Here is a 232,564-nt window from a genome sequence, read left to right as displayed (position 1 = left end):
ATAAACAACAAGTTGAAGGCGCATCAGCACAGCTTGTCGGAGAGGCACAATTGGCTGAATCCACTGAACAGAGTTTGCTGTTAAAGGGTGATCCAAAAGAGCAGAGAATGACACGTGCTGCGCACAAACGGAGACAAAAGGAACAACTGAAACAGAAGATGGACTCTGGGTCTATGATACAAGGCCCTGTTACTACGAAGCCGGTGGGAGGGGCGTGACTGAAGAGACAAACTGCGGATCTCCAGGTGGCATTCCAGAGGTTCCAGGTCGCTGAGGATGGCGATAAAGCTTTTGACATGGAATGTTAATGGTTTAAATTCACCACAAAAAAGAAAGAAAGTGTTTCACTACCTGAAGCAACACAAAAATGATATTGTTTGCCTACAAGAAACTCATATTACTGCAAAAGATCAAAAGTATTTGATTAACTCCCAGTTGGGACTACATTTTATAGCATCTGCTCCAGACAAAAAGAGTGGAGTGGTTATTTATTTAAGAAGAGACTTATCTGCTACATTAATTGAATCTGATCCACAGGGAAGATATGTTATTATTGAACTATTGCTACAAGGCAAGAAAATTCTTATTATTGGATTATACGCTCCTAACCAACAGCAAAGAAAATTTTATAAGTTTTTACATGATAAACTAACTCAATTGGATTATAAATCTGTTATTTTGATGGGTGATTGGAATGGTGTTTTGGATTCAAGTAAGGACAAGAAGGGGTCTTTTAAAAATTCTCCTAACTATTCTAGATTGCCTAAAGGTTTTTTTGACTTGAAAGAGGACTTGGAATTAAGAGATATATGGCAGGAACGGAATTTGAAGGACAGAGATTTTACTTTTTTCTCGGACAGGCATCAATCGTTTTCTAGGATTGATTTTTTTTAAATTACTGGTGATCTTATTCCCAGAGTCAAGAATGTTAAGATTTTTCCTAGAACGTTGTCGGATCATAGTCCTGTATGGATGGAACTATTTAGAGAAGATGGGATAAGAAGATCTTGGAGATTGAATGAAAATTTATTTAGATATGATGTACTTTCAGAGAAATGTAAAGATTATTTGAAAGAGTTTTTTGTTTTGAATATGCATAAAGAAACATCGATTGAAATGGTTTGGGATGCCAGTAAAGCTTACATGAGGGGGATTTTGATTCATATGAACAATGGTCATAGGCGTAAGCAGATGCAAAAACGTAAAGAATTGGAAAAAGAGATTAAATTGAAGGAGAAAGCTTTTATTTTGAATCCATCAGATAAGAGATTAAGGATTGCAATAAATTTGTTGAAAGAGCAATTTAATATGTTAATGGTGGATCAGGTTGCAACTAATTTGCAATATGTGAAACATAATACTTTTTGTAACGCAAATAAGCCTGGTAGGTGGCTAGCTTATCAATTAAGGAAAAAGCAGAAGTTACGTACTATAGAGAAAATAGAATATAAGGGTAAAGAAATATATCAACAAAATTTGATTAAAAAGGGTTTTTTGGATTTTTATGAAAAGTTATATGCTAGTGAGAATATACAAACCTTAGATATAGATAAATATTTACAGGAAGCGCATATTCCTATGCTTTCATATGAACAATGGGAAGGGTTGAATTGTTTAATCACTTCTGAAGAAATTATATCAGCAATTAAACAGTTAAAAGTGGGTAAGGCTCCTGGTACAGATGGTTTAACAGCAATTTATTATAAAACTTTACTTGCAGAGATGGTAGAACCTTTAAAGGAACTATTTAATAATATCCAGGCTGGAGGGGAGGTGCCTCCATCCTGGAGAAGGGCTTTTATATCGTTGATCCCAAAGGAGGTCAAGATCTTACTCAGCCTAAGAATTATAGACCTATATTGCTCTTAAATACAGATTATAAGATTTTTGCAAAAATATTGGCAAATAGATTAATGCTAGTCTTGAAACAGACGGTTCATACCGATCAATCTGGATTCATAACTGGAAGATATATGAAATATAATGTAAGACAAATAGTTAACTTAATTGAGTATTTGGATAAGAATAACCAAGTGCCTGTGGCATTGATATTTTTGGATGCTGAAAAAGCTTTTGATCAGTTGAATTGACAATTTTTATTGAAAGTTGTGGATAAGATGAATTTTGGGGATAAATTTTTGCAATCTATTAAGGCCATATATCAACAACAATCGGCGTAAATTATAATTAATGGGGGTTTAACAGATGCATTTAAAATTGAAAAAGGTACAAGACAGGGGTGTCCCCTGTCACCATTATTGTTTGTTTTAACTTTGGAGATCTTATTGATTAAAATTCGGGAATCAACTAAAATAAAGGGAATAAAAATAAAGCAGAATGATTATAGGTTAAGAGCATTTGCGGATGACTTGGTTGTTACATTATCTCAACCGATTCAATCGGTTATAGATTTGATGGAAAGTTTCGGGTTTTAAGGTAAATAATAATAAGACTAAAATATTATCTAAAAATATGACTATGAATGAAAAGGATATGTTAGTAAAACTGACAGGTTAAGAAATTGTGAAAAAGGTTAAATATTTGGGGGTATATATTACAGCTTCTAATGTGAAATTATATAAGAACAATTATGAGATGTTATGGTTAAAAGTACAAAAGGATTTAAATAATTGGAAAAAATTACAATTGGGGACTTCCGGTGGCTCCGCGGCGACGGAGACAGCCTTCCCGGGCTGCCCGCGGCTCAGCTGTTGTTTTTTCGCCCGAAACAGCGCCGATCAGCTGTTCGGGCGAATTTGAAGCCCCCTCCTCGGGAGAAGAGGAGGGGGTGAGGCCCCAGGTAGGGGTAGAGTTCTCCGGGGCCGCCTGAGCTTGGAGCTTGGGCGGCTGAAGGATTGAACTCCCCCGAAGCCTGGGTTGCTCCCAGCTGGCTGGCGTCTCTGCTCCGGACTTCTTGGAGCAGAGCCAGGCGTGTGCGACCACCCCTGCCTGAAGAAAGGACTATGGATTAAAGGAGCAGGCAGAGCGGTACAAGAGGGAAAGGTGAAGAGGATTATTTTATTATACTCTCGAGCTTGATGGACTTTTTAAACTTTAAGTGAAAGTGCGTCACAATTGAAAAGTAAAAGATGGCGGCTAAACCTCCCCCTAAAACTCTTCGGAGTGGTGGATCTTCTCCGGTGCAACAATCATCATTACAGGCGTTGCACCCTCCTGATGTACTGACACCGAAGGACTTACGAGATGCTTTGGATAAACATGCCCAGGTACTTTTGGAGTCAATTAATCAATCAATGGCTGATAAATTTGCACAGATGGAGGAGAAATTGGAGAAACTGGAGGAGAGAATGGAAGAGAGGATGGAACAGAAGCTCAGCGTGATGAAGGTAGACATTTTGTCTTCAGTGCATAAAGTGGCGGAATGTGTGGAAGATTTAGATGAAAAACTGGATGATTTGACTCAAAAGAATGAAATATTAGAAGTTAAAGTACGGGAGAATGAAAATTTAAGAGACAAAATGGAAAGGGAGTTAAGCCTTGCCCAATATTACCAGATGCAGTTTGCTGTTAGAATCAGAGGTTTAAAAGAGAACATTAAGGAAGATTTAAAGCAGCTGGTTTCTGAGGCTTTTGAAGTGGTATTGAATCAGCCAGCATCTGAAATAAGAGCAGCTATGGATAAAGTGTTCCGTGTAAACTCATGGATTGCCAGACAGAGAAAGTTGCCTAGAGATGTGGTGGTTTACTTTACAAAAAGAGAAATTAGAGATGAAGTTATGCAAGCTGCCTATGATGCTAAAGTTGTGATTGCTGATCAAGAAGTCTTGGTTTTAAAAGAGATCCCTCCAAAGATTTTGAGGAGAAGGAAGGACTTTACATTTCTTGTGCAAGAGCTCAAGCAACGAGACATAAGGTTCAGATGGGAGATTCCAGACGGGCTGATGGTGATGTATGAAGGCAAAAGGTACCGGTTGATTACTGTGAAGCAAGCGCGTGATTTCTACAATACTGTTTTAAAAGCAATCCCATTAACACTTCTGGAAGCTGCAAAGGGATCTGGAGAAGGAGAAGGAGAACATCAAGAGGATGAAACAGAGGAAAATGGTGCTGGAGGAGATCAAGCTACAACCTCTTTGGATGATCCTAGAGAGCAAAGGGTAACGCGTGCTGCTTTAAAAAGAGCAAAGAAAATAAAAGAACAAGACCAGCAAAAGTCTTCAGAATCTTCACAACGTACTCATAGCCAAGCAGTGGGAGGAGCACGGCCTAAAGAAGATAGTCCTATCAAAGCAGTGCTTCAAGAGCTTTGGGAGGATATGCATGGCAACTAAATTTTTGACTTGGAACGTTAATGGACTAAATTCACCACAGAAGAGAAAGAAGGTTTTTCAATATTTAAAACAATTTAAGATAGATGTTATATGTTTGCAAGAAACGCATATTAGGGCTATGGACCAAAAGTTTTTATTGAACTCAAGACTGGGTACGCATTTTGTTGCCTCTGCAATGAATAAGAAAAATGGAGTGGTTGTTTATATTAAAAGTGCCATAACAGCGGATTTAATTGAAGCAGATAAGCATGGAAGATACGTACTGATAGACTTGTTGCTAGAAGGCAAAAAGACGCTTCTAGTTGGACTGTATGCCCCTAATCAACAACAACAACAGGCTGACTTTTTTAGTTTACTTTATACAAAGCTTACCCAGTTGGATTATAAATCTTTTATTTTTATGGGGGATTGGAATGGTGTTATGGATGTACAGATGGATAAGGCTGGAGCTTTTAAGCGCATTCCAAGTCATGCTAGACTGCCTAAATCTTTTTTTGAAATGAAGGATGATTTGGAATTGCGAGATATCTGGCGCGAGAGACACTTGCAGGAAAAGGATTATACTTTTTATTCTGATAGACATCAATCTTTTTCGAGGATTGATTTTATTTTGGTGACTAATGACTTTTTTTTGAGGACTAAAAAGGTGAAGATTTGTGCAAGAACTATCTCTGATCATAGTCCAGTGTGGTTAGAGATTGATAAGGAGAAAAGAGACAGGCGCTCGTGGCGCGTAAATGAGAATTTGTTTAGAAATCAGAGGAATGTGGATGAATGCAAACAGTGGATGAAGGATTTTTTTGAAACTAATAGGAACAAAGGTACTTCTATGGACATGGTGTGGGATGCTAGCAAGGCATATATGAGAGGGGTGTTGATATATATGAACAACAAACAGACGTGCTGTGGAAGCTAGGAGGAAAGAACTGGAGAATGAAATAAAGGAAAAAGAAAAGACTTTGATTTTGAACTCAGAGGATGTGAAGACTAAGGAGGCTATTAAATTGTTAAGAGGACAATTTGATAAATTAATGGCTGACCAAGTGGCAACCAATCTGCGGTTTGCCAGGCATAACACTTTTTGTAACGCTAACAAACCAGGCAGATGGTTAGCTTATAGATTGAGGAAAAAACAAAGGGCTTCTAATATAGACAAGATTGAGCATAAAGGAAGGGTTGTGTTTCAACAGGACCTTATCAAGGACGCTTTTGTGGATTTTTATTCTAAATTATATGCTAAGGAGAAAATTAATGAAAAAGACATTGATATATATTTGGAAAATGCTAGCATCCCGGTTCTTACGCAAGTACAAAAAGAAGGGATTAATCAACTGATCACAGAAGAAGAAATTTTTACAGCAATTAAGGAATTGAAGGTGGATAAAGCACCAGGTACGGATGACTTGACTGCGGCCTATTATAAAAATTTACAATTAGAAATGATAAAACCGTTAAAGGAACTGTTCCAGACAATCCAGAGGGGGGGAAAGGTGCCACCGTCTTGGAGAACAGCTTTTATCTCTTTGATTCCGAAGGAAGACCAAGATGCTACTCAAGTTAAAAATTATAGACCGATATCGCTTTTAAATACAGATTACAAGATATTTGCTAAGGTTTTGGCTAATAGACTGATGAGGGTTCTGCAACAGGTGATTCATGGGGATCAAACAGGGTTTATTAGTGGTAGGCAAATGAAAAATAATGTGAGGCATATAGTTGATGTGTTAGAGTTTTTGGAAAGGAACAACCAGATTGCTGCGGTGCTAATTTTTTTAGATGCTGAAAAAGCTTTTGATCAATTGAATTGGAAATTTTTGTTGAAAGTTTTAGATAAAATGGATTTTGGGGAAAAAATTTTACAACCGATTAGGGCATTATATCAAAAACAAACTGCCCGAATTATAGTTAATAATAGCTTGACAGAAGCATGTAATATTGAGAAGGGCACAAGGCAAGGGTGCCCGTTATCGCCCTTGTTATTTGTGTTAACATTAGAGATATTATTGGTTAAAATTCGGAATTCGGAAAAAATTAAGGGGATTCAAATTGGAAATCAGGACTATAGATTAAGAGCATTCGCAGACGATCTGGTTGTTACAGTGACCCAGCCAGAAAACTCTGTTGTGGACCTGATGGAGATAATAACACAATATGGGAAGGTTTCTGGATTTAAGGTTAATGTACAAAAAACAAAAATTTTGGCCAAAAATATGACAACACCGCAAAAGGCCCTTTTAGAAGGATTAACTGGATTTGAGATTGTTAAAAGGGTTAAATATTTGGGGGTGATTTTGTCGCCCTCTAATACAAAGCTATATAAAAATAATTATGAAAAATTATGGGGGAAAATTCAAAAAGAATTGGAGAGTTGGAAAAAATTGCAATTGTCTTTGTTGGGACGGATTGCAGCAGTAAAAATGAATGTCCTGCCTAAATTTTTATTTTTATTTCAAATGATACCGATTCTTAAGAAAGATTCTAATCTGGAGGAATGGCAGCGAGGTATCAATAAATTTGTGTGGGCAGGGAAAAAACCACAAGTTAAACTTAAGATTATGCAGGATACTCGTGAGAGAGGTGGCCTTAAATTGCCTAATTTTAAATTATATTATGAAGCTGCTGCATTAGTAGGAATAAGTGACTGGATTAATTTGACGCAAGGGAGGTTATTAAATCTTGAGGGCCACGATTTGTTGTTTGGCTGGCATGCATATTTGTTGTATGATAAGAAGGTAGACAACGTGTTTAGGGTGCATATTTTAAGACAGGCATTGCTGAGAGTTTGGAAGAAGTACAGACATAAGTTAAGTTGCAAGATACCATTGTGGGCAATTCCAAAACACGCAATAGAAAATATACATGCTGGCTTCAAACATGATTTGACTACGTACAAGGAGATTCTCAGTTTGGAAAGAAACGTTTGGTGTTTGAAATCATATAGCCTCTTGCGAGAAGAGAAAGTTGTTCAAAATTGGTTTCAATATACTCAGTTACGGGCCAGGTGGAAAGAAGACCAGAAAAATGGATTTACAATGACTGATGAAAATTTGATAAAGCAAATTAGGAATCAGGGACCAGCACATATCAAACGGATATATCTTGCATTGATAGAGATTGACTCAGAAACAGAGCTTGTTAAGGATTGTATGATAAAATGGGCCCAAAATATTCAGGAAGTCATCACAATGGACACGTGGGAAAAGATTTGGGTGAGGAACGTAAAATTTACACAAGCTCAAAATTTAAGAGAGAATTTTTACAAAATGTTTTATAGATGGCATTTAGATCCTAAAAAGCTTGCAAGTATGTATCCGAATTATCAGCCTAAATGTTGGAGGTGCGGTGATGAAGATGCAACATATTTTCACATATGGTGGACTTGTAAAAAGGTTAAGTCTTTTTGGATAAAAGTCTGGTGGAACATGCAGAAGATTTTTAAACAGAGGTTAAAGTTTTGTCCGCAATTTTTTTTGTTGGGAATAATTACAGATGCCACAGTTGTGGACACCAAGCTGATGTTGAATTTAATTACGGCGGCAAGACTTTTGATAGGCCAATATTGGAAGAAAGAGGAACTGCCGACCATAGAGGAGTGGACTTTAAAGGTTTCCGACCTGGCAGAGATGGCGAAGATTTCGGCCTATTTGAAAGATCATTCGCAAGAACGCTATATTATGGAATGGAAAAAATGGATTGATTTTATCCAGAACAAGTATAGGGTTAAGAAGTTTTATGTAGCATTTGAATAAGTCTTCTTTCGTTTTTTTTTCTTTTATTATCTTAGTTTCTTTTTATACATATTCAATATTATTATTATTTGTTTTATCTTATATAAGCTAGAGAGTGATGGATTTTAGAGTTTATAATTGTTAGTATATGATTGTTTATGATTGCTTTTTATATATATACCTTGTATTTAGCTCTGGGAAGTCGGGGGGGGAGGGGGGAGGGGGGGAGGTAGGGAGGGGGGAGGAGGGAGGGGGAAGGGGGGATTCTTAAAGGAAAAAGAAAAAATTACAATTATCTTTGTTGGGAAAAATTGCAGCTGTTAAAATGAATGTTTTACCAAACTTTCTCTTTTTGTTTCAAATGATACCTATTTTGAAAAAAGATGCTAATTTGGATGAATGGCAGAAGGGTATTAATAAATTTATTTGGGCAGGGAAAAAACCGAGAGTTAAACTTAAGATTTTACAAGACGCTCGGGAAAGAGGAGGACTTAAGGTGCCTAATTTGAAATTATATTATGATGCAGTGGTTTTAACACTGGTTAGTGATTGGCCTAATTTAACCAATAAATCTTGAGGGATGGGATTTATTATTTGGGTGGCATGCATATTTGATTTATGATAAAAAAGTTGATAAGGCTTTTAAATCTCATATTTTAAGAAGTGCTTTATTGCGTGTTTGGAGAAAGTATTATTATAAGCTGAATTATAAAATACCAATTTGGGGGATTCCTGGACACGCAATAGAGGGGGTATCTATGGGTGTGAATTTGGACATGGTTTCTTATCAGCAACTACTTAGATTGGTAGGGAACAATTGGCAACTAAGGTCAGTAGCCGAGTTAAAGCAAGAAAATATCGTACAGTCTTGGTTTCAGTATACTCAATTGCAAGCTAGGTGGAAGTTAGATCAGAAGGTTGGTTTGACACTGATGGATGAAAATTTGGTAAAACAGATTAAAGATCAAACTCGAGCGCATATAAAGAGAATTTATAATGCTTTAACAGAATTGGACTCAGAAACAGAATTGGTAAAAGATTGCATGGTAAAGTGGGCTCAAAATATTCAAGAACCGATTCCATTGGATGTGTGGGAGGTAATTTGGGTTAGAAATGTAAAATTTACTCAAGCCCAAAATTTAAGAGAAAAATTTTATAAAATGTTTTATAGATGGCATTTGGATCCTAAAAAGCTGTCTTGTATGTATTCCAATTTGCAGCCCAAATGTTGGAGATGCGGTAGTTTGGATGCTACTTATTTTCATATTTGGTGGACTTGTAGAAATATAAAAGCTTTTTGAATTAAAATTTGGTGGAACATTCAAAAGATTTTTAAGAGAAAGATAAAGTTTACTCCACAATTATTTTTATTGGGTGTTATTACAGATTGTGATACTAAAGAAATTAACTTGATGTTGAATTTGAAAACAGCTGCGAGGTTATTGGTAGGGCAATATTGGAAGAAGGACTGTCTGCCTACTATAGAGGAGTGGATGCTTAAAGTGTCAAATTTAGCAGAAATGGCTAAGATTTCTGCTTACTTGAAGGATCATTCACAAGAAAGATACATTTCGGTTTGGAGAAGATGGATAGATTATATTCAGAAAAAATATGGGACTAAAAATTTCCATTTAGCTTATGAGTAAATTTTAGATTGTTATAATTTTTTTTATAAGTTGGATATTTTAGAGTGTTTGTAATTTTGTTATAAGGGACGCGGTGGCTCAGTGGGTTAGGACGCTGAGCTTGTCGATCAGAAGGTCGGCAGTTTGGCGGGTCAAATCCCAAGTGCTGCGTAACAGAGTGAGCGCCTGTTACTCATCCCAGCTTCTGCCAACCTAGCAGTTTGAAAGCACGTAAAAAATGCAAGTAGAAAAATAGGGACCACTATGGTGGGAAGGTAACAGCGTTCTGTGCGCCTTTGGCATCTAGTCATGCCAGCCACATGACCATGGAGACGTCCTCGGACAAGCGCTGGCTCTTCAGCTTTGAAACGGAGATGAGTACCAGCCCCTAGAGTTGGAAACGACTAGCACGCATGTGCAGGGGAACCTTTACCTTTTAATTATGTTATAGGCGGGTTAAAGTGTATTATGTATTTGGTTATTTATATAGTCGATCAATGTTAGCTAGATTATATTTGTAACCCTGTAACCAGCTTTGTGAAGTGGGGGAGGGGAGGGGGGTTTAGGGGGGGTTGGAGATGGGATAACATTATAACCTTTATAAAACTTTTCAATAAAAAAAAAGAAAAGTAACCCAGACTTTCCCAAGAAAAAAAAGGCAAGCGTTGGCAATAAGAGACTCACACATGGAAAAGCCTCCCCTGGCCTCCATTCCGGGCCTTGGAGGCCTGCAAGAGGCCTCCAAGGCCTAGAACAGAGCTCCAGAAGCATGTGGAAGCATCCCCTGGCTTCCTTTCCTGGTGACAGCAGCCCAGAAAAGGCCTTCAATAACCAGATTGGGGCTCTGAAGGTTCACGGAAGTGTCTCCTGGCCTCTTTTCCAGGTGGCAGTGGCCTAGAAAAGGCCTCTGACACACGGATCAGGCCTCCAGAGGCAAACGGAATGCTCCCATGGCTTCCTTTCCAGGCGACAGCATCCCGGAAAAGGCCTCCAACAGCCAGATACGGCCTTCGGAGGTCCACAGAAGCATCCCCTGGACTTTCCTGGTGGCAGCAGCCCAGAAAAGGCCTGATGCACAGATCAGGCCTCTGGAGGCACACGGAAGCCTCCCACAGCTTCAGTTCCATTCTTTGTTGCATAGAACAGAAGCCTAAAGTACCATGAGATCACAGGAGATCAGTAGTGTGAGGTCTCGCCTCACAGATCTCACATGATCTTGCATTACTTTAGGCCTCCATTCTCTGCGAATGCATCAAAGACCTGGAGCAGTCAAGAAAGCAAAGGATCTCGATCTTTCCAAGGTGAGTATCCAAGGCCTAGTGCCTAGGGAGACCTGGGGCAGGGAGAGAGGGATTGGGTGAACGACTGCCATGGTGTGACAACATTTGTAATTTCAGGACTTTTTCATAAACACTAGAAGGCACTTAACGCATAACTTCAAACATTTGCTAAGGGAACACTTGTATCCCAGTAATTGTCATTCCTGAAACTTGGTGGGATGAAACTCATAATTGGAATATGCTGCTGGAAGAATATACATGGTGGAAGCTTTCAAGGACCTAAAAGCCAAATCCCTGAGCTGCCCAGAAAAAGAGGAAGAAATGACCGAGGAGGATGGAACTGGAGAAGGAGAGGCAGTGATAGCAGAGATGGCAGCTGGGATTGCAGGTGCGACAGAGATGGTGGCAGCTACTCCGGCAGTGTGGCAGTGAGCAAACCCCCAGAGACCTTGGACCCATGACCGCCCAGAGAGAGAACTCCCCCGGAACTGGTTCTGTTGGGAGTCAAATTTGATGGGGATCCTCAACAGTTGGCCTTCTTCCTGGCTCATGTCCTTACCTACATGCAAGTGTATGGGAGGTCTCTGCCCAATGATGCAGCCAAGATATGGGTCATCACCGTAGCCCTGGAAGGAACCACCGCCAGATGGATGGTGACCCTATATAACTGCAATGCTCCCAAGCTTTGGAACTTTAATCACTTCATGACCACACTGAGACACCATTTTGAAGACCGTCTGACAGACCTGAAAGCTAGGGATGACATAAAAACTGTAAAACGGGCTTCGTCTGGTGGCTGAATATATGGAGGAGTTTCGAGACCTGAACTGGCCCAAAGACATCCTGATAAGCTGTTTCCAGGATGGGCTAAACAACAACCTGTACAATGCCTGTTTGGCTTGGGGAGCACCCGCTCATCTCTACAAATGATGTCTTCTAGCTGAAGAGGTAGAAATTGACCAGACCCAGAACCTCTACCATCCCATGAAGTTGGGAAGATAAAGCCAGTCTGAGAGAAGGGGAGAGCCCAGCAAAACCTCCACAACACAACCATGTTCAAGTGCAGCAAGGAAGGGCATTGCAGAGTGCCGTAGCAAGACCTGTTAGGAGGGATTGCTCCTCTGGGGGGAAGCCAAGCAAATCCACCCAGCACTCAAAAGACACAGCCCTGAAGTCCACAAAGGTTGTGGAGCTCCCACAAGCCCCAAAGGTGGGGAGTAGACCTCCAACCTCACTGATGATGAGTTAGAGATGTCAGAGAGCGATTATGATGACAATCCATTGGTAAGGGGGCCGATTGACCTCATAACCATGCCCATAGAACTTACAATCCTGGGCACAGGCAGGAAAATGGCCCTAACCACTCAGGCTGCACATGGTGCCTGATAAGTCCCAACTTAGTTGGAAAACTGGGGCCTCCCCTAAGAAAACTTAAGGACCCCATCACTTTTTGCCAGCTTGATGGGTCCGTAGCAGGGGACATCCTGGCAAGCTTTGTCACCAAACCCCTGGGGCCTGAGTGGGAAGCCACTCAGAGACTTCAGCATTCATTGTGGCTCCCAGCATGGAATGGCCCCTGGTCCTTGGGTTAACTTGGTTAAAGAAATGGAACCCCCTAATTGACGAGAGAGGGGCAGCTAAGGTTCCCAAGAAAGAGAGTGCCTCCCTCACAGTTGCCTGGAAATGGAATGGAGGATCTGAAGCAGGAACTAGCCTCCATGCTGAATGAGTAAGAGCTTCAGAGCGTTCCAATAGAGTACCGAGATCTAGCAGAGGTTTTCAGTGAGAAGAGGTTGGATGAGTTTCTTCTCACTGATCTATGGACTGTGCCATTGAGATTGTCCCAGGAGTTAAGTTGCCTAAGCTGAAGCTATATTTGATATCCCCTAAAGAATTAGATGAGTTCCACAGGTTCATCGAGAAGAACTTAGCCCAGGGGTTCGTTCGGCCCGCCAGACCTTGGGTTCTATTCAGAGAGAAGAAGGATGGGTCGTTTCAGCTCTGTGTGGATTATAGGTGCTTAAATGCTGTATTCATGGAAAATGTGTACCCCCGACCTCTCACAAGTGACATGTTAGCCTACCTGGCAAAAGGAAAAAAAATTCTAAGCTAGACTTGCAAGAGGCATATTATTTTATCCCCTTTGCAGATGACACCAAGTTCACAGGAATAGCCAACACCACAAAGGATAGGCTCAATGTATAGAAGGATCTAGACAGATTTGAACACTGGGCCCAATCTAACAAAAAGAAATTCAGTGGTGAAAAAAGTAAGGTTTTACATTTATTCAAGAAAAACCAAATGTACAGATATAGAATAGATGGGACTTGATTTAACAGCAGTAACTGTGAGAGGGATCTAGGAGTCGTAATGGACAATTACTTAAATATGAGCCATCCAGTTTTGGTCATTATATTGTAAAAAAGATGTTGAGATTCTGGAAAGAGTGCAGAGAAGAGCAACAAAGATTATTAGGGGACTGGAAATAATAATACTAATACTAATACTAATAATAATAATAATAATAATTAATAATAATAATAATAATAATAATAATAATAATAATAATAATAATAATAATAATAATAATAATAATAATACCCCAGTGAGGCACTACCTTGACGTGGTTGTGGGGCTTGTGTACTGTGAGGAAGATGAGACCTATGCCAGAGGTTCAACGATACTGGACAGGTGTCATCAGAGGAGTCAGACAAAGAATGTCTCTCCCATAAAAAATATGGTGAGATGTAAATTTCAGAATGCCATACCGGTTTGGATGTCGCCCAGGTTAACAAGGTCCACACTAGATGTTGGAGTTCCTGGATACCTGGTGAAAAATGGGTTACAGGACTCAGGACTGTTGGCTGAGCAACCAGGACCAGCAGTTGCAGAACTACTGGAAGAAAAGGTGTTTACCTGTTTCAAATACACAGTGATTGAAAACAAAAAATAATGATCTGTTATTACAGTTCAAGTCCAACAAGAAGAGGATATCTAAAATGAATGCACCAGTTCTGGAAAGAACAACATCCAGAATCAGAAATAACAGAACAGAGATGAGCAGATCAATGCTGATTTATAATACAAAATAAAGTATTCACAGAAACAGAATAGGATGAACTGCAAGGTTTACCCAGGGCAAAGAAATCAAAGCCTTGCCAGAAGTAATTCAGAATGTAGAGGCAAGCCGGGGGGAGTTGGCAGTGAAGGAATCCAGCAGAGATATACAACTGTTTGCATTTGGAAACCAGGCACCTCTTCCCCAGGAAGAACAAAGCCCTCTAACTAAAGAAATAAAAGAATTGAAACAAAGAATAACTGAGCATCTAGAACAGCACAAAAACAGCAGAATAAGGCTGCCTGCATTGAAGCTTGTTCCAAAGAAACAGCTAGCACAAGCATTAAAAGATGCAAATACTGCAATATCAAGTATAAGCACCAATTCACTGCAAGAAACAAACCAACTAATGTACAGCACAGCTGCAGTTATAACTGAATACCTGGGATGCAAAATCAACAAAGAAGAAAAACAAACAAACAGTGCACCACAAAAATGGAAGGTTAGACTAGAAAATAAGATCAGAAAGTTAAGATCACATGCAAGCAAGCTAGAACAGATGAAAACAGAAGAAGCTGAAGAACAAGAAGACCAAAGAATACCTAATCAAGAAATACCACTTAGAAACAAGGAAGATCAAGGAAGCACTGGAAATAATAAAGCAGCACAGAACAGCTATAGCCAGGAAAATCAGTAGATATGAAGCTTGAATTGCAAATTATATGCAGAACCTCCAATTTCAATCCAATCAGAAACGTTTCTACCAATCCATAAATGGAGAAACTGCAATGAATCAGTCAGTACCTGACAAGGAAGAAACAGTGCAGTTCTGGAAGCAGATATCGGATAACCCAAAGAAACACAACAAGGATGCCGCTTGGTTAAAAGAGGTGGATGCAAATAAAACAGAGGTTGAAATGAAAGAACTAGTAATAACAACAAAAATGGTAGAAAAAAGAGCAAGGAAGATCAAAAATTGGTCAGCACCAGGTGAAGATGAACTGCATGGGTTTTGGTTGAAACATCTAACCAGTGCTTTTTTTCTTTAAAAAAAGGTGCCAAAACTCCCATCTTGATAGGCGCAGGAGGCGGGGGGGCAGTAGGGGGTGCTGCTGTGGTCACGGGTGCAAGGGGTGTTGGTGGTGGGCTGCCCCCCAGGGCCGGAGCCGGCACAGCTGGTGCTGTGGGAGCAGTGGGGCCCACTCTATACAGCGGGGCTGCGTGGGGTGGGCGGTGGAGGTGGTGCGGGCCAGGCAATGCAGGGCGGCCACTTAGGCATGCAGGGCTAGGCGACGGTGGTGCAGGTCCAGCACCGGGTAGGCCACCAGCCTGGCTGACATGGGTGAGCACAAGGAAGGAATGCACATGGACTCCACAGAACCCACCTCCCACTCTTTGTCCTCTCTTATTTACCTAGTTGAGATGGTGTAGTTGGGAAGCAGGGAGGTATGCAAAGTTGCTGCCAACTCGCCTTTGCTGCAGACAACTTGCCGGTGCAACGTTTGCCAGCCAGGTCTTTTGGCACACTCAGCAGCAATTCCTATTGGTTTTCAAAAGCCAATAGACTTTTAAAAGCCAATAGAGGGAGTAGCATAGCTTGTGCAAAAGCTTTTTTTGTGTGTGCAAAGAATATATGCTGGAACGCCATTCTAAGCGTTCTATGAGAAAAAAAGCCCTGCATCTAACTGTTATATAACCACTCATTGCCAGGCAGTTCAATAATATACTACAAGGAGGAGAAATTGAAAAGTGGCTAACAACTGGGAAAACATACCTGATAATGAAAGAACCAGCAAAAGGGGCAACACCAGGCAACAACAGGCCAATTGCCTGCTTACCAACAACTTTCAAATTGCTAACTGGTGTGGTAGCTGATGCAGTACAACAGCATCTAGTTGAAAACAATCTCTTTCCACCCAAGCAGAAAGGAAACCGCCCCAATAGCAGAGGAACAAAAGATCAACTCCTAATAGACAAAATGATCTTGGAAAACTGCAAGAAAAGGAAGACCAACCTGAATGTGGCATGGATTGACTACAAAAAGGCATTTGACTCTGCCACATGACTGGATAATCAAGTGCCTAGAAATAACAGGAGTCAGTAGAAATATCAGAAAATTTGTGCATAGATCGATGACACAGTGGAAGACACAGTTGTAGGTCAATGGTGAAAGACTGGGAGAGGTTAATATCAAGAGAAAACTATTTCAAGGAGATTCATTATCACCACTACTATTTGTTATTGCACTATTTCCTCTATCAACAATACTGAATAACTCAGGACATGGCTATCAAACATCAAAAACATCTGCCAGACTATCCCACCTCCTTTACATGGATGATCTGAAGCTGTATAGAAAAATATCATCTGAAATAGAATCTCTGCTGAACACTGTCCGTATATATAGCCAAGATATTGCAATGGAATTTGGCTTGGACAAATGTGCCACACTTACTCTCAAACAAGGAAAAATAGTGAAAACTGAAGGAATCAAGATGCCCCACGAAAATAACATTAAAAGTCTGGATAAGGAAGATTACTACAAATACTGGGTATCCTTCAAGCTGACAACATCAAGCACACTGAAGTCAAAAAAAAGATTAGAGGTGAATATTTATTTATTTATTTATTTTATTTTATTGCATTTATATACCGCCCTTTCCCTGAGGACTCAGGGCGGTTAACAGGGAGTTAAAAATCAAACATACAAAAGTTAAAAACCAAGTTAAAAATATTAAATCAACCCTGTACTATTAAAAACCCCAATTAAAATAATTTTCTCCTCAGCCTGGGCCCGAGAGCTCAAAGAGCCAGGTCTTCAGGCCCCGGCGGAATGATCGGAGGTCGGGGGCAGTCCTCAGCTCCACCGGCAGCTGGTTCCAGAGGGCAGGCGCTCCCACTGAGAAGGCCCTATCCCTGGGTGTCACCCGCCGGCAATCTCTTACCGGCGGAACCCTGAGCAGACCCTCCCTGTGGGAGCGCACTGGGCGAAGGGCGTTTGATGCCGGCAGCAGGTGTTCCCTCAAATACCCCGGACCCAGGCCATGTAGGGCTTTATAGGTAATAACCAGCACCTTGAATTTCACCCGGAGGGCAACCGGAAGCCAATGCAGCTCGCGGAGTAGAGGTGTTACATGGGAGTATTGGGAAACCCCCATCACAACTCGTGCAGCCGCATTCTGCACCAGTTGAATCCTCCGAGTGGTCTTCAAGGGCAGCCCCATGTAGAGAGCGTTACAGTAGTCCAAACGGGAGGTCACAAGCGCATGAGTAACTGTGCGTAGGGCGTCTCGGTCCAGATAGGGACGCAACTGGCGCACCAGGCGAACCTGTGCAAAAGCCCCCCTGGTCATGGCTCCTATGTGATCTTCAAAATTGAGCCGTGAATCCAGGAGGACGCCCAAGTTGCGAGCCCTATCAACGGGGGGTAACACCTCACCCCCCATCGTTAGAGGTGGAATAACTTGGTTAACCCGAGATGCCGATATGCACAGCCACTCAGTCTTGTTGGGATTGAGACGAAGCCTGTTTCTCCCCATCCAGACCTGAACCGCCTCCAGGCACCGGGACATCACGGAGAGGGCATCACTGGGTTGGTTCGGTGTGGAAAGAAAAAGTTGGGTATCATCAGCGTACTGGTGATACCCCACCCCGAAACCACGAATGATCTCGCCCAGCGGCTTCATATAGATGTTGAACAGGAGAGGCGAGAGAACCGATCCCTGAGGAACTCCACAAATGAGAGGCCTCAGGGCGGATCTCTGCCCTCCTGTCAACACCGACTGCGAGCGGCCCTGGAGGTAGGAGGAGAACCACCGTAGAACGGTGCCTCCCACTCCCAACCCCCTGAGACGCTGCAGCAGGATACCATGGTCGATGGTATCGAAAGCCGCTGAGAGATCTAATAGGACCAGGACAGAGGAGCAACCCCTGTCCCTTGCCCTCCAGAGATCATTCACCAGCGCGACCAATGCCGTCTCCGTGCTGTGCCTGGGCCTGAAGCCCGATTGGTACGGGTCCAGATAATCAGTTTCCTCCAGGAGCAGAGGGAGCTGATGCGCCACCACACTCTCAACAACCTTCGCCAGAAAGCGAAGGTTGGAGACTGGACGATAGTTGTTTAAAGCAGCCGGGTCCAAAGCAGGCTTCTTGAGAAGGGGTCTCACCACCGCCTCCTTCAAGGCGGCAGGGAAGACACCCTCCTTCAAAGAAGCAGTTATTACTGCATGGAACCAGCCTCGTGTTCCCTCCCGAGCCGCATAAGCTAGCCAGGAGGGGCACGGATCCAACAAACAGGTGGTGGTGCTCAGTCTCCCCATGATCCTGTCCACATCATCAGGGGAAACAGGGTCGAACTCAGTCCAGATAACGTGCTCAAGACCGCCTGATTCCTCCACATCAGACTCTGCCCAGTCAGAGTCCAGGCCGGTCCGGATCCGAGGGATTTTGTCCGCCAGATGATGACTAAACTCCTCAGCTCGTCCCTGCAAGGGATCCTCTCTCACCTCCTGGTTAAGGAGGGAGCGAGTCACCCTAAACAGGGCGGCCGGGCGATTATGTGCGGACGCGATAAGGGCGGCAAAGTAGTTAGACTTCGCCGTCCTTATCGCCGCAAGATAAGACCTTATAAAGGTTCTTAACTGCAATCGGTCGGATTCGGATCGGCTGGACCTCCAACCGCTCTCTAGACCTCGTCTCCGACGCTTCATCTCCCGGAGCTCCACGGAGAACCATGGGGCCCAACGGGATCTGCGCCGGGTCAGAGGTCGCATGGGTACAACTCAGTCAAGTGCCCTGGTGGCAGCCGTTTCCCAGGCCTCCACCAGAGCATCGACTGGGCTGTGGGTAAGGGTGATAGGTATAGGCCCAAGCGCCCTCTGGAACCGATCCGGGTCCATTAGGCGCCTGGGGCGGAACCACCTGGTCGGTTCCGCCACCCAGCGGCGGGGGGTGGCATGACGGAAAACCAGCCTCAGGAGGTGGTGATCTGACCATGACAGAGGGGTGATGGACGGGGAACCCCCTCCCAGATCATCCAGCCACTGTCCAGACAGGAACACCAGGTCAAGAGTATGATCCCCCTCATGAGTTGGGCCCTCAATAACCTGGGTCAGGCCCATGGCTGTCATGGAAGCCATGAACTCCCGAGCTAACTCCGACGACCCTCCCAGTGACGGCAGGTTGAAGTCACCCAGGACTATAAGCCTGGGAAACTCCACCGCCAACCCTGAGAGGGTGTTGAGCAGCTCAGGCAGGGCTGTTGCCACACAGCTGGGTGCCAGGTATGTAAGCAACAAGCCCAACTGAACCCGAGGACCACATCTCAAGAGGAGGGATTCACTCCCGGCCATCTGGACAATGGTGGCCTCCCGGGGACACAAAGTCTCCCTAATAACCACTGCCACCCCCACCCCTGCCCTGAGCCTGTGGCTGGTGCAGCACCCGGAAACCTGGCGGGCATAACTCGGTGAGAGGCACCCCTCCCTCCGAACCCAACCAAGTTTCCGTGATGCACGCTAGATCCGCACATTCCTCCTCGATCAGATCATGGATGAGGGGAGCTTTGTTAACTACGGATCTAGCGTTAAAATAGACCAACCTGAGCTCAGGGACCTGATCACCCTCATCCCCGGGTAAGAGGGTGCTAACCGGAGGGTCGGAGCGCGCCACCGCTCGGAGATAGCGGGGGCGCGATCCCAGGTGTTGATATGGCCCTCCGCGCAAACACCTGCTGCCATTCCCTATCGCCGTGAGGATTTGAAGCCCCACCCCCATATTCCCAGAACCAGCAGCCACCTCCCCCGACCCTGTCCCGTCAGGACCTCTAACAGGTCCAGACTGAGTGCCGGTTAAAGATTCCCTCCCTACCCCCCCTCCCTCCCCCTCCCTAACCTTTTAAAATAACCGGCTAAAAATTTTATCAGGGGCCTCTTAGCACGTCTCAACTCGAGGCCCCTAGTTAAGCCCAGCCACCTCTCGGAGCCCCAGCAATTGGGTCCGTCATCAAGGGGAATGTTAGAAAAGAAGGCTGGTCGTATCCAGGAGGGAGAAACCCCTCTGAGGGCGCACAAGTTCGATCCAGAGTATTGTACTCGAGCCATGAGATGGAACTGTCCATATGAGCCATTGTTCACAAATGGGGTCAGAAGTTATTAAGATGATAAGATGTTAGTTCAGATGTAAAAAACATTAAGTCCGGAACGTGTCTTCATCTAGCAGTCTGCCAGTCCGGCTCTGCTCTCACCTGAGCCGGTCCAGACAAGAGCCCATGACTGTCCTCTCACCTAGCCATGAAATCCAGCCTGGGATGGATAAGGGCAGCGTTGCTGGGGAAGCAAAAGTCCCCCTTGCTAGTCTCTCACACCAGCAGGGGATTGATAGCCAGTCCAGAGCCGCCCTCTCACCACGGCCTGTCCTAGACTCCTTCCGGAACATCATAGGGAGGTCACGGGAACAGGAGAAAAAAATGTCCCAAATCCTGTTCCAGCCTCCAGTCCATCTTAGAAAGTAGCAAGCAGAGACCATCCAGCACACTAAATCCATTTCTAGGGCTGCAGGGAGCTCAGTTATAAATGTCAAATGCTCAGATTCAAGCAGCCAAATCTCCATCGTCCTCTGAGAAAAAGGAGACAGAAAAGTCTCCCCCATAGCCTCCACGCCGAGACGGGAATCCGCAGCCATTTTATAAGCGGAAAGGCCAGGAGCAACAGACAGGAACAGAGAGATCCACACGGCTGCAGATGGCGCCCTCCGACTGAGTTCAGGCGCCTGATGATCCATCCAGGGGTCCGCAGCAGGATCCTAGGCTGCCGAAGTCATCTCAGTCTGAGAAAGCTTCCCCAACGCCCGAGGAAGGGAGAGCGAGCAATCAGTTCTAGCCAGCACAGCGCCCGACAGCTGATCCAGAGCACCAGCTGATCGGCGGCAGACTACAGGCCGCCCGGCCGCTGCCGCTGCCGCTTCTACTTCTCTGGGGGGGGAAAGGCTCCACACCGCGAAACGGTGCTAGCCTGTTGTTCCTACACCCCCCCTCCGAATATGCCCTTCGGCTGGGCTTTCGTGAGCCTCCCAGTCCCCCATTGTGTAGGCTCACCGCAGAGCTCAACGAACGCCGCCCGTGGTCGCCGCCATCTTGGGCAAAAAAAAAATACATCAAGAGAGTGAAGAAGATCTTAAAGTCCAAACTCAATGGAGGAAATACCATGAAGGCAATCAACACCTGGGCACAAACAGTCATTAGATACACAGCTGGAATAGTGGACTGGATTCAAGCAGAACTAAAAGCAATGGATAGGAAGACCAGAAAATAATGACATGAATCATGCCCTTCATCCACGCAGTGACATTGACAGACTCTATCTACCAAGGCAAATAGGTGGACGTGGAATGCTGCAAGTACATCAGATGGTTGAAGAAGAAAAAATGGCTTTGGAAGAATATCTGAAGGGACTTCCGGATGGCAAGGCGTTGCCGGAGGCAGCCATTCTTAGGCTGTCAGCCCCGCGGCTCCGTAGAACCGCCGAAAACAGCGCCGATCAGCTGTTTCGGTGGCTCAGAAGCCCCCTCCTTGGGAGAAGAGGAGGGGGTGAGCGCCCAGGTAGGGGTAGAGCTCTCCAGGGCCGCCAGAACTTAAAGTTTTGGCGGCTGAAGGATCGAGCCCCCCCAAAGCCTGGGCTTGCTCCGGACTGCGAGGCGCTTCTGCTCCGGGGTTTTTGGAGCAGAACAGGGCGTCTGCAACCATCCCTGCTAGCAAGAGAGAACTTTGGAGAACCTGAACGCAGGCAGAGCGATGCAGGAGATTCAGGTGAAAGTGGATTTTTGATCTTTAACTCAATGGACTTTGCGGAGTTTGAAAGTGAAAGTGTGTAGCAGGCAATAGTGGGTGAAAATGGCAGCTAAATCTTCTAAAGTTCTTAGAAGCATGGGGGCTTCTCCGGTGCAGCAGTCTTCATTGCAAGCTTTATTGGCCCCTGCACCTGCACCAGCCTTTACAGTTAAAGATTTGCAGAATGTGATGCAAGAGGCTTTGGAAAAGCAATTGCAACAATTAGCTGAGATTATGGATGAAAAGCTGGATGAGAAGTTAACAGAAAAACTAGCTGAGGTTATGGATGAAAAGCTGGATGAGAAGTTAACAGAAATAAGGGCAGACATCTTACTTGCATTTCAAGGCATGGCTATATGTATTGAGCGTTTGGATGAAAGAGTGGAAGATCTCAGCCAAAATAACATCAGATTAGAAGCAAAAATGTCAGAGACTGAGAATGTGATGGAGAAAATTGATAGTGATTTGATCCTGGTACAGTATCACGAGATGGAGTTTGCTGTCAGAATCAGAGGCTTAAAAGAGGATCCTAAAGAAAATTTGAAGGAAATAGTTTCTGAGGCTCTGGAAGGGGTGCTGGGGCGACCAGCAGATGTAATTATGGAAGATATAGATAAAATTTTCCGTGTTAATTCATGGATTGCAAGACAAAGGAAATAATCCAGAGATGTGGTGGTTTATTTTACAAAGAGAGCAATTAGAAATGAGGTCATTCAAGCCTCTTACAATACTAAATTTGTAATTGCTGAGCAAGAAGTCTTGGTTTTAAAAGAGATCCCTCCAAGAATCTTAAGGAGAAGGAAGGAGTTTGCTTTCTTAGCACAAGAATTAAGGCGATGTGATATTAAGTTGAGATGGGAGATACCAGCGGGTATGGTGGTGATGCATGAAGGTACGAGATACCATCTTACTACAGTGATGCAGGCACGTGATTTTTACAGTAATGTTTTAAAAGCAACCCCCATACCACTTTTGGAATCTACAAAGAAGAATGGCGAGGGAGAGCCTCAATTACGTAGTGAGAATTTACGAGGTGCTGAAGGAACAACGCAGATAGAGGAGAAAGCTACAGGAGTGGATCAAATTTCAGTATCATCGGAAGAGGCTAGAGACCAGAGGATGACGCGTGCTGCTTCAAGACGAATGAGACGAGAGCAAGAACAAGACCAGCAGAAAGTCATGGGACCTCCAAAATGTACCTATAGCGAAGCTGTGGGAAGGGCGCGACCTAAGAATGCAAAGGGGATCTTGGAAGAAGCGCTCCAAAAGCTTTGGGTTGCGAAGGATGGCAACAAAGTTTCTAACTTGGAATGTTAATGGTCTAAATTCACCGTAGAAGAGAAAGAAAGTTTTTCAATATTTAAAACAATTTAAGAATGATGTTATTTGTTTACAAGAAACACATATTAGAGTCATGGACCAAAAGTACTTATTAAATTCAAGACTGGGTGCAAAATTTATTGCCTCTGCAACAGACAAGAAAAATGGAGTGGTTGTTTATGTTAAGAATACCTTGATAGCGGAGTTAATTGAAGCAGATAAATAAGGAAGATATGTTATAATAGAATTGTTAATAGAAGGCAAAAAATAATACTTTTGGTTGGATTATATGCTCCTAATCAACAACAAGCAGACTTTTATAGTTTACTACACAGCAAGATTACTCAGTTGGATTATAAATCTTTTATTTTTATGGGAGATTGGAATGGTGTTTTGGACATACAAATGGATAGGAGTGGTTCTTTTGAAAGTATTCCAAGTCATGCTAAACTGCTTAAATTCTTTTTTGAGATGAAGGATGACCTGGAATTGCAAGATATTTGGAAAGAAAGAAATTTGCAAGAAAAGGACTATACCTTTTTTCCCCGATAGATATTAATCTTCTTCTAGGATTGATTTTATATTAATTACCAATGATTTCTTTTCCAGGACTAAGAAGATTAAGATTTGTCCAAGAACCATGTTTGATCATAGCCCAGTCTGGCTAGAGATAGATAAGGATAATAGAGATAGGCGCTCCTGGCGTCTAAATGGGATTTTGTTTAGAAATCAGGAAAATGTGGATGAATGTAAAAAACAGATGAAGGATTTTTTTGAAATTAGTATGTATAAGGGTACTTCTATTGAAATGGTCTGGGATGCTAGTAAAGCTTATATGAGAGGTGTGTTAATATATTTGAATAATAAACATAGACGTAGTTTGGAATTTAGTTCTTACACAAGAACAAAAGGAAGAGATGAATTAATTGATAACTGAGGAAGAATTTTTTCAGCAATTAAACAATTGAAAGTGGGACGGATGGGTTGACTGCTAGGTATTATAAAAATTTACAGTTAGAGATGGTAAAGCCATTAAGGGAATTGTTTCAGACAATTCAAATGGGAGGAGGGGTGCCTCCGTCTTGGAAAACTGCTTTTATTTCCTTGATACTGAAGGAAGGTCAGGATGTCACTCAAGCAAACAATTATAGACCAATATCACTTTTGAACACGTTTTAGTTAACAGATTAATATGGGACTAAAAAGTTTCATTTAGCATTTGAATAAGTACTGATGTGATATTTATATTCCTTGTAGTCATTTTATAAGAGTTAAAGTGCGATAGATTTAATAGTTTATTGTTGTTTGCATATGGTAGATTATGATTGTTTCTACTTTTATACCTTGTATTTAGCTCTGGGAAGTCGGGGAGGGGGGAGGGGGAGGGAGGGAGGTGTTGGGGAGGGTTGGGAAGAGGGGAGGGGGTTGGGAGGGGTTTTGTTTTGTTTTCTTATAAATAAAATGTACTGTAAAACTTTTCAATAAAAAAAAGAATATCTGAAGGACAATGATGAAGATGCACTGAAATTAGTATATCAGGAAGGCTTACTGACTACTGGAGAGACCAAACTGGCCTACAAGAAAGACCAAATGAAGAACAGAATAGAGGCATGGGAAGACAAAGCACTACATGGCCAGTACATTTAAAAAATAGCTGGGAAAGCAGATAATAACAAGACCTGGCAATGGCTAAGAGCAGGAAAGTTGAAGAAAGAGACCGAGGGACTAATCCTGGCTGCACAAGACCAAGCCTTAAGGACAAATGCATATAAACTCAAAATTGAGAAGACAGCAACAGACAGTAAGTGCCACCTATGCAAAGAAACTGAACAAACAGTGGACCACCTTGTAAGCTGCTGCAAGATCGCACAGACTGACTACAAGCAGTGGCATGACAAAATAACAACAATGGTGCATTGGAAGATCTGCAAGAAATATCATTTGCCTGTAAGCAAGAACTGGTGGGATCATAAAATAGAGAAAGTCATAGAAAATGATAAAAGTTAAACTGCTCTGGGACTTCAGAATTCAAACAGACAAGCACCTGCAGCATAACACCCCGGACTTACAGTGGGGCAAAAAAGTATTTAGTCAGCCACCAATTGTGCAAGTTCTCCCACTTAAAAAGATGAGAGAGGCCTGTAATTTTCATCATAGGTATACCTCAACTATGAGAGACAAAATGGGGGGAAAGAATCCAGGAAATCACATTGTAGGATTTCTAATGAATTAATTCGTACATTCCTCAGTAAAATAAGTATTTGGTCACCTACAAACAAGCAAGATTTCTGACTCTCACAGATCTGTAACTTCTTCGTTAAGAGGCTCCTCTGTCCTCCACTCATTACCTGTATGAATGGCACCTGGTTGAACTTGTTATCAGTATAAAAGACACCAGTACACAACCTCAAACAGTCACACTCCAAACTCCACTATGGCCAAGATCAAAGAGCTGTCGAGGGACACCAGAAACAAAATTGTAGACCTGCACCATGCTGGGAAGACTGAATTTGTAATAGGCAAGCAGCTTGGTGTGAAGTAAACAACTGTGGGAGGAATTATTAGAAAATGGAAGACATACAAGACCACTGATAATCTCCCTCGTTCTGGGGCTCCACGCAAGATCTCACCCCGTGGGGTCAAAATGATCACAAGAACGGTGAGCAAAAATCCCAGAACCACATGGGGGGACCTAGTGAATGACCTGCAGAGAGCTGGGACCAAAGTAACAAAGGCTACCATCAGTAACACACTACGCCGCCAGGGACTCAAATCCTGCAGTGCCAGACGTGTCCCCCTGCTTAAGCCAGTACATGTCCGGGCCCATCTAAAGTTTGCTAGAGAGCATTTGGATGATCCAGAACAGGATTGGGAGAATGTCATATGGTCAGATGAAACCAAAGTAGAACTTTTTGGTAAAAACTCAACTCGTCGTGTTTGGAGGAGAAAGAATGCTGAGTTGCATCCAAAGAACACCATACCTACTGTGAAGCATAGGGGTGGAAACATCATGCTTTGGGGCTGTTTTTCTGCAAAGGGACCAGGACGACTGATCCGTGTAAAGGAAAGAATGAATGGGGCCATGTATTGTGAGATTTTGAGTGAAAACCTCCTTCCATCAGCAAGGGCATTGAAGATGAAACGTGGCTGGGTCTTTCAGCATGACAATGATCCCAAACACACCACATGGGCAATGAAGGAGTGGCTTCGTAAGAAGCATTTCAAGGTCCTGGAGTGGCCTAGTCAGTCTCCAGATCTCAACCCCATAGAAAACCTTTGGAGGGAGTTGAAAGTCCGTGTTGCCCAGCGACAGCCCCAAAACATCACTGCTCTAGAGGAGATCTGCATGGAGGAATGGGCCAAAATACCAGCAACAGTGTGTGCAAACCTTGTGAAGACTTACAGAAAACGTTTGACCTCTGTCATTGCCAACAAAGGGTATATAACAAAGTATTGAGATGAACTTTTGTTATTGACCAAATATTTATTTTCCACCATATTTTGCAAATAAATTCGTTAGAAATCCTACAATGTGATTTCCTGGATTCTTTCTCCCCATTTTGTCTCTCATAGTTGAGGTATACCTATGATGAAAATTACAGGCCTCTCTCATCTTTTCAAGTGGGAGAACTTGCACAATTGGTGGCTGACTAAATACTTTTTTGCCCCACTGTAACAACTGTCAATAAGAAAGACAAAAAAGCCTGGATAATGGATGTGGCAGTGCCCGGAGACAGCAGAATAGACGAGAAAGAACTGGAGAAGATAACAAAATACAAAGACCTACAAATAGAAATAGAAAGACTGTGGCAAAGGCAAGCAAGGGTAGTAGCAATAGTAATAGGCGCCTTGGGTGCAATCCCGAAACAACTGGAGCACTACTTGAACACCATTGGCATTGACAAATTTGCCATTAGTCAATCTGTAATACCATCACACATCCACATCTGCCTATCCCAGGTCCTTGGTAAGGACTCAATAGGTAGACAAAAATGCCAAATCCAGTCTGAACATCTAGCTGACTGTGCGATGATCAATAATAATAATAATAATAATAATAATAATAATAATAATAATAATAATAATAATAATAATAATAATAATAATAATAATAGATGTGGAAGGGACCTTGGAGATGTCATGGTTCCAACTAATAAAACACTTCAAAGAACTTTCAGGCATTGTTTATCCTAAAAAGTATTTAATCCTGAAAAACAAACCGTCAGGACAGCATGGTGGAATGTCAAGATCTGAATTCCCCTCCCTTCAGCAGCTAATATCTGGCACAATTCCCTCCTCCAATTAGCAGTCATAAATCACGTTCTCCAATCAGTTTGAAGGGCAAAGTTTCCCTTCCATTCTGTAACGCACCATTTCTTATCTTATTAAAAACAACCGGGGGAAACATTCTCCCTCCTCTGCCCAGCATCATCTAATTCTAAGAGCAAAATAATTTAATTTTAATTTAATTTAATTTAATAACATTTATATACCGCCCTTCTCCCTGAGGACTCAGGGCGGTTCACAGGGCAGAATAAAATACCAAATACAAACATTAAAAAGAGATTAAACAGTAGCCCTAGTTAAAACAATAGGAGTACAATTCTAAAAACCCCTAGATAAAAATAAGAGACTAAAAATAAAACAACCCCACCGATCCCCATCAGGCTAGGCCAGCTTGTACAAACAAAAACGTCTTGAGATCGCGACGAAAGGAGCGAAGATCGGGCGCCATCCGGAGCTCTACCGGTAGCTGATTCCACAGCTCCGGAGCGCCCACAGAGAAGGATCTCCCCCTGGGGGCCACCAATCGACATTCTCTGACCGGTGGCACCCTGAGGAGACCCTCTCTGTGGGAACGCACAGGGCGCAGGGAGCTTGATGCCGGCAGCAGATGTTCCCTAAGGTACTCCGGCCCCATGCCATGGAGGGCTTTAAACACCGTTACCAGTACCTTGAATCTCACCCGGAAGACAACTGGCAACCAATGCAGCTCACGGAGCAGAGGTGTAACGTGGGAGTATCGGGAGACTCCCAACACAACTCTCGCGGCTGCATTCTGTACCAGTTGGAGCTTCCGGGTGGTCCTCAAGGGCAGCCCCATGTAGAGAGCGTTGCAGTAGTCCAGACGAGAGGACACGAGCGCATGAGTGACCGTGCACAAATCATCCCGGCTAAGATAGGGCCGCAACTGGCGCACCAGGCAAACCTGGGCGAAGGCCCCCCTAGTCACAGCTCCTATATGGTCTTCCAAGGTGAGCCGTGAATCTAGGAGGACTCCCAAGTTGCGAGCCCTATCTACGGGGGGTAATAGTTCACCCCCCATAGCCAGAGGTGGAATGTCCGAATAGACCCGGGATGAAGGTATGCAAAGCCACTCAGTCTTGTCGGGGTTGAGTTGAAGTCTGTTCCTCCCCATCCAGACCCGAACCGCCTCCAGGCAACGGGACATCACGTTGAGGGCATCACTGGGGTGGTTTGGGGTCGAAAAGAAAAGTTGGGTATCATCAGCGTACTGATGATACCCAACTCCAAAGCCACGAATGATCTCACCCAGCGGTTTCATGTAGATGTTGAACAGGAGAGGCGAGAGGACCGACCCCTGAGGAACTCCACAAATGAGAGACCTCGCGGTCGACCTCTGCCCCCCTGCCAACACCGACTGCGAACGTCCCTGGAGATAGGAGGAGAACCACTGTAAAACTGTGCCTCCCACTCCCAGTCCCCTGAGACGCCGCAGCAAGATACCATGGTCGATGGTATCGAAAGCCGCCGAGAGGTCTAATAGGACTAGAACAGAGGAATGCCCCCTGTCCCGAGCCCTCCAGAGATCATTCACCAGCGCGACCAATGCCGTCTCCGTGCTGTGCCCGGGCCTGAAACCCGATTGGTACGGGTCTAGATAATCCGCTTCATCCAGGACCAGAGGGAGCTGATGCGCCACCACACTCTCAACAACCTTCGCAAGAAAGCGAAGGTTGGAGACAGGACGAAAGTTGTTCAATACAGCTGGGTCCAAGGCAGGCTTCTTGAGGAGGGGCCTCACCACCGCCTCCTTCAAGACGGCGGGGAAGATACCCTCACTCAGAGAAGCCGATATAACTGCCTGGAACCAGCTGCGTGTCCTCTCCCGGGCTGCATAGACCAGCCAGGAAGGGCACGGGTCCAATAAACATGTGGTGGTGCTCAGCCTCCCCATGATCCTGTCCACTTCCTCCGGAGTCACAGAATCAAACTCCTCCCAGGTGATATCGACAAGACCGCCCGTGTCCTGATCGTCAGACTCTGCCCAGTCAGAGTCCAGACCGGTCCGAATCCGAGCGATTTTGTCCGACAGATGTTGGTTAAACTCCTCGGCACGACCCTGCAAGGGATCCTCCCTCACCTCCTGATTTAGGAGGGAGCGAGTCACCCTAAACAGGGCGGCCGGGCGATTATCTGCGGACGCGATAAGGGTGGCGAAGTGGTTAGACCTCGCCTCCCTTATCGCAGCGACATAAGACCTAATGTAGGCTCTTAGTCGCAATCGGTCGGATTCGGATCGGCTGGACCTCCAACCGCTCTCTAGGCCCTGTCTCCGACGCTTCATCTCCCGGAGCTCCGCAGAGAACCATGGAGCTCGACGGGATCTGCACCGGGTCAGGGGCCGCAGGGGTACAACTCGGTCAAGAGCCTCAGTGGCCGTCCTTTCCCAGGCTTCCACTAAGGCATCTGCCGAGCTGTGAGCAAGGGAGGCAGGTGGGGACCCCAGCGCCGCCTGGAACCTCTGGGGATCCATTAAGCGTCTGGGGCGGTACCATTTAATTGGTTCCAAACACCCACGGCGGGGGGTGGCAAAACGGAAGACCAGCCGCAGGAGATGATGATCGGTCCATGACAGGGGCATAATAATTGGAGAACCCCCACCAAGATCATCTAACCACCGTCCAGACAAGAAAACTAGGTCAAGGGTGTGGCCTCCTTCATGAGTCGGTCCCAAAATTACTTGCGTCAGGTCCATGGCCGTCATGGAAGCCATGAACTCCCGAGCCAACTCAGATGATCCTCCCAGCGATGGTAGGTTGAAGTCCCCCAAAACTATAAGTTTCGGGAACTCAACCACCAGCCCAGAGAGGACATCGAGCAGCTCAGGCAGGGCTGCTGCTGCGTGACTAGGCGAAAGGTACACCAGCAGCAAGCCCAACTGCGCACCAGGGCCGCATCTCAAAAAGAGAGACTCACACCCGACTATCTGGGGAACGGTGGCCTCCCGTGGACACAAGGTCTCCCTCATAACAACAGCCACTCCCCCACCCCTACCCTGAGCCCGAGGCCGGTGCAGCACCCGGAAACCTGGTGGGCAAAGATCAACCAGAGGAATGCCGCCCTCTGGGCCCAACCAAGTTTCCGTGATGCAAGCCAGGTCCGCCTGCTCACCCTCGACCAAGTCACGGACGAGAGGAGCCTTGTTAGCGACCGACGTGGCATTCAAGTACACCAGCCGGAGCTCAGGAGGCTGCACGTCCTCACTCCCGGGACCTCGGGGCGGAACCAGAGGGTCGGAGTGCCTCACCGCTTGTAAGCAGTGGAGAGGCCTTCCCTGAGACCGATACGGCCCTCTGTTCCTACACCTGCTGCCATTCCCTATCGTCGTGGGGATGGATAGTCCCACGACTGGCCCTGGAGCCCCAGAAGCAGCCGACCCCCGCTCCTCCCCCCCGCGATCCGCCTCAGCACTAGCCTGAACAGAGGTAGTTGGACTGCCCCCCTCGTCCAAACAACCAAGAAAAGAACCCTCCCTCCTCCCTAACCCCCCGAAAAATTTTGACAAAAAGCAAACCAAGGACCTCTTATTAGGTTTACGTCGGAGGCCCATAACCGTGCCCAGCCATCTCTCAGGATCCCAATAAATGGGCCCTTCCTCGAGATTGTACTCGGCTGGAAAGGCGGGCCGCCTCCAGGAAGGGGGAGCACCCCTGAGGGCGAGCAAGTCCGTAGAGGAGTACCTAAGACAAGGCATAAGAGCAGTCCAGATATAGGCAATCCATGGTCAATTAATTTAAGGAGGGACCAAACAGAGAGCAAATAGGTGTCCCGAGCTTCCACCCAGCCACTGCCACTCAGCTGGGTGCCACCCCAGGACAGGCCAACCACCGTCCTCTCACGACAGTTGGAGAGCCTATTCCTGGGGGAATGGTCCGAAACATCCATCCTGGGTACAGCATGTCCCCTAGAGCTCTCACCTCTAGGGGCAGCAGATGTAAGTTCAAGCCACCCTCTCACTGTGGCTAGTACCCAGGGAACTCTGAAACCTTTGGGGACGATATGTGAATGGCAATAAACAACAGTCCGAAGGCAGGGATGAGATAGTATATTACACCATCAAAGTCTGCACTACTAAATGGCCAAATCCTCCGCTGCTCTGCTCTTCGAGAAGATTGATCATGGCCAGTTCTGCAGTCATTGGGGTCTTCCAAATTATCCAATTCTTTTAGGTCCAAAAATCCAATGGCACCAAACAAAGTCACAACTGGTGCCACGGAAAGCATAGGTCTTTCAAGGGACCACTGGGCTCCACTGGGATCCACCGGAATCAACCGGCTAGCCCAGGAACCTTCGAGGCCACCAACAGCAGTGAAAGTACCAGGCCATCTAGAAAGAGTAAAGCAAGCAGAGGAAGAGACAAGTTGAGTGCAGCGTCGCCGCTGAGCCGCCAGGGCCGCTGCCACCACCGGAGCGCTGCTGCAGACGCCGCCGCCATTGCTGCCGCCAGGGCGCTGATGGAACCGAGAATAATCCAGCCCTTCCCGCCGCCGATGGAAAACGGGCCAAAAAGGCTCAGGCGGGAATGGGCAAACGGTCAGGCAGACAACCCAGCAAACAGTCGATGAAAAGGAAGGCCTAGAGCGGCCCTGGAGCAACGCCGCCGCCGCCGCCGTCACCGTCGCCATCAGAACGAGCCAAGAACGCCGCCGCCGCCACAGCCGAAGGAGACCAAGCCGACCACAGAAGCGGCCCGAAATGGCCCGAAACACCTCCGCCGAGACTGCTAGCAGCCAGGGACCATCCAAGGACGCCGGCTCCGCCACCGCCGAGGACGCCGCTGCCGAAACCGCCGGCTGCCGAAACTGCCAGGTACCGCGAAAACGGCCCGGAAAACGCCCAAGGCAGCGGGAAGGCGCCGCAAACATCCAGCCCGAGAAAGCAGAATTTAAAGGAAAAGGCTGCCTCTTATATTGTCAAAGCAAAAACATCCACCAGATGATTGTGTATTTTTATTTGAGGTATAGAATCTGGAGATATATACAATTATAGATTTCTAATATTTGGTAATTAAAGGTTACTTAGCCTGGGATGCACGAGAAAAAGAAATTAGGGGTAGTATTACACTCCCCGGTCCTGTTTAATGTTGTTGTTTTTGTTTTTTTGGTGTCTAGGATGTCTTGGTGTTTTTCTATTTGATGCACTTTTCAGTACTTTGTAATAATGTTCTTGGTTTTTTTATTTAAAATTTGTTTAATAAAAATTTATATAAAAAAACAGACTCATTTTATTGCCTGCAAAGGACTCTCAGCAGCCCAACACCTGACTAAATTGTTCCTAAAAGATATCTACCAGCTACATGGTGCCCCTAAGTGAATAATTTCAGACAGAGGGGTGCAGTTCTCAGCAAAATTTTAAAGGATTATCTCTCAGTTTGTTGGGGATTTCATGAAAATTTTTGATGAGTCAGTCAGTCTTCATATTGCTAGATTTCACCCAAGTAGTTTCAGACAGTGAGTACTCCTTCCATTGTAGTAGGTAGTGCAATTTCCCTTTAAAAATTCTAGAGTCAAAAATACATTTCACTGCATAGTGTGTCTGACCCGCTACTACGAGGCGCCCAGATGCCTTCTTAGGGGGAGGTCTTAAGGTGGAGTCCCGAAAAGGTTTCAGCAGTCTGCAATGGAAGACAGGGTGAACTCTCCCTAAAAGTCTGGGGAGTTTCAATTCTACTGTGACCGGGTTGATGATCCTCACAATAGGGAAAGGCCCCAAGAATTTTGGTCCTAATTTCTTGTTGGGTAGTTTAAGGCGTAAGTATTTGGTCGACAAATAAACCTTTTCCCCAACTTGGAATGTCCAATGGGGAGCTGTCTTTTTATCAGCCTGCTTTTTGTAGTCTTAAAAGTCTTTTTAAGGCCATGTTTGTGTTTTTCCAAACTTCTTCCCACCCCCTCACCCATTGATCAAGTGTCTGGAAAGCAGAGGGCAACTGAGGGTATTCAGGTATGGGGTTGAATTCTTTCCCTGTGGCTACCCGAAAAGGAGTGTAGCCGGTGCTGCTGTGTAAGCCACCTCTGTGAAAGAGAGGAGGTTGGTCCAGTTTGTTTGCTAGTAGGAAACGTAGCATCTGAGATAGTTCCACCATTTTGTTAGCGGATTCTGCGGCTGGGTGAAAAACAGTTGATAGGCCTTGAGATGCCATCCCTGTGTTAAGTTATATCCTTCAATAGTTAACACCCTCCTTCTAGATAACACAACCCAGTCCCTAATCCAAGCCAAGGCAGAGGCATGGTAATACAGCTCCCAATGTGGGAGCCCCAGTCCTCCCCTTGTTTTGTGCTCCTGCAGCGTTCTTCTTTTAATATGCGGCTTTTGATTATTCCATATGAATCTACCAACTATCTGTTCTAGTTTTTTAAAAAAATTCTTATCTAGTTTTGCAGGAGCAGTTTGGAATAGGTATAACCACTTTGGCAAAATATGAGTCTTAATCACTGCGATTCGTCCTAGGATTGAGAGTTGAATGTTTTTCCAGCTGTCTAATTTCTTCTCCATCTCAGTCATCAATTTTTGATAATTTAATTCCTTTATAGATGGACACCTTGAAGATAGCCAAATACCTAAATATTTAACTTTTTTAACTATTTGGATCCCCATCACCTCTTGTAATTGTACCTTGGATTCAGTTCCAATATTCTTTACCAAAAATTTAGTTTTATCTCGATTAATCTTTAAACCTGCTACTTCTCCAAAGGCACTAATTTCCTCCAATAATTTAGGGCCTGATTCCAATGGGTCTTCCAAAATAAAAACTAAGTCATCAGCAAAAGCTTGAAGCTTATATTGCTGATCATTTATTTTTAATCCTTTAATATTATTATTTTGCCTAATTATGATCAATAGTGGTTCTAAAGTCAAAATAAACAGTAGAGGTGAAAGGGGGCATCCCTGTCTCGTACCTTTTTGTATATCAATTTTCCCAGTCATTTCACCATTGAATAATACTCAGGCAGATTGCGTAGTGTAAATTGTTTGTATAGCTCTTACAAAATTTGGTCCAAATCCCATTTTAATCATCTGACATATTAAAAATTCCCAACTAACCATGTCAAATGCTTTCTGAGCGTCAAGAAACATCATTGCCAACTGTTTGCTAGGGTGCATCTCATAATATTCCAATGTATTCATTACTATTCTCAAATTATCTCTTATTTGCCGATTTGGAAGAAAACCATTCTGATCTGGATGTATAAATTCTCTTAAGAAAACTTTAAGCCTGCCCGCCAGAATTGAGGAAAAAAATTTATAATCTGCATTCAATAACGAAATGGGTCTATAATTTTTAACCAAGGTACGATCTGAATCTTCCTTTGGGATCAAAGATATATAAGCCTCTGTCCATGATGGTATTTTCCCTTCACTCAAAACCTCATTAAATAAATCTTTTAAATGGCCACTAAACATTTCCAACATCTCTTTATATAATTCCGCCGGGAGTCCATCCGTTCCCGGGGTTTTCCCATTCGACTGTTTCCTAATTGCCTCCTTTATTTCCCCTTCTGAGATCTCTGAATTCAAAATTTGTTTTACATTTTCAGGAACCTCCTGTAAATCCACCCTTTCTAAGTAACTTCCAATCCTTTCTTCTAAAATTGGGTCTTTCTTATACGATGCAGTAAAAAATTCCTGAATCACCTTTTTCTTTTGATCATTTGATCCCACCATATTTCCCATCCCATCCTGTAACCATTCTATTTTTCTCGCGATTGCTCGCTTCCTAAACCTATAGGACAACCATTTTCCAGCCTTGTTGGCATGTTCAAAAAAAATTGTTTATTCCTTTGAATTTTCTCTGCTAATTCATGTTGATCCAGGAGGGAAATCTCATGTCGCGTAATATCTTTTCTCTCCCTCGCTATTACTGAGGATGGGTCTTTCTGAAGAGCCTCCTCGGCCTCTGTCAACATTCCCATCAACTTCAATCTCTTAACCCTCTCTTTCTTTCACTTATATGCCGAATACTTAATTGCTATCCCTCGAATCACTGCTTTCGCAGTGTCCCATATAATTTGAATTGGTGTATCTTCCCTTCTGTTCTCCTCAAAAAAGTATCCCATTTCCTGGTTCAACAAGTTTTTGAATTGTTCTTCTTTTAAAAGAGCTGCTCTCATTGTCCATCTATACCTCTTCTTTTCTCCTTTCCAAACCAAAACTAACGGGCTGTGATCTGCCCAGTCATTAGTCATAATCTCTATTTCCCTAACCATCTCTTTCAATTCATGGGATGCCCATATCATATCAATTCGGGTCCATGTATGATGCCTGGGAGAGAAATAAGTATATTGCCTCTCTTCCCTGTGAAAATCTCGCCATATAACACATATACCTAATTCCTCCCTCACTTGATCCCACACCTTAGGCAATGTTCTTTTTACCCCTTTAAGTAAACGTTGCCCCAGGGTATAGTCTTTATCAACGTCTACTATTGCATTGAAGTCTCCTACGATGCATATATGCTCGTATTCTAACCCTGCTATTACTTTATATAAACCTTGAAAAAAGGCACACTGATTACAGTTTGGTGCATACACATTTACCAATAAGATCTTCTTCTGAGCCAATCGAAGTTCTACCATCACTACTCTACCTTCTGTATCTGAATACACCCAGTGGGCCTCAATATTTCACCGGACGTAAATCACTACTCCCCTTTTCTTTTGTTCTGCCAGGGACACAAAAACTTCCCCCAATTTTGGACACGCTAGTACATTCTGTTGACTTTTAGTGATATGGACTTCCTGGATACAAATTATATCATATTTTAATTTACAAAGTTTGGACCAAGTTTTTTCCCTCTTAGTAGGAGCATTAAGACCATTAATATTGACAGAAAAAAGGCGAACCTCTTCCTGAATGTCACTGCTTCGCTGTATTCTTTATTTTTTTTGCTAACCGTGTCTCCATTTGAGGGCCCGAGCCTCCCAATTCCCCAGCATCTTCCTTATCTATACTCTTCTTTTCTTTTAATCCTCCACTTCTCCCCTTGGAATCTAATTGAACTTCTTTCTGGCTTTTGCCTTCTAACTCCTCCTCACTCTCCTGATTGAACTGAGATTCAAAAAATACATGGGCATCCTGTAAGTTATCAATACGATATCTCTTGTCCTGCCACATAAAAGCCAATCCTTCTGGAATCAGCCATTGGTAGCGAATGTCAAATTTCCTAAACTGACTTGTTAGGAAATCATATTTTTTCCTCTGATCTCTCACTCTTCTTGGTAGCTGCTTAAGAATAATTACTGATCTTCCTTTAAAGGATATAGTCTTCTCTCTTGCTTTCCTTAGGACCTGCTCCCGCACTGATGTTTTATTCAGTCGGACATGTAACTCTCTCGGGAGTTTGTTTCGACGTGCATAACTAGTGTAAACCCGAAATACGTCATCTATATCCCTCAACATCTCTTGTGGGTTCACCTCAAGCACTCCAGCCAAAATCTCTGTCACAATAGTTTCCAACTGCTCCTCTCGGTCCTCTTCAATGTTTTGTAAACGTAGGAAGAAGGCAGATTTATCTAATTCAAGGGCAATTATTTCATCCTCCAGGCGTTTATTAGCTATCACCAGCCGGTGTTCCATACTTTCCACTTTTACATCTGTCTTATCCATTCTCGTTTCTACCACCTGGATCCGTTCCTCTTGACTCACTACCATTGTCTGCATTTCCTGGAGCTTCGTATGTATACTCCTTATTTCTCCCTTTAAACCTTCCATCTGGTTACCCATCTCAGCCTTCATTTCCCTCTTTAACTCCTCAAATCCTATAGCTGTAGTCTCCTGATTTTTCAACATTAATTCTTGAAGTGACTTAAACATATCCTGAACTCCCTGTATAGATAAAGCGTCTTTATTCCCTGTCACTGTCTCATCCGGAAATTTGCGAGCTGTCAGGGGTGTAGTTGACGGGGATTGTGTGGGCACAGGCACTATGGTCTTCTTCTTGGCAAAAGTTGTTATGGTCGCCATTTGTATTATTCTTTGGTGCTCTTCCAAAATAGCGTACACTTACTCAATCTCCAAGACTCCTCCCCAAGCACCTCGTACTCTCAATATTATCCTAATCACCCAATTTCTTCTCTAAGTTTATTAAAGTAGGGGTTAAATATGTTGTTATTATATAAGGCATAAAAAGAAAAATATAGAGAGAATATAGTAAATAGGCCCTATCAATGGCAAAAAAGAAAGGAAATAAGTAATAATATGAATAAGCCAATATTAAAAAAAGGGGGATGTAACCCAGTTCAGTATATTTAAATTCCTTATTCTTCAAGGGAATGTGGCAGTCCAATTCAGTTCAGTTCAGTTCCTCTTCTCTTCTCTGCTGACAAATGTTACGATGTTAAACCTCCAAGAAAGAAGCAGAAAGAAAAAAACCCCGATGCCAGATCAAATAGAAAAGGGGGTCTCCAGGCTGTTATGCACTAACAAATTAACAAGTCACCATCCAGATCCCAGATATTTCAAAAGGAGAAAAAAAAACACTTATCAAAATTTAAAGAAAGAGTCTGTCCATCGAAGAAGAACACCAAAGAAGTAACTGGAATCCTCAAATCAGCCTGTGAGTCTCTCTAAGGCGGCTATTGTTAAAAGCCTGTATTGTTGTCTGCCGCTTTAATCAATTAAGGCTGGATAATACTTCACGCTGCTCACCTCTCAAATGATCAACAAACGAAGGGGGGGATTCTCATTCTCTTTTGATATTCACTCTTAACTCTGCCTGGAACGTCAGTAGCTTCCTTCTAAATTGCTGAGTCACAGCTCCAGGGCAGCCATTCTTCAGTGCCTTCTCTCAATACCGGCACCACGGGAGGATTTCTCACTGCTAAGCAGGGATTTTGCAAGTTCCCTGCAATTGCCGAGCGTCCTCTCTTCTTCGCCTGCTGATCCCCAGCTGGCGATGGCTATGTAGAGCCACACAGTATCGGGAAAACAAGCTGCAATCCGAAGAGATATTCCAGGACCCGCTTGTCTGCTGTGACCTCAGCCCCGGAAGTCCAAAGCTGGAGTCTGTTTTGAAAACACAGTCCAGATGACAGTATTTCTTCTACTGTCAGGTAGGTCTACTATAAAGTCCATAGCTATTTCTTCCCATGGTTGAGAAGGTCTGCCACCGTCTGCAGTAACCCAGGGGTTTTCCCTGGGATTCTTTTCATGGTGGCACATACAATACAACTCCTGACATAGTTTTCCACGCTTGTTTTAGTCCCAGTCACCAAAATTGCTGGTGGATGAGATGTAGAGTGTTTAGATATCCGAAGTGTCCTGCCTGTTTGACATCATGGCTGTGTTTGAGAGCGTTAACATTGAGGGCTTCAGGCAAGTACAATTTCCCCGCCCTTGTAAGCCAGACCATCCCTGCATGTTAGAGATGTCTGATTGTCTTTGAACCATTGATCGGTGAGGAGTTCTTGTTGTATTTTCTTCACTCCCGGGTCATCAGGATTAGGGGTCCTGCGAGGCATGAGTTGGGCAGCAATTTGTGGACTGGAGATAATTGCCTTGTTAACTTCTTCGCATTCACTTTTGTACTGGGGCAATCTCGAGAGTGCATCAGCTAGGAAGATTTTTCCTCCTGGTGTCGCACTTGCTTTGGGGACAATTTGCGGGGAGTTTTTAGTGCCTCTAAATTTTTGTGATCTGTCCATACTTCAAAAGTCACCTTGCTCCCTTCTAGATATTGTCGCCAGTTTAATAGCCCTCACCTAATTGCAAAGGCCTCCTTCTCCCAGACTGCCCACCTTCTCTCACTTTCAGTGAACCTCTTAGAGGTGTAGGCACAAGGTTGCAGGACTCCACTTTTATTCTTTTGCAGTAATACAGCTCTGACTGCCACATTACTGGCGTCAGCTTGAATTACGAAGGGCTCCCCTGGGCAGGGATGGTTTAGAACTGGCTCAGCAGCAAATAGTCTTTTTAAATTCTCAAAAGCTGTTTTGACAACTCATAGTCCATGCTAGTGGTTGGCCAGGTCATGGTTTCCCCCCCCCTTACCCATTTTGAGTAGTTCTGTAAGGGGTAGAGCAATCTCGGTAAAAGAGGGAATAAATTGATGGTAGAAGTTGGCAAACCTTAGGAAGCTCTGGAGCTGTTTGCGAGTCTTTGGGGGTTGCCATTCAATTATAGCTTTCACTTTGGCTGGGTCCATTTCAATGCCCTCATTGGAAATTCTATAGCCAAGATAATCTAATCGGGTTTGGTGAAATTCACATTTTGACAATTTGACATAAAGTTTGGTATTCAATAGTTTCTTAACACTTCTCTGACCAGTCTTATGTGATCAGTCATATTTGTACTGTATATCAGAATGTCATCAAGATACACCAGAACCCCTTTGTATAAATGTTCATGTAGGACCTCATTAATCAACTGCATAACTATGGCTGGGGCCCCCTGCCCTCTACATGGCATGACTTTGAACTGGTACCTTCCCAAGGGGCAATTGAAGGCAGTTTTCCATTCATCCTTTATTCTCACCCAGTAATATGCTTCTCTCAGGTCTAATTTAGTGAAGACACTCCCCTTCGCCAGGTGGGTTAATAAGTCCTTCAGGAGGGGGAGGGGGTATTTATTTTCCTCACTGCATTCAGACCTTTATAGTCCACACAGAGACAAAGAGACCCATCTTTTTTTTTCTTTGAACAGCACAGGGGCTCCCACAGTAGACTTGGCCTGTTCAATGAATCCCCTTGCTAGATTTGTATCCACATATCACTGCATCTCCTCCATTTCAAGGGTGGACATAACGTTCAATCTTAGTCATGGAAGTTTGGCCCCCAGCAACAGTTCAATGGAACAATCATTGGGCTGGTGAGGAGGCAAGGTATTGCATTCTTTCTCACTAAATGCCTCTGCTAGGTCCCGGTACTCACTGAGGATGAGTGGCTCCCCTGGTGGTCGTGAGGCAGCCATGTGCACTCACTCATTGGGTGGGCTAAAATCCTCTGTAACATCTGTTGAATCAATGGGGGGATCAGGCCCTATAGGTAGTTTCACAGTTCTCATTCCTTTCTCCCACTAGATAAATGGCTTCCATTTTTCTAACTAGGCTAGCCCTAGGATCACAGCCTCAGTCATTTTTGGAGTCACTAGGAAGTGAATAAACTCCCAGTGCTCGCCTATTTCTAGGCGTAAGGGCTCCGTTAATTGCATGACTAAAGTCCATCCCATTAGGGAGCCATTGGCTTACTCAAACCTCACAGGTTTGGAGAGTGGTTTAGCTTGTATGCCCAGTCTCAGAGCAAATGACAGGCTAATGATGCATATGGAGCAGCCAGAATCAACTAGTACTTTCAAGTCTACTTGTTCCCCTGATTTAGGGATTATGAGTTAACAGGCAATGAAAAAGGTGGGACGTATCAACTCACCATTGGGTCGTTCTCCCCTTATTGTCACTGTCAAAGCCAGGTAGAGTGGGGGCAGGTCCAGTTGGTGGGCCAGCGTTCTCCTGGGTGGGGGATTTAACCTGGGCAATGGGCTCCTGGGTAGCCCAGTTGGACTTTTCTCTTGGTGACTGCTGTTGAGGTCTCCTCCTCATTGCTGGTTCCGGTCTACTCTGCTGTTGCGGGTAGGGGACTGGACAGTTCGCTGCTCAATGTCCCTGCTGTCCACATTGAAAGCACTTGATTGACGGGCCTATAGGTGGCCTGGGTCTTTCAGCAGTAGCAGTAGTTGGAGGTTTCTGGGGGGTTTGCTGTTTGGGTTCTGGCTTTGGTGCAGCTTCAGGTGGGAGAGGCTTCTTATAGCGAGCAAGCTGGACATCTAATTTTACCACTGCCTGGTACCATTCTTGCAGCTGGTCAGGTACAGCTCGGTAGATGCAGGCCTGAGAAAGATGGTCATCCAACCCTTCCCTGAAATGATGAATTATGGATTGCTCAGGCCAACTCTCTATCCGACCGGCAATCTTGTGAAACTCCCACACGTACTCCAGGGCAGGATGGCCAGCTTGTTTTATCTTGTGGATTTGTTATTCTGCTTTGAGGGCAATGGATGGGTCCTCAAATCTTTTTCTCAGCCCTAGGAGGAAAAGGTGGGGGTCCTCCAATTCAGGGGCTTGCTCATTATATAAATTGTTTAACCATTTGGATGCTTCTCCCTCTAGGCTGGACGCAATCACATCAACCATAGCACCTGGGTCTGGGTAGAGATAGGCCCAGAGATTCAAATGAAAGTATACTTGGTTGAGGAAAAAAATCAGTTTCTCTGGGTCCCCATCGAAGGTTGCTCTGAAGGGTGGGGCCATTATTGGTTGCTGGGCCCCCCACTGCTTCCTTTTCCCACACTGCCCATCTTTGTTCAGTCTCTGTGAGTTTTTTCGAGATGTAGGTGCAAGGATGTAAATGGCCCTCCTGATTTTCCTGGAGTAACACCGCACCCACTGCTACATCACTGGCATCAGCCTGAATAACAAATGGTTTCTCCAGATATGGGTGCTTAAGTACTGGTTTGGCAGAAAAAAGTCTTTTTAACTTTTCAAAAGCCACCTGACATTTCATAGTCCATTTCAAAGGCTGGCTGGGCTGGCTGGGCTGGCTGGGCTTTAGCTTGTCCACTTCCTTTGTTTTTAGCAAATTGGTAATGGGGCATGCTTTTGCGTGAACAAAGGGATGAACTGCTGGTAGAAGTTAGCAGAACCCAGGAAAGTCTGCAACTGCCACCTGGTTCAGGGAATTCCCCATTCCAATACAGCTCATACTTTCTCCAGATCCATCTCCACCCCCTCAGGGAAAATGTGATAATCCAGGTAATCAATCTTTTCCTTATAGAATTCGCATTTTGAAAGTTTGGCATGGAGTCGGGCTGCTCTGAGATGATTTAATACTGCTCTGACTAATTTGACATGCTCCTCTTTCATTTCAGTATAGATTAGGATCTCATCCAGGTACACCAAAACCCTCTTATACAGGTGTTCCTGGAAGACATCATTTATCAGTTGCATGAAAACAGTGGGTGCCCCTTGTAGCCCAAAGGGGAGCACTTTAAACTGGAAACACCCTAAGGGGCAATTAAATGCCATTTTCCACTCATTCCCCTCCTTTATTCTGACCTGGTAGTATGCCTCTCACAAGTCCAGTTTACAGAAAATCTTCCCCTTTTTGAGAGGTGTCTTTCATGAATAGTAAAGGGTAGATATCTGCAGGACAAAATTGCTCAGATCCAGACTGGCTTGCACTCCGACTGGGTGGAATCCAGTGGAGTGGAGAGGGCAGGTCTTGATCATATCATTTGGGGTGAGTTTGACCCTGTGACTCTGGATGATGTGGACAGGATTATGCGTAAACTGAGCACTACAACCTGTTTACTGGACCCATGTCCCTCCTGGCTGATTTCAGGAGGTGATGGGGCTGGCTCCAGGCAGTTGTCAATGCTTCATTGATAGAGGGTGTCTTCCCTTCCACCTTAAAAGAGGCGGTGGTGAGGCCCCTCCTCAAGAATTCTGCCCTGGACCCAGCCTCGTTGAATAACTATTGTCCTGTTTCCAACCTCCGCTTTGTAGAAAAGGTTGTTGAGAGTGTTGTGGCGCATCAGTTCCCACAATTCCTGGATGAAGCGGACTATCTGGACCCATACCAGTCCGGTTTCAGGCCCAGCTACAGCACGGAAATGGCATTGGTCGCACTGGTTGATGATCTCTGGAGTGCCCGGGACAGGGGCTGCTCCTCTGTCCTGGTCCTACTTGACCTCTCAGCGGCTTTCGATACCATCGACCATGGTATCTTGCTGCAACGGCTCGAGGGGTTGGGAGTGGGAGGCACTGTTTTATGGTGGTTCTCCTCCTACCTCTCGGGCCGCTCACAGTTTGTATCGGCAGGGGGACAGAGATCTACCCTGAGGCCCCTCTCTTGTGGGGTGCCTCAGGGGTCGGTTCTCTCCCCCCTCCTGTTTAACATCTATATGAAGCCGCTGGGTGAGATCATCCGTGGCTTTGGGGTGAGGTATCACCAATATGCGGATGATACCCAGTTGTTCATCTCCACCCCTAGCCAACCCAGTGATGCCCTTGACATGATGTCCCGGTGCCTGGAGGCGGTGCAGGTCTGGATGGGAAGGAACAGGCTCAGGATTAACCCCTCCAAGACCGAGTGGCTGTGGATACCAACATCTTGTATGGTTCAACAAGTTCCATCTCTTTTGATGGGGGGAAGCACTGCCCCCCTCAGAAAGGGCCCGCAACTTGGGTGTCCTGGATTCACGGCTTAATTTGGAAGATCATTCTAACAGCAGTGACCAGGGGGGCCTTTGCACAGGTTTGCCTAGTGCGCCAGTTGCGCCCCTTTTTGGACCGAGATGCACTATGCACGCTTACCCATGCCCTCGTCACTTCTTGCCTGGATTACTGCAATGCTCTTTACATGGGGCTGCCCTTGAAGTGCACCCGGAGGCTTCAACTGGTGTAAAATGCAGCCGCGCGGGTGCTTATGGGAGTATCTCGATACTCCCATGTTACACCAGTCCTTTGTGAGCTGCATTGGCTTCCGGTTACCCTCCGGGTGCGATTCAAGGTGCTTGTAATAACCTTTAAATCCCTACATGGCTTAGGCCCGGGGTACTTGCGAGACCACCTGCTGCCATTATCAACCTCCCATCGCCCGGTTCGCTCCCACAGAGTCGGCCTCCTCAGGATGCTGTCGGCCAGGCAATGCCGTCTGGTGACCCCCAGGGGGAGAGCCTTCTCGGTGGGTGCGCCGACCCTCTGGAATGAACTGCCTCCGGAGCTGTGGATGGCCCCTGACCTTCGGTCCTTCTGCTGTGACCTGAAGACTTGGTTATTCCAACAAGCAGGTCTGGACTCACTATGTTTTTTAAATTTGGCTTTTACTGAGTTAAATTGTCATGTATCTATTACATTTACTGTTTAATTCTTTTTTAAATTTTGTATTTCATGTTTCTTAAATTTTTTGCTGTGAGCCACCCTGAGTCCTTAGGGAGAAGGGCGGCATATAAATTCAATAAATCTAATCTCCCTTTTGGGAAACTCAGTTCTCCTGTCCTCCAATTCACCCGTGGTTTCCATTTCTTTAGCCACGCCATTCCTAAAATCAGAGGCCACTCCATGCCAGGGGCCACTATAAAAATCAAAGTCTCAGTGTGGTCCCCCATGGCAACTTCTACGGGCCTCATGGCAAGGGTTGCCAGGACCCTCCCTACAATGGACCCATTTTTCTGGCCAAATAAAATAGGTTTCTTTAATCTCCTCATGGGAATACCCAAGTTCCCCACCAGGGTTGGGCTTATTAAGGTACAGCCCAATAAAGTCTTCAGGGCCACCTTCTCCTCCATCCCTGGGATTAACAGTTCTATGGGCCTGGTGAGGGGTGCTATGGGTCCACTTACCAGGGGTTCATTGTCAGAGTTGCTCTCAGATGTCTCTGCTTGCTTCTCTGGTGGGGTTGGAGCTCCTCCCCCTGATTTCTCAGAGGCTTGGAACTCGATGCCCTGGGTGCTTTTCATTGCCATTTCTTTTGGCCATTGAGGGGTTTTCTCAGGTTTTCCCCCTCCCAGACATTTGGGTCTTTTGACTGGGGTCTTTGAGCGGCATTATGCTGCGTGATAGCCTTCTTTGCTGCATTTAAAACAGGCAGTTGAGTGTGGCGGTGTCGTGGGGGGTTTCACTGCCTCTCTTTTCCTCTTGGGTGGGGATCGTCTCCACGATTGACCAAAGTGATGGTGGTTTCCAGCTTGATCAATCTCTGCCTCCTCAGCCAGGATGCATCAGACAATGACTTTTCCATTTCCAGTGTTATCACTTCATCTTCTAATTTTTCATTTGTCTGTATCTGACTGTTAAGTCCTTCCTTAGGTTCTCCATCTTTGGATCTGTTTCTTCTAATTTTTCCTTCTGTTTTCTGGTTTAGTTGTTCCTTCTTTGCAATCATTGTCTGAATTTGTAAGTTTAGGTTAAAAAATTGTTCTTTTATCTCATTTGTGCTATTTTTAGTCTCCTCCTGAAATAAAACAATTGTATCTTGGATTGATTTCAACATGGAAAGAATTTCTTTCTAAGATTCATTAACATTTTCTTGTTGATATATCAAGCTGAGAGCTTTGGAGACAGATTTTGAAGATGATTTTTTATCATTTAAGGCTGAATATGGAACACTCATTTTGTTTTTTTGTATGTAGTCTTTATAATCCAATAGGGTCCCCAAGCCAGGTAAGCAGCCCAAGAGTTTTTGTTTTTCCCTTTTCCCAGCTGCAGTCTGCAAAAGTGAAAGTGTTCAGGATCAACAAAGAGTGTTATCTCTGGGCTTCAAGCCAAGTTTCCCTTAAGTATAATAAATTGTAGTACCATAATTCTCCATTAGATGTCATTGACCTCGTCTTCCAGCTTTCTAAACCCAAGCTTATTTTGCAAACTTTCAAATATTTTTCTAAAAAAAGTCTCAAAGGTACTTTTAGTCCCCAAATTTCAAAGCTATAGATCTATAGTTCCAGATTGATATTGTAGTTTCCTCTGTTTTCCCCCAAAGCAATTAATTCACCACTTTTCTTTTCCTGAGGGAGCAGAGCAATAACTTCCCTTCCCTCTCTCATCATGGAGAATTCTTTGCTTTGGGCATTCTTTTTTCCAGGAAAGTAGTGTTAGGGCCATAAAAAGAGGATAAAATCTCATCTGGTTCCATTTACATTGCTCAGAAATTGTCTTCTGTTGTCAGCAGCTTCTGACTGGCCACACAACTGTATCCAGTCTTTCCCCCATTGGTTTGGAGGGTTTCCTCAGATTCAGCAGAAGGGCTGCTGCCCCTCCGTGATCAACAAGGCTCCCCTCCTTCTTTGTCACCTCTTTGGGGCAACTTTCAACCCTTTTTATGATCCCCAGCAGGGCAAAATTGAACGTGGAAGACAGAGCCCCATCTTCCTGTGCCTGTTACACCACAACATCAAACCATAAGTCAAGTTTATCGCTTGTTTGAGGAAACAGTAGGACCAGGTTGGCCTCTTGTCTTCTTCCTCACTGAGGTTGAGTGACCATTCCATCTCCTGCTTCCACCCCGGCTGGTGGCTACCACGGTAGAGGATTACTTTATTGGACCTTCCTTTCCAGTCCTCCTTCATCCCCATGCCAATCAACCACCTTGGCTTGGTGAGGGTTTCTCCCGTCTCCACTTCATCACCAGAGCTGGATGAGTCCAAGCTGCTGTCACTTGTGCAAGCTTTTAAGGGGGGAGGACTTCCCCCCAGTGCCCTCCTTCTCCTTTATCTTCTCTGTGATTTGGCATAATTTGCATGGTCTCTGTGGAAGGGGTTTCTTCCTTCTGGGTTGATCACTTTGCAGATCCTGCCTAATGTAAGGACCTGCCTCATCTAAACCCCCCAAGAAAGCAGAAATGTGCATCATTTCAATAAGAAATGTGCATCATGAAATGTGCATCATTTCAATAAGAACTTTTATTGGGGTGCTGACTACAGGGAAGTAAGGAAGGATCTAAGGGTCTCCCGCATGAAGCATTCAAAATAGGAAGCCAAAACCCCACCCCAACTGTCCATCCAGTTGGTTCAAATAGAGCCAATCCAAAGGTGTCAAATTGTGGGAACAAACCACTAAGGCAGCGCTCTTAAGGTTGTCAGGTCTCTTCACGCCATCTTCCCTCTGCCCAGAGATAAGGCAGATGGCTGGAGGCACATTCCTTTCTTACCCCAAGAAAGGGATGGGATATTTCAAAGAGAAAGAACAAAGGAAAGGAAATACACTGCAAAAATCCCCCATGCCCCCTCACCCCAATAGAATTGCAGAACTAAAAAAAGGAAGAGAGGAATAAGGGAAATAGGGTTCTGACAGGTACAATGGTTCTGAGATAACATCTGCCAGCTCCTTCAGAACTCTGGGATGTAATCCATCATGGGCCAGTGATTTATATTCATCAAGATCAGACAGATGTTCTCTTACCATTTTCTTGCTTATTTTAATTTTTATTTCTAGTCTGTTTTTGGTAGGATGGGCTATAGTTTGTTTTTGCATGAAAACTGATCAAAAGAATGAGTTAGACAGCTCTGTTTTCTCACTACTGCCTGTTACTTCCTTGCCTTCTTCTCTCTTTAGTGGATCAACTGTTTCCTTGAGTTTTTTCTTGTTATTAATATGTTGAAAGAAACTTTTTTTATTATCTTTGACTTTTGGTTGCAAGTTCCCTTGCCATCGCTGGAGGATGGGGTGAATTCTATGACCTCCACTCCTTTTTTCCCTCCTTCCTTCAGTTCAGGGGGTCCTTTCTCTTTTTTCTTGACATTTTACATAGTGATAGCGGTTGATTATGGAGCTAGACATTCAGCTGCTCTGTGGCTCTCTTTGCCACAAAGGTAGCATTCTGTGGAGCATTGTTGGTGGCTGGGGCACCATCAAGAGCTTGGTTCTCCTTTTTCCACCTTTGGGGTTTCTCTTTTCTCTGGGGTGTAAGGGTTCCACGTCTCGCATCCAGTATGTTCATGGAACGTGGTGAGATCAATCTCAACCTTGCTGGCCAGGACGTACCAACCCTGAAGGTCTCTGGGAGCCCCCTGGGACAGGCAGGTTTGGTACAGCTCTTGGCTTAGCCTTTCTTGGAAGTAGTCCATTAAAAGCTGTTGGGGCCAGTCTCCCAGCTGGCTGACCAACCTCTGGAATTCTTGGATGTACTCTGCCACTGGCTGCTTCCCCTGTTTGATAGCTCAGATGCGGGTTTGCCAATGGATCCTCGAACCATCTTTGTAGGGCCCACATGAAGTGGTTGAATTGGTGTAATTCATTGTCATCATGCAGGGCCACCAGCCAGTCCATTGTGTCCCAGTGCAGTGCCAGGACCACACAGTCTACTCTGACTGTGTTATCTGGGTAGACTACTCCATACCAGCTGCCTGGTTTTGCGAGTGGCTGGTTTGATTGAGTGGCTGAAGCCAATGCAGCTGTGATGGTTACTGCTGCTGCAAACGTCCCCAGCACAGGAGCTGGCTCCCCCTTGGTGGGCCAGTCACACACTCCAAACTCCTAGAATCTATATTATTGCTTTAAATATATGGTATTTGTAGTGTTTCTTTTAAATAGCCAGTGTTTGCTACACCATATGTGGCAGCTGGTCCAGCATTTTATTTTGCTTCTTTTTCTTTCTGGGCCACCCTCTTATAAAGATTCTGCTCAAGTGGCAGTAGCAGGTCATAAAGAAACCAGAGTTAAGGAGACTTTGAATAGTATATATATATAGAAAAGTAGAATAAGAAAAAAGAAAAATAGTATATATATATAGAAAAGTTTTACAGTACATTTTAAGTATACTCCATCCCTCCCCCTCCCCCCCACATCCCCACCCTCCACCCTCCCCCGCGACTTCCCAGAGCTGAAAGCAGGGTATTGCCTCTAACAAGCTTAAACTAAAATATGCTAACCAACTATGAATACACTTTAAATCCTATCGCACTTTAACTCCCCTTATACATAGATAATAGTACATCTTATAATTCTAATATTCATTCATATGCTAGGTGAAATTTTTTAGTCCCATATTTATTCTGAATATATTCAATCCATCTTCTCCATTCCGAAATATATCTCTGTTGCAATTGTTCTTTCAGGTATGCTGAAATTTTTGCCATTTCTGCCAGGTTTGAAACTTTTAAAGTCCACTCTTCTATAGTAGCCAGTTCCTCCTTCTTCCAATATTGTGAAACCAAAAGTCTTGCTGCCATTATTAAATTCAACATCAATTTAGTTTCTATAACCATACAATCAGTAATAATACCCAATAAAAATAACTGTGGGGTAAACCTCATCTTTTTCTTAAATATCTTCTGCATATTCCACCAAATTTTAATCCAAAAAACTTTAACTTTTTTACAAGTCCACCACATATAGTAATAGGTTGCATCCTCACAACCACACCTCCAGCATTTAGGCTGATAATTTGGATACTTACATGCTAATGTTTTAGGATCTAAGTGCCACCTATAAAACATTTTATAAAAATTCTCTCTTAAATTTTGAGCCTGAGTAAATTTTACATTTCTGACCCAAATTTTTTCCCAAACATCCATCGTTATTGGCTCTTGAATATTCTGGGCCCATTTTATCATACAATCTTTGACAAGTTCCGTTTCTGAATCTATTTCTATCAATGCATTATATATCCTTCTTATATGCGCTTGACTTTGATCTCTAATTTGTTTTACCAAATTTTCATCTGTTGTTGTAATACCATTTTTCTGATCTTCTTTCCATTTAGCTTGTATCTGACCATACTGAAACCAAGTTTGTATTATTTTCCCTTCTTTTAAGATATTAAATGGCTTTAATTGCCATACATTCCTCTCCAGTCTAAGAATATCTTTATATGTAGTCACATCATATTTAAATCCCACACTTATATTTTCTAATGCATGCTTAGGTATTGCCCAAATTGGTATTTTATAATTTAACTTATATCAATATTTTTTCCAAACTCGCAACAGGGCATACCTTAATATATGTGTCTTAAAGATATTATCCACCTTTTAATCATACAATAAATATGCATGTCAACCATATAATAAATCATGTTCCTCAATATTCAATAATCTTCCTTCTGTTAAATTAAACCAATTACTAATTGATGATAAAACCGCAGCATCATGATATAATAATAATAATAATAATAATAATAATAATAATAATAATAATAATAATAATAATAATAATAAGAATAAGAATAAGAATAAGAATAAGAATAACAAGAAGAAGAAGAAGAAGAAGAAGAAGAAGAAGAAGAAGAAGAAGAAGAAGAAGAAGAAGAAGAAGAAGAAGAAGAAGAAGAAGAAGAAGAAGAAGAAGAAGAAGAAGAAGATGGAAGGAACCTTGGAGGTCATCTAGTCCAATCCCCTGCTCAGGCAGGAAACCTTATACCATTTCAGGCAAATGGCTGTCCAGTCTCTTCTTAAAAACCTCCAGTGTTGGAGCATTCACCACCTATGGAGGCAGGTTGTTCCACTGGTTAATTGTTCTAACTGTCAGGAAGTTTCTCCTTAGTTCTAGGTTGCTTCTCTCCTTGACTAGTTTCCATCTGTTGCTTCTTGTCCTGCTTTCAGGTGCTTTGGAGAATAGCTTGACTCCCTCTTCTTTGTGGCAGCCCCTGAGATATTGGAACACTGCTATCATGTCACCCCTCACTCTTCTCTTCGTTAAACTACACATACCCAATTCAAGCAACCGTTCCCTATATGTTTTAGCCTCCAGCCCCCTAATCATCTTTGTTGCTCTTCTCTGTACCCTTTCTAGAGTCTCGACATCTTTTTTACATCGTGGTGACCAAAACTGGATGCAGTATTCCAGGTGTGGCCTTACCAAAGCACGTGATCTTGATTCTATCCCTCTGTTAATGCAGCCTAGCACTGTGTTGGCTTTTTTGGCAGCTGCAGCACACTGCTGGCTCATATTGAAGTGATTGTCTACTAGGACTCCGAGATCCCTCTCACAGTTACTACTATTGAGCAAGGTACCACCTATACTATACCTGTGCATTTGATTTTTCCTGCCTAAATGTAGAACCTTACTTTTTTCACAATTGAATTTCATTTTGTTAGATAGTGCCCAGTGTTCGAGTCTGTCCAGATCCTCCTGTATCTTAAGCCTATCTTCTGGAGTATTGGCTATTCCTGCCAGCTTGGTGTCGTCTGCAAATTTGATGAGTTCCCCATCTATCCCCTCATCCAAATCGTTAATGAAGATATTGAAGAGCACTGGGCCCAGAACAGAGCCCTGGGGCACCCCACTACACATTTCCTTCAATGTAGATGCAGTTCCATTGAGGACCACACGCTGAGTACGGCCTGTCAGCCAGCTATGAATCCATCTGGTGGTGATGCTATCTAACCCACAATTTTCTATCTTATCAAGTAGTAGGTTGTGATCTACTTTATCAAATGCCTTACTGAAGTCCAAGTAAATTATATCTACAGCATTCCTCTGGTCCACTAATTTTGTCACTTGGTCAAAGAATGTAATAAGATTTGTCTGGCATGATCTGTTTTTGACAAACCCATGTTGACTTTTAGTGATGACTTTGTTTGCATCAAGATGTTCGCTGATTTGTTGTTTGATTATCTTTTCCAGAATCTTCCCAGGTATTGAGGTCAGGCTGATAGGTCTGTAGTTTCCTGGATCTATTTTTTCCCTTTTTTGAAGATGGGAACTACATCAGCTCTCTTCCAGTCCTCTGGTAGTTCCCCAGTGCTCCAGGATCTTTGAAAAATATAGTTCAGTGGTTCTGAGATCACATCTGCCAGTTCCTTGAGAACTTTGGGGTGTAATCCATCTGGTCCTGGTGATTTGAACTCGTCTAGGCTGGACAGGTGTTCACTTACCATTTTTTTGCCTATCTTAACTTGCGTTTCTATTCTGTTTTTTATAGCACTGGTTTTGGTAGGTTGGACTGTTTTTTCCCTTTGTGTAAAGACAGATGCAAAAAACGAGTTAAATAGTTCTGCTTTCTCCCTATTGCTTGTCACCTTCTTGCCACTTTCCCCCACTAATGGACCAATCATTTCCTTAACTTTTTTCTTGTTTTTTATATGGATTAAAATCTGGTGGAATATGCAGAAGATATTTAAGCAAAGGATAAAGGTTTGTCCGCAATTGTTCTTATTGGGTATAATTACAGATACTACTGTTGTGGACACCAAGTTGATGCTGAACTTAATTACGGCAGCAAGACTTTTAATAGGTCAATATTGGAAGAAGGAGGAACTGCCGACTATAGAAGAATGGACTCTAAAAGTTTCTGACCTGGCGGAAATGGCAAAGATTTCGGCTTATTTGAACGACCATTCGCAACAACATTATATTATAGAGTGGAAAAAGTGGATTGATTATATCCAGAACAAATATGGGACCAAAAAGTTTCATTTAGCATTTGTATAAGTTTCTTTTATGTGATATTAGTATTGCTTGTAGTCATTTCATATGAGCTAGAGTGCGATAGACTTAATAGTTTATTGTTGTTAACATATGGTTGTTTATGATTGTTTTTACTTTTATACCTTGTATTTAGCTCTGGGAAGTCGGGGAGGGGGGAGGGGGGAAAGGGGGAGGGTTAGGAAGGGTTGGGTGGAGGGAGGGGGGAGGGATTGTTAAAGATAAAATGTATTGTAAAACTTTTCAATAAAAAAAGTTTTCTTTATGGAATTCGCATTTTGAAAGTTTGGCATAGAATCAGGTTGCGTGGAGCTTATTCAGAACTCCTCTGACTAATCTGATATGCTCCTCTTTCATTTTGGTATAGATTAGGATGTCATTCAAATATACCAAAACCCCCATATATAAGTGCTCATTAATCAGCTGCAAAGTGGGCACCCCTTGAAGTCCAAAGGGGAAGACTTTGAACTGGAAGCATCCTAGGGGACAGTTAAATGTTGTTTTGATTCTAACCCAATCGTATGCCTCTTGCAAGTCCAGTTTAGAGAAAATATTTCCCTTTGAGAGGTGGGCTACCATGTCCTTCATAAGTGGCAAGGGGTAGATGTTGTTCATGCACACTGCACTCAGAGATCTATAATCCACACAGAGGCAAAGAGATCCAACTTTCTTTTCATGGAACAGCAGTGGGGTAGCCACCTTTGGTCTCACTGGCTAAATGAAACCTTATGCCAAATTTTTCTTTATGAACTTTTTCAATTCCTTGGGGGTCATTGAGTAGTTTGGGCTTGGGCAGCTTAGCCCCCAGGATGATCTCAATGGCACAGTCTGTGGGATGGTGAGGGGGCAACTCATCGGACCATTCTTTGCTGAATACTTCAGCTAGGTCCTGATATTCTTCGGGCACACCTTCCAATCCCTGATCGTTGACAGCCACAACTACTTTGTATTTTCTTTTCCCTCTGGCACTGCGATGCCCACCTTGCAAATGGGGACCTTTTGAGAAGCTCAGTTCTCTTGTCCTCCAATTCACCCACGGTTCCACTTTTTTAACCATGCCATTTCTAAGATCAGAGGCCACTCCATGCTGGGGGCCACTATAAAAGAAAGTCTCAGTGTGGTCCCCATAGTAAGCTCTACTGGCCACATGGTAACTAGACGTCCTCTGCAATGGACCCATCTAGCTGGCCAAACGAAATAAGCTTCTTCAGTCTCCTTACAGGTATTCCCAAATTCCTCACTAGGGTTGGACTTATCAAACATCTGGTGCAACCCAAGTCCAATAAACCCTTCAGGGCCGCCTTCTCCTCCATCCCTGGGCTTAGCAGTTCTATGGGCCTGGTGAGGGGTGCTATGGGTCCACTTACTAGGGGCTCATCATCAGAGTCTCTTTTGGACTTCTCTGCCAGGGTTGGAGTTCCCCCTCCTGATTTTTCAGAGGATTGGAACTTAATGACCTTGGTGCTTTTCATCACAGTTTCTCTGGGGCACTGAGGGGTTTTCCAGGTTTCACACCCACCCAGGCCAGTCTGTCTTCCTGACCGGAATCTTTGAAAAGCATTCCACAGCTTGATGGCCTTCTTTGCCACACTTAAAGCAGGCATTTGAGCGTGGTGCTGCCACTGGGGTTTTTGTCACCTCTCTTTTCCTGTCCAGCAGGGAGTGTCTCCATGACCAACCAAAACTATGCTGATTTCAGGCTTGGTCGATCTCTGACTCCTCAGCCAGAATGCACCAATCATGGAGGTGGGCAGGGGCTCCTCAGTAGAGATTATCATTTAGCCCATCTTTGAAATAGCTCACCAAGTTTTCCTCTGGCCAGTTGAGATGGCAAGCCAAGTTTTGGAATTCCTCAGTGTACTCAACCACCGGGTGTCAGCCTTGCCTACTGTTTTAATCTGGTCCCTAGCCTTCCAGTTGGCTAAGGAGTCCTCAAACCTCTGTCTCAGGGCAGCCATAAAGTGGTTAAAGTTCCGAAGCTCGTGGGCATCAGCATTGTGTAGGATCACCATCTGGTGGGCTGTTGCGCCTCCCAGGGCCATGATCACAATTCTGACCTGTCCACTTTCACTGGGGATCTCCCAACCATACTCGTGCATGTAGTTCAAGACTTGAGCCAGAAAGAATCCTAGCTGCTTGGGGTCTTTATCATACTTCACTTTTCTGGTCGGGTTGATGGGTTGCCCTCCTTCTAGACCTGTGCCCATCACCCCTAGCTGGCGTGGCTCAGGCTGGGGTTGCTGCAGTGGTCATGGTCCCTGTGGCCTCCGTGGCACTGGTGGAAGGGCCAGGGTTGGCAGGTTCACTCTCCCCACTTTCCTCTTCTTCCTCCATCCTTCTCTCAAGCAAGCCCTGGCAGGGATTTGCTTCTTTGTCCTTGAGGGTTTTTTAATTATTAATTTTCTATTATTACATTTGATTAGTGCTTAATAAACATAATGTTGTCTGGGTTAATTTGTTTGCTTAATAATACAAGTTACGTTCTTAGTCTCTACCCCTTTTTTCCAACCATTGCTAAAATAAATTCCATGTTTGAAAATATTCTCTATCTTCTTTCTCTTTGACCCTCAATGTAAGTCTGTCCATTTCAGTCCAGTCCAATATCTTCTTATCTCTTCATCTAGTGATGTTTCTTCATTCTTCCAGTGCTAAGCAAATACAATCCTCGCTGCTGTTAGTACATGCAATGTTAAATATGCATTTTGCTTATCAGATTTTTTTCGTATTATACCTAGTAAAAAAAGTTCAGGTTTAAAATCTACATGTTTTCCTACCATCTTTGTTAACCAAATGTGTATTTTTGTCCAAAATTTCTTTGCTTTAACACAGAAATGATAATGTGTGCCAGATTTTTGGTTACATTTCCAACATTTATTAGACATATTTTTAAACATTTTTCCTAATCTAGTAAGTGCCATCGAATAAAACATCTTATATAAGTTTTCTTTATAAGAAGTTGCCATTGTCAATTTATAATTTCTTTCCCAAAGATTTTGCCATTTCTCTAATTCTATATTATATCCAAAGTTTTTTGCCCATTGTATCATTGTATCTTTCCCTTGTTCATCCTCCATTTTCAAATTTAATAGAAAGTTACAGGAGGAGATATATAGTATACTGCAATTAATTCAAATAACACTGAGTTCAAATCACAAAGAAATCCAAAATAACTTTGAAAATACAAGTCAATCTATTTCTAAGTTAACTTTACAACAAAAAACTTCCAGGAAACAACAACAGAGAAGGAGCAGACAAAACAAATAAGTGGACATAAAACTGAAAATAGAGACTCAAAGACGGAACTTAACAAAGCAAGAAAACATGATTTAATCCTAGTGGGGAAAAATTTACAAGAAGTGGAAAAAACAACTCATCCCTTAAGACTACAAAATAAATCTGAGAACATAAAAACAGATTGGATAAAATGTAGAGATGTTCAAAACCTCAGAGAGAAAGGAAGTGATAAGAGAAGCAAAGAAAGAGAAAGAGAAAAACATTTTCAAGAAACATGGAAAGGCAAAAGCCTCACATAAAGACACTTTATTCTATTTACTTCTTATACCTACCGCAACAGTCATGAATATATGGAAAAACTTTTGGATTCAACAAAACACATTGATCAAGAAAGATACTGGCCAAAGGAAAAAGATCTAAGTGAAAATTAAGAAGATAGATGATGGGATCTACCAGAGAGAATATTTTTAACAGAAACATTTGTTTGAATATGGTTAAAGAAATAGAAAAGATTCTGAATACATATGTTATTCTAAGAGAGCTGAATTCCTTAAATAATACTGTATGCTTTCCCCCCCTTTTAATTTTATTTCTTGATATAAGTAATATAATACTGCTGAAATGGCCTAGATGAAGGAAATGTTTTAGATAATTAAATGTGTCTGAATTTAGGGAAATTATAATGTATAAAGAAGAAAAAAATGTTTTGAATAAGAGTTAATATTGTGGATTGGTATGCTGGTCTGACAGCCGCGGATAGGAAAGTATTACAGAGGGTAGTGAGCACAGCACAAGACATTGTGGGCTGTTCCCTGACACCACTGGATGATATCGCCAGGGCTTGTTGCCTTGGAAGAGTGAGGAAGATTCTCAGGGATGACTCACACCTGGACGGTATCTCTTTACTCTCCTACCATCTGGTAGGAGATATAGGAATATAGCCAGCCGTACCAACAGGCTGAAAAATAGCTTTTATCCGTGGGCTGTTAGGCTTTTAAATGGGACATAATCTTATGCAGAATTGACTTGGGAGGCCGGTGTGTGGTGTAGTTGGTTCACATAGTGTGGTGGGATGGAGGGTTTGTTGTCACTGTGTGTTGGGGGGAGAGAGCACGGGGGGAGGCTCAGCTAATCTCAATGTACACATGTTGTACTTTGACAATAAAGGTTTATTTAAAGGATTAGATGACTAGGCACATTAAATGGAATATTTAAAGATTAAATATATTTTTAATCATGGTTAAAAAGAATAAGAAATTTTGGGAATGAATATATATTAGCTTAGGAGGAATATATATGTTAAGTAGCATTTTACTTTTTATGTTTCTTTATTCTTGCTCTCTTTTCCTTTTCTTTACTGTTTTTACTTATTCTTTAAGAAATGTAAAAGTGTTGAGTTGGTTTATATGGGAAAAATGGATTTAAATCTTTAAATGGAATTAACTGTTGAGAAAATCTTAACCAGCAAGAATACTTTGAACTTTATGGGAGAAACAAATCTAAATAAGGACTGTAATAGGATATAAGATGAGGCAAGAAGAATGATTAGATAGAAAAGAAATATTATATTGATGTGATTATTATTTCTAGGAATATTGGGGGGAAAATCATATATGTAACTGTTATTTATCAAAATAATAAGAATTGTATTATTTCAAGGTTTGCAAAGAAGACATTTTAGGGAAAAGGGGAAATCAACTAAATATACTATGTGGATTATGGATTATAGAAACCAATTGTTAATGATTTTTCTTTACAAATGTAAACCCAGCAAACACACTGTTTACCAACTATTAAGTGATTTGTGTTTTTTTAAAAAAATCAATAAAATATATGGGGGGAAAAAACCTCTGAAAGTGAAGAGAGGGGACTACACCCCCACTCCCTCATAGATGGAAGTGGCAAATTAACTTTTAAGGGGGAAGGAAACATATTGAAATCAAATTTAAAATAATACAGTCTGGATAAATCTAGAAACTAAAAAAATTGCTAAGATTATACTCTAAAGGGTTTCGATGAAATTATACAAAAAAACCCCCAATAAGAATAATTTCTTGCCTGAAAAAACTGGAAAACAAGCAACTACTGACACCTAGTGGAGAATTAGAACATATCACATTAACAACACCCAGAAACAAAGAAAAATCTGTTCCCTTGAACTCCAATAACCTTTAAGAAGACAGCTGCTGGGAACAAAGAAAAGAATACATATTTGGCCAGCTATAAGATTAGAAAGTGTCTGAAGGAAAAGAAATACTTTGATTGTTGTCTAAACTCAAGAATTGTTTACAGAAAAAGAAAAACTTTGATTTTTGACTAATCTTATAGGGGGGAATTTACAGGAAGGATTCAAGTCGGCTAAATATATTGAACTGCAATTTTGACTGGTTGACAACTGACCCTGAATGAAAGAATTATTACAAAACATTGATTTTACTGAAGCCTTAACAACTGGAAATACAGTGGATTATAAAAACTATATATAAAGATAAGAACTATACAAAACTGGACTGTTTGGATTTTGAGTTTTGGCTTGTTTGACAAGGCTAATTACAGAGACTATGGCATTGATGATGGATTATTTGAAAGGGGGAGATAACATGGATTTTTGTTGTTGTCAGTTACAAAGTCATGTCTGACCCATTGCAACCCCATGGACAACGTTCCTCCAGGCCTTCCTGTCCTCTACCATCTTCTGGAGTCCATTTAAGTTCACGCCTACTGCTTCAGTAACTCCATCCAGCCACCTCATTCTCTGTCGTCCCCTTCTTCTATTGCCCTCAATCTTTCCCAGCATTAGGCTCTTCTCCAGTGAGTCCTTCCTTCTCATTAGGTGGCCAAAGTATTTGAGTTTTAGCTTGCAGAAAATAGGCTGCTTGCTAAGTGAGCTGGGCAGGAGGCCGGGATCAGCATTTCTGAGCGTGACTTCTGAGCATGACTCAGCTGATCTTGGGCTCCTGCCCAGCTCACTTAGCAAGCAGCCTCTTTTCTGCAAGCAAGTAAGCTGGGCAGGAGCCCGGGATCAGCTGAGCTGTGCTCAGAAACGCTGATAATGTAAAATGGTCATTTTTATATCAACAACTTAATTTTATGGCTATGGGTGAAAAATTTATAAACATAATTAGGGCAATCTATACCAACCAGGAAGCAAAAGTAATTATTAATGGGGAAACCTCTAGGAAATTTCAAATACAAAAGGGAACACGGCAAGGTTGCCCCTTATCTCCACTGCTGTTCATATTGACACTAGAGGTCCTAACGAGAATAATTAGAAATGAACAACAGATAAAAGAATTAGATATTAAAAAGGAAACTTTCAAACTTCAAGCATTTGCGGATGATCTGGTCTTTATCATGGAGGACCCATATCACACGGGACCAAAATTACTGGAAGAATTAATTAAATATGGTGAAGTTGCTGGATTGAGAATAAATAGACATAAGAATAAGATGATTGTTAAAAATATGACTAACAAACAAAAAGAAAAATTGGCTGGAATTATGGACATAGAAATAGTCAAAAAAATAAAATACTTAGGAATCAATATTACGGCTAGATGCACTTCACTTAAAGAAGATAACTATGATAAAACAGTGAAACAAATAAAAGGAGATTTGGAAAGATGGGGAAACTTGAACCTTTCATTATGGGGGAGAATTGCAGTTATCAAGATGAATGTCCTGCCCAAAATCTTGTTCTTGTTCCAAAATATCCCAATACAACTTGACTCAAAATTTTTACGAAATCTGAAAAAACTGTCATTAAATTTTATTTGGCAAGGGAAAAAACCAAGAATTAAAATGAAATACTTGCAGGATACAAAGGAAAACGGGGGATTTGGACTCCCAGTCTGGGAGTTATATTACCATGCCGCGGCGTTAAATTGGATTAGAGAATGGATAATTCTGAAAAATATAAAATTACTGACTTTAGAAGGTCATGATTTACAATTTGGTTGGCACGCCTTTTTATGGACTGAGAAACAAGGACTATTTTCACATTTTCAAAAACATCGGATTAGGCAAGCATTATTTAACATTTGGAACAAAATTAGAAATCAAAACTATACTAAAGTACCAGTCTGTCTATCCACCCTCGAAGCGATTGTCTATCCAAATCTATTCAACTTGGGCAACATAATTTCATATAAGGACATCATGAATGATGAGGGGAATTGAAGTCTAGAAATGAATTAGATTTACAAGGAATAAAACTAGATTGGTGGGCCTATTTACAGATTCAATCAAGATTCGGGAAAGATAAACACCCAGGAAACGGCCTTGGATAAAATATTATTGGGCCCAGATAATAAACAGATAAAGAAATTATATAATTTGTTCCTGGGATATAAGCTGTTCGAGGAACAAGTGAAGGACCCTATGTTGACTTGGGCTAAAAATTTGGGTCATGGCATTGATCTTGATACATGGCAAACGCTCTGGGACAGAAATAAAAGAATAACACTGGCTTCATCTTACAAAGAAAACCTATTCAAAATGTTCTACCGATGGCATCTTCCCCCAGCACGTCTAGCCAAAATGTATAAGACAGTATCTCCCAAATGTTGGAAATGCTCCGAAGAATTAGGTACATATTTTCATACGTGGTGGTCCTGTAGCAAGACACAAAGATTTTGGCAAATGATTTGGACCTGGCTAAAAGAAATACTAAGACAAGAAGTTGAGTTTAGTCCAGAATTTTTTCTATTGGGCATAACAAAAGAGAAATACCCCAAAGAAGAGTTGTATCTGATGATTCATATTATTACAGCAGCAAGAATGTCATTTGCCCAGAATTGGAAAAGGAGTGAAATTCCAGTAGAAAACGAGGTAATAAGGAAAATTTGGGAATGCGCAGAAATGGATAAATTAACTTTGGAAATTAAAAATAAAGATCAATCAGGTTACTACAAAATTTGGAATAAGTTTTATTTTTGGCGGGAACAAAAGGAAGGTCTCTATTAGAATTTATAGATTGGTTGATTGCTTTAAGTATAGTATTATTATATATAATTGATATGTATCTTAAGTGTATTTTATGTGTATATATACATATATGAATATTGTAGACAAGAAGGTATGTCAGTCCGTTTGTACTGTGTCCAATGTTTTAAATAATAAATTTAATAAATAAATAAATAAAAAAAGAAACGCTGATCCAGCCTGGCTCATTTGCTTGCAGGAAATAGGTTGCTTGCTAAGTGAAGCCCCAGGATCAGCGGGCTACCTGGTGCTGATGCTCTCTTCCTTTGTGTTGTGATTCAGGGTCAGCCTGTGGGTCCGGCAGCCGGGTCGGATGACTCGGATGACTCAGACGAGGGGGAGGAGGAGGGTGTTGAAGACGAACTTGCTGATGATGGCTTGGAGGCTTCGCAGAGCCCCCAGCCAGGGCCCTCTTACTTGGTGGAGACTCAGCTGCGCGAGCCCGACAGTGCGGATGATGATGACCCACAGCTGGCCCTGTTCAAGGACGCCCGACGCAGGAGGCAGTCAAGCAGGAGCAAGCAGAGAAAGGCTGTGGGACTTCTCGGAAGGAGGCACAGGGAGGCCACGCCCTGAACTCTAATAAAGGGAGTGTTTGGGGAAGGGCTGGTTGCTGAAAGCAACCGCTCCGTTTGAGGATCAAAGTTCCGGTATCTTGTTTCATGTTCTGTTGTTTGTTTGTGAATTAAACTTGGCAGACGTTTTCCAGCCTCAGACGTTTTCCAGCCTCTGCCGTTTGTACAGGGGTTGCCTTTCTGCAAGGCCGGTAGCAGGCTGGTACAGAACACTTTGGGTGCGTGCAAATGTAACAACAACGGTAGCAATGCAGCCAGAAATGGGTATCTCTTGACAGCGCTGGGGAGAACTATGGGAAGAACAATGTATGCGGAGAGGATTGGGGAACCTGGCTCAAATGCTGGGCTCCAGTAGGGGAAAAATCACTGGGAGAAGTAGTCAGTTCGTAATGTATGTGCCTGAAAACAGGAGGTGAACCGGCGACATCCCCACCCTGCCTGTGTGCACGTGCAGAGGCTGAGGCGCATGTGTTCTCCTCTGCCTCTGTGCGTGCACAGGCAGGGCTGTGATGTTGGTGGTTTTATTTTGCCCAGCCATTCCCTGTGGATGAGAATGCGCTGCTACCTGCCAAAAACAGGCTGGGATCTGGGCAGCGTAGCACAGGACAATAGGGAGAGAGGGAGGGAGGGAAGGAAGGAAGGGAGAAAGAGGGAAAGAAGGAAAGGAAAGAAAGAAGAAAGGAAGGGACAATGGGAGAGAGGGAAGGCACCCAACCCAGTCCCACTCCCCTCCACCAGAAACCCACGGATTCCCCCCCAGGCACCTCACAACCTGAGTGATGACCTGGCCATTGATCACATGATTCTGGGACACTGAAGGTTATAAGTGAATCAGTTGCCAAGCATCCGAATGTAAATCACATGACCCTGGGGATGCTGCAACAGTCATAAGTGTGAAAAATGGTCATAATTCATTTTTCAGTGCCATTGTAACTTCGAACAGTCACTAAGCGAATTGTTGTAAGTCAAGGACTACTTGTATTTTATCATTTTTTTCCTATATTTGGTCAAGTTTTTCACACCTTGCTGGGTGACTGGTGGTACTCAGATATTGCCTTATCCTAAAAGTGGTACAATGGGTGAAAAGGTTGAAAAGTCCTGATATAGTACTTTTGATAATATATAAAATATAAAAATATTGGGATGATATATGTGAATGAAAAGTTTGAATTTCAAAGATAAATTAAGTTTGAAGAGAATTAGGATTAAGGAATGATTGAAATATTGAGGCAAAATTAAGCTCAAATAAGAACTTTGAAAAAAAGGATATATAGTGATTTAACAAATTAGCTTTTACAAATATAAGTGGAATATAAACTGACCAGAAAAAATGTTATAGGTAGATATCATTAGATAGATAAGCAGTATAGTATTTTATAACATATGAAATATGAAAACCACTTGTCCTTCTCCAGTGCTCTTTTGAATTCCATTACCGCTGTGTTGTCCAATGGCAGGGTGCTTTTGTCTGTGTCCTGGAAGTGATCAGGGCCACTAATTGTTGCGGGGAAAACAAAGGCTTAACCACCCTGACTTTACATTGTTATATTGCAGCATTCACAAGGCATCTGCCAGGAAATTTTTTCCCCTGGGCAAATAGTGGAGAGAGGTTAAACCAGTGGAAATGCTGGGCCCATCACACTTGTTTCGGGGACAGCTTTCTGGTTTTTTTTTTAATGCCTCCAGATTCTTATAGTCAGTCCAAACCTGAAAGGGAATTTTACTCCCTTGTAAAAAGTTTCTCCAAGTAAGGAGGGCCCATCATACTGCATAAACTTCCTTTTCCCAAGTAGCCCATCACTGTTCGGTTTCAGTCAGTTTCTTGGATGTGTAAGAACAGAGTTGCAACTGACCCTCTTGATTCTTTTCAAGCTCTACTGTACCTACTGCTACATCATTGGCATCAGTCTGAATTACGAAGGGTTTTTCTGGGTCTGGATGCTTCAGCACCGGTTCTGCAAAAAAAGTCTCTTGTTTTTCAAACGTGGCGTGGCATTCCACAGTCCATTTTAATGGCTGCCTAGGTTTTGGCTTATTTTTTCTCTTTGTTTTCAACAGATTTTTAATGGGGAGTGTAATTTGTGCAAAAGAGGGGATAAACTGCCTATAGAAATTGGCAAACCCCAGAAAGCTTTGTAGCTGCTTTCTGGTGCAGGGAGGGCCCACTCCAGGACAGCTCGCATCTTTTCTGGATCCATCTCCACCCCCTCATGTGAAATGTAGTAAGCTTCTTTAGAACTGCCCTAACCAGGTTCACATGCTCTGCTATAGTGTCGGTGTAGATCAGGATATCGTCCAAATACACCAAAACGCCTTTATATAGGTGCTCATAGAGGACTTTTTTGATCTGCTGCATTAACACCACTGGGCCTCCCTGTAATCTGAAGGGGAGCACCCTGAATTGGAAACACCCTAGGGCAGGGGTGTCAAACTCAATTTCATTGAGGGCCGCATCAGCATTGCGGTTGCCCTCAGGGGGCCGGGTGGGTATGGCCAGGGTGGGCGTGGCCTACTGGGTGGGTGTGGCTAGAGTGCGTATGGCCTACTGGGTGGGCATGGCCAACTCTACATCGTTCGCATCAAGGGTGCCTATGAGGGCCTGGGCAGGAGTGGGACAGATCTGAGGGTCTCTGGCAGAAGGAGGGTCTCTGGGCCAGGGCCAAGGCAGTGGGGGCTGTTCCCTCACTGTTTCCAGGATGGCTTCGTGGGCCACATGAAACCACTTCGCGGGCCGCATCTGGCCCCTGGGCCTTGTGTTTGACATGTCTGCCCTAGGGGGCAGTTGAAACCCATTTTCCATTTGTCTCCTTCCTTGATCCTGATATAATAGTAAGCCTCCCGCAGGTTTAGCTTCAAAAATTTTTTCCCCTTTGACAAATGAGCTAGCATGTCACTCATGAGGGGCATGAAAAATTACATCATAATGTCCAGGCAGAACTCCTCCCTCCAGTATCCAACTGTCCAGTTGAAACCCAGCCAATCCATAGTTGCTATCTTGTTTTGAGAACCTGGTGATTTAGCGCCCATCTCAAAGTCTCTCTCAGTTTCATTTCCCAATGGTCCGAGGCTTCATTGTCTGACGATAAGGCAGATGTCTTCAGGCCATTCCTTTCTCATGGAGGGAGACATTTTCACAGAGGACAGAGAAGAACAAGGCAGAACAAGAGAAATACATTCCCCAGCCCCCTCCTGTTGTGATTCAGGGTCAGCCTGTGGGTTCAGCAGTTGGGTCGGATGACTCAGAGGAGGAGGGGGGTGTTGAAGAGCTTGCTGAGGGGGTTGGAGAGCCACCTGGTCACGACGGAGACCCAGCTGTGTGAGCCTGACAGTGGATGAAGATGACCCACAGCTGGCCCTGTTCAAGGACGCCCGATGCAGGAGGCAGTCAATCAAGAATAAACAGAGGAAGGCAATGGGGCACCTTGGAAGGAGGCAGAGAGAAGCCACGCCCTGAACTGTATAAAAGGGGAATGCGTGGGAGGGCTGGTTTGCTGAAGGCAACCGCTTGAATAGTTCCTGTTTCATAGCTCCTGTTTCATGGTTCGTGTCTTGTTTTGCTCTGTTTTATGTTAATAAATTTGGCAGGCTTAATTCCAGCCTCTTGCCGTTTGTAAAGGGGTTGTCCCTGCCTTTTCTGCAGGGCCGGTAGCAGGCTGGTATAGAATACCTCCCACCAGAATGGCAGACCCCGAAAAAGAGTACATGGAAAAGAGCACATAATAATAAAAGGCATGCAAGCAAATTAGAGGGGTCTGACAATAGTGCTCAACCCAGGTTGCAGAGATGGTGTCACTGCAAACTGACCAGACCCTTCAGGTTGGTTCTCTTCCTCACACATCCAAGCCACTGAATATCTCCCTCAGCTGCTTGACCCTAATTGACTGCTGCATGTTGTCAGGCATCTTCGGTCTGCTGGTCCTTCCCATTCTGATGCCCTCATCTCTCTCCATCCCTAGGTTTGGGTAAACTCGGGTCCCAAATACTGTAGGTCAATGAGAACTCGGCTTCAGCTGCCTTCAATGTGCCTTATTGCCACCTTTCCACTACTGGCAGGCAGATGACTCCCGTTGACCCAGTCCGCTCCATCTTCGGGCAAGTTGCTGCCAGTTGGGCAGTGGAGTCACCTTGGGTTCCGACTGGAGCTCCATTCGTCACCTCCTTGGCTTTAAGTGGTTGCTCTCTCTTCTGCTCCATTTCAGGCATCTCCCCCTGGGTCTTTACAACCCCCCCAAGAGTCAGCCAGGTGGGGTGCAGGAGCTCAGGACTCCTCAATTGATTTTAGTTTTAAATGAGAGCTGGTTTAGTGTCAAGTTCCAACTGATGATCCCAACAAAGTAAGCACAGCTGAGACATTCCAATCTCTAATGCAAAACTTTATTGAGATCACCATATTGGCACAGATGAATAGAAAACCAGTTCTGGCTAAATTGGCACCAAATCAGTATAGAAACTCCCTTCCTGCCGACAGTGCAGGTCACATTACCCAATTAACCTTCTGACAATTATTATGAGAAAAAGTCTTCAGTTCTCATAAGCAATATCTTGCATGACCTTGATTCCCAGACATCACAGTTCACACCTGCAAATGCACATTCCATTCATTCCCCCTCCCCCTGGGTCTGTAGGCAAGCCAAGAAACAGAAATGGCTGAAGCATCATGAAGTTTCTTTGAAACTTAAAATTAAAATAAGCAAGAAAATGGTAAGAGTACACCAGGACCTGACAGATTCATCTCAGAGTTCTGAAGGAGCTGGCAGATATTATCTCACAACCATTGAACCATATCTTTCAAAATCCTGGAGCAACGGGGAACTACCTAAGGACTGGAAAAGAGCTGATGTTGTTCCCATCTTTAAAAAACCTCCCTCCCCAAAAAGACTCTGGAAACTACAGACCAGACACCCTTACATTAATACTTGGAAAGATACTAGAAAAGATAATCAAAAATAGATCTGCAAACATGTAAAAACAAATAGTTATTGTCAGGTCCACCATTGTACTTTGGTGTCCTGTGATCGTGCTGAGGCAGAAGGGGAGATGGCATGCATGGAATTTTTCTGCTTCTGCTGTGGCAAGGGAATTAGGGAGGGGTATTGTCTTTGGAGATGGGATGTACTCCTTCCCAGCCAGTTTTCCCCAGGTTCCAAGGCTGTCATGCTCTGAGAGTGAACTGTTATCTGCCTAGCACCTCAGCATTCTCAAAACATCTTCTTGGCATCACATTGGCGGCCGATGGGCTGGTCAAGGGGGTTGGGATTGGGAAACCAAAAGAATTGCTTTATGCTTTGTATGGGCTCTTCAGATTCCACCTGACTTTACTGCATCCAGTTTCTCTCAGTAAACATTCTTTTGATTCAGCTCAATGGATTCAGGAGTCTTACTTTCTTGAGGGGTCTGACATGAGGAGGAATCTGCAGTACTGGTCAGCTTGGAGAGATCTACGGCTCTACCATTGGGACCATCCACTCAAGGCAGCAATCAGGAGGATGCTGAATGCTGGGGGCAAACCTCATCCAGAGCTCCCCCCAGGCTGCACCTCTTCAAATGGACAGAGGAGGACTGGGGTCTTGGTGACTCATCGAGACCCAGATAATCCATAGGCATTGGGAAGGATGATTGGGAAGGTTGGGCCATGGTAGCCGCAGAGCTTGGTGATGGGAATGGCAACCAGAGCTGGAAGAGCTCAAGGACAATGAGAAGGCAGGCAGAGAAAACAACCATGCCAACTTGATAATGAAGCAAGCCATGAAGTTCATGATGAATGCCTTCCAAACCCTCAAGGTGTGCAAGTCCCTTGCCAAAGCCGCTGCCAACAAGGCTTGGTAAACCCAAGTGGAGGATGATGATGGGAGATCATCACTGATGGCCACCATGCTGGATGCCTCGGTAAGCCCAGCTGTAGGAGCAGCATTGAGGAGGACCACCAGAGCTGCCACCCCAACCAGGCTGCCCTGGCCAAGGGAAAAAGTTCGAAGATCCCACTCCTCAGAAGTTCAAGGGGGACCCCCAACAACTGGGGTTTTCCCTGACCCACGTCCTGACCTATATGCAGGAGTATGGTCCCAAAATACCTATTGAGGAGCATCACCCTAGTGCTGGAACTAAAACCATGCCAAAGAAAAAGAAATGTAAGAAAGCAAAATGGCTGTCTGAGGAAGCTTTGCAAACAGCTGGGGAAAGAAGGGAAGTGAAAGACAAGGGAGAAAGAGAAAGATACACCCAATTGAATGCAGAATTCCAGAGAATAGCTAGAAGAGATAAGAATGCCTTCTTAAATGAACAGTGCAAAGAAATAGAAGAAAACAATAGAATAGGGAGGAGCAGAGATCTCTTCAAGAAAATTGGAGATATGAAGGGAATGTTTCATGCAAAGATGGGCATGATAAAGGACCAAAATGGCAGGGACCTAACAGAGGCAGAAGAGATTAAGAAGAGGTGGCAAAACTACACAGAAGAACTATACAAAAACGAGCTTAACATCCCAGATAACCACGATTGGGTGGTCACTGACCCCGAGCCAGACATCCTAGAATGTGAAGTGAAATGGGCCTTTGGAAATCTGAGCAACAACAAGGCTAGTGGAGATGACAGTATTCCAGCTGAGCTATTCAAAATCTTGAAAGATGATGCAGTAAAAGTGCTACGCTCAGTTTGCCAGCAAATTTGGAAAACTTGTGGCCACAGAATTGGAAAAGGTCAGTTACATTCCAATTCCAAAGAAAGGCAATGCCAAAGAATGTTCAAACTATCACACTATTGCACTTATTTCACATGCTACTAAAGTTATGCTTAAAATCCTACAAGCTAGACTCCAGCAGTATGTGTAACTATCAGAAGTACAGGCAGGATTTCGAAGAGGCAGAGAGTGTCTGAAAGGAAAATCTTGGACTGTTGCTTAAATTTAAGAACTGTTTACAGGAAAAGAAAAACTTTGGCTTTTGGCTAATCTTTTAGAGGAGAATTTACAGGAAGGACTTAAAGTGGCTTAACATACTGAATTGTAATTTTGATTGACTGATAATTGACCCTTGAATTAAAACATTGATGAAAGATTGTTTGAAGGTGGGGAGACAACATGGATATTGTATAAGTATCAAAAAATGACAAGATGGCACACTCAATATTTTTTCCTGAAGGATTTAGCCTGGAATATCAAAGACTTCCAGAAGTAATACTTCAAGGCAAGACAAACACTTTCCAAGAGAAAATGTACGGAATGTTACGACAGTTACAAATGAAAATAGATTCAAAGGACAAGGAAATCTGAAACAACTCTGAGGATTTAAATAAGCACATCTCTAATTTAAATTTTGTAATTTTGTAATTTTGTATTTTACTCTTGCCCTGTGAACCGCCCTGAGTCCTCAGGGAGAAGGGCGGTATAGAAATATTATTAAATTAAATTAAATTAAATTAAAATTAAATCTGCAACTAAAAAACACTCAGGAAATAGCAGCAAATGAACCAACAAATCAGATAACAGAGCACAAATTAGAAGAACATGATCAAATTGATGAAGCAACAAATGAAAAGAATTACAATTTAATACAAACAGGAAAAAATCTACAAGATTTTAATGCAATAAAAATGGAATGGACTATAGAATTTCTAGGAGAATCAGAGTTTGGGAGACAGAAAGCAGATATTCTACTTATATCATCTTTTGTATTCCCAACAATACTTGCAAAAACACAGGGACTGCCGGATAAGTGGATTATATCAACCTGGAAAGCTATTCGGCAAAAGAAGAAAACTAGAGAAAGATTCAAGAGTTTTGACTCACCCTATCAGATGGATTATTACATGAACAAACACTTGCTTGAATATGGTTAAAAGAATAGAGAACTTTGAACATAAAGGGGGCCTATAACAAGCGGGATAAGAGATTTAAGTAATATAATATGTTTTATAATACATAAGATGTAAAAATAGTGGGTTGATGTAACTTTTATTAATATAAGTGAAATATAAGCTGACTAAAAAGGATGTTACACCTTGATGTTATAAGATAGATAAGAAGTACAGTATTTTTATAATGTATGAAATATAAAAACATTGGGATGGTGTACCTAAAGGGGAAAATTTGGATATTTAGATGACCTAGATGTTATAAGATAGATAAGAAGTACAGTCTTTTTATATTGTATGAAATATGAAAACATTGGGATGGTGTACCTAAATGGAAAAATTTGGATATTTAGATGACTAATATTTGAAGAAATCATGACTGATAAGAAATGGATTGAATATAAAAGGGAAATTAAGATTAAATAAAAACTTCAAAAATAGGATGCATGAATTAATGTGATGATGGTTATATGAATAATATAAGCTGAAAAAATGTTGTACATAGAGATTATTTGTCCAAATATAAAAAATGTCTATATTTAATCATCCATATACTGAAAATATTAAGAATTACATTTCATTTAAGATTGATGAAGGAAAATATAAATGGGAGAAGGGAAGATAAAAGAAACATATTATTAATTATTATATTAATTATGGGATTATCAAATTTAATCATTACTGATGTTAATTGATTATCATTTTTTTCTTTTTAAAATGTAAACCAAGACAACACACTGTACACCAGGCACTGGAGATTGTCATTATTAAAAACCAATAAAATATATATACAAGAAACTGAAACTGCTAAGCTATATGCCAAGCTCTTCAAGTGCGAGTTCCACCAGAGTAAAATAGACTATTAAAGGCTACCACATCGCGCACAGAGTCCAGATGGACCCCAATAGGTCCAGGTGGTACTGGACTGGGCTCCACCCCACACCAGAAAGCAATTACAAAGCCTCTCTGTCTCTTTGTTCAACTTTCCTGCTCACAGCCATTCCAGGCCTTGTTATTATCTATTTTCCCTGCTTTTTTAATGCAGGGCTTTTCAACCTTTTCACCCATTGTACCACTTTTAGGATATGGCAACATCAGAGTACCACCAGTCACCTAGCAAGGTGTCAAAAACATGATGTCCCCCCCAAAAGAAAAAAAGTAATTATTAATTATTATTATTAATTTTATTTGTATACCGCCCTTCTCCCGAAGGACTCAGGGCGGTGAACAGGGCAATACATGTTAAAAAGACAGAATACAAAAATTAAAAAAGATTAAACAAGTGCCCAGAACTCTTAAATAGGTTAAAACACATTTAAAAGTAATAAAAACCCAACCCCATCCCATCAGGCCAGGCCAGCTTGTTCAAAGAGATACGTCTTTAGATCGCGCCGGAAGGAGTGAAGGTCGGGCGCCATCCGGAGCTCAACCGGAAGACGGTTCCATAAATCCGGCGCGCCCACAGAGAACGCCCTCCCCCTGGGGGCCACCAGTCGGCATTCTTTGACCGGTGGCACCCTGAGGAGACCCTCTCTGTGGGAGCGTATTGGGCGGAGGGAAGTTGATGCCGGCCGCAGGTGCTCCCCAAGGTATTCCGGACCCATGCCATGTAGGGCTTTGTAGGTCAATACCAGCACCTTGAACCTCACCCGGAAGACAACTGGGAGCCAATGCAGCTCACGGAGCGGAGGTGTAACATGGGAGTATCGGGAGACTCCCAACACAACTCTCACGGCTGCATTTTGTACCAGTTGGAGCCTCCGAGTGGTCTTCAAGGGCAGCCCCATGTAGAGAGCGTTGCAGTAGTCTAAACGAGAGGTCACGAGCGCATGAGTGACCGTACGCAGGGCATCCCAGTCCAGATAGGGCCGCAACTGGTGCACCAGGCGAACCTGGGCGAAGGCCCCCCTAATCACAGCCACTATGTGATCTTCCAAAGTAAGCCGTGAATCTAGGAGGACTCCCAAGTTGCGAGCCCTATCTACGGGGGGTAATAGCTCACCCCCCATAGAAAGAGATGGGATATTCTGAATATCCCGGTATGCTGGTATGCACAGCCACTCAGTCTTGTCGGGGTTGAGTTGAAGTCTGTTCCTCCCCATCCAGACCCGAACTGCTTCCAGGCAACGGGACATCACGTCGAGGGCATCACTGGGGTGGTTTGGGGTCGAAATAAAAAGCGTACTGATGATACCCAACTCCAAAACCACGAATGATCTCACCCAGCGGTTTCATGTAGATGTTGAACAGGAGAGGCGAGAGGACTGACCCCTGAGGAACTCCACAAGCGAGAGGCCCTCGAGGTCGACCTCTGCCCCCCTGCCAACACCGACTGCGAACGTCCCAGGAGATAGGAGGCGAACCACTGAAAGACTGTGCCTCCCACTCCCAATCCCCTGAGACGCCGCAGCAGGATACCATGGTCGATGGTATCGAATGCCACTGAGAGGTCTAATAGGACTAGGACAGAGGAATGTCCCCTATCCCGGGCCCTCCAGAGATCATTCACCAGAGTGACCAATGCCGTCTCCGTGCTGTGCCCGGGCCTGAAACCCGATTGGTACGGGTCTAGATAATCCGCTTCATCTAAGACCAGAGGGAGCTGATGCGCCACCACACTCTCAACAACCTTCGCAAGAAAGCGAAGGTTAGAGACCGTACGAAAGTTATTTAACACAGCTGGGTCCAAGGCAGGCTTCTTGAGGAGAGGTCTCACCACCACCTCCTTCAAGACGGCGAGGAAACTGCCCTCACTCAAAGAGGCAGATATAACCGCCTGGAACCAGCCTCGTGTCCCCTCCCGAGCCGCATAAACCAGCCAGGAAGGGCACGGGTCCAATAAACATGTGGTGGAGCTCAACCTCCCCATAATCCTGTCCACTTCCTCTGTGTTCTGAACCAGCCCTCTTCTCGCACCCCTAATCAAAAGAAGAGTCTGGAAAGCGTCCAAGGCTAAAAGGCTTCTGCCAAGATTTAATTACACAGTTAACAAAAACACAAGAGCTAATCTTCTCAAGCGGAAAAGTTGCTTTCAGCAACCAGCCCCTCCCCAAACACTTCTTTTATAGAGAGCTCAGGGCGTGGTCTCCCTGTGCCTCCTCCCGAGGAGTCCCATAGTCTTTCTTTGTTTGTCCCTGCTTGTCTGCCTCCTGCGTCGGGCGTCCTTGAACAGGGCCAGCTGTGGGTCATCATCCTCCACACTCTCGGGCTCACACAGCTGAGAAGAGGTCCCCGGCTGAGGACTCTGCAAAGCCTCCAAATCATCATCATCAGCCGGTTCGTTTCCCTCCTCCCCCACATCTGAGTCCTCCGATACATCGGAGCCGGCTGTCGGACCCACAGGCTGGCCCTGAGTCACAACACTCTGGAGTCACAGAATCAAACTCCTCCCACATAATATCGACAAGACCGCCCGTGTCCTGATCGTCAGACTCTGCCCAGCCAGAGTCCAGACCGGTCCAAATCCGAGCGATTTTGTCCGACAGATGTTGACTAAACTCCTCGGCACGACCCTGCAAGGGTTCCTCCCTCACCTCCTGATTAAGGAGGGAGCGGGTCACCCTAAACAGGGCGGCCGGGCGGTTATCTGCGGACGCGATAAGGGTAGCGAAGTGGTTAGACCTCGCTGCCCTTATCGCTGTGAGATAAGACCTCATATAGGTTCTTAGTCGCAATCGGTCGGATTCGGATCGGCTGGACCTCCAACAGCTCTCTAGGCCCCGTCTCCGACACTTCATCTCCTGAAGCTCCACGGAGAACCATGAAGCTCGCTGGGATCTGCGCCGAGTCAGGGGCCGCAAGGGTACAACTCGGTCAAGTGCCTCCGTGGCTGCCCTTTCCCAGGCTTCCACTAAGGCATTCACCGAGTTGTGAGCAACGGAGGCAGGTGGGGACCCCAGAGCTGCCTGGAACCTATCAGGGTCCATTAAGTGCCTGGGGCGCTACCATCTAATTGGCTCCACACACCCACGGCGGGGAGTGGCAAAACGGAAGACCAGCCGCAGGTGATGATGATCGGTCCATGACAGGGGCATAACAATTGGGGAGCCCCCACCAAGATCATCTAACCACCATCCAGATAAGAAAACCAAGTCAAGGGTGTGGCCTCCCTCATGAGTCGGTCCATGAATTACTTGCGTCAGGTCCATGGCCGTCATGGAAGTCATGAACTCCCGAGCTAACTCAGATTATCCTCCCAGGGATGGTAGATTGAAGTCACCCAAAACTATAAGTTTGGGGAACTCAGTCACCAACCCTGAGAGGATGTCGAGAAGCTCAGGCAGGACTGCTGCTGCGTGACTAGGCGAAAAGTACACCAGCAGCAAGCCCAACTGTGCCCCAGGACCACATCTCAGAAAGAGAGACTCACACCCGACTATCTGGGGAACGGTGGCCTCCCGCGGACACAAGGTCTCCCTCATAACTACCGCCACTCCCCCGCCCCTACCCTGAGCCCGAGGCCGGTGTAGCACCCGGAAACCTGGTGGGCAAAGATCAACCAGAGGAATACCACGCTCTGGGCCCAGCCAAGTCTCCGTGATGCAAGCCAGGTCCGCATGCTCACCCTCAACCAGTTCCCGGACAAGGGGAGCCTTATTAACAATGGACCTGGCATTCAAGTACACCAGCCGGAGCTCAGGTGGCTGCACATCCTCGCTCCCGGGACCTCGGGGCGAAAACAGAGGGTCGGAGCGCCTCACCGCTTGTAAATAGCGGGGATGACCTCCCGGATATCGACACGGCCCTCTGTTCATACACCTGCTGCCATTCCCCAACGTCGTGGGAATAGGTAGTCCCACGACCCGCTCCAGAGCTCCGGAGGCAACCGACCCCCGCTCCCCCCTACACGATCAATCCTGGACCTGGCCCTCCCCCTTAACCCCTTAAAATTTTTTGCTAAAAAACAGATCAGGGGTCTCTTCCTAACAATAAACTGGAGACCCCAATCCATACCTGACCATCTCTCAGGGTCCCAACAATTGGGCCCGTCATCAAGAGGAAAGGTAACAAAGAAGGCGGGACGCACCCAGGAGGGGGGAGTACCCCTGAGGGCGTATAAGTCCGTGTCAGAATAACGTAAGCGTGCCATGACTGGCCATGTGAGTTCGGGAAGTGGCAGTCAGATGTTGAAAGATGATGTCATATCAGGAGGAGTATATGAGTCCAAAACCGCCAGTCCAGCACAACTCTCACTTGTGCTGGGTACCCCAGAAACAGACAGCAGTCGATCTCTCACCCCGACCTCGAGGCTGATCTGGGAGGTAGATGGAGACCCCATCCAGGGAGAAAGAACATACCCTCACGGATCTCTCACATCCGGAGGGTTGTAGATGAAAAGAAACTGAGCCGCCCTCTCACAGCGACTCTTCACCCCGGGTCCTCCTGAGTCTATGGGGGACAGGAGAGACAGCGTACAAGAGTCCAACTCCATATGGGTGATAGGCAAGCCCAGCCCAACTTGGAAGCCGTAACTCCAGGCCATGATTGAAAGCTGCCTCAGATCTCTTAAGGCAGTAGCTCTTAAACCAGCGGGGGGTAGATAACAGCAGGTAGCAGATTGGAGCAAGCGAGGAGTCAATAAAATATCCCAGCTCCTCCAGCAGCATTCACCTATGCCAAAGTTTCTCCGGTTAATCCAGCCATTCGGAGCCTTGTCTCTATCTGCCCCAAAACTGGTCTCTGTCGCCTGGTAGTCCGCAGCAAGAACCGTTGTGGAAGGGCCGCCATGCAGGATTCTGCGCTGGGCAACCCGCAGCATTACTCATGCCGCAACCCGCAGCATTACCCACGTAATTACCTTCGCCCGTGCCGCAGTTCCAGTTGTTCCGGCCATTCGGGGCCATGGCTCTATCCGCCCCAAAAACCAGCTGACTTGGGCGTTTTCAAGTCACGGCTCCTCTGGCAGCATTCGCTCTTGCCGCAGTTCCTCCAGCTTCTCCTCCAGCTTCTCCAGCCAATTCCAAGCGTTCCAGGCTGGAGCATTCACTCCCGTCGCAGTTCCTACAGCCATTTCAAGCCGTTTCTGATTGATTCAAGCCGTGGCTCTATCCGCCCCAAAAAACAGCTGATCGGGCGTTTCAAGCCGCGGCGTTTCAAACGGAGCCAGAGCCAGAGCCATGATCTCCAAGCAGGACATCCAGTCACCTTGCACCGATATGGAGGGCACCGACGCCCCAAACAGCAGGGATGGCAAAGCAGTATGTTCACCCAGCCCTAACATGGAGGCATTATGCACTCCCAAGGGCGCCCCCCAAGACCACCAATCCACACCAAACTCACGAAGCTCACGGAGCTCAGCTCGACACGTCCGCCATCTTAGAAAGTCTCTGTATAATGAAGTACAGGTAGTCCTCCACTTACAACAGTTCACTTAGTGACTGTTCAAAGTTACAATGGCACTGAAAAAGGTGCCCCCCAAGCCACAGCCGAGGAAGACACCTGCCTACCTGCCTGGCAGCGCTCTTCCTCCTGTATGAGGTTTTCATTGTTGTGAGCATTTCTGTTGAGGATTGGGAGTGGGGGTGGGGTGGTTTTTATTCCCCCCCTGTCTGCTGGGTGATTGCAGCAGGTTTTGGTCACTTCACATGACCCTGGGACACTGTGACCGTCATAAATATGAATCAGTTGCCAAGCATCTGAATGTAAATCACAAGACCCTGGGGATGCTGCAACATTCCAGCTAATCGGCACTTCTTCTGGGCTCAGAAGCGCCAGGATCAGTGCCGAGCTCCAGCTGGAGCCTGGCGCTGATCCTGGTTCTTCCGCTGAGCCCTGACAGCCCTGCAGCTCCAGCCATCTCTCGCTCAGGCTTGTGCGGTGCTGCCACTGGTTTAGCTCATTCCCCTCCCCCGCTACCACTTTTCTAGGATGGTTGTGTACCACCTGCCAGGTGCCAATGTACCACAGGGGGTACCCATACCACTGGTTGAAAAGCCCTGTTTTAATGTACTGGCCATATAATGCTTTGTGTTGCTGTGTCCTTTCTGTTCTTCATTTGGTCTTTCTTGTAGATTAGCATGGTCTTTCCAATCCTCAGTTAGCCTTCCTGATATACTAGCTTCAGTGTATCTTCTTTTTTTTATTGAAAAGTTTTACAATACATTTTTTTTAAAAGGACAAAACCCCTCCCAACCCCCTCCCCTCTCCCCAAACCTTCCCAACTCCTCCCTCCCCTCCCCCTCCCCCCTCCCTGACTTCCCAGAGCTCAATACAGGGTATAAAAATACAAACAATCATAGTCTACCTTATGCAAACAACAATAAAATATTAAATCTATCGCACTTTAACTCTTGTAAAATAACTACAAGCAATTTAAATATCACATCAATACTTATTCAAATGCTAGATGAAACTTTTTAGTCCCATATTTATTCTGGATATAATCAATCCATCTTCTCCACTCCACAATATATCTCTGTTGCAACTGATCTTTCAAGTACGCTGAGATCTTTGCCATTTCCGCCAGATTGGAGACTTTCAAAGTCCATTCTTCTATAGTCGGCAGTTCTTCCTTCTTCCAATATTGCGCTACTAAAAGTCTCGCTGCCATAATTAAATTCAACATCAGCTTAGTGTCCACGACAGTAGTCTCAGTAATAATGCCCAGTAAAAACAGTTGCAGACAAAACTTTATCCTTTTCTTAAATATCTTTTGCATGTTCCACCAAATTTTGATCCAAAAAGCTTTAACCTTTTTACAGGTCCACCATATATGAAAATACGTTGCATCTTCACCACCACACCTCCAACATTTGGGCTGGCAATTCGGATACATACTTGCTAACTTTTTAGGATCTAAGTGCCACCTATAAAACATTTTATAAAAGTTCTCTCTTAAGTTTTGGGCCTGTGTAAATTTTACATTTCTCACCCAAATCTTTCCCCAAATATCCATTGTAATGACTTTTTGAAAATTCTGACCCCACTTTATCATACAATCTTTAACAAGTTCTGTCTCTGAATCAATTTCTATCAATGCAAGATATATCCTTTTAATATGTGCTTGACCTTGATCTCTAATTTGCTTTACCAAATTTTCATCAGTCATTGAAAAACCAATGGTCTTCCTTCCACCTGGCCTGTAATTGCCCATACTGAAACCAAGTTTGTACAATCTTTTCTTCTCTTAAAATATTATATGGCTTTAATTGCCATACATTCCTTTCCAAACTTAAAATTTCCTTATATGTAGTCTCATCATGTTTAAACCCAACATTTATATTTTCTATTGCGTGTTTCGGTATTGCCCATATAGGTATCTTATAATTTAACTTGTGTCTATACTTTTTCCAAACTCGCAACAGAGCATACCTTAAAATATGTACCTTAAACACATTATCCACCTTCTTATCATACAATAAGTATGCATGCATGCCATCCAAATAACAAATCATGGCCTTCAAGATTTAGTAATCTCGCTTGTGTTAAATTAAACCAATCACTTATCGCTGACAAAGCAGCAGCTTCATAATATAATTTAAAATTAGGCATTTTAAGACCACCTCTCTCACGCATATCCTGCATAATCTTAAATTTAACTCGTGGCCTTTTCCCTGCCCAAACAAATTTATTACCGTAATACCTTTTTGCCATTCCTCCAAGTTTGAATCCTTTTTAAGTATAGCTTCAGTGTATCTTCTTCATTATCCTTCAGGTATTTTTCCAATGCCCTTTTTTCTTCTTCAACTGTCTGATGTGCTTGCAACATTCCATTCTATTTTCCTTGGTAAGTAGAGTCTGTCTACATTGCTGCAAGGATGAAGAGCATGACTTTATATCATTATTTTTCTGTTCTTCCTAGCCAGGGCCTTTTTTTCTGCCTAAGTCCAGTCTATTATTCTAACTGTGTATCTAATGAGTGGAATTGTCCAGGTGTTGATTACCTTGACAGTATTTCTTCCACTGGACTTAAGATCTTCTTCACTTTCTTGATGTATTCATTTTTAACCTTTTTCTTGACTTTGTTGTGCTTGATGTTGTCAGCTTTAAGGATGCCCAGGTATTTGTAGTGATTATCTTCATCCAGACTCTTGACAATATTTCCATAGGGCATCTTGATTCCTTCAGTATACCCTGTTTGATGGTGAGCATAGCACATCTGTCCAGTCCAAATTCCATTGCAATATCTTGGATGTATATATGGACAGTATATATTGAGCGGTGATTCTATTTTGATGGTGTTTTTCCATACAACTTCAAATCATCTATATAAAGGAGATAAAATAGTGTGGCAGATATTTTTGATGTTTAATAGCAATGACCTAACTTACTAAATATAGTTGACAGAGAAATCAATGCAATGATAAACAGTAGTGGTGGCAGTGAATCTCCTTGGAAGCTTCCTCTAACGATGTTCATCTCTCCCCGTTCTATCACACTTGACCAGCAACTGTGTCTTCCATTGTGCCATCAATGGACAAAGCTTCTGATGTTTCTGCTGATTCCTGTTATTTCTAGACACTTGATTATCCCATCATGTGGCAGGGAGTTGAATGCCTTCCTGTAATCAATCCATGCTACATTCAAGTTAGTCTTCCTTCTCTTGCAGTTTTCCAGAATCATCTTGCCAGTTAGAAACTGGTCTTTTGTTCCTTTGCTATTTGGGCAGTTTCCTTTCTGCTCAGGTGGAAAGAACTTATTTTCAACTAGTTGTTGTTGGACTGCATCAGCTATCACACCGATTAGTAATTTGAAAGTTGTTGGTAAGCAGGTAATTGGCCTGTAGTTACCTGTTGCTATCCCTTTTGCCGGATCTTTCACTATCAGGTAGGTTTTGCCAGTTATTAGCCATTCTTCAATTTCATCTCCTAGTAGTATGTTGTTAAACTTCTTGGCAAGGAGTGGGTGAAGACCAATCAGATGTTTCAACCAAAAACCATGCAGTTCATGGTGCTCACCAATGCTTGATACTCTTTGCCCTTTTCTCTACCATTTCTGCTATTATAAAGCTTTTTCATTGTCTTTTTTGTTCTTATCCACTTTGTTTAACCAAGCTGTGTTCTTGTTATATTTCTTTGGATTATCCCATATCTTTGCCAAAACTGAATTATTTCTTCCTTGTCAGGTGCTGAAAAGGGACGTAGTGGTTCAGTGGGTTAGGACACTGAGCTTGTCGATCAGAAGGTTGGCAGTTTGGCGGGTCAAATCCTGAGTGCCGCGTAACAGAGTGAGCGCCTGTTACTTGTCCCAGCTTCTGCCAACCTAGCAGTTCAAAAAGCATGTAAAAATGCAAGTAGAAAAATAGGGACCACTACGGTGGGAAGGTAACAGCATTCTGTGTGCCTTTGGCGTCTAGTCATGCCGGCCACATGACCACGGAGACGTCCTCGGACAAGTGCTGGCTCTTCGGCTTTGAAACGGAGATGAGCACCGGCCCCTAGAGTTGGAAACAACTAGCACGCATGAGCAGGGGAACCTTTACCTTTTTTCCAGGTGCTGACTGATTCACTGCATTCTCTCTATTGATAGATCGATGGAAATGTGTTTAATTGAAATTGAAGATTTCAATTAAGAAAACAAGAAAAATGGAGTGGTTGTTTATGTTAAGAATACCTTGACAGCGGAGTTAATTGAAGCAGATAAACAAGGAAGATATGTTATAATAGAACTGTTAATAGAAGGGAAAAAAACACTTTTGGTTGGATTATATGCTCCTAATCAACAACAAGCAGACTTTTATAGTTTACTACACAGCAAGATTACTCAGTTGGATTATAAATCTTTTATTTTTATGGGAGACTGGAATGGTGTTTTGGACGTACAAATGGATAAGAGCGGTTCTTTTAAAAGTATTCCAAGTCATGCTAAACTGCCTAAATCCTTTTTTGAGATGAAGGATGATTTGGAACTGCGAGATATTTGGAGAGAAAGAAATCTGCAAGAAAAGGACTATACTTTTTTTTCCGATAGACATCAATCTTTTTCTAGGATTGACTTTATACTAATTACCAATGATTTCTTTTCCAGGACTAAGAAGATTAAGATTTGTCCAAGAACCATGTCTGATCATAGCCCAGTCTGGCTAGATAATAGACAAAGATAATAGAGATAGGCGTTCCTGGCGTCTAAATGAGAATTTGTTTAGAAATCAGGAAAATGTGGATGAATGTAAAAAACAGATGAAGGATTTTTTTGAAATTAATATGCATAAGGGTACTTCTATTGAAATGGTCTGGGATGCTAGTAAAGCTTATATGAGAGGTGTGTTAATATATTTGAATAATAAATATAGACGTAGTTTGGAATTTAGGAGGAAGGAATTAGAGAATGAAATTAGGGAAAAAGAAAAGGCTTTAATTTTGAATCCATTGGATGTGAAGATTAAAGAGGCAATTAATTTATTAAGGGGACAGTTTGACAAGTTCATGGCTGATCAAGTGGCAACTAATCTACGGTATGTTAGACATAATACTTTTTGCAATGCCAATAAACCAGGTAGATGGTTAGCTTATTTGTTAAGGAAGAAGCAAAGGGCTTCTAATATAGATAGAATAGAACATAAGGTTAAGGTAGTGTATCAGCAGAGTCTTATTAAGAAAACTTTTGTTGATTTCTACTCTAAGTTATATGCTAGGGACAAGATTAGTGAGGTAGATATTGATGTATATTTGATGAATGCTAATATTCCTGTTCTTACAAAAGAACAAAAGGAAGAGATGAATCAATTGATAACTGAGGAAGAAATTTTTTCAGCAATTAAACAATTGAAAGTGGGCAAGGCGCCAGGGATGGATGGGTTGACTGCTGTGTATTATAAAAATTTACAGTTAGAGATGGTAAAGCCATTAAGGGAATTGTTTCAGACAATCCAAATGGGAGGAGGGGTGCCTCCATCTTGGAAAACTGCTTTTATCTCTTTGATACCGAAGGAAGATCAGGATGTCACTCAAGCAAAAAATTATAGACCAATATCACTTTTGAACACGACTGCAAGATATTTGCTAAGGTTTTAGCTAACAGATTAATGAGGGTACTGCAACAAGTAATTCATGGTGATCAAACTGGGTTTATAAGTGGTAGACAGATGAAGAACAACGTGAGGCATATAGTTGATTTGTTGGAATTTCTGGAAAGAAACAACCAGATCGCTGCAGCATTGATCTTTTTGGATGCTGAAAAAGCTTTTGATCAATTGGATTGGCAATTTTTGCTGAAAGTATTAGATAAAATGAATTTTGGGGATAAATTTTTACAACCAATTAGGACACTATATCAAAAGCAAACAGCCCGTATAATAGTAAATAATAGTCTGACCGAAGTATGTAACATTGAAAAGGGCACAAGGCAGGGGTGCCTGTTGTCACCTTTGCTATTTGTTTTAACATTGGAGATATTACTGATTAAAATACGGGATTTGGAAAAAATTAAGGGAATTCAAATAAGAGATCAGGATTATAGACTGAGGGCGTTTGCAGATGATCTGGTTGTTACGGTGACCCAGCCAGAAAATTCTGTTGTAGAATTGATGGAGATAATAATGCAATATGGGAAAGTTTCTGGATTTAAGGTTAACATACAAAAAACTAAAATGTTGTCTAAGAATATGACAGTATCACAAAAGGCTGCTTTGGAAGGATTAACGGGATTTGAAATTGTCAAAAGGGTTAAATATTTGGGGGTATATTTGTCACCCTCAAATGCAAAGCTATATAAAAATAATTATGAAAAGCTATGGGGAAAAGTTCAAAAAGAATTGGATAGTTGGAAAAAACTACAATTATCTTTATTGGGAAGAATTGCAGCAGTGAAAATGAATGTTTTGCCGAAATTTCTATTTTTATTTCAAATGATACCTATTCTTAAAAAGGATTCAAACTTGGAGGCATGGCAAAGGGGTATTAATAAATTTGTTTGGGCAGGGAAAAGGCCACGAGTTAAATTTAAGATTATGCAGGATACGTGTGAGAGAGGTGGTCTTAAAATGCCTAATTTTAAACTATACTATGAAGCTGCTGCTTTGTCAGCGATAAGTGATTGGATTAATCTAACACAAGTGAGATTATTAAATCTTGAAGGTCATGATTTGCTATTCGGTTGGCATGCATACTTATTGTATGATAAGAAGGTGGATAATGTGTTTAAGGTACATATTTTAAGACATGCCCTGTTGCGAGTTTGGAAAAAGTATAGACATAAGCTAAATTATAAGATACCTTTATGGGCAATACCAAAACACGCAGTAGAAAATATAAGTGTTGGGTTTAAACATGATGTGACTACATATAAGGAAATTTTAAGTTTGGAAAGGAATGTATGGCATTTGAAGCCGTATAATATCTTAAGAGAAGAAAAGATTGTTCAAACTTGGTTTCAGTATGGGCAATTACAGGCCAGGTGGAAAGAAGATCAGAAAATTGGTTTTTCAATGACTGATGAAAATTTGGTAAAGCAAATTAGAAATCAAGGTCAAGCACATATCAAACGGATATATCTTGCACTGATAGAAATTGATTCAGAGACAGAACTTGTTAAAGATTGTATGATAAAGTGGGCTCAGAATTTTCAAGAAGCTATTACAATGGATACTTGGGAAAAGATTTGGGTGAGAAATGTAAAATTTACGCAAGCTCAAAATTTAAGAGAGAACTTTTATAAAATGTTTTATAGGTGGCATTTAGATCCTAAAAAAACTAGCAAGTATGTATCCGAACTGCCAGCCTAAATGTTGGAGGTGTGGTGGTGAAGATGCAACGTATTTTCATATATGGTGGACCTGTAAAAAGGTTAAAGCATTTTGGATTAAAATTTGGTGGAATATGCAGAAGATATTTAAGAAAAGGATAAAGTTTTGTCCGCAATTGTTTTTACTGGGCATTACTACTGACACTACTGTTGTGGACACTAAGTTGATGTTGAATTTAATTACGGCAGCAAGACTTTTAGTAGGGCAATATTGGAAGAAGGAAGAACTGCCGACTATAGAAGAATGGACTTTAAGAGTTTCCAACCTGGCGGAAATGGCAAAGATCTCAGCGTATCTGAAAGACCATTCACAACAGAGATATATTGTGGAGTGGAAAAAATGGATTGATTACATCCAGAATAAATAAGTTTCATTTAGCATTTGAATAAGTATTTTATAAGAGTTAAAGTGCGATAGATTTAATAGTTTATTGTTGTTTGCATATGGTAGATTATGATTGTTTCTACTTTTATACCTTGTATTTAGCTCTGGGAAGTCGGGGAGGGGGGAGGGGGAGGGAGGGAGGTGTTGGGGAGGGTTGGGAAGAGGGGAGGGGGTTGGGAGGGGTTTTGTTTTGTTTTTTTATAAATAAAATGTACTCTAAAACTTTTCAATAAAAAAAAGATTTTGCCTATAATTTGTATTTTGAGCTACGTATCTGATAATCTTCACAATAGCTGTTATTTAACAGAATAACAGAGTTGGAAGGGACCTTGGAGGTCTTCTATTTAGTCCAACTCACTGCTCAAGCAGGAGACCCTATACTATTTCAGACAAATGGCTGTCCAATCTCTTCTTAAAAGCCTCCAATGATGGAGCACCCACAACTTCTGAAGGCAAGCAATTCTACTGGTTAATTGTTCTCACTGTCAGGAAACTTCTCCTTAGTTCTAGGTTGGTTCTCTCCTTTATTAGTTTCCATTCATTGCTTCTTGTCTTACCTTCTGGTGCTTTGGAAAATAGATTGTCTCCCTCTTCTTTGTAGCAGCCCCTCAAATAAATTAAAGCAAATGTTGTTTTGCTACTTTATTACTTCCAGTGCTTCTGTGATCTTCCTTGTTTCTAAGTGGCATTTCTCAATTAGGTATTCTTTGATCTTTTTGTTCTTCAGCTTTTGTTCTTTCATTTCTTCTAACTTACTTGCATCTGATCTCAGCTTGCTGAACTTTTTTTCCAGCCTGATTTTCCATTTTGGTGGTGCACTGTTTGGCTTTTTTTTCCTTCTTGGTTGATTTTGCATCCCAGGTATTCAGTTATAACTGCATTAGTTGGTTTGTGTCTTGCAGGGAGCTGGTACTTATATTTAATATTGAAATTTTGGCATCCTTTGGCATCCTTTAATGCTTGTGCCAGCTGTTTCTTTAAAACAAGCTTCAATCCTGGCAACCTTATCCTGATGTTTTTGTGCTGTTCTAGATACTCAGTTATTCTTTGTTTCATTTTTTTCTATTTCTTTAGTTAGACGGCTTTGTTCTTTCTGAGGCAAAGGAGAGGGTGCCTGGTTTCCAAATGAAAACAATTCTATATCTCTGCTGCATTTCTCTACTGCGAACTCCCTCATTTGCCTCTACAGTCTGAGTTACTTCTGGCAAGGCTTTGATTTCTTTGCTCTAGGTAGACCTTTGCAAATCTTCTAATTCTGCTTCTGTGAATACTTTATTCTTATTATAAATCAATGTTGATTTGCCAGCCTCTATTCTATTATTTCTGATTCTGAATGTTGTTCTTTCCAGAACTGGTGCATTTGTTTCAAATATCCTCTTCTTATTGGACTTCATCTGTAATAAAAGATCATTATTTCTTTGTTTTTAATTACTGTATATTTGCACTGGGTAAAGACCTTTCCTTCCAATTCTGCAGCTGCTGGCTGTGGTTGCTCAGCCAAGAGTCCTGAGTCCTGTAGCCCAATTTTTAATAGATGTCCAAGAACTCCCAACACCTAGTGCAATGCTTGTTGACCTGGGCAATGACGGAGGAACTCATCAAATTTGCAGATGACACCAAACTGGCAGGAGTAGCCAACACCCCAGAAGACAAACTCAGGATCCAAAAAGATCTTGACAAACTTGAACAATGGGCCCTATCCAATAAAATGAGTTTCAGTGTGGAGAAAAGCAAAGATTTACACTTAGGAAGGAAAAATCAAAGGTACAGTTACAGACCTGGTGAGACAAAAACAGTAACTGTGAGAGGAACCTTGGAATCCTAGTGGATGATCACTTGACCATGAGCCAGCAGTGTGCAGCAGTAACCAAAAAAGCTAATACAATCCTGGGTTGTATAAACAGGCATAGAATCAACATCATGCAAAGTATTAGTACCACTCTATAAAACCCTAGTAAGACCACATCTGGAATACTGCAGCCAATTTTGGTCACCATATCACAAAAAGGATGTTGAGAGTTTAGAAAAAATTCAGAGAAGAGCAACTAAGATGATCAAAGGCCTGGAAACTAAAACATACAAAGAACGGCTGCAGGACTTAGATCTGGCTAGTCTAAAGAAAACAAGAAATAGGGGAGACATCATAGCAGTATTCCAGTACTTGAGGGGCTGCCACAAAGAAGTCACGCTATTCACCAAAGTATCAGAGGGCAGGACAAGAAACAATTAGAAACTGATCAAAAAGAGAAGCTACCTGGAATTAAGGAGAAACTTCCTGACAGTGAGGACAATCAACCAGTGGAACAGCTTACCTCTAGAAATTGTGGTCATTCCTGTGAGATGGCCTCACGAGACCGATGGTTCGTTAAGGTGCTTCCAAGTAAAAAGGCAGCACGCAGGGATGCAATCAGATAAAGCTTTATTTAACGATAGAGTAAAGAGAAAGAGTTCCCTGGCACGGAGGCATCCGTGCCTGGATTGAGCTCATGGATCATTCCCACAAGAGAGCAAGCAAGCAGACAACAAGAGAGAGCAGCCCCTGAGCAGAGGTTGTTATGGGGGTCCTCAGCCCCTCCCTTACCAATTAACTCTCTCCAATGGGGCTGCAGGGGCTGGGGACCCCTGACCCACCAGTGGGAGCAAAGATGCCTCTTTTCTCCCATCTGATGACCTTTTGGGGGAACTGCCATGGCTGGCACAAAAAACATCTAACAATTCCCCTTCTTGCCAGCCAATGACAGAGACCAGTGAATGTATGTGAGGGGGCGAGCAGGTGTCATAGACATGCATATACACGTTCAGAAGACCAAACACAAACCCTTACACAGAAGGTTGTGCCGGTCAATGGGAACAGGTTTGGTGAACAGGTCAGCTATCTGGTCAGTTGTATTACAATGCTCAACATGTATAAACCCCATTTTGGCAAGCTGCCTGACATTTTTACAGCGTATGTCTATGTGGCGGGACCTAGAGCCCACTGCATATGCCCCCAAGATTGCAATTGCAGCCGTATTATCCTCTTGAATTTGGATGGGCAGAGGAGGTGCCCAGATGCTCGTTATCAGAGCATCGAACCAAATCAAATCATTGGCCGTGTCCGACAGGCTGGCATATTCCGCCTCGGCCGTGGAGCAAGAAACAAATTTTTGCTGCCTAACATGCCAATGGATAGGACAGCCATTTAGCAATATGAGGAAACCAGAGGTGCTCCGTCTACTCTTGGTGTCACCAGCCCAGTCTGCATCCGAGTAAGCGGAGAGCTGGGCCGTCTTCCCCTTCTCTGGCTCCAGCACAAGGAGAGCATCGGTCGTGCCCCTGAGGTACCTAAGTACCCTCTTAACAGCAGTCCAGTGGAATTCCTTTGGGTGTTCCACATGCCTGGACAGTAGATTCACAGCTAAAGCTATGTCAGCTCTGCTCCAATTGCTGATATATAGCAAGGAGCCAATCACAGATCTGTAAAGCTTATTATCTGTGAACTCAGGACCGTCCTTGTGAGTGTGATTGTAAAAGTCACTTTGTATCAGGCTACGTGTTGGGTTAGATTCTGCCATTTTGCATTTGGCCAATAATTCCTCAATCTTTTCTTTCTGAGATAGGGCGAACCCCTCCTTAGTGGCCAAGATGTGCACACCCATCAACCCGCCCCAAATACTTCAGGGTAAACTTTTCCCCCAGGGCCTTGGCAAATTTATCACACCCTTCCTTGTCAGGCCCTACATATAGGAGGTCGTCCCCATAAACTAACACCCGTTCTGTGGTACCCTTGGAGTTGCGTGTGAAAACACATTCATCTGCATGGGATGCACTGAAACCAACTTGTTCTAAACTTTTTCTAAGGCAGTCGTACCATATTTTCCCTGACTGCTTGAAGCCATATAACCCTTTTCGGAGCAGCCATGTGTTTCCCCCTTCCTGCTGGTAGCCAGGAGGGGCCCTCACGTAGATCTGCCGGTCCAAGTTGGCGTGGAGGTAAGCCGTCTGGATGTTGAATTGGAAGACTTCCTCCCCCAGAGCAGCTGCAGTTACGAGGGCGGCCTTGACGCTCTCTGCCCAGACGGTTGGAGAGTAGGTCTCTACGTAGTCCTCCATGTAGCGCTGGGCGAACCCCTGAGCTACCAAACGGGCCTTATACAGGTAGAGGCCATTGGCAAGTGGTTTGGCCTTGAAAACCCACCTTGTGCCAATGACTTTCCTCTCCTTTGGTAGTTGCTGGGGGGTGAAGACCTTGAGCTTTTTCAGGCTCGCCATCTCCTGCTCCATCGCGAGCTGCCATTTCTCCTGTTCTTCGATGGGCAGCTCCTGGATGTCAGAAAAGGATTTTGGGGTGACCACAACACTGTTGATGGACGCGATGTGCCCAATGTCGATTCTCTTTGGCGGGATCCCTTTGTTGGACCGCTTTGATCTCCTGACCTTCTGCCACTCACCGCCCTTTTCTTCTGCGGGTTCCACATCTGCTGGCATTTCATAATTAGGACGTGTGGACCCTCGGTCCCAGGTGCTGGGTATCGCGGGTCTCTGAGGCATCGCTGGGGGTGAAGACGGCGTGTCTTCCCCCTTGGGACTGGACGGCTCATCCTCCCCATCTGAACCAGGTAGGATGACATCTTCGTCTTGTTCCTCACTTTCGTTGGTGGCAGGGTATGTGGTCATCTCAGGTGATGTCGTGGTCGGTGTGTCCTTGCTGGGTCGGTTGACCTTTGGGCTCAGATCATTGGAGTGAATCTGGGTCCAATTGGAGTCCTCTTCGAAGGAGGCAGATTGGGAAGTCACAGTCCTGCCCCCTTCTCCCAGGAAATGGTAGGCCTTGGAGCCAGGAGCATAGCCCAAGAACCTTAGTCTCTGGGAGACAGATCTCCCCTTCTTCCGCAGCTGCTTGGGTATGTGCACCCAAGCGTAGGAGCCAAACACACGCAAGTGTCCCAGACTTGGTTTCCTACCGTGGACCAGGAAATATGGGGTCTGGTCCACAACACTGCTCCAGGTGCGGTTTAAGGTGTAATTGGCGTAGTGCACTGCCTCTGCCCAGTATGATTCTGCGACCCCAGCGTCCGCAATCAGACTACGCATCATAGTTTGCAGGATTCCATTTCTTTTCTCTGCCATGCCATTCTGAGCAGGAGTGAAGGGCGCTGTAAGAAAATGTCGGATGCCCTTACGCCTTACCCAGTCCTGGAATTTTCGGGACATGAACTCAGCCCCGTGGTCGCTCTGCAGTTGTGCGATCTTGGTCTTATACTGGGTCTCTACAAAGTTGTACAGTGATTTTATGGCGTCAAAGGCTTCGGATTTTTTGTGAGGGTATACACGTGGCCGTACCGTGAAAAATCGTCAACGGCAGTGAGAAAATACTGTCTTTTCCCTAGGGATGGTGTGAATGGCCCAACCAAATCAACATGTACTAGTTGGTATGGGTATTGGGTCTTACGCAGTGACACCTTAGGGATGGGGGCAGCCTTCCTCTTTGTCGTCTTACAGATGGTACAGTCCAGGAACACCTCACAATCCTTGAGCTGGACTCCCTCAGCAAACTCTCCCATCTTTTTAACCACAGGGAAGCTCGCATGACCTAATCTTCAGTGTAAGAGATGGGCACACTTATCGTGGAGCGGCTTCCCCACTGACACCCTCTTGGCTCTGGTTGCCTTGAGCGGTGCTTTAGGTGCCTGCTGAGATTCGGGTTTCTTGTCCACACTGCCCTTGGAAAGCCGTGGGGGTGGCTGAGGTGGCTTGGGTGCAACTGCTTCGGCCTTGCGCTCCTTAGACAGCCTTGGGGCTGGCTGTTTTCTCTCTTTCCGTGTGCAGGCCCCTTCTGAGGTGGCACCCGGTGGACTGTCCTCTGTGGCTGGGTTCTCAGGGGAGAAGTATGGCAAACCATTTATGATGGCAATACTTCCAATGACCCTCTGGTTCCGGGTGATATGACCTCCCCCTTTGCGAAATAAAACTTCCACCCTGTCATCGTCACATAATTTGATGATGCTTAACATCATGGCAATGGAGGGAGCATGTAATACCCCTTCAACATTTCCTAGTCCGGCTACAGAGACAGTGCCCTCCCCAACAACCAAAGCCTTATCACCATTGGCCACCTTGATGGATGAGTTAATTTTCTTTAAACTTTTAAACCGTTGTTTCATATTGGTAATGTGAGATGAAGCTCCAGAGTCCAGTAACCATAAGTCAGTGGGGCTATCAGCCTTTGTGGTGGTGGTGAGAGCACAAGTATGCACAAAATTGCCCTTGGCACTACCTTTGCCCCCGCCACGCCCACTTCCTTGCCCCTTGCCCCTTCCTTGATTGGGACCGCGCTTGGGGCCTTGTTGGTGATGGGGGCAGTCCTTCTTCAGATGTCTCTCAGAGCCACAGATGAAACACTTAAGTAGAGTATTAACCTGCTCTCAGTTGTGGTGCCTCCTGCTGGCTCGCTGGGTGGTGGCTCTGGCATATTCTCCTGCATCTCTGCGCCTCCTGTCCTCCTCAATGAGCCTCCCTGTGAGGTAGGATAGAGTCATGGCTTCTTTCCTGGTCCCCTCCAGTGAAACAATGAAACTGCTCCAATTTTTGTCCAGGGAAGCCAGAATGACAGCGACCATGTTCGCCTCAGGTACAAGGTAGTCTCTGGACATCAGTTCTGCCCTGAGCGCCTTCAATTTTCCATGTTAGCCCCAAACCTCAGTCTGGTGGTGTAAAATTCAGTTGTGAGTCTGGTGATCGAACCGATGCTGTTGCTGTTGAATAAATTGTATAATAACCCCCAAACTTCGCCAGCTGTGAGCCCATCTGGAATGCTGGGGTACAAGTTACCATCCACTGAGCTCAGTAGAGTGGTATATGCTTGTCTATGATACCACTCTTCTTGGGGTCCCCAGGGAAGAGGTGGAGGATCCAGAACCATCTCTAGAGTCCCTTCCTTTAATAGACATACCTGCACATCTTTACTCCAACTGCTGTAATTCTCCCCCCCAAGTTGCAGTTTTTCAAAATTATTTGGGAGGGCAGAAGCAGATGAAAGGGAATTTTCCTTAGCCTTTTGTCCATTTCTATACATCTTTTGTCCATTTCTATACAGCTGAGCAACAACAAAGCTAGTGGAGGTGACAGTATTCCAGCTGAGCTATTCAAAATCTTAAAAGACGATGCAGTAAAAGTGTTACACTCAATTTGCCAGCAAATTTGGAAAACTCAACAGTGGCCACAGGATTGGAAAAGATCAGTTTACATTCCAATTCCAAAGAAAGGCAGTGCCAAAGAATGTTCAAACTATCGCACCATTGCACTCATTTCTCATGCTAGTAAAGTTATGCTTAAAATCCTACAAGCTAGACTCTAGCAGTATGTGGATCGAGAACTACCAGAAGTACAGGCAGGATTTCGAAGAGGCAGAGGAACTAGAGATCAAATTGCCAACATACGCTGGATCATGGAGAAAGCTAGAGAGTTCCAGAAAAACATCTACTTCTGCTTCATTGACTATGCTAAAGCCTTTGATTGTGTGGATCATAACAAACTGTGGCAAGTTCTTAAAGAGATGGGAGTACCAGAACATCTTATTTGTCTCTTGAGAAACCTATATGTGGGCCAAGAAGCAACAGTGAGAACTGGACACGGGACCACTGATTGGTTCAAAATTGCAGCTCGCGGAGTAGAGGTGTTACATGTGAGTATCGGGAAACCCCCATCACAACTCGTGCGGCCGCATTCTGCACCAGCTGAAGCCTCCGAGTGGTTCTCAAGGGCAGCCCCATGTAGAGAGCGTTGCAGTAGTCTAAACGGGAGGTCACGAGCGCATGAGTGACTGTGCGTAGGGCATCTCGGTCCAGATAGGGTCGCAACTGGCGCACCAGGCGAACCTGGGCAAAAGCCCCCCTGGTCACGGCTCCTATATGGTCTTCAAAATTGAGTCATGAATCCAGGAGGACGCCCAAGTTGCGAGCCCTATCAACGGGGGGTAACACCTCACCCCCCATCGTTAGAGGTGGAATAGTCTGGTTAGCCCGAGATGCCGATATGCACAGCCACTCAGTCTTGGCAGGATTGAGACGAAGCCTGTTTCTCCCCATCCAGACCTGGACCACCTCCAGGCAACGGGACATCGCGGCGAGGGCATCGCTGGGTTGGTTCGGGGTGGAAAGAAAAAGTTGGGTATCATCAGCGTACTGATGATACCCCACCCCAAAACCACAAATGATCTCACCCAGCGGTTTCATATAGATGTTGAACAGGAGGGGTGAGATGGCCTCACGAGACCGATGGTTCGTTAAGGTGCTTCCAAGTAAAAAGGCAGCACGCAATCAGATAAAGCTTTATTTAACAATAGAGTAAAGAGAAAGAGTTCCCTGGCATGGAGGCATCCATGCCTGGATTGAGCTCATGGATCATTCCTACAAGAGAGCAAGCAAGCAGACAACAAGAGAGAGCAGCCCCTGAGCAGAGGTTTTTATGGGGGTCCTCAGCCCCTCCCTTACCAATTAACTCTCTCCAATGGGGCTGCAGGGGCCGGGGACCCCTGACCCACCAGTGGGAGCAAAGATGCCTCTTTGCTCCCATCTGATGACCTTTTTGGGGAACTGCCATGGCTGGCACAAAAAACATCTAACAATTCCATCACTGGAGATATTTAAGAAGAGGCTAGACTGAGATGGTATAGGTTCTCCTGCTTCAGCGGAGGGGGGGAGGTGGATTAGAAGACCGCCAAGGTCCCTTCCAGCTCTATTCTATTCTATTTCTGTAATTTATTACTTACCATATTTTTTATGGGAAAGACACTCTTTCACTGATTCCTCTGATGAGACCTGCTCTAGTATTGTTAAACCTCTGGCATAGTTCCCATCTTCCTCAGAGCAGATAAGCCCCACATTCATATCAAGGTAGTATCTCACTGGGGGATTATTATTATAATAGGTAAGGTAAAGTTTCCCCCGCACATGCGTGCTAGTCGTTTCCGACTCTAGGGGCTGGTGCTCATCTCCGTTTCAAAGCCGAAGAGCCAGCGCTTGTCCGAGGACATCTCCGTGGTCATGTGGCCGGCATATCACAGCTTCTACTTCTTTAGGTGTTGGCCTTCTTATGCATAAAATTCTTCCCAAGAATCTAGGAGGTCGTGATGTATCAGTATAGTAGATGTGCAAATCCATATATGACACATGAAATTTTGTCAATACACAGATATTCTAACTGCTGTCCAAGAATTTTTTGTTATTTATTTATTTATTTATTTATTTTATTTGTTTTATATACGGCCGTTCTCCCGAAGGACTCGGGGCGGTGTACAGAGCAAGGTAAGTATACAGTAAAGCAATAGTAAAACAAGTGAAACCCCAAAATCTATCAGGCCAGGTCGGCTTGCTGGAATAGGTAGGTTTTTAAGTCCCGCCGGAAGGTGCGAAGGTCGGGGGCCATCCGGAGTTCGGCTGGCAAGCAGTTCCAAAGGGTTGGCACACCCACCGAGAATGCTCTCCCCCTGGGGGCCACCAGCCGGCATTCTCTGACCGGTGGCACCCTGAGGAGGCCCTCTCTGTGGGAGCGCACAGGACGGAGGGGTGTTGACGCTGGCAGTAGGTGCTCCCGTAGGTAATCCGGACCCAAGCCATGTAGGGCTTCGTATGTCATCACTAGCACCTTGAATTTCACTCGGAAGGCAACTGGAAGCCAGTGCAGCTCACGGAGGAGAGGTGTAATATGGGAGTGTCGGGAAGCCCCCAAAAGTGTTCATGCAGCTGCACTCTGTACCAGCTGAAACTTCCGAGTGATTCTCAAGGGCAGCCCCATGTAAAGAGCGTTGCAGTAGTCAAGACGAGAGGTCACAAGTGCATGGGTGACTGTACGCAAGTCATCCAGGTCCAGATAGGGTCGTAGCTGGCGCACCAGGCGAACCCAAGTGAAAGCCCCTCTGGTCACAGCTCCTATGTGATCTTCTAAGGACAGCTGTGAATCTAGGAGGACACCCAGGTTGTGGGCCCTATCAACAGGGGGCAATAACTCACCCCCAATATTAAGGGATGGAATACTCTGAGTATCCTGGCATGCCGGTATGTACAGCCATTCAGTCTTGTCCGGGTTGAGTTGAAGCCTGTTCCTCCCTATCCATTCCCGGACCGCTTCCAGGCAATGGGACATCACGTCAAGGGCATCACTGATGTGATTTGGAGTCGAGATGAAAAGCTGGGTGTCATCAGCATACTGATGGTAACCTACTCCAAAACCACGAATGATCTCACCCAGCGGTTTCATGTAGATGTTGAACAGGAGAGGCGAGAGGACCGACCCCTGAGGAACTCCACAAACGAGAGACCTTGGGGTCGACTTTTGTCCCCCTGCCAACACCGACTGCGAGCGTCCCAGGAGAAAGGAGGAGAACCACCGAAGAACTGTGCCTCCCACTCCCAGTCCCCTGAGGCGCCGCAGCAGGATACCATGGTCGATGGTATCGAAAGCCGCCGAGAGGTCTAATAAGACCAGGACAGAGGAGTATCCCTTGTCCCGGGCCCTCCAAAGATCATTCATCAGAGCAACCAATGCCGTCTCCGTGCTGTAGCTGGGCCTGAAACCCGATTGGCATGGGTCTAGATAATCCGCTTCATCCAGGACCTGAGGAAGGTGATGAGCCACCACACTCTCAACAACCTTTGCAAGAAAGCTGGGTCCAAGGTGGGCTTCTTGAGGAGAGGTCTCACCACCGCCTCCTTCAAGGAGGCAGGGAAGTGACCCTCACTCAAAGAAGCAGATATGACCGCTTGGAACCAGCCTCGTGTCCCCTCTCGGGCTGCATAAACCAGCCAGGAAAGGCACAGGTCCAATAAGCATGTGGAGGAGCTCAACCTCCTCATAATCCTGTCCACTTCCTTTGGAGTCACAGGATCAAACTCCTCCCAGATGACGTCAACAAGACTGCCCGTGTCCTGTTCGTCAGACTCTGCCTAGTTGGAGTCCAGGCCGGTTCGAATCCGAGCAATTTTATCCAACAGATATTGACCAAATTCCTCAGCTCGACCCTGCAAGGGCTCCTCCCTCACCTCCTGATTGAGAAGGGAGCGGGTCACTCTAAACAGGGCGGCCGGGCGATTATCTGCGGACGCGATGAGGGCGGAGAAGTAATTTGCTCTCGTCGCCCTTATCGCTGCGAGATAAGACTATGTGCCAATAACCACTGAAACCACACCTGGTTTATGCCATCATCTTTCAAATTCAATTTTTATGTCTTGTATCTTGTGACCTTTTCAAATTCTGTCTTCTTCTATCTCCTTGTATTGCCTCATCAGCTATCCATACTATTATTCTTTTAAAGCAAACTTAAAATCTGATGTGTTAAGAGCAGATTTGGATAATCTTTCAATTAGAGTCATAGTTAAAGATTGGTGAAAAATTAATAATTCAAATCCTAACCAAGGACCAAAGAATTATTATCAGAATAATCATCTGTTCATCTCACAGTCAGCCAAGGGTGTATTTATTTATTTATTTATCAAATTTATTTGCCGTCCATCTCACAGCTCAGACAACACTGGATTTTTGTATTTTTATCCACTTAACGAGTAATTTCCAAAGACCTGGGATAGGCAGACATGGTTGTTTGATGCTGTTAAAGATATCGTAGCAGGATGTAAATTGTTCCATGAAAAGCTGCCTTTTTACAATTTATTAATATTATGAAGCAGAGCTAAAAAGGCCTTGAAAAAGCATATTCTTCCCGCCAAACGAAAAAAAATGCGGTTGTAAATATCTAGGAGACGAGGGTAGCCGAAAACACACCCGCGATTCGCTCCTCAAGCAATGCTTCTATTTCTTTTTATTCCTTGGCCAAAGTATTTCCGGCCGTTGTCTAAGGGCAAGGAAGCACTTCCGCCGATCTTGTTCCGGGGATCTAAGATGACGGAACCGGAGGCGTTGTTGCGGTACGGTAAGAAAGTGCGAAGTTGGATGCTCGTGGCGGATTGAATAGCGGCCAGCGGAACGTCCCAAAGAGGGCCCGTAGTCTCCTATCCTATGCCTCGGCCGTTTGGGTAAGTTGGATAAGACGGGACCTTTTTAGGCTGGCCTTACTGCGTTTGTTAGAGAAGGCTTTGGGACAGGTCTTCGCTTTGGTTGCGAGGGGCATGGTTCGGCGCGTGGGGGGGGACGAGCTGTAGATTAGACCAAATGGGGCTGGTGTAGACAGGGAAGAGGCAGCCAGCCTCTCCACTGGCCAAGATCGGGAGTCGGTAACCTGTGTGCCCTCCTCCCACCCCCCCACCCCCACATTCACCATAGGCTGGGTAAACCTGGTACTGTAGTTCTTCAGAGCGGGTTGTGGGACTCACCACCGAAACGGAAATTGTCCCTATTAAGCTTTCCCGGTTTCTTCTAACTATTCTGTTTGACTTTTCCTGATGCTTTAATGATTACGACACCAAAACAGATAGTTCTTCCCTTTCCTTATAAGGCAACAAAAGCAATTTTGCTTTCTGCATATAATTTAGGGACGGTAAACCCGAAACTAAGATGGTAATCAATAGAATACAAGTTTGACAATACTGATTTGAAATATGTTGGCTTTTTTCTTTTCTTGGCCTTTCTAAATTAGCTTTTATTAGTGTTGAACAGATGAGTTACTTCCCAATGCTCAACTGAAGAGGTGAACATAAAATGTATTCCTGAACTACACATTCTCTATTTTTTAAAGTTTTGGTATAAACGTCTTAAGCATTGCTGGAGGAACCATGGACTTTTCTCTGGTTCTTTTCTCTCCCATATTGTAGATTTTTTAAATATCTGAACTTGTCTTGTGCAAAGATTTGCACATACATGGTCTTTTAACTGCTATTAACAGGAAATGAAAATTAATTGCTTAAAGAAGTGGAGTTCATTATAATATTTGCCTCATTGATTGGCCTTTATAGGTGACCTGACATTCCTTAAAACCTCCTTCCTCCCTCCCCAGCCCAATTGAGTTGGATACAGAGCAGTAAACATCTGTGCAGGATTTGAGATTTGCTATAGTTAGGAAGATGATTTGAATATAAGACATATTTGCAGATGTTTATATTTAATAATTATATATTGAGCTGTTATATCTCTACAGCAGCTTCCTTAGTGATTTTGCCTTTGATTTTGTAGTTCTACTTCCCCAGCAATGCACATGAAGCTTTCATCAACCTGTCAAAGAGGACATAGTCTCCATTAGTCTCAGTCGTTAAATGAATTCCGTGTCACCCACCTCAGTGCAGTACTTAAGCCAGGAAGAGTTGCACCATTCAGATGGAAGGCAGTTTTTTAATTCCCGAGCCAGCAGCCAGGGAGGGAGCTATCCAGGGTTTTTCTCCAGAAGTGCCACCTGCAGCCAGTATAGTGAACCTGATGAAGTGGACAAGATCAAGAGCAAGCTCCTCTCTACCTGGAACAATATGAAATATGGTAAGTTCAGATTATAGAAACTGCATGGGAATGGGAAGATCTTATCACTGTTCAGTAGTCCCCAAGGTAAACTTTGAATATAGATTTTAAAAAAATCTTAACAGCTGTAAGTACTTCATCAGTTGGGCATCCTACATATTTCTCCTTTTCTCTTTTATGCCCTTGGAATTTTCAGTAAAATTCTCAATATATTTTGTGACTTTAAAATCAGGAGACCTGTGTTTTCTTAAGTTTCACACATAAAATTAATTCATTTGTCTTTCAAGATATATTTAAGTTCCTATTTCCTTTAGAGGCCTAATTGTTAGCCTTTAAAATGTAGGTTTACAATCTACAAAGATTTGTCTAAAGATTTGTAAAAAAAATAAACCTATTGTAGCCATTGTATTCTGTAATCTCTCTGAAACTATTCAAAATTAGATAGATTTTTCAGAGTTTGAATTTTTAAAAGAAAAAAATATATATTTAAGCCTGTCATTCTACTCTACTACTTTGATATCCATGAAACCTGGTCTGAAAATTTCAGTCTACCATTTCTCTGACACTGCCTCACATGAATATTGTAGTACCCCCAATTAAGCAAAAAAAAATCAAAGTTGCCAACTATAAATTATTGATGTTCACAACAACACTAAGCAATAAACCATGATTTCTAAGCCACATGACTGGGCCCTCACCATGTCCTGACACAAAATCAAAACACTTTAGCTTAGTGGGAAGTGTAATTGCAGATTACAAGAATAATTTGTCTTTGTATTTTTACAACTAGTTTTGTGAATAAATCTGAATGGGTTGGAGAAAATTATCTGTTTAGGAGAATAAATTCTGTTCCTATTTTTCAGTTCCTATTTTTCCACTGTTTTACAGCTATGGTAGTGAAGCTTACTTTTTTGTAACCTATAGCTAATAGGACATACTGCACACTGTTATTTTCTTGAAGATAATTTTTGATGAAGAATTTGTGGTCCGAGTTAGTGAAATGAAATAAATTCATTGATATGTGTATAGATGTGTATGTATTTCATTTGGCCTTCCATATACTACTGAATGACAGATGAGGGAATAGAAGGGAAACTGATCAAATTTGCAGATGACACCAAACTGGCAGGAGTAGCCAATACCCCAGAAGACAAGCTCAGGATCCAAAAAGATCTTGACAAATTTGAACAGTGGGCCCTATCCAACAAAATTAATTTTAATGTGAAAAAAACAAGGTTTTACATTTAGGCAGGGAAAATCAAATGTATAAGTACAGATTAGGTGAGACTTGGTTCAAAAACAGTAATTGTGAGAGGGATCTTGGAGTCCTAGCGGACAAGCACTTGACTATGAGCCAGAAGTGTGCAGCAGTAACCAAAAAAACTAATACAATCCTGGGTTGTATAAACAGAGGCATAGAATCAAGATCGTGCGAAGTATTAGTACTGCTTTATAAAATCCTAAGACCACACCTGGAATACTGCAACCAATTTTTGTCACCATACTACACAAGAGATGTTGTGACTGGAAAAAGTTCAGAGAAGAGCAACTAAAATGATCAAAGGCCTGGAGACTAAAGCATATGAATAATGGCTGAGGACTTGGGTTTGGCTAGTCTAAAGAAAAGAAGAAATAGGAGTGACATTATAGAGTATTCCAGTATTTGAGGGACTGCCACAAAGAAGGGCATCAAACTATTCTCCAAAGCACCAGAGGGCAGGATAAGAAACAATGGTTGGAAACTGACCAAAGAGAGAAGCAACCTGGAATTAAGGAGAAACTTCCTAACAGTGAGGACAATTAATCAGTGGAACAGCTTGCCTTCAGAAATCGTGGGCGCTCCATCATCACTGGAGGCTTTTAAGAAGAGACTAGAAAGACACATGTCTGGAATGGTATCGGTTCTCATGCTTGAGCAGGGGAGTTGACTAGAAGACCTCCAAGGTCCCTTCCAGCTTTATTCTATTGTATTCTATTTATCTGAGAGAGATGGATGGATGGATCTTTGCCTTTAAAAATCTGAGATTGCCAACATTCCCTACGTTGCACATTTTGTGTATTCTATGATAATGTACTGCTTTTAAAGAAATGGTTACTTCTTAATCTGCCATTCTTGTACCTGCTGATGATATTGTGATTTAGATCCTCACTGGCTCAAGGTTGACTCAGCCTTTCATCCTTCTAAGGTCCATAAAATGTTGTTGTTGTTAGTTGCGAAGTCGTGTCCGACCCATCGCGACCCTATGGACAATGTTCCTCCAGGCCTTCCTGTCCTCTACCATCTTCTGGAGTCCATTTAAGCTCACACCTACTGCTTCAGTGACTCCATCCAGCCACCTCATTCTCTGTCGTCCCTTTCTTCTATTGCCCTCAATCTTTCCCAGCATTAAGCTCTTCTCCAGTGAGTCCTTCCTTCTCATTAGGTGGCCAAAGTATTTGAGTTTTAGCTTCAGGATCTGGCCTTCTAAAGAGCAGTCAGGGTTGATCTCCTCTAGGACTGACCGGTTTGATCGCCTTGCAGTCCAAGCAACTCGCAGGAGTCTTCTCCAGCACCATAGTTCAAAGGCTTCAATTCTTTGGCGCTCAGCCTTTCTTATGGTCCAGCTTTCACTGCCATACATTGCAACTGGGAAGACCATAGCCTTGACTATACGCACTTTTGTTGACAGGGTGATGTCTCTGCTTTTTAGTGTGCTGTCTAGATTTGCCATGGCTTTCCTCCCGAGGAGCAAGCGTCTTTTAATTTCTTGGCTACAGTCCCCATCTGCAGTGATCTTGGAGCCCAGGAAAATAAAATCTGTCACTACCTCCATTTCCTCCCCATCTATTTGCCAGGAATTGAGAGGGCCGGATGCCATGATCTTGGTTTTCTTAATGTTTAGTTTCAACCCAAGTTTTGCACTCTCCTTCTTCACTCGCAAGAAGAGGCTCTTTAGTTCCTCTTCAGTTTCTGCCATAAAATAATGACCCAAATTGTTGGGGGCAGTATGCTGACATAAACCACTCGGAGGGTGTGGTAAAGCACTAGGGAGCAGTATATAAGTTTAAGGGCTATATTGCTATTGCATTTGGTCTTTCCTCATGGTGACATATATATCATTTTTTCCTCCCATTTTCCCTCAGTTAAAATCCTGTGAAATAGATTGGACTACTCCAATATAATCCAGGCACTTCGCCATTCTATGGCTGAGGATGGACTTCAATTTGGCCTTTGTAGAGGACATAAAAATGGCCCTAAAGGACAGGAGAAGAGTCACTAGTAAGGCAATGCTGAGATAAGCAGGGCTTGAGCCCAGGCCAAGAAACTAACTTGAAAAAAGTCTCAGAAAAGAACCTCCCAAATTCACATGAAAATAAAGGGAGGGAGAAGAAAGCACATTCAGAGTTTCAAGATTCTGTTAGTACAACTTTACAATACTGTCCTAGCTTATAAGGCATTGGTTTCATACTTTGATCCACCTTATAGGGTTGACTGTTTCCCTGCTCAGGTGCAGAACTTTCATCCTTCTATTAGTAATGTTTCCATCCCTATGTGTTTTTAAAGCTGTGGGAGAATTCTTAACAGAATAGCAGAATAACAAGAGTTGGAAGGGACCTTGGAGATCTTCTAGTCCAACCCCTGCTCAAGGAGAGCCTATATCATTTCAGATAAGTTGCTGTTCAGACTCTTCTTAAAAGCCTCCAGTGATGGCGCACCCAAAATTTCTGAAGGCAAGCCGTTCCACTGGTTTATTGCTCTCATGGTAAGGAAATTGTTGTCAGGAAATTTCTTAGTTCTAGATTGTTTCTTTCCACCCGTTGTTTCTTGTCTTGCCTTCTGGTGCTCTGGAAAATAGGTTGAACCCCCCTTCTTCTTTGTGACAGCCCCTCAAATATTGGAACATCACTATCATGTTGCTGCAAGTGCTTCTTTTTACTAGGCTAGAAATACTCAATTCCTGCAACCATTCTTCATATGTTTTAGCCTCCATCCCCATCTCAACATCTTTTTTATATTGTAGTGTCCAAAACTGGATGCAGTATTCAAAATGTGGACTTATAAAGGCCTTATAAAGTGGCACTAACATTTAAGTGATTTTGATTCTTGTCACTGCACGTTTTATTTTAGTTCGTCCAAAGAGCTCAATTCTAATTGTACATTTCCTTCTGTTCTGCACCTGTGTTGATAACCTATCTGGTAACCATAGTGAATGTCATGTGGTCTAGCTATGTTATGACTTAGTTTTGCTGTGTGCGCAAGCGTAAAAAGTTTTCTAGTTTTTGTCTTTACATTTTTCTTTTTACTGTCTGATGAGAGAGGATGTAGTTGGTTAGCTTTCTTTGTTTATATATATTTTTCTTTTGTGATTAAAGGTTTTTAATAGAATGTGCGTCGGGTTTTATTTTCCTTCTCCCACACACATTATGCATCATCTGAAGCACGGTCCATCCCCCTCTGATAGGAAGAATTAATCCTTGACATTGGTAGGAGAGAATGGTTTGATTTATGTTTTAGACCGATGCATGTTTTTGAGACTGTTATCAGTTAGTTGGTTCTGGCGACTGAGGAAGCTGTGATTAATTGCTGAAACATGTCGGGAAGGAAGGCACGGATAAAAAGGGAGGCTCGGAGCCTGTCTCTGGGGCATCTTTCTTTAAGTTTACAGACTCCGCTCGCTTCAGCCACACGCCTTGGAGAAGACGCACCTGCTCCTGTCACCGAAGCAAGGTCAGTCACTCTTTTTTCTGCTTTTCCAAGCTCCCTGGCAGCTACCCTTGAAAATGTTCATACTCCAGGGGCTCATGATGAATTCCAAAGGCTTGGAGCGAAACCTAAAGTCAGGCTGGAGAACATTCCTCATGCTCCTTCAAGTCCTGAGCCAACTATGCGAGAGAGGGCTGTCCAAGGCTACTGTGAACAAATTGGTGTTTTTGAAAAGCAATTGCAGCAGCATGAGGGGGGCTCTGCTGTGATTCAAAGGCCAGTGTCGGCCATGTTGCCTTCACCTCCTCCTCCTTCTCCAAAGCCAAAGTCACACCCACCATTGAGTGTCATGTCAGACGAATGGGAACTGGAAGCTCCTATATTACAGTCACATGACTATGGGCAGTCTTGAATGTCTACACACAGAGTCACAATGATGCCTGAATCTAAAATTAGAGCACCATCTGCTGGTGAAGCTGCATTAAGACATGAATTGCAAAGCCTGCAGCTCTCACTCTCACAAATGTCCATGCAGGAATCATTGCTCAGAGACGCAAAGTTTCTACAGTTACCTGAGGCTCCAGCCCCTGATGGTGCTAGTATTCCTGTTAATATTGCTTCTATGCAAGTCCCTCTACCTGGCAGAGCACATCCATATTTAACCACACGCAATTGCCACTGGGTTCTCAATTGCAAAGGCCAGTGCCTTCTACAGGTCATGCTAATGCACCAGCAGCAGCGCCTCCTGCTGGCCAGGGTGGACTGGCGGCTCAAATACAGTCACAGCCAGCACCTGTACCACCAGCAGCTCCAATGCAACTGCTGCATGTCCGGGCACAGGCACAGACGCCACTGATGCCCCCTGCAGGTTATGGTCGGATTGCACAACCTGCACTGCATGTTCCTCAACATACACCCTCTATTGTACCACTGGCTGGTGACCTAAAATTAAAGCGGTCAGGACAGAATTACAGGGCATGGGTCAGTGAGGTTGGCCTATTGCTACGCAGAGAAGGTACTCACATGATGGTATTTAATTCTCCTGTTCAGCCATGGACTCCTGACATATGGGACTTGGATAATAAAGCATGACATTATTGATGTCAATGGACACTGAGCTGCAGCTCACATTTTCACAAGATGCAACTGCCCAACAAATTTGGACTCAATTAGAGACATGTTATAGGCTAGGTCAATTGAGTCAACATGTTTACTTTTGTCTGAGTTCCATGGTTTCCGATTAAAACCTGGTGAATGTATAGGAGAACATTTGACTAAAATGAAAGGAATTAGAAAAGAGCTGGGTGAAAAAGGTTATCCTATTGATGATTTTCAAATGATCAGCATTATCATCAATTCATTGAATTACGAGTGGAAAGATGCTATTACTAAGATTAATCAAGTGCCTATTGCTCAATGCACAGTGGATCATGTATGCAGGATTTTAACTGAAGAAGAGGCACTTATGCAAGCCGCGCCACATTTAAGGGAACCACCTGCATCAAAAGCTTCAGCGAGGCGTCCCTTCCGTGGAAGGGCCTACGTTCCAAGGATGCCAAGATGCTACATCTGCAATCGTGTGGGACATGCCACCCGGGATTGTCCCCAATGATTTCCAGTGCCCGTCACGTACCAGCCCAGAGGAACAGATTCCAGAGGAGGCAGAGGTAGAGGCGGACGACAAGGTAGTGGTCGTGGTCCCAGGCGTGATCCGCAAGCTCCACTTGCCACATTGGTTGTAAGCAACGATCCACAGCCTCAACCAGAGTATGACAGGTGACTTCTTTGGACTTTGGACAGTGGAGCAGCATTACATGTTATCTACAGAAAAGAGCTGTACACAGAGATGCATGAGCCTGAACCTGAATTTCGTGAACTTTACTCTTTTTCAAATCATCCTGTTCAGGTCATGGGAAAAGGAACTGTTTATATTGAAGAGCTCGGTGCACCCATTCCCGACGTTTACTACGTTCCGTCTGCCAATAGTAATTTGCTTAGTGAGAGTTACTTGTCTAGGGTGTCAAAATTCCAGGTCCATCATCTCGAAAAAGCAAGTTATGTAGTTAAAGATGGAGATATTGTTGCTGAAACCATGTTGATTGGTGGTGTTTATTATATAAAGCCAAAGTCTTAAGCCGCAAGAGCAGGCAAGTATACAAGCTCCAAAAAGGGAGAGCACAGGCCCAGTGAGAGATGTCCCAGAGAGAGATCCTGTTACTACTCCAAAGGCTCCTAAAGCTAACAGGAGAACAAATAAGACACAGGTTGCTCATGGCAAGCCTGGGGTTCCTAATAAACATGCTAATGTTGAGAATTCACTAACAGGTAAACCTTTGCATTCCAGGGGTATCCATAAGTGGCATAGAAGATTGGGTCATGCCAGTTTCTGTGTTCTGAAGAAGATGCCAGAGTTCGCAAGAGGTTTGGATCTAAAGGGGTGTAAGGTGTTCTTGGACTGTGCTGTCTGCAAGAAAGTCAAATCCAAAGTAGCAGCCATTCCAAAATGCGCTACACGCCTATCAACACGCATTTTTGATTTGGTACACACTGACATAGTAGGTCCTTTTACACCAACAATTGGTGGTAAAAGATATTTCTTGACAATTGTTGATAATTACTCTAGATATGGATATGTATTTCCTATGAGAGAAAAATCTGAGACCTTTCAGATCTTTAAAGTCTTTGCCAATCTTGTCTACACCCAATTCAAAGTCAACATCACCAGATGTGGTGCTGAATTCATGTTTCAGCGTTTCCAGGACTGGATGCGTAAGAATGGGATAGTACATCAAACCTCAGCTCCTTACACTCCGGCGGAAAATGGAGTGGCAGAACGCAGAAATGGGGTTCTGCAAACCATGATGCGTTGCCTACTTGAAAATGCTAACCTCAGTCTCTCATACTGGGGTGAAGCTATTAAATACGCTAATCATATCATCAACCGTACTTGGAGTAGTGTAATAAATCAGACCCCTTATTTCATGTTATATGGACACAAGCCTGACCTCTCACATCTCCATATTTTTGGTTCATATGCTATGGTGAATATTCCCTTGGCCCAAAGAAAGAAAGGGTCCTGCAGCAAAAAGAATGAGATTTATGGGTATTGATGATAATTCAAAATGGAGCAAATATATTACTTCTTATCATGTAATAGTGATTTCACAATCTGCTACTTTTGAGGAAGATGCTGACTGGTCCAGGATTCATTCTAACGATCCTGGAGTTTATTTTCCTAGAGATGCTGCTGCCGATGTCTCGTAGCCTGATGATCAAGATCCACAGGAGGATGTTTCTTGCACGAGTTCTTCTCAACCGACTGTTCCGTCTTCGCAAGCTGCCGATGCTGCTGCTGGTGACGATGACGAAGACAAGGACGACACGGAAGAAGAATGGACGGTTGTTCCGAGATGTTCCAAGAGGGCCACAAAGGGGATTCCTCCAAAACGATATTCGCGGCAAATAACAAAAGCACCTTTACCATTGATTTGTAATGTTACACTTCCGCCTGAGAAGTTCACACAAATCAAACATCTTCCTGAAGCAGAGCAAGATAAATGGTATGAGGCAATGCAGGCTGAAATGGACAGTCTAAAGAAACTTCAAGTGTTTACACCTGCAAGTCGTCCAGCAAACAAGAAAGTTATTGGCACTCGATGGATTTACAGGATTAAAAAGAAGCCAAATGGTGAGTCGTTGTACAAGGCCAGACTTGTAGCCCAGGGTTTCGCACAACGTTATCCTGAGGACTATACAAATACATACTCACCCACAGTGCGGACTGAGAGTGTGAAAATTGCCTTAGCCACTGCAACTATCCTTGGTTTGAAGGTTTTCCAGTTCGACGTTGAGACGGCTTATCTACATGCTGACCTAGATGAAGTCATCTATGTGAAAGGTCCTCCAGGTTTTCGACAGCAAGAAGGGGATACCTGGTTTCTACACAAAAGTCTTTATGGTCTGAAACAGTCTGGTTTAATGTGGTACTTATGTCTTTTTGACAAACTAAATTCAATGGGCTTTATTAAGTCTGCAACAGATGAATGCATGTTCACGAAAAGATCTGATAATAGGTATGAGATAATTCTTGTTTATGTTGATGATATTGTTTATATTGGGCTAAATAAGCAGATGAGTGAGATTTTTTGCTAATGCTTTACAGCAGTTTTTCACATTGAAGTCTTTAGGACACATTAACACTTATTTGGGTGTTCAAGTTGTCAAAACCCAGAAGGGGTTTAGCCTCACACAAGAAGATAAGGTTGAACAACTATTGCATCACTGCAACATGGAGGATGCTAAACCAGTGAGTATACCCATGCAAACCGATTTTCACAACTTGACACATGAACCGAGTCCTGAGTTCGAAGACCAAACACTTTATCGCTCAGTCATTGGGTCGCTGCTGTATATCAGTAGTTGGACTAGACCCGACATTGCACTTAGTGTTAATCTATCACGACACGTAGGCAAAGCAAAACAGTTTCATTGGACATGTGTTAAGAAATTATTGAGATACCTAAAACACACCAAAGACATGAAGTTATTGTTAGAACCTACACATACTGGCTATGCAGAGTTATGTTGTTATGCAGATTCAGATTGGGCAAGTGATAAGAAATTATGGAAAAGCACTTCAGGTTATATGATGTTTCTAAAGGGATGTCCTGTTTACTGGCATGTGCGTAAACAGAATTTTGTTTCTTGTTCCTCTACAGAAGCTGAGTATGCTTGTGTTTCTGATGCATGCAATTCCTTAACCTGGTTTGATGCTTTAGTCACAGATATCTGGACACCTCCAATTCGAACGATCACTGTGATGGAAGACAACGAATCTGTGGTTTACATATCCAAGAATCGATTTACACGTTCCAGGTCCAGACACATTGACATCCGTTATCAAAACATAAGACAAGTACTTAAACAAGGTTTTGTGAAACTGCAGTATGTGCCTTGTTGTTGTTAGTTGTGAAGTCGTGTCCGACCCATCGCAACCCTATGGACAACGTTCCTCCAGGCCTTCCTGTCCTCTACCATCTTCTGGAGTCCATTTAAGCTCACGCCTACTGCTTCAGTGACTCCATCCAGCCACCTCATTCTCTGTCGTCCCCTTCTATTGCCCTCAATCTTTCCCAGCATTAGACTCTTCTCCAGTGAGTCCTTCCTTCTCATTAGGTGGCCAAAGTATTTGAGTTTTAGCTTCAGGATCTGGCCTTCTAAAGAGCGGTCAGGGTTGATCTCCTCTAGGACTGACTGGTTTGATCGCCTTGCAGTCCAAGGGACTCGCAGGAGTCTTCTCCAGCACCATAGTTCAAAGGACACAATTCTTTGGCGCTCAGCCTTTTTTATGGTCCAACTTTCACTGCCATACATTGCAACTGGGAAGACCATAGCCTTGACTATACGCACTTTTGTTGACAAGGTGATGTGTCTCTGCTTTTTAGTGTGCTGTCTAGATTTGCCATGGCTTTCCTCCCAAGTAGCAAGCGTCTTTTAATTTCTTGGCTACAGTCCCCATCTGCAGTGATCTTGGAGCCCAGGAAAATAAAATCTGTCACTACCTCCATTTCTTCCCCATCTATTTGCCAGGAATTGAGAGGGCCAGATGCCATGATCCTGGTTTTCTTAATGTTTAGTTTCAACCCAAGTTTTGCACTCTCCTTCACTCACAACAAGAGGCTCTTTAGTTCCTCTTCAATTTCTGCTATTAGAGTGGTATCATCTGCATATCTTAGGTTGTTGATGTTCCTTCCGGCAATCTTAATTCCAACTTTTGATTCATCTAGCCCTGCCTTTCTCATGATGTGCTCTGCATATATGTTAAATAGGTAAGGCGACAGTATACAGCCTTGCCGGACTCCTTTCCCAAATTTGAACCAATCAGTGGTTCCGTGTCCAGTTCTCACTTTTGCTTCTTGGCCCGCATATAGGTTTCTCAGGAGACAAATAAGATGGTCTGGTACGCCCATCTCTTTACGGACTTGCCACAGTTTGTTATGATCCACACAATCAAAGGCTTTAGCATAGTCCAGGGGTCGGCAACCTGAAAAAGGAAAAGAGCCACTGGGATCCGGTTCCATCACACATAAAAAAAAGTGAGAGCCGCGTGCGTGCGTCCATGCACGCGCATGCGCAAAACGGGTTTTTCTTGCACAGGCGCGGACGCGCGCGGTTGCCATTTTTTTATGTGTGATGGAACCGGTTCCCGGTTGTGCGACGGCGACGGCCCGTTTGCAGAGCTGCCCGTTTGGGGAGGTGCGTGCGCACCTCCGCTCATTCGGAGAGGTGCGCGTGCACCTCTCAGAATGGGCAGCGGTGCTGCTTGTTGGGAAAGCTGCCGCGGCCCATTTGCAGAGCTGCCGCTTTCGGCAACCTGCAAATGTGCCACGGCAGCTTTCCCAAAGAGCGCCGCCGCTGCCCGTTCACGCGGAGGTGACCGCGCACCTCTCCAAAGGTTTGGGGAGGTGCGCGCGCACCTCCACTCGTTCGGAGAGGTGCACATGCACCTCTCGGAATGGGCAGCGGCGCCGCTTGTTGGGAAAGCTGCCGCGGCCCGTTTGCAGAGCTGCCGCTTTCGGCAGCCTGCAAACGTGCCGTGGCAGCTTTCCCAAAGAGCGCCGCCGCTTTCCGTTCGCGCGGAGGTGCTCGCGCACCTCCGCCCATTCGGAGAGGTGCGCGTGCACCTCTCCAAACGGGTGGTGCCACTCTCCATTTGGTGAGGTGCACGCGCACCACTGCCCGTTCGAAGAGGTGCGCGCGCACCGGGCGGCTGGGAGCATGCGGCTCCGGAGCCGCGGGTTGCCGACCCGTGGCATAGTCAATGAAGCATGAAGCATCTTTCTTTTTCTCCCTTGCCTTTCGCTTCCCTCCTTTCCTCAGCTATTTGCAAAGCTTCCTCAGACAGCCATTTTGCTTTCTTGCATTTCTTTTTCTTTGGGATGGTTTTGGTTGCTACCTCTTGTACAATGTTGCGAACCTCTGTCCATAGTTCTTCAGGCACTCTGTCTATCAGATCTAATTCCTTAAATCTATTTGTCACCTCTACTGTATATTCAACAGGGATATGATTTAATTCATACCTGACTGGCCTAGCACTTTTCCCTACTTTCTTTAATTTAAGCCTAAACTTTGCAACAAGAAGCTCATGGTCTGAGCCACAGTCAGCTCCTGGTCTTGTTTTTACTGACTGTATAGAGCTTCTCCATCTTTGGCTGTTGCAAACCTCTGTCTATACTTCTTCAGGCATTCTGTCTATCAGATCTAATTCCTTAAATCTATTTGTCACCTCTACTGTATATTCAATTTAATTCATACCTGAGTGGCCTAGTGCTTTTCCCTACTTTCTTCAGTTTAAGCCTAAACTTTGCAATGAGAAGCTCATGGTCTGAGCCACAGTCAGCTCCTGGTCTTGTTTTTACTGACTGTATAGAGCTTCTCCATCTTTGGCTGCAGAGCATATAGTCAATCTGATTTCTGTGTTGACCGTCTGGTGATGTCCATGTGTAAAGCCGTCTCTTGGGTTGTTTGGAAAAGAGTGTTTGCTATGACCATCGTATTCTCTTGACAAAATTCTATCAGCCTGTGCCCTGCTTCATTTTGTACTCCAAGGCCAAACTTGCCTGTTATTCCAGTTATCTTTTGGCTTCCTACTTTAGCATTCCAATTCCCCATGATGATGACATCATTTTTGGGTGTTAGTTCTATAAGGTGCTGTAGGGCTTCATAGAACCGGTTAATTTCATCCTCTTCAGCACTGGTGGTTGGGGCATAGACTTGGACTACTGTGATATTGAATGGTTTGCCTTGGATTCGAACTGAGATCATTCTGTCATTTTGAGGATTGTATCCCAGTATTGCTTTTCCTACTCTTTTATTGACTATGAAGGCTACTCCATTTCTTCTGAGGGATTCTTGCCCGCAGTAGTATACCTGATGGTCATCTGAATTAAATTCACCCATTCCTGTCCATTTTAGTTCGCTGATACCTAAGATGTTGATGTTCAGTCTTGTCATCTCTTGTTTGACCACGTCCAGCTTTCCTTGATTCATGGATCTTACATTCCAGGTTCCTATGGAGAAAAAATCTTTACAGCATCGGACTTTCCTTTCACCACCAGACACATCCACAGCTGAGCGTCCTTTCAGCTTTGGCCCAGTCGCTTCATTCTTTCTGGCGCTACTAGTACTAGCCCTCTGCTCTTCCCCAGTAGCATATTGGACGCCTTCCGACCTGAGGGGCTCATCTTCCAGCATCATATCCTTTTGCCTTTTGGTACTGTCCATAGGGTTTTCAGGGCAAAGATACTGGAGTGGGTTGCCATTTCTTTCTCCAGTGGATCATGTTTTGTCAGAACTCTCTGCTATGACCTTTCCATCTTGGGTGGCCCTGCACGGCATAGCTCATAGCTTCATTGAATTATGCAAGCCCCTTCGCCACGACAAGGCAGTAATCCATGAAGGGGAGTATGTGCCTACACGTGATCAAATTGCTGATATGTTGAACAAACCACTACCTGCAGCCCAACACGAGTGTCTGCGTGAGAAGATGTGCCTTACCTGAATCTTTGCTTTGCTGACGAAAGAAGGGGATGTCACGTTTTTTTTTAGTTCGTCCGAAGAGCTCAATTCTAATTGTACATTTTATTCTGTTCTGCACCTGTATTGATAACCTATCTGGTAACCATAGTGAATGTTGTGTGGTCTAACTATGTTATGAGTTAGTTTTGCTGTGTGCGCAAGCGTAAAAAGTTTTTTAGTTTTTGTCTTTACATTTTTCTTTTTACTGTCTGATGAGAGAGGATGTAGTTGGTTAGCTTTGTTTATATATATTTTTCTTTTGTGATTAAAGGTTTTTAATAGAATATGCGTCGGGTTTTATTTTCCTTCACCCACACACATTATGCATCATCTGAAGTACGGTCCATCGCCCTCTGATAGGAAGAATTATTCCTTGACAATTCTATCCCTCTAATAATGCAGCCTAGGGTTGCATTGTCCTTTTTGGCAAGTGCAGCACACCGTTGGCTCATATTTAAGTGATTGTCCACGAGGATTCCAAGATCCCTCTCAATGGTACTACTATTGAGTGAAGCTTCACCTAATCTGTACTATAGATCTGGTTTTTCTTGCATAAGTGTAAAACCTTACTTTTCTCACCATTGAATTTTATTTTGTTGGATAGGGCACAGTGTTCAAGTCTGTTGAGATCCATCTGGATCATAAGCCTATTTTCTGGGATGTTGGCTATTCCTGCCAGCTTAGTGTTGACAGCAAATTTGATGAGTTCCCCTTCTATTCCCTTACCTAAATCATTTATGAAGATATTGAAGAGTATTGGGCCTGAAACAGAACTTTGGGATACCCCACTGCTTACTTCTTCCATGTACATGTAGTACCATTAAGGACTACACGTTGAGTGCAGTTTGTCAGCCAATTATGAATTCATCTGATGATATTGTCTATTCCACATTGTTCTACCTTACCAAGAAGTAGTCTGTGGCCTCTTTTGTCAAATGCCTTATTGAAATCCAATTATATTATGTCCACAGCATTTTGCTCATTCAGTAATTTAGTCACGTAGCCAAAGAATGAAATAAGATTTGTTGACATAATCTCTTTTTGGCAAACCCATGTTGGCTTCTGTTATAATTTTGCTTGTTTCTAGGTGTTCACAGATCTGTTGCTTGTTTATTTTTTCCAGGATCTTCCCAGGTATTGAGGTCAGGCTGATTGGTTTCTTAGATCTGTTTTTTCCCCCTTTTCTGAAGATGGGAGCCACATCAGTTCTTTTCTAGTCCTCTAGTAGCTCTCTGGTGCTCCAGGATCTTTGAAAGATATGGTTCAAAGGCTCTGAGGTCACATCTGCCAGTTCATTCAAAACTCTGGGATGTAATCTGTTCAGGACCTGGAGATTTGAATTCATCTAGAGCTGAGAGATGTTCTCTTAACTTGTTTTTGTTTATTTTAATTTGCATTTCTAGGCTGTCTTTTACGGTTCTGTTTTTGGTAAGTGAGGTTGTATTATGCAAAGAATGAGTTAAGCAGTTCTGCTTTTTTCTACTGGTCATTACTTTCTTGCCATCCTCTCCATTAGTGGACCAATTGTTATCTTTGATTTTTTTTTCTTATTTTTCATATGTTGAAAGAAGTTGTTTTTTTTTTAAAAAATGACATTTGTTGCAAGTTTTAGTTTGTTCTGAGCCTTAGCTTTCCTAATTTCACCTTTGCAGGTTCAGGCTATTTGTTGGTATTCTGCCTTAATTATGTGTCCTTCTTTCAGTTGTTGTACTTATGCCTTTTTCTTTCAGTTTGTCAGAGTTCTTTGTGCAACCATATTTTTTTCTTGATTTTCTTTTTCAATGGTATTAAGCTGCACTGGGCTTTTATAATCATATTTTTCAGAGTTTCCCAAGCTTTTTGAATTGACTTCTCCTTTAAGATTTTCATCATGAGATCCTTCCTAATCACTTTCTAAATTTGTTGGAATCAGCTGTTTTAAAGTCTAAGACTGGTTTGGTTATGTTCTATTATTGCAAGGGTCCCCAACCCCCGGTCCGTGGACCAGTACCAGCATGCCAGCAATCGGTCTGCACAAACAAGCAAAGCCTCATCCACGAGATGCAGGCAGTACACAAAACCACGTCCCCTCCGGTCTGCGGAAAAACCTCTCTCCACAGGACCGGACCCTGATGCCCCAAAGATTGGGGACCTCTGTTCTATTGCTTGTACCTACATTATATTGAATTCCAATATGATGTCACTCTCGCCCAAAGTTCCGGCAGCTTCAACCCCCTCTATCCCTACTTCTCTGTTAGTAAGAATGAGGTCCAGTATACTGTCCCTCTAGTTCCCCCCTCTACCTTTTGGGTGACAAAGTTGTTTGCTAGGTTGGTCAGTAAGCTGTTTGACCTCTCACTTATTGCAGAGTTGGTCCCTCAGTTGATGTTGGTATAGTTAAAATCCCCCATTACTGTTGTGGTGTGTTTTCTACATACATTTGTTAACTGATTAGCAAACAGTTCATCTATTTCTTCTGCTTGGTTTGGTGGCCGGTAGTATACACTTATGGCAATGTCATTCTTTTTTTTATGTTGACCAATATGCTTGCTAGCAGGCTTTTGTCCTTGGTTTTATGCATTTCTGTAGAGGTGTAGTGATTTTTTTTAACATGTAATGCAGCTCCCACTCCTCTTTTATTAGATCAGTTTCTTTTGAACAGTTTATATCCTTTCAGCAGTACTTTCTAATTGTGAGTTTTATCCAATCAAGTTTTAGTAATGGCAACTATCACACCTACCCTCGTGTACTAGTACTTTGAGTTCATCCTTTTTGTTGCCTAAAATTTGAGCATTAGTGTATAGGCATTTAATTTCTTTCCTTGCTGACCCTGGGCATGCTTCCTATATCTCCTAATTTGCATTTGAGGTTTTCTTCCTTCCCATCATTCGCTACCTCCTTGTTGATTGGTTGTCCACTGGCTTTTGCTTGTAATTAGGTTCTAAAGATGCTAAAGATTTATGATGCACTTGATTGGAAAGGGACCGACCTGTGAGCTAGGCAGTCCTCAAGCCTCCATCTCAAGGCTGTTATGAAACGGTTAAAGTTTTGGAGTTTTGGTGAGCCAGGAACAAACCCAGTTACTGGGGGTCCCCGTCGATTTTCATCTCGAGAAGAACCAGCTTCAGTTCTTCTGGTGGAGCTCTCTCTCTGGGGGTTGGTAGAGTGCTCCCCACTCCGGGAACTTCTGGCTGCTGTGTTGCCGGGGCAGTTGCTGCAGTTTCCGTGGAGCCGGCTGCCCCTTCCGTGTCTTTGGATGTCCCCTATTCACTCCCACCACCCTTGGTTTCTTCCAGTTGCTCCCTCTTTTTACTCTCGCATCATCTGGACTTTGTCTTCAGGTTCTGAAAGGCTTCCACCATGTATTGCACAGCTTGCTTCAGGATCTCGTTGGTCAACTCCTGCTCTCCTTTGGACTTGTCCTCCTCGTCAGAGAGCAGTTCCATCTCCCACTTCCGGCTCTTTCTCCGGTTGCCTCGGGTGAACGTTACTTGTTGGGCTTTTCCTTCCCACTCTTCTCTCTTTCCTACTCCGACCGACCACCTTGGCTTCACGGAGCTTTCTTCCATACATCTGGAGGAGCTTTCTTCTTTTGCAACGGACTCTCCCCAGCATTCAGTCTCATCTTGTTCGCTCCATGGAGGGACATGGTGTGCACGGTCCCCATGGTAGGGCAGTCGCCTCTCTGGGTTGACCTTTTTGCAGATCTTGCTTAATGTAAGATCTTGCCTCAGTTAGTCTTCCCAAGAAAGCAGAACTTTTGAGACAGGCATTATCTCAAAAGGAACTTTTATTGAGAGACAGTGACAGCAAGAAAGCAAAGCAAGATCTAGTATTTTCCCATGCGAAATGTTATATTAAAGCATCTCTTATAGACTCCATCCCAACAGCCAAAACTCTGGTTTGATTTCATCCAATCCTCAGGTGCGAAATTGTTATGGGAACCAAATTGATAAGCGCAATTCCCAGGCAACATTCTCAGGGTTTCTGTTTCCTCTCAGCTTCTTGATCTCCTTCCCTCAGCCTGGAGATAAGACAGATGGCCCTGTACCAGCCTCCCCCCTCCCAGCAGAAGGGCAGACTCGAACATAGAAAGTCATATAATAAATGAAGGTCTGACATGCATCTTCCTCCCCACTCCCAACAGAATGGCAGACCTGAATATAGAAAGAAAAGCCATATAATAAATGAGAATGTGAGAATTCCTCATCTTTGCCAGCAATGTTTGAAGGGCCACAGTTCCTTCAAGGTGCTTTGTGTTTACTGCTTCTGTGCTGAAATTACAAGACCACAGATACTTTCAATATCTCCTCATACGAATATCATACTAGGGGAACAAGTTTTCTCTTGTTCCTCTGGCGTTTTCTTCATACTAGTCAAGATGAACTGGGGGATGCTTGATAAGTTTACTTATAACTCATCAGAATATAGAGATTAATACAACTACTCTTAAAACATTGAATCTGGACTTTAAATTTAGACTGACTGGTAAAAATATTTTAGCTTGGTGTACAGTTGTAAACACAACCATTTTATTGTTGAAAGTTATCGGTTTTTTAAAGATACAAACTCTATCACTAGCAATATAAATTCCTTAGTTTATATTATCTCTACTTTTTCTCTCCTCTAAAATAATGCCTAATAATTCCTATAGTAATGTCTAATAATTCATTCCATTTCTAATCCTGGATTTCTGTAATCTTTTGATGAGGCAAAACAATAGGTCATTATTTGAACTCACTTCCTCCTTGATAAGAATAGTAGAGGGGTTTACACTGTTCATTACCTTTACTTTTCTTAGCATCTGTATATAATCAATCACTGCATAGGTGTAAATGGTTGTGCATAGAGTTAGTCCTTGGCTTACAACAGTTAATTTAGCGATCATTCAAAGTTACAGCAGTATTGAAAAAAGTTACTTATGACTGTTTTCACATGACCGTTGCAACATCCCCATGCTCACGTGATCAAAATTCAGACCGACTTATATTTATGAGGGTTGCAGTGCTGGGGTCATGTGATTATCTTTTGACAATAGGGAAGCCAGATTGACTTAACAACTGTTACTAACTTAACAACTGCAGTGATGTACTTCAGTTGTGGCAAGAAAGGTCATAAAATGGGTTAAAATTCATTTAATAAATTCACTTAGCAACAGAAATATTGGGCTCAATTGTGGTCCTAAGTCAAGGACTACCTGTATTCTAAGGATAAAGTTGAGCCAGCTGGTTTTATACATGTATGTGCATTTGATGAATTTGGTGTGTGTTTTGGTTAGACCTCCACCCCATCCCCATTGCCAATAATTGGGAAATATTTGGAGGATTCCTGTCCTGACACTTCTTTTGTTTCTTATTCCTTGATTGCCTCAATGACAAAAGAGATTAACAGGGAAAAGGCTATGTTCAGAGGATTGCTTCTCTGCTGCTGTCATGCATTTGTGCAAGTGAAGATTATTTATGTACTGTTGGAAAATTGGAAGTTAGGTAACACATTACCTCAGTAACTTCTATAAGAAAAAAGGGATTGCTCAATTGCTTTAAACTTGACATATCACATCATCTGAGATTGAGTTTCCTGTTCCTTTTTCTTCTCAGGTTGGACTCTCAGAATCAAAACCAATTTCAGCAAGCTTTCCCCAATCCATCTGTTTGGACGTGTTTATCACTTTGGAGAACAGGGTAAGTTTGATGCAATAGGGCAGGGTCTTCTCATAAGTTAGCTGAGTTCTATTTGGCTGCCCCTGCTTTTCTCTCAGAAACCTCAAAATCTCAGCAACCTTGTGTAAAGTACATCCATCCATATTAAAGACTGTTGCTATGTTTTAGAAGATTGTCAGGACCAAAATAAAAAGTACCTACATTCATCAAGGCCTGGGGAAAAAAATTATGCTATCTCTTTATAATCTTTCCCTGTCTTGCCTTATTGTGCAAAATTATACGCTAAGATTTCCTGCAGCTTTAGTTTTTGTGAAAGTGTCTTTGGGCTTCTTTGAGGCCTGATAAAAAATAGTGCCTCTACCACAAGAGGACCTCTACCTGACAGAATTTTGTTTTTCCTTGAAGAGGACGTGGAGCGCTTCCAGAAGGACTTTGCCTCTCGTATCTGGCTGACTTACCGTCGAGATTTTCAGCAGCTCGAAGGCACTGCATGGACCACTGACTGTGGCTGGGGCTGTATGTTGCGCAGTGGGCAGATGCTGCTTGCTCAAGGTCTCCTTGTCCATCTTCTTAGCAAAGGTGAGCGGCAAGGCTATATGTGAGTGGAACTTTATTGCTCATGCCTTTGTACTAAGACATACAGGCTAAGTATCTGGAATATATAATGTTTACATCTTGTTCCGTGGAGGAGTTATCTAATTCAGTAGCTTCTTTTGATTTGTCATCTTCCAAAGATCAACAGAGGGCATCTGCATAATAATAGAAAATGTGAGCAGCTCATAATTTGTGGTACCAGTTTCCTCCACCAACCAAAATGAGGCTCATAATTTAGCAAAGTTCAGCAGGTATAGTATCCACATATACAGTCTGTTACAGTTTGTTTGCTATTGAGTGAATAAATGATATCTAAATTGAGTGAATAAATGATATCTAAATTACTTTCTATGGGCTTTGGGGAATTTGCTATCCTTTGTTTTTCTTGGTTTTGTGTTTCACTTTTCAGACTGGATCTGGTCAGATGTCCTTATCACTACCAATTTGACAGATATGCAGCCCGTGAAAGCTGCCTCTCTGCCCTGTCCCAGTGTCTCCCATCTGCACCAAGCTTCATCCATCCCCACTAATAGGACCATAGGCCCCTGGGAGTTGTGGGCCCATCGGCATACCTGCAGATCTGATGAACTGGAGAAGGAGTGTTATCACCGTAAGATTATTTCATGGTTTGCAGATCAGCCACAAGCACCCTTTGGGATTCATAAACTAGTTGATCTTGGGCATAATTCAGGGAAAAAAGCTGGAGATTGGTATGGCCCATCTGTTACTGCCCACATCCTCAGGTGAGTGGTAAGATGTTATCTGAAGGAATTTATATTAGAGAGATGAGGAACAGCAGGTTTGGGGATCATTAACACTTTCTCAGCAGGAGTCTATGGGTGGATATTCTGGTCTGTTGGTAGTTAAGTTGGGAGATCTATTGTGTACTTTGAATTTGACTATTTTGAAATGAAAATACCCAACCCAGAGTTCAGAATAATTATTTCTAATTTGAAATAGCTGTTCTGCATCTGAAATAGGCTGTTTCAGTTACTTTGGTAGTGTTTTGAGTATTCTCAGAGTGACTTCAATAATTTGTTTCAAATTTAAAAAGTATTTCAAATGGTTAACATTGAAACATTTTGCTAGTGTTCCTTATTATCTCAGTATTCTGTTGTGTGCTCAGCTAGCTGTGTGTGACTCAGGTTCTCTGCCCAGAATACTCCATGTTCTTATTTTGGGAAATTTTTGATAACCAGGGATAACCAAACTCTGTTATCACAAGGTTTCAGAATGGTTGACTAAAGCACTAAATGGACCTGCTGGATTGTTGCCATTTAAAATGCCTGCTTAGAATGCAGGAGACTTGTCCAAGTTTTGCTGAAAAGAGTAACAATTGCTGGTTTCCTTGTCCTTGATGAATTGCATCGTTAATTATGAAAAAGGTGAGAAAGGCAACATGGCAAACCTCACATATCTTCTTTAGCATCTGAATCTTTAAGGAGCTGTCACCTTGCAAGCCAAATATATTCTTATTAGGAATGGGGAACCTGGCGTGCTATACCATTACCCATGTTGGTTCAGTTTTCTGTGAGTTGTGGGTCAGCAACTTCAAGAGGATAAAAGCTACTACAATTTTATGTATTGGAGCAACATCTTGGAAGCTTTTCTGACTCCTACATCTTTATGCTATCATAAACTGAGCCCAATTTCCTTTTTTTCAGCAAGGGTATTTTCCCATTAATAAGTTTACTGTTTGTCTACTCTCCATCCTCCTTCCCATGACAACCATCTGAACTGTGAAAAATTGGCAGGATACTGTTCCACTGAAGTGTGTATTTTGTTCCTGTAGGAAAGCAGTGGATTGCTCTATAGAAGCAGGCAATCTGGTAATATATGTATCTCAGGATTGCACAGGTAAGGTTTCGAGAAGGGAGTATTGGGCAGATTTGTCCTGGGCTCAAGCCTCAGGACAGTCAAAGGAACTTAGCTAGTTTTCTGTCCATATAGTTTATGACTGAATTTCCTTCTCTCGTGTCCCCATAGTATACAAAGGAGATGTGGCACACCTAGCCAAGAAGACTAACAGCAGGACTCCATGGGATCCTGAGGCAGAATGGAAAGCAGTCATTATCCTAGTGCCCATGCGATTGGGTGGAGAGACTTTTAATCCTGCCTATGTGGAGTGCATCAAGGTGACTTGAGAACAGGTGCAAATAGTGGGATACCGGGGTTCACATGCAATCCATGTTAATGTCTCATACTTTTCGAACTAATTGCATGAAAAGGACATATTGATTGTGATGACCTATAAAGCCCTAAATGGCTTGGGTCCGGGATATCTGAGGGAACACCTGCTGCCGGCATCAAGTTCCCTTCGTCCAGTGCGCTCCCACAGGGAGGGTCTTCTCAGGGTGCCACCGGTAAGAGATTGCCGGCGGACGACACCCAGGGATAGGGCCTTCTCAGTGGGGGCGCCTGCCCTTTGGAACCAGCTGCCAGTGGAGCTGAGGACTGCCCCCAACCTCCGTTCATTCCACCGGGACCTGAAGACCTGGCTCTTCGAGCTCTCTGGCCCAGGCTGAGGATTAATCTTAATTTTAACTGGGGTTTTATTTATGCAGGGACAAATATAATTTTTTTTAAAATTTGTTTTTAACTTTTGTATCTTGGTTTTTTAATCACCCTGTAAACCGCCCTGAGTCCTTCGGGAAAGGGCGGTATATAAATGTAATAAAAATAAAATAAATAAATAAATAAATTGTGCCTCAAAGTTGCAATATTCTGTGAGCAGAACTGTACAATGTCTGTGTAGGAGATGGTTTCTGGAATCTCCTTGTATATATTCCCAGTTATTTAACTAAGACAAGAAAATTGCTCTTAAAAAAACAGCAAATCAGGAATAGCAGTGAACTGAATTATCAGCTTTTCCAACTCTTACTGCTTGCATTATCTTTCCCTAAATTTGTCCAATGTGTTTGAAAAGTGATAGTCTCTCTCCACCAGTCATTGTAGATAAGGACTGGTGTTTGAATATCACAGTGGAAAAGGAACCAAGATTTGGTGGAATTACTGAATTCTGAAACTTATCCGGCAGGAGCTGTTGAAATTAGATTTCTGCATTGGAATTATTGGAGGGAAACCAAAACACTCACTCTACTTTGTTGGATATCAAGGTAATCAATTTCACTGTGAACCTCAGAAATCTCTAATCTATTTTTTCCTCTCAATAATAGGTTGATATAAGCCAAATCAGCTTTTCTAATTTCCACACTAAGCTATATCACCAGTAAATTTCTTACCAAAATTCTTAATGTGTGGTAAAGGTATAAACTTTACACTGTAATTACCAGTGAAACAGTAGCAAAATTTACATGTTCTTTTTTCCTATTGTATATTGTTTCAAATATCACTCTAATCCTATTGGAGTCAAATTTCAGTTTGTAATTATGACACTCTTGGTTTTATGCTTGTTTGGATTGCCAGACATATAAGTTACAGAATTATGGAGTCAAATTTTAATTGGCAATTTACCCAACACAGCTGAATTTGAAGAATCCATGTCTGACAATCCTTATTACTTTCTCAAACCAGCAAAAGGAGGTTCACCTTTTCCAATCAATCCATGTGTACAGCTCCAAGAGGGCTTGATATATCATTTTTATTTATTATATGTTAATACCCAAACCATTATTTTTATGTGGTTAAAAATGAGCAATTAAACTAATAAAAACAGTAAACTAGTAAACCAGTAAAAAAAATAAAAGCCTTCCTTGATTAGTATTAAGATATTTTAAGCCAGTGTGGTTGCAGTGAAATGCTAATAATGCATATGGTAAAGTAGCTCTTGTCTGAAGGATGGTCACTATAAAAAGAAGTAAATAAGCAGGGATTTTTTATTTTTTGGAGCTGCTTATTTTTAGAGATTAACTATATGCTCTGCAGCCAAAGATGGAGAAACTCTATACAGTCAGTAAAAACAAGACCAGGAGCTGACTGTGGCTCAGACCATGAGCTTCTCATTGCAAAGTTTAGACTTAAACTGAAGAAAGTAGGGAAAAGCAGTAGGCCACTCAGATATGAATTAAATCATATCCCTGTTGAATATACAGTAGAGGTGACAAATAGATTTCAGGAATTAGATCTGATAGACAGAGTGCCTGAAGAACTATGGACAGAGGTTCGCAACATTGTAGAACAGGTAGCAACCAAAACCATCCCAAAGAAAAAGAAATGCAAGAAAGCAAAATGGCTGTCTGAGGAAGCTTTGCAAATAGTTGAGGAAAGGAGGGAAGCGAAAGGCAAGGGAGAAAAAGAAAGATACGCCCAATTGAATGCAGAATTCCAGAGAATAGCTAGAAGAGATAAGAATGCCTTCTTAAATGAACAGTGCAAAGAAATAGAAGAAAACAATAGAATAGGGAGGACCAGAGATCTTTTCAAGAAAATTGGAGAGATGAAAGGAACGTTTCATGCAAAAATGGGCATGATAAAGGACCAAAATGGCAGGGACCTAAAAGAGGCAGAAGAGATTAAGAAGAGGTGGCAAAATTACACAGAAGAACTATACAAGAATGAGCTTAACGTCCCTGATAATCACAAAGAGGTGGTCATTGACCTCGAGCCAGACATCCTAGAATGTGAAGTGAAGTGGGCCTTAGAAAAGCTGAGCAAAAACAAAGCTAGTGGAGGTGACAGTATTCCAGCTGAGCTATTCAAAATCTTAAAAGACTATGCAGTAAAAGTGCTACACTCAATTTGCCAGCAAATGTGGAAAACTCAACAGTGGCCACAGGATTGGAAAAGATCAGTTTACATTCCAATTCCAAAGAAAGGCAGTGCCAAAGAATGTTCAAACTATCGCACCATTGCACTCATTTCTCATGCTAGTAAAGTTATGCTTAAAATCCTACAAGCTAGACTCCAGCAGTATGTGGATCGAGAACTACCAGAAGTACAGGCAGGATTTCGAAGAGGCAGAGGAACTAGAGATCAAATTGCTAACATACGCTGGATCATGGAGAAAGCTAGAGAGTTCCAGAAAAACATCTACTTCTGCTTCATTGACTATGCTAAAGCCTTTGATTGTGTGGATTATAACAAACTGTTGCAAGTTCTTAAAGAGATGGGAGTACCAGACCATCTTATTTGTCTCTTGAGAAACCTATATGTGGGCCAAGACGCAACAGTGAGAACTGGACACGGAACCACTGATTGGTTCAAAATTGGGAAAGGAGTCCGGCAAGGCTGTATACTGTCACCCTGCCTATTTAACTTATATGCAGAGCACATCATGAGAAAGGCAGGGCTTGGTGTATCAAAAGTTGGAATTAAGATTGCTGGAAGAAATATCAACAACCTAAGATATGCAGATGATACCACTCTAATGGCAGAAAGTGAAGAGGAACTAAAGAGCCTCTTGTTGTGGGTGAAGAAGGAGAGTGGAAAAGTTGGGTTGAAACTTAACATTAAGAAAACCAAGATCATGGCATCCGGCCCTCTCAATTCCTGGCAAATAGATGGGGAGGAAATGGAGGTAGTGACAGATTTTATTTTCCTGGGCTCCAAGATCACTGCAGATGGGGACTGTAGCCAAGAAATTAAAAGACGCTTGCTCCTCCGGAGGAAAGCCATGGCAAATCTAGACAGCATACTAAAAAGCAGAGACATCACCCTGTCAACAAAAGTGCGTATAGTCAAGGCTATGGTCTTCCCAGTTGCAATGTATGGCAGTGAAAGTTGGACCATAAAAAAGGCTGAGCGCCAAAGAATTGAGCCCTTTGAACTGTGGTGCTGGAGAAGACTCCTGCGAGTCCCTTGGACTGCAAGGCGATCAAACCGGTCAGTCCTAGAGGAGATCAACCCTGACTGCTCTTTAGAAGGCCAGATCCTGAAGCTAAAACTCAAATACTTTGGCCACCTAATGAGAAGGGGACTCACTGGAGAAGAGCCTAATGCTGGGAAAGATTGAGGGCAATAGAAGAAAGGGACGACAGAGAATGAGGTGGCTGGATGGAGTCACTGAAGCAGTAGGCGTGAGCTTAAATGGACTCCAGAAGATGGTAGAGGACAGGAAGGCCTGGAGGAACGTTGTCCATAGGGTCGTGATGAGTCGGACACAACCTTGCAGCTAACAACAAATTTTTAGAGAGGAAAGAACTATCTAGTTGGATCTGGATGGATCTTAGCTAAAAAGACAGTAGTTGTTCTCTATACTTGGAGAATATACCTGCATATAGGTAACTCTTGTCACTTACCTAATAAAAAGTGTAGAATTATCCTTGGTAAATGGGAAAAAAGCTAATAGCTATTTGTAAAAGCTGCTACCAGTTAAGCAGCAGACTAATTCAAAGAGGAGGTATGTGAACCAATTGGTTGAAAAAACAGCTAAGGGCATGTTGGGTGGTTCGTGTCTCTTCACAAGTGCAGTATTTTTCAAGTAGAAGATAGTCATACTAAGATGCATTGCTTATTTCTGCCTCCTACTTCCCTCGCTGCCTAGATGACTTCCTGTTATACTTGGATCCCCATTACTGCCAGCCTTTTGTGGATACTACTAAGGAGAACTTTCCTGTAGAGGTGAGCATTTATCAATATGTCTTTGAACTTCAAGAATCTAATAGTTGGAAAATCATGAAAGAAAGCAATTAGAACTCCAGAAACAATCCAATATTAGGAAGACTACTCAGACTGAAGAAAGTATTTTGTTGCTATAGCCAAATTATACACATTACTACTGGAGGTAGGACCAAGCATAAGGAGAAGAAATGCAGATTTTACTATAGCCAGAATTCCTTATAATGTGGTGCATTTGTAAGTCAGGCTTGGGGCTATCCTTGAAAATTTACTTTCTTGTATTTATATGAATGAGATTTGCTGGATTCAACCAGAAACACAAACCAAAACAAGAACATAGTAAACAATGAGTAGTTGCTGAAGCCCCCCCCCCCTTTTTTAGAAGGAGAACATGCATTGCAGTGTAAATATTAAAGCAAACCTTAAGTTTAAGATCCAGTGTTAATATAATCATAACTTTTTGTCAGACTATTCTCAGTATCAGAGAAAAACCATTGTGTGAGTCAAGATATTATTTTTGCATTAAAATGTAAAAACCACCTAAATCTTGATACTTCTATCTGAGGAAAAGTGTTATCAGCTCAGGTTATCTGGCAAGTTGTAAATCTGGGAGGGTGGGGGGAAACAACAGTATCTATCCAGAACCACCCTAAAAATGTCCAGTATCCATAATGTTATAACAAATAAGAAAGCAATAAAAAGAAAGGGATGTTCATCAATACATCAGAAAATGCAGAAGACTGTATTCAAGGTCACAAATTATGGGGAGCATGCAGAGAAAATTAGAAGACTTAGCAAAGAGGGAGTAAATATGGTTTGTTGATATTATTAACACCTGATGAGAGAGAATTTATGAATGGAATACAGTATTGAAAGGATTTAATTTATTCAAAAAGCCCCAGACCCCATAAAAGCAATGGGTAGCGTATTACACATGAATAAGCACATTTCTAGAGATTCTAGAATATCTTTTCTTTCCTTTTCCTTCTTTTTTTTCTCTTTTTTTTCCTGAACTTTGATTCTGCTGGGTGAAAGAGGAAATCGAAACCTAAGAGATGGCTGCGAGACGTGGGGGAGGGCCTCCAATTTCTAAGAATATTATCTTTTCACCTTTACCACAAGCTGTAGGGCAGACTTCGATGAAACCTACAGTACAACCACCCTCCCCCCACCTCCTGCATTTACACTGACAGACATTCAGCAAGTTGTGATGCAGTCAACACAAGTTTTGCAGCAAGAAATAAAGAAAACAAGGGAAGAATTTGTTAACCAAAACAACCAGATGAGGGAAGACATAGTGCTTGCACTTCAGGGTCTGGCTGCACATATAAATGCCTGGATGTTCGTGTGGCCTCAGTTATGGAGTATGTGGAGAATTTGGAACATAAAATTATTGATGCTGAACAGAAGATTGATAGAGCAGAGGCCAAGATTGACAGAACAGAAGACGAGGTTACTATATCAGAATATAAGAACATGGAGTTTGCTTTGCGTATCAGAGGCCTCAAAGAGAATCCTAAAGAAGATTTGGAATGGGAAATAGCACGAGCAGTGGCTCCTGTTTTGAAATGTGAACCTGAAGAACTACTTAAGGAAATGGATAAGACATTTAGGGTTAACTCCTGGATTGCTAGGCAAAAAAATTTACCTAGAGACGTAGTGATTTATTTTTCCAGGAGATTAACCAGAAATTCTATTATCCAGGCTTTTTATTGAGAGTTGTTGAGGAGATGAATTTTGGAGAAGGTTTTTTACATGCTATTAAAGTTATATATCAACAACAAACTGCACAAATTATAGTTAATGGGGGACTAACAGAGACCTTTAAAATTGAAAAAGGTACAAGACAGGGATGCCCCCTATCACCATTATTGTTTGTTTTAACATTAGAGATTTTATTAATTAAAATTCGAGAGTCCTCTATGATAAAGGGAATTAAAATAAAACAGAATGATTATAGATTGAGAGCTTTTGCTGATGACTTGGTTGTGACAGTATCCCAACCGTTACAGTCGGTTATAGATTTGATGGAAATTATAACTCAGTATGGTAAGGTTTCTGGGTTCAAGGTGAATAGTAATAAGACTAAGATATTATCTAAGAACTTATCTATGAGTGAAAGGGATATGTTATCTAAATTAACAGGTTTTGAAATAGTGAAAAATGTTAAATATTTAGGAGTATATATTGCAGCCTCAAATGTAAAATTGTATAAGAATAATTATGAAACACTATGGTTGAAGGTACAAAGGGACTTAAATAATTGGAAAAAATTACAATTATCATTACTGGGAAGAATTGCAGTTGTTAAAATGAATGTTCTGCCAAAGTTTCTCTTTTTGTTTCAAATGATACCTATATTGAAAAAGGATGCCAACCTTGATCAATGGCAGAAGGGTATTAATAAATTTATTTGGGCGGGGAAAAACCAAGAGTTAAATTTAAGATTTTACAAGATGCCAGGGAAAGAGGGGGACTCAAGGCGCCGAATTTGAAATTGTATTATGATGCGGTTGCCTTGACGTGGGTTAGTGATTGGCTTAATTTAACTAATAAGAGAATACTTCATCTTGAGGGATGGGATTTGGTATATGGATGGCATGCATATTTGCTTTACGATAAGAAGGTGGACAGGGCTTTTAAATCCCATATTCTTAGAAGTGCTTTATTGCATGTCTGGAAAAAGTATTATTACAAGTTAAATTATAAAATACCGATTTGGGGAATTCCTGGACACGCGATAGAGGGCGTATCTATGGGAGTGAGTATGGATATGGTTTCTTATAAGGAACTACTTAGATTGCAAGGGAATGATTGGCAACTTAAATCATTGGAGGAGTTAAGACAAGAAAACATAAGTTACTCTTGGTTTCAATATACCCAATTGAAAGCTAGGTGGAAGTCAGATCAAAAGGTTGGCATCACAATTACAGATCAAAATTTAGTAAAACAAATTAGAGATTTAAATTGTGCACATATAAAGAGGATATATAATGCTTTAATTGAATTGGATTTGGAAACGGAATTGGTTAAAGACTATGATAAAGTGGGCACAAAATATTCAGGAACCAATTTCGTTGGACACCTGGGAGATAATTTGGGTCAGAAATGTTAAATTTACTCAGGCTCAAAACTTAAGAGAAAATTTTTATAAAATGTTTTATAGATGGCATCTGGATCCCAAGAAGTTGTCCAACATGTATCCTAATTTACAGTCTAAATGTTGGAGATGTGGTAGTTTAGAAGCTACCTATTTTCACATGTGGTGGACTTGTAGAAATATAAAAGCTTTTTGGATCAAAATTTGGTGGAACATTCAAAAGATTTTTAAGAGAAAGATAAAGTTTTCTCCGCAATTGTTTTTATTGGGTATTGTTGTAGATTGTGATGTTAAAGAAACTAATTTGATGTTGAATATGATAACAGCAGCACGGTTACTGGTGGGACAATATTGGAAGAAGGATAGTTTGCCTACTATAGAAGAATGGGTGTTTAAAGTTTCGAATCTTGCAGAAATGTCTAAGATTTCTGCTTATTTGAAAGATCATTCACAGGAAAGATATATTTCAGTTTGGAGGAGATGGATAGATTATATTCAGAACAAATATGGGACTAAAAAGTTCCATTTAGCTTATGAGTAGATTTTAGTGGGATATTGTTATTGGTACTTTGTTTATAGTTATGTTAAAGGGGAGTTAAAGCACATTATGAATTTGGTTAATTGTATATTATGCATAATTTTTATTTAGAATATGATTATTGTAACTATAATCCTGTATTTAGCTCTGGGAAGTGGGGGGGGGAAGTGGGCGGGTTTGGGGTGGGGGGGATTTGGGGATATATTGTAAAACTTTGTTTTTGTAAAACTGTTTAATAAAAAAAAGAGATTCTAGAATATCCAGGAAGCATACCAGTATGCTAATGGGAGATTTTTCAGCTCTTCTAACATTTAGGAATCAAATGGAATATACAGTGGGAAATCCAACTTGTGCTTGATATTCCTTACAAATAATTGACCAAAAGTTGAAGAAATTAGTACATCAACTACACCAGAGGTGTCAAACTGAATTTCATTGAGGGCCGCATCAGCATTGCAGTTGCCCTCAAGGGGCCGGGTGGGTAGGGCCAAGGTGGACGTGGCCTACTGGGTGGGCGTGGTTAGAGTGTATATGGCCTACTGGGTGAGCATGGCCAGCTCTACATTGTTCACATCAAGGGTACCTATGGGGGCCTGGGCAGGAGTGGGACAGATCTGAGGGTCTCTGGGAGAAGGAGGGTCTCTGGGCCAGGGCCAAGGCAGTGGGGGCCGTTCCAGGATGGCTTCGCGGGCCACATGAAACCACTTCGCGGGCCGGATCTGGCCCCCGGGCCTTGTGTTTGACATGTCTGAACTACACTGAATTTAATAGTTAACTAACAGGGAAGAAATGATTGAGGAAGTGGAAATTATTGGAATTGTGAGAGAAAGTGACCAGATGATCCTAGAATTTGCCATTACTGTAGGAAAATATGTTTAATATTTTTGTAATATATGCATTTTTAATATATTAATAAAATAAATGACAAAATATTTTCTCTCTCAAACCAGAATTGTGAATTCCAAGACACTTATCTGACCCTATAATATTAATACTTCAAAGTATGAATATAAGAGAGGGAGGGTAGATGACCTAAAGCTGGGGTTGTTTGTAGGTAACTATTCCAACGCCTTCTCATGAACATCAAGATGTAGTGTAATTGTTTTAAGGATGCTAATGAGCTGCAGAGCTATAGAAACGTTTTTTAAATTAAAAATTTCACAGGTTATTTTAAGTTTTCCTCTTTAAAACATCACAATTATGTTGAATTCTCTTAAGATAATGTGATTGAAATGTAAGATCTACTCCATGCATTTATATATAAAAGCATATCATCTTGAAAGCAGTGTTGATATCAGTCTATTATATTGTAGTAGTTTGTATATTTGGCTTTGAAATAATCATTTTTTTCCTTACAGTTACAGAAAGGCATTGAGGCTTATGATGCCTGTTCTCAATCTTAACCAGTTCCTGTTTATGGTGGAATGATCTAAGAATTCATTTGAAGGTTGATCCTAGAGACAGGTAGTCTAAAAATTGGAGAAACTTCTTAATGTTGTTAACTCTTTTCCAGACTTTCCACTGTAATTACCCTCGAAAAACATCATTCACAAAGTTGGATCCTAGCTGTACTATTGGGTTCTATGTACGTCACAGAATGGAATTTGAACATCTCTGCTTGGACTTAACTCGGGTGAGAATTATATATTTCTGGGTTCATTTACAAGCTATGCTCTGAGTTATAGTATGTTTGCTGCTCTGGATTAAAGAGAGAACTTGACAGAAATTTGGGAAAACAAATACAAAATATTTATTTGCAGAATTTGAAACTGGAAACTTGGGATAAGAGTTTTTAAAAAGAGGCTTGTGCTTTTAAAGGAGGCTACTAGCATTTTGCCCACTATGTTTAAGATTATTTAGAACTAGAAAAATGGAAGCTTCCATCATAAATTGTGAGTTCTGAGTAATTCTTATAAGCCATTATAAAAGGACAGTTACTCCAGTCAGAAACAGAGCAAAATCCAGGCCTAGTAAAAATTAAGGTCAAGCCTGCTTGTCTGAATTTTATAGCAAATAAATGAATTGTGCCAGTTCAAAGAGCCTTGGTGGAGCTGTGGGCTAATGCCTCCTTAAGTAACACCAGCTGCCTGCAATTATTGCAGGTTCGCATCCCACCAAGCTCAAGGTTGACTCAGCCTTCCATCCTTCCGAGGTAGGTAAAATGAGGACCCAGATTGTTGGGGGCAATAAGCTGACTTTGTAATAATGCCGCTTGGGGGGGGGGAAGCCCTAATAAGCAGGCATATACATAGAATGAAGGCTATTGCTAAGCACATTTGATTTGTGCTTAGATTGTAAGCCGCCCTGAGTCTTCGGAGAAGGGCGGGATATAAATGGGATTAAAATAAAAAAAAGTTATTCTTCATTCCCACTGCAGATCCTAAACTATGCAGCTGCCAAAGAAAAATATCCCATGTTCTCGGTTGTGGAGGGCTGCGCTCAGGAATATGGTTTGGAGGAGATGTGTGCCCATTTTGCCCAGCAAACTCTGCAAGTCCAACGGCATAGTAAACGGGACAGGATAAAGAAGCCCTCAGCTGAAGAATTTGTCATCTTATGATTGCTGGCTAGCCAGACCCACCACCTCAGACTTATTTATTATTTATATAGAGAATGAAATAGACCTGCATTTATTAAGTCCAAAAAAGAAATCTGGGACAAAGCAGTTGTCTCTGCTGCTCTGACCTATAGTACCTCAGAAGTTCCTTATGGGAGACACTGTAAAAAAGTTACCTTGGGGTCCCTAAACCCATACGGGGACCTATTCTCACCTCTAGGCTGCTAACAGAAGGTCATGACACTGGAATAAACCTGCTGAATGTAAAAAAAAAGGACATTTAATACTAAAATGATAGTCTTGACCTTTTTTTGAGTACAAAGGAAACAGTCAGATGAGGATTATTAAGGAGACTGTAGCTTCAGATTTGTCTTTCCTGGTGACACTGAATACCAGCCTGAAAAACAAGAGCTTCCTTTTCATCAGTGTTAGACTTGTTTTATGGGCCTTTAAAAAGATAAAAAGAACAGAATAGTAAAGTCTGTCTTTAAGTTGCTTTTTCGTACATATGGAGGGGACCCTATGTTAATTTCAGTTTAAAGGCCAAGGATTTCTCCAGCCATTCATTGAGCAACGGAATTGGAAAACAAGCATAAAACTGAACGTCTAATAATGTCTTCTTTGGCTTGAATAAACAATATTGTCATAACATAAAGAACTGAAGGGCTTGCTGTCCCATGGAGGGGTAGAAATATTTCAAGTGGGAATCAGGTAAAATGTATTTGGTAGAATCAGCCTCTCAGAGCCTTGCACATTGGTTGGGTATTCTGTTACAAAAGGCTATTGGTCACTATTGGTTCACTTCATGCCAGATATATTTCAGTTTTCTCTACCTTGACCCAGTACTATTTTCAGAGCTCTCTCTTCCTCATGACATTTTTCCACTTGCAAATAGATTAACAATTTTGGCAGTTGGACATTTTACATGCCTTCTTAATTGGCTTTTCTTAATTTAGGTGTGGGTGCAGGAGCAGGAAGTCAGACTTGTCCTGTAACATGCTGTTGGCACTTTACAAATTTACTGCAAAGAGAGTCCTCCCTTCAAAGGCAACACTCCCTCTTTTAGTCAATAAATGTTCTCTCTGAAAATTTGCAAGTTATCTGTGTTTGTATCTGGGAACTAATGCTGTGGTCTATTCTACAATAATTGAGATAGTCATGCCATTCCTTCAAGGTATTCCATAAATACACGAGGAACCAGTTCTTTTCCTATTCCAGATCCTTCAGAAATGTACCAAAAGCATGTTCTGCACCAGACTGTTTATAGAAGAAAACAGGTTGTTAACCACCATTCTCACTACAGGATACTGTAAACAAAATTGCAGCTAGATCCAATCACTTGTAGAATGGTATTTTATTGTTGAGTTGCTAAGTCATGCCTGACCCACTGCAACTTTATGGACCACAGCTCACCATGCCCCCGTCCTCCACTGTCTCCCAGAGTCTGCCCAAACCCATGCCCACCACATCAATGACAATCTCATCCTCTGCCATCCCCATCTTTACCAACATCAGAGTCTTTTCCAATGAGTTCTCTCTTTGGTGGCCAGAGTATTTGAACTTGAGCTTTAGTGTCAGGTCCCCAAATCCTTATTGTTTTCCCTGCATATGTATTCTTGTTTGGGACCTGCCATTCTGCTGGGTGGGGGGGGGGATTTGCTTTCTACTTGCTTTTCTACTTTTCCTCTGCCGCCTCTATCCACTTGAGAAAAGAATATTACGGAGAAATGAAACTGGAGAAGACCTTGAGATGTGCACCATCTGTGCCAGTTACCCAAACATCATGCCACCCGTGGATTGGCTAGATTTCAAATGGACACTATGACTTTGGTGGGAGGAGGAAGATTGCTAGTTTAGCTATACCATTTAAGCGGGATTTTCCCCAGATCTCGCCTTGACTTCCCTGTCACTAACCCCTAATAAAAATTCCTTTTGAGACAATGCCTGCTAGTTCTGCTTTCTTGGGTGGTTAGCTGAGGTGGGTCCTTACATTTAGTATCTGTCTTTCCAAAGAAATTGATTTCCTTTAGGATTGACTGATTTGATTTCCTTGCAGTTCAGGAGACTCTCAAGCGTCTTCTCTAGCACCACAATTAAAAAGCATCAATTCTTTAGTACTTAGCCTTCCTTGTGATTCAACTCTCACACACATACTGGGAAAGGGCGGCCACAGAGGCACCCGGCACAGATCCCAGCGGGCACCATGGTTTTCCGTGGAGCTCCGGGAGATGAAGCGTCGGAGACGGAGCCTAGAGAGCTGTTGGAGGTCCAGCCGGTCTGAGTCTGATCAATTGTGGTTAAGAACCTTTACGAGGTCTTATCTCGCGGCGATGAAGGCAGCGAAGTCTAATTACATCGCTGCCCTCATCGTGTCCGCAGATAATCGCCCGGCCACCCTGTTTGGGGTGACTCGCTCCCTCCTGAATCAGGAGGTGAGGGAGGAGCCCCTGCAGGGTCATGCCGAGTTTAGTCAATATCTGGTGGATAAAATCGCTCAGATTCGGGCCAGTCTGGACTCCAACTGGGCGGAAACTGACGATGGGGAATCAAGCGGTCTTGGGAACATTACTTGGGAAGAATTTGATCCTTTGACTCCAAAAGAAGTGGACAGGATCATGGGGAGGCTGAGTTCTACCATGTGTTTATTGGACCCGTGCCCCTCCTGGCTGGTTTATGCAGCTCAGGAGGGGACATGAGGCTGGCTCCAGGCAGTAATAACTGCTTCTTTGAGAGAGGGTAGCTTCCTTGCCGCCTTGAAGGAGGCGGTGGTGAGGCCCGTCCTCAGGAAGCCTGCCCTGGACCCGGCCATTTTGAACAACTGTCGTCTGGTCTCCAACCTTCGCTTTTTAGCAAAGGTTGTTGAGAGTGTGGTGGCACATCAGCTTCCTCTGTTCCTGGAGGAAGCGGATTATCTGGACCCCTACCAATCGGGCTTTAGGCCCAGATACAGCACTGGTGAATGATCTCTGGTGGGCTCAGGACAGAGGTTGCTCCTCTGTCCTAGTCCTATTAGACCTCTCAGTGGCTTTTGATACCATCGACCATGGTATCCTACTGCGGCGCCTCAGGGGGTTGGGAGTGGGTGGCACTGTTTTACAGTGGTTCTACCTCCTGGGTCATTCGCAGTTGGTGTTGGCAGGGGGGCAGAGGTCGGCCTCGAGGCCTCTCGTTTGTGGAGTCCTTCAGGGGTCGGTCCTCTCGCCCCTTCTGTTCAACATCTATATGAAGCCGCTGGGTGAGATCATTTGTGGTTTTGGGGTGGGGTATCATCAGTACGCTGATGATACCCAGCTTTTTATTTCCACCCCAGATCAACCCGGTGATGCCCTCGCCGTGATGTCCCGTTGCCTGGAGGCGGTGAGGGTCTGGATGGGGAGGAACAGGCTTCGTCTAAATCCCGACAAGACTGAGTGGCTGTGCATACTGGCATCTCAGGTTATCCACTCTATTCCATCTTTATCTATAGGGGGTGAGGTGTTACCCCCCGTAGATAGGGCTCGCAACTTGGGTGTCCTCCTTGACTCACAGCTCAGTTTAGAAGATCATATAGGAGCTGTGACCAGGGGGGCTTTTGCCCAGGTTCGCCTGGTGCGCCAGTTGCGGCCCTATTTGGACCAAAATGCCCTACGCAGTCACTCATGGGCTTGTGACCTCTCGGATAGACTGCAATGCTCTCTACATGGGGCTGCCCTTGAATACCACTCAGAGGCTCCAGCTGGTGCAGAATGCGGCCCCGCGAGTTGTGATGGGGGACTCCCGATACTCCCATGTAACACCTCTGCATTGGCTTCCAGTTGTCTTCCGGGTGAGATTCAAGGTGCTGGTGATGACCTATAAAGCCCTAAATGGCATGGGCCCGGATTATTTACGGGAGTACCTTTTGCCGGCGTTAACTTCCCATCATCCTGTGCGCTCCCATAGAGAGGGCCTCCTCAGGGTGCTGTCGGTCAGGGAATATCGACTGGCGGCCCCCAAGGGGGAGAGCATTCTCTGTGGGCGCCCCTGCCATCTGGAACCAGTTCCTGTTGAGCTCCGGATGGCTCCCGACCTTCGCTCTTTTTGCCACGACCTGAAGACTTGGTTGTTTGAACTTGCCGGCCTGGACTGAGGGATTGGGGTTTTAGATTTTAAATTTTAGAACGTGTTTTATTGTTTAGGGCTACTTGGTTTAATTTATTTTAATTTTTGTATATTATGTGTTGTATATAGTGTTTTAATTGCCCTGTACACCGCCCCGAGTCCTTCGGGAGAGGGGCGGTATATAAATCCAAATAATAAATAAATAAATAAAACCATAACTATAACTTTGGCTATATGGACCTTTGTTGGCAAGGTGATGTCTCTCCTTTTTAGGTTTCCCATAGCTTTCTTCCTAAGGTGCATCTTTTATTTCATAGCCGCAATCACCATCTGCTGTGATCTTGACCCAGAAAAATAAAATCTGTCACTGCTTCCATTTCTTCTACTTGCAAGGAAGTGAACTTAGTTTTTAACCTCTATTTTTTCCTGCTTTTGTTAGGTCTCTACCATTTTTGCCCTTTATCATACCCATCTTTGCATGAAATGCTCCCTTGATATTTCCAATTTTCTTGAAGAGATTTCTAATCTTTTCCATTCTATTGTTTCCCTCTATTTCTCTGCACTGCTCATTTAAGAAATCTTCCTATCTCTCCTTGCTATTCTCTGGAAATCTGCATTCAGTTGAGTATGTTTCCCTTTCTCTTTTCTGCTTTCCTCAGCTATTTGTAAGGCCTCATCAGACATCCGCTATGCTTCTTTTATATTTTTCCCTCCTTGGGACAGTTTTACTTGCTGTCTCCTATATAGTATTACGAACCTCTGTCTATAGTTCTTCAGGCACACTACCAGATCTAATCTCTTAAATCTATTCCTCATGTCCACTGAATTATTTGTAAGGGATATGACAGTTGATACCTGAAAGGCCTACTGGTTTTCCAACTCTTTTATTGACTGTGAGAGCTACTCCATTTCTTCTAAGGGATTCTTGCTCACAGTAATATATATAATGGTTATCTAAATTAAATTTGCCCATTCCCTAGTTCATCAGTTCCCAAGATTTCAATGTTCAATGTTGCCATTTTATGTTTGAGCACATCCAGCTTTCCTTGATTCATAGATCTTACATTCCAGGTTCCTATGCAATATTGTTTTTTATAACATTGAACTTTACTTTCACCACCAGACACATCCACAGCTGAGCATCCTTTGGGCTTTGGCCCACCTGTTTTCACTCTGGGTGAATTGTAATTTGTAATTGTCTTCCATTCTTCCCTAGTGGCACATTGGACACCTTCAGGACTCATCTTCTGGCATATCTTTTAGCCTTTTGATACCGTCCATGGCAAGGATACTGGAGTGGGTTGCCATTTCCTTCTCCAGTGGACCATGTTTTGTCACAACTCTTCACTATAACCTGTCCGTCTTGGATGGCCCTGCATGGCTTAGCTCATAGCTACTTTGATCTACCCAAGCCCCTTTGTCAAAAGGCAGTGATCGCATCTATCCCCAATGGAATTCCATTCCACATTTTTGATACTGTTTGGAATAGCAATAGCAATAGTACTTAGGCTTACACACTGCCCATAGTGCAGGGGTGTCAAACTCAATTTCATTGAGGGCCGCATCAGCATTGCGGTTACCCTCAGGGGGCCGGGTGGGTATGGCCAGGGTGGGCGTTTGCATCAAGGGTGCCTATGGGCAGGAGTGGGACAGATCTGAAGGTCTCTGGCAGAAGGAGGGTCTCTGGGCCAGGGCCAAGGCAGTGGGGGCCGTTCCCTCCCTGTTTCCAGGATGGCTTCGCAGGCTACATGAAACCACTTCGCGGGCCAGATTTGGCCCCCGGGCCTTGTGTTTGACATGTCTGCTTTACAGCACTCTGGATTGATCTACAATGTCAGCATATTGCCCCCAACAATCTTGGTCCTCATTTTACCGACCTCAGAAGGATGGATGAATCAGCCTTGAGCCCTGTCAGGATCACACTCCAGGCTGTGGACAGAGATTGCCTGAAATAGTACATTTATCCACCAAGGTACTAGGAATCAGTTACTACTGGTGGATGAATGCAGTATTACTACTGACTAGTCCTCAAAACCATAATAGAGTCTGTCCATTATGGTCATAAAGCAAGTCACCCATGTGATTGACACAATTTTATGACTTTTTGCAGCAGTCATAAAGTGACTACTGTTGTTAAGTGAATCCATAGTTCACTATGGAATATTTTTGCTGAAAACCAGAAATAAATGCCAGTTTTTGGCAAAAACATAAATTGTGATCATGTAACTGTGATCAAATTCGCTCAAAATGTAATGTGACCACAGGGGACGGGGTGGCCATCAGAACTTTGGAACTGGCTTGTAAGTGGAGTGTGTTTCGATTGAAACTTTGAACAGTCATTAAGCAACCAATCGTAAGTCAAGGACTACTTATACTTCTGCTTCTCTCCACACTTCTCACTAACATTTTCTACTATAAGCATGAAAGCATTTCTATGGCATGTTACCATGGAATTGGCAGAAGACAGTTCTTCATAGCAGTAATTCTTCCTTTCCATTGCTTTCTGGAAGATACACTTGTTTAATTCGGTTTCTTGGGAGACCTATGCCTTTGTCCTTTCCCTGTTTCATCCATGAACTCAGCAATGTAAATCAAGAATGATTCAGGCTTAGATAGTAATTGGTCCTATTGTCTATCATAAACCAGACTATTGTGTTGTTATTCATCATATGTGCTATGTTCCTGATATAGCAGTCAAGCAGTTTTGCCAGTTCTCTCTATACTCAAAATATACTTAAAATAGTCTGCTAGAGAAGCAAAACCTCTAAGTGCTGGAACGTGTGCTGATTTGATCCTATTTGGGCTTGGGGCATCCTTGTATCACTCAAACAAGACACTTTATTTACTCTGCAGTTTGTTTTCAATAAAATTTGGAACAATGGAACCAGTTATCCAGATTCCCTTTGTATTGGATATTTTTCAAAAGAGAGCTAGACAGCTGTCTGGGATATTTCTTATGAGTTTCTGCACCAAGCAAAAGGTTGAACCTGAAACCTAAATGGTTCTTCTAACACCATGATTCAATGTAATCAAAAATATTAAAAGTACATTGTGATGATTCTGACAGCTAGCTATCAGCTTTAGTCTTTAAATATTATCTTATACAGCCCAAAGGTATTTAGGTCAATAAAAATGGAGGTCAATTTTCATTTCACAATCTCCCAGAGGTTTTTTTAATCTTAAACCATCATTATGATTAAGGTACTTTGCAAGCAATGGCCCTCTAGTATGCAAGTGGAAGTGATCAAAAGGAGTAATATAGGATTAGCTACTGCAGTGGATTCTTGAGTCAAAGTTAATCCAAAATATAAGGCAGCAAATGCATTAAAAGATAATCAATTTGATCCATATTTCCCAAAGATCAATTAAATCCCACCTAGAAGCCACTAATAACCACTGTAGACTCCACGCCAAGAAAAGGAGGCTAAACTCCAAAATCAAAGTAGATGACGTTGCTTGGTCCCTTCATGGGTCAAATCTGACTGTCCTCCCCCCCACATTGCTTCTTCCGCCTCTTCTCACGAAGCAGCTGGCGATAGCACAAGCCCTTGGGATTGAGACCATAGGCTTGGAGCCGCTGGCAACTGAACTCCGAGCCTTTCATTCGTATCTTGGTGCCTAATACCAACCCCTTTCTGCCTCTCTTATTTGATCTTTGAACTCGGGGGGGCACAGAACAAGAGCCATTTGAGGCAGAAGCATCAAATTCTTTCCTTGTAACAGAATCTGTTGAGGTCTTGCAAAACAAAAGTCCTTCCTCCTCACAACCAGCACTAACCAGCTGTGTTTCTTCTGAAGAGTGCCCAAAACACTTGGTTTCCCTGCTCTTTTTTCTCTTCTTGGGCTGAAGCTGCTTTCCATCTTTTTCCATTCTGCAAAAAAAAATCATGTGGCCAAATCAGATCCAGAGCATATAGAATAAAAAAAATCTAGTCTCAAGACAGCAGTACAAGTAAAGCATCAAAGACCCTCAGCTCAACCTCAAAGCTAAAGTTCTAAAGAAAGGAAAGTTTGTTTCTCCTCAGGGTCAAAATTTTCAGACACATTAAGTGAAAGAGATAGCAACTATACAAAGTGAGTAATGAATTAAAAGAGAAAGGCTCCCATGATAGTTGGAAAAAGGATAGAAAGCATGGTGGCTATTTCATTATGTTTAAACGTAGGAATATCCTTCCCTGGGTAAATCTAATTGCTTTCCTTTTCTTCCATATTACTTTCTTAAACCTGAACTATTTGAATTATTCTAGTTAATTATACAGGAAAAGAACTACTTTTCAGGCTGGACCAGCTACAGCCTAGGCCTCAGAGGACATACCCTGTTTGAAGGGATTTGAGAATCTGTTTCTTCTTCCAAGCATCTTGGCTTTTCTTCTCATAGACTGCCTTCTCCTGCAACTCTTCTTTTTCTGATCTGTTCAGAAAACATGCAAATCCCTTTTATTCCTGAATCATCCCAGCACCATTTAGTATCTGGTGTAGGATGGGAGAGGAAAATGGCATGAAATAAGGGGCTTTCTGAAATCTACTTTTCAAAAGGCAGAAACCCAAAGAAATGGATAACTGACCTATAATTTGCTCTTATCTTATGGAAGGAAAATACAGGAATGCATATTTTCACACTTAGATCTTATTATTACAAGATTTCATTTTTTAAAAAAACCCATAAAACATCCATGCCTTACTATATTTCATGTTATTAGATAATAAAAGGACATTATCAGGAGTTCAAGACAAGATAGAGTTCTAAAAATATTTCTTTGTCCAATTTTGGTCCTACCATGTCTTGTTCTATGACTTTACTTCTTTGCCCCACCCAATACTTGATTACTAGGCTTCTTTGCCCATTAACTACTAGCCTATGTAGTTAATTAACTACACAGACTAGTAGTTAACTAAGTAGCAATAGTTATACTATAAAATAGTAATATAATATAATATTAATATAATATAAAATGTAATATACAATATAATAGTTAAAAAATAAAAAAATAGTAAAAAAGTAATTCTAAGTAATTAACTAAGGAGAAATTTCCTAACAGTGAGAAAAAATTAAATCAGTGGAACACCTTGCCTTCAGAAGTTGTAAATACTCCATCAATGGAGGTTTTTAGGAAGAGACTAGACAGTCACTTGCCTGAGATGATATAAGGTCTCCTGCTTGAGCAGGGGGTTGGACTAGATGACCTCCAAGGTCCCTTCCAACTCTGCTATTTTGTTCTGTCCTAGTCCTTTGTGGCAGGGTGGGAGAGCCAAGAAATGTTAGAGCCCAAGCCTTGATCTCCATGTCATGTGCTGGATTCCAGCCATTTATATATAAATAGCTCCTTTCCGCTTTATGTTGCTGCCCCTCACCTGTACATGCAGGTCTTCCGTAGAGAACACCAGCGGTTCAGCTCTTTATCACTAGCAGTCAAAATCTTAAAAGAGAAAGACCATTGGTTTTTTTATGTTTCTCTTAGTGCAGAATGTACCCACTCTGATCCTTTCCTACACTATGAAGAAAGCTGTACTATTTTCTACTACCGTAGATTCCGGCGTAGAAGACTACTTTTTAACCCATGAAAATCTTCTCAAAAGTCAGGGGTTGTCTTATACGCCCAGGTGCTGAAACTTTAGGGACAGGGCTGGCTGGAAAACCTGGAGCGGATCTTCCATTTAGTCTGCGCAGGGAAAGCGGGACCAATTGGAGTAGAAGCTGCAGTCTGTGATTTTTTACAGGCTGGGGTCTGGGCTTCTTTCCTTCTAAAGTTGAAGAGCAGCTGTAGGCAGGTGGGGAATGCAAGAGCAATTTGAAAGGCAGGTGGGGAATGCATAGCCAGAGAAGCAGCTTAGCTCTAAGGATACATTTGACTCAGGAACTGGGCTGGCTGGCTGGAAAACCTGGAATGGATCTCCCATTTGGTCTTTTTTTTAAATCCCATTTATATCCCACCCTTCTCCGAAGACTCAGGGCGGCTTACAATTTAAAGCACAAATCAATGTGCTTAGCAATAGCCTTCATTCTATGTATATGCCTGCCTATTAGAGCTTTCACACCCCCCCCCCCCACAAGCAGCATTATTACAAAGTCAGCTTATTGCTCCCAACAATCTGAGTCCTCATTTTACCTACCTCGGAATAATGGAAGGCTGAGTCAACCTTGAGCCTGGTGGGATGAGAACCTGCACTAATTGCAGGCAGCTGGGGTTACTTAAGGCTCTGCGCAGGGAAAGCTTTAGAGTGAAGTAGGAAAAGTGAAAAAGTGAATTAGGAAAATAGGAAAAGGGTTGCTGGAATTGGGTATGTGTAGTTTAATGAAGAGAAGGGTGAGGGGTGACACGATAGCAGTGATCCAATATCTCAGGGGCTGCCACAAAGAAGAGGGAGCCAAGCTATTCTCCAAAGCACCTGAAAGCAGGACAAGAAGCAATGGATGGAAACTAGTCAAGGAGAGAAGCAACCTAGAACTAAGGAGAAAATTCCTGACAGTTAGAACAATTAACCAGTGGAACAACCTGCCTCCAGAAGTGGTGAATGCTCCAACACTGGAAGTTTTTAAGAAGAGACTGGACAGCCATTTGTCTGAAATGGTATAGGGTTTTCTGCCTTAGCAGGGGGTTGGACTAGATGACCTCCAAGGTCCCTTCCAACAACAACTACTTCTTCTTCTTCTTCTTCTTCTTCTTCTTCTTCTTCTTCTTCTTCTTCTTCTTCTTCTTCTTCTTCTTCTTCTTCTTCTTATTCTTATTATTATTATTATTATTATTAAAGTTTAATCCACTTGCACTGTTTTATGTTTACATGTTTGATGACAAACAGCCTTATGTTTATAAGTGACAGTTTTCCTACTAAGTACCTGCATGTCATAAGCATTTGAATTAAAATTACCATATTAAAATCAAATCTGATGTTTTTTAATTTTTATTTGGTGTGCATTGGAAGAGGGGTACCGTATTTTCCGGCGTATAAGGCGACTTTTGAACCCCTGAAAATCTTCTCAAAAGTTGGGGGGTCGTCTTATACGCCCAGTCGCCTTATACGCCGGAAAAAAAACACCTTCGGATCTTTTTTCTGCTGGGCGGCGGGATCGCTGGGTGAATGGAGGCAGGCGGTGGCGACCCGTGGTTAAGCGGCCGACGGCGAACGGGTGATGGAAGGCAAACTCGTCAGCTTCTGGGGCGGCTACTGCAGCTGCTGCCGTTGCTCGCTCAAGGACTGGCCGTGCTAGCGCCTCCAATGCTGGCTGACAGGTCCCCGACGAGAGGAGCGAGACTAGCCCGCGCCCGTCGTCTCGAGCAGCCGCTGCCCTGTTTCCCTGCTCCGCCTGCTCTGTGATTGGCCCAGCTTTGCTCCTTTCCTGCCAAAGGGGCGCCTCGCCTTATTGTCTCTGAGCTCTCTCGCCTGCTGCGCTGCTGCTCTCAGTTCCGCACTCCGAGCAAGCAATTCTTGTGGTCAGCGCGAGTCAGGCGGTGCCTCGGCGGGAGCAAAGGCTCTCCCTTCCTACGGTCGAGCGGGGCGCCTCTGGGGACCGCCTGCCCGTCCTCTCGTCGGGGACCTGACAGCCAAGCATTAGAGGCGCTAGCACGGCCAGTCCTTGAGCGAGCAACGGCAGCAGCTGCAATAGCCGCCCCAGAAGCTGACGAGTTTGCCTTCCATCACCCGTTCGCCGTCGGCCGCTTAATCACGGGTCGCCATCGCCTGCCTCCATTCAGCCCAGGGCTCCAGCCGAGCGGGAGTCGTGTTTCTGCAAAGAGGCGGCGGCCGTGGCGGCGGCAAGGGACTCGAGAAACCCAGCGACAGGAAGTTTTCTCGAGTCCCTTGCCGCCGCCACGGCCGCCGCCTCTTCGCAGAAACACGACTCCCGCTCGGCTGGAGCCCTGGGCTGAATGGAGGCAGGCGATGGCGACCCGTGATTAAGCGGCCGACGGCGAACGGGTGATGGAAGGCAAACTCGTCAGCTTCTGGGGTGGCTATTGCAGCTGCTGCCGTTGCTCGCTCAAGGACTGGCCGTGCTAGTGCCTCTAATGCTTGGCTGTCAGGTCCCCGACGAGAGGACGGGCAGGCGGTCCCCAGAGGCGCCCCGCTCGACCGTAGGAAGGGAGAGCCTTTGCTCCCGCCGAGGCACCGCCTGACTCGCGCTGACCACAAGAATTGCTTGCTCGGAGTGCGGAACTGAGAGCAGCAGCGCAGCAGGCGAGAGAGCTCAGAGACAATAAGGCGAGGCGCCCCTTTGGCAGGAAAGGAGCAAAACTGGGCCAATCACAGAGCAGGCGGAGCAGGGAAACAGGGAGGGAAACAGGGAGCAGGGAGGAAAGGGAGCTTGATTTAAAAGGCGAGGCAGGTGTGACGTGGGCATGGAGACGTTCCATTAGAAATACCATAACGGAGGAGGCTCCGGGCGCTTTCCTGGATCGGAACGTGCGAACTGAGGGTGCCACTACAGTCCTCGTGTTTCCCAGGGTTGCCCGTCATGCCAGACATTCCCTATAGCCCGATTCTTTAGCTCCCCACGTTCCTTTTTTTTTAATTGAAAATTTTTACAATACATTTTATCTTTAACAATCCCTCCCCCTCCCTCCGCCCACCCCTACCTAGCCCTCCCTATCCCTCCCCCCCTCCCCCCACTTCCCAAAGCTAAATACAAGGTATAAAAGCAAAAAACAATCATAAGCAACCATCTGCTAACAACAATAAACTATTAAATCTATCGCACTCTAGCTCATATGAAATGACTACAAGCAATACTAATATTACATAAAAAAAGAGAAAAGAGAAGAAAAAAAAAGAAAAAAAACTTATTCAAATGCTAAGTGAAACTTTTTAGTCCCATATTTGTTCTGGATATAATCAATCCACTTTTTCCAAGCTCCCCATGTTCCTTAATTCGAGCGAATTTTGTCGGTGCTCCGTGGAGAAACAATATGCAAATGCCGTTTATTTAACCGCGCAAAACTTTTTAAAGACTTTTCATTTCTGTTTTATGCATGGGCTGGGTGGGTCACGAAGTTTACCTCTTTTATTTTAGCAATATCGTGGCACTTATAAAAAAAGGGTACTAAAAGAGTTGTTAATATGCAGATTGTGTGCCAGGAAGTGAAATATTGAGTTATTTCTTTCGCTTCTGTGTACCATAAATATGCATAGAATCTGCATCTCCTCCTACTGGGGTGAATTCTCAATGAAGCACATTAGAGCTACCGGTACTTTATAAAACTGGGATTCTTTACCTTTGCTATAAGGCAGGGTTCCTCAAAGTCTTCAGCTTATTGACTCCCAAACACTCCTGTGACACATTGCATAGCTCAGATCTCTTGGAGACAGGGAGGGCTGGGCCACCCAATCCAAGCAGATTTTGTATGCAGGAAATACATTGCTTGTTGTGATTGGCTGGTTGTTTTATACTGGGAATGGTGATTCTGAGGGAAGGTAGTCTTGTCTGGTGAGCAGATACATGTGGTGGTGAATATAGTACAGCACAGCACCAGTATCTGTACTTGTTCATACAACTGGCTAACAGTCAAGGCCCCATCATGGCTCCACCAGTAAGAAGAAAGAAATATGAAGCCAGTTTCAAACTTAAAGTTGTAAAGTTTGCCACAGAACATAATAACTGTGCTGCTGCAAGACAATATGGAGTAACAGAAAAGATGGTTCGGGACTGGAAAGCAAATGAAAAAACCTTAAAGAGTATGCCAAGGGGTAAGTGTGCATTAAGAAGAGGCACTCCACATTGGCCAGAACTTGAAAAACATGTAATAGACATGGTGAATGAGCATCGCCAAAGCGGTTATATAGTGACAAGAAATAAAATATGTTTGTTTGCACTTCAGTGGGCCAAATCTAACCCAGATCACAGCAAAGGATTTAAGGCCACTGTATCCTGGTGTACTAGATTCTTGGAAAGGCATAATCTGGTACTGAGGCAAAAGACAAAATTTTCACAAAAAGTACCTGCAGATCTTGATGCCAAAGTAATTAGTTTCCATCGATACGTAATACAACAGCGCAAAAAACATGGCTATGCGTTAAGTAGTATCGGAAATATGGATGAAACCCCAATGAGTTTTGATATGGTTGGAAATAAAACTGTCCATCCAAAAGGTGAAAAAACAATTTTAATTAAAACAACAGGACATGAGAAGTCCAATTTTACAGTGGTACTAGCATGCACAGCTGATGGCGCCAGACTGAAACCAATGATTATTTTTAAAAGAAAAACAATGCCAAAACTCAAGTTCCCTGTTGGTTGTTTTGTACATGTGAATGAAAAAGGCTGGATGGATGAAGAAGGGGTAAAGCTATGGCTTGATAATGTATGGAGCAGGCGACCAGGTGGACTTATTCAAAAACGTAGTCTACTGGTGTGGGATATGTTCAGGGCTCATTTAACTCCCAGCACCAAGCAAAGGCTGGCAAGAATGAACACAGATGCGGCAGTTATTCCTGCAGGATTGACATCGTTGGTACAGCCACTGGATGTGTGCCTAAATAAGCCATTTAAAGATCGCATTCGAGAACAGTGGAATGAGTGGATGGTTAGCGGCGAAAAGTCATTCACAAAAGGAGGAAACATGCGTGCTCCACAGTTGGATGTTTTGTGCAAGTTTGTCATAAAAGCGTGGAATGATATTAATGCAGAAACAATAATCAAGTCTTTCAAGAAGTGTGGCATATCAAATTCATTAGATGGTATGGAGGACGACTGCTTGTGGCAAGATGAAGAGGAAGCCAAAGCTGAGACCACACCTTCTGATACGGAATTAGATCCATACGATGACTGCCTTACAAGTGTATCACAAGATGTCATTGATGTACTAATGAAATCAGATGATGAAGAGGAGGATTTTGAAGGCTTTTAAAGGGAAACTGTCACGCCAGCAAATCCTGTAAAAATAGCTTGGAGTTACGATGGGCGTTGCTGACTCGCCAGGGACTTGCCCGGCACTTGCTCTCTCTATATTGTTTGTTATCTTCCTCCTATCATCATCAGTTCCAGTTTGGTTGACAGCTTAGAAAACAAACAGCATGGCAGCTCCCATGGGTTTATTGTCTTTATCCTTCCTTTCAGCTTTAGAGTGAATTAGGAAAAGTTTAATCCACTTGCACTGTTTTATGTTTACATGTTTGATGACAAACAGCCTTATGTTTATAAGTGACAGTTTTCCTACTAAGCACCTGCATGTCATAAGCATTTGATAAAATTACCATATTAAAATCAAATCTGATGTTTTTTAATTTTTATTTGGTGTGCATTGGAAGAGGGGTAGTCTTATACAGTGAGTATAGCCCAAACCCTATAATTTAACAGGAAAAGTAGGGGGTCGTCTTATACGCCGGGTCGTCTTATACGCCGGAAAATACGGTAGTCTTATACAGCAAGTATAGCCCAAACCCTATAATTTAACAGGAAATGTAGGGGGGCGTCTTATACGCCCAGTCGTCTTATACACCGGAAAATACGGTATATGAAAAGTTTACCTCTTCAGTTGACAGTCCATAGTTGCAGGGAACAACTGTATGGTACTTGAAACGACAAGGAAGGTCACCTATCAAGTCCTCATATTCCAAGTGGTAGAACTCATTCAAATATTGTTCAAATGGCTTTGTTTCTGCAGAATTCAAAAGAATTAATGGAAGTCAAGATATGTTACTCTTTCAGATTCTGCCCATCCTTCTTTAGCTACATCTTCTTTGGACTATCTATAATACGTATCTCAAAACTTCCATAATTCTAATATTTGGATGCTTCTACTTCCCTCCCCACACAACTTTGTTTTTCGTATTACCTAGCTTAGTGAATATTTCTAGGGAACTGAAATACCTTTATATTTCTATGGCATCTTGCTTGGTTGTAATAAAGGCAGTATGCTCTGATAGTTATCTAGCTACCATGTTTTCACGAAAGTAAGACCTACTGCCCAAAATAAGCCCTAGCTTAATTTTTGGGGTGGGCCTAATATAAGCCCTACCCCAAAAATAAGCCCTAGTTTTGGGGCGAGGCACATGCCTAAAAATCAAGCTAGGGCCCGGGTGGGAGCTTATCATTGCAGCCAGGCCTCCAAAGGATTGACACTTGCCTTGCCGGTGCACTTCTGCAGCCAAAGGAGCAGCTTCATTTTGCAGTTGAGAATGGAGCTCCTGCCTGCATTTTACAGCCACAGGCCTTTCCGGAAGCCCTCTGACTGCAAAATGTAGGCCAGAGCTCCATTCTCAGCTGCAGAATGAAGCTGCTCCTTCAGCCTCAGAAGAAGTGGACCGGCTGGGCAGGGCTGTCAGTGCTGCCACTGCAAGATGAGTGGAAAAGACACCACCACCCCCGAAAATAAGACCTGGTGCCTCTTTTGGAGGCAAAAAAAACACATCTGGGTCTTATTTTTGGTGAAACATAGTAATAAATCCATCATTTAAAAAGTAGTATAATTTTAAATCAATCCTCACAAGCCTTGCCAATGACTCATTAAGAGAGTTTTCTCTCCAAATTCTTACCAGGATCAAATGGCTTTTTTTCCTGAGAGATGGTCTCTGCAAAAGGTGACTTGCATTTCTTCTTCCCTAGAAGAGGAATCTTCAGTTTCTTTTTCTTTTTGAAATGGGTTGGTTGCTGGGAGAAGTCATAATCTGCATCCATCTGAAGAGGTGGTGTGTAGAGGACCGCAAGGATGAGAAACACAGATCCAGTCTCAAAGCCATAAACCCAAAGTTGGAAGCAGAGCCCCCTTACCCCAGGATTCACATAAGAAAGGCAAAATACGAACTCACTTCTCAGACAAACAAACAACTGCTATCCACATTTTCTAATTCTCACCCATCTACCCATCGCCAGCATTTACCCAGATATCAAATTGAGCCCCTTGACTTTTTACCATACAGAACCTAGACTGCTATACTTTGCATTTAAGAAACAATGCTTTTTCTTTTGAATCCTGAGGTTTGCAGCCCTCACACAGGAACAAATACTGGACAAAAAGACTTCAGCAGGAAAGTCTATAGACTCAGTGAAAGACTAAGAAAAAAAATCAAGCCAAACAAACAGGTTCAATCACCCCTGATTTCTATACATCTCTGTTTTTGTTTAGTATCTTTAATCCTTTGAAGTGTACATGGATTATACTGGCTGTAGACTATGGCTCTCCTTGGGTTTAATGTTGGTCTTGCAAATCTGGGGTATTACCTGCTAGCACTAGGCAGCTCTGGCTGTAGCGCAAAAGGGCCAGAAGACAACAGTTTCCCTTTCTTGTGCAATACATAGCTAGAATCATTAAGAAATCAACATACCACAAAGTCAGGGTCCTCACAGTGTGGTTGGTGATCTTCCTCCTGCTGCTGCTGCCACATTCTACCATCCCTTCCAGTCCAGTTGTCCCAATTCCATTCACCTGAATTTGGGGTATAAGAAAGTGTTTTTAAGCAATGATTCTACAGCTCTTATTGGTTCTTCAACTTTATTTAGCCCATGAGTACACAATTGACACACTATAGAGTTCATTGGGCTTCCCTCTTCCTATATTCAGTGCACACTCACAGAATGATGTAGAATCTGGATAAAAAATACTACATTTTAAATGTCATTTAATGTAACTCCATTCTTTCATTTAAATTTTTCAATGTTCTAAATCTATTTTAGGGATGTCCTGCATAATAAATAGCAACGTGCACCAATTAGTCCTCCTAAAAAATTCATGCTCCAAATGGTTCCTATTCTTCTGTCACGGGTCGGTAACCTGCGGCTCTTTCAGCCATCTCCTGCGGCTCCCAGTCCTCTGTCATGTGCACTCCCCCCCAAAAAAGTTCAACCAATCAATTCAAACTTCTCATGAAAAAAATATCTCGCGAATTGATTGGTTGAAATTCTTTGGTTTGTGGGACTGCCCACAAACATCTTTTCTTCTTTGGACTGCACGTGGCGTCAGCAGCAGAAGAGACGGAGGATTGCTGGAAACAAGGTGTGTGGGTCGGTCAGATGGGGTGTGGGAGGGGACGTGGAGGCTGATTGAACGCGCGGGTGAGGCAGAGGTGCTACTTTGGGCCGGAGGGGAGGCTGAGCAAATTTCCCCCGCCTTGCCAGGCAAACGGAAGCTGATGGAAAGCGTGCACGAGTGAAAGGTGCTGCTCGGGGCCGGAGGGGCGGCCGAGCAACTTTCCCCCGCCTTGCCAGGCAAACGGAGGCTTGTCAAATGCTCGTGCGAGGGAAAGGTGCTGCTCGGGGCCAGAGAGGAGGCCAAGCAAATTTCCCCTGCCTTGCCAGGCAAACGGAGGCTTGCCAAACGCTCATGCGAGGAAAAGGTGCTGCTCGGGGCCGGAGAGGAGGCCTAGCAATTTTTTTTCCCCTTCCCAGGCAAACGGAGGTTTGTCAAATGCTCGCGCGAGGAAAAGGTGCTGCTTGGGGCCGGAGAGGAGGCCGAGCAAATTTCCCCAGCCTTGCCAGGCAAATGGAGCCATGGCGTTCTTCAGCAGGCATAAGCAATAAGTGATCCCACTCTCCTCCTCCTCCCCTTGGAAGAGCTGCGGGGCTCAGGAGCCTCCCCCAATGGCCCCCCCACCCATGAGGGAAGAGATGCAGCAACTGGATTGACGGCGCCGCCTCCTCTTCCTCCTCCTCGAAAGGTGCATCTCCCGGCTCCGAGAAACCTCCGCTTTGTCTGATGCTTACTTTTGCTTTCCAAAGTGGCCTTGGCCTCACCTAGCCGGCACGCTTGCTCGCAAGGTGCTCAACCTGGATCAGCTGGTGGGGAGGTCATGCGTCCTCCTGGCCTGGCTGCTCTCCTCATTCCCGCTGTTCTCCGGCATGACCCGCTACCCCAGTTGGCATGCTTGCATATTCCCCCCCTGCCCAAATAAATAAATAAATATAAAAGGCCGATTTCACAGGTTGTCCAGCTAGAAGGGAGGAAAGAAGCTGGGCTGGAGCACCCTGGAAAGGCGAGCAGGCAGCGCTTGTGCACGGGCTGGTTGGGCTTTTGGCAGGTTTTGCCTGCAGTTAAGGCAGGGCAAGTTTTTTGGCTCAGGGGAGGCTGGGGGGAGGGGGAGTTGCTTGTGGGGGCACGTGTCTGCTCACATAAGTGCGAATGTGTTTCTTTTGCATGGAATGTGCTTTACTGAAGGTTATATTTTCTTTCTTTCCTTCCTTTCCTTCCACGTTCTTCCACGCCCTCCATGTTCTTCGCCTCTCTGCTTTTTCCGCCTCTGGGGATGGAGGGAGAAAGACGCATTCTCCAACCGGCTCTTCCTTCCCCTTCTCTGGGCTGGGCTGCAATCTTACCCGCTGCTTCTCCGCCTCCTCCTTCCTCCTCCCCCCCTTGCAGAAAAAAAGGAGAAGGCAGGTGGTGGAGCAGGGGTTTCCCTTCCTTGCCCAATTCCAGTGTTTGCAAGAGAGGCAGAAGTGATCGCCCTTTTGCAAGCAGAAAATCTTGCAGGTCTCCTTGCAAGGAAGGAAACCCCAGATACGGGCAAGCCAGGAGAAATGTGTGTGTATGTGAGGGGGGGGGAAATCCCCGGCTGCAATTCCTGTGCAAAGTGGCCAAGGCCACTTTGGAAAGCAAAAGTAAGCATCGGGCAAAGCGGAGCTCGGTTTCTTGGTTTGCCTCCGTCCCTCAGAGCCGGGAGGTGCACCTTTGGAGAAGGAGGAGGAGGCAGCACTGTCAATCCAGTTGCTGCATCTTTTCCCTCACGGGTGTGGGGGGGGGCATTGGGGGAGGCTCCTAAGGCCCACAGCTCTTCCAAGGGGAGGTGGAGGAGAGTGGGATCGGGGTTGCTTGTGCCTGCTGAAGAGCGCCATGGCTCCATTTGCCTGGCTAGGCGAGGGAAATTTGCTCGGCCTCCTCTCCGGCCCCGAGCAGCACCTTTCCCTCGCACGTGCTTTCCATCAGCTTCCATTTGCCTGGCAAGGAGGGGGAAATTTGCTCGGCCTCCTCTCCAGCCCCGAGCAGCACCTTTGCCTCGTGCACGCGTTTGACAAGCCTCCGTTTGCCTGGCAAGGCGGGGGAAATTTGCTCGGCCTCCTCTCCGGCCCCGAGCAGCACCTTTTCCTCATGTGCGCGTTTGACAAGCCGGTTTGAAGAGCCGGTTGGAGAATCAGTCTTTCTCCCTCCACCCCCAGAGGAAGAAGCCCCTCTTGCCTGCCCCAAAGCTGCCAGCCACGCAACACGCCCGGCCGCAGCGTGTCAAGCAGCAACTGTTTTCTTTCTCTTTATTTTTTCCTCCCTTCCTATATTCTTCCTGCTTTCTTCCTTTCTTGTCTTCCCTCCTTTCCTCCCTCCTCCTTTCTCTCTCTCTTTCTCAATAAGCAAACAATCAGGGCTCTGACTGGCTGCTCCGCACTTCTTCCTCCTCCTCCCTTCCCCCTCAAGTAAACTGCATGCAAACATCCCACAAAACCCACCACATCCTACAGCAGGCTGAGATACGCGAGCCCAAGCAGCAGCCTCAGAAGATTTGCCGCAGCAGCTCTTTCTCCCTGTCGCCCTCCTCCTCCGCTCCCTCAGAGCAGTCTTTTCTGAGGAGAAGCCAGCATGGCGGAGCCATCCATACCAGAGCTGGAGAGGGGGGCAGGGCCGGTGTATGTCTCGCCTTAGGTAAGCTCCACTTTAATCAAACCCTGTTCTGCGCATGCATGCAGATGTGCGCATGCGCATTTTGCGGCTCCCAGTTTTTTTTTTGTGAGGGAACCAGTTCCAAGTGGCTCTTTCACCGATTCAGGTTGCCGACCCCTGTTCTATGTCCTAAGTCAGGGGTGCCAAACTGCTGGCCCAAGGGCTGGATGCGTCATGTGGAAGCCACGCACATCCCAGCTCTGGCAAGGGGAAAAAAGTCACAATACATTGCAACATGTCACATGATGAGGCGAGTTTGACACCCGTGTCCTAAGTCATTGGGTTTTTTTTACTTATGTATATGGTTAACGATATCCCCAATTCTCCAAGCAACTTTCCATCAAAGTGATCATCTTGATCAGGGGTCTTCAAACTTGGCCCTTTTATGACTTGTGGACTTCAACTCCCAGAATTCCTCAGCTTATAAATGTCTTGTGTGCCAGTGTGGTCAGATGGTCATGTGATTGGTTGGTTGTTTGGAGCTATATTTAAATTCTAAGCAGTTGATTGGTTCTCTTGTTCCCAAAATACTGTTTTTTCATATGAACAGCAACTTTCCCTCATTCCAGGATGTCCCAACATACCGTCACTTCCTTCTTCAGTTTCAAATTGTGGTTTCTCTTCCTCACCAACTCCATAGTATTCATCCCCAAAATAATTCTAGATAAGGAAAAGTAACATTCAAGATTTATTTGTCCCAGAGGAAATAAATCTTTAGCATTCTTGAAGCCACATTTTTCTTCCCCATTTGATTTTTTTAAACAAAAAAGTATTGCTGATTGAAACTGTTTTGCAATGCCTGCTCTCTGCAATGTTTATAACTCATGAATTGTGCACAAAGGCTAAGGAAAGGGTGTCAAACTGCCGGCCCACAGGCCAGATGCATCATGCTGAAACCGCAAGCACCCCATTGCTGGCAATGGAGAAAAAGTCGTGATACATTGCGACACGTCACATGACATTTCGAGTTTGACACCCCTGGCCTAAGGGCTCCTAATTGTGTTGCCTCATATGGCTAAGGCAAGAAACCCCTCCCTTGAGACAGACATGATCTGCAACTGATTGAATGCTGCAATTGCTTATCTTTGCAGCAGCTCATATGCAACCAGCTTGACAGCAATTAGAGCTTTTAATATAATTGGGGATCCACAATTTTTTATCAAAATATAAACATGCTAATATATTAAATTGGCAAAAATAAACTGCATTTATTTTCCTTTACCTTATTTATTCTATACCTTTATTCTTATTTATCTTTACCTTTTACTTATTTACTTTTATCTTTACTTATTTACCTTTACTCTTTTTACCAAGCAAAAATACTACTTACATAGTTAATACTTTTGTAACTGATGAGAGGGGCCCATCCCTACAGAAACAAATAATTGCACCTATAAATCTCACCAACTTCTACCCAAAACATAGCATGCAAATTGCAATGATGTCAATGCTGCAAAGATTGACATATTTTTGCACTGACAATATAAGAGACAGCCTGTTACTTTAATTGCTTCGCTTTGGGGGGAAACGTCAACTGGATGTTTTGAGAAAATAAAAAAAGCCCACATACAGAATGGGAAGTGAAACTTCATATGTAAAACTAATTGGATAATGTGATGGACAGTCTGGGAGAAGGAGGCCTTCACAATTAGGTGGGGGCTATTAAACTGGCGACACTATTTAGAAGGGAGCAAGGTGCCTTTTGAAGTATGGACAGATCACAAAAATTTAGAGGCACTAAAAACTCCCTGCAAATTGTCCCCAAAGCAAGTGTGATGGGCACAGTACTTTAACCGTTTTAACTTTACTTTAAAGTACATACTGGGAAGGAAAAACTTCCTAGCTGATGTGCTATCCCGATTGCCACAGTATAAAAGTGAATGCGAAGAGGTCTATGAGGCAATTATCCCCAGTTCGAAAATTGCAGTACAACTCACACCTCGCAGAACCCCTAATCCTGATGACCTGGGAGTGAAGAAGATAAAATGAGAGCTCCTTACCGATCAATGGTTCAAAGATAATCAAACCTCCCTATCATGCAGGGATGGTTTGGCATACATGGGGGAAAAACTATCTACCTAAAACACTCTGTCTCAATGCTCTCAGACACAGCCATGATGTAAAACAGGCTGGACACTTTGGATATTTAAAAAATCTACACCTCATCCGCCGGCCATTTTGGTGGCCAGGGCTAAAACAAGATGTGGAAAACTATGTGAAGAGTTGTACCGTTATGTGCCACCATGAAAAGAATTCCAGGGAAAACCCATGGGCTACTGCAGTCAGTAGCCAATCCTTCCCAACCATGGGAAGAAATAGCTATGGACTTTATTGTAGATCTACCTAACAATAGATGAAATACTGTCATCTGGAAGGTGATAGATCTGTTTTCGAAGCAGGCTTTATCACCTGTAAAGAACTCCCATCTGCACAACTGACTAAATTGTTCCTGAAACATATCTACCGACTGCATAGTGCCCCTAAGCGAATAATTTCAGATACAGGAGTGCAGTTCACAGCGAAATTTTGGAGGAATTTCCTTAAATTAATTGGATCATCCTAAGGCTTATCATCTGCTTTTCATCCAGCTACCAATGGGGCTGCACAATACGCTAACAAAATGGTGGAGCAATACCTCAGATGCTATGTGTCCTACCAACAAACAAACTGGACTGACCTCCTCCCTTTCGCCGAGGTGGCCTACAATAATTCTGTTCACAGCAGCACTGGCTACGTGCCTTTCAGAGTAGCTACAGGAAAAGAGTTCAGCCCAATGCCTGACTATCCTCAGTTGCCACCTGCTTCCCAAACACTTGATCAATGGGTGAGGGGGTGGGAAGAAGTTTGGAGAAACACAAAAATGGTGTTAAAAAAGAGTGCTGAGACTTATAAAAAACAGGCTGATAAAAAGAGGGCTCCCCAAAGAACATTCCAAGTGCACTGCATTTCTGCTCAGTAAATTATATTATTGTCTCAAATTACCCAGCAAGAAATTGGGACCAAAATTCTTGGGGCCTTTCCCCATTGTGAAAATCATCAACCCAGTCACAGTAAAATTGAAACTCCCCAGACTTTTGGGGAAAATTCACCCGGTGTTCCATTGTAGCTTACTGAAATCTTTTTGAGCCTCCACTTTAAGACCTCCCCCTAAGAAAGCACCTGGATCCCTCGTAGTAGCAGGTCACACCCATTATGAAGTGAAATGTATTCTTGACTCTAGAATCTTTGAAAATTGCAGTACCTAGTACAATGGAAGGGATACCCATTGTCTGAAGCCATTTGGGTGAAATCTAGCGATGTGAAAGCTGACAGACTTATCAAAAAGATTTATGAGAAACACCCCAACAAACCAAAAGCCAGCTCCTAACTTATGTTTGTTTACATTACAGGAGCTGTTCTTTTTGTAAGGGGGGCTGGATGTCAATGCTGCAAAGGTTGACATATTTTTGCACTGACAATATAAGAGACAGCCTGTTACTTTAATTGCTTCGCTTTGGGGGGAAACATCAACTGGATGTTTTGAGAAGATAAGAAAAGCCTGCGTACAGAATGGGAAGTGAAACTTCATATGTAAAATTAATTGGATAATGTGATTTATGACGTGTAGATAAGGGCAGGGATTGTGTGTTACAATGGGTTTCGGGGGAGGAGATTTCAGATTCTGGCATCCCTCCATGAGTGCTGATGTTTTGTTTCATTATTAAGACTTTTTAGATAAACAATGCCTGCCTTTTGTTTGAACTGTCATTTATCGGAACTACGACAAATAGCAACTATACCACTTCAGTGCTTTACAGTCCTTTACAGACCTCTCTAAGCAGTTTACAGAGTCAGCATATTGCCCCCAACAATCTGGGTCCTCATTTTACCAACCTCAGAAGGATGGAAGACTGAGTCAACCTTGAGCTGGTGAGGATCGAACTGCCAAACTGCTGGAAGTTGGCAGTCAGCAGAATTAGCCTGCAGTACTGCATTCTAACTACTGCACCACCATGGCTCTTAGCCATGCTCCTAGCTCTAAAAGAGACCATTTTCCTAAAAGTGGCTGGTTTTGTTGCCAAAGAATAACTTCACAATATCTACTCAGAGTTGCTTTGAACTATGAGATGGGTGGCAAATAAATTTGATAATAATAATGATTGATAATAATAATCGAGGCATATCCTGCCATGGCTCAATTCGCAAACCCTGCTTACAGCCAGACAAGAAGCAACAGGGAGAGGGAGTGGGTTGGAATGCCAGGGAGGGGATAATAGAATGCAAGAGCACTGACTCTGAGGTGAAACATACCAGCGTTCCAAGGTCACTGGCTGGGAAAGTTCACCAGTGTCTGTTTCCCAAATAATTTGAATATAATCGATTGGATGGAATAAAGTGACAATGTGATGGCCAGGGAAAAGGGAAACATTTAACTACGTTTGCATGTGAAAGTATTAGAATTTGCTTCACTTTCATATCCATTTCTGCTCAGTAAATTATATTATTGGAAACAAAAAATGGCTCCGGAGTCTTTATTTGCTGCATGCACTGAGTGGGATGGTTGACATTAAGACAATTCTCACAGTAATACCCTGCTTGAACACCACCAGGTTTGAGCAATGATGTCTATAGAGCAGGCATGTCAAACTCGTGATGTCACATGACGTCGCACGACGTATCAGAGCTTTTCCCCCCATTGCCAGCAATGGGGTGGGCGCGGTTTTGTCGTGACACATCTGGCCCGTGGGCCGGCAGTTTGACACCCCTGCTATAGAGAAAGAACTAGAGAAGAAGCCAGTGTTCTGAACCAGCCCTCTTCTCGCACCCCTAATCAAAAGAAGAGTCTGGAAAGCGTCCAAGGCTAAAAGGCTTCTGCCAAGATTTAATTACGCAGTTAACAAAAACACAAGAGCTTGTCTTCTCAAGCGGAAAAGGTTGCTTTCAGCAACCAGCCCCTCCCCAAACACTTCTTTTATAGAGAGCTCAGGGCGTGGTCTCCCTGTGCCTCCTCCCGAGGAGTCCCATAGTCTTTCTTTGTTTGTCCCTGCTCGTCTGCCTCCTGCGTCGGGCGTCCTTGAACAGGGCCAGCTGTGGGTCATCATCCTCCGCACTCTCAGGCTCACACAGCTGAGAAGAGGTCCCCGGCTGAGGGCTCTGCAAAGCCTCCAAATCATCATCATCAGCCGGTTCGTTTCCCTCCTCCCCCACATCTGAGTCCTCCGATACATCGGAGCCGGCTGTCGGACCCACAGGCTGGCCCTGAGTCACAACAGCCAGGAAAAAATCTGGCTCAAGAAGCACTGGCAGCATCTCAGGGTGGAGCAGGTGCCCAACCTACTAGGGCATGGCTGAAACCTGAAAAGCCAGAGCAGCAACCCACAGCACCTAAAGAATAGACAGGAGATGCCCCAGTCCCAGGGTTCTAAGACCTGGTGGTCAGCGGGGGTGGGGAACTTGACAGAAGCTGAGGAGTTCCTCCCCCGCCAGAGGTCAACGAGGTGTGATGAACTGATGGAAGGTGAGCAGCCGAATGGGACAAGTGGAAACTTCCAGTCAGCATCTCAAGCCTGACTATGGAGCAGCTAAGAGAGAAATTCAGAGGGATGGAAATTCATGCAGTGGTGAAACAGAAGGACATCATCCAAGCGTTGGGGACCACCACTACCCAGTGGTCACTCTTGCTCCTCCTCCTCCTTCTCTCCAGCCAGTGGTCCCAGCACCAGCAGCTGTCGGGTTTCTGCCCCAGGAATTTTCCTGGTCCACGAGGAGCGCCAGCCAGCCACCTTCATGGCTTGCTTCAACAGGCACCCAAACCGCCTAGCCCACTTCTTGGCTCAGGCTTGGCACATGGAGCACCACAGAGTGATGTATCCAGACGATGTGACCCAGGTCCATACAATCACTGACAACCTGGAGGAGGCCGCCTCAGAATGGCTGGTGCCAGTGCATGTCGAGGATGCTATGGAGTTGATCGACCTTGATACCTTCAGGCCGGCCTCACAAGAGCACTTCAGGGACCCTGTGGCAGCCTGTTGTGCAGAAACCCGTATCTAACCTTGAAACGGGCAACAACCAGTGACAGAGTATATCCAAGACTTCCATCAACTCGCCAGTCATCTAGGGGACAGGATTGAGCACCTACTATCACCTGCTTCAGAGAGGGACTGAATAAGGACTTATACTGCCTGTCCTGAGCAGTGCTATGAACTCTGTGGGCATGGTATCGCATGGCCAGAGAGGTGGAGATCGATGTAATGGAGTTTCATGAGCATACAGGACAGGAGAGTTGCTGCTGCCACCCAGCTGAGAGGCGAGGAGCTCAAAGGAAGAGGTAGTGTGCCCTCTGTCAAAATGGGAAAGCCACATCTGAGCCCTACCGGATGTTTCCGCTGTGACAAGAAGGGCCACTCAGCAGCTGAGTGTCTTGTGCCACGCCCAATGTTAAAGACAGGGACTCATCTAGAAACCATTCAATTTATCGTACCCCCTGCGATGACTGATGCAGGGTCTTAGGTTTAGGGTAGTGAAAAAAGTGGAACTCCTCCATTAATTGGGATGGAAATGGATGATGGATGCTGCGGAAAGACAACAGCCAATAGTGTAAGTGTTAAAGAGCTGCCATGAGCCTACAATTGAGAAAGCAAAAGTGAACAGTGCCAATAAACTTGTATGCATACAATGATCTCCACCTCTCCTGAGCCACAGGAGCAGAGTTTTTCAGTCAATGGTATCTTTTTATACTTGCCGTACAGGACAACTGATGGAAGCGTAAATGCTTTGCAGTGGTTTGCTGACTCCAACTGGCTAAGATAACTGGTGGGAGTATCAACATATCTAGTAGCGTCTGTAGCTAGAAACAGCAGAGCTATCCCTAAGTCCACTTGCCTCTCAATGTCCTCTACCCTTTGTCACAAGATTTGTTTTGCTTGGTTGTAGTCCAATTTGAGTATTGAGGCTGGGGAGAAGCCTAGTTTGGCAAGTTGGACTCGATTGCCTTGATCCATGAGGAAAATTTGTCTTGCAGGATTAATGGAGCAAGGCCTTGCAGAAAGAAATTAAGCTTTAGCCAGATATTTATCGAAGCTATACAGATTCTTCCTTCAACTTTTATCAATCCTGTCTTGAGGCACAGAAGTGTATTTGAGACACAATGTGGCATCTGGAGAATTGTTCTAATAAATTTGGATTGAACTCTTTCCAATGGTGTGAAACACAAAGCTGAGGGTCTGAGCAAGGTCCCGTAGAGAACCTGTGAAAGCAACTTGGCCAGAAAGAGCTTAATTGCAGCTGGAACATAGTGTCCTTCCTTTGTATGGATGGTGTTTGCTAATATTTGGCCAGAGGCAGCCGCATATTCTCCATGTGCTTTTCTTGAGCCAGTGGCATGAATGATCACTCCTAGGTACTTAAAGGTGGTTACATGCTCTATATTATGACCATTAAGATACCATGAGTAGAGTTTTGGCCTTTTTGCAAAAGCCATAACTTTTGTTTTCTCATAATTTATGCCGTTTATTGTAATTACAATACTGGACGAGGCTCTTTTAAGGCTACTGGTGTCCTGGAGAGGATTACAGCATCATCTGCATAGAGCAGCAGGATGATGCTTCAGTCACCTATTTGGGGGGGGGGGGGCAGACTGCGTTACTGAAATTGTGCCCAGGGCTGAACTGCCAAAGCTAAAGTTGTATTCAATGATGCCCCGGGAAATGGAGAAACTCTGAGAGTTTGTGGATAAGAACCTAGTCTGGGGCTTTATTCAACTGTTGAAGTCATGAATGGCAGCCCTAGTACTCTTCAAAGAAAAGAAAGATGGGTCTCTTAGGTTGTGGTATGAATGCATACCACCTCGATGAAGGATATGTTGGGACACTTGTGAAGGGGAGAATGTTTACAAAACTGGACTTGAGAAAGGCGTATTGCCAGGTAAGGATCAGGAAGGGTAATGAATGGAAGGGGGCATTCAACTGCCCACTGGACTGTTACCAGTTCTGAGTGATGCCATTTGAACTGCATGGGGCCCCGGCTATCTTCATGCAACTGATAAATGAGGTGCTACATGAACATCTATATAAAGGAATCCTAATATACTTAGATGACATTTTGATCTATACCAAAACAATGGAGGAGCTGTCAAAATTGAACTGCTACAATGCCTATTAACTTCATCATCTTGCCAAAGAAAAGGGGGGAGGGAATGGAATAGAATGTAATGTCAAGAAGCGATTCACAGACCGTGAGAAGCTGCATCAAGTCAAGGTCACTGTTGCAGGTTCTCAATGGAGAAGTGAACTGTTCCCATAACAAAAAGAAATATTGCTACTGGACAAGGTGAACATCTGGTTGGTGGAGAAGCGGGAATCTAATTTTTAACTAAACTTTTCACGTGGTTCCGATTATTGAGACAAATCAAAGAATATTCAGGCATTGTTTTTCTTAAAAGTCTATAATAATGAGAATGAAGCATCGGCACTCATGTATGGATGCCAGAATCTGGATTCTCTCTCTTCATTCCATCCCCTGAACACATCATATCATAAACAATTCCTTCCCTTAATTGCACATCATTAATCACATTCTTCAATTAGTTTAACATGCCAAGTTTCACTTCCTATCTGTAGCGCGCTATACCTTATCTTGTTTAAAACAACTGGGTTAGCCTTCATTTTAATCAGAGCAGTTTAAATAAAAAGGCTACCTCTTATATTGTCAGAGCAAAAACATCTAATGTTTGCAGCATTGACAGATGCTCGAGAAACTCTGAAAGGCTCAGCTTTATGCAAAACTCAGGACTACCCCTGACCTACGTTCATTCCGCCGAGACCTGAAGACTTGGCTCTTTGAGCTCTCTGGCCCAGGCTGAGAATTTAAACTGGGGTTTTATTTTCAGGGATAATTTAATCTTTTATTTGTCTTTTAACTTTGTATTTTGTATTGGTATGATTTTAAAATGCCATGTAAACCGCCCTGAGTCCTTCGGGAAAGGGCGGTATATAAATCTAATAAAATCTAAAAAAAATCTAAATCTAAATCTAAAACTGTCCAAGTATGACTTCCATAGAACCAGATTGGATTAACTGGGGTTAAGGATTTCACAGGACAATGTGAAAATGGACCTTAAGAAAGTGCAGGTAATCTAAGCCCTCACAAGACAGCAGCAAGCCTCACCAACATTAGTAGCTGAAGTTCTAGTGCAAACTCTAAAGAGGGGCTTTAGCGGAAAATGAGTGGCTCCAGCAACATAAGGACAAGCCCTCAATGAGAGATGAGTTGGCATGGATGGAGGCCAAATTGTATATTCCAGCAAGCCAGTATACCCTGGTGTTCCAGCTTAGCCATGATATGAAAGCGGCAGGGCACTTTGGGTTTGTGAAAACTCTCCACCTAGTAAAACGATTGTTTTGGTGGCCACTCATGAAGGACAGAGATCTAAGTAGCCAGCTGCCTTGTGTGTGTGCCGACAAAAAAACTACCTGGAAGATCACCAAGGCTGCTGCAGATCATGGCCAGCCCCTCAACCCCCGGAAGGAAATATCAATGGATTTCATTGTAGAGTTACCAGAGAGCGCTGGGAATACCTTGATTTGGGTTGTTAGAGATCTTTTCTCCAAATGAGCCTACTTTGTGGCCCCAAGATCCCCTCCACCTAATCACTGGCTAAGCTGTTTGTGCAATGTGTGTATCGGTTGCATGGTGCTCCCAAGCATATAATAAATGATCAGGGGGCACAATTCACTTCAAAGTTTTGGCGTGAATTCCTGAATCTGATATGGTCCTCCCAGAATCTTAACTCTGCCCATCAACTGCAAACAAATGGAGCTTGTGAATGTATGAATGCCATACTAGAGCAGTACCTCTGCTGCTATGTAAACTACCAGCAAGACAATTGGGCCAAGCTCCTGCCTTTCGCTGAAGTAGCATACAATAACTCTGTACAAAGTGGCATCGAGTTTACTCCTTTCCAAGTAGCTACTGATGCAGTTTTCATGCCCATGCCAGACCTCCCCTAGCAGACCCCTTCAGACGCATTGCTGACTGAATGGATTAATACTCTACAAGTAAATACATGGCCTGTGGTTCGTAAGGCACTAAAAGCCACAACAGAAACACAGAAGAGACAAGTTGATAGGAAGAAGATAGGAAGCCCAAAAGCACTTTAAAATAGGAGATACGTTTATCTATCTACCAAGTTCCTGCAGCTAGGGCAATTCTGCAAGAATCTAGGTCCCAAGTATATAGGACACTTCCCCATCACCCAGATCATAAATCTGGTGACTGCAGAATTGAAGCTGCCAAAGAACCTTAAGACACATCCACCCAGTGTTTCACTGAAACCCTTCTGTAGCTCTCCTCTGTGACTAGATGCTGAACCGCCCCCTTTCCTCCTATGGGTAAAAGGGGAAAAACATTTTGAAGTTAAGGAGATCCTGGACTCCTGAATCCACAAGGGGAAATTGCAATAATTAGTCCTGTGGAAGGGGTTTCCTCTTGCGGAGGCAGAATAGGTCTGTGCCCCTAAACTCGCACAGCAAGTACCCAACTAAACCTGGGTGATTCTGAGTAAAAGATACCATTAATAATATGTGTGTTTGTTCTGTTTCAGGGATAGTCTTCCTTTTGGAAGGGCAGCATATCATGGCTTGATTCACAAACCCTGCTCTCAGCCAGACAAAAAGTGTCTCGATCCATACCAATCGGGTTTCAGGCCCGGGTACAGCACGGAGACGGCACTGGTCGCACTGGTGGATGATCTGTGGCGGGCCCGAGACAGGGGTTATTCCTCTGTCCTGGTCCTTTTAGATCTCTCAGCGGCTTTTGATACCATCGACCATGGTATCTTGCTGCGACGTCTGGCGGGGTTGGGAGTGGGAGGCACCGTTTTACGGTGGTTCTCCTCCTACCTCTCGGGCCGCTCGCAGACGGTGTTGACAGGAGGGCAGAGGTCAGCCCCTAGGCCCCTTAGTTGTGGGGTGCCTCAGGGGTCGGTACTCTCGCCTCTCCTGTTCAACATCTATATGAAGCCGCTGGGTGAGATCATCCGTGGTTTCGGGGTGAGGTATCATCAATATGCCGATGATACCCAGCTCTTTATCTCCACCCCGAACCAAGCTAGTGATGCCCTCGATGTGATGTCCCGTTGCCTGGAAGCGGTACGGATTTGGATGGGGAAGAACAGGCTCCAGCTCAACCCAGCCAAGACTGAGTGGCTTTACGTACCGGCATCTCGTCTTGTCCAAGAGGTTCCATCTTTGGTTATGGGGGGTGAGGTGTTGCCTCCCGTTGATAGGGCACGCAATTTAGGCGTCCTCCTGGATTCACGACTCAGTTTTGAAGATCATATTGGAGTCGTGGCCAGGAGGGCATTCGCCCAGGTTCGCCTGGTGCGCCAGTTGCGCCCCTATCTGGACCGAGATGCCCTACGTACGGTCACTCATGCACTCGTTACCTCTCGGATAGATTACTGCAATGCTCTCTACATGGGGCTGCCCTTGAAGACCACCCAGAGGCTCCAGCTGGTGCAGAATGCGGCCACGCGGGTAGTGATGGGAGCATCCCAATACTCCCATATTACACCCCTCCTGCGTGAGCTGCATTGGCTACCGGTTGCCCTCCGGGCGAGATTTAAGGATTTAAGATTTAAGATATCCCGGGCCTAAGCCATGTAGGGCTTTAAGGTACTTACCTTTAAAGCCCTACATGGCTTAGGCCCGGGATATCTGCAGGACCGTCTGCTGCCGGGGACAACTTCCCATCGCCCAGTGCGCTCACACAGAGAGGGCCTCCTCAGGGTGCCGTCGGCCAGACAATGTCGGCTGGCGACCCCCAGGGGGAGGGCCTTCTCTGTGGGAGCGCCAGCCCTTTGGAATCAACTCCCCTTTGAGCTTCGGATGGCCCCGGACCTCCGGTCCTTTCGCCGCAACCTCAAGACGTTCTTTTTCCATCAGGCTGACCTGGATTGATGATGGGTTTTTAAAAGTTTTAATTTTAACTGTGTAATTAATATTTGGGGCTGTTTTTTAATTTTTTCTTAGCTTTTGTACTGTTGGTTTTTATTGTTGTTAGCCGCCCTGAGTCCTCTGGGAGATAGGGCGGCATATAAGTCCCATAATAAATAAATAAAATAAATAACGGGGGGGGGGAGGGAGTGGGCTGGAATGCAAGGGAGGGGGTAATGGAATGCAAGAGCACCAACTCCAAAGAGAGTCATACCAGTGTTCCAAGGTCACCGGTTGGGAAAGTCCACTAGAGTCTGTTCCCCAAATAAACTGAACATAATTGATTGGATGGAATAAAGTGACAATGGGAGGGACAAGGAAAGGGGAATGAATGTTTAACTATGCTGTTTGTGTGCGAAAGCGTTAGAATTGGCTTCACTACTTTCGTATCCATATCTGCTCAGTAAATTATATTCTGGGAAAGAAAAAATGGCCCAGTAGTCTTTATTTGCTGCATGCACTAAGTGGGATGGTTGACACATCCTATCAAACCAACAAGTCTCCTCCAAGTCGAGTCCCAGTGATTTTATGGACATGTACACATAATTTTTTTGATGGTAAAATGGAATAGGTCTGTATCCTTCCAGGATGTTTTTACAGCTTCCCAGCCTAGTCTACATTTCTGGTATTTCTTCCATCATTTCCCATCCACAAATTAACCAGATGTAAACCTACTCAATTTTTTTTAAATCAATTAGGCTTGGCTAGGGACTATCTGGGCAGTTATTTGAAGACAGGTATTTTAAAAATGCAAATGGGGAATGAGAGTAACAAGGACAATGGTAGGTGAGCATCCATCCAGCAACCCAGCCCTTGCAAATTTACTGGGATATTCATGGATATTAAATAGTATGTCATTCTGAATTATAAACAGCAATGTTTTACTCTAATCAGTGTAGTAAGAAAACTGTCTTTGCTTTCTAGTGAAGATGCTGAAACATTTTTTGAGTTACTTCCTCTTAGTTTCAGCAGCCTTTAACAGTTAAATATTTTGCTGGGTTCTTGGGAAGGTTACTTTTGTCAGGCATTTCTACTTCATACAATTAGTTGCTATATTCTCCAAAAATGATCAATCAGCCAGCTGTACACAAAGCCAAATTCAGATTTATAGTAACTAAGTACTTAGGCAGGCAAGGATTTATCATGTCATGCAAAGAACAAAGAAAAAAACCTGAATTTTGAGCAGTTCTGTCATTAAATTTCACTATTACCACGAACTCTCTAGATGACTTTAAGCTAAATACTATTCTACCACAGCCCTAGTTCCACACAATCAAGACTCTTAAACTTGGAAAGTCAGAATAAGATTTACATTAGAGCAGTCTCTTACTCTTTCTAGGCCATGGGTCGGCAGAGGTTTGGGGAGGTTTGGGGAGCTGCGCGCGCAGCTCTCCAAACCTACACTGCCCCGTTTTCAGAGATGCTGCCTTCGTCCATGTTTGACGAAGGCAGCAGCTCTCCAAACAGTTTGCAGAACTGCTGCCTGCGGTGGAGGTTTGGAGAGGTGCACGCGCACTCTCCAAACCGCCGCCGCCCCGTTCGTACAGCTGCCGCGTTCGTTCATGTTTGACGAGCGCGGCAGGTCTCCAAATGGGCGGCGGCGGTTTGGAGAGGTGCGCGCGCACTCTCCAAACCGCCGCTGTCCCATTTGCACATCTGCCGCGTTCATCCATGTTTGACGAGCGCGGCAGGTCTCCAAACGGGCAGTGGCGGTTTGGAGAGTGCGCGCACACCTCTCCAAACTGCCGTCGTCCCGTTTGCAGAGCTTCCGCCTCCTTCAAACATGAACGAAGGGGGAAGCTCTGCAAACGGGACGGCGGCGGTTTGGAAAGCTGCGCGTTTGCAGAGCTTCCACCTTCATCAAACATGATCTCCAAACTGGCAGCGGCGGTTTGGAGGCCCTGGGGGGAGGGGCAGGGCGCTCGGGTGGCTCCGGTGGCGCCCAGGCTGAAGACGGCGCCGCGACCCAGCACCCGTCGTCAGGGAGACCCACCGCCGCTGCTGCGCAGGTGCCTCCCAAGGCTGCAAGCTTTGCGCAGGAAGCCCGGCGTCCGGGGAAGTGGCAGTGAAAGGGCCACCTCCCTTTCCCCCCACCCGGCTTCAGTTGAGAGTTTTGCGCTCTCGAAGTTGGCGAGGACTTTTCGGGCTAGCTAGCAGGAGAGAAGCCGGGCCTTTCCTCCTCGGGAGCCATGAGCAGGTGCGGGAAGCTTGCACCAAGCACGGCCTCGTGAAATTTGCCTGCACACTCTTCAAACTTGTCACGGGAAGGCTTAGCAAAGGTAAAGGCGAGGAGTAAAGGTGACGCGGGAACGGCAGGCGGCGGCAGCGGAGGGAGGGAGGGAAAGGATGCCATTCGCCAATCGTTGGGTTTAGGGAGCGGAAGGGTTCTGGGTTCCCTTCGGAGAGGGTGTTTGCTGCGCTTGTGGTGTTTTGCAGGCCGAGAAAGGTGTGCTGTTTGTTGGGTCACTTCTGGGCGATCACGGGGGCCCTGGACAATGTGGGGTTTTGCAGCAAAGCCTGGTAGGAAAAGGCTTCATCGGGACATGCTTTCCTGCTTGGGGGGCTTCCGAAGCTATGAATCACCCTTTCCAGTTTGCAGCAGTAGTGGCAGTAGCTGGAAGGCGGCGTGAAAACCGGTCCATGAACCTCTTGTTTCCTGGGGGGGAAGAGTTGGAGCCTGTTGTTTTGCGCATGCGCGCATGCATGCGCACCCTTCTTTGCAGCTCCCAGCTTTTTCTTTTGTGAGGGAACCGGTTCCGAGTGGCTCTTTCACTGTTTTGGGTTGCCGGCCCTTGGTCTAGGCAAATAGGGAAGAACAACTACTCACCTCCATGAGCTGGTCATGCAGGCAGGGATCAAAGTCTCCTTCCAGGTCACTTTCTTTGAAACTGTTATTTGCTTTACCAGTAATCTTATGTAGCTTCTTTAACTGTTCCAGGATCTCCTGACGCTTCAGGTTCTTCAGGTGCTTCAGCTCCTGCTGCTTCTGTTCCCTCTCCTTTTAAATAAATTAGTAAATGCATGAACTAGGAAAGAGTGTTAAGAGATAAACCATTGACAAATGAGGCACATTGGTTCAAGGTTTAGGGTAGATTCCAAGCCACTCACTTTTCTCTTGCGCTCCTGTATTTCTTGGCGCTTCTCTTTGCGGCGCTCATCCTTTCGACGCACAGATGTTGCAATAAAACGGGGATATGTTTTTACCTATTAGTGGGGGAATGGGAGTAAAAAAAGAGAAAGGGGCATTACTTGAATGCAATATTTTTTGAACTGAGCATTTGGTTTTCCCATTCAGATTTCTAGCCACTTGCATCACACTTACATGTTGTGCTTCAGGTTCCTCAAAACGAAAATTGTATTTGCGCTCAAAATCCGCTTGTTTCTTTAAGAAGAATTCACCTTCATCTGATGAGTCTGAAACAGCCAGCGGGATCCCAGGGGGCCTATGGGGAGGCAGCACAAAACAGTATTACATGAATCAGTTATTAAAGCACGGTCTTAGGATCCCTGGGAATACCAAGACCCTCTTAAGGGTCCATGAAATCAAAATGCCAGATATTAAAGATACTTGCAAAAATTTAAAACAATGTAACTTAATTTGTTAAAAATATTAGGAATTTTCATGAAAAATATGTTAATATCTAATTAACTTAATTTTGTTATTTTTACCTGATTCAATAAATATTTTACAAATGCATCAGTTTTAATGTTTAATGTTTAAATGTTGCTAAATATAACCCATACAAATAAAAGCTCTTTCAGGGTCCCCCATAATTTTTAAAAGTAGGAAGGGGTCCAGGGAGCAAAAAGTTTAAGAAATGCTGATTTGAGCAAACACAGCTGAAATATTTTCTACCAATTCAATATTCCTCTTTCTACCCCAGCACATTGCATAACACTTCAGGAATTCTCAGTAGCAGCATTATTTCAAAAATAGGTTCTATCTCCATTGGAGTTATATCTAAACTGTAGCTTAATTATTTATAAAGCATTACTATACTTTAGTATATACGGAACAATTTACAATACCGTATTTTCCGGCGTATAAGACGACTTTTTAACCCATGAAAATCTTCTCAAAAGTTGGGGGGTCGTCTTATACGCTCAGTCGTCTTATACGCTGGAAAAAAAACATAAATCAGTCGAGTGTCCCCGTTCTTGCAAAGCAACTTCAAGCCTCCTTAGTCCAGTCCCCCCTCCAACGTGACTCTCCCTTCCCACCCCCAAGAGCCTCTAAGCCCCTTCCCCTCCCCCTTGCAAACGCCAGACCCCAGGAGCGGCAGGAAGCCCCTCCCCCTCACCCAAGCGGCATCTGAGCATAAGCAGAGCGCGCCCTGCTACCCGCTATCTCTCCCGGCAGACGCCCGCATCCGGCCTCGCAACCAGCCGCAGAAGCCCGTGCCCGGCTTTCCTTACCTCCACCCGCACCCGGCTACCGGTTCCTGGGCCCCGGCCCTAGCCGCAGGCCAGCTCGCCAGCGACCAGGCTGACGGACTCCCGGCCGCCAGACGCTGCGCTTTGGGAGACGCTCCCCGGCGGGTCGGGGAGGGAGCGCCCGCCTGCTGCTAGGCCGTTCCAAGAACTTCCGGGGACTTCCGGCGGGCTGGGGAAGAGCGTGCCTGCCAGCCCGTTCCAGGAACCTCCGGGGACTTCTGGCGGGCCTGGCGCCCCTCTCGCCCGCAGACCACGCAGCGGCCCTCGCCAGCCGGCCTCGGCATGGCCGCCCCAAGCCCGGCTCTCCAGCGCGTCTTCCGAGCCCACCTGGCTGACCGCCTCATGGGCGGGGCTTGGCTCCAGACGCGCGGCTGCTCCGTCTGCAAATGTGCTCTCAAATGGGTGGGTGGAAGGAAAAGCCCCTTTGGGCTTCAAAAGGGAGGCTTTGCACCATCTGCATCAGACGGGGCTGAATCGGGCTTGTGTCGGACACTTGGCAACTGGCATGTAAGTATTTTCCGGCGTATAAGATGAAAAATCTTGAAAATCTTCTCAAAAGTTGGGGGTCGTCTTATACGCCGGAAAATACGGTAGTTAGCAAATGAATTAAGTTTAAATCAAGGGAACTATTCTACAAAATATGTCACCTAAATGGAATACACCAATCTTATGGTGTCAATACCGGTTTACTCTGAAAGTTTGGACCCTAATCAAATTTAGGCAGTTTCAGGGACCATACTTCAGTTGTAAATATGCCCCTAGCAATAACCCAATGACCATTTCTCATAATTTCTGCCTTGATTGGCCACAGAAATCAAACATTTTTTCAAGCAGTCAATAGGGCCAAAGTTGAATTTCTAGGACTGCAGAGATTACTATGATACTGATGGACAAGTTAATATGTTATCAGTTTAGTTAACAGTTGAAAAACAGAGGGGGAAGTAGAGGAGAGACAAAAACAGGGTAGAGCAGTGATGGCGAACCTTTTAGAGACCAAGTGCCCAAACTGCAACCCAAACCACACTTATTTATTGTCAGGTACTGGGTGGGCGTGGCCTACTAGGTGGGCATGGCTGGCCTGGGTGTGGCCTACTGGGTGGGCATGGCCAGCTCGATGTCACTCATGTCAGGGGCACTTGTTCGGAGCTGGGAAGGACCGGGGCGGATCTGAGGGTCTCCGGCAGAGTGGGGATGGGATCGGGGCGAGTGCCAGGTCATGGTCCACTGGAGGAGCCTTACTGATAGTAAAGAGGATGGGGGAAGAGATGATATTAAAGGGGGTGGTGGAAGATATATTAAAGGGGGTGGTGGAAGACAAAGGGTGGTGGAAGACATATTAAAGGGGGTGGTGGAAGACATGATATTAAAGGAGGTGGTGGAAGACATATTAAAGAGGGTAGAGGAAGAGATATTAAAGGGGGTGGGGAAGACATGATATTGAAGGGGGGTGGGGAAAAGATATTGAAGGGGTGGGGGAAGAGATGCCAAAACCGGCCCTGTGCCACGACACACCAGGTGGCCGTTTGCCTCTGGGGGAGATGCGCGGCCACGTGCCCGAAACTGAAACTTGGCCACGACGCGCCAGGCCACGATGTGCCAAAACTGGCCCACTGCCATGATGCGCCAGGCAGCCATTCACCTCCGGAGGAAGGCAAGTGGCCGTGACGCGCTGAAACCGTCCCTCTGCTGTGACACGCCAGGCAGCCTTTCGAGCGGCTGCAACATGCCCGAAACCAGCCCTCTGCCGCAACGCACGAGGCAGCCATTCACCTCCGGAGGTGAGCAGCCATGACATGCCCCAAACCAGCCCTCTGCCACGACGTTCGAGGTGAACGTTTGCCTCCAACCGGAGCCAAGCAGCCATGCTGCACAAAACCGGATATTTGCCGCAACACAAGAGGTAGCTGTTTGCAGCCACCTTGCGCATTGTGGCAAATGTCCGGATTTGGCGTGGCATGGATGTTTGCCTCCTCTCGGCCCCAGCCCTGGTGGCGTGCTCGCCTTCCGCAGCAGAGGGGCCGAGGAAGCAGCTGGGTGTGGTTCTGGGCAAGGCGCGTGGCGCTTTGGCACTGACAGGGTAGGTTGCTAGCCAGGAGTTGGTGGCCTTTTGGTAGAACAGAACCCCTGTACACCCCCGTAGCCCAGGTGGCCAGCTCCTTCTGACCGGGGGCGAGGTGGTCACAGCCGGCCTTTGACTCCCGGGGGCTGCAAGGGTGGCCTACAGCACGGTGAGTAGCAGCCTGCCATGGAGGGGGAGGGAAGATTGGTGCCCCAATCAGTCTCCCGAGCCCTGGCTGAGCCATCACACGGATTTCTCCGCACGTCATTTCTCCCCCCCATACGAATTGTCCTGCCGCTGCCGTTTCCCCCCAGTACGGATTGTCCTGCCGCCGCCACCCTTCCCCCCCAGAATCGCCATGCCACTACTGCCATTTCCCACCCCCACCCCTCGCATGATCATCCTGCCGCCGTCGCCGCTTGGAAAAGGCCTCTGCCCCATGGATCTAAGGCTGCACAGCGATTTCACACACCCCCAGCTGATCCAGGTGGCAGAGGCCTTTTCAAAGCCTCTGGAGCTCCCATCCATAACCATGGGGTGATTTTGCGGCACGTCAGCGGCCTGGATTGGCAGTGGGAAGGGCGCAAAATTGCTGTGCAGATCTGTGTGGGGCAGAGGCCTTTTGCTGGCCTCTGGAGCCTGGATTGGGCCACTGGCACACTGTACAATCACCCTGCGGCCATGGATGCAAGCTCCAGAGCTTCAAAAAGGCCTCTGCTGCCCGGATCGGCCGTGGGGGGGGCCGCGAAATCACTCCAGAGACTTACCTGGACTCGTTCTGCAGCTGCCTCCACCATCCAGCCTGAATCTGCCCAGCTGTTGCAGCTGCTCCCTGACTCTCAGTGCAGAGAGAAAGAGAGCAAGAGTGCAGGAGCACGTGGAGAGGGGTCAGGGAGCCTCCTGGCCCCATCTCTCTATGGGGCGACGGTGCACGTGCCCACAGGGGTGGCTCCGTGTGCCATCTGTGGCATGCATGCCATAAGTTTGCCACCATGGGGGTAGTGTATGTAATTCTATGTAATGCCTGGTAGCTAAAGCTATACTTAGATTGTATGCAAACATACTGAGCAAATAAGGGAGCAATTAGGCTACCGTAATACCAGGAACAAGAAGTTTATGTAACAACAGAGGAATAGACTTGCTATTATCAAGCCAAGGTAGTCTTGCAACTGGTTTCTCAGTGGTCAACCACTGAGGTACTCAAAAACTGAAAATGGAGGACTTCCTGTTCCACCTCGCAGCAACGCAGCCGAGGGATTCTGGGGCTCCGCACCCCATGGCTAGTTTCGCCCTGCCAGGGACCCTAAACAGGTCTGATGTCGCCCTGGAGAGGTGACGAACAAAGAGGGGCACCCCGATGATCATGGAACAATGGTGGTCAATCCGTTTGATCCGGAGGAAGCCTTCTAACCCGACAGGAGAAAGGCTAGCTGCACACCAGCATCTAGCCCAAACTGCTAGCAGCTGAAATCTAAGAGCACAAACCAGAACAACGGTGAACAGCGTGCTTAGAACTGGGTGACAGTATTAATCTTCTATTTTGTAACTGATTCCTTGGAAAAGATCCCCAAAGTGTTCTGTACCAGCCTGCTACCGGCCTTGCAGAAAAGGCAACCCCTTTATAAACAGCAAGAGGCTGGAATACGTCTGCCAAATTTATTACAAAAACAAACAAGACACGTACCAAGATACAGGAGCTTAGAAACACTATCGGAGCGGTTGCTTTCAGCAAACCAGCCCTCCCCAAACATTCCCTTTATAAAGAGTTCAGGGCGTGGCCTCTCTGCCTCCTTCCGAGAAGCCCCACAGCCTTCCTCTGTTTGCTCCTACTTGACTGCCTCCTGCGTCGGGCGTCCTTGAACAGGGCCAGCTGTGGGTCATCTTCATCCACACTGTCAGGCTCACACAGCTGGGTCTCCATGGTGACCAAGTGGGAGGGGCCTGCCTGAGGGCTATCATCAGCAAGATCTTCAACACCCCCCTCCTCCTCTGAGTCGTCGTCCGACCCAACTGCCGAACCCACAGGCTGACCCTGAATCACAACACAAAGCAAGAAATCCTCCGAAAGTGAAGGGAGGGGATTGCATCCCCTGAACAGACAGCAGCGGTGAATTAATTTCCAAGGGGGAAAGAAATATACTAAAATAAAATTAATATTACTATAGTCTGGATAAATCTGAAAATTAAGATTTTATATCCTAGAGTCCCAATGAAGTTTAAAAAAAGAAAAATAATTCTTTGTTTGAAAAAGTTGGAAAATAAATAACTACTGACATCTAGTAGAGAACTAGAGCATAGAACAAAGTATAACACTGACTCAGAAATTGGCAAGATGCCCAGAAATAATGAACAATTTGTTCCCTTGAACTTTGATAACACTCAGCTAAATAGAAAACTGCTGGGAACAAAGAAAGAAAACATACCTGGCCATCCATAAGCTTAAGAAATGTCTGCAAAAAACAACAACAACCCTTTAACTGTTGTCTAAGCTCAAGAATTGTTTGCAGAGAAAGAAAAACTTTGCCTCTTGGCTAATCTTCTAGGGGGGAATTTACTTGAAGGCTTTAAAGTGGTGAAACATTTTGCTACAATTTTGACTGATTGATAATTCAAAGACCTCTAAATAGAAGAATCGTTATAAAACATTGCTTTCACTGATGCCTTGATAATTGGAAACACTTTTGATAACATGCACAAATATAAGAACTATATAAGATTTGGTTGTTTTGATTTTAAGATTGGCTGGTTTGATAAGGCTAAACAGAGAGACTATGGTACTGGTAAAAGACTACCTGAAGGGAGAAGACAAAATGAATATTGCATACCTATCTAAAAGTGACAGGAAACCACACCTAATATTCCCTTCTGAAGGACCTAGCCTGGAATATCAGAGATCTGCAGGACCAATACTCCAAGATGAGTCAAATACTTTCCAAAAGGAAATGTATGCAATGCTACAACAGATTCAAATGACAATGGTTTCAATTCACGATGAGATTAAAAACCACTTTGACGACATAAATGAGCACATTTTCAATTTAAAATCACAACTAAAAAACTCTCAAACTCTTTATGACAATAAAGAACGAACAAACCAGATAACAGAACACAAACTAGAAGGCAGCTGTCATAGTTCCGACTAATGAAACACTTCAAATGATCTTCTGCCATTATTTAAGACATCTGATGTTCTACTGTAGTTTGTTGAAGCTGTTTCAAGACTCTAACCTAAGATCAATTGAAAAGGAGCGTCCTCCTCCAGTTATTGGGGCGGGGGGGGGGGGAAGAACACTACAAGATTAACAGAATTCTGGTCTCACAATTTTTTAAAGAGAAACTGCAGTATTTAGTACAGTGGAAAGGATACCCCTTAGTAGATGTGGAATGGGTGGCCACTCATAATGTTAGCACAAACAGATTAATAAAAAAATTCTTGATGAATACCCTCAATGCTCAAAACCATAACTGAGCATTAATGATTAATAGTGATAATTTGTGTTTAATGTTTTCCAACTCTGCCCTTCCTTTGGGGGATCAAGATGTCAAGGCTGAATTGCTACAATGCCTGTTAGCTTCATTATCTTGCCAAAAAAAGGGGGGAGGAAATGGAATGGAACGCCAAGAAGCCATTCACAGACCATGAGAACATGCACCAAGCCAAGGTCACTGCCACAGGTGCTCGATGGAAAAGTGAACTGTTCCTATAACAAAAACAAATATTACTATTGGACAAGGTGAACACCCAGTGGGTGGGGAATTAGGAATCTAATTAACTAAGCAAACTTTCATGCGGGAAATTTCAGAGTTGGTTTTGCTTCTTAGTTCTCAAATGCTGTGATCAATAAAGTTATGCCTGCTGGGACTCAATTGCCTTGAGGATTCCTTTGTTGGGTTTGCTAGTAGGATTGACAGGAGCATGTAAAATTGGTCAGGGCAATGCTCGAGAGGTTCAGAGTGATGATGTCATGGTTCCGATTAATGAGACAAATCAAAGAATATTCAGGCATTGTTTTTCTTAAAAGTCTATAATAATGAGAATGAAGCATCGGCACTCATGGATGGATGCCAGAATCTGAATTCTCTCTCTTCATTCCCTCCCCTGAACACATTTTATCATAAACAATTCCCTCCCTTAATTGCATGTCATTAATCACATTCTCCAATTAGTTTAACATGCCAAGTTTCACTTCCTATCTGTAGCGTGCTATACCTTATCTTGTTTAAAACAAACAGGTTAGCCTTCATTTTAATCAGAGCAAACAGTTTAAATAAAAAAGCTGCCTCTTATACTGTCAAAGCAAAAACATCTAATGTTTGCAGCATTGACATCCAGCCGCCCCTTACAAAAAGGATAAATCCTGTAAGATAAACAAAAGCATGTGTCAGGGATTATCACTTGGTTTGTTGGGGTTTCTTTCATGAAACTTTTTGATGAGTCGGACAGCCTTCACATCACTAGATTTCACCCAAGTAGCTTCAGACAGCAAGTACCCCTTCCATAGTACTAGGTACTGCAATTTCCCTTTAAAAATTCTAGAGTCAAGAATGCCTTTCACTTCATAGTGTGTCTGACCCGCTACTACAAGGGGCCCGGGTGCCTTCTTAGGGGGAGGTCTTAAGGTTGTTGTTGTTGTTAGCTGCAAAGTCATGTCTGACCCATCGCGACCCTATGGACAACGTTCCTCCAGGCCTTCCTGTCCTCTAACATCTTCTGGAGTCCATTTAAGCTCACGCCTACTGCTTCAGTGACTCCATCCAGCCACCTCATTCTCTGTCATCCCCTTCTTCTCTTGCCCTCAATCTTTCCCAGCATTAGGGTCTTCTCCAGTGAGTCCTTCCTTCTCATTAGGTGGCCAAAGTATTTGAGTTTTATTTATTTATTTATTTTATTTATTTATTAGTTTTTATAAACCGCCCTTCTCCCGAGGGACTCGGGGCGGTGTACAGAGGAAGGAAGGTCTACAGATGAACAATAAAAAGTAATAAAAACAATATTGAAAACAAACTGGGACCCCAATTAACGCTATCATGCCAGGCCGGACTGCTGGAACAGGAAAGTTTTTAAGTCGCGTCGGAAGGTACGGAGGTCGGGGGCCATCCGAATTTCGGTTGGTAAGCTGTTCCAGAGGGCTGGCGCACCCACTGAGAAAGCCCTCCCCCTGGGGGCCACCAGCCGACATTCCTTGAGCGGTGGCACCCTGAGGAGGCCCTCTCTGTGGGAGCGCACAGGACGGTGGGGTGCTGACATCGGCAGAAGGTGCTCCCGTAGGTAGTCCGGACCCATGCCATGTAGGGCTTTGTATGTCATTGTTAGCACCTTGAACTTCACACGGAAGGCAACCGGAAGCCAGTGCAGCGCACGGAGGAGAGGTGTGATATGGGAGTATCGGGAGGCTCCCAAGAGTGTCCGTGCCGCTGCACTTTGCACCAGCTGAAGCTTCCGAGTGGATCTCAAGGGCAGCCCCATGTAGAGAGCGTTGCAATAGTCTAGGCGAGAGGTCACAAGGGCATGGGTGACTGTACGTAAGGAATCCAGGTCCAGATAAGGCCGTAGTTGGCGAACTAGTCGTACCCGGGAGAAGGCCCCCTTGGTCACAGCTCCTATGTGGTCTTCTAGGGAGAGCTGCGAGTCTAGGAGGACACCCAGGTTGCGGGCCCTATCAACAGGGGGTAGTAACATGTCCCCGATGTTAAGCGATGGGACATTCTGAATATCCTGGTTTGCCGGAACGTACAGCCATTCAGTCTTGTCCGGGTTCAGTTGAAGCCTGTTCCTCCCCATCCATTCCCGGACCGCTTTCAGGCAGCGGGACATCACGTCTAGGGCATCACTGATATTGTTTGGAGTTGAGATGAAAAGCTGGGTGTCATCAGCATACTGATGGTACCCTACTCCAAAACTGCGAATGATCTCACCCAGCGGTTTCATGTAGATGTTGAACAGGAGAGGCGAGAGGACCGACCCCTGAGGGACTCCGCAAGCGAGAGGCCTCGGGGTCGACCTCTGTCCCCCTGTCAGCACCGACTGCGAGCGACCCTGGAGAAAGGAGGAGAACCAACGCAGAACCGTGCCTCCCACTCCGTCCCCTGAGGCGTCGCAGCAAGATACCATGGTCGATGGTATCGAAAGCCGCCGAGAGGTCTAATAAGACTAGGACAGAGGAATGGCCCCTGTCCCGGGCTCTCCAGAGATCATTCATCAGAGCGACCAATGCCGTCTCCGTGCTGTAGCCCGGCCTGAAACCTGATTGGTACGGGTCTAGATAAACCGCTTCATCCAGGATCTGAGGAAGTTGGTGCGCCACCACGCTCTCAACAACCTTCGCGAGGAAGCGAAGATTGGAGACTGGACGAAAGTTATTCAAAGAGGATGGGTCCAAGGTGGGCTTCTTGAGGAGAGGTCTCACCACCGCCTCCTTCAAGGCAGTGGGGAAGTGACCCTCACTCAGAGAAGCAGAGATGACCGCTAGGAACCAGCCACGTGTCCCCTCTCGAGCTGCATAGGCCAGCCAGGAAGGGCACGGGTCCAGTAAGCATGTGGAGGAGCTCAACCTTCTCATAATCCTGTCCACTTCCTTAGGAGTTACAGGATCAAATTCTTCCCAGATGACGTCGACAAGACTGTCCATGTCTTGTTCTTCCATCTCAGCCCAGTTGGAGTCCAGGCCAGTTCGAATCCGAGCAATTTTATCCAGCAGATATTGACCGAATTCCTCGGCTCGACCCTGCAAGGGTTCCTCCCTCACCTCTTGGTTTAATAGGGAGCGAGTCACCCTGAACAAGGCAGCCGGGCGATTATCTGCGGACGCGATGAGGGTGGAAAAATAGTTGGATTTTGCCACCCTTATCGCAGCGAGATAAGACCTGGTGAGGATTCTTAGTCGCAATCGGTCGGATTCGGATCGGCTGGATCTCCAACGGCTCTCTAGGCCCCGTCTCCGACGCTTCATCTCCCGGAGCTCCTCGGTGAACCATGGGGCTCGCTGGGATCTGCGCCGGGTCAGAGGCCGCAAGGGTACAACTCGGTCCAGAGCCTCCGTGGCTGCCTTTTCCCAGGCTTCCACTAAGGCATCCGCCGAGCTGTGAGCAGGGAGTGCATGCGTGTCCCTAAGCGCTGCCTGGAACTTATCAGGGTCCATTAGGCGCCTAGGGCGGTACCATCTGACTGGCACCGTGCACCCACGGTGGGGGGTGGCAAGGGGGAAGTCTAGCCGCAGGAGGTGGTGATCGGTCCATGACAGGGGCGTAACAGTTGTGGTACCCCCACCGATATCATCACGCCACCGTCCAGACAAGAACACCAAGTCTGGGGTGTGGCCTCTCTCATGAGTCGGTCCAGAAATTATTTGCGACAGGTCCATGGCCGCCATGGAAGCCATGAACTCCCGAGCCAGTTCGGACGATCCTCCCAGGGACGGTAGATTAAAGTCTCCCAAGACCATGAGTCTTGGGAATTCAACCACCAACCCTGAGAGGGCATCGAGTAGCTCGGGCAGGGCCGCCGCTGCACGATTAGGTGGTAGGTACGCCAGCAGCAGGCCCAACTGCGCCCCTGGGCCGTATCTCAGTAGGAGAGACTCACACCCGACCATCTGAGGGACGGTGGTCTCTCGCGGGCTAAGGGATTCCCTGATGATAACTGCCACTCCCCCACCCCTCCCGTGAGCCCGAGGCTGGTGCAGCACCTGGAAACCTGGCGGGCAGAGGTCAACCAGAGGAACACCACCCTCTGGGCCCAGCCAGGTTTCCGTGATGCAAGCCAGGTCCGCATGCTCGCTCTCCACTAGGTCACGAATGAGGTGAGCTTTGTTAGCTACGGACCTTGCATTCAGGTAGACCAGCCTTAGCATGGGAGGGGGCGCACCTTTGCTCCCGGGTCCTCCGGGGGAGAACAGAGGGTCGGAGCGTCTCACCGCTTTTACAGAGCGGAGATGACACTCCCGGTGACGATATGGCCCTCTGTCTGTGCACCTTCTGCCATTCCCCACCATCCTAGGGATGGGATGTTTGTCAGTACGCCACTGGGTGTTATCGGCGACTGGTCCTCGTTGTACGCCGTCGCGAACGGTCGTGGGCCTGGCATGCGTTATGGTGGCTGGAAGGCGTGCCTTTCCCGCGCAACCATAGTCTTCTCCCTCCCCCCTCCCTAACCCCACAAAAAACTTAGCTAAGAACTTAATCAGGGGCCTCTTGTTGGGCTTATGCTGGAGGCCCCTGACCCTGCCCGGCCATCTCTCAGAGGCCCAGTGGTTGGGCCCGTCATCGAGATTGGATGTGATGCAGGCGGGTCGCACCCAGGAGAGTGGGGAACCCCTGAGGGCGTGTAGTACTGTGCTGGAGTATTGAACGAGCATAGTCACAAGGGGTTCCGGGAAGGCAGTCCCCTGGATGGTGAATTTGTAGGAGGGTCGAGTCGGGTAGGTGCGTTCCTGGTTCGTCGCCCTGCCACTGCCACTTGGCCGGGCGAACCCCCAGAAGCAGGCCATTCCTCATCCTCTCACAATGGGTTGTGACTCTGCTTCCGGGGGTGGTCCAGAACGTACTCTGGGTGAAGCATACCCCATAGAGCTCTCACCTCTATGGGGTTGCAGGTGTAAGGCCAAGCCACTCTGCCACCGTGGCTTGCACCCAGGCCCGTTATGTCCTGTGGGGAGAGAGTGGGCAAGGGTGGTTGAGAGTGGGTAGAAGGCAAGATGGAGGGATCCATTAATCGGCGTCAGCTCTGGTGGTTCAGCCGCCCAAACAGTTCTCTCCCTGATCCTCTGGGTGTTGTTCCTGGCCACAGCTCCATAGGCCCCTATTGGTTGGGGACCGTCCAGAGCGTGGCCTCCCAGAGGTATGGGAGTCCCTGGTGTCATGCCGCTGCTGTTGTCGTCTCCGATCAAGGTGCTTCGAAGAGGTGGCTCAGGGTGTGAGCCGTAGATGCCTCGCCTCCGCCGCTACCGCCGCTGTCAGAGGGCCCTGGGCAAAAACGGTCGACCGGGGCCCGGAGAGGGTGTCACCGCCGTCCTCGCCTCCGTTGCCGCCGCTTCCGCCGTATAGGGCATAGAGGAGTCGTTGGCACCCATTCGCTGCCGCTACCGTCGTAAAGCTGGCCTGCGGCGTCTCCTTGATCACTCGGAGACGCCGCCGCTATCCGGGAGTAGATTAGGCAGCCGAGGCAGAACAGCAACTCCGGCCCCGCTCAGGATGGTTGTAGCGGCAGCAGCGGTACAGGGGGTGGGCCGGAGATGCCACGCCGTCAGCGCTACCGCCGCTGTCAAGGCCCCTGGGTGGCGAATGGCTGTGCAGCCGCAGCGGCTCAGGGGGTGTGCCGAAGATGTCACCGCCAACCGCCTCCGCTGTTTCAGCCCCCTGGGTAGATGGCCGGCTTTGGGCTTGGGTGCTCTCGCCGCTTTTGCTTTCGCTACGCCGCCTCCGCCTCACAGCTGATCTGCAGCGTCTCCCTTGATCCTTCGGAGACGCCGCCGCCGCCCAGGTGCTGTTTCCAGCCCCCTGGGGAAGATGACCGGCTTTGGGCTTTGAGCGCTCACACCGACTGTTGCTGTGCTCACTTTCACTTTCACCGCCTCCGCCTCCGCCTTTAGCTTTAGGATCTGGCCTTCTAAAGAGCAGTCAGGGTTGATCTCCTGTAGGACTGACCGGTTTGATCGCCTTGCAGTCCAAGGGACTCGCAGGAGTCTTCTCCAGCACCATAGTTCAAAGGCTTCAATTCTTTGGCGCTCAGCCTTTCTTATGGTCCACCTTTCACAGCCATACATTGCAACTGAGAAGACCATAGCCTTGACTATACACACTTTTGTTGACAGAGTGATGTCTCTGCTTTTTAGTGTGCTGTCTAGATTTGCCATGACTTTCCTCCCCAGGAGCAAGCGTCTTTTAATTTCTTGGCTGCAGTCCCCATCTGCAGTGATCTTGGAGCCCAGGAAAATAAAATCTGTCACTACCTCCATTTCTTCCCCATCTATTTGCCAGGAATTGAGAGGGCTGGATGCCATGATCTTGGTTTTTTTAATATTTAGTTTCAACCCAACTTTTGCATTCTCCTTCTTCACCCACAACAAGAGGCTCTTTAGTTCCTCTTCACTTTCTGCCATTAGAGTGGTATAATCTGCATATCTTAGGTTGTTGGTATTTCTTCCGGCAATCTTAATTCCAACTTTTGAGTCATCTAGCCCTGCCTTTCTCATGATGTGCTCTGCATATAAGTTAAATAGGCAGGGTGACAGTATACAGCCTTGCCGGACTCCTTTCCCAATTTTGAACCAATCAGTGGTTCCGTGTCCAGTTCTCACTGTTGCGTCTTGGCCCACATATAGGTTTCTCAAGAGACAAATAAGATGGTCTGGTACGCCCATCTCTTTAAGAACTTGCCACAGTTTGTTATGATCCACACAATCAAATGCTTTAGCATAGTCAATGAAGCAGAAGTAGATGTTTTTCAGGAACTCTCTAGCTTTCTCCATGATCCAGCGTATGTTGGCAATTTGATCTCTAGTTCCTCTGCCTCTTTGAAATCCTGCCTGTACCTCTGGTAGTTCTCGATCCACATACTGCTAGAGTCTAGCTTGTAGGATTTTAAGCATAACTTTACTAGCATGAGAAATGAGTGCAATGGTGCGATAGTTTGAACATTCTTTGGCACTGCCTTTCTTTGGAATTGGAATGTAAACTGATCTTTTCCAATCCTGTGGGCACTGTTGAGTTTTCCACATTTGCTGGCAAATTGAGTGTAGCACATTTACTGCATCGTCTTTTAAGATTTTGAATAGCTCAGCTGGAATACTGTCACCTCCACTAGCTTTGTTGTTGCTCAGATTTTCTAAGGCCCACTTCACTTCACATTCTAGGATGTCTGGCTCGAGGTCAGTGACAACCTCATTGTGATTATCAGGGACATTAAGCTCATTCTTGTATAGTTCTTCTGTGCAATTTTGCCACCTCTTCTTAATTTCTTCTGACTCTGTTAGGTCCCTGCCATTTTGGTCCTTTATTATGCCCATTTTTGCATTAAACATTCCCTTCATCTCTCCAATTTTCTTGAAAAGATCTCTGGTCCTCCCTATTCTATTGTTTTCTTCTATTTCTTTGCACTGTTCATTTAAGAAGGCATTCTTATCTCTTCTAGCTATTCTCTGGAATTCTGCATTCAATTGGGCATATATTTTTCTCCCTTGCCTTTCACTTCCCTCCTTTCCTCAGCTATTTGCAAAGCTTCCTCAGACAACCATTTTGCTTTCTTGCATTTCTTTTTCTTTGGGATGGTTTTGGTTGCTACCTGTTGTACAATGTTGCGAACCTCTGTCCATAGTTCTTCAGGCATTCTGTCTATCAGATCTAATTCCTTAAATCTATTTGTCACCTCTACTGTATATTCAATTTAATTCATACCTGAGTGGCCTACTGCTTTTCCCTACTTTCTTCAGTTTAAGCCTAAACTTTGCAATGAGAAGCTCATGGTCTGAGCCACAGTCAGCTCCTGGTCTTGTTTTTACTGACTGTATATAGCTTCTCCATCTTTGGCTGCAGAGCATATAGTCAATCTGATTTCTGTGTTGACCGTCTGGTGATGTCCATGTGTAGAGCCGTCTCTTGGGTTGTTGGAAAAGAGTGTTTGCTATGACCATCGTATTCTCTTGACAAAATTCTATCAGCCTGTGCCCTGCTTCATTTTGTACTCCAAGGCCAAACTTGCCTGTTATTCCGGTTATCTTTTGGCTTCCTAGTTTAGCATTCCAATCCCCCATGATGATAAGGACATCATTTTTTGGTGTTAGTTCTATAAGGGCTTCATAGAACCGGTCAATTTCATCCTCTTCAGCATTGGTGGTTGGGGCATAGACTTGGACTACTGTGAGATTGAATGGTTTGCCTTGGATTCGAACTGAGATCATTCTGTCATTTTGAGGATTGTGTCCCAGTATTGCTTTTCCTACTCTTTTTTTGACTATGAAGGCTATTCCATTTCTTCTGAGGGATTCTTGCCCGCAGTAGTATACCTGATGGTCATCTGAATTAAATTCACCCATTCCTGTCCATTTTAGTTCGCTGATACCTAAGATGTCAATGTTCAGTCTTGTCATCTCTTGTTTGACCACGTCCAGCTTTCCTTGATTCATGGATCTTACATTCCAGGTGGAGTCCCGAAAAGGTTCCAGCAGGCTGCAATGGAAGACAGGGTGTACTTTTCCTAAAACCCTAGGGAATTTTAATTCTACTGTGACGGGGTTGATGATCCTTACAATGGGGAAAGGCCCAAGAATTTTGGTCCTAATTACTTTCTGGGTAATTTGAGGCGTAAATATTTAGTTGACACTTCCTCACTGATAGATCAAGTGTCTGGGAAGTGGAGGGCACCTGAGGGTATTCACGTATTGGGCTGAACTCTTTTTCTGTGGCTACTCTGAAAAGCATGTAGCTGGTGCTGCTGTGAACAGAATTATGGTAAACCACCTCGGCGAAAGGGAGGAGGTCAATCCAGTTTTTCTGTTGGTAGGAAACATAGCATCTGAGATACTGCTCCACCATTTTGTTAGTGGATTCTGCAGCCCCATTGGTAGGCAGATGAAAAGCAGTTGATAAGCCTTGAGATGATCCAATTAATATAAGAAAACTCCAAAATTTCGCTATGAACTGCACTCCTCTATCCGAAATTATTCGCTTAGGGGAGCCATGCAGTTGGTACGTATGTTTGAGGAACAATTTAGTCAGTCGTTGGGCAGATGGGAGTCCTTTGCAAGTTTTTCTCTCACTAGCTTTATATGATCAGTCATGCTGTATATCAAGATGTCATCAAGATACACCAGAACACCTTTGTATAAATGATCATGCAGAACCTCATTAATCAGCTGCATGAATATGGATGGGGCCTCCTGCAGTCCAAATGGCATGACTTTGAATTGGTAGCTTCCCAAGGGACAATTAAAGGCAGTTTTCCACTCGTCTCCCTCTTTTACTCTCACCCGGTAGTATGCCTCTCTCAGGTCCAATTATGTGAAAATGCTCCCCTTAGCTAGGTGGGTTAACAAGTCTCTCTAGAGGGGGAGGGGATATTTGTTCTCCACATTCACCGTGTTAAGCCCTTTATAGTCTATGCAGACATGAAGAGACCCATCTTTTTTTTCCTTGAACAACACATGGGCTCCCACAGTAGATTTGGCTCGTTCAATGAACTCTCGCTAGGTTTTTATCCACATATCGTTGCATCCCCTCCATTTCGAGGGGGGACATGGCGTACATCCTCAGTCATGGGAGTTTGGCTCCTGGCAACAATTCGCTAGAACAATCATTGGGTCTGTGAGGGGGCAGGGTGTCGCATTCTTTGTCACTAAATACCCCCACCAGGTCCCGGTACTCACTGGGGACGGTTGGTTCACCTGGGGGCGGTGAGGCAGCCATGCACGCTCATTCAGTTGGTGGCCTAAATTGTCCTGCTACATCTGTTGAATCAGTGGAAGGTTTAGTCCCTATAGGTAGTCTCACTGTTCTCATTCCTTTCTCCCACCAGATAAACAGCTTCCATTTGTCCAACCAGGATGATCCTAGGATCACAGCCTCAGTCATTTTTGGGGCCACCAGGAAGCGAATAAACTCCCAGTGCTCACCTATTTCTTGGCGTAGGGGCTCTGTTAATTGTGTGTAATCAGGGAGCCATGGCTTGCTTGAACCTCACAGGTTTGGAGAGCAGTTTTGCTTATGCCCAGTTTCAAGGCAAATGGCAAGCTAATGATGCATCGGGACCATCCAGAATCAACTAGCACCTTTAAATCTACCTGCGTACCCGACTTAGGGATTATGAGCTTGGCAGGTAGTGAGAAAGGGGGGACGTGTCGGCTCACCATCGGGTCATTCTCTCCTTCGTCATCACTGTTGAAAGAGGGTAGAACAGGGGCAGATCCAGACCGAGTCCTGGCATCCTCCTGTGTGGGGGATGTGACATGGGCAACAGGTTCCTGCGTGATCTGGTTGGATTTCTCTTTCGTTACCGCTGTCCAGGTTTCTTTCTCGCAGCTGGTCCTGGTCTATTCTGCAATTGGGGTGAGGGGACTGGACAATTTGCTGTTCAGTGTGCCTGCTGTCTGCACCGGAAACACTTAATTGACGGGCCTGCAGGTGGCCTGGGTCTTTCAGCCATCACAGTAGTTGGAGGTTTACGTGAGGGTGATTGTCATTTGGGTTGTTCTGGCCTTGGCTCGGCTTCAGGTGGGAAAGGCTTCTTATAGCGGGTGAGCTGAACATCTAATCTTACCGCTCCCCGGTACCATTCTTGCAGCTGGTCAGGTACAGCTCGATAGAGGCAGGCCTGAGAAAGGTGGTTGTCCAATCCTTCCCTGAAATGATGAATTATGGATTGCTCAGGTCATCTCTCTATCCGACGGGCTATCTTGCGAAACTCTCGCACATATTCCAGGGCAGGCCAGCCAGCTTGTTTTAACTTGTGGATTTGTTCTTCTGCTTTGAGGGCAATAGATGGGTCCTCAAATCTTTCTCTCAGCCCTAGGAGGAAGAGGTGGGGGCCCTCCAATTCAGCGGCTTGCTCATTATATAAATTGTTTAACCATTTGGATGCTTCTCCCTCTAGGCTAGACGCAATCACATTGACCATAGCACCTGGATCCAGGTAGAGATAGGCCCAGCAATTCAAATGAGATCATACTAGGGTGAGGGGAAAAAATCAGTTTCTCTGGGTTTCCATCAAAGGTTGCTCTGAAAGGTGGGGCCATCATTGGTTGCTGGGGCCCCCACTGTGGCTGTTGTAACCCCAGTTGCTGCTGGCCCCATCCTGGTTGTTGATTCAACGGCTGCTGGGCCCTCCACAGCAGCTGTTGAACCTCCAGTTGCTGGTGACCCCATTAGTCCTGCTGTATGCCCAGGGGTTGCACATTCGGGCCCTGCTGCTGCCTCCCCTTGCTGTGGTTGAGGCTGCTGGATCTCCCTCATTTGTGGGCCCCACAGAGGTAGCTGTACGTTCGGGGACAGTGACCAATCTCCTAGCTGTGGTCATTCTCCCACCAGCTGCTATCTCCAGGCTTCTGCAACACCCAAAAATATTGCAAGGCCTTTATTAGCTGTGGCAAGCTCAGAGGTTGTTAGCCTTCCACTTGCGGGGGTTCCCAAACCTCCCATTGTTGCAAGGGCGCCAGGCTGGGGTTCTCTGTCTCTGTGGGGGTAGAGAGCCTAGCAGGGGATTCCTGGGGCTGGAGGGCTGTCTGGTCTGCAGACAGGATTTTCCACTCACACAAATTCTCAGTGGCAGATGATCTGATAGCTCTCCATCATTCTGCTTTTGAAATCTTTGAGGGCGGCAAGGCAGTCTCGAGCTGTCTGGATTCTCCACTGGAGTGGTTCCAGCCTGACAACCAGATAAGCTCTCCTAACTGCTTGGGTTCTGCCCCCAACTTGGAGTACTGCAAAAACTCATCTTCCCATAGCATGCTGTCTGTTGCTTCCTCCTCTGGAGTGTCAGTAGCTGCCAAGTCACCATCTTCGAGCATTTTCTCTTTTCCTATGATGAAGATTTTCCCCTGAATGTTTGCCAGCTTCTCTCAAGGCTAGAGACAGCGGCTGGGGCTCAGGACCCCAGTTTATTTGAAAAGGAAGGTGATTCTGGCATGATTCCGACTAATGAAACACTTCAAATGATCTTCTGGCGTATATTCTAAAGAAGTCTATAATAATGAGAACAAGACATTGGCACAGCATGGATAGATGCCAGAATCTGAATTCTCCTCCCCTGAACACATCGTATCAAATATAATTCCCCCCCTTAATTTAAACGTCATAAATTGCATTCTCCAATTCTCCAACCATACAAAGCTTTGCTTCCGTTCTATAGTGCGCCATTCCTTAACTTATTAAAAACAACCGGGGTAGCATTCTCCTCCCCCCAGCTTCATTTAATTTAAAGCAAAACAGTTTAAAGGAAAAGGCCGCCTCTTATATTGTCAGAGCAAAAACATCCAATGTTTGCAGCACTGACAAAAGCGACTTAAATAGGGAAGCTACAAATCAAGAGAAGTACACCTTAATACAAAAAAAAAATCTGACTTCCGGTGGCGATGGCACACCGATGGCGGCTTTCTTCTGGCCACCTGTACTGGGATTCCGTGGAAAGCGCGCGGAGACAGCGAAAATCAACTGTCCCGCGGCTTGAAAACCTCCCCCTTGGGAGAAGAGGGGGAGGAGAGTTTTCCTCGGGTAGAGGTAGAGCTCCCCTAGACCCCCTTAATTATTTGGGGGTCGGAGGGTGAGAGCTCCCTCAGAGCCCGAGGCTTTCTCCGCACCCAGGACGCCTTTGCTCCGAGCTTTAGGAGCGAAGCAAGACGCCGCATCCACATCTGCTATTTAAAGTGACTTGTGAGTGATTTAAAAGCAGACAGAGCTGACCAGGAGAAGTTAAAATTGCAAGTGCTGGAAACTCGGGCAGAATTAATCTTTCCATATTTTAATTTGACTTAAAGGGGAAAAATGGCACTGGAATGCTGTTTCTTTGTGTTTTAAGGTAAATAATAAATAGGGAAGCTACAAATCAAGAGAAGTACACCTTAATACAAAAAAAAATCTGACTTCCGGTGGCGATGGCACACCGATGGCGGCTTTCTTCTGGCCACCTGTACTGGGATTCCGTGGAAAGCGCGCGGAGACAGCGAAAGTCAACTGTCCCGTGGCTTGAAAACCTCCCCCTTGGGAGAAGAGGGGGAGGAGAGTTTTCCTCGGGTAGAGGTAGAGCTCCCCTAGACCCCCTTAATTATTTGGGGGTTGGAGGGTGAGAGCTCCCTCAGAGCCCGAGGCTTTCTCCGCACCCAGGACGCCTTTGCTCCGAGCTTTAGGAGCGAAGCAAGACGCCGCATCCACATCTGCTATTTAAAGTGACTTGTGAGTGATTTAAAAGCAGACAGAGCTGACCAGGAGAAGTTAAAATTACAAGTGCTGGAAACTCGGGCAGAATTAATCTTCTCCATATTTTAATTTGACTTAAAGGGGAAAAATGGCACTGGAATGCTGTTTCTTTGTGTTTTAAGGTAAATAATAAGACTAAAATATTATCTAAAAATATGACTATGAATGAAAAGGAAATGTTAGTAAAATTGACAGGTTATGAAATAGTGAAAAAGTAAAACAAATATTTAAGGGAGTATATATTACAGCCTCTAATGTGAAATTATATAAGAATAATTATGAGACATTATGGCTAAAAGTACAAAAGGATTTAAATAATTGGAAAAAACTACAATTATTTTTGCTGGGGAAAATTGTAGCTGTTAAAATGAATGTTTTACCAAAGTTTCTCTTTTTGTTTCAAATGATACCTATACTGAAAAAAGATGCTAATCTGGATGAATGGCAGAAGGGTATTAATAAATTTATCTGGGTGGGGGAAAAATCAAGAGTTAAACTTAAGATTTAATATTCGTGCAGCTGATCAAAAATATCTGATAAACTCTAGATTGGGTGTACAGTTTAGTGCGTCTGCTCCAGATAAGAAAAATGGAGTAGTTATTTATATGAAGAAAAATTTAACAGCTAATTTAATTGAAACAGATAAACAAGAAAGATATATTATAATTGAACTTTTAATAGAAGGCAAGAAGATACTTTTGGTTGGATTATATACTCCTAATCAACAGCAAGGAGAATTTTATAAACTTTTACATAGTAAGATAATTCAATGGGATTATAAATCGTGTATTTTGATGGGAAATTGGAATGGAGTCCTGGACACACAAAAAGACAAAAAAAGGTCTTTTTAAAAGCATACCAAATCATGCTAGATTGCCTAAATCTTTTTTTGAGATGAAAGATGACTTGGAATTGAGAGATGTTTGGACAGAAAGAAATTTGGAAGAAAAAGATTTTACCTTTTTTTCTGATAGACATCAATCCTTTTCCAGGATTGACTTTGTATTAACTACTAATGATTTTTTTTCTAGGATCAAGAAGATTAAGATATGTCCAAGAATTTTATCAGATCATAGTCCAGTATGGTTGGAATTGGAAAAAGAGAGTGGACAGAGGTGGTCTTGGAGATTGAATGAAAATCTGTTTAGATATCAAGAAAATGTGGATGAATGTAAAAAACAGAAGAAAGCATTTTTAATACAAATATGCATAAGGGTACTTCTATTGAAATGGTTTGGGATGCAAGTAAAGCTTATATGAGAGGAGTGTTAATATATTTGAATAATAAATATAGGCGTAAATTGGAATATAAGCGAAAAGAGTTAGAGGAGGAAATTAAGAGGAAAGAGAAGGCTCTAATTTTGAATCCATCTGACAAGATCAAAGAAGCAATTACTTTGTTAAGAGGTCAGTTTAATATGTTGATGGCAGATCAAGTGGCAACCAACCTACGGTATATTAAACATAATACTTTTTGTATTGCTAATAAGCCGGGTAGGTGGTCACCTTATTTGTTAAGGAAGAAACAAAGGTCACGTAACATAGATAGAATAGTACATAAGGTAAAGAGGTGTTTCAGCAAAATCTTATTAAAAAGGCTTTTGTTGAATTCTATTCTAAGTTATATGTTGGGGATAAGATTCAAGGTATAGATATAGATAGATATTTACAAGAAGTGAATATCCCTGTTCTTACACAAGAGCAAAGGGAAGGGATGAATCAATTGATAAATGCTGAAAAAATTATTTTAGCAATTAAACAATTAAAGGTGGGGAAAGCACCAGGAACAGATGGCTTGACTGCTGTTTATTATAAAGATTTACAGTTAGAAATGGTGGAACCTTTAAAACAATTATTTAGAACAATCCAATCCGGAGGTGAAGTGCCTCCATCGTGGAAAACAGCTTTTATATTGCTGATTCCGAAGGAAGATCAAGATCTTACCCAACCCAAAAATTATACGCCAATATCACTCTTAAATACTGATTACAAGATATTTGCAAAAAAAATTAGCAAATAGATTAATGAAGGAAATGCAGCAAATGATTCATAGTGACCAAACAGGTTTTATAAGTGGTAGACAAATGAAAAATAATGTGAGACATATTGTAGATTTATTGGAATTTTTGGAAAGAAATAACCAGGTCTCTGCAGCGCTGATTTTTTTGGATGCTGAAAAAGCTTTTGATCAATTGGACTGGCAATTTTTATTTAAGGTACTGGAGAAAATGGAGTTTGGGGATACCTTTTTGCAATCTATGAGGGCAATATATCAGAAGCAAACAGCTCAAATAATAATGGTAGTTTGACAGAAGCATGTAACATTGAAAAGGGGACAAGACAGGGGTGTCCGTTGTCACCTTTGTTGTTTGTTTTAACATTGGAAATATTATTGATTAAGATAAGAGACTCAAATAAAATTAAGGGAATTAAAATAAGAGGTCAAGATTATAGATTGAGAGCATTTGCGGATGACTTGGTTATTACTTTAAGTCAACCGACCTACTCAATTGTAGATTTGATGGAGATAATATTGCAATAAGGAAAGGTTTCTGGATTTAAGATAAATGCTCAAAAAACTAAAATATTTAGTTTTAAATTATATTATGAGGCTGCTGCTTTATCAATTAGTGATTGGTTTAATTCAACACAAGGGAGATTATTGAATATTGAGGGTTGTGATTTGTTATTTGGTTGGCATGCATATTTATTGCATGACAAGAAGGTGGATAATGTTTTTAAGACACGTATATTAAGGTATGCTCTGTTGCGAGTATGGAAAAAATATTTATTTATTTATTTATTTATTTTATTTCAATCCCATTTATATCCCGCCCTTCTCCAAAGGCTCAGGGCGGCTTACAATTTAAAGCAGAAATCAATGTGCTTAGCAATAGCCTTCATTCTATGTATATGCCTGCTTATTAGGGCTTTCGCCCCCCCAAGCGGCATTATTACAAAGTCAGCTTATTGCCCCCAACAATCTGGGTCCTCATTTTACCTACCTCGGAAGGAAGGAAGGTTGAGTCAACCTTGAGCCTGGTGGGATGCGAACCTACACTAATTGCAGGCAGCTGGTGTTACTTAAGGAGGCATTAGCCCACTGCTCCACCAAGGCTCGACGTAAGTTAAATTATAAAATACCAATTTGGGCAATACCTAAACATGCAATAGAAAATATAAATGTGGGATTTAAACATGATGTGACTACATATAAAGAAATTCTTAGGATGGAAAGGAATGTGTGGCAATTAAAGCCATTTAATATTTTAAAAGAAGGGAAAATAGTACAAACTTGGTTCCAGTATGGGCAGTTACAAGCTAGATGAAAGGAAGATCAGAAAGTTGGTATTTCGATAACTGATGAAAATTTGGTTAAACAAATTAGAGATCAAGGTCAAGCACATATAAGAAGGATATATAATGCATTGATAGAAATAGACTCAGAAACGGAACTTGTTAAAGATTGTATGATAAAATGGGCCCAGAATTTTCAGGATGTCATAACAATGGATACTTGGGAAAAGATATGGGTTAGAATTGTAAAATTTACACAGGCTCAAAATTTAAGAGAGAATTTTTATAAAATGTTTTATAGATAGCATTTAGATCCCAAAAAATTAGCAAGTATGTATCCGAACTGTCAGCCTAAATGTTGGAGGTGTGGTTGTGATGATGCAACGTATTATCATATATGGTGGACTTGTAAAAAAGTCAAAGCTTTTTGGATTAAAATTTGGTGGAACATGCAGAAGATATTTAAGAAAAGGATAAGGTTTTCTCCACAGTTATTTCTGTTGGGTATTATTACAGATTGTACTGTTATAGATACTAAATTGATGTTGAATTTAATTACGGCAGCAAGACTTTTAGTAGCGCAAGATTGGAAGAAGGAGGAACTGCCTACTATAGAAGAGTGGACTTTGAAAGTTTCAAACCTGACAGAAATGGCAAAGATTTCAGCATATTTGAAAGAACAATCACAACAGAGATATATTGCGGAATGGAGATGATGGATTGAGTATATTCAGAATAAATATGGGACTAAAAAGTTTCATTTAGCATATGAATAAGTATTAGTTTTATATGATGTATCATTAGGTATTCATTATTAGTTAGTTATGTTTAAGGGGAGTTAAAGTGCGATAGAATTTAATGTGTTTTTTTTAGTTAGTTAGCATATTCTAGCTTTAGTTTGTAAAAGTCAATACCCTGTATTCAGCTCTGGGAAGTCGGGGGGTGGGGTGAGGGAGGGTAAGTTGGGGGGAGGGGGAGGGAGGGAGTTTATGTTTTTAAAATGTATTCTAAAACTTTTCAATAATAAAAAAAGAGTTAAACTTAAGATTCTACAAGACGCACGGGAAAGAGGAGGACTTAAGGTGCCTAACTTGAAATTATATTATGATGCGGTAGTTTTAACATTGGTTAGTGATTGGCTTAATTTAACAAATAAAAGAACACTTTATCTTGAGCGATGGGACTTATTATATGGGTGGCATGCATATTTAATTTATGACAAAAAAGTTGACAAGGCTTTTAAATCTCATATTTTAATAAGTGCTTTATTGCATGTCTGGAAAAAGTATTATTATAAGTTAAATTATAAAATACCAATTTGGGGGGTTCCTGGACACGCGATAGAGTGTGAGTTGGGTGTGAGTTCGGATATGATTTCTTATAAGGAATTACTTAGATTGGTAGGGAATGATTGGCAATTAAAGTCGTTAGTTGAGTTAAAACAAGAAAATATTGTACAGTCCTGGTTCCAGTATACTCAATTGCAAGCTAGGTGGAAGTTAGATCAGAAGGTTGGCATTACACTACTGGACGAAAATTTGGTAAAACAGATCACAGATCAAAATCGAGCGCATATAAAGAGAATTTACAATGCTTTAATAGAATTGGATTCAGAAATGGAATTAGTTAAAGATTGTATGGTAAAGTGGGCTCAAAATATTCAAGAACCGATCCCATTGGATATATGGGAGGTAATTTGGGTTAGAAATGTTACATTTACCGAGGCCCAAAATTTAAGAGAAAATTTTTATAAAATGTTTTATAGATGGCATTTGGATCCTAAAAAGTTGTCTTGTGTGTATCCTAATTTACAGCCCAAATGTGGCAGTTTGGATGCCACTTATTTTCATATCTGGTGGACTTGTAGAAATATAAAAGCTTTTTGGATTAAAATTTGGTGGAACATTCAAAAGATTTTTAAGAGAAAGATAAAGTTTACCCCACAACTATTTTTATTGGGTGTTATTATAGATTGTGATACTAAAGAAACTAATTTGATGTTGAACTTGATAACAGCTGCAAGGTTATTGGTAGGGCAATATTGGAAGAAAGATAGTTTGCCTACTATAGAAGAATGGACATTTAAAGTGTCAAATTTAGCAGAAATGGCTAAGATTTCTGCTTACTTGAAGGATCATTCACAAGAAAGATACATTTCGGTCTGGAGAAGATAGATAGATTATATTCAGAATAAATATGGGACCAAAAAGTTCCATTTAGCTTATGGGTAAATTTTAGATTGTTATTATTATTAATAGTTTATTATAGCAGAATTTTATTAGTTTTAATTATATGTCCCAGCTTCTGCCAACCTAGCAGTTCGAAAGCACGTAAAAAATGCAAGTAGAAAAATAGGGACCACTCCGGTGGGAAGGTAACAGCGTTCCGTGCGCCTTTGGCGTCTAGTCATGCTGGCCACATGACCACGGAGACGTCCTCGGACAAGCGCTGGCTCTTCGGCTTTGAAACGGAGATGAGCACCGGCCCCTAGAGTCGGAAACGACTAGCACGCATGTGCGGGGGAACCTTTACCTTTACCTTTTATTATTATTTTTAGTATTAGTATTGTTTAATAACTTGGATATTAATTTGTTTATGTTTTTATTATTATGTTCACTTTTATTTTGTTTGTATTTACGTTAAAGGGGAGTTAAAGCGCATTATGAACTTGATTATTTATATAGTTGGTTAATGTTAGTTAGATTATGATTATTATATTTGTAACCCTGTGTTCAGGTTTGGGAAGTGGGGGAGGGAGAGGGGGGAGTTTTGGGTGGGTTGGTTTTGGGGATTATATTGTAATTTTTACAAAACTTTTTAATAAAAAAAATCTACAAAGTTTTGCCACAACAATGAAAATGGAAAAGATATTTTATCTGTCAGGACTTCAAAACAAATTTGAGGATAAGAAAAAGTTTTAAGAAAATGGATTATAGAGCTGCCAGGAGAATCATTAGAATCTGGGAGACAAAAAGCGTACATCATATACAACCTGTCTTTCTCAATCCCAACATTATTTACGAAAATACAGGAATCCCCTGGCAAGCAGAATATACTAACTTTGAAAGCTACTTGGCAAAAGAAGACTAGAGTTAGATTCAAGAGACCTGACTCGACTTACCGGATGGAGTACTACATGATTCTACACTTGTTTGAGTATGGTTAAAAGAACATAAAATTTTGGATATAGCTATAGTAAGACGCGGTGGCTCAGTGGGTTAGGACGCTGAGCTTGTCGATCAGAAGGTCGGCAGTTTGGCGGGTCGAATCCCGAGTGCCGCGTAACAGAGTGAGCGCCTGTTACTCGTCCCAGCTTCTGCCAACCTAGCAGTTTGAAAGCACATAAAAATGCAAGTAGAAAAAGAGGGACCACTACGGTGGGAAGGTAACAGCGTTCCGTGCGCCTTTGGCATCTAGTCATGCTGGCCACATGACCACGGAGACGTCCTCGGACAAGCGCTGGCTCTTCGGCTTTGAAACGGACATGAGCACCGGCCCCTAGAGTCGGAAACGACTAGCACGCATGTGCGGGGGAACCTTTACCTTTACTTTTTATAGTAAGAGGAAAAGGGACGCGGTGGCTCAGTGGGTTAGGATGCTGAGCTTGTCGCTCAGAAGGTCTGCAGTTTGGCGGGTCGAATTCCGAGTGCCGCATGGGAACTTTTACCTTTACCTTTTATAGTAAGAGGGATAAGAGACATAAATAGTATATTTTTATATGAAATGTGAAAATATTGGGATGATGTATGTGAATGAAAAGGTAGGACATTTAAAAGTAATTAATTTTGACAGAAGTATGACAGAGAAGAATGATTTGAATACTGAGGGAAAACTAAGCTTAAATAAGAATTTTGAAAACAGGACATACAGGTGAAACTCGAAAAATTTGAATATCGTGCAAAAGTACATTTATTTCAGTAATGCAACTTAAAAGGGGAAACTAATATATGAGATAGACTCATTACATGCAAAACAAGATAGTTCAAGCCGTGATTTGTCATAATTGTGATTATGGCTTACACTCATGAAAACCCCAAATCCACAATCTCAGAAAATTAGAATATTGTGAAAAGGTGCAATATTCTAGGCTCAAAGGGTCCCACTCTAATCAGCTAATTAAGCCATAACACCTGCAAAGGGTTCCTGAGCCTTTAAATGGTCTCTGGTTCAGTAGGAATCACAATCATGGGGAAGACTGCTGACCAGACAGTGGTGCAGAAAACCATCACTTATACACCCTCCATAAGGAGGGAAAGCCTCAAAAGGTAATTGCAAAAGAAGTTGGATGTTCCCAAAGTGCTGCATCAAAGCACATTAATAGAAAGTTATGTGGAAGGGAAAAGTGTGGAAGAAAAAGGTGCACAAGCAGCAGGGATGACCGCAGCCTGGAGAGGATTGTCAGGAAAAGGCCATTCAAAAGTGTTAGGGACTTTCACAAGGAGTGGACTGAGGCTAGAGTCAGTGCACCAAGAGCCACCATACACAGACGAATCCTGGACATGGGCTTCAAATGTTGTATTCCTCTTGTCAAGACGCTCCAGAACAACAAACGTCAGAAGCGTCTTACCTGGGCTAAAGAAAAACAGACCTGGTCTGTTGCTCAGTGGTCCAAAGTCCTCTTTTCTGATGAAAGCAACTTTTGCATCTCATTTGGAAACCAAGGACCCAGAGTCTGGAGGAAGAATGGAGAGGCACACACTGCAAGATGCTTGAAGTCCAGTGTGAAGTTTCCACAGTCTGTGTTGATTTGGGGAGCCATGTCATCTGCTGGTGTTGGTCCACTGTGCTTCATTAAGTCCAGGGTCAACGCAGCCGTCTACCAGGAGATTTTGGAGCACTTCACACTTCCTTCCACAGACGAGCTTTATGGGGATGCTGACTTCATTTTCCAGCAGGACTTGGCACTTGCCCACACTGCCAAAAGCACCAAAACCTGGTTCAATGACCGTGGGATTACTGTGCTTGAGTGGCCAGCAAACTCACCTGACCTGAACCCCATAGAGAATCTATGGGGCATTGCCAAGAGAAAGATGAGACATGAGACCGAACAATGCAGAAGAGCTGAAGGCCGCTACTGAAGCATCCTGGTCTTCCATAACACCTCAGCAGTGCCACAGGCTGATAGCTTCCATGCCACGCCGCATTGAGGCAGTAATTGCTGCAAAAGGGGCCCAAATCAAGTACTGAGTACATATGCATGCTTATACTTTTCAGAGGTCCAATATTGTTCTATGTACACTCCTTGTTTTATTGATTGCATGTAATATTCTAATTTTCTGAGATTGTGGATTTGGGGTTTTCATGAGCTGTAAGCCATAATCATCACAATTATGACAAATCACGGCTTGAACTATCTTGCTTTGCATGTAATGAGTCTATCTCATATATCAGTTTCCCCTTTTAAGTTGCATTACTGAAATAAACTTTTGCACATTATTCTAATTTTTCGAGTTTTACCTGTATAGTGACTTAGCAAGATGTCTTTTACAAATATAATTGAAACATAAGCTGACCAGAAAAGACGTTATATGTGGATGTTATAAGATATATAAGTAGTACAGTATCTTTATAATATATGAAATATGAAAATATTGGGATGATATAAGTAAATGAAAAGTTTGGATATTCAAAGGTAATCAATTTTGAGAAAATTATGACTGATAATGATCTGAATATTGAGAGGAAATTAAGTATAAATAAGAATTCTGTAAACAGGATATATAGTGATTTAATAAGATGACTTTTACAACTGCAATATAAGTCAAGCAGAAAAGATGTTATACAGTACATGGATGCCATTGTTACTTGTACAAATACAAAATAATGTCTATATCCAACTTTGTATGCATTAGATTTAGATTTTTTTAAGATTTTATTAGATTTATATACCGCCCTTTCCCGAAGGAATCAGGGCGGTTTACAGGGCATTTTAAAATCATACCAATACAAAATACAAAGTTAAAAGACAAATAAAAGATTAAATTATCCCTGAAAATAAAACCCCAGTTTAAATTCTCAGCCTGGGCCAGAGAGCTCAAAGAGCCAAGTCTTCAGGTCTCGGCGGAATGAACGTAGGTCAGGGGTAGTCCTGAGCTCCACGGGCAGCTGGTTCCAGAGGGCAGGCGCACCCACAGAAAAGGCCCTCCCCCTGGGTGTTATCTGCCGGCAATCTTTTACTGGCGGCACCCTGAGAAGACCCTCCCTCTGGACGAAGGGAACTTGATGCTGAAAATATTAAGAATTATATCTGCCTAATGCTGATAAACGCGCATATTATTAGAAGAAGGGAAGTTCAAGGAAACAAACTATTAATATATTGATTATAGAATTACATAAATTATTGTTTTTTAAATATATGAACCCAGACAACACGCTGTTTACTAAGCACTAAAGATTGTCATTGTAAAAAAATCAATAAAATCTATATTTTTAAAAAAACTGAAGATGGAGATAACTGTCCTTAACAATATTCCCTTGTAACTGGTAGTTGGAGACATGCTTCCCCCATGTCTGAGGTAACATTCAGTGTTAACAGGTCTAGTGTCCTTGAATTTATTCAATCCTCCTTTAAAGCTATTCAAGTCAGTGGCTATATGCCAAGCAAAGAACCTTCTTTTATTTTTTTAATTGCAACTTGCTGCACTGAATGACCCCTAATTCTAAAGTCTGAAGGGAAGAACCTTCTCTCTGGCCATCTTCCTCACACCATACATGATTTTACCAGTTGCTTTTTACGTAAATGAAACAGATCCATTCAGAGAGGTGTTCTAATCATTCTAGCAGTTTTTTCTACATTTTTCCAATTCTATCACTTCTTGTTTCAAATGTGGCTACCACATCCACTTCAGTACACCTAATTCCAAATTTTAATGTCCCACAAAGGTATCAAAGGGCATTACAGTATGGTCAGGTTTATTTTCAATCTCTTTCCAAATGATCCCTAACACAAAATTGCCTTTTTCATAGCTGTTGCACATTGAGTTACATCCTTAATGAGCTACTAGTGATAACCTATATAACTATGTAATACATTATTAGTAGACTGTGAGAAACCAATACATTCCTTTCCTATTAGCTCACTCTTTGCTCCAATTTTGAAGGGAAAGAAAAAAAGTCAAAAGCTTAAAAAGTTCTGACCCTTCAGGTTGATGCTCCTGTTCCTGCTCCTCCTCACTGCTTCCTTCCTTATAACATTGGTTTAAGATATAATCTCTCAGAAACTGCTCCCCTTCATCCAGTTTTGGATCATTCCAGTATATTTTCAGAGGTATCTATGGAGATAGAGATACACAGATGAAATCCAAAACATACTACTAAGAATGAAAATGTGAACAATAATCATCATTAAATTCACTCCAAATATAACTGCCATCCCACTTCTCTTTGCTCAGGGATGATCTAGACTCTACAGAAATGTCTTATGCCCATTTTATCCTAAAGGTGTTGGAAGGAGGTGGACAAACTATGATGAGACATAGAGAAAACTAACAATTGATCTTTCAAGTTTTTGGTTTTTTGATACAGCTACCTTCATAATGAGTGTTTTTTCTTCTATTTTATTGCAGCAACTTGGAATTAAAATTAGCCACAGGGTGATCAGTACAGGTAATCTCCGAGTTATAAACATTCCCTTAGCGAATGTTCGAGGTTACATGATAAGTGCCCCCTAGTGTTTGCGAACAAGTCCCAAAATTATGAATGTTGCAGCACCACAAACATGCTCAGCCTTAGATCCATGGGGCAGCCCTGGAACCAGCAACTAGCGTACCCGCCCCGCCTTCTGGGCGCATGTGCAAGAAGCAGCAAGCAGGCAGAGTCTGACGTCCCTGCTGGCTGTCTTGCCCCACAGGCTGACTTCACCCAGGATGCTGGCGCTGGTCGTCACCAGGGCAGAGATGGCGGGGCGGCTCCTCACTGGTTCCGGTGCTGCCCCATGGATCTAAAGCTGAGTGCTTTCTGGCTTTGATAGACACAGATTGTAGATCTGTCAGCACCTCCATGGCCTGCTTGCTGGACTAGCCTCGCAGCCATGAGGCTTCCCTTTCACTGGGACTGGGCCCTCTCGCCTGTGTGGGATAGCGATGGCGGTATCATGGACACTGGCAGCGCTGGCAATCTCTCCCCCTCTCATCACCCCTTCCTGAGCACGGAGGAAGGAAAGAGATGAGAATGAGAAGGGAGGGGGGGGGAGGGAGGGAGGGAGGGAGGGAGGAAGGAAGGAAGGAAGGAAGGAAGGAAGGAAGGAAGGAAGGAGGAAAGGAAAGGAAAGGAAAGGAAAGGAAAGGAAAGGAAAGGAAAGGAAAGGAAAGGAAAGGAAAGGAAAGGAAAGGAAAGGAAAGGAAAGGAAAGGAAAGGAAATGTGGTTGGAAATGCTCCAATTCACACAGTTCTGCTTCAATCCTAGATCCATTGAGACTTGGGCTCAAAGGAGAAAGCAATTTTGTGTTCTCTTTTGTTTCACAGACAGGACTTTATAGGCAATCCAAGTTAACACTGGTATTCTTGAATTGTGAATTCTTAGGAAAGTATCCCCTCCTTGTGTGTTACAAACAGCCATTTCCAGTGGGGAAAACAGGACAAAGCAGAGTGGGGGAAAATATTTTCCTTTGCTATATTTCCAGTCTGAATTAGACCATGGCAGGGTCTCTACAGGAGAGCTATTTTAAGGATTATGTATTAATAGAAAAGCAACTAAATTACCTCTGTTCCTAATACTAAAGCTGTTGCACATAAAAAACAGGAGCTCTGTTCAACTATCACAGTCACCATTTTGACAGTTTTGCTGTACTGTTGTCTGTGGACGCCCCCACTAAATGCAAACATGGAATAAACTGAGCCTGGTTTATTCTCAGTCTTTTAAGTGGCCACAGACTACTAGCAAAAGTGGCATTTGTTCACAAGGCAAGAAGGCATTGAGAAATATTTCACCTTTTGCATTTGAGCATCCAAGAAGGGACGGGAAAGGAGAAAGGGAAAGAGGAAAGACTAACAAAAAGAAGGAAAGAGTGGAAGGAAGAAGTAAAGGAGAATGAAGAGGAAAGGAAAAAAAAGAAAAGAAGAAAGGAAGGCAGGAAGATAAGATTATAATGAGAGGGAGGATGGGTCTGAGGGAAGTACTGCCTTACCACTTGGCCACAAGCAGCCCTTTTGCCCTTTCTGCATCCCCTTGTTTGGTCCTCCTGACCTTCTCTGGTGGTCTCCCATCCGATTGCTGAGGATGCTTTGGTTACAAAGCCAGGTCTCTTCACAGAGAGAGGGAGTGGGCCTCCTTCTGACCCACACATTTTGCCCTCCCGCACACACCATAAGCAACTTGGCCAAGCAGAGCAAGCTAATCAGCAGCATCCTTGAGGAGTAGGTAAGTGCAGCCAGGCGCCACGTTGGGAAAGGCTAGACGGGGCACTTGCCCTCCACTGCCCAGGGCTCCGAGCAGCCTACATCACTGGGATCCTCTGCATGGCCTGAGATCTTCCCTCAATTTGCAAAGCCTTTTGCCATCTATGCAAAAAGCAGCTGCCGCTGCAAACAGAGCCCCAGGTTGACACGCACGTCACTCCCGGGTTCTGTTTTTGCCAGCAGAGGCCTTCAGGAAAGGCCTTTGCCTGTGAAAACGGAAGCTGGGGATGACGCATCCATCAACTTGGGGGTCCATTTTCACCAGCAAAGGCCTCAATTAGGCCTTTGCTGCTGAGAACAGACGTTGGGAGTGACACACACTCCCTCCAGGGGCTTCGTTTTCATTGGCAAAGGGCTTGAGGCCTTTGCCACCAAGAATGAAGGCCAGGAGCGACACACGCTCCTTCCAGGGGCTCCGTTCTCAGAGGCAAAGGCCGCCTCAAGCCCTATTGGGCTCTTTGAAGCAGCACTTATAGGTGCATAAACACTTTTTGGCCAGAGGCCGAAAGCTTCTGGGGGCCATGATCTCGTGCAACTTCTAGCACCCATCCATTTTTGCAGAGAATAGGTGCCTGACTTCCCGTGAGATCAGGGCATCCAGAAGCTTTCAGTCTCTGTGCGAAAAATGCATGCCAACTGGAGACTTCAAGCAACATGATTTCGGTGCCCCAAACCTTCTTTCGGTATGCTTTTCCTTGTTGAATCTGGAAGCCTTTGGAGGAGACTCACCAAGACTGCCCACTGCTCCAGAAGTGGTAGGCAGCCCTGTGAGGCAGAGAAGCTGAGCAGGGTGCACTTGTCCTGCTCTCCTTCTGCTCTCACCACTCGCCAGGAGCAGGCAAAGAAACAGAAAGGCTGGAGAGGAGACAGATCTTCACAAGGTAAGTGACCCGGCATGGCAGGATGGGTGGAGGAGCAACTGTGGGGACCCCAGGGGAGGGAGAATGAGATATCTCAGTGAGCCGGGGGAGGCCTTAAGTGGTCTGAAGCAGGTGGCCTGTTCCATCACTAGCCCCCCCCCCCATGGCCTTCCCCACCCTGAGATACCTCATGTGCACTTAACAAGCCACACATTCAATTAGCGAATGTGTGCCTGAAAGCAGGGAGTGATCGCATTCAAGGTACAAGATTCACTCCTACGAGTCCTCAAGTTATGAATGGAATGGGCAGGCTCCATTCCATTTGTAACTCAAGGACTACCTGTAAAAAATCCCCCACTCAAACGGTCAAGAATAAAATCTGTCCCTCTTCCTTACTTAGTACTCCCAAATGAAAGTTCTAGAGATCAGTAAATAATTATTTTCAGAGAATAATCCAAGTCAGTTGAATAATTGTTATCTGGATTTCTAGGGTCTCCTAAATCACCAAGAAACAATTATATCCTAAGCCAACATTCAACTCTTAACCTCCAGTTATTCCAGCCATTTGTACAGTTATCAATTGTCCCCATCCCATTACTAGCCAGATCTTGAAGTTCATTCTCTGTTTCTAGCTTCTTTTGACCTTTCAACCAGCTGATATAGTCTGCTTCCTCATGTTCCTGAAAGAAAGTAAGTATTAAACAGACAACATTAATATCCCTTTATAGTTCCAGCATCATACTATGGGGATTTTTATTTGCATTTTTAATTACTTTCAAATTCATTCTTGAGTTAGATTATTTTTCAGTCAAAATATTTATACTTTATTTTTGCCCCTCCTTAAAAAAATCAATATAAATTTGGCTACTGAAAAATTAAGTGTCTTTCTCCATTATAAACCAAGTTTTCAAAACCTAAGTAATACCCTGGGCTATCTTAAAAAAGATTTGGGCAATACTGAAGTGTAGACTAGTTGTATATTTTCGGAAGCAAATTCTTTGTCTCATGATGTCATGATATCTGCCATTTGTCTTTAAGTTTAATTGACAGTTGACAAAATTGGATCGCCAGGTTCTCATAAAATAGTTAACCTTACTACCACCTGATAAATGATTTATTCAGCACAGCAGAAGAAAATTAGCAAGATGTAAAGCTGCTCCAATTGAACTGAAAATAATTAAATTTGTAGATATGCCAGGTTATCTAGCTTGTTCATAAATACTTAGTTATTATGTAGTGCAGTCTATTTGAATTTCTATATAAGTTTGACTGATATAACTCACTGGGATTCAGTTGTTCTAAGTTAAGCTAATTCTTGTATTTAAGCAAGGTGCTAACCCTACCTTAGACCCAGTGAAGCATCTCATGAGGAGGCCACTGTATACTATAGGTAAATTGCATATAAAATTGGAGAACACATTCAGCATTCTATTTTTTTTAAGGAATGGGTATCTGAAATATCAGAAAGGCATGTCACTGTTGAGAACTCCTGGAAAATCAGGAGTAATCAAGAAAAAGTTATCACAGGAAGGAGGTATCCCCTGTGACATTCAAGTAAAGTTCCTCATAATCTGAAGATATGATTAATATTTCAGACAGCCTGGAGGACCAAGCAGAAAAAATATGTATTTCCCACCTTTCCCCTCAGAAACTAAGCTGATTTTCAGAACAGTACCCTACTTAGATGAGCAAAAGACCTAAATAATACTACCTTATATAGACACATACTTTCTCTTCCTTACTTTTAACCCGTTTCTGAAGCAGAGCTGAAGAATTGCCACTGTTGCCTTCTTCTTCATCGCTTTCTGCCACAAACTTTCGGAAGCTGTATCAGATACAAAGGTAGGTCAAATGTTTTTGGAGGTTAAAAATCAATACCATCACACAGCACATGGTCACAAAGATTTACAATTACAATAATTAAATTCAAATTAGTAAACTGATTTTTTAACCATGGCCTATCAAATAACTAGGTTTATTAAACCACTAATCCAGAACTATAGTTTCCTAATTTTAATTTTAATTTGTTTAATTGTGGGCTAGTCTTAATTTAATTCCATTTTAAAGTGTACTTATTTGTATTGTTTTAACTCGCCCTGTAAACTGCCCTGAGTCCTTCGGGAATAGGGCAGTATATAAAATCAATTAAATAAATAAATAAAAATAATGAGAACTGAGTTCAAAGAAACAAAGCCAGGCAAATTACATTTTGGTTTATTTTATTTTTTTATAAGTTTTATTGGCTTTTTAACATAATTCAACAGGGCTTATTTAACAAATGTGTTGTCTGAATTTATCGTTCACTAATACAAATTAGATTCCTAATCCCTAGTTCGTTTTTCCAACCATTGATAAAATAAGTCCCAAGTTCGAAAATATTCTGTTTTTCTTTTTCTTTAAATCTCAGAGTAAGGCTATTTCTTCCTCCAATGGTATTTCTTCATTTTTCCAACATTGTGCAAATATAAGTCTTGCTGCTGTTGTCACATGTAAAATCAAATATATATTTCTTTTGTCAAGCTTTTTTTGCATTATACCTAATAAAGTTCAGCTTTAAAATCTTCATGTTTCCCCAACACATTTTCTAGACACGTATGTATTTTTGTCAAATATTTCTTTGCTTTAACACATGTCCACCATACATGATAATAAGTACCTGGTTTATGATTATATTTCCAACATTTATTCACTATATTTTTAAACATTTTTGCTAATCTTGCTGGTGGCAAGTGCCATCTATACAACATTTTATATAAGTTTTCTTTATAAGAGGTTGACATTGTCAATTTATAATTTCTTTCCCACAGGCTTTGCCATTTCTCTAAATCAGGGCTTTTCAGCCAGTGGTACACGTACCACTTGTGGTACTTTGGCACGTGGCAGGTGGTGCGTGACCGTCTTAGAGAAGTGTAGCAGGGCAGGGGAATGAGCCGAAGAGACCCAAGCCTGAGGGAGAGGCAGCTGGAGCTGCAAGTCTGTCAGGGCTCAGCAGAAGCCCCAGGAGCGCTGGCAGGGCTCCAGCTGACTGGCGCTTCTAGAAGCAGCATGGAGCTGGAGATAAACTGGAGAAAAAGGGGGGGGAGGAGAGGATATAAAAGGTGGTGGTTTTGGTAGGAAAGGGGAAAAAAAGACAACAGGGGAAGAGAAGGGGACAGAGAAGAAGCTATAGGAGAGCTCAACAGTCAGGGAAGAAAAAGAGACAGGGAAAAAGCAGCAGCTGCTGCTGGAAGAAAAGGTCCCCTGGTTCGTTTTCTCCAGCCAGGAGAATGCAATCAGCGCTGATGAAATGAAAAGCCGGGTGATTCAGCAAAGGAACAGCAACCAAAGAAATTAAAACCAGTACTTTTTAACTTTTTTCTACAGTTTGTAGCATTTTATTAGATTATCGAATAAAATACAAAAGCAAATAATAGGATACAGTGGGGAGGAAAAATGTAAAAAATTGAGGGGGAGAAGGGAAAAAGAACAGACTTCCTCTGTTACAGCAGAAGGAAGCATTAACATTGAACCTCAACTTTTTATTATAAACTATCCATTTCCATAACAACAAATGAATCTAATCAGTAAAACCCAAAATCTCCCCCCCCTTTTTTAGTCATCAAGTTTTTGACACCTTCCTAAGCACTGGTGGTACTCAAATATTGTCATGTCCTAAAAGTGGCACAATCTGTGAAAAGGTTGAAAAGCCCTGCTCTTAATCTATATTGTATCCAAAATTCTTTGCCCATGTTTTCACTTGTTTTACTTGTTCATCTTCCATTTTCAAATTTAATAAAAAGTTATACATTTTCTTAATTAGTTTTTCATCAGAGGTTAATAATATCTGATCTAACAAAATTTGCTCTTTATAGAATCCATACAATTTAACATCTTTATTATATTTCACTTGCATCTGTAAATGTGACCACCATGATAAATCAATACCCTGATTATCTAGATTTTAAGTTCCCTTCAGAGTTTAGAATCTTTTTTATATATTCATTCATTTTCTATTTTCACAAACAAGAGCCCAAGATGACTGAGTCCATTAGTGATTCCATGGTACATGTAAGCTTCTTAAGTCTAATACTACACCCTCCAGTACATCCTCTGTTCTTCTGGTAATAACCATTTTTCCACACTAAGCAAATAAAATTCTTATTGTTGTTAGTAAATATACAATTGCATATCTACATTTGTTACATTTTTCTAATAGTGTCAATAATATCAGTTTGGAATATCTGATATTATTGACACTATTAGAAAAATGTAACAAATTTTGCATCTGCACTCAATTTTCATTTATTTAGTCCATATCCTATTTTTGCTTTTTTCAATTTAATTTCCCATCCATGTTCAAAGTATCATTTATAATTTCAAAACAAGTTATATTTGGGTAACCAAAAGCATCCCTTATTCAAAGTTCTTAGCATATTCTTATTTCCCTTTTCATACCCTGTAAACCGCCCTGAGTCCTTCGGGAAAGGGCGGTATATAAATATAATAAAATAAATAAATATTCTGATTACAAATACTATCTATCTAGTTATAATAATACTTCTATTTCTAACAATCTATTCTTAACGATATTCAAACATCTAATTAGTAATAAAGCATCCCCTCTAATAACTTCTGTTTCCTTCAATCTTACTCTAGCTTTCTTCCTTTGCCAACTAACTTTCCAAGTCAATGCATTTGGATCATCAAATAATTCTTCCTCTATTTTTGTATATATTAATTGAAGCAAGAGAAACAATTTAGTTAAAGTATTTTTGGAAGAACTAGCCCACTGATATTCATTAAACAGCCTCCCTCCTTCTCCAGAGTTTAGAATATCTTTTATATATCCATATTTTCTCAAGACTAACTAGATTTGGGTGTACGAATGCTTCCATTGTTGAAAGCCATCCTGGAATTTTCAAATTTATTTTACATTTTATTTTTTCCCATGTTAGTAATAACGCCTTTCTAATGTAGTGGTTTTGGAAATATTTATGAATTTTATTTTTCCCATAACATAGGAAAGCATGCCAACCAAGTTGTAAGTCATGTCCCTCTAGATACAATAATCTTTTATTTCTGAGGGTTATCCATTCTTTTACCCATGTTAACACCAATGCTTGGTAAAATAATATCCAATCTGGCAAACCAAAACCTCCATTTCCCTTAGCTTCTTGTAACATTTTCAATTTAATTCTAGCTTTCTTTCCTTGCCAGATAAATCTTAAAATTAAGGACTTCAGGTCTTCAAAAAAAATGTTCTCTAGTTTTATAGGTATCATTTGGAATAAGAAAAGTATTTTTGGTAATATATTCATTTTCACCGTAGCAATTCTCCCTAACATTAACAACTGCAGATTTTTCCAAGTCAAGTTTTATTTGGTTTAGTAATTTTGTTTTTTATCATTGAATATCTTGCTGTCAAATATATTCCGAAATATTTAACCTTTTTAACTATTTGTAGATCTGTTTTCTGACAATTGTTTTTTTGTTGTTTTTCTGTAAGATTTTAAACTATCACTTTAGTTTTTTTCTATTTATCTTCAATCCTACTGTCTCTCCAAACTGTTCTATCTTTTCCAATAATTTAGGAATCATCTCTAAGGGTTCCTCTAGTCTAGAATGAATACCAAATCATCTGCAAAGGCTTGAAATTTCTTAGCTTTCACCTTTTACCTCTAGTCCTTTAATTTCTAAATCTTGTCTAATATTTCTATTTAAAACTTCAAAGATTAAAATAAATAACAATGGGGATAGTGGATGTCCTTTTCTTGTGCCTTTTCTTAGACTCTGCATAGTCTCCATTTACAATCACTTTTGCTGTTTCTTTGTGATATATTGTCTTGGTCATATTTATAAAATTTTGTCCAAGTCCATTGTTTTTAGTTGTTGTGTCATAAATTGCCAAGCAACATTATCAAATGCCTTTTAAGCGTCTAGAAATACTAATGCCAGTTGCCTCCCTGGATGCATTTCACAATATTCCAATAGGTCCATTATAATTCTTAAATTATTTTTTTATTTGTCTCTTTGGTAGAAATCCATTTTGGTCTGGATGTATAAATTCAATCAAAAATCTTTTCAGTCTCTCAGCTATTATTGAAGTAAAGATTTTATAAAGGTAAAGGTAAAGGTTCCCCCGCACATGCATGCTAGTCGTTTCCGACTCTAGGGACCGGTGCTCATCTCCGTTTCAAAGCCAAAGAGCCAGCGCTTGTCCGAGGACGTCTCCGTGGTCATGTGGCCGGCATGACTAGACGCCAAAGGCGCACGGAACGCTGTTAACTTCCCACCGTAGTGGTCCCTATTCTTCTACTTGCATTTTTACGTGCTTTCGAACTGCTAGGTTGGCAGAAGCTGGGACGAGTAACAGGCGCTCACTCTGCTACGCGGCACTTGGGATTCGACCCACCAAACTGCCGACCTTCTGATCGACAAGCTCAGCGTCCTAACCCACTGAGCCACTGCGTTGGTATCAGAGTAATATTTGCTTCTGTCCATGTATTTGGGAATTTAGCCTCCAATAGAAATTGATTACAGACCTCTTTCAATGGTAAACGCAGTGTAGACATTTATAAAACTCTACTGGGAGCCCATCTGGTCCTGGTGTTTTGTCATTTTGTTTTTTTATAGCCTCTTATCAATTCCCTCATTGTTATTTTCTCATTTAACATAGTTCTGAAGTTTTCTGAGACTTTTGGTAAGTTAAGTTTTTTCCATACACTTCTTTGAAGTGTTTCATTAGTCGGAACCATGACAGAGTTGTTTTCTCCCATGAAATTTCTTCCATATCACAGTTTCATAATATTCATTATCTTTTTTATTGTCTCACTTTTAAATTGTAGACAACCTTTTTCATCTACTAAATTGTTTATCAGTTTTTTCTCCGTTTTTTAAGTTTGTAAGCTAGCTATCTTCCTGGTTTATTTGCATTTTCAAAAAAGTTTTGCTTTGCTCTTTTAATTTGCTGCACCAGTTTTTCTGATTCTATTAAATTTAGTTTGTGTTTTATTATTTCCATTTGTCTTTTCAATACTTTCTTTTGTGGATTTATTTGTAGTTCTAATTCTAATTTTTCAAATTCTTCTCTTAACAATGTTGTATCTTCTTTATTTTCTTTAAAAAAATCATTTCTTTTGTTGCTAATTGTATAAATTCTTTCTCTTTTAATATGGATTGATTCAAGGTCCATCTTAATTTTTTCTGTATTCCTTTCATCATTTTTAAGGGATTATGGTCTGCCCAAGTGCCTAATTCTATCTCAATTTCCTGCATATTGATTCTTAATTCAGGCATCATCTAAATCACGTCAATTCTGGACCAAGTTTTATAACTGTTTGAGTAAAATGTATATTGTAGCTTTTCTAAATTCGTTTCTCTCCAAGTATCTTGTACACCAATTACCTCTATCATGTTAAAAAAAGTCTTAGGTAGTCTCTTTCTTCCTTGTTTTCCTGTTTTGCTACTTTTATTGTCTAATGTCCCATCTACTATTGCAGACATGTCAAACTCGTGACGTCACGTGATGTCGTGCAATGTATCGGGATGGTTTTGCCATTGCCGGCAATGGGGTGGGTGCGGCTTCTGGATGATGCATCCAGCCCATGGGCCGGCATTAAAATTCCCTACTAAGGAAATATTTTGATATTCCATTTCTACTATTTTTCTATGACATTTTTGCTAAAATTCTTCTTGCTTATTGTTTGCTGCATATATTACTATCAAAAGTATGTTTTTGATTTAAAATTATTTCCACCATTACAATTCTTCCTCCTTCATCTGAATAGATCATTTTAGAGTCTATTGTCTCTCTAACATATACAGCTACTCCTCTCTTGTTTTTGTTGCACTGATGCACAGTAGTTTCCCAATTTTTGGACATTCCAAAAGTTTGTAATATAGTTTTTTATGTTATGTTTTATGTTTAATTATATTTATTTTAATTTCTGCAATTTTAAAAAAAATCTTTTCCTTTTTGATGGGGGAGTTCAGTCCATTTATATTCACTGAAAAAAAATCCGTTTTCCTTCTCCATTTTGTTTACTTATGTTTAGGTCTTGTTGATCTTGTGGTTCTCTGCTCTCTTGCCATTCCCTCGCCCTCTTGGTCTGTCTTCTCTTTCTCTTCTTCAATTTGTGTAATTGTTTCCTCTGTTGCTTGTTCTATCTGTTTCTGGACTTCTCTATCCTCTTGTTGGTATTGTGTTCTTTCTTCCAAAAATACTCTGCCTTCCAAATTGAGTCCAATCTTATATTGTTCCAATTAATTAAAATCTCTTCTGGCATTAACTATCTGAACTTTACACCTTTTGCAATTAGCTTTGTAGTCAGAAAGTGATATTGTTTTCGGATGTCCCTTATTCTCTTAGGCATCTGCTTCAACACCACAATTTCCCTGTTTCTGTATTGTAGTGGATTATCCCTAACTCTTTTCAATATCTCATCCCTCATTGTTTTCCTTACAAATCTAACGTGGACTTCTCTAGGCACTTTCTGTTTCATTGCATAGCTTGAATTCATTCTAAATGTCTGATCAATCTTCAATTGCATCTGCCTCCGCCAGTAAATTAATAATCACTTCCCCTATAAATATCTTTCTTGTCTTCAGGTATATTCTGGAATCTTAAATAATATACAGCTGTCTCCATTTCCAAGGCTGCAACTGCTCCTTCTAGGCTTTGATTTGCTTGTCCTAGCTTTCATCTTCTTCCATTATTGCCTCCATTTTTTAATCAGTTTCTTCTGATTTATCCTCCATTTTCTGAATTCTTTGTTCATTTTTAGCAATCATTTGTTTATGGACATCAAATTGTGTCTCTATATCAAGCATTTGCTCATTTAGCTTATCTAAGTTGTTTTTTGTCTCTTCATGATTCTTCTTTGTTTCTTGAATTAATTGTAATGTGGCTTGCATTTCTTTTTGGAAATTGTTTTTTTCTCGTAACATTGTTTCAATGGATCCCTGCCTTGCTGGACTAGATGTCCCAGAGGAGGGTACAGAAGAAGGTTTTTTTTTTGTAATTTTAGTATGTGGTACACTCATTTTTCAATTAATCAGCTTTTGTAAATCCACAGGAAAAAAGGAAAAGAAAATCCAACTGCTTTAGGCTATAATCCCACCATGAAAAAAGCCAACTTTTTAGGCTAATCCAAATATTCCGATCAGTTCAAAAATATAAAGAGCCTCTATCATCTCCAAATAGTTTCTTTAATAGTTGTATCCAGAGCCAGGAGATATGATTATACAAAACTTTTCCTAGCATAGAATCACACAGAATCCTTTTTGTTTACAACAGGTGTTAGTCCAAGGTCAGCAATTTCTCTAGTTCTTTTTGTATTATTGTAGCGCCTTCTTCTTCCCACCACGAGATGTCCTCATTTAACTGTAATGTCTATATCCAGGTTTAAAAAACTTTTAAAAATTCTTTCTCAGGGAAAATAAGAAATTTTCCCAAATCCTAAAAGTTAGCAAAGTTTTCTTGATATCAATCCCAATTTCATTTTCTATATATATATTTTTGTATTCCTTAATATTGTTCCCCCATTTAAGATTTTTTGCCGCTTTTAACTCCCTATTTCCAAATCTTCCTGGGGTCTTTTGCTTTTGGAAATTGTCCAATCCAGGGATTCATATTTGTAAATCCATAGGGAAAAGAAATAAAAAGCTGTCTCATCCAGATCTCAACACGTTGTTGAAAATAAGCTGTTCAGTGGCATGCAGCGTTTCTCGCTTCTTTCCCAGCTGTCTATGACTCGGGCTGTCTGTGCAGTTGCTGGCAGCCTTTCTCCCATCTGTTTGAAGGGTTCCTTAGTTTGATTGGGCTGACCACAATTGGCTCCAAGCTCCCAAGGCTTCCCTTCCTCCTCGTCGCCTCTCCAGGGCAACTTTCCGACCCCTTGTGGTCCCCAGATGGAGCAAAATCAGACTAGGAAACCAGAGTCCCAGTTTCTTTCATCTGTGCCGTCATGACAGCAAACCGGAAGTCCCAAATTACATTTTGGTTTAATGTAATGTTCAGATCCAACTAAAGAGAAATTCTCTGCTCCAAACAACCCCAGCAAGATATTTAACAATACTTCGGTTGCCACCAAATATTCTTTGCTTATGGACAAATGCAGCTACAGAAAAATAAAAAGTAAAACTGAAATAAACCCCAGAATCTGTCATTAATCTTAAGAGATGTGCAACAAAAGACAAGGGACAAGCTAATGATCATATAGAAAGAACACTAAGCAAATATGAAATAACTATACCTTACTCCCCCAATGCCTATGGAGAAACAGGGTTCCAAGATGATTTAGTTCCAAATCACACCTCTTTTTTATAGTCATTTACCATTTGGAGGATATGTACACATACAGAGCAATCAGCATAATGATTTTGAACCACCCAAGTTGTTTCCATTCAGTTCCTGCCTTTCAGATAGCTAATAACTACAATGAATTCTTGCCTCACCTCTCCTTCAGCTCCTTCTGTTCTTCTACATAAGTCTAGAAAAAGGGAAAAAGAAAATTCAGCCAGTAACTTTACATGTTTTAGATTTTAGAACTGTTTGAGGGGATCCAGACTTCAAATTGATATACTTGCAAACCCCTTCCAGACTCACCAGTTGATTTTTAACTGTTATCTCTTCTTCATCCTCTTCATCAGCATATTTGCTACAGAAAAAAAGAACGATGAGTTGACCAATCTTTGCTCACAAACACTTGAAATTAAAGAAACCAAATTATCTGAAACATAAATTTCAGTCCTCTGATACTGATGAGATATTGCTTCCAAAGAGGTTGAATCTTCTCAGAAAGAAACAAAGCTGCTCATACATTCATCCTACTGCTAAGCTGATATAAACTTACTAAGGATGGGAAAGTGAAGTACGAACATTTTCTTTCAGTTCCAGATACAGAAATGTAGCACGGGAAACCTAACTCCTCTATACTGCAAAAACGCAAGTGTCATTACATGAAAATATGGTGACAAGATAGTCTACTACAGAATCACTGAATTTCTCATGTCATTGGAAAATTCACTTTGTTAGACATGCCATCTGAAGGGTTTGGAATAAAGTTCCCTACAAAGATTCCTAGGTATTATCCTAGGAAGCTTTCTTTAGAAATTTGTTAAATGAGTTTTGCCCTATGTTATGACTTTTCTTGCCACAGTTGTTAAGTGAATCACTGTAGCTGTTAAATTAGTAACACAGCTATTAAGTGAATATGGTTTCCCCATTGACTCTGCTTGTCAGATGGTTGCAAAAGGTGATCATATGACCCCAGGACAGTGCAATGGTCATAAATTTGAGTTACTTGTCAAGCATCCAAATGTAAATCACATGACCACAGGGATGCTGCAACGGTCATAAGTGTGAAGCCATATAGGGACACAGTATTCTACTGCAGAGTAGACAAACTTTAGTGCTGATGACATAACGGCAGCTGAAGCTCCCTGCTAGTTTACAGCAGGGTTGTCAAACTCAATTTCATTGAGTTTCATCAGCATTGTGGTTGCCCTCAGGGGGGGCCGGGTGTGTGTGGCCAGGGTGTGCGTGGCCTACTGGGTGGGCATGGGTTGAGTGGGTGTGGCCTACTGGGTAGGCATGGCATCATTCACGTCAAGGGTACCTATGGGCAGAAGGAGATGGGACCGGGGCAAGTGCCAAGGCATGGTCCACTGGAAGAGCTTCACTGTTCCTCTCAGGCCAGGGCGGGGGCTGGACTGTGGCACGGAGGTCAAATGCCCAGCCCAGCCCTCAAGCACCCACGGCACTAAGCCCAGTCCCACTTCCCCAAGGGGGCACCCAGCTGCACTTACCTCCTCAAGGCTGCTGCTGCTGTGCTTGCTCTCCTTAGCCAGGTTGCTCATGATGGGTACGAGGGCAAAGTCAAGACAGAGGCCCACTCCATCTCCATGTGAGGAGACCTGGCTTTGTATCCAAAGCTTCCTTAGCAATAGGATGGGAGACACACACCCCCCGCCAGGATAGACCAGGAGGAGGAGGCAAGGGGATGGTGAAAGGGCAGCAGGGAAGGATTAAGGCAGGACTTCCCTCAGACCCTCCCTCTCCTTCCTTCCTAAGAATGGTGGGAAAATATTTGAAATGAGGGAGGAAGAAAAACAGGCAAGAAATGCAGCTGAGGAAGTGTCATCCTTCATGAGGAATGAAGAAATGCACCATCGCCTGGAAGTGGCCAGCACATGGCCCTTGCCTACTTCACATATCTGGTTTGGTGGGCTGTGAGGAAGGGGATGCCATGAGCAGCATGAGAGTTGATGTAACCTGCACAATGCTGCCCAGCCCCCAGCCTTCCCGGTTTTGGCAGGCAGTGGTGTGCTCTCCTCACAGTGTCGAGAGGCTGAGCTGGGTGGCATGAATCTGAAGAGAAGCGCAATGCTGCCCAGCCTCTAGCCTGCCTGAAGTAGGCAGGGCTGTGTGCTGGCCACTTCCAGGTGATGGTGTATTTCTTCATTCCTCACAAAGGGTGATACCTCCCCAGCGTGCGCCCAAGGGGCAGGGCCGACGCGGCAGGGGCTGGTCCCTTGCTGTTTCCAGACAGCCTTGTGGAGCTAAGACTGAATGCGTTTCAGCATAGATGGCCACCACAAAATTGTACATTGGCTCCTGGCCGGCCTGGGCCAGGGCCAGGGCCAAGGCAGCGGGGGCCGTTCCCTCACTGTTTCCAGGATGGGTTCGTGGGCCACATGAAACCACTTCGCAGGCCAGATCTGGCCCCCAGGCCTTGTGTTTAACATGTCTTGTTTACAGCTTTCCAGTGCAAAAATAAGCCCCCAATATAAGCACACATTCAAAATGAGCAGGAGGCATAGTTTAGAAAAACTTTATCTATAAAATATATATAAACATGATACATACAGTTTCATTTAGCTCTGGGGAACATCAACAACTCTTAACTTGGAGATCAAAAGAAAACAATGTCAGCACCCCAATGTCAGCACCCCACCGTCCTGTGCGCTCCCACAGAGAGGGCCTCCTCAGGGTGCCACCGCTCAAGGAATGTCGGCTGGTGGCCCCCAGGGGGAGGGCATTCTCAGTAGGTGCGCCAGCCCTCTGGAACAGCTTACCAACCGAAATCCGGATGGCCCCTGACCTCCGTACCTTCCGTCGCGACTTAAAAACTTTCCTGTTCCAGCAGTCCGGCCTGGCATGATAGCGTTAATTGGGGTCCCAGTTTGTTTTCATTAGTGTTTCTTATTATTTTTATTGTTCAATCTGTATACATTCCTTCCTCTGTACACCGCCCCGAGTCCCTCGGGAGAAGGGCGGTTTATAAAAACTAATAAATAAATAAATAAATAAATAAAAACAACACAGAGAAAACAAGACACGCCCAGACCTAGACTGGATCACATGCCTCACACAGCCAATATTGTGTCTTAATCAAAAACAGTTCTCATTGGCTGGTTTGTTGCTATGGCTATTCTAGTTTATAAAATTTCTTACACACTGACACTTTCCATTTTGTTGTTGTTGTTAGTTGCGAAGTCGTGTCCGACCCATCGCGACCCTGTGGACAATGTTCCTCCAGGCCTTCCTGTCCTTTCCATTTAGTTTGACATAATTTCTGAACTATGTTATTCCTAGTATTGATTTTTGCTGCCGTATTCTCTAGGTGTATCTTATAGTAGAGACTCCAGTCCTAAGTACTTTGGCTGGGGATCATAGGGGAATAGGTTGTTGTTTAAGTAGACCTTCAGGGCTTAAACAAGCTAGTTTGTTGTTAAGGTGGAAGCACATGGCTACTGTTTTGCTGGTGCTAGGAGTAAGCCTCCAGTCAGTGAAGAGTTTTTCCAAGATTTTAAGATCTTTGGACAGGAACCTGCCTGCCACCTCCATGTGTTTTTCTTGTCTTGCTGCTGGCATATCTGATATATATGTTGAATAGTGTAGGTGCCATTACAGAGCCTTGTGGAAAGCCAATATTTAATCTTCTTACCTTACCTATGTTGTCCCTCATTATTATCTGAAAGGACCAATCACTCAGCATGTTATTAATTACTTGATAGAGATTTTTGCAGGGGATATGGCAGTTTGTATAACAACCCGTCCTTCCAAACTGTGTTGTATGCCTGTTAGGTCTACAGATTTGGCCATGGTTTTGAGACCTCATTGGAATCCTGCTTCAATATAGTATGTTAGGTTCCAGTCTTGTTGGAAGCTGGCTTGTTCCACAGGCAGATGTTTATCTATTATGGGACCTATCCTGTTTATAATTAATCTTTATAGCAGGAACTCAAAAGGGTGATTTGGTGGTAGCTATTAACTCTGTCTTATAGTTTGCCAGGTTTTAGAAGTGATGTTATTCTAGCATTTTTTAATTATGATGGAAGGCAGCCGTTGGAAACTACATCTGAAAGGAATTTACCAATCCAATTCTGTGTGCGCCTCCAAAGTTTATCAGGAATTCTGGAGGAATACCATTGATGCCTGATGCTTTATCACATTTCAGACTACCAATGTCAGTGTCAATTTCCTTTATAGAGAAAGCATTTCACCGGAATGCTGAAAAGCTGAAAATGCTTTTTTGATGAGAATGGGGTGTCCTTTCACCCTTGGAGCTTTGGAGAGAGATATAGCTCAGGGGACTATTTGGCCAGGGGTTATACTGGGTGTTTGTCATGCGGGTTGCCTAACTCCACTCAGTTTTCTTAATAGGCCCCAAGCTTTCCTGCTGGATTTGCTGAAACTTAGTGATTCTGTGTATTGTTCCCACTTCTTACATCAAGCTTCATCCAAGCTGTGTAAAAAACCATCGGTGATCTTGGGATCACGCTCTGTAAAAGGTTTGGTAGAGTCCTTCAGTCCATCCTGGGATGTACTCTCTTCTAAATCCTTGAGGGATATGTCTTTTCGTAAAGGCGATTATCGCCTTCAAGAATCTATGATAATGCTGACTACTTGGTGAAATCCACTGTATGAATGAACCTTTATTGTCAAAGTACAACTATGTGTACATTGAGATTAGCTGAGCCTCCCTTTGTGCTCCCACCCCCCCAACACACAGTGACAACAAACCCTCCATCTTACTACACCATGTGAACCAACTACACCACACACCGGCCTCCCAAGTCAATTCTGTAAAATTCACAAAAGTTATTTCTCATTCAAAAGCCTAACAGCCCACAGATAAAAGCTGTTTTCAGCCTGTTGGTGCGGCTGGCTATATTCCTATATCTCCTACCTGATGGTAGGAGAGTAAAGAGATACCATCCAGGGTGTGAGTCATCCCTGAGAATTTTCCTCACTCTTCCAAGGCAACGAGCCCTGGCGATGTCATCCAGTGGTGTCAGGGGACAGCCTACAATGTCTTGTGCTGTACTCACCACCCTCTGTAATACTTTCCTATCTGCGGCTGTCAGACCAGCATACCAAACCACAATACCATACGAGAGGACGCTCTCTATAGTAGACTGGTAAAAGAGGGTCATTAGCCGTTGTTCTACCCTGTTCTTCCGCAAGACCCTGAGAAAGTGAAGCCTCTGTTGGGCCTTTCTAGCCACCTGGGTTGTATTAACTTTCCAGGTCAGATCTTCACAGAGGTAGACTCCCAGAAATTTAAAGGCGGAAACTCTCTCCACACAGTCCTTCCCGATGTAAAGTGGGGCAGGTTCCTCCTTTTTCCTCCGGAAGTCTAGCACCATCTCTTTCGTCTTGCCGATGTTCAGGTGCAAGTTGTTGTTACTATACCATATGGATAGTTTTTGTACCTCTGCCCTGTATGCTGTCTCATTTCCACCTGTAATAAGACCCACCACAGTTGTATCATCTGCGAACTTAATTATCGCAGTGGATGGGTCAGATGATACACAGTCATATGTGTATAAAGAGTACAGGTAGGGGCTAAGTACACAGCCCTGTGGCGAGCTGGTACAAAGCTTCAGGGGGGTGGACAAAGCAGACCCGACCCTCACTGTTTGTAGCCACTCCCTAAGAAAGTCTTGAATCCAATCGCAGATGGCGGGGGAGAATTTCAAGTCAGTCAGCTTCTCGATGGGAATGCTCGGCAAAATGGTGTTAAAAGCTGAGCTATAGTCAACAAAAAGCATCCTGACATAACTTCCAGGTTTCTCAAGATGACTTGCTACAGAGTGTAAAGCAGTAGCTATGGCATCGTCTGTCGACCTATTTCCCCTATAGGCAAATTGATGTTTATCAAAATCCAGTGGGAGGCATGTCCTGAGATGTTGGAGAACCAATCTTTCGAAGCATTCATGACTACAAACGTTAATCCAATAGATCTGTAGTCGTTCAGGCACTCAACTGCAGTTTTCTTGGGGACCGGGACAATGGTAGCTGCTTTCAAGGACGATAGTACACATGCCGTTTGCAGGGAGATGTTAAAAATCCTTGTCAGGACCCCTGCTAATTGGTCGGCACAATTCCTAACCACTATCCCCAGCACCCTGTCTGGGCCTGCAGCTTTGCTGGGATTCACAGCCTTCAATACAGCTCTCGCTTGGTGTTTACACAGGGTGAGTGGCTGAAAATCAGAAGGCCGGCCGGCAGAAGCTATGGGGTCTGATCTTTTTACCTCGTAGCGAGCGAAGAAGATATTCAGCTCCTCAGCCAACAAGGCATCGGTGTTAGCCATGCTCCTCGTACTGCCCTTGTAGTTGGTTAAGTGCTGCAGTCCCTGCCATACTTGCCTCGGATCATTGTCTGCTAAGTGGTTCTCCACCTTGTGTTTATATTGTTGTTTCACCATCCTAATGCCTCTTCTGAGATTTGCCCTGGGCTCTCTGTATGTGTCCCTGTCCCTTGCCTTAAAGGCAGAATCCCGGGCTCTCAGGAGTGTTCGTATCTCTGCAGTCATCCAGGGTTTACAGTTCCCGTAAACTCTAATGCACTTATCTGTTGTTACACTATCAGTGCATGTTCTAATATAAGAGAGTACGGCATCTGTACATGCATTCAGATCTTGTTCTTTGAATACATTCCAGTCAGTGGTTTCAAAGCAGTCCTACAACTGGCTGAGAGCACCTACTGGCCAGGTTTTGACCCTTTTTGTGACTGCCTGAGTTCTTTCCTGAGAGGGACATACTTTGGGCACAACAGGAGTGAAAGATGGTCAGATGTACCCAGGTGAGGGAGAGGGAAAGCTCTGTATGCCTGGTTTTAACAAGGTTTTCAGCAAATTTGGGTCAGTTGACTTTTTGAAAGTTTCATCTGGGTCTGGGATACAGATTATGGGAATTTGGATGAAAATTATATATAAAGATTTGGGTAAAAATTATATATAAAGTTACTTCAAATGTATGCAGGAAGTGTAAATGTAAAGAAGGAACTTATTATCATCTATGATGGACTTCCAACAAAGCCAAGTGTCATGGTTCCGACAGATAAAATTCTTCAAAGAACCTTGAGGCATTGTTTACCTTAAAGTAAAGTTAAAGGTTCCCCCGCACATGCGTGCTAGTCGTTTCTGATTCTAGGGGCCGGTTCTCATCTCCGTTTCAAAGCCGAAGAGCCAGCGCTTGTCCGAGGACGTCTCCGTGGTCATGTGGCCGGCAAGACTAGACGCCAAAGGCGCACGGAACGCTGTTTACCTTAAGGAGTCTTTAATCAAAAGAGCATAGCTTCGGCAGGTACATGGTCAAGCCGAAATCTGGATTCCCCTCCCCTAAGAACACAGTATCAAGCACAGTTCCTCTCTCTAATTAACTGTCATAAATCACATTCTTCAGTTAGTTTGAATTGTAAGCTTTCCCTCCTGTTTAACAGCCTGCCAAATTCTTATCTTCTCTTATTACAAACAGTCTTGAGATACATTCTCCCTACTCCCCCCCAGAGTCCACTAATTCTAACTCTAAAAGTAATATACAAGTTAAAGAAAAAGACTACATCTCCCTATGTTGTCAAGCAAGAACATCTGATGTTAGCAGCATTGACACCAAGATATATTGGAATAGGATTCATATCTTAATACAGAAGATTCTTAAAGTGAATACAAAGATAAAGCTAGAGACTTTTGTTTTAGTCCTAATGGACAAAGAACTTGAAAAATAAATTGGAACTGCGATATTACTGTGTTTCCCCAAAAATAAGACCCATGCCGAAAATAAGCCCAGGGGGGTTGGGCATGGCCAGCACAAGCAGCTGCGCAAGCTGGGGCCGAAGGCGTCCTTGGCGCAGTGCAGGTAAGTCTGCAATCAGAGGCAGAGGTGGGGGGAAGTGTTTGGGTATCTATGGGGCACTTCAGAACCGAGCGAATCACTTTGTTCCGAAGTGCCCCATAGGCGCTCAAACACTTCCCTCTGAGATCTGACAGAGAATAAAAGCTCCATTTGGTTGCAAATGGGACGCCTGAAGACAGAGCTAATCACTCCATTTCAAAAAGCCCCATTTGCAAAGAGACGGAACTTCCATTCTCTGTCTGATCTCCGTTCACAGGAAGTGTTTGGGTGCCTATGGGGTGCTTTGGAATGAAGCGATTCACTCGGTTCAAAAGTGCCCCATTGGCACCTACTTTTGCCCCGGAGATCTGACGGAAACTGGAAGCTCCATCTGCTTGTGAATGGGATGCTTGGAGACAGAGCTAATCGCTCCATTTCAAAGTGCCCCATTTGCAAGGAAACTGAGCTTCCTTGAAGGAGATGGAGCTTCCTCTGCCTCCTTACCAGCCTGAGGCTCTAGTCTTGGCACTAGATTTAAATAGCATGTAATGATGCCAGAGGGGCCGTCCTGGGGGAGAGGATTCTGCTGTTGCTGCTGGCCAGCCTGGGGTGTGCTCTGCCGCTGCCTCCCAAGTTCCACTTTCACCCGCTGTTGAGGATTTTCATGTCTGTCAGCTGGCTTGGGAGGTAGCAGCGGGGGGCAGCCCAGGCCAGCCCAACAGCAGCAACAGCAGAATCTTCCCTCCAGGACAGAGCACTATGCCGCCGCCACTGCTTCCCAAACCAGCTGCTGCATATGAAAATCCTGGGTAGCAGGCAAAGGTGGAGTTTGGGAGACAGCATCAGGGCATGGCCCAGGATGGCCCAGCAGCAGCAGCACCAGGATGGCTGGTAACGAGGTAGAGGCTCCAGGTGGGGATGGCAGATGCATGGGGCAGGTCAGGCGACTAGCAGAGAGCTCCGCCACCACTGCTGCTTCCCCCTTGGAGCTGCAAGCATGAAGCAGTCTCCTTTAAGCCCCCCGCAGCCTCCAGGCATCTTTTTTCTGCCAAGGGCCATTTGGATATTTATAACATCATTTGCGGGCCATACAAAATTATTAACTTAAAATTTAGTCTGCTATATTTGATCAAACATTTAACTATCTCACTTCTAATATGATGGCTGGAACTGCTTCTTTTTGGTGAGGTGTGTGATGTTAGCTGGTACCGAGGGGAGTCGTGCACAACATGTCTCTACTCGGCAGTGAAATGGGAGAAGCTGGGACCGAAGACAGCAGTGAGTCAGCTGTCCAAAACTATCCCAGAGAAGGCACTTCCATCTGGTTGGAGGAAGCCGTTGCTCTAGAAGACTGCTCGAGATTGAGATGGTCACTCAGTGACGGGAAGAAAGAAGACTGGGAAGAAAGAACGCAAAGAGTAACTTTCACCCGAGGTCAGAAGAAGACTCGAAAGTAAAGGACAGAAATCTTTTCTGACAATAAAGAATCAGACAGGCAGTTAGACCTGATGGAGGGGATCTTGAAGTGCGCCACACGTTACATGGTGGAAGTTTTTGAGGACCTGAAAGCCAGATCCCTGGGCTGCCAAGAAAGGGAAGAAGAACTAGCCGAGGAAATCGAACACGGTGAAGGAGAGACTGTAACCACCGAGGCGGCAGGTGGGGCTGCGGGGTTGACAAAAACTACTCAGGCAGTCTGACAGCAAGCACTCCTTGGAGGGCTCGGTCCCCATGACCACTTCAAAAGAGAACTCCCCCGGATGAGCCAAAGCTAGTTCCATTGGGAGTTAAATTTGATGGGGATCCTCAACAATTGGGATTCTTCTTGGCTCACATCCTCACATACATTCAAGTGTATGGGAGGTCTCTCTCCAACTATGCAGCTAAGATCAGGGTCATCACCCTAGGCACCAGATGGATGGTGACTCTATATAACTGCGACACTCCTGAACTCCGAAATTTTAACCGGTTCATGACCTTCCTGAGATGCCGGTTTGAAGATCGCTTGGCAGACCAGAAGGCTTGGGATCATATAAAAACAGTGAAACAGGGGCATTGACTGGAGGTGTTTCGCGACTTGGCTTGCCACCTCAACTGGCCCAAAGACATCCTGAAAAGCTGTTTCCAAGACAGGCTAAACAACGATCTATAAAATGCTTTTGTGGCCCAGGGAGCACCAGCTCGCCTGTATGTCAAGCTGGTATGTCCTAGCTAAAGAAGTGAAAATCGACCAGACCCACAACCTGTACCGTTCTACAAAGTCAGGTGTGTGTGTGTGAAGCCAGCCGGAGAAGAGAAGGAAAGGCCAGCAAAATCTCAGTGAACCAACCGCATTCCTCTGCCTGATTCAAGTGCAGCAAAGAAGGGCGTTGTGCCATGGAATGCTGCAGCAAAACTCCGGCTAGGAAGCCACATTGCCCAGCACTTGAAAGACATGGCCCTGAAGTCCACTGGAGGTTATGGAGCTCCCCCAAGCCCCAAAGGCTGGGAGCAGAGCTCCAACCCCATCAGGCAACGAGCTGGGGATGTCGGAGTGCAACTATGACAACGACTCATTGTTAAGTGGGCCGATTGAACCCCTAACTATGCCCATAGAACTGTCGATCCCAGGCATGGGCAGGAGAATGGCCATAACTACACTGATGGACTTGGGATGCACCAGTGCTTAATAAGCCCCAGCCTAGTTGGGAAAAAGGGACTTCCCCTTAGGAAACTCAAAGACCCCATTGCCTTTTGTCAGTTCGATGGGTCCGTGGCAGGGGGCATCCCAGCAAGCTTTGTCACTGAACTCCTGGGACTCACCATGGGATGCCACTGAGACACTTTGGCTTTCATTGTGGCTCTTGGCATGGAATGGCCCCTTGTCCTTAGGCTAACCTGGTTAAAGAAATAGAAGCCCTTTATCGACTGGAGAGAGGGGAGGTAAAGTTCCCAAGGAAGAGAGCTCCTCCCCGGGGTTGCCTGGTAATAGAACGGAGGGTCCGAAGCAAGAATTAGTGTCCGCGCTGAGTGAGGAAGAGACTCAGAGCATTCCAAAAGAGTACCACAATTTAGCCGAGGTTTTCAGTGAAAAGAGGTCAGACTGTGCAATTGAAATCATGCCAGGGGCTGTTACCTAAACTGAAACTATATTTGATGACTCCTAGGGAACTAAATGAGCTATGCAAGCTCATTGACAAGAATTTAACCCGGGGTTTCATCCAGCCAGCCAGACTTTGGGTGGCAGCCCCTGTGCTATTCAGAGAGAAGGATGGGTCTCTTCATCTCTGCTTGGATTATAGGTGTTTGTACACAGTATCCATGGAAAACATGTACCCCCTGCCCCTCATGAGGTACATGCTAGCTCACCTAGCAAAAGAAAAAATCTTCTCTAAATTTGACTTGTGAGAAGTGTACTATCGCATTAAAGAGGGGGATGAATGGAAGACTGCTTTCCAACTGCCCCCTAGGTTGCTTCCAATTTAGGGTGCTCCCTTTCAGGTTACATGAAGGCCCAGCAGTGTTCATGCAACTAATCAATGAGGCCCTCCATGAGCTCTTGTACAAGGGGGTTCTGGTGTATTTGGACGATATCTTGATATCTTGGATCTACATTGAAACTAAAGCCAAACATGTAAAGTGAGTTAGGGCAGACCTAAAGAAGCTCCGCACTGCTAAATTGTATGCCAAATTCTCAGTGTGAATTTCTAATGATAGAATTGACTATCTGGGCTATAACATCTCCCACAAAGGAGTGGAGATGGACCCATAGAAAGTGCGGGCCATCATGGAGTGGACCCCTCCCTGCACCAGGAAGCAGTTACAGAGCTTTCTGGGATTTGCCAACTTTTACAGGAAATTTATCCCCTTGTTTGTTCAAACTTACTGAAAACTAAGGGAGGGGGTAAGCCGAAGTCCAGCCAGCCACTAAAATGGACAGCAGAATATCAATCTGCATTCAAGAAACTTAAGAACTTTTTCCCATGGAGCTGGTATTGAAAAGCCATTTGTGATTCAGGCTGACGCTAAGGATGTGGCAGTGGAGGCGCATTACTGCAGAAAAACCAGCAGGGTCAGTTACAACCCTGTGCTTACACATCCAAAAATTGTCTGAGACTGAACAATGATGGGCAGCTTGGGAGAAGGAGGCCTATGCAGTGAGATGGGCCCTCTTAACTTGGTGACATTTCTTAGAAGACATTTCTTTCCAGGTCTGGACTGATCATAAGAATCTCGAACCTTTAAAAAACCCCAGGAGATTGTCTCTGAAACAGGCATGCTGGACTCAACACTTCCACCATCCACTACCTGCCCGGAGGAAAAAACTTCCTGGCAGATGCTTTGTCAGGAATGCCACAATACAACAGTAGGACGGCAGAGGTGGTTAAACCCCTCCTTTCCCCACAGTAACTGGTGGCCCCTGTCACTACGAGAGTGCAGGCTAAGAAAATCCTGCCATTAGACAATGTGGGGGTCGAGGAGTTAAAGAAGGCGCTGGAAAAAGATGAGTGGTTTGGAGGATACAGACACCTCTGTTCGATGCAAGAGGGTTTGGTCTGTGTTGGAAGGAAGCTGTATATGCCTGCAAGTCAGAGACTTAAAAATCATACAGGCCTATCACAATTCGAAAAAGCCAAGACACTTTGGGTTTGTAAAGACTCTTCACCTGCTTAAGCGGCAATTTTGGTGGCCATCTTTAAAGAAAGACATTGAAAGCTATGTGGCCAGCTGCCCAACGTGACTGGCCAAGCGAAGGCAGGGGAAAATGACTGGCCTCCTGCAGCCAGTAGCGAGCCCTTTAGCACTCTGGAGAGCAATCTCCATGGATTTTATTGTGGAGTTACCTGAAAGCATGGGAAATACTGTCATTTGGGTTGTCACTCCAAACAAAAAGGTCAATCAATCAATTTCAACTTCTCGCAAAAAAACAACAATCATGTCTCAAAGTTGGAATTGATTGACCTTTTTTCCTCTCAGATACTTAGTTTCCCTGCATGCTGCGGCAGCAGATCACAAAGGAGAAACGGCACGGTGCTGGAAGCCAGGTAAGCAAAGAAATGCAATTCCTGAAGGAAGCAAGGGCATTTGGACAGTGGTGTGGCAAGCTCTCCAGCTCCACGGGGAAGGGGCAGCTGGCATGGATGCTGACGGCAGGATGCCTCCCCACTTTACCACCCTCTCTCCCTGAGCCTCCGGGACTCCACCTGCCACTTTGGTCCTGGGGCAAGGGCCCCCCCGCTCTGGCCGGAGGTCAGCCTGACTACCCCCACCTCAGCACCCTTCCCGCCCCCACATTTATTAATGATAGTTGTAGCATCCTGGGACCATGTGATCCCATTTGTGAACTTCTCAGTCAGCCTTCAACAAGCAAAGTCAATGGGAAAAGCTTTGTAACCACAATTCATTTAACAACCGTAGCAAAATATGTTGTAAAATCAGGCACATTTTACTTAAAAACCACCTTGCCTAGCAATAGAAATTTTGGTCCCAACTGTGGTTGTAGGTTGTATAATGTATCAATGAATATTAAAAATTACATGCCAAAGAAATGTCATAAAAATTGCAGATAGCTTTCAGGAAATCTGTTACATGGTAAAATGCGTATTCACCACTGAGTGCCTGTTTCCTCTCTTATAATGCCTTCTTTTGAGAGTGAACGTAAATACAATTCTCTTCTTGCTAACTATTCCAGTGCCTGGGTGAGCATTTGAAAGACAAGGCATTGGGGGGGAGGAGAAGAGACGAGAGGAAAACTAAGATAAAATCATAAGCACAGTTGTAGTCATGTGATTTTCCACTTAGTGATTTAGTTCCTAGTCCCAATCGTGATCACTAAATGAGAACTACTTGTACCATTGAAAAAATACTTGAACACAGAAGATATGTATTTGGACTTAATATGAGGATAAAGGTTCAAATACTTATCTTCTGTGTTTTGTCAATGACTTGAAACCTCAGAAAATAAGTGTAAAACGTACCTAATGCTATCCCAATTACACTCCTCTCTAAAATCATTTAAGCAAAGATAAACTCTCAGTGTTCAACATCTCTAACCTATATATGAGGTAGTCCAACTTTTTATGTCTTACCCTGCCTTCTCCACCATAACTTTTCTCTCATAATCCTTAAGAAACATGGGCTTTTTTTTCTTCTTTTTAAAAGTCTTCTTACAAACAATGGCTGAACAAGAATCTGAGAAGAGAATCAAGCATAATTGATCACCTGACAACTACTAGTAAAGTTAAATCTCATTACCCAACCCAAATAACGAAATGTGTGTATTTATATTTGGATAAAAAGCCACTGGACAGTTGCCTTAATCTAACAAATTTGTAAATTATACTCACCTTCCTCAGTGTAGAAAGTGACATTCTTTTGATAAATTCGGGGATCCTTTGTTTTTAATAAGCCTAACATGGAATAAAAAGCACGATCCAGTTTGGGGTCAAGTTCCTATCGTAGAAGGAAAGAATCACCAAAGCATTAGAAAAAAAAATAGTTGCTCTGTGGTACTATTTTTCAATTTTTCCCAGCAAAGATAGAACCTGAAAAGTATAAACAACAGAAAGCTTTATAGCTTGTCCTTTATAACTGAGTCCCTTAGGACAGAGGTCCCCAATCTTTTGGGCACCAGGGACCGGTTCTGTGGGGAGGTTTTTCTACGGACTGGGGGGTGCATGGTTTTGTGTGCTGCCTGCATCCCACAGATGTGGCTTTGCTTGTCTGTGTGGCCTAGTTGCAGGTATACAGCAGCCCAGTAGTGGTCCACGGACTGGGGGTTGGGGATCCCTGCCTTAGGAAGTCTGATCCTGCTATCCTTCAAAAGAGCTCTGAAGACAGGGCCCTTTCCCCAGAAAAGAGCTTTATCCAGTGCTTATTGCTAAGAATCCTCCCTGGCCCTCTCCATGTCTTTTATCACTGTTTTTAATTTATTGCTTTTGCTTTTAATCCTTGCAAGACACAGAAAATCCTCAATGAGTGGAAAGCATTAGATACACATTATTTAAAAATTTAAATTATAAGTAACACTTCTAGGAAGGTGATAAGAACCGCATCCCCTGGCAGCAAATATCAGAGTTCCCCTTTGCGAACCCCTGGGAGGGCAGCGTTTCACTTGCACAGGGAAACGGCCCCTAAACGTCAACCCAGCCATCGCTCCGAATGCTTTGGAATTTCAGTTTTCAGAGTAGCAAGGGAACAACACTCCTCAGGAAACGCAACCCAATATACCCAATTGAAAGCTAGGTGGAAGTTAGATCAAAAGGTTGGCATCACAATTATAGATCAAAATTTAGTAAAACAAATTAGAGACTTAAATTGTGCACATATAAAGATATGTAATGCTTTAATTGAATTGGATTCGGAAACGGAATTAGTTAAAGACGGTATGATAAAGTGGGCACAAAATATTCAGGAACCAATTTCGCTGGACACTTGGGAGATAATTTGGGTCAGAAATGTTAAATTTACTCAGGCTCAAAACTTAAGAGAAAATTTTTATAAAATGTTTTATAGATGGCATCTGGATCCCAAGAAGTTGTCTAACATGTATCCTAAATTACAGTCTAAATGTTGGAGATGTGGTAGTTTAGAAGCCACCTATTTTCATATGTGGTGGACTTGTAGAAATATAAAAGCTTTTTGGATTAAAATTTGGTGGAACATTCAAAAGATTTTTAAGAGAAAGATAAAGTTTTCTCCACAATTGTTTTTATTGGGTATTGTTGTAGATTGCGATGTTAAAGAAACCAATTTGATGTTGAATATGATAACAGCAGCACGGTTACTGGTGGGACAATATTGGAAGAAGGATAGTTTGCCTACTATAGAAGAATGGGTGTTTAAAGTTTCGAATCTTGCAGAAATGTCTAAGATTTCTGCTTACTTGAAAGATCATTCACAGGAAAGATATATTTCAGTTTGGAGGAGATGGATAGATTATATTCAGAATAAATATGGGACTAAAAAGTTCCATTTAGCTTATGAGATTTTAGAGGGATATTGTTATTGATCTTAGTGTTGGTACTTTGTATGTATCTATGTTAAAGGGGAGTTAAAGCACATTATGAATTTGTTTAATTGTATATTATGCATAATTTTTATTTAGAATATGATTATTATAACTATAATCCTGTATTTAGCTCTGGGAAGTGGGGGGGGAGTGGGCGGGTTTGGGGTGGGGGGGATTTGGGGATATATTGTAAAATCTTGTTTTTGTAAAACTCTTTAATTAAAAAAAAAGGAAACGCAACCCAATTCTCCCGGATTAACAGAAACTAGAGCTTCTTGTCACTCGCTATCTGCCCTTCAAATTGGCGGCGTAACGCCTACCCACCTCTTCTTCGCTAGACGCCGACTCGGAACTCGAGGCTTTTTTTTCTTCCCCATATTTGTCCTGCACTGAGGGAGCGAGAAACGAGGCATTACATGAAGACAGCCCCAAAGGCCGTAACAAATCCCCATAACAAATCCCCCAAAGCCCAAACCCGACCACTTTGTCCACGACTCACGCCGCTGCAGCTCCTCGCGACGCCGGTACTTTTCATAACGCACAGCAAACGCCGCGTTGACCCGCAACGGCTGCCCGGACATAGCTTTACCACTCAGCCCTCCTGCGCTGAAGCAGGTTCATTTCCGGGCCGCTCAGGACGGAAAGGGTTGGGCTCACCAGCGGAAATAATTGGATATCCTTCCAGTCGCCGGGAGGCTATCAATCAGCAAATTGTTCCACGGGAGTGAAGGCGGGGGCCAATAGACTACGCAGAACTTGCCCAATGTAGAATAGGCGGGACGAATGTCCTCACCGTCACTCTTCTCAAGCGAGGCAGAATTCCAAAGTGGGATGGCTTCTTAAAAACGTAAACGCATTATTACTTAAGAGCTTCTAAAACCGAACATATCAAGCATCATTTTAGAGATAGTGATGTATGATTATAAAATGCAAAAGAGTGTTTTACGTTTTTCTTTTTTTAAGTATGTTTTATTATTTTTTAACATAATAATCGTAATATTCGGTAGACAGTGCGTTCTCTGGGTTTACATTTAACAAACATTCACTAACAATTAAATTCTATAATCCACATGATAACTTTACTTGATTTCCTCGTTTCCCCATAGTGTTCTTTTACCAATATAAAAGTTTTCTAATATTTCTACAAATAATAATCATATCTATATAATATTCCTTTTCTATCTAGTCATTCTGGTTGTCTCATCATATATCCTGTTTACAGTTCCTGTTTACATTTGTTTTTCCCACGATGTTCTAAATATTTTTACTGGTTAAGATTTTCTCAAGAGTTAATTACATTTAAATATTTAAATCTATTTTTTTCTCATGTAAACCAACCCAATACTTTTACTGAGTGTTTTTCTTAAAAAAAAAAAGGTGCCAGAACTCAGAGGTGCTGTCACTGGGAGCGATGCCGGTGTCTTGCTACGGCATTGCTGCCCGTCCTTTGCACCCCCACCCCTGCGGCTTGGAGCCACATGCCGTGGGGATTCCCCTCCCCACAGCCACCATGGGGATTCCCCTCCCTGCAGTTGCCACGCCCCGGCCCGTGCTGAGCCCCCACCCGGAGCTGTTTCGAACCCCAACCCAGAGGTGTGTCCCTCATGGCAGTGGTCTCTGGCGCCAAACAGCTGATGGCCTCCGGCACTGGCACTAGTTCACTTACTGCCCCATCACTTCCAAATGCAGTAAGTAAGTGAGCGAGCAAGTGGCGTTTGGAAGCGATGGGGCAGTGAGTTAGTGAACGAGCAAATGGCGTTTGGAAGTGACGGGGCAGTAAGTGAGCGAGCAAGCAAGAGGCCTTTGAAAGAGATGGAGTGAGTGGGGGAGAGACTGAATGAGGTGCCTTTGAAAGAGACGGAGGAGTGAGTGAGAGCAACTGGAGGCTTTTGTGAGCAAAGTGTGAGTGAGTGGGGGGGCTTTTGCGAGCGGGTGAGAGAAAAATGGAAAAGAAGGGGAAAAGGGAAAAAGAAAAGGCAGACTTCTGACTTCCTCTGTTACAGGAGTAGAAGGAAGCATTAACATTGAACCTCAACTTTTTGCTTTTCTATAATATTATAAACTAGCCATTTCTATCACAATAAATGAATCTAACCAATGAAACCCAAAATACCCCCCCTTTTTTTTAGTCATCAAGTTTTTGACACCTTGTTAAGCACTGGTAATGCTTGAATATTGTCATGTCCTAAAAGTGGTACAATTTCTCAAATGGTTGAAAAGCCCTGATGTAAATGCAGCCTAAATTGTTTATTGCCATCCTATTTGCAAATATCTTACTTACCTAGTTGAGATGGTGTAGTTGGGCAGCAGGGAGGGGTGCAAAGTTCCTGCCTTCGCTGCAGACAACTTGCCTGTGCAACATTGCACAGTGAAAGATTGTGACTAAACAAAATTTTAATGTACAGATACCACCAGAAATTTTTTTAGCCTTTTTAATAAATGTTGTTATTGATGTTAAGCTCACCATGGAAAACATCATATATTGTTATGTATATACTAGGTTAATTATTTAAAGACTGAAGTGCAACATAACTAGATTCTAAATAGTCTATTTTTCAAAACACACAACAGTCCAAACAGTAAAAGTAAAGTCCAAATTAAGAATATTTCATTTTTAAGAATTGTTTAATTTAAAGTGGTTTAGTTGTGATAGATGGTTATAGATCCAAAATAGTTTTCAAGAATATTTACAAAAGATGCTATTTTTTTCTAGCATCAGCTAAATTAGACATATTACATTGAGAAAAATGTTTCTCATTTCTTTCCTGTTACCTTTATTGATTTCATTGCAGAGATGTTAACATAGGAAACAGATTATTTTGTTATCTAATTTTACCTTCCAAAAGACAGAAGCAGATGAAAAATGTGAGGTTCTTTCCTGTTGGCTTTTTGAATTAGCTGTTTTAGATTCTAAAAGTTTAGTTCCTAAAGAAGTAACCTTGTAAATAATTTTACTGTCCTCCTCTAGTGCAGGGTAGGCAACCTTGGCTCTTTTATGACTCAGGGACTTCAACTCCCAGAATTCCTGAGCCAGCATGGCTCAGTTTGGAAACCTCTCTTTCCCCTCAGCGTGGCTGGCTCAGGATTTCTGGGAGTTGAAGTCCACGAGTCATAAAAAAGAGCCAAGATTGCCTATCCCTGCAATAGAGGGAGCTTTTTTTTTTTTTTTTTTGCAAAAAAAAAGGTGCCCGAACGCCGTTCTGAGCGTTCTATGAGAAAGAAAAGCCCTGCTTTTACCTTTCTTAAGGAATAAATAAAAGTAAAAAGAGAAAGAAAAAGGATAAAATAAAAAGATAGTATGCTACTTAAAATACCTATTTCCTATAAGCTAACACATATTTCCAAAAAAAATTGTTCTTTTTCCCCATAATTGAAAATGTATTTAATCTTCAAATATTCCATTTAATGAGTCTAATCCTCTAGTCCAGGCATGTCAAACTTGTGACGTCACATGATGTTGTGCAACATATCGGGAGAGTTTTGCCATTGCCAGCAATAGGGTGGGTGCGGCTTCCGGATGATGCGTCCAGCCCGCGGGCCGGCAGTTTGACACCCCTGTGTCTAGTCTTTTAGCTCTTAGTCAAAACATTTTTTAAATCCCTTTATAATTTTCCTAAAGTCAATCACATTTAGATATCTAAAACATTTCCTTTATATAGGCCATTCCAACTCTTTTATATTACTCATATCCAAAAATAAAATAAAAAGACAGAAAAAGAAAGTACTATGTTACTTGAGGGGCTCTTCCCTCTTAAAGTCAAATTCACATCCAAAATTTTTTTATTTCTTTAACCATTCTCAAATAGGTGTTTCTTTTTTAAATATTCTCTCTGATAGGCCCCATCATCTATTTTCTTAATTTTCACTTTAGCCTTTCTTTTGCCGAATGTCTTTCTTAATCAATATATTCTGCTGGGTCAAAGAATCTTTCCATATTCTTATAGGTGTTACTGTAAATATAAAAAGTAAGTCAAGTACAGTATCTTTGTTAGAGGCATTTGCCCTATTTTTGTTGAAAATCTTTTTCCTTCTTTTTCTCTCTGCTTCTCTTGTCATTTTTTGTCTCTCCAGTTCTAGTATTTTTCCTGGCATCTCTGCAGTCCATTTTATCCAGTCTTTTTTCTTATCCTCAAGTTTATTTTGTAGTGTTGAAATATAGGTTGCCTTTTCCAAATCCAGTATTTCTTGTAGGTTTTTTTCCACTTGGATTAAATCATACTTCTTTATTTTGTAGTATTCCGTCTTTTAAGTCCCTGTCTTCGAGTTTGTATTCAATTATCTGTTTTATCTGTTCCTTCTCTGTTGTATTTTCCTGATTTTTTTTGTTGTAAAGTTGAATTGGAGATGAGTTGGTTTATATTTTCAAAGTTATTTGGGATTTCTTTGTGATTTGAAATCATTGCTATTTGAATTAGTTGCAACATATCATATGTCTCCTCTTGAAAAGTATTTTTTCTTGATAAGTTCTTTCTATAAATCTCTGATTTTCCATGATGACCAAGAATCCAAAGCTCTGGAAATAGCTTTGAAGTCAGAGTTAAATAGATACTTATAATCCAGGGAGTTCAAAAAAGTTCTTTTTTTTGTTTCCTAAAGTTTGTAAGTCTCACTTTATCTGCAGCCCAGATTTTTTTTTGTCACAGCTGTTCTCTATTAGGTCACAAGTAGAGATTATTTTTTTCCAGATTTTACCAAGTCCTGCATGAAAGCCATAGCTGTCATAATCTTCATCCACCAGTAGATGTCAGCCCTGGTTTATTTTTCAAATTTTGGTCCTCCATAAAATTTAATTCGCCGCTTCCATTAGCAAAAGGGTGGGGCAAAAATCCCCTCCTTCAGTCTTGGAGGTTTTTTGCTTCTTGGGATTTCCCCCCCCCCTTCCAGGAAAGTTGGTAGGCAGGATAGAGAAAATTGATGTTCTTACCTAGATTCAAGCACGCTGTTTACGATCAGCTTAAAATAGTGCTTTTGACTTTGGTTGCTTACAGCTTGGGCTAGAATCTGAAGTTAGGCTAGCCTTTCTCCTGTTGGTTTCTGGAAGGCTTCTCCTGGACCGATCAGGTTGACTGCCATCCCTCCGAGGTCCACAGGACTTCCTTCCTTCTTTGCTGCCTCTTCAGATGGCCTCTGGCCCATTTAGGGTCCCCTAACAGGAAGAAACTCAGCTGGAGGGCATGGAATCCCATACCCCTTGACTGCTGTGCTGCATGTAGGACCGGAAGTCAATGTTTTACATTTTTCATTTCATCAGTATGTACCTATTTTTTTTCTATACATGTTTGTGAAAGCATAAACAGATGCGCACAAAAATGAAGCTTTGTACGTCTGATAGCCTATTTATGTATAAATCAAATTTATTGGCAGCTGACCTCAATAAACTAAGAAGACGGAAATGAGGTGATGGGTGGCAGGGAGAAAGTGGAACTGCTTAATTCATTGTTTGCATCTGTCTTTATGCAAAAGAAAAAATAGTCCAACTTATCAAAAGCAGCACCATACGTAACAGAATAGGAATGCAAGTCAAAATAGGCAGGAAAAAGGTTGTTGTTGTTAGCTGCGAAGTCATGTCCGACCCATCGCGACCCCATGGACAATGTTCATCCAGGCCTTCCTGTCCTCTACCATCTTCTGGAGTCCATTTAAGCTCACGCCTACTGCTTCAGTGACTCCATCCAGCCACCTCATTCTCTGTTGTCCCCTTCTTCTATTGCCCTCAAATCTTTCCCAGCATTAAGCTCTTCTCCAGTGAGTCCTTCCTTCTCATTAGGTGGCCAAAGTATTTGAGTTTCAACTTCAGGATCTGGCCTTCTAAAGAGCAGTCAGGGTTGGAGCATACTAAAAGACTTCTGGGAAACGATCTATAATGAATTAAAGAAAGTGTTGAAAAACACATTTATTAAGAAATCAGAAGCCTTCTTATTGGGTATAGTTGGAAAAGAAATTCCCAAAAAAGATGTTACTCTCTTTCTGTATGCCACAACAGCGGTGAGAATTTTGATAGCCAAGAATTGGAAGACACAAGAAATACCAACTGTGGAAGAATGGCAGATGAAAATGATGGACTATATGGAACTCACCGAGCTGACCAGGAGAATCCGTGACCAGGGAGAAGAGTCGGTGGAAGAAGATTGGAAGAAATTTAAGGACTATTTGAAGAAATATTGTCATATTAATTAGTTTGAAATGGACTTGGAAATGCTTATAGGTTGCAGTTTTAGAGTTTAATGTTTAGTATTAAGGATAATATGAAAGAATGATTGTTAAATGATAAATTAAATATAGATAGATATTAAATATGATTTAATATGAATTTAATATATGAAATATGAAATAGAAATTGCTAATGATGATCTACGATGAAACGCAGATGGGGGGACTTGAGGAAGTCACCTGAAAATGATTAGAAAGATTAAGAATAATGGAAGTTAAGTATTCTTTTTGTATTTTTGTTGATTGTATTGTTTATGTTATGTTTTGTTTTTTATATGTATTTTTTGTTTTAATATGTTTTTATAAAAGCAATAAAAATTTTTTAAAAAATAAATAAAGAGCAGACACGGTTGATTTCCTCTAGGACTGACCGGTTTGATTGCCTTGCAGTCCAGGGGACTCGCAGGAGTCTTCTCCAGCACCATAGTTCAAAGGCCTCAATTCTTTGGCGCTCAGCCTTTCTTATGGTCCAACTTTCACTGCCATACATTGCAACTCGGAAGACCATAGCCTTGACTATACGCACTTTTGTTGACAGGGTGATGTCTCTGCTTTTTAGTGGGCTGCCTAGATTTGCCATGACTTTCCTCCCTAGGAGCAAGCGTCTTTTAATTTCTTGGCTGCAGTCCCCGTCTGCGGTGATCTTGGAGCCCAGGAAAATAAAATCTGTCACTACCTCCATTTCTTCCCCATCTATTTGCCAGGAATTGAGGGCCGGATGCCATGATCTTGGTTTTCTTAATGTTTAGTTTCAACCCAACTTTTGCACTGTCCTCCTTCACTCGCAACAAGAAGCTCTTTACTTCTTCTTTTCTTTCTGCCATTAGAGTGGCATCATCTGCATGTCTTAGGTTGTTGATATTTCTCCTGGCAATCTTAATTCCAACTTTTGATTCATCTTCCTCATGATGTGCCCAGCTGTGTGGCAACAGCCCTGCCTGAGCTGCTCGACACCCTCTCAGGGTTGGCGGTGGAGTTCCCCAGGCTTATAGTCCTGGGTGACTTCAACCTGCCATCACTGGGGGGGTCGTCGGAGTTAGCTCGGGAGTTCATGGCTTCCATGACAGCCATGGGCCTGACCCAGGTTATTGAGGGCCCTACTCACGAGGGGGATCATACTCTCGACCTGGTGTTCCTGTCTGGACAATGGTTGGATGATCTGGGAGGGGGTTCTCCGTCCATCACCCCTCTGTCATGGTCAGATCATTACCTCCTGAGGCTGGTTTTCCGTCATGCCATCCCCCGCCGCTGGGCGGCGGAACCGACCAGGTGGTTCCGCCCCAGGCGCCTAATGGACCCGGACCGGTTCCAGAGGGCGCTTGGGCCGATACCTATCACCCTTACCCACAGCCCAGTCGATGCTCTGGTGGAGGCCTGGGAAACGGCTGCCACCAGGGCACTCGACTGTGTTGTACCCATGCGACCTCTGACTCGGCGCAGATCCCGTTGGGCTCCATGGTTCTCTGTGGAGCTCCGGGAGATGAAGCGTCGGAGACGAGGTCTAGAGAGCGGTTGGAGATCCAGCCGATCCGAACCCGACCGATTGCAGTTAAGAACCTTCATAAGGTCTTATCTTGCGGCGATAAGGACGGCGAAGTCTAACTACTTTGCCGCCCTTATCGCGTCCGCAGATAATCGCCCGGCCGCCCTGTTTAGGGTGACTCGCTCCCTCCTTAACCAGGAGGTGAGGGAGGATCCCTTGCAGGGACGAGCCGAGGAGTTTAGTCATCATCTGACGGACAAAATCGCTCGGATCCGGACCGGCTTGGACTCTGACTGGGCAGAGTCTGATGTGGAGGAATCAGGCGGTCTTGAGCACGTTATCTGGACTGAGTTCGACCCTGTTTCCCCTGATGATGTGGACAGGATCATGGGGAGACTGAGCTCCACCACCTGTTTGTTGGATCCGTGCCCCTCCTGGCTAGCTTATGCGGCTCGGGAGGGAACACGAGGCTGGTTCCATGCAGTAATAACTGCTTCTTTGAAGGAGGGTGTCTTCCCTGCCGCCTTGAAGGAGGCGGTGGTGAGACCCCTCCTCAAGAAGCCTGCTTTGGACCCGGCTGTTTTAAACAACTATCGTCCAGTCTCCAACCTTCGCTTCCTGGCGAAGGTTGTTGAGAGTGT

The 232,564-nt window shown here is 43.6% G+C and overlaps 2 protein-coding genes across 5 annotated transcripts; one reads left to right on the top strand and one right to left on the bottom strand.

Moving 5' to 3' along the window:
• Nucleotides 1-94,847: 94,847 nt before the first annotated feature.
• On the top strand, nucleotides 94,848-130,508 carry ATG4D (autophagy related 4D cysteine peptidase). Of its 4 annotated transcripts, none has more exons than XM_081320599.1 (11): nucleotides 94,848-94,993; nucleotides 96,087-96,383; nucleotides 115,200-115,283; nucleotides 115,668-115,841; nucleotides 116,266-116,599; nucleotides 117,649-117,713; nucleotides 117,843-117,991; nucleotides 118,894-118,972; nucleotides 122,299-122,375; nucleotides 127,524-127,643; nucleotides 128,388-130,508. In XM_081320599.1, the coding sequence occupies exons 2-11, from the start codon at nucleotides 96,167-96,169 to the stop codon at nucleotides 128,568-128,570; spliced, it is 1,482 nt and encodes a 493-aa protein (XP_081176725.1). In that variant the 5' UTR covers nucleotides 94,848-94,993; nucleotides 96,087-96,166; the 3' UTR covers nucleotides 128,571-130,508. The 4 variants fall into 4 exon arrangements, 3 of the variants coding, with proteins under 3 accessions (XP_081176725.1, XP_081176724.1, XP_081176723.1); XM_081320598.1 differs by having other exon boundaries at nucleotides 94,862-94,993; nucleotides 95,554-96,383; XR_014025509.1 differs by lacking the exon at nucleotides 94,848-94,993 and adding an exon at nucleotides 123,408-124,211 and having other exon boundaries at nucleotides 95,044-96,383; nucleotides 128,388-128,397.
• Nucleotides 130,509-135,738: 5,230 nt separating this feature from the next.
• Nucleotides 135,739-224,862, bottom strand: KRI1 (KRI1 homolog). Its single transcript, XM_081318256.1, has 19 exons — nucleotides 224,730-224,862; nucleotides 224,555-224,619; nucleotides 222,567-222,672; nucleotides 222,309-222,411; nucleotides 208,721-208,772; nucleotides 208,570-208,604; nucleotides 199,864-199,960; nucleotides 198,738-198,815; nucleotides 195,017-195,150; nucleotides 164,513-164,633; nucleotides 164,299-164,394; nucleotides 164,018-164,188; nucleotides 149,800-149,875; nucleotides 145,902-146,002; nucleotides 145,113-145,254; nucleotides 144,105-144,235; nucleotides 138,000-138,064; nucleotides 136,963-137,058; nucleotides 135,739-136,519 (listed from the first exon to the last, which is right to left on the bottom strand). Exons 1-19 carry the CDS (start codon nucleotides 224,809-224,811, stop codon nucleotides 136,120-136,122), a joined length of 2,151 nt encoding a protein of 716 aa, XP_081174382.1. The 5' UTR covers nucleotides 224,812-224,862; the 3' UTR covers nucleotides 135,739-136,119.
• Between the last annotated feature and the right edge of the window lie 7,702 nt (nucleotides 224,863-232,564).

This window comes from Vipera berus, assembly GCF_964194415.1.
Source record: "Vipera berus genome assembly, chromosome: 2".
Classification (NCBI taxonomy): Eukaryota; Metazoa; Chordata; class Lepidosauria; order Squamata; family Viperidae; genus Vipera; species Vipera berus.
This window is presented reverse-complemented; position numbering and strand designations above follow the sequence as displayed.

What these genes read in the sequence shown, in the direction of transcription:
- ATG4D (XM_081320599.1), top strand. Translation starts at nt 96,167, where the DNA reads ATGAATTCCGTGTCACCCACCTCAGTGCAGTACTTAAGCCAGGAAGAG. An exon ending in TGTCCATCTTCTTAGCAAAG is followed by an intron (nt 115,842 to 116,265) that starts GTGAGCGGCAAG and finishes TTCACTTTTCAG; the next exon opens with ACTGGATCTGGTCAGATGTC. An exon ending in CTACTTTGTTGGATATCAAG is followed by an intron (nt 118,973 to 122,298) that starts GTAATCAATTTC and finishes CTCGCTGCCTAG; the next exon opens with ATGACTTCCTGTTATACTTG.
- KRI1 (XM_081318256.1), bottom strand. Translation starts at nt 224,811, where the DNA reads ATGTCCGGGCAGCCGTTGCGGGTCAACGCGGCGTTTGCTGTGCGTTAT. An exon ending in CGGCGTCTAGCGAAGAAGAG is followed by an intron (nt 222,673 to 224,554) that starts GTGGGTAGGCGT and finishes CTTCTACGATAG; the next exon opens with GAACTTGACCCCAAACTGGA. An exon ending in CGGAAGACCTGCATGTACAG is followed by an intron (nt 137,059 to 137,999) that starts GTGAGGGGCAGC and finishes TTTTCTGAACAG; the next exon opens with ATCAGAAAAAGAAGAGTTGC.